General features: G+C 39.2%; 3 protein-coding genes, 1 long non-coding RNA gene, 1 other non-coding gene and 3 pseudogenes across 31 annotated transcripts in view, besides 19 other annotated features; 4 read left to right on the top strand and 4 right to left on the bottom strand.

Annotated features, from left to right (window-relative positions):
- Window positions 19,535-19,735: a silencer, noted in NCBI's record as "peak4563 fragment used in MPRA reporter construct". NCBI's record gives its function as "represses an SCP1 promoter by STARR-seq MPRAs in K562 erythroleukemia cells {active_cell/tissue: K562}" and the evidence as "EXISTENCE:reporter gene assay evidence [ECO:0000049][PMID:32103011]".
- Window positions 28,227-28,728: an enhancer, noted in NCBI's record as "NANOG hESC enhancer chr3:20312862-20313363 (GRCh37/hg19 assembly coordinates)". NCBI's record gives its function as "activates a minimal SCP1, AML or CMV promoter by ChIP-STARR-seq in naive H9 embryonic stem cells {active_cell/tissue: H9 hESC(naive)}" and the evidence as "EXISTENCE:reporter gene assay evidence [ECO:0000049][PMID:30033119]".
- On the top strand, window positions 31,028-31,133 carry RNU6-822P (RNA, U6 small nuclear 822, pseudogene; annotated as a pseudogene).
- Window positions 59,728-59,797: a silencer, noted in NCBI's record as "silent region_14136". NCBI's record gives its function as "represses an Ori minimal core promoter by ATAC-STARR-seq in GM12878 lymphoblastoid cells {active_cell/tissue: GM12878}" and the evidence as "EXISTENCE:reporter gene assay evidence [ECO:0000049][PMID:35858748]".
- Window positions 107,224-107,316, top strand: RNY4P22 (RNY4 pseudogene 22; annotated as a pseudogene).
- On the top strand, window positions 113,212-139,505 carry SGO1 (shugoshin 1). 24 transcript variants are annotated; one of them, XM_011533377.3, is made up of 9 exons: window positions 113,212-113,417; window positions 116,064-116,212; window positions 116,294-116,490; window positions 121,751-121,827; window positions 123,439-123,497; window positions 125,043-125,849; window positions 128,866-129,055; window positions 129,283-129,374; window positions 138,872-139,505. In XM_011533377.3, exons 2-9 carry the CDS (start codon window positions 116,071-116,073, stop codon window positions 138,991-138,993), a joined length of 1,686 nt encoding a protein of 561 aa, XP_011531679.1. In that variant the 5' UTR covers window positions 113,212-113,417; window positions 116,064-116,070; the 3' UTR covers window positions 138,994-139,505. The 24 variants fall into 24 exon arrangements, 22 of the variants coding, with proteins under 22 accessions (XP_011531679.1, NP_001012412.1, NP_001012410.1 ...); NM_001012412.5 differs by lacking the exon at window positions 113,212-113,417 and adding an exon at window positions 113,892-114,039 and having other exon boundaries at window positions 125,043-125,093; NM_001012410.5 differs by lacking the exon at window positions 113,212-113,417 and adding an exon at window positions 113,892-114,039.
- Window positions 113,415-113,474: an enhancer, noted in NCBI's record as "active region_19585". NCBI's record gives its function as "activates an Ori minimal core promoter by ATAC-STARR-seq in GM12878 lymphoblastoid cells {active_cell/tissue: GM12878}" and the evidence as "EXISTENCE:reporter gene assay evidence [ECO:0000049][PMID:35858748]".
- Window positions 113,495-114,174: an enhancer, noted in NCBI's record as "active region_19584". NCBI's record gives its function as "activates an Ori minimal core promoter by ATAC-STARR-seq in GM12878 lymphoblastoid cells {active_cell/tissue: GM12878}" and the evidence as "EXISTENCE:reporter gene assay evidence [ECO:0000049][PMID:35858748]".
- On the bottom strand, window positions 113,983-125,812 carry SGO1-AS1 (SGO1 antisense RNA 1). The gene is made up of 4 exons (NR_132785.1): window positions 125,573-125,812; window positions 125,280-125,363; window positions 122,848-122,881; window positions 113,983-114,123 (listed from the first exon to the last, which is right to left on the bottom strand). It is a non-coding gene; the product is annotated as an SGO1 antisense RNA 1 (long non-coding RNA).
- Window positions 144,953-145,002: a silencer, noted in NCBI's record as "silent region_14135". NCBI's record gives its function as "represses an Ori minimal core promoter by ATAC-STARR-seq in GM12878 lymphoblastoid cells {active_cell/tissue: GM12878}" and the evidence as "EXISTENCE:reporter gene assay evidence [ECO:0000049][PMID:35858748]".
- On the bottom strand, window positions 145,694-259,652 carry KAT2B (lysine acetyltransferase 2B). 3 transcript variants are annotated; one of them, XM_047449147.1, is made up of 20 exons: window positions 259,318-259,652; window positions 228,611-228,734; window positions 228,435-228,514; window positions 227,639-227,765; window positions 204,690-204,835; window positions 200,144-200,236; window positions 198,630-198,811; window positions 188,311-188,502; window positions 185,110-185,216; window positions 180,375-180,500; window positions 177,294-177,430; window positions 173,985-174,193; window positions 172,549-172,675; window positions 163,046-163,156; window positions 159,734-159,877; window positions 153,668-153,782; window positions 152,099-152,135; window positions 151,792-151,855; window positions 151,611-151,695; window positions 145,694-147,766 (listed from the first exon to the last, which is right to left on the bottom strand). In XM_047449147.1, exons 3-20 carry the CDS (start codon window positions 228,444-228,446, stop codon window positions 147,573-147,575), a joined length of 2,208 nt encoding a protein of 735 aa, XP_047305103.1. In that variant the 5' UTR covers window positions 228,447-228,514; window positions 228,611-228,734; window positions 259,318-259,652; the 3' UTR covers window positions 145,694-147,572. The 3 variants fall into 3 exon arrangements, with proteins under 3 accessions (XP_047305103.1, NP_003875.3, XP_005265585.1); NM_003884.5 differs by lacking the exons at window positions 228,435-228,514; window positions 228,611-228,734; XM_005265528.5 differs by lacking the exons at window positions 151,611-151,695; window positions 228,435-228,514; window positions 228,611-228,734.
- Window positions 158,755-158,955: a silencer, noted in NCBI's record as "peak4562 fragment used in MPRA reporter construct". NCBI's record gives its function as "represses an SCP1 promoter by STARR-seq MPRAs in K562 erythroleukemia cells {active_cell/tissue: K562}" and the evidence as "EXISTENCE:reporter gene assay evidence [ECO:0000049][PMID:32103011]".
- Window positions 162,457-162,533, bottom strand: MIR3135A (microRNA 3135a). The gene has a single exon (NR_036086.1). It is a non-coding gene; the product is annotated as a microRNA 3135a (primary transcript).
- Window positions 173,998-174,077: an enhancer, noted in NCBI's record as "active region_19583". NCBI's record gives its function as "activates an Ori minimal core promoter by ATAC-STARR-seq in GM12878 lymphoblastoid cells {active_cell/tissue: GM12878}" and the evidence as "EXISTENCE:reporter gene assay evidence [ECO:0000049][PMID:35858748]".
- Window positions 241,016-241,185: an enhancer, noted in NCBI's record as "experimental_67745 CRE fragment used in MPRA reporter constructs". NCBI's record gives its function as "activates a minimal promoter by MPRAs in K562 erythroleukemia cells, with activity observed for the non-introgressed 3:20100490 variant allele {active_cell/tissue: K562}" and the evidence as "EXISTENCE:reporter gene assay evidence [ECO:0000049][PMID:34662402]".
- Window positions 244,901-245,140: an enhancer, noted in NCBI's record as "active region_19582". NCBI's record gives its function as "activates an Ori minimal core promoter by ATAC-STARR-seq in GM12878 lymphoblastoid cells {active_cell/tissue: GM12878}" and the evidence as "EXISTENCE:reporter gene assay evidence [ECO:0000049][PMID:35858748]".
- Window positions 256,380-256,539: an enhancer, noted in NCBI's record as "active region_19581". NCBI's record gives its function as "activates an Ori minimal core promoter by ATAC-STARR-seq in GM12878 lymphoblastoid cells {active_cell/tissue: GM12878}" and the evidence as "EXISTENCE:reporter gene assay evidence [ECO:0000049][PMID:35858748]".
- Window positions 256,620-256,789: an enhancer, noted in NCBI's record as "active region_19580". NCBI's record gives its function as "activates an Ori minimal core promoter by ATAC-STARR-seq in GM12878 lymphoblastoid cells {active_cell/tissue: GM12878}" and the evidence as "EXISTENCE:reporter gene assay evidence [ECO:0000049][PMID:35858748]".
- Window positions 258,151-258,340: an enhancer, noted in NCBI's record as "active region_19579". NCBI's record gives its function as "activates an Ori minimal core promoter by ATAC-STARR-seq in GM12878 lymphoblastoid cells {active_cell/tissue: GM12878}" and the evidence as "EXISTENCE:reporter gene assay evidence [ECO:0000049][PMID:35858748]".
- Window positions 259,057-260,027: an enhancer, noted in NCBI's record as "H3K27ac-H3K4me1 hESC enhancer chr3:20081563-20082533 (GRCh37/hg19 assembly coordinates)". NCBI's record gives its function as "activates a minimal SCP1, AML or CMV promoter by ChIP-STARR-seq in naive H9 embryonic stem cells {active_cell/tissue: H9 hESC(naive)}" and the evidence as "EXISTENCE:reporter gene assay evidence [ECO:0000049][PMID:30033119]".
- Window positions 259,057-260,390: a biological region, named in NCBI's record as "H3K27ac-H3K4me1 hESC enhancer GRCh37_chr3:20081563-20082533".
- Window positions 259,191-259,250: a silencer, noted in NCBI's record as "silent region_14134". NCBI's record gives its function as "represses an Ori minimal core promoter by ATAC-STARR-seq in GM12878 lymphoblastoid cells {active_cell/tissue: GM12878}" and the evidence as "EXISTENCE:reporter gene assay evidence [ECO:0000049][PMID:35858748]".
- Window positions 259,451-259,580: a silencer, noted in NCBI's record as "silent region_14133". NCBI's record gives its function as "represses an Ori minimal core promoter by ATAC-STARR-seq in GM12878 lymphoblastoid cells {active_cell/tissue: GM12878}" and the evidence as "EXISTENCE:reporter gene assay evidence [ECO:0000049][PMID:35858748]".
- Window positions 259,751-260,390: a silencer, noted in NCBI's record as "silent region_14132". NCBI's record gives its function as "represses an Ori minimal core promoter by ATAC-STARR-seq in GM12878 lymphoblastoid cells {active_cell/tissue: GM12878}" and the evidence as "EXISTENCE:reporter gene assay evidence [ECO:0000049][PMID:35858748]".
- Window positions 276,791-277,238: a transcriptional cis regulatory region, noted in NCBI's record as "candidate enhancer chr3.1018 targeted for multiplex CRISPR interference". NCBI's record gives its function as "positively regulates KAT2B gene expression with high confidence in K562 cells {active_cell/tissue: K562}" and the evidence as "EXISTENCE:mutant phenotype evidence [ECO:0000015][PMID:30612741]".
- RPL39P18 (ribosomal protein L39 pseudogene 18) lies at window positions 287,297-287,695 on the bottom strand (annotated as a pseudogene).
- The window catches only part of PP2D1 (protein phosphatase 2C like domain containing 1), a 32,304-nt gene continuing 31,779 nt past the window's right edge, over window positions 287,834-288,358 (top strand). For both annotated transcript variants that reach the window (NR_027694.2, NM_001252657.2), the window contains exon 1: window positions 287,834-288,048. Coding sequence is in view for 1 of the 2 variants with exons in the window: in NM_001252657.2 (NP_001239586.1) it covers window positions 288,026-288,048 (23 nt within the window). In the remaining variant the exon portion in view is untranslated. The remainder of the gene's footprint in view (window positions 288,049-288,358) is intronic.

The raw sequence follows: 288,358 nt of genomic DNA, 5'->3' as shown, positions 1-288,358 counted from the left end.
CAGAAAACTTTGGCACATAATCCCTAAATCCTTGTAATTGTCAGGACTCTTCTAATATTTACTCTGTATTTGCTATTGCCTGTCCCCTTCTCTTAGGTCCTCTACTATTTTTCCCTCTTTTGATTCATTCTTCTGTTCTCCTCTCATTACTTTCTTAGCTTTTATATAGAATAAATAGAGTAACCTTTTTTATACTCAAATATGACATGATTTCAGATGAGATGTCAGGTTTCCTGCTCACTAAATAACAAAGTATCTCTACAAATGTTTTCATTTTCACTTTTATTTATGATTTATTCTCTGCAAGAGTTTATCTGTCACATGTACATTTGGACCAGGTTAGAGGAGCTAAGTTGGAAAATTAAATCAAATAACAGCCTGTGAATTTCCTTTTGATATAATAAAAAAATTTTATTTGTAAGCCTATCTAAATAGTCAAGCTTTTCACAAAATGTTATAAAAATATTTTATTTTCTAGTTTCTACTGTTGATTGATTTATAGTTTTGATACACCAGGAATTTAAATTACAGGTTACAACTGTACAACTCTACAAGTATGTGGAAAAAAACTGGACAGACACACCAACTTTTTATCTCCTTTTATCTTCTTAGTCTTCATGATGAATTGATTCGATGTGTTTTCTGATTAATTCGTCTTGCAATTCAATAGCATGAAAATAAATAACCCAATTATAAAGTGATCGAAAGAACTGAATAGACATTTCTCCAAAGAAGACATACAAATTAATGGCCAACAGGTATATGAAAACATGCTCAACATCACTAATCATCAGGAAAATGCAAACCAAAACCACAATGAGATATCACCTCATGCCTGTTATGATGGCTATTACTAAAAAAATTAAAAAGATAAGAAGCGTTGGCAAGGATGTGAAGCAAAGGGAACCATTATATACTTTTGATGCTAATGTATGTTGGTGACATCACTATGGAAAACAGTACAGAGTTTCCTCAGATATTAAAAATAGAACTATCATATGATCCAGCAAGCCCACTTCTGAGTGTATTTCCAAAAGAATTGAAATCAGAATCGTGAAGATATAGTGTACTTTCATGTCCATTGCAACAATATTCACAAAAGCCAAGGCATTGAAGCAAAACAAAAGTCCTTCAACAGATTAATGGATAAAATGTAGTATATACATACAATGAAATATTATTCAGCCTTTAAAAAGATGAAAATCCTGCCATTTGTAACAGTATAGGTGAACATGGAGGAGAAGCATTTTGCTAAGTGAAATAAACCAGTCACAAAGAACAAATACTACATAATATCACCTATATAACGATTGTAAAGCAGTCAAACTCACAGAAGCAGAGAGTGAAATGATGGTTTCTAGGGGATGGGGGAGAGAGAAACAGGGAGATATTAGTCAAAGGGATGAAGTTTTGATTATACAAGATGAATAATTCCCAGAGATCTGCCATACAATAGTGCCTATAGTTTAAAAACATCGTATTATATACTTAAAAACTGGTTAAGAGGGTAGATTTTATGTTAAGTGTTATTCCAAGAAGGATGAGGAAGAAGAGGGGGAGGAGAGGAAGAAAGCAGCAGGTGAAAACTTTTGGAGGTGATGAAGAGGTCTATGGCATAGACTGCGGTGATAGTTTTAGGGGTATATATTTATCTCCAATCTCATCAAGTTATACAGATTAAAATATGTACAACATTTTGTGAATCAATCATACCTCAATAAAGTAGCTTTTTAAAAAAAACTATTACCTTAAAGGAATTGATGTTGTGGTAAATTGCATCACCAGCCCCAGTTCTTCACCCCCTCACTATATCCATGCTGTGATTTTGACATGTGATTTTTGCATTTTGTCCCATTCAAAGTGTACAGTATTTCTCCACTCCTTGACTTTGGGTTTGGTCATATAATTTGCTTTGACCAATATTTCAAAAACAACTGTGAGCTATCTCTGAGCTTAGACCTTAAGAGTTGTTACATGTTTTCACTTCTTCTCATGTGTCTCTACCGCTGCAATAAGAACATGCTAGAAAGCTCATTCTCCAGGAGAATGTGAAATTTATAAACATAACCAGCTACCCCAGCCAAGAACACCCAATTTCCAGGAGCTACCCACATTCCCATGAGCTAAATAAATGCTTATTATTGTATGCCACAAAGTTCTAAGGTGATTGACAATCTGCTACTTTGTAGCAATAAGTAACTGACATAGATATTTATGGATATAAAATGTGCTGTTAGCAATCATCAGTCATACTAGATGTATGTACTTTTACCATATTCCAAGTACGTACCAGTCAAAATCAAGACTACTTCTCCATTACTGCCTCCCCTTTTTAAATGTCTCCTTTAAGAAAGAAGCCTCAAAATCTAGATGCAATAGGTACTGCCAATTGCTTAATTCACATAAACAACCATTATAAATAATAACTAATCCTATTATGTATAGGCTTTGAGTTTCTTTACCAAAAGAAGATTTTAAAATTACATTTTAGACCAGGCGCGGTAGCTTACACCTGTAATCCCAGCACTTTGGGAGGCAGAGGCGGGTGGATCACCTGAGGTTGGGAGTTCGAGACCAGCCTGACCAACACAGAGAAACCCCGTCTCTACTAAAAGTACAAAAATTAGCCGGGTGTGGTGGCACATGCCTGTTATCCCAGCTACTCGGGAGGCTGAGGCAGGAGAAGCGCTTGAACCCGGGATGCAGAGGTTGCCGTGAGCTGAGATCGTGCCATTGTACTCCAGCCTGGGCAACAAGAGCGAAACTCTATCTCAAAAAAAAAAAAAAAATTACATTTTAGAACCATGGCTGCCTAAAAAGGTAGACCTGAAGGCTACCTTTGAAGGGGATGACAACTTATCTCAAACATATTCATTATATGACTAGGATTGCCACTTGTCAATTAATTTTTGATGATTCATTTGGTTTTCTTGATATTTTTGTCACTAAAAGACTTTTTTTTTTAATTCACTTGGGTCAATCCCCAATTTTAACCAATATAATAGCATGCTTAATTTTATTTTTGCATTCCACAGTCCTTGATAATAGCAAACTAATTTCTGTAGCTGCATTTGATGAAAATATGCTGATGGAACTCATATTTCATACCATTGACTATAATGAGCTATTTTATCAAACTGTCCTTATGACAGTATTGTAGAGAAAATGATAAATTTACTAATTTATTCACTTGAGATTCCATTTAAAATTTTTAAAAGAAAGGAAAAGATCAATGAAGTCAGGTAAATTAGGCTTTCCTAAATGATATGTCTGAGTCTCTATGAAACAATAGCACTAATCATTCCTGCTCTTAATCAAATGCTAACATTAAAAAATTGTTGATTAACTATTACTTTTAATAATATTCTACAGAACAAATAGGGAGCTGTAAAATGTCCTATTGTGAACATATATGCACAATGTTTGCTCACAATCAGGGTAATTATTACCATGATTTCATAAAGAATTGGTTTCTTATCACTTTGTTGGGGTTTTTTATTTTTACTCAGCTTTAATTTAGAAATTATCAATCAGTAAATACATCAATTAATGAAAGTAACTCATTATTTTGTGGGGTCTTTCAAAAAACTTTGTAGTAACTAAAAACTGTAGCATAACATTTCTTTCTGAGACTCTGAGATGCCAACTACATAGATGGTGCTGATATTGGTGAAAATACAATCACATATACAATATGCTAAAACACCTTTCATCAATTATTGTGCTCTATAGAATTTATGCTCACTGAACTCCAGAAACAATATTAACCTGGAGCTGGTCAGTCCTTCATGCTCTGGATAAACAATCTTCAAACATTACATGACCATGACATTCTGTTTTATAATCTTTTCTTGAAATAAAATGAATTTATTGATTTTTTTCATTTATAAGCCATTGGCAATGAAAATAATGACTCTAATAAATTATTTAACATGATTTCTTCTTTAGGGATTCATTCTATCATGAATGTCTCTCACATCTGCTAAAAAGAAATCACATAGAGTAAGGTTATTTTACGTGACAACCATGTTCTTGTAAATGTTCACAGTAAAATGCCTTGAAGCCACAACAGATAGTGTTTCTTTCCTTTCTCAATGTTCCTTTTATTTTTAACATTTTCTATGTACTACGCGAAAACTGCTACCTTTTCCTCAATTCAATTAATAAATACTCTCCAAAATTCAAATATAATAATGAGTTCTAAAAGATAAGATTAGGAGAACATTCCTAGTCGAATGTGATACAAGAAAAATGAAACTATAATATCTGAGAAACCCCAAATCTTCACTAAATAAATAGTAGGAACACAGTTTGACTTTGGAATTTTAGTGCTGAATTCCAATATCCTCTGGGGCTGTCAGATCTAAGGATAGAGGGCCTTTTAAAAATAAGCTATTTTCATGTAGATACATATTCTGCTATTTTACAATAACCAACTGTTCCTCAAAATAATAATTAAAGAGGAGAACTGATCTTACCTTGACTCATTTGGGTACAAACAAATAGTCTGCTGTTTATACAATCTGAAAAACAGCGCTACAATCATCAAGATGGATGACTAAAGGTGCTCAACACTTGCCCCCCAACAAAGATCCAAAAACAAACATATGACAACACATCAAATGGAATATCTAGGGGAGAACACAGAAATTCAGCAAAGAAGTGCCAAAGACCTTCTGCAGCACAGAGATTCAGAATGGCAGCATAAAGAAGGAAGCAAACCACATGGGCCAGGATCATCTTGGGGTCAAGAGAGGCTCCCCACCCTAAGAAAAGGGCAAACAGGAGATCCTTAGTAGTCTGCATTTCCACCACAGATGCCTGGTATCCTAGCTTCACAAGAGCCCCATAGCCCTTGCTAGTCCTAAGCCTGGTGTAAAGAGCTGCCTAGAGTCCATCTGACTGCATTATTCTGGAGAGGAAATTTACACTCCCCCTCCATACACACACTCAGTTATTCAGGCTGCCACAGAACATCACCACCTTGAGAGTGAAGCCACCATCAGAGTGCATCCTGCCCTGGGGCCCAATAGCCCCTGCATCTCCACATACCTGAGGCCTCACCAAAATCCTACCACATCCACCCTGAGGCTGAAGCAACAAGAAAACAGCTGAACCCAGCAGTGTGGTCATGATTACAGCACCCAAGCCTATACAATGCCCTATCAGGGTGCAAGCAGTCCAGCACAGTGGGAAGACAGGCCCCCAGGAAAGAGGGAGCTGATGTGTATGCTCCCCAGAACCTGAGACCCATCAGACTGGGTCCCACTGCCACCACTAGTAACCCTTCCTCCTCCATAGCAAAGGTGTCCTACACCCAGACACATGCATGCCCCCCATTGGCCTGAAGACTGGCCCACCGAGTGCCTGCCACCTCCACCAGTGACCCAATTCCCTACAAAACAAAGTGCCACACACCCATGTGCACCCCCCAACAGAGCAAAGAACTGGCCTGCTTGTCATCCCAGCACCCAGAAAAGCTATTCCACAACTTCCAAAAATAACTGCAGCCTAGGCCATGGAGGTACTTGTAGTCACCACCGACATTGATTACAGCAAAGAAACCAAATGGAAACTACACTACTCTACCCTCCAAGAGTCAAAGCCAAAGCAGCCTACCCAACTGAAACTACAGGACACATCTACAGCAAAAAGTCTTTCCCTATTCAAGCTACTTCATAAACTGGAGGAAGTGACAATTACATCAAATGTGCAGATATAAAGGGATAACACAAAAACTATGAAAGGGCAAGGAAACATAACACCTTTAAAACAACACAATGATTTTCCAGTAACATGCCTAAAAGGGAAATTTAAATAATGACTTAAGAAATCTCAGAGAGATACAAGATAACACATATACACAATTCAATAAGATCAGGAAAACAATTCCTCTGACTGAGAAATTCAATAGAGATAGATATCATTTTTAAAAAACTGAAGTCTTAAAATTGAATAATTCAACAAGTGAAATAAAAAATAGAATTGAGAGCTTCAGTGATACACTAGATCAAGCAGAAAAAAGAATTTCTGAACTTGAAGACAAGTCTTTTGAAATAAGCTAGTCAAGCAAAAAATAAATAAATAAATAAAGCCTATGGAACATATGGGACACCCGTAAACAAACAAACAAAAAAATGCATTATGGAAATTACAGAAGGAGAAGAAATGAGAAAAGGTATTTCTTAAAAAACCTATTTAATGAAATAATAGCTGAGAGTTTCCCAGGTCTAGAGAGAGATATGGACATCCAGATTCAGGAAGCTCAAAGATTCCCAAACAGACTCAACTCAAAAAGTCCTTCCTAAAGCATATTTTGGTCAAGTTGTCAAAAGTCAAAAACAAAAAGAGAATTCCAAAAACCAGTGAAAGTGTCAAGTCAGATATAAAGAAATCCTCATCAGGCAGACAGCAGATTTCTCAGCAGTAACCTTACAGACCAGGAGTGAATAGGATGATATATTCAAAGTGGTGAAAGAGAAAAAAAAAAAAAAAAAAAAAAAAACTATAAGCCAAGAATACTATACCCAACAAAGTCATCATTCAAAAATGAAGGAGAAATAAAGTCTCCCAGACAGGCAAAAACTGAGGGAATTCACATATAAATGAGTTCTACAAGAAATGCTTAAGGGAGTCTCACATCTGGAAGCAAAAGAACTATAACTACCATCATAAAAACACATGAAAGTATAAAATTCACTGATAGAGCAGATACACAAATGAGAAAGAGAAAACAATCAAATGTTATAACTTCAGAAAACTGTCCAACAACAAAGATAAACAATAAGTGATGAGGAAAGGAACAAAGAATATATAAAGTGACCAGAAAATAATTAACAAAATCATAAGAGTAAGTCCTAACCTATCCATAACAACTTTGAATGTAAGCAGTTTAAATTCCACAATTAAAATATACAGACTTGCTTAAAGAATTTTAAAAGCAAGACCCAAGTATATGCTGCCTTCAAAAACTCACTTCACCTATAAAGACACATAGACTGAAAGTGAAGGGATGAAAAAAGATATTCCACAAAAATGAAAACCAAAAGTGAGCAGGAGTAGCTATTGCTTGCATCACACAGCATAGATTTTAAAACAAAAAACATTTAAAGCGACAAAAAAGTTCATTACATAATGATAAAAAGGATCAAGTCAGCAAAAGGCTATGACAATTGTAAATATGTATTCACCCAACCCTGAAGAACTCAGATATATAAAGCAAATATTATTAGAGCTAAAGGAAAAAAATCCAACTATAGGCCCCAGTACAATCATAGTTGAGAACCCCTTTCTCAGCATTGGACAGATTATTTAGACAGAAAATCAACAAAGAAACATCACAGGTAAACTATACTATAGACCAAATGAACCTAAGAGACATTTATAGGACATATTATCCAACAGCTGCAGAATATATATTCTTCTCATCAGCACATGGAACATTCTCCAGGATGGATCATACATTAGGCAACAAAACAAGTCTCAACAAATTTTTAAAAATTGAAGTTATATCAAGTACCTTTTCAGACCACAATGGAATAAAACTAGAAAATAATAACGACAGTAGCTTTGGAAACTGTACAAATACATAGAAATAAAACAACATGCTCCTGAATGACCAGTGAGTGAAAGAAGTAATTAAGAAGAAAATAAAAAATATATATTTGAATGTAAATGACTTAAATTCCATAATTAAAAGGTATAGACTTGCTGGATGAAAACACAACATATTAAAACCTATGAAATAAAGCAAAGGAGTACTAAGAGGAAAGTTTACAGCAAAAATTCCTACACCAAAAAAATTTAAAAGATTTAAAATAAACAACCTAATGATATACCTAAAGGAACTAAAAAGGCAAGAACAAATCAAATCAAAATTAGTACAAGAAAATAATAAAGATCAGAGCAGAGCTAAACAAAATAAAGACTAAAAAAAGAAGATTGACAAAACAAAAACCTGGCTTTTTGAAAAGATAAACAAAATCAAAAGATCATTAGCTAAACTATGAAAAAAAGAGAGAAAACCCAAATAAATAAAATCAGAAATTAAAAAGGAGATGTTACAACTTATACCACAGAAATGCAAGGATCACAGATACTATTGTAAACACCTATGAGACAACAAATTGGAAAAGCTAGAAGAAATGGATAACTTCTGGACATATACAACCTGCCAGGATTGAATCATGAAGAAATAGAAAACCCGAAAGAACAATAGCAAACAACAAAACTGAATCAGTAATATAGTCTCTCAATAAAGAAAAGCCTAGGACCAGGTGGCTTCACTACTGAATTTTATCAAATACATAAAGAAAAATGAATACCAATTCTTCTCAAACTATTTGAAAAAAATGAAGGGAGGGAAGTCTTCCTAACTCATTCTACATGACAAGCATTATCCTGATACCAAAACCCGACAAGAACGTAACAAAAAAAGAAAACTATAGGCCAATATTCCTGATGAACACAAATGCAAAAATCCCCAACAAAATACTAGCAAAACAAATTCAATAGCACATCAGGAAGAGTATACACCATGAGCAAGTGGGATTTATTTCAGGGATGCAAAGATGGTTCAACATACAGAAATCATAACATACACAATCAATAAACATGGTATATCACATCAACAGAATGAAAGACAAAACCATATGATCATCTCACTAGATGCAGACAAATCATGTGATAAAATTCAACATCCCTTTATGACAAAAGCTCTCAATAAATTAGGTATAGCAGAAACATCCTCCAGTATAATAAAGGCCATATACGACAAACCCATAGCTAACATTATACTGAATGGGGAAAAGTTGGAAGCTATTCTTCTAAGAGGTAGAACAGAAGGATACCCAGTTTCACCATTCTTATTCAACACAGTATTGGAAGTCCTAGCCAGAGCAATTAGCCAAGAGAAAAAATAATGTGGGCTGGGTGCAGTGGCTCACGTCTGTAATCCCAGCATTTTGGGAGGCTGAGGCAGGTGGATCACCTGAGGTCAAGAGTTCAAGACCAGCCTGGCCAATATAGTGAAACGCTGTCTGTACTAAAAATACAAAAAATTAGCTGGGCATGGTGGCAGGTGCCTGTAATCCCAGCTACTAGGGAGACTGAGACAGGAGAATGGCTTGAACCCAGGAGGCAAAGGTTGCAGTGAGTCGAGATTGTGCCATTGCACTCCAGCCCGGGAAATAAGAGTGAAACTTCATCTCAAAAATAAATAAATAAATAAAGTGCATCCAAATTGAAAAATCATCAAATTGTCCCTCTTTGCAGATGATATAATCTTATACATATAGAAAAACTTAAAAACTCCAACAAAAAACCTCTTAGATTTGATAAATGAATTCAATAAAGTTGCACGACACAAAATTAACATACAAAAATTTGTAGTATTTACAAACACCAATAACAAACTAGCTGAAAAAGAAATCAAGAAAGTAATTCATTTACAATAGCTACAAAAAAAATAAAATACCTAAGAATATATTTAACCAAGAAGGTGAAAGATGTCTACTATGAAAACTACAAAACACTGATGAAAGAAATTGAAAAAGACACAAAGAGAAAGATGTTCATAAATTCAAAAAACTAATATTGTAAAAATGACAATACTGTCCCAAGCCATCTACAGATTCAATGCAATTCTTATGAAAATACCAATGACGTTCTTCGTAGAAATTTTTTAAAAATCCTAAAAAATGACACATGGACCAATGGAACAAAATAGAAAACTCAGAAATAAATCCATGTATTTATGGTCAACTGATTTTAGACAACAACTCCAAGAACATATGTTGGAGAAAGAACAATCTCTTCAATAAATGATTCTGAGAAATTTGATATCTACATGCAGAAGAACTAAACTAGACTCCTATCTCTCACCATACAATAAATCGACTCAAAATGGGTTAAAGAGTTAAATGTAAGACCCAAAACTATACAGTTAACAGAAAAAAAAGCACAGGGGAAATGCATCAGGAAATTTGTCTGGAAAAAGGTTTTATGGCTAAGACCTCAAAAAAACAGGCAACAAAAGCAAAAATAGACAAGTGAGATTATTTCAAACTAAAAAAGTTTCTGCACAGCAAGGAAAAAAATTAACATAGTGAAGAGACAACCTGTAGAATGGGAGAAATTATTTGCAAATTATTCATCAGACAAGGGACTAATATTCAGAATATACAAGGAACTCAAACAATTAAACAGCAAAAAAAAAAAAATCCAATTAGAAAATGGAAAAAGAATCTTCTATCTTCTCAAAAGAACATAGTATAGTTTCAATGTTTGCCCTCTCCAAATCTCATGATGAAATGTAATCCTCAACGTTATAGTTGGGGCCTGGTGGGAGATTATTGGATCACAGGAGCTAATCCCTCATGAATGGCTTAGCACCATCCCCTTGGTAATAGCAGAGTTCTCCATCAGTTCACATGAGATCTGGTTGTTTAAAAGTCTAAGACTTCCCACTTCTCTCCCTCTTTCGCTCTCACTCTTGCCATGTGACATTGCTTGCTTTCCCTTTGCCTTCCTCCATGATTGGAAGCTTGCTGATACTCTCACCAGAAACAGATGCTGCAGTTGTACTTATACAGCCTGCAGAACCATGATCCAATTAAACCTCTTTCCTGGCTGGGTGTGGTGGCTCATGCCTGTAATCCCAACATTTTGGAAGGCCAAGGCAGGAGGATTATTTGAGCCCAGGTGTTCCAGACAAGCCTGGGCAACAGAGAGACCCCATCTCTACAAAAAAAAAAAAAAAAAAAGGAAAGAAAAGAAAACAAGAAATAAAATTAATTAATTTTAAAAACCTAATTTCTTTATAACTTACTTCATTTCAGGTATTCCTTTATACTAATAAAAAAAGGGCCTAATATAGAAAATTCATACTGAGGAGAGAGGCATTGCCATAAAGATGCCTAAAAGTGTGGAAGCAGCTGGGCGCAGTGGCTCACGCCTGTAATCCCAGCACTTTGGGAGGCCGAGGCAGGTGGATCATGAGGTCAAGAGTTCGAGACCAGCCTGGTCAATATGGTGAAACTCCATCTCTACCAAAAATACAAAAATTAACCAGGCATGATGGCGCGCACTTGTAGTCCCAGCTACTTGGGAGGCTGAGGCAGAAGAATCACTTGAATCCAGGAGGAGAAGGTTGCAGTGAGCCAAGATCACACCACTGCACTCCAACCTGGGTGACAGAGCATGATTCCATCTCAAAAAAATAAAAAATTAAATTAAAAAACATGTGGAAGCAGATTTGGAGCCCGGTAATAGGCAGGGATTAAAAGTGTTCAGAGGGCTCAGAAGAACACAGAAAGATGAGGGGAAGTTTGAAACTCCTTAGAAACTGATTAAATAGTTGTGATCAAAATGCTGATAGAGATATGAACAGTGAAGGTCAGGCTAATAAGGTCTCAGATGGAAATAAGGAACTTATTGGAAACTGGAGTAAAGGTCACAATTGTTACTCCCTAATAGAGAACTTGGCTGCCTTGTTTCCATGTTCTAGGGCTTTGTGGAAGTTTGAACTTCAGAGCAATTACTTAAGGTAATGACTTAGAAGAAATCTCTAAGAAGCAAAATCTTCAAGAAGTGGCATAGCTGCTTCTAACAACCTATAATTTTAAGTGGGAGCAAATAAATGACTTACAGTTGGAATTTATAATTAAAAGGGAAGCAGAGCATAGCCTGGCCAGGTGGTAGAAAAGGAAAGCCCATTTTCAGTGAAAGAATTCAAGAGGACTGCAGAGCAACCATTTGCTAAACAGATTATCATGACTAAAAGGGAGGCAAGTGCTAATATCCAAGACAATGGGAAAAAGGCCTCAAAGGAATTTCAGAGAACTTCCAGGCCTCTCCTTCCACCATGGGCCCACAGGCCTAGGAAGAAATAATGGTTTCAGGGGCCAACCCCAAGGGCCTGCTACCCTGCACAGCCTTGGGACATTGCTCTCCACATCCTAGCTCTTCTGGCTTCAGCCTCAGCTCAAAGGAGTCCAGGTAAAGTGCAGATTACAGCTCTAGAGTGTGCAAGCCATAAGTTTTGGCAGTTTTCATGTGGTGTTAAGTGTGGCAGATGCTCAGAATACAAATGGGAAAGAGGCCTGGTGGCTTCTACCTAAGTTTCAGAGGATCTATCAGAAAACCTGGGTGCATAGGGAGAAGCCTGCTGTAGGGGTGGAGCCCCACAGAGAAACTCTACTAGCATAATGCCAAGGGAAGATGTGGGGCTGGATCTCCTGTGCAGGGTCCCCACCAAGGCACTGCCTAGTGGAGCTGTGGGAAGAGGGTCACCTCCCTCCAGACCCAGAATGTTAGAGCCACTAGCAGCTTGTATCCTCAGCCTGGAAAAGCTGCAGACACTCAACCTGTGAGAGCAGCCATGGGGGATCCACTCTGCAAAACCACAGAGGCAGAGCTGCCCATGGCCTTGGGAGTCCACTTCTTACATCAGTGTACCCAGGATATGGGATATGGAGTCAGAGAAGATTATTTTGGAGGTTTAAGATTTAATGACTGCACTGCTGGGTTTCAGACTTGCTTGAGGCCTGTTGCCCCTTTCTATGGGCTGACTTCTCCCTTTTGGAATGGGAATGTTTATCCAATGCCAGTACCATCACTATAGCTCTCTCTGTTTCTTGCTCTCACTCTTGCCATGTGACATCACCTGCTCTTCCTTTGCTTTCTGCCATGATTGGAAGATTCCTGAGACCCTCACCAGAAGCAGATACTGGAGCCAAGCTTGTACAGCCTGCAGAACTGTGAGTCAATTAAACCTCTTTTCTTTATAAATTATCCAGTCTCAGGTATTTCTTTATAGTAACACAAAAATAGCTTAGTACTGAAGACATACAAATGGCCAACAAGTATATTTAAAAAAAAAAGTTCAATGTCATTATCAGGGAAATAGAAATCAAAACCACAATGATACATCTTCTCACCCCAGTTGGAATGGTTATTATCAAAAAGAAAAAAGTAACAAATGATGGCAAAAAGGCAGAGAAAAGGGCACTCTTATACACTGTTGGTAGGACTATAAATTAGTACAGCCATTAAGGAAAACAGTATGGAGTTTCCTCAAAAAATTAAAAATAGAACTACCATGTGATCCAACAATTCCACTATGGGTATTTATGCAAAGGAAAGGAAATCAGTGCATCTAAGATATATCTGCATTTTCATGTTTATTGCAGCATTATTCACAATAGCCAAGATATGGAATCAACCTATTATCAACGGATGAGTGGGATAAAGAAAATGTGTTATATATACACAATGAAATATTATTCAACCATAAAAAAGAATAAAATCCTATCATTTGCAGCAACATGAATGAGCCTGGAGGACATTGTGTTAAGTGAAGTATCAGGTACAGAAAAATAAATATCACATGTTCTCACTCATTGGTGGGAGCTAAAAGTTTGCACCCATAGAATTAGAGAGTAGAACTCTCTACTCTAGGGTAGGAGGGAGAGGAAAGACAGAGGTTGGTTAATGAATACAAAATCACAGCGGGACAGGAGGAATAGGTTCTAGTTTTCTGTAGCACTGTAGGATGGCTATAGTCAACAATAGTTTATTGTATATTTTTCTTTCTTTTTTCTTTTTTTTTTTTTTTTTGAGACATAATCTTGCTCTGACACCCAGCATGGAGTGCAATGGTGCAATCTTGGGTCACTGCAACCTCCGCCTCCCAGGCTCAAGCTATTCTCCTGTCTCAGCCTCCCTAATAGCTGGGATTACAGGCACACATCACCACGCCCAGCTAATTTTTGTATTTTTAGTAAAGACGGGGTTTCACCATGTTGCCCAGGCTGGTCTTGAACTCCTGACCTCAGGTGATCCACCCACCCTGGCCTCCCAAAATGCTGGGATTACAGGCATGAGCCACCGTGCCCAGCCTATGGTATATTTTCAAATACCTGGAGGAGAGGATTTTTTTTCTCACTATGAAATTACAGTGGAAGAGAGATTTTGAATATTCCCAACACAAAGAAATGATGTTGGAGGTGACAGAGATGCTAATTACCCTGATTTAATTATTACACATTGTTTATATGCATCAATGTATCACTTTGTACCCCTAAATACATATAATTGTTACATGTCAATTAAAAATAAAATATAACTAAGGAGATAAAATATAAACATAAAGAGAAAAATATCAAGAGACAGCAGTATAAGTGTGAGAGACACTGAAAGAAAGAGCACCTTCCAGTGCAGCCCTTGCAACAGTGCCCCCACTCACTCCTGCTGTTCCTCTCCATTCCCTCTTGCACATGACTTGACTCCTCACTGTTCCTCTCCATTGCTCTTGGTAAAATACAAATTGTCCAACAGTGGCTGCTCATCTTTAACAATTCTTCCCTCCCTGAGAATCATTCTTAATCTACTCTTTCTGAAACTAGCTGAACTCCAGCTGGACACCCTTGCTAAAGCCCTTTACAACATTCCTCTCTTCTTCCTACCTTAGAAGGCTCCTTCAGTCTTATATCTAGCATTTGCAAATAAAAACTTCTCCCCACTCCATTTAAAAAAAAAAAAACAGTGCTACCATCATTAGTGAGTCTATGTTTCATCATAAAATACCTGACCAGCCGGGCACAGTGGCTCACACCTGTAATCCCAGCATTTTGGAAGGCTGAGGCGGGCAGATCACGAGGTCAGAAGATCAAGACCATCTTGGCTAACACGGTGAAACCCTGTCTCTACTAAAAATACAAAACAATTAGCCAGGTGTTGTGGCGGGCCCCTGTAGTCCCAGCTACTTGGGAGGCTGAGGGAGGAGAATGGCGTGAATCTGGAAGGCAGAGCTTGCAGCGAGCCGAGATGGTGCCACTGCACTCCAGCCTGGGCAACAGAGTGAGACTTTGTCAAAAAAAAAAAAAAAAAAACCTGACCATTATCATAATAATACCTAAAATTATGAATTATTATGTGCCAGGCTCCCATAATATTCTTGTATTGTCTTATGTAGTCCTCACCACAACCTTGTAAGCTAAATACTATTATTTTTCCATTTTACAAATACGGAAAATGACAACCTGGACATTTATTACTTAAATTCACACAATCATTATAAGTTGATGGTATGGCTGGGCTAAAACCCATCCTAGTCTAATATTTCTTAATATTAAACATTTGCTTTAATTTCTGAAGTTTTCATTTGTACTTCTGTGCCATAATTCATGAAGGATGATAAATGAGGGATTATTTATTTTCATGACAGAAAGAAATATAGCACATAATTATCCTTCCACAATATCATCAATAAACTACTGAACTAGTGGTAAAGTTCCATGAAAAAAATTAGGATTGGTCAACCCAGTATTTTTAGAAAGTTGACAAGTTTCATAAAGTGATTTGTTTTGAAAGCTACCTTTTCCATGAGAAGATATTCTGACTCCCACATTCTGGACAAATGAAGAATTCTGTCAACTTAGTGATTGGGTCACAGTTTTATTTAAGGGTTCCTTTTTCAGTGAAATACATATCACATACACCTGCATGCATGCAAAAAATAAATCCCACTTTAATTTTTAAAAATTTAAATGACACTTTAAAAAAGATGTAACATCCCTTAAATCAATGATTAGATAGATGAATAAATAGAAGACGGATGGATGGATAGATAGATAGATAGATAGATAGATAGATAGAAACATACATAGATACATAGATAGATAAACATTTGTTTTTGACTCTGATGACTTTGTTTTAAAACTGAGCCCTAAGAAGAGCGTGGCAAAAGCATGGTTATGTGAGATTGTCTGTTAACTTTTCTGGACCTCCCTGATTTTCAAACTCTGCCTCTTTCCCGTGTGCTCCTCCACACTTCAGCTGTTTCACTAGACCTCACCTCCAATGACTGACAGAAACTGGTTCTGGTAAAACTCACCCAGCATATTCTCCTGTTCCATATGTGCACGTTGACATTATGAGAACTACAAAAAAAGACCCAAAGACCTGGTAAGATCCAGATGAAACATATTTGTCATAATTCAGTAGCAGTGTGGCTGCCCCCAAGAAAACAATGTATTATCTTTCCTTCCTGTACAGTGAGAATTATGTAGTAAACCATGTTTCTTTTTTGCTTTGACCTCCAAGAAGGTCAGAAGCAAATTTACACCTTAATCATATGAAACTTTACAGTGCTTTTTTTTCCCCCCCTTCTAGTATAATTTACTCCATTTTGTTTTTTCCTGCTACTGATTTTATTTATATGTAACTAGTTAAGCATTTCTCTAGCTGGGTTTCCTTTAACACTACTTTTATATATATGAATAGATCCTTTATGAAAAAAATTCCCTTTAAAAGGTTTTAGGGAAATATTGCATAATAACTATAGCCCCACATCATCCCCAAAAGTCACTTTTATTGAATTTTAAGGGAATCCCAAAAATTCCAGAGAAATTTGAACATGGAACAGTTTTGTCATGATATATATTAATATCTTAAAATATAGTTTGCAAAACACTGTGCTTTCTTGCTTTGTGTATTTTCTGATAGCCACTTTATATCCTTGAGGAAATCAGGAAAGGTATATTGGGGGAACCCACCCCCAATATTTCAACCTAGGTTCTTTCTATTTTCCATAAGTGTCGGCCGGCTGAGAAATAGAGACAGTACAAAGAGAGGAATTTTACAGCTGGGCCACCAGGGGTGACAACACATGTCGGTAGGACGGTGACGCCCATCTGAGTCTCAGACCAGCAAGTTTTTATTAAGGGTTTCAAAAGGGGAGGGGGTGAAAGAACAGGGAGTAGGTACAAAGATCACATGCTTCAAAGGGCAAAAAGCAGAACTACTAATAAGGGTCTAACAAAGATCACATGCTTCTGAGGGAACAGGACAAAGGGCAAAAGCAGAATTATAACGGTCCAACAAAGATCACAGGGCAAAGGGCAAAAGCAGAACTACTGATAAGAGTCTATGTTCAGTGGTGCATGTATTGTCTTGATAAACATCTTAAACAACAGAAAACAGGGTTCAAAAGCAGAGAACCGGTCTGACCACAGATTTACCAGGGCGGAGTTTTTCCCCACCCTAGTAGGCCTGAGGGTATTGCAGGAGGCCAGGGTGTATCTCAGTCCTTATCTCAACCGCATAAAACAGACATTCCCAAAGCGGCCATTTATAGACCTCCCCCCAGGAATGCATTCCTTTCCCAGGGTATTAACATTAATATTCCTTGCTAGGAAAAGAATTTAGCGATATCTCTCCTACTTGCACATCCGTTTATAGGCTCTCTGCAAGATGAAAAATATGGCTCTTTTTGCCCAACCCCGCAGGCAGTCAGACCATATGGTTGTCTTCCCTTGTTCCCTAAAAATCACTGTTATTCTGTTCTTTTTCAAGGTGCACTGATTTCATATTATTCAAACACACGTTTTACAATCAATTTGTACAGTTAACACAATTATCATAGTGGTCCTGAGGTGACGTACATCCTCAGCTTATGAAAGATAACAGGATTAAGAGATTAAAGTAAAGACAGGCATAAGAAATTATAAAAGTATTATTTGGGAACTGAAAAATGTCCATGAAATATTAACAATTTATGTTCCTCTGCTGTGGCTCCTAGCCGGTCCCTCCATTCAGGGTCCCTGACTTCCCGCAACAAAGGTATACATGGACAGATGGATGATTGATTAAATAAGCACATTAGAATTGAATTTTTCAAAACTGCACAGTATATTATTTAATTTCCAAGTTGAATTCTAGAGCAGTTTCATATGCAGAAACTGCCATACCCAATATGAACAACCTATTTGAAGAAATAATTTTAATCAGCTTAAAATAAAGAGACACAAATTTAAAAGAATTTCTGAAGAAAAGTGAAAGATAAGAATCAAGTCAGGTGGGAAAGAGAGAGAAGGTTAAACCCAGAAAAATAAAAGCAATGAAAAAGAACGTGCTGCGATGGATCACAAAACTTTAGCTCAAGTTCTTACATCCAAGGCAAGAAAAAAAGAAAAAGAAAACAAGTGGTTGTCAAATTAGTGCTCTCTAATAAAACAAAACAGACCATAATATGAGATTATAAGAAAACTTTATCATGTAGAAACTTATGATATTTGAGTCAATAATAGGCCGAGTGTGGTGGCTCACACCTGTAATTCCAGCACTTTGGGAGGCTGAGGTGGGTGGATAGCTTGAATTCAGGAGCTCGAGACCAGCCTGGCCAACATGGTGAAACCCTGTCTCTACTAAAAATAGAAAAATTAGCCAGTGTGGTGGTGCACACCTGTAAAAAAAGAGGACTAAAAGAAAGTCCTCTTTTTTTTTTTTTTTTTTTTTTTTGCCAGGAACACTATGTTGAGGAGAGAGTTCTCAAAATTAAAAACAGAATAGGAAGTAATAAAAAATTCAGTGGAAGATAAAGCTGAAGAAATATCCCAGAATGTGGAACAAAATGATAAAGAGTTGAAAATAAAAAAGTGCAACAAAATTGGAGGACTAGTCTAGGGGTTCCCATACCTTAAAAACAAGATTTCCAGAAAGAAAAGAGAAAACAAAGCAGAGGTTGGTCTGGCAGTTTTTCAAGAACTATTTCAAGGAAATGTCTCAGAACTGAAAATTTCCAAATTAAAAGGCCCCACAAAATATCCAACATAATGGATTAAAACATCGTCACCAACCCACATTATTGTAAAATTTTGAAAAATTTCGAGAAAAAAATTGGGAGGGGAAAAAAATCTACAAGCTTGTAGAAAGACAAAAACAAGTTTCATATAAAATCTCAACTATCGGCCAGGCACGGTGGCTCACAACTGTAATCCCAGCACTTTGGGAGGCTGAGGCAGGTGGATCACTTGAGGCCAGGACTTAGAGACTGGCCTGACCAATGTGGCGGAAACTCCTCTTTACTAAACGTACAAAAATTAGCTGGGCATGGTGGTGGATGCCTGTAATCCCAGCTACTCAGGAGGCTGGGGCATGAGAACTGCTTGAGCCAGGGAGGTGGAGGTTGCTGAGATCACACCACTGCACTCCAGCCTGGGCGACAGAGCAAGACTGCCTCAAATTAAAAAAACAAAACAAAAAAAAACTCAATAACAGACATCACTAAGCAATGTCATTTTCAATGTATTTCATTATAGGTTTTTAAGTACACATCAGGAGACTTTAAGTGTCATATAAATTATAAGTGTGTAATGCATTCATTAAATAAAGCTAGAGTGGGTTCTGCCAGTAGGATACTAAAGTCAGTGAGACAAACCCCACCCTTCATATATAGAATTTATAAAATAACAAACCAAGCTTGTTTCATGACTCATAGAACCCTTGTGAGGAGAGCAGTAATCACCTGGTGACCATCAAACACCATCTGGAGGCAAAACTTCTTATCTGAGGAATTTAGAAGGGAACAAAGACCACCTGGTCGCATCTGGTTCCAGGTCTCTTTCAACTTTTATAAGTAACTAAAATTTCTATACTTCTCTGGAATGTCATGCTGAAACTCATTTTACAATGCCAAGCTCCCGCCTTAAGGTCCATAAATACCCCTAAGGAAAATCCACCACGGTGCTCAGTCCTCTCACTGAGGCGCTCCACTGTACCCTTTTGCAGCGTTCCTCCTTTCTAATAAACTTCCCTTTTTCAAACCTATACTGTTGTTGGTAAACTACAACCCGCGAGTTCACCACTTCCTGGTGCTGAGGCTCTCACACCTCCCCCGGCATCTTGGAAATACCAAGGCAAAAAAAAAAAAAAAGAGGCTAGGGAGTAGATTTTGGAGGACATTGATGAGGAGCTTGCTCTGAAGAGAGCCAGCCCACTTGGGATGACTTGATCTTGTCAATAAGACTCAGCAGAACAGGAGAAGACTTAGCAGAAAGTCACTGGGAATTTACCTCTGGAAGCTGAGACTTAAGAAAGAAGATGCAAGTGACTAACAGGAATAGAGATTAAGCCACTAGAAAGAACAACACCTTTGAAAAAAAGAAAAAAGAAAAAAAGAAAAAGTTGCAACTGCGTTTTAAATCAGGAAGTCTTTTAGGTTGGCGCACTGATGTGTCTCATCTTAAGAGTGCTTTGGAAAGGGGAGAAACAGGATACTTTAAAATCCAGAAGTTTCTTTTATTTCCTTTTTTTATAACAATTTTTAAAATGTGACTATCTAAACATGGAAAAAAAACGCCTCCCAATATTCCCTTCAAAAACTTTTCAAGCTTCAAAGACACTTGCTTTATACCCAACAGACTTGATCTTTACACTTTGAGAAGCGTTACTGTATTCAGTTGGCTCCAGGGTGTGAAAAGCAATTCCTCACACTCTATCAGCTTTTGACAATAGGCACTTATGGGCCTGAGTGATCTAAAATAGATTAATGAGGCACTAAAGTACTTTAATGAATAATGGAGCATTTTAAAATTTATTTTGTTTTTTAATTCATTTAACTGCAATCAATTTAACAGTTGAAACACTCCCTCCTGAGTATATTAAAAGGCATATTATATTGAGGTTTTATTAATTTATTATGTTTCAATTCATTTATCATGTATTCATTTTATTAATTTATTCATTGAATTGAGCTTCACCATACAAATATTGTAGAAATCAATGATTTTATTCGGTTTTATGTTCAGCACAACAAGTTTTCAGCACATTAACCAGGGAATTTGGAATCTGTGAGCAGAAACACCATTGGCATAATGCAAAAATATAGTTATCATTTCAAAGAGCATAGGATAACTAGAGTCCACTCAAGAATTTTGATTCTATCTCCCTTAAAAGGTAGACTTTTTTAAAATAATCAGATAGTTTGCAGGCATTCTACATCCTTCTCCTTTTGTTGACTTACTCATCTATTTGTAACATTCCCTTCCCTCTCTCAGAAATACACTCTTTTTAAATGCACCCCCTACCCTCCTTTCACTGATAAAAGTAACAAAGATCTTAAAGAACTGAGTCACACCACTGTTCCTTATGTTCCCATCTATACTAATAAAGAGTGATGGTGGGATTTTGGGTATTTCTACCCATCATAAAGAAATTTGTAAATAATATTTGGCAGACTAGGTCGGGGAAGATGGTTTTCCCATGTGATAACAAAGTTTTGGCTGTCATGTATATGGAAGGTTGTTCTTACCTGTTAGAATGACCTAAATCTTTTTGCAAAACATTTTTCTTTTTAGAGGGTTAGAATTTTATCTGTGAGATTTAACCAGAAACTATCTTGTCATTTAGGTCCACAGAACCAAGCCTGTTTGGAAAACAGTCCTTTAAGAAAAGCTTGTTTCCTTGCTCAACTCAACTGTCTTGACCGCCTTAAACCAAAAGCAAATTTGGAAGACCCCTCCTGCCAAAGCAATCTAAAAGAAGTGAGTGTACTAGCTTGCTTAGCAGTCCACAACTTCAGCAACTGGGCTGATGCAGGTAAATCCTATTTGAGGGTTCAGTCCACCCCTGATAGTGGATCAACTCTGGGTCATTCTTGCAGCTGAATTCTTGCAGTTATGTTTCTAAACTTAACATATCAATTATTTAATTACTGTGCTGTGGTATTAATTCCCAGTGCCTACCTTTTCTCCTTGCCTTGCACAGTGCCTTACACATTTATCAATAAATATTAGTCAAGTGTATGGATGAATAAAACAATTTCAAGTTCCTAGGTGCCCCATTCTTATCTAGAGTCCCTGCTTCATGCTACAATCCCTCAGAAACTGGATTATCTGCTCATCTCTGAGTTTCTAATACCTAGTACTTGTCTGAAGGCACCATCTGAATGGCTCCTATTACTTAAAGCTCAGATTATTTTCTATGCTGCCCTGTATTGATATTCTTCACCTTAGAATCTTACTCAGATTTTAGAGAATCCTTTTCATGTCTCTCAAGATCTCTCCTCCAAAATTTAATCTCACGACTTGAAATGCAGCTTTGGGTACATCTGTCATGAGACCAATTCCTAGAATGACTGACCCTGAGCCATAATGTTACGTTCAAACCTGTAGATTCTGCTTTCTCTACCAGGTCCTTTTACTGAGTCCCTGCCTGCCCTCTCCCCACATAACTATCATGATCTGATGTCTGATTCAAACAGGTTGTTCTTTACTCACTTTGAACAGAAGGACAAAAAGGAGATTGCAAACAGAATGGTTTATACGACCACCTTTAGCAATACATTGGAGTGAATTCACTAACAAAAAACACTCAGGTTTAAGGGGAAAAGAAATCTTCTAGATCATGCCAATTTTCTGCTATCTCATCTCCATATCAGGCTATTATCAGAAAAAAATACATTTATTCATTCAAATATATTTATAGAGTTTCTAGTATATGTAAGATTCCCTGGTAGATTTGGAAGGTGTTTTGCTGAACAGGACAGATGTGGATCCAGTCCTGACGGGGTTCACAGTTGGCCCATTTTTCATGGATTGTTCTCACTACGAATTCATAATTTCTAGGATAAATGAGTTTTTGGCTCTATCTTACCATCCTATGTGTTTGCGGACAGTTTTCTCTCACATGCTGCTGCACTGTGGTTATTTTATTTTATTTTTTTTTTTTGAGACAGAGTTTCGCTCTTTCGCCCAGTCTGGAGTGCAGTGGCCCGATCTTGGCTCACTGCAACCTCCGCCTTCTGGTTTCAAGCGATTCTCCTGCCTCAGCCTCCTGAGTAGCTGGGATTACAGGCGCCCGCCACCATGCCTGGCTAATTGTTGGGGTTTTTTGTTTTATTTTGTTTGAGACAGAGTCTTGCTCTGTCACCCAGGCTGGAGTGCAGTGGCGTGATCCTGGCTCACTGCAACCTCCGCCTCCTGGGTTCAAGCAATTCTCCTGCCTCAGCCTCCCAAGTAGCTGGGACTACAGGTGAGTGCCACCATGCCCCTGGCTAATTTTTTGTATTTTTAGTAGAGACAGGGTTTCACTGTGTTAGCCAGGATGGTCTCGATCTCCTGACCACACGATACGCCCACCTCGCCCTCCCAAAGTGCTGGGATTAAAGGCGTGAGGCACTGTGCCTGGCCTAATTTTTGTATTTTTAGTAGAGACGGGGTTTCACCACGTTAGCCAGGCTAGTGTGGAACTCCTGACCCCATGATCCGCCCACCTCAGCCTCCCAAAGTGCTGGGATTACAGGTGTGAGCCACCATGCCCAGCCCACAGTGGCCTTTTAAAAACACCTTCACTCACAGCAAGTTCCTCCTTCTCCACCACACTCCTTACTCTTAAGCCATGGCATCATCTCCTATTTTACAGAAAAAAAAGAGGCATCATCACTCAGGAATTTATTCAAATATTATCTCACTTCCCAATTACAACATATGGGCAAATTTGCTTCTTTTGTCCTGTTAAACTAGAAGAGGTGTCTTTCCCTGCCTCTGAGATCAATCTGATACCACTGCCTGGCTTCCTCAGAAATCTCTATTCAACTATCTTCATGCCCCTTTCCTGTGCCCTCGACTATTCTATTTCCACAGATTCCTTCCTGTTTAAACAGGCTGCAGTCGTTTTCAGGTAAAAGAAAACCCCACTTAGATAAAAGCTAAAAGTAATAACCATCTCTGTTGTACCTTTCTTTTTCTCTTCCCTTCAAACTTTTTGAAAAAGGTGTCTCATGTATGGTTTCTACATTGGCATCCTCATCTTCCAGTCAGTCTCCCCCTTCCATCATCTCACACATTTCTCTACTGACTCTAGTGTCACAAAAGTGTGTCCAGAATTGGTTCCTTCCAGTGGGTTCTTGATCTCGCTGACTTCACGAATGAAGCCACGGACCCTCATGGTGAGTGTTACAGTTCTTAAAGATGGTGTATCTGGAGTTTGTTCCTTCAGATGTTCAGATGTGTCCAGAGTTTCTTCCTTCCGGTGGGTTCGTGGTCTCGCTGACTTCAGGAGTGAAGCCACAGACCTTCGCAGTGAGTGTTACATCTCTTAAAGATGGTGTGTCTGGAGTTGTTTGTTCCTCCCGGTGGGTTCGTGGTCTCACTGACTTCAGGAGTGAAGCCGCAGACCTTCACAGTGAGTGTTACAGCTCATAAAGGTAGTGTGGACCCAAAGAGTGAGCAGCAGCAAGATTTATTGTGAAGAGCAAAGGAATAAAGCTTCCACAGCGTGGAATGGGACCCTAGCAGGTTGCCACTGCTGGCTCAGGTGGCCAGCTTTTATTCCCTTATTTGGCCCCGCCCACATCCTGCTGATTTGTCCATTTTACAGGGGGCTGATTGGTCCATTTTACAGAGTGCTGATTGACCCATTTTACAGAGTGCTGATTGGTGCATTTTTACAGAGTGATGATTGGTGCGTTTGCAATCCTTTAGCTAGACACAGAGCGCTGATTGGTGCATTTACAATCCTTTAGCTAGACACGAAAGTTCTCCAAGTCCCCACCCAACCCAGAAGCCCAGCCGGCTTCACCTCTCAGTCCTCCCTCTAAACAGGACACCCTAACTGCTGTTGGGAATCGGGTGATGACCACTCTAGCTAGTTCCTGGGGGATGGGGGCTATGAAGGGGCCCTGCAGTTCTAGTGTCCTCCAGAGGGGAACTCTTTAGGCCACTGAAAGGGCCAGTGGGTTGGTCCAAGGGTCCTTGGTAGAAGTTGTTAGTTGAGCTCATTTGGGGTTCCATTTGTAAGACCATCTGTAGCTTGATGGCCTCGATCCTAGAGGAAACAAACTTGAAAGGAGGTTAAAAATACAGGTCCCAAAGGCAAATAATAGCAAGATGGCTGTCACAGGACCTAGGAAGGGGAGAAGCCATGTTGTCCAACTCCAGACATTGGTATAAGAGTTTGAAAGGCATTGTCTGATTTCAGAAGCCTGTTCCTGTAAATGCCAGGCAGCATCTCACACTATCCCTGACTGGTTAGTGTAAAAACAACACTCTTCCCCTAAGAAGGTGCAGAGTCCTCCTTTCTCAACAGTGAGGAGGTCTAGGCCTCGGCGGTTTTGGAGAGTCACTGCTGCCAAAGAGTCTATTTGGAATTGCAGAGTAAGGATAGGGTTCTTTATTTCTTGCAAACTGTCTGAGAAATCCTTTGGGAGTGTGTGGTAGTAGGATAATGAAGTAGATAAACTGGCTATTCCAGTTCTTGTAGCAGTAGCCATTCCTAACCCTATAAGTAGGGGTATTAGTTGTATGGCCCTGCAGTGATGGACTTGAGCTTTCAGGGGCACTGATAGGGTCTGATTTCCATAAGATTAGAAGTTAGGATAATACATTTTACATGGTTAACTTTTAGCAAACTTTACTTTTGTTGAAAACCTTGTAAGTTTAGGATTTTAATTTTTCTTTGCTATTAATAAAACCTCTTTCAGTCCACATTAACTAAGAATTGGTATAGATGGCTCCTTCATGATTCTAAAAGTACTTTATGGTTTGGCTGAGTGCAAACAGCTCGCATGTTTGAACAGACCAATTTTTAGGCAATTTTCCTAACTCTGCTTCTACAAGAGTTTCCTTATCACTTACCGAATACCCATTGTGTCTTTTTTCCTTAATCGCCTGGGAGGAACCATCTATCCTCCTGTCCTGAAGGGAGTCCCTCCTAGATCTGGTCTGAACTTTGTATGGTAATTAGTTAAGATTTAGATCCCCTGTTAGGAAACCTGCAGGGTTAAGGATTTTTGATAGGAAGGCTATAGGTTGTCAGAGGCCTCAGTGCTTTCGGGCTACACCCTTGTTTAAACTGACAACAAGGTGGTATTGGAGTGTTATAGGGTTACAGAGAAGACCTTCAATTATCAATTATAGGTTTTAACTTTACCCTGGCTTTTAAAGGAATAGGGTAAACAGTTTTTTCTTTACTACTTCCATCTCTCTTTCTCTTTGACTTCTTCGTCTCTCTCTTTCTGACTCCCTGTCTCTTCCTCTCTCTCTTTGACTTTCTGTGTTTCTCTTTCTCTCTAACTCCCTCTGTCTCTGTCTCTTCCTCTCTCTCTTTCTCTGACTTTCTGTCTCTTTCTCTCTCCTTTCTGCTGGTCTTTCCCTGCCTTTGCCAGCTGCTTACGCTGCTGTTCTCCCCTCTCCTTCCCCTTTTGATGGCTTCGGCAATGTAAGACTGCCACCTCCTTGGGTTTTTGCACTGTGTGCAATAACTCCATAATTTCCTTGTGGTATTTAATGGGGGTTCCCCCAGAGGTTAAGAACTCCCTTTCTTTCCATATTGCAGCATGGGCATGTAGGATTAGATAAGCACACTTGCTATCTGTATACACATTTATTCTTTTTCCCTTTCCCAGTTCTAAGGCTCAGGTAAGTGCCACTAGTTCTGCTAACTGGGCGCTGGTCCCTGGGGGAAGAGGCTTACTTTCGAGTAATGTTACTATGGCATAACCTGCCCTTCACATCCCATTTTCCACAAATGAACTTCCATCAGTATATAGGTTATGGTCAGGATTAGCTAAGGGGACTTCCAAGAGATCATCTCAGGCGGCATAAGTCTGGACTATAATTTGTTGGCAGTCAAGCTCGATTGGTTCCCCATCTTCTGGGAGAAAAGTGACAGGGTTGAGGGCTGCACACGTACGTATTTTAAGCACTGGTCCCTCAAGGAGTAGCAACTGGTATCTAAGCAGGCGGTTGTCTGATAGCCATAAACTTCCTTTGGCACCCAGTATGCCATTTACATCATGAGTAGTCCAGACAGTGAGATATTTTCCTTGTATTATTTTGATAGCCTCTGACACTAAGACAGCCACCGCCAAAACTACCCATAAACAGTGAGGCCAGCCTTTTGCTACTACATCAATTTCCTTACTTAGGTATGCCACTAGTTGTGGGGTTGTTCCACGAGTCTCAGTAAGGACCCTAAGAGCTATTCCTGCTCTCTCTGTGACATATAAAGAAAAGTTTCATCCTGTGTGAAGGCTTAAGGCTGGAGCTTGAGTTTGTTCCTTCCAATGCCCAGACTTCAGGGTTGATTCCCTCCTCAAGCAGGGGACAAATTGTTAACTTGTTCCCCATATTCATGTAGATAATAGCTCCAGCTTTGGCTAATATATCCCTCCCTAATAAGGGTGTGGGACTTTCAGGCATAACAAGAAAGGCATGTGAAAAGAACAAAGTCTCCCAATTACAACTGAGGAGGTGGGAGAAATACCTGGTTACAGGCTGTCCCAGGATTCCTCGGATGGTAATGGACCTTGAGGACAGTCGTCCAGGACGGGAGATTAACACTGAGAAGGCCACACCAGTGTCCAGGAGGAAGTCAATTTCCTGGCCCTCAATGGTTAAATGTACCTGGGGGTCAGTGAGGGTGATGACATGAGCTGGCACTTGCCCTGGGCATCCTCAGTCTTGTTGTTGGATCATCTGGTTGGGGGCTTCTGGCCCACAAAACCTTAGACCTCTGGGGCAGTGTGCCTTCCAGTGATTGCCTCGGCATAGCAGACATGGGCGAGGGGGCAGCTTGTTTCTCATTGGACAATCTTTTTTAAAGTGTCCTTGCACACCACACCGATAACAAGCCCTACCAGGTGATTGGCCTGCTCCATTTTCTGTCCTCTCTGAACCACCAAGGTTTGTTTGTCTAAGGGCCATGACTAAGGCTGTGGCCTTTCCCTAATCTCGCTTTTCCTTTTCAGCCTGTTCCTCTTGTTTCCTATTATAGAATAACGAGGTTGCCAGGTTTAATAATGCCTCCAGATTTTGTTCAGGGCCCAGGGCTCACTTTTGGAGCTTTCTCTTGATATCTGCAGCTGATTGGGTAATAAACTTATCTTTTAGGATCAACTGACCCTCAAGGGAGTCAGGTGACAGGGGAGTATATTTCCTTAAGGCCTCCTGTAGCTGCTTGAGGAAGGCAGAAGGATTTTCTTCCTTTCCCTGAGTTACGGTAGACATCATTGAATAATTCATGGGCTTCATCCTAATTCTCCTTAGTCCTTCTAGAACACAGGTCAACAGATGTTTGCAACTCCAGTCCCCATGATCTGCGTTGAGGTCCCAGTGGGGATCCATACTGGGGACAGCTTGCTGACCGGTAGGGAATTTGTCCCTTTCTTCGACTGTCATTCTATCATTTACTTGACTAACATACCAGGTATCTCCAAACTCTCAGGCTGCAGGTAAAGCCTCATTCTTTTCATTAAAGGCCAGGGTTTGATCTAACAATAGCATGACATATCTCCAAGCGAGATAGAAGGTTTGCTCTAGACACTGTAGAACATCTATGTACCTATCAGGATCATCTGAAAACTTCCACAGGTCTGCCTTGATCTGCTTTAAATCAGAGAGGGAGAAAGGGACATGTACCCAGGTTGGGCCAAATTCCCCTCCCCCTACAGCTTGAAGGGGACATAACCGATAGCCCGGGGGGGGGGGTTGTGGTCCTTTGGATATTTCTTTGCTTGTTTCCTTCTGGGCGGGGGAGATTAGAGGAGGCTTGTCATTAATAGGAAGGGGAGCTACAGGGAAGCTAGGATATGGGGGTAAGCTGAGAGGTCCTCTTGTGGGATGTAAATTGCAAGCTTTGCATAGTTGTGGATTCCCCTTCAATGAAAAGAAAGCTTCAACATAAGGTATTTCACTCCATTTGCCTTTCCTCTTACAGAAAAGGTCAACCTGCAGGATAGTATTGTAATTTATACTTCCTTCAGGTGGCCATTTTTCCCCATCAGAGAGATAATAGTGGGGCCAAGCTATAGTGCAGGGGCCTTTTTTTCAGGGTTTGCAGGTCAAATTGGTCCCAATGGCTTAGGATGCATTTCAAGTGTGAACATGTTGATGCCTGAGTGTCTCCCAGCTGAAAGACAAAACCTCCCACAGTTTTGGTTTGTTTGTTTCTCCCCCTGCCCAAGAACCCGTAACAGTCCCTGGACCCTGCTGATCTGAATAGTTGTGCTCACTGATGCAGTAGCAGAAACACTAGTTTTCTTCCCAGACCACAAGGAGGACCAAGGAATGTCGGATTTAGTGGCCCTTACCGACGCATTCTTGAGAACCTGCACCCTTGCCTGTCCTCCTAGATCACAAAGAGGACCAAGAAAAATCGGATTTAGTGGCCCTTACTGAAGCATTCTCAAAAACCTGTTAGAATCCTAAGCATTCTCTTGTTAGTATTGGGACTTTTCCCCTATCTTATAAAGATGGTATGCCACAAAAATGAAGTGGAGGGCCATACCCTGAGAGAAGGACGGGATCTCCAGAGTTGGAAGAGTGATGCCTTTTGTCATCACTTATATGAATAGGAAGGATAAAATTTCTGAGGCTCCCCATATCCTAGCTTCAGGAATAGCTTTTGTTAGGCCTGCTTGTATGAGGAGGGATCCTAAAATTCCAGATAGTCCCCCTACAACAGGGCTTTGGAGAAAAATTATGTCTTTCTGATTGGTGAGCCCGGGTGCCTAAAGAAGGGAATAGAGTCCTGGAGTTTATACTAGAAATCATTCTTATAGGAGAAACTAGAAAAGCACCAGAGACAGGGAGTGGTTTTTAGAAGTGGGACTAGCCTCAGAGAAGAGAGGCCAGAGGAAGTTTGTCTGACAAGCATTAGGACCCAAGAGGCAAGGGTCAGGATAGATAGGACACATGGGTGAGTCTCGCTTGGGCGACGTAACTTTGAGAGTTCCGCTCATGGCTGCAGGGTCAACCAACAACTTGTCAGGACCCTGGAGCTGAATGGCTTTCCTCTCTGCCGACCCTCGGCTCAGCCCAGAAGTACAGGAAAAGCGGAAGCTGATTCCAAGCAAACCAATGCTCCCAATTCCGAAGAGTCGGGGTTGTTAGAGCACCCTTTCCCAGAAAGCCTGACACCCGTGTCTTTAGTCCAGCAGCTGTGCTACTCATATTTAACTGGCCATCAGGTGCCCGATATTTAGCCACCAAATTCCAAGGAAAAATAGGACAGAATAGCAAGCAAAAGGGGTCTGATGGTACTCACCGCTTGGCTATAGGTGACAGTCCCTTCGTGGTTGCCAAAATGTGTCCAGAATTGGCTCCTTCCAGTGGTTTCTTGGCCTCGCTGACTTCAAGATTGAAGCCGCGGACTCTCGTGGTGAGTGTTACAGTTCTTAAAGATGGTGTGTCCGGAGTTTGTTCCTTCAAATGTTCAGATCTGTCCAGAGGTTCTTCCTTCTGGTGGGTTCATGGTTTCGCTGACTTCAGGAGTGAAGCCACAGACCTTCGCAGTTAATGTTACAGCTCTTAAAGGTGGCACGTCCAGAGTTGTTTGTTCCTCCCAGTAGGTTCGTGGTCTTGCTGACTTCAGGAGTGAAGCCGCAGACCTTCACAGTGAGCTCTTAAAGCTGGTGCGTCCAGAGTTGTTTGTTCCTCCCGGTGGGTTCGTGGTCTCACTGACTTCAGGAGTGAAGCCGCAGACCTTCGCAGTGAGTGTTACAGCTGTTAAAGGTAGTGCGGACGCAGAGTGAGCAGCAGCAAGATTTATTGTGAAGAGCGAAACAACAAAGCTTCCACAGCATGGAATGGGACCTGAGCAGGTTGCCGCTGCTGGCTCAGGGGGCCAGCTTTTATTCCCTTATTTGGTCCCGCCCACATCCTGCTGATTGGTCCATTTTACAGAGCCCTGATTGGTCCATACTACAGACTGCTGATTGGTCCATTTTACAGACTGCTGACTGGTGCATTTTACAGAGTGCTGTTGGTGCGTTTACAATCCTTTAGCTAGACACAGAGTGCTGGTTGGTGCATTTACAATCCTTTAGCTAGACACAAAAGTTCTCCAAGTCCCCACCCAACCCAGAAGCCCAGCCGGCTTCACCTTTCAAAAGGAATAGAACAATTGTGTTGATAAACATAGCACTTTTCCATTCTTATCTTCCTAGACCTTTCTGATGCATTTGACATCCCTGATATCTCCATCACAGTTGAAATGTTGTATTTTCCTGGAGTTATCTCTCACTTGGTTAGCTACTCTTTCCCAATCTGCAGGAAAAAGACTTCTTTAAAGGCCTGAACCTTAAACGTTGTTATTCTCCAGGGTTCCATTTTCAACTCTTTCTTTCTCCACCACACATTCTTCCCGATCATGTCATTTATATATATGTGGCTTCAGCTATCATTTACATACTGATAATATCACAAAGTTATATGTTGGATCCTCTATGATAAGAAGAACAAATAAGGTGCTCGCTCAGCAGCACATATACTAAAATTGTAACAATACAGAGAAGATTACCACGGCCCCTGCACAAGGAAGATACACAAATTCATGAAGTGTTCCATATTTTAAGTGTTTAGAGGGAAATTCATAGCACTATATGCCCACAGCAGAAAGCAGGAAAGATCTTAAATTGACACCCTAACATCACAATTAAAAGAACTAGAGAAGCAAGAGCAAACAAATTCAAAAGCTAGCAGAAGACACGAAATAAGATCAGAGCAGAACTGAAGGAGATAGAGACATAAAAAACCCTTCAAAAAATCAATAACTGGTTTTGTGAAAAGATCAACAAAATACAAAGACCACTAGCCAGACTAATAAAGAAAAGATAGAAGAAAAAAATAAACACAATAAAAAATGATAAAGGGGATATCACCACTGATCCCACAGAAATACAAGCTACCATCAGAGAATACTATAAACACCTCTCCACAAACAAACTAGAAAATCTAGAGGAAATGGATAAATTCCTGGACAAATACACCTTCCCAAGATTAAGCCAGGAAGAAGTTGAATCCCTGAATAGACCAATAACAAGTTCTGAAATTGAAGCAGTAATAGCCCACCAACCAAAAAAAGCCCAGGACCAGATGGATTCACAGCCAAATTCTACCACAGGTACAAAGAGGATCTTTCCTTCTAAAACTATTCAAGGACTCCTCCCTAACTCATTTTATGAGGCCAGCATCAGCCTGATACCAAAACCTGGCAGAGACACAACAAAAAGGAAAGTTTCAGGCCAACATCCCTGATGAACATTGATGCGAAAATCCTCCACAAAATACTGGCAGAGTGAATCCAGCAGCACATCAAAAACCTTATCCACCCTGATCAAGTTGGCTTCATCCCTGGGATGCAAGACTGGTTCATCATGTGCAAATCAATAAATGTAATCCATCACATAAACAGAACCAATGACAAAAACCACATTATTATCTCAATAGATACAGAAAAGGCCTTTGATAAAACTCAATACCCTTCATGATAAAAATTCTCATTAAACTAGGCATTGATGGAATGTATCTCAAAATATTAAGAGCTATTTAAGACAAACCTACAGCCAATATCATACTGAATGGGCAAAAGCTAGAAGCATTCCCTTTGAAAACCGGTGCAAGAAAAGGATGCCCTCTCTCTCCGCTCCTATTCAACATAGTATTGGAAGTTCTGGCCAGGGCAATCAGGCAAGAAAAAGAAATACAGCATATTCAAATAGCAAGAGAGGAAGTCAAATTGTCTCTGTTTGCAGGTGACATGATTGTATATTAGAAAATCCTATTGTCTAAGCCCAAAATCTCCTTAAGTTGATAAGCAACTTCAGCAAAGTCTCAGGATAAAAAATCAACGTGCAAAAATCACATGCATTCCTATACACCAATAACAGACAAACAGAGAGCCAAATCATGAGTGAGCTCCAATTCACAATTGCTACAAAGAGAATAAAATACCTAGGAATACAACTTACAAAGGATGTGAAGGACCTCTTCAAGGAGAACAACAAACCACTGCTCAAGGAAATCAGAGAGGACACAAACAAATGGAAAAACATTCCATGCTCATGGATAGGAAGAATCAATATTGTGAAAATGCCCATATTGCCCAAAGTAATGTATAGATTCAGCGCTATCCCCATCAAGCTACAACTAACTCTCTTCACAGAATTAGAAAAAAACTACTTTAAATTTCATATGAAACAAAAACTGAGCCCATATAGCCAAGACAATCCTAAGCAAAAAGAACAAAGCTGGCGGTATCACGCTACCTGACTTCAAACTATACTACAAGGCTACAGTAACTAAAACAGCATGGTAAAGGTACCAAAACAGATATATAGACCAATGGAACAGAACAGAGGCCCCAGAAATAACACCACACATCTACAACCATCTGATCTTTGACAAACCTGACAAAAACAAGCAATGGGGAAAGGATTTCCTGTTTAATAAGTGGTGTTGGGAAACTGGCTAGCCATATACAGAAAACTGAAACTAGACCCCTTCCTTACACCTTATACAAAAATTAACTTAAGATGGATTAAATATTTAAATGTAATGCCTAAAACCATAAAAATCCTAGAAGACAACCTAGGCAATACCATTCAGGACATAAGCATGGGTAAAGACTTCATGAGTAAAACACCAAAAGCAATGGCAACAAAACCCAAACTAGGCAAATGAGATATAACTAAACTAAAGAGCTTCTGCACAACAAAAGAAACTACCACCAGAGAGAAGAGGCAACCTACACAATGAGAGAAAATTTTTACAATCTATCCATCTGACAAAGGGCTAATGTCCAGAATCTACAAAGAACATAAACAAATTAACAAGAAAAACAAACAACCCCATGAAAAAGTGGGCAAAGGATTTAAACAGACACTTCTCAAAAGAAGACAGTTATGTGGCCAACAAACATGAGAAAAAGCTCATCATGACTCGTCATTAGAGAAATGCAAATCAAAAGCACAATGAGATACCATCTCACGCTAGTTAGAATGGCAATCATTAAAAAGTCAGGAAACGACAGATGCTGGAGAGGATATGGAAAAATAGAAACGTTTTTACACTATTGGTGGGAGCGTAAATTACTTAAACCATTGTGGAAGACAGTGTGGCAATTCCTCAAGGACCTAGAACTAGAAATACCATTTGACCCAGCAATCCCATTACTGGGTATATACCCAAAGGATTATAAATCATTCTACTATAAAGATGCATGCACACGTATGTTTCTCGACACACTATTCACAATATCAAATACTTGGAACCAACCCAAATGCCCACCAATGATAGACTGGATTAAGAAAATGTGGCACATACACACTACGGAATACTATGCAGCCATTAAAAAGGATGAGTTCATGTCCTTTGCAGGGACATTGATGAAGCTGGAAACCATCATTCTCAGCAAACTAACACAGGAACAGAAAACCAAACACCAGGTTTCTCACTCCTAAGTGGGAGTTGAACAATGAGAACATGTGGACTCGGAAAGGAACATCACACACTGGGGCCTGTCCAGGGGTGGGGGCTTAGGGGAGGGATAGCATCAGGAGAAATACCTAATGTAGATGATGGTTCATGGGTGCAGCAAACCACCATGACACATGTATACCTGTGTAACAAATCTGCACATTCTGCACATGTATCCCAGAACTTAAAGTATAATAATAAAAAAAGAAGAACAAATTAGGTAAATCATACACATCAACTAGGAGAAAAATAGTGATTCTATGATAACAAGGAAGCATAAACAATGACTCTGTTTAATAGATAAGTGAATGGCTACAACCTCACCTAATCTCTAAGTGGAAGTGGAAAAATATTTTAATCTTCCAATACCTGCCCACCTCTATCTGGTGGAATCCGAACAGTTTTTGTGATTCAAATTGAACTAGGTCCTTATTAAAATACTCTAAAGCAATGTCTGGAAACTTCATATTTTTTCATAGCCTTTTGATCAACAATCTCACTTTTAGAATTCTATCATAAGATACAGAGAAGTGGTCAATAATCATCAGACTGATGCAGGATATTTTCTTGACCCCTTCATGGGACTTGCAACAGGGGTGCCTCATTTACTCAGGCTCCCTCGCAGGAGGGACCATGTAAGCGAATGAGTGCAGGAACTGGCCAGCCACTTTGGTGTTGGTAGGAGCAAACTCCACTCACTTGGGTCTGCTGTGCTCCACCCCTTGCAGGAAGAAGCACACACGTGAGCGAGTGCAGGACCCAGCTGCTTTAGCAACGGAGCGAACTCCATGGAGTTCCCACAGCAGCATCTATGTGGGGGTGCCTGCGACCCCAAAGCCCCAGAGGGCATGTTACAATGCTCTCCTAGCTCAGCTGTCTGCAGACAACAGTGTGTTATCAGTTCAGTGAGCCCTTTCCTTTGTTGTGTGAGGCGGCTGCCCTCTGGCAGTAAGGGCAAAGGGCCAGCAGGTACCCATACCTGGTGTGTCCTGAATTCTTGTCCAGTGCCAAAGAGGAATGAAGTCACGCGGATGAATTGAAAGACGGTGAATGTGGAGAATTTTGAGTGAGTAAAGCAGCTGTCAGTGGAGAGGAGAGCTGGAAAGGAGACAGAAAGGAAAGGTTGCTCTCCCCTAAAGTCAAGCTGCCTCTCTGCCTTTCTCTTCTGAAGTCAAGTTGCCTCATCCAGCCACCATCTCTGAAGCCAAAGTCACCTCTCCCCAACGTCTAGCTGCTTCTCCCCAACATCCAGCCACTTCTCCTCTCTGCCTGCTGCGTTTGGGGTCTTTATAGGCACAGGATGTGGGTGGGGCAGGACATAGGAATTTTTGGAAAAGGCAACATTCCATTGGTAAAAAAAAAAAAATATTATTCAGAAAGAACAAATCAGGAGACAGCAGGCACACAGGAATGGAAGTTCTCACTTTGGGCCACAGGTTTCAGACTTTTTGGCTCGAAGGTAGGGTCTTGCCAGGGACCTGCCCCTGTCTGACTAGAATTTATCTGCCTCCTGTTGCTATCAAAACTAGGATGTTTATCAGAAAATTATAAACTGCCTAAATACGGCCATGACTATACAACAGAATATTCTGCAGACATTTAAAATTCATGTCAGAGGAAAATTTATACATAAAAAGGAAGGAACAAAAGGATCTATCCTCAGAATAAAAATTTTCCATTCCTGAATCTATACAAAAGATAATTACACACACACACATACACACAAATCCAAAAATTATTTTTGCAACACTAACATGAATATAGAATCTTCCAAGGTGATTATTCTGAAAATAACATTTCCATGTAAGATCTTAAGATATATAGTGATGGCCAGTATAATAAATAGTTGAAAGATTGTTTAAATGAAATTGTTCTAAGATTTGGGAATTTTCCACTAAAATTAGAGCCATATAGATTGTGGGAGCTTTTGAGAAATTATGAGCCATCACAGAGATTCAGGATAAACTTAGCTTGAGGAAGGTCAAGATGCACAGTTCTTTCCCTGGTTAACTTTAGCATCATTAAACATATAAAAAGAATGAGAGAATTCAAATTCCTTTCACCTTTAGACACTGTTATAGCAATATCTCATTTAAAGGCTTTCTTACAGCATCTTCACTGCATTCAAATGATTTTGTATATTGAAGAGAGGAGAATAACAAAGTAAAAGTATACTAGGAAATGTATTTGACTCTGCAATATTCAGCAATACAATTGTACAGAAACATCCACTGCATGTTTTTAATTCTGCCCATAACTTGCCTGCTCACAGATATCCCTGGAACTCTGTGACAACAATTTGTCAATTGTCACATTTCTAGAATTCTGTTCATTGCTGCTGCAGTGTCATACACTTAAATAAAGCCTGATTTATATTTTTCTTGTTTTGACCACAGTTGAATAATACTTCAAATAAGCATATTATAAAGCCCTTCATAGAGGAAATTTTTAAAAAATAACATTTGGTCTTTACCTGAAATTGCAATCAATCACACCTTTAAAAATGCATCTTCACAGCCGAATTCTACCAGAGGTACAAGGAGGAACTGGTACCATTCCTTCTGAAACTATTCCAATCAATAGAAAAAGAAGGAATCCTCCCTAACTCATTTTATGAGGCCAGCATCATCCTGATACCAAAGCCAGGCAGAGACACAACCAAAAAAGAGAATTTTAGACCAATATCCTTGATGAATGTTGATGTAAAAATCCTCAATAAAATACTGGCAAACCGAATCCAGCAGTACATCAAAAAGCTTATCCACCATGATCAAGTGGGCTTCATCCCTGGGATGCAAGGCTGGTTCAATATACGCAAATCAATAAATGTAACCCAGCATATAAACAGAACCAATGACAAAAACCACATGTTATCTCAATAGATGCAGAAAAGGCCTTTGACAAAATTCAACAACCCTTCATGCTAAAAACTCTCAATAAATTAGGTATTGATGGGACGTATCTCAAAATAATAAGAGCTATTTATGACAAACCCACAGCCAATATCATACTGAATGGGCAAAAACTGGAAGCATTCCCTTTGAAAACTGGAACAAGACAGGGATGCCCTCTCTCACCACTCCTATTCAACATAGTGTTGGAAGTTCTGGCCAGGGCAATTAGGCAGGAGAAGGAAATAAAGGGTATTCAATCAGGAAAAGAGGAAGTCAAATTGTCCCTGTTTGCAGATGACATGATTGTATATCTAGAAAACCCCATTGTCTCAGCCCAAAATCTCGTTAAGCTGATAAGCAACTTCAGCAAAGTCTCAGGATACAAAATCAATGTACAAAAATCACAAGCATTCTTATACACCAATAACAGACAAACAGAGAGCCAAATCATGAGTGAACTCCCATTCACAATTGCTTCAAAGAGAATAAAATACTTAGGAATCCACCTTACAAGGGACGTGAAGCACCTCCTCAAGGAGAACTACAAACCACTGCTCAATAAAATAAAAGAGGATACAAACAAATGGAAGAACATTCCATGCTCATGGGTAGGAAGAATCAATATCATGAAAATGGCCATACTGCCCAAGGTAATTTATAGATTCAATGCCATCCCCATCAAGCTACCAATGACTTTCTTCACAGAACTGGAAAAAGCTACTTTAAAGTTCATATGGAACCAAAAAAGAGCCCACATCGCCAAGTCAATCCTAAGCCAAAAGAACAAAGCTGGAGGCATCACACTACCTGACTTCAAAGTATACTACAAGGCTACAGTAACCAAAACAGCATGGTACTGGTACCAAACAGAGATATAGATCAATGGAACAGAACAGAGCCCTCAGAAATAACGCTGCATATCTACAACTATCTGATCTTTGACAAACCTGAGAAAAACAAGAAATGGGGAAAGGATTCCCTATTTAATAAATGGTGCTGGGAAAACTGGCTAGCCATATGGAGAAAGCTGAAACTGGATCCCTTCCTTACATCTTATACAAAAATTAATTCAAGATGGATTAAAGACTTAAACGTTAGACCTAAAACCATAAAAACCCTAGAAGAAAACCTAGGCATTACCATTCAGGACATAGGCATGGGCAAGGACTTCATGTCTTAAACACCAAAAGCAATGGCAACAAAAGCCAAAACTGACAAATGGGATCTAATTAAACTGAAGAGCTTCTGCACAGCAAAAGAAACTACCATCAGAGTGAACAGGCAACCTACAGAATGGGAGAAAATTTTCACAACCTACTCATCTGACAAAGGGCTAATATCCAGAATCTACAATGAACTCAAACAAATTTACAAGAAAAAAACAAACAACCCCATCAAAAAGTGGGCAAAGGATATGAACAGACACTTCTCAAAAGAAGACATTTACGCAGCCAAAAGACACATGAAAAAATGCTCATCATCACTGGCCATCAGAGAAATGCAAATCAAAACTACAATGAGATACCATCTCACACCAGTTAGAATGGCAATCATTAAAAAGTCAGGAAACAACAGGTGCTGGAGAGGATGTGGAGAAATAGGAACACTTTTACACTGTTGGTAGGACTGTAAACTAGTTCAACCATTGTGGAAGTCAGTGTGGCGATTCCTAAGGGATCTAGAACTAGAAATACCATTTGACCCAGCCATCCCATTACTGGGTATATACCCAAAGGACTATAAATCATGCTGCTATAAAGACACATGCACACGTATGTTTATTGCGGCACTATTCACAATACCAAAGACTTGGAACCAACCCAAATGTCCAACAATGATAGACTGGATTAAGAAAATGTGGCACATATACACCATGGAATACCATGCAGCCATAAAAAAGGATGAGTTCATGTCCTTTGTAGGGACATGGATGAAATTGGAAATCATCATTCTCAGTAAACTATCGCAAGGAAAAAAACCAAACACCACATGTTCTCACTCATAGATGGGAATTGAACAATGAGAACACATGGACACAGGAAGGGGAACATCACACTCTGGAGACTGTTGTGGGGTAGGGGGAGGGGGGAGGGATAGCATTAGGAGATATACCTAATGCTAAATGATGAGTTAATGGGTGCAGCACACCAGCATGGCACAGGTATACATATGTAACTAACCTGCACATTGTGCACATGTACCCTAAAACTTAAAGTATAATAATAATAATAATTTAAAAATGCCAAAAATAAATAAAATAAAATAAAATATCTTCATGTATAAAAAAATGCATCTATATTTGACTGTAATTTTTATTATTTAAGTGTAATTTTGATGATTTTAGCCTGTTGGACCTTACAGAATTAAAAACATACAAGGCACACAACTTTCCCTGGAAAAATATGCCATCTGTTTTGTTCTATACATCAATTGTCCACTTAAAATATTTAAGCACATATAGATAATTGTTTTTTAAATGATTTTTACATAAAATTATGAAAATAAACTAAAGATAAAAGATCAATGTAAAAGTCACAAAATGCTATATACTTTGCTAGTTAGAATCTATATACAATACCAAAAAATTACCAAATCAAGATTTAAAACAGAAATAACTAGCATGCATTCTGGAGAATTCAATGGAATAAAAACATCAGGGAAGATGGGGGTGTGGGAGAACCTTTTCGGGAATAATTACAACAATTAGGTAACTTTTCTATTATTAGACAATTAGATAACTTTTCTATTATTCAGTGGAGCCAGTGACATTCACAATTAAAATATTTTATCATGATTATTGATCACGTCTATACTCAGAACATAAGCACTGAGTATAAACAGGCATTTTTTTTAAAGAAACAGGTTTGATTACACTGAACTAAACATACAGATTGATATTGTTAACAAAAGCTGTCTGAAAATTATGGCTGAGATGTCTGGAATCTTAATTAAAATTCCAGAAAACCTGGAAAAGCTAAGAAATGAAAGGAAAAAATAAATAATTCTGTTTTCTGGCTAGCTCCCAAATACCAGCTTTCTTCATATGAGAATATGAGAGACACACAAGATATACTAGGTAACATGCTACTGAAACTTGAATAAGTAGTTTGCCTGAGTTCTTAAAGGTAAGGTCCCCCTGTAAGATGTATTTTCTGCTCACTCTATTTGCCCTGGTGGATCCTTTCACCATCCTGCACACACCCTTGGTCACTCTCTTCCTACCACTTAGCAAGAGAAAAAAAAGATCTAGCTGCAAATATATATGGCATACTTACCTCTGTTTCTTAGTTTCCATAGCCTGATTTTTTATTCTAAATTTCTACTTTTCTTTCTGTTTCTGACTTTCTGTAATCAAAGTCTCACTCTTTTATCTTGGAGAGCTGAAATGTCTGCACCATTTGTTGATCATGTCTGAGAACTATTTCTTAATAAATTATACTGAAATGGTTTACATTGATGGATGAATGCCCAGATTTATTTCCCTTGTGATCTATTGATTCTACAGGTTGTGGCATTAAAATTAGGGAAATAGAATCCTAAGACGTCAAAGCCAGATTTTTCACACAATATTTCCAAATAATTGAATATATTTATATTTATATTTAATATTTGTAATGTCTTTAGAGAAAAATGTATACACTGACAACAAAGAAATCATACTGGATTGAAGGGAGATTTCCCCACCATCTTATTTGCAAAACTCTATTACATTACTTCAAAGATAATCTTTCAGTTTTCTTTTTTTTTTCTGTTGGTAATCTACTAACTTAATAGGATCTGCTAGTCATACAATAATTTATACAAACACACTGATACTGGTTCTTAAAAAGTGAAGCTTTGGTTGGGTGTGGTAGCTCACGCCTGTAATCCCAGCACTTTGGGAGGCTGAGGCAGGCGGATCACGAAGTCAAGAGATTGAGACCATCCTGGCTAACAGGGTGAAACCCCATCTCTTCTAAAAATACAAAAATTAGCTGGGTGTGGTGGTGCGTGCCTGTAGTCCCAGCTACTTGGGAGGCTGAGGCAGGAGAATCACTTGAACCCAGGACGCGGAGGTTGCAGTGAGCCAAGATCGCGCCACTGCATTCCAGTCTAGCAACAGAGCAAGACGCAAGACTCTGTCTCAAAAAAAATAAAATAAAATAAAAAAGTGAAGCTTTGAACATTTCTGAAAGATGCCAAGCAACAGTATACACATTAATTCCTAAATTATGAATAGCTTGAGTTTGAAAGTATGCCAACATTCATCCATCCTAATGTGCAGTTTTCTTTTCCCTGGCATGCATGCAAGCACTGCTAAAGAGATGTATGCCTTTAAAGTGGTTTTACCAGCCCACGTGTCAACCAAGAGACAACCTCAGAATGTAATTGTCCACAATTTTACCACTTATTCAATTTAAATTACTAATATCCTTAGGCAAGAGGGCCAATCTACTGAACAAGGTTACCTTGGCTTAGTCAATGAAACTGTGAGGCCAAGAAAACCATGTCAGTCAAGTTCAAGGAATAACATTATAATTTAGTAAACTTTTTGGTGACTGGCAACACATCAACTGACAAGCATTTAATTACAATCTTCCTCCCAGTGGTATAAGGCAGATTCCTTAGGGCTAGGAATTCCTTATACTTGACTATTCACGGCCCATGTTCCCTTGGCTTGTTAACCCTGGGACTCAGAGCTTCCAAACTGTGGAATTATAAACAAACTTACTAGAAGCCTGAGTAACTGCATACCCCAAAATAAATCTAGGTTTGCATAAGGCTGCATATTATTTCATTTATACACCTATTCCCAAATATATTTAACTAATGCTCTATTTACAGATCTTCAGATTGATTCAAATATTTCACTATCATAGACAATGCTATAATGATTGTCTTTGGACCTTACTGTATATTTATCTAATTTTATTTTTGTAATAAAGTCAAGAAGTTGTAAATCTCTTGTTAGAGAATTACAATTACAATTATAAGAATTTGTACATTTTTCTTATTGATATTTAAGAGCTACCTATGTATTAAGGAATTTAAACCTTGTTATATTTTCTAATTTTCCATTTAAGCATTTTCTCATGTAAGCATTATTTAAAGCATAAATAATGCTTCAAAATTTTAGAAAATCATATTTGTTACCAATTGAAATAAAAAATTGCCAGATTAGGGCATTTGGTGGCTGCTCACCGGACCCCCTCCTTGGTGCTGGTCTTTGTGCCTGCCATTGGGTAACTTGCACATGGCCCTGCCTCATTCAGCCTTACCCATCTTGGTGTCCCACTATGGTGCTGAGCAAGGAGCTCACACCACTGTCTACTGAATGGATCAGCCTACTGCCTGAGGCAACAGAGAGCTTCACCTAGTAAACAAGGATGAGGTATATACCCATCCACATTGGCCTCATTTCATTTTTACCCATAAGCACCATCTACTAACCTGTAGGTCAAAAATACAGCCCAATATAAAAACGTGCTGACAGGGGTGCATAGGGCTATAGAAGCAAAGCCAAAAGACTCTACCCAACATTCTCTATAATCACAATCCTTAGGGAGTAGGGGGAAAGGGGGAAAAAAACTCAATAATATGATAAGGAAAGAGAGAAAGAAAAAAAATCCTATCCACACAAAAATAATTACAAAAATTAGAAGTACCAGTGTCTCCAGATGAGAAGGAACCAGAAGAAGAATCCTGGTATGAGAAATCTGAATGTTGCAATATTGACAGAGGATCACACTAGCTCCCCAGCAATGGTCGATAATCAAAATAGAAAGTCAGAAATTACAGACAAAAAATTCAAAGCATGGATTGCAAGGAAGCTAAATGAAATCCAAGATGAAGTTGAAAATTAACACAAAGAAACTTCTTTTTTTTTTGGAGACAAGGTCTCACTACTCTGTCACCCAGGCTGGAGTGCAGTGGCGTGATCTTGGCTCACTGCAGCCTCAACCTACTGGGCCCAAACAATCCTCCCACCTCAGCCTCCCGAATAGCTGAGACCACAGGCATCCACCACCACACCCAGCTAATTTTTGTATTTTTTTTATAGACATGAGGTTTCACCATGTTGCCCAGGCTGGTCTCGAACTTCTGAGGTCAAGCAATCCACCTTGGCCTCCCAAAGTGCTGGGATTACAGGTTTGAGCCACTGAGCCCAGCCAAGACAAAGAAACTTATAAAGCAACCGAGGAAATGAAGGAAGAGATGAACAACATAAAAAGAAATTAATCAGAGCTTCTGACACAGAAAAACTCAAGGAATTTCAAAATACAATGAAAAGCTTTATCAATAGACTAGATCAAGCAGAAAAATGAATTTCAAAACTTGAAGGCTGGTCTTGTGAACTAACCCAGTCAGACAGAACATTTAAAAAGAATTTTTAAAAATGAACAAAGTCTTCAAGAGGTACAGGATTATGTAAAGCAACCAAACCTATGAGTTATTGGCTTTTTCTAGAGAAAAAGAGAAAAGGTAAACAACCTGGAAAACATATTTCAGAGAATAACCAAAGAAAATTTCCCTAATCTTCCTAGAAAGGTAAACATTCACATATAAAAAAATTGAAAGAACACCTGAGAGATACCATACAAAATGAACATCATGAAGGTTTATAGTCATCAGACTATCCAAAGTCAACGCTAAAGAAAAAAATCTTAAAGGCAGCTGAGAAAAAGGTCAGGTCATGTACAAAGGGAACCCTATCAGGCTAATATCAAACTTCCTGGCAGAAACCTTACAAGCCAGAAGAAACAGGAGGCCTATTTACAGCATTCCTAAAGAAAAGAAATTCCAACCAAGAATGTCATATCCTGCCAAACCTAGCTTAATAAGCAAAGGAAAAATAAAATCATTTTTAGACAAGCAGTCATTAAGGGAATTCGCTAGCACTAGACCAACCTTACAAGTACTCTCAAGAGAGTTCTAAATGTGGAAATGAAAGAATAATACCTGTTACCACAAAAACAGACTTAGGTATTATGCATAGCCCAGACTCTACAAAGCAACGACAGGAAAGAAACTACAAAGTAACCACCCAAAAACTTCACAATAGGATCAGAACCTCACACATCAATATCAATCTTGAATGTAAATTGTTGCCATATTTAAAAGGCATTTTAAGTTGGATTAAAAAATAAAAAGGCCCATCTGTCTGCTGTCTTCAAAAGACCCATCTCACATGTAATGACACTCATAGACTCAAAGTAAAGTGTTGAAGATCTATCATGCAAATAGAAAACAAAAAAGAGCAAGGTTTGCTATTCTTATATTAGATAAACAAGACTTTAAACCAACAACAAGGAAAAAAAACAAAGAAGGGCATTAAATTATAATAAAGGGTTCAATTCAACAAGAAGACTTAATTACCCTAAATATATATGCCCCCAATATTGGAGCACTGGGATTTGTAAGACAGGTACTTCTAGACCTATGAAAAGACTTAGACAGCGACACAATATCAGTGGGGGACTTCAACACCCCACTGAAAGCATTAGATCATAAAGGGAGAAAACTAGCAAAAGAATTCTGAACTTAAATTCGACACTGGACCAATGGGACCTAATAGACATCTACAGACTCCTCCACCCATTAACCACAGAATACACATTCTTCTCATCTGCACAAGAAATATCCTCCAAGATTGATCATTATGCTCAGTCACAGAGCCAGTCTCAGAAAATGCAAAAAAAAAAAAGACAAAGAAATCACACCAACCATATTCTCAGCAAAAAGTGGAATAAAAATGGAAATCAATACCAAGAAGATCTCCCAAAATTACACAATTACATGGAAATTAAAGAAACTGCTCCTGAATGACTTTTGTGTAAACAACAAAATTAAGGCAGAAATAAAAAAAATGAAAACACAGACATAACATACCAAAATCTATGGGATGCAGGAAAAGCAGTGTTAAGAGGAAAGTTTATAGTGCTCAAGGAAGTTAGGAAGATCTTTGTTAAATGCTCTAACATCACACCTACAAGAACTAAAAAACAACGACAACAACAACAACAATAAAAACCCCAGGAACAAAGTGGCTGGCAAGATGGCCAAATAGAAAACAGCTCCAGTCTGCAGCTCCCAGTGAGATCAACGCAGAAGGCAGTGACTTCTGCATTTCCAACTGAGGTACCCAGTTCATCTCACTGGGACTGGTTGGACAGTGGGTGCAGCCCAAGGAGGGCGAGCCAAAGCAGGGTGGGGCATCGCCTCACCTGGGAAGCCTCACGGCGTCGGGGAATTCCCTCTCCCAGCCAAAGGAAGCCATTAGGGACTGTACTGTGCACTCTGGCCCAGATACTGCAATTTTCCCATGGTCTTCGAAACCCATAGACCAGGAGATTCCCTCTGATGCCTATGCCACCAGGGCCATGGGTGTCCAGCACAAAACTGAGCAGCCATTTGTGCAGACACCCAGCTAGCCACAGGAGTTTTTTTTTCATACCCCAGTGGCGCCTGGAATGCCAGTGAGACAGAACCGTTCACTCCCCTGGAGAGGGGGCTGGAACCAGGGAGCCAAGTAGTTCTGGCTTGGTGGGTACCACCCCCACAGAGCCCAGCAAGCTAAGATCGACTGGCTTGAAATTCTCACTACAAACACAGCAGTCTGAGCTTGACCTGGAACGCTAGAGCTTGGTGGGGGGAGAAGCGTCCGCCATTGCTGAGGCTTAAGTAGGCAGTTTTACCCTCACAATGTAAACAGAGTACCCGGGAAGTTCAAACTGGGCGGAGTCCTCCTCAGCTCAGCAAGGTGCTGAGGCCAGACTGCCTCTCTAAATTCCTTCTTGTCAGGGCACGACATCTCTGAAAAAAAACGCAGCAGCCCCAGTCACGGATTTATAGATAAAATCCCCACCTCCATGGGACAGAGCACCTGGAGGAAGGGGCAGTTGTGGGCACAGTTTCAGCAGACTTAAACATCCCTGCCTGGCAGCTCTGAAAAGAGCAGCATATCTCCCAGCACAGCATTTGAGCTCTGCTAAGGGTCAGACTGCCTCTGCAGGTGGGTCCCTGACCCCCATGTATCCTGATTGGGAGAGACATCTCCCAGTAGGGGCTGACAGACATCTCATACAGGAGAGCTCTGGCTGGCATCTGGTGGGTGCCCCTCTGGGACAAAGCTTCCAGAGGAAGGAGCAGCCGGAAATCTTTACTGTTCTGCAGCCTCGGCTGGTGATACCCAGGCAAACAGGGTCTACAGTGGACCTCCAGCAAACTCCAGCAGACCTATAGCAGAGAGACCTGTTAGAAGGAAAACTAACAAGCAGAAAGGAATAGTATCAACATCAGCATAAAGAACATTCACTCAGAGACCCCATCCAAAGGTCTCCGACTTCAAAGACCAAAGGTAGATAAATCCATAAAGATGAAGAGAAACCAGCACAAAAAGGCTGAAAATTCCAAAAACCAGAACGCCTCTTCTCTTCCAAAGGATCACAACTCCTCGCCAGCAAGGGAATAAAACAGGACAGAAAATGAGTTTGATGAATTGACAGAAGTAGGCTTCAGAAGGTGGATAATAACAAACTCCTCCAAGCTAAAGGAGCATGTTCTAACCCAAAGCAAGGAAGCTAAGAACCTTGAAAAAAGATTAGAGGAACTGCTAACTAGAATAACGAGTTTAGAGAAGAACATAAATGACCTGATGGAGCTGAAAAGCACAGCATGAGAACTTCGTGAAGCATACATAAGTATCAGAGCCGAATCGATCAAGTGGAAGAAAGGATATCACAGATTGAAGATCTACTTCATGAAATAAAGCATGAAGACAAGATTAGGAAAAGAAGAAATGAAAAGGAATGAAGAAAGCCTCCAAGAAATATGGGACTCTGTGAAAAGATAAAACCTGCATTTGATCGGTGTACCTGAAAGTGACTGGGAGAATGGAACCAAGTTAGTTCCATTCTCTTCAGGATATTATCCAGGAGAACTTCCCCACCCTAGCAAGACAGGCCAACATTCAAATTTAGGAAATAAAGAAAACACTACAAAGATACTCTTCAAGAAGAGCAACCCCAAGACACATAATCATCAGATTCACCAAGGTGGAAACGAAGGAAAAATTGTTAAGGACAGCCAGAGAGAAAGGTCAGGTTACCCACAAAGGGAAGCCCATCAGACTAACAGCAGATGGCTCTGTAGAAACCCTACAAGCTAGAAGAGAATCGGGGCCAATATTCGACATTCTTAAACAAAAGAATTTTCAAACCAGAATCTCATACCCAGTCAAATTAAGCTTCATAAGTGAAGGAGAAATAAAATCCTTTACAGACAAGCAAATGCTGAGAGATTTTGTCACCACCAAGCCTGCCTTACAAGAGCTCCTGAAGGAAGCACTAAACATGGAAAGGAACAACTGGTATAAGCCACTGCAAAAACATACCAAATTGTAAACACCATCGATGCTATGAAGAAACTGCATCAACGAATGGGCAAAATAACCAGCTTACATCATAATGGCAGGATCAAATTCACACATAACAATATTAACCTTAAATGTAAACAGGCTAAATGCCCCAATTAAAAGACACAGACTGGCAAATTGGATAAAAAGTCAAGACCCATCAATGTGCTGTATTCAGGAGACCCATCTCACATGCAAAGAAACACAAAGGTTAAAATAAAGGGATGGAGAAAGATCTACCAAGCAAATGGAAAGCAAAAAAAAAAAAAAAAAAAAAAAAAAAAGCAGGGGTTGCAATTCTAGTCTCTGATAAAACAGACTTTAAACCAACAAAGATCAAAAAAGACAAAGAAGGGCATTACATAATGGTAAAGGGATCAATTCAACAAGAAGAGCTAACTACCCTAAATATATATGCACCCAATATAGGAGCACCCAGATTCATAAAGAAAGTTCTTAGAGACCTACAAAGAGACTTAGAGTCCCACACAATAATAGTGGGAGACTTTAACACCCCAATGTCAATATTAGACAGATCAACGAGACAGAAAATTAACAAGGATATCCAGATTAAGAACAAAATCCCATTTACAATGGCCACAAAAATTAAAATACCTTTTAAAATATCTTTATTTTAGAATCCTTGTAGAGGTGAAAGATCTCTACAAGGAGAACTGTAAAACACTGCTGAAAGAAATCAGAGATGATACAAACAAGTGGAAAAGCATTTCATGTTCATAGATTGGAAGAATCAATATTATTAAAATGGTGATATGGTTTGGTCGTGTGTTCCCTCCATATGTCATGTTGAAATGTGATCCCCAGTGTTGAAGGTGGGGCCTAATGGGAGGTATTGGATCATGGGAGCTGATCCCTCATGAATGGCTTAGTGCCATCCTCTTGGTGGTGAGTGAGTTCTCATTCTGCTAGTTCACATGAGATCTACTTATTTAAAAGAATGTGGCACCTCCCCCCCTCACTCTCTTGCTCCTACTCTTACCATGTAATGCACAAGGTCTCCTTTCACCTTCTACCATGGTGGTAAGCTTCCTGGGGCCCTCACCAGAAGGAGATACTGACACCACACTTCCTGTACAGCAATCAGAACTGTGAGCCAATTAAACCTCCCTTGTTTATAATCCAGTCTCAGGTATTCCTTTGTAGCAAGGCAAAATTGGACTAACACAGAAAATTAGTAACAAGGAGTGGGATATTGCTATGAACATACCCAAAGATGTGGAAGCAGTTTCGGACTGGGTAATGGGCTGAGGTTGGAAACATTTGAAGATCTCAGAAGAAGACAGGAAGATGAGGGAAAGTTTGGAACTTCTTAGCAACTTGTTAAGTGGTTGTGACCAAATGCTGATAGAGATATGGACCATAAAGTCCAGGTTGTTGAGGTCTCAGATGGAAATAAGAAACCTTTTGGGAACTGGAACAAACGTCACCCATGTTACACCCTAGCAAAGAACTTGGCTGCATTGTGTCCATGCCCTGGGAATCCATGGAAGTTTGAACTTAAGATTGATGAGCTAGGGTATCTGGCAGAAGACATCTCTAAGCAGCGAAGCATTCAAAAGATGACTTGGTTGCTTCTAACAGCCTAAATTAGATATAAGGACAAATAAGAGACTTAAAGTTGGAACTAATATTTAAAAGGGAAGCAGAATGTAAACATTTGGAAAACTTGCAGCCTGGTCCTGTGGTAAAGAAAGAATCCAAGCAGGCTGCATTGAAACCACTTGCTAAAGAGATTAGCATGACTAAAAGGGAGTCCAGTGCTAGTATCCAAGACAATGGGAAAAAGGCCTCAAAGGCATTTCAGAGATCTTAGAGACAGCCTCTCTCATCACAGGCCCAGAGGCCTGGAAAGAAAGAATAATTTGGGGAGCCAGGTCCATGGCCCCATTGCCCTGCACAGCTTCAGGACATTGCTTCCTGCATCCCAGCCTCTCCTGCTCCAGTCACAGCACAAAGCGGCCCAGGTACAGCTCTGGCCACCACTCCAAAGGGCACAAGTGGTAAGGCTTGGTGGCATCCAGATGGTGTTAAAGCCTGCAGGAACACAGAATGCAAGAGTGAAGAAGACTTGGCAGCTTCCCCCTATATTTCAGAGGATGTATCATAGGGGCAAAGCCCACATAGAGAAATTCTATAAGGGCAATGACAAGGGGAAATGTGGGGTTGGAGTCCCATTGCAGACTCCCCACTGGAGCACTGTGTAGTGGAGCTGTGGGAATGGGGCCGCTGTCCTCTACAGCTGTGAATAGTCGATCCACCAGCAGCTTGTGCCCTGTACCAGAAACACCACTGGCACCCAACTCCAACCGGTGTAACCAGCCATGGGGGCTGAATGCTGCAAAGCCACAGGGGTGGAGCTGCTGAAGGCCTTGAGACCTCACCCCTTGCACCAGTGTGCCATGGATGTGGAACACAGAGTCAAGGATTATTTGGGAGTTTTAAGATTTAATGCCTGCCTGCTGGGTTTCAGACTTCCATGAGGCCTGTAGCCTCTTTCTTTTGGCTGATTTCTCCCTTTTTGAACAGGAATGTTTACCCAATATGTGTACTAACATTGTATCTTGAAAGTTAAATAACTTGTTTTTTATTTTACAGCCTCATAGGTGGAAATAACTTGAGTCCCATATGAGACTTTGAACTTGATGTTGGAACAAGTTAAGATTTTGGAGGATTATTAAGAAGGGATGACTGGGCCAGGCGCAGTGGCTCATGTCTGTAATCCCAGCACTTTGGGACGCCGAGGCAAGTGGATCACCTGAGGTCAGGAGTTCGAGACCAGCCTGGACAACATGGTGAAACCTCATCTCTACAAAAATACAAAAATTAGCTAGGGGTGATGGTGGGCACCTGTAATCCCAGCTACTTGGGAGGCTGAGGCAGGAGAATCGCTTGAACCCAGGAGGCGGAAGTTGTGGTGAGCTGAGATCGTGCCACTGCACTCCAGCCTGGGTGACAGAGCAAGACTCCGTTACAAAAAAAAAAAAAAAAAAAAAAAAAGGACGATTTTATTTTGCATTGTGAGAAGAACATGACATTTATTTCATGGCCAGAGTGAAAAGATATGATTTGGATGTCTGTCCCTTCCAAATCTAATTATGTTGAAATGTGATCCCCAATGTTGCAGGTGGGGCCTAGCAAGAGGTGTTTGGGTCATGGAGGTGAATCCCTCAAGATTGGCTTAGCACCATCCCCTTGGTTATAAGTGAGTTCTCACTCTGGTAGTTCATGTGAGACCTGGTTGTTTAAGAGTGTGGCACCTCCCCCCAACCTCTTGCTCTGCTCTTACTATGTGACTACATTGCTCCCCATTTACCTTTTGCCATAATTGTAAGCTTCCTGAGGCCCTCATCAAAAGCAAATATTGGTACCATGCTTCTTGTACAGCATGCAGAACCATGAGCCAAGTAAACCTCTTTTCTTTATAAATTACTCAGTCTCAGGTATTCCTGTATAGTAATGCAAAAACAGATTTACACAAACAGCCATACTGCCCAAAGCAATCTATAGATTCGACACTATTATTATCAAACTACTAATGTTATTTTTGTAGAATTAGAAAATTTTATTCTAAAATTCATATGGAATCATGAAGAGCCCATATAGCCAAAGTAATCCTAAGTAAAAAGAACAAAGTAAGAGGCTCACATTACCCAATTCAAACTATACTATAAGGCTACAGTAACCAAAACAGCATGATACTGGTACAAAAACAGACACATAGACCAATAGAACAGTATAGAGAACCAAGAAATAAAGCCACACAATTATGGCAATATGATCTTTGACATAAGTTGACAAAAGTGAGCAATGGGGAAAGGACTCCCTATTCAATAAATGGTGCTGGGATAGCTGGCTAGTCATATGCAGAAGAATGAAACTGGACCCCCACCTTGCACCACATACAAAAATTAACTCAAGATGGATTAAAGAGTCAAATGCAAAACCTCAAACTACAAAAATTCTAGAAGAAAACCTAGTGATATGGGATTGGCTGTGTCCCCACCCAAATCTCATCTTGAATTTTAGTTCCCATCATCTCCACATGTCATGGGAGAGACCTGGTGGGAGGTAATTGAATCACAGAGGTGGTTACGCCCATGCTGCTCTTCTCATGATAGTGAGTGAGTTCTCTCGAGATCTGATGGTTTTATAAGGGGCTTTTCCCCCTTTTGCTCATTAATTTTCCTTGCTGCTGCCATGTGAGGAAGGATGTGCTTGCTTCTCCTTCCACCATGATTGTAAGTTTCCTGAGGCCTCCCCAGCCATACTGAACTGTGAGTCAATTAAACCTCTTTCCTTTATAAATTATTCAGTCTCAGGTATGTCTTTATTAGCAGCATGAGAACAGACTCATACACGTGGGAAACACCATTCTTGACATCAGCTTTGACAAAGAATTTATCAGCATATCCTCAAAAGCAATTGCAACAAAAACCAAAAATTGACAAGTGAGAACTAATTAAACTAAAGAGCTTTTACACAGCAAAAGAAACTGTCAACAGAGTAAACAAACAATCTACAGAATGGGAAAATTATTTGCAAACTATGCATCCAACAAAGGTCAAAAATCCAGAATCTACAAGGAATTTAAATAAATCAACAAGCAAAAAATAAATAACCCTATTTTAAAATGGACAAAGGACTTGAATAAACACTTCTCAAAAGAAGACATACAAGCAGCCAAAAGAAAGTATGAAAAAATTCTCCACATCACTAATTATCAGAGAAATGCAAATCATAATGACAATAAGATACCATCTCATACCAGTCAGAATGGCTATTATTAAAGAGTCAAACAACAACAGATACTGGCAAGGCTGCAGAGAAAAGAGAATGCATATAAAATGTTGGTGGGAATGTATATGAGTTCAGCCATTGTGTAAAGCAGTTTGGAGATTTCTCAGAAAACTTAAAACAGGACTACCATTCAAACCAGTAATGCCATTATTAGCTATATACCCAAAGCAAAATAAATCCTTCTACAAAAAAAGACATGGATACACATATGTTTCTTGCAGCACTACTCACAATAGCAAAGACATGGAATCAGCCTAGGTGCCCATCATTGGTGGATTGGATAAAGAAAATGTAATACATATCCACCAAGGAATACTACACAGCCATAAAAAAGAAGAAAATCATGTCCTTTGTAGCAACAATTATGCAGCTGGAGGCTATTATCCTAAACCAATTAAAGCAAGAACAGTAAATGAAATGCCGTATGTTCTTACTTATAAGTGGGAGCTAAATATTGGTCACTCATGAATATAACAATGGCAAAAATAGACAATGGGGACCAGTAGAGGGTGGAGGATACTTTTGGGTACTATGCTCACTATCTGGGTTACAGAATGACTCGTATCCCAAACCTTGGCATCACACAATATACCCATGCAACAAACCCACATATGTACCCCCTGAATCTAAAATAAGAGTTAAAATCACAAAAAATAAATAACCTTTTTATTTTGAAGGAAATTTAGATCTACAAAAGGTTTACAAAGATAACATAGAGAGTGCCTTTCACTCAGCCTTCCTTATGCCTTTCACTCAGCCTCACTTAATATTAACACCTTTCATAACCATTGGACAAGTATCAAAATGAAGAAATTAAAGTTGGCACATTATTAATTAAACATCAGACTTCATTTGGATTTCCCTAGTTTTTGCAATGATTCTCTCTTGTCCTGCTTGTAAAGTCTTCTTGGAGAACTTGAGAACAACATTGACACTATAGAAAATGTCATATTAAGATTTTGATTAGAATTTTATTAAACACGTAGATTAATCTGCCAAGATTGACATCTCTCTGATACTTAGAGTTCTAATTCAGGACCATGGTATCTATTTTGGTAATGAGGGTTTCAGAGGCAGTCTCCAACATTTGCATAAGCTATTCACTTTCCACTTTAAGATTCTTGCAATTATGTCTTTTGATTTTGTTGAGTCATCCTTCATGTTCTTAGTAATCTTTTGCAGTTCTTTTCAATTAGGAACTCTAGATTTTGTGTTGAAATTTTTAGAAAACTAAAATTTTTGTTACTATTATGTATCTCTTTTTCAATATATTTTAAAGTGGTCATTGCTGGAATAGAGAAAAGCTACTGATTTTTATATATTTATTATTCATTTGGCCACCTTTCTGAACTCTTGTTGATTTTCATGGGTTTTCTTACTGATTCTCTTGAAATTTTCTAGGAAAATAATCCTCTATACTTTATAATAATTTTATTGTCTCCATGTATATATATTTACCTCTAATTTATTATATTTTACTGCCTTGTCTAGAATTTCCAAGACAATAGAAAATAGCAGTAGTGACCTTGTCATGCCCTTATTGAACTATGCTTATACTCCTGGGATACAAGAGGAGGACCAGAGAGTCTGATGCTTGACCAGAGGGTCAAGTGAAGAAAAAATTTCTAGAAGAAAGGAGGGATAGACTGTGTGAAATGCTCGTTATAGTTCAAACAAGAAAAGGAAAAAAAATTTCTTTAGATTTAGCAATGTAAAGGTCAAAGACAAATTTTGGTGGGGTGCTTGAGGTGATGGCAGTGCTCTAAGAGGAAATGAGAGGAGACAACTTGGAGACATATAGAAAAGCAGTTCCGGGAGTTTTGAAGCTTTAGGGGAACAAGAGAAATAGAACTGTGGCTAGAGAAGAACATAAGGAGAAACATGACATATTTTAGGGTTAGAGGGAGAAGTAGTTGGTAGGAAAGCAGGAGTGTGAACAAACTGGACATGTGGCAATATTTATAGACACCATGAAGGGCCCTCTAGAGTTAGTGGGAGGAATTTAAGCTAACTCATGTCAGTCTAGTTGAGTGATTTTCTCCATCAACTTTCAGGTGCACAAGACAGGTTTCGTGTCAGTACGTTTAATCAAGGTTGGAGGTTTTCCAGACAATAAAATAGAACAAAAGGACAAATGAGCAATTATAAAGATTGATGATGTAATTTAAGGTAGGTAAGGGGAGAAGTGAAAACATGAGGGGGTTGAGAAACAATGATGAGGAGGATCAATAGATTCCCAGTTGATCAACTCATCAAATAAGCAACTATGTCTTTGATTCTTCTTCTGTTTGGAATATGTGTTGAAATATAAGGGTAAATACAGTTCTCACACCACTGATTAGAGAGAATATGTCTCACAGTAAAAGATACCTATCTAATTTTCTGTTTGATGACACTTGGATCGATGAACATGAACTATCTTCTTTTCCAAAAGGAGGATGTACTTTCTCCTTTTTTGGTTATGAGGAAGAGAGAGTACAGGGAGACCCTAACTTCAGTACTATTTATGTTATGATTATAGATGTTTAATGCAGATTGTATAAGCTATATCCATCTAGTCTGGCGTTGCTTTGTGTTTCTGTCTTTCCTGTGTCTTGTAAGTATTTTAAAGGGAAATTGAGAGAGACTACAAAAGATATTGTTAGCCAAATATTATCTTATCTGTTTTAAGTTCTGTGAGAAATCTCCAAACTGCTTTACACCGTGGCTGAACCAATTTACATTCCCACCAACGGTGTATAAGTGTTCCCTTGTATTTGTTGTTTTTTGACTTTTTGGGTTTATTTTGTTTTTTTTTGTTTTTTTTTTTGTTTTTTTTTTGAGACAGTCTTGCTGTGTTGCCCAGGCTGGAGTGAAAAGGTGCGATCTGGGCTCACTGCAACCTTCTAGGTTCAAGCGATTCTCCTGCCTCAGCCTCCCAAGTAGCTGGGACTACAGGCATGTGCCACCACACCTGGCTAATTTTTGTATTTTTAGTAGAGATGGGGTTTCACCTTGTTGGCCAGGCTGGTCTCGAACTCTTGACCTCAGGTGATTCGCTTGCTTCAGCCTCCCAAGGTGCTGGGATTACAGGCGTGAGCCACCACGCTCGGCCATGACTTTTTAATAAAAGCCATTCTGATTGGTATGAGATGGTATCTCATTGTGGTTTTGATTTGCATTTCTCTCAGGATTAGTGATGTGGGGCATGTTTTTCATATGTTTGTTGGCTGCTTGTACATATTCTTTTGAAAAGTATCTGTTCCTGTCCTTTGCCCACTTTTTTTAACTTTTATTTTAGGTTTAGAGGTACATGTGCAGGATTGTTATATAGGTAAACTGTGTGTTGCAGAGATTGGTGTACAGATTATTCAGCCCCCCAGATAATAAGTATAGTATAAGTATTTTTTTATCCTCTCCCTCCTCCCACCTTCCACCTTAAGGTAGGCTCCAGTGTTTGTTACTTCCCTCTTTGTGTCCCTGTGTTCTCATTGTTTAGCTCTCGCTTATAAGTGAGAATATACGGTATTTGGTTTTCTGTTCTTAGATTAGTTTGCTTAGGATAATGGTCTCCAGTTCTATCCATGTTACTGTAAAGGATATTATCTCATTCTTTTTTATGTCGCATAGTATTCCGTGGTATATATGTACCACATTTTCTTTATCCAGTCTACCACTGATGGTTTGCCTTCTTTTTAATGGGTTTTTTGTTGTTGTTGTTGTTGTTTTTGCTTGTTGAGTTGTTTACAGACTCTGGATATTAGATCTTTATTGGATGCATAATTTGCAAATATTTTTGACCATTCTGTGGGCGGTTTACTCTGTTGACAATTTATTTTGCTGAGTTTAATTAGGTCCCACTTGTCAGTTTTTGTTTTTGTTGCAGTTGCTTTCGAGAACTTAATCATAAACTCTTTGCCAAAACCAATGTCCAGAATGGTATTTCCCAGTTTTCTTCTAGGATTCTTATAGTTTGAGATCTTATACTTAAATATTTAAACCATCTTGAATTAATTTTATATATAGTGAAGGATAGGGGTCCAGTTTCATTCTTCTGCATATGGCTAGACAACTATCCCAGCACCATTTATTGAATAGAGAGTCCTTCCCCCATTGCTTATTTTTGTCGACTTTGTTGAAGATCTAATAGCTGTAAGTATGTGGCTTTATTTCTGGGTTATCTATTATGTTCCACTGGTCTATGTGTCTGTTTTTGTGCCAGCACCATGTGTTTTTGGTTACTATAGCCTTAAAATATAGTTTGAAGTTTGGTAATGTGATGCCTCCAGGTTTGTTCTTTGTGCTTAAGATTGCTTTGGCTATTCAGGCTCTTTTATGGTTCCACAGGAATTTTAGAATAAACTTTTCTAATTCTATGAAAAATGACATTGGTAGTTTGATAGGAATAACACTGAATCTGCAGATTGCTTTGGGCAGTATAGCCATTTAAATGATATTGATTCTTTAAATCCATGGGAATGGAATGCTTTTCTATTTCTGTAATCTCTGATTTATGTAAGTAGTGTTTTATAATTATCCTTGTAAAGATCTTTCACCTCCCTGGTTAGGGGTATTCCTGGGTGGTTTTTTTTTTTTTTTTAGCTACTGTAAATGGGATTTTGTTCTTGATTTCACTCTCAGCGCGAATGTTATTTGTGTATAGAAATGCTACTTATTTTTGTACATTGATTTTATATCTTGAAACATTAGCAAAGTCATTTATCAGTTCCAGAGGCATTTGGTGAAGGTTTTAGTGATTTCTGTACATAGAATCATATTGTCAGTGAAGAGATATAATTTGATTTTTTTCCCTATTTGGATGTCTTTTATTTTTCTTGTCTCATTGCTCTGGCTAGGACTTCCAATACTATTTTGAATATGAGTAGTGAGAGTGGGTATCCTTGTCTTGTTCCAGTTCTTAAGGGGAAGGCCTCCAGCTTTTTCCCATTCAGTATCCTGTAGGCTGTGGATTTGTCATAGATAGAGCTTATTATTTTGAGTTACATCCCTTTGATGCCTAGTTTGTTGAGTATTTTTATCATGAAGGCATGTTGAATTTTATCAAAAGCTGTCTGCATCTATTGAGATGATCATATGGTTTTCGTTTTTAATTCTGTTCATGTGGGGAGTCACATTTATTGATTTGCTTATGTTAAGCCAACTTGCATCCCAGGGATATAGCCTATTTGATCATAATCTTTTTGCTGTAGTGATGAATTCAATTTGTTAATGTTTTGTTGAGAATTTTTGCATCAGTGTTCATCAAGGATACTGACCTGTAGTTTGTTGTTGTGTCTTTGCCAGGTTTTGGTATCAGAGTGACACAAACTTCATAGAATGCATTTAGAGAGGAGTCCCTCCTTGATTTTTTGAATAGTTTCAGTAGGGTTAGTACCAGCTCATCTCTGTAGATCTGGTAGAATTCAGCTGTATGTCTATCTGGTCCAGGGTTGTGTTTTTTTTTTTTTTTATTGGTAGGGTTTTTTATGACTGATTCAATTTCAGAACTTAATATTGATCTGTTCAGTGTTTCCATTTTTTCTTGATTCAGTCCTCAGAGGTTGTGTGTTTCCAATTACTTATCCATTTCCTTTAGATTTTCTAGTGTGTGTGCATAGGGGTATTTATACTAGTCTCTTTTGTATTTCTGTGGGATTGGTTGTAATGTCATCTTTGTCATTTTGGATTATGCTCATTTTGATCTTTTTTTTTCTTTGTTAATCTAGCTAGCAGTCTATCAATTTTGTTTAGCCTTTCAAACAATCAACTCTTGGTTTCATTGATTCTTAGTATGCATTTTGGAGTGTCAATTTTGTTTAGGTCTGCTCTAATTTTAGTTATTCATTTTCTTCCACTAGCTTTGTAGTTAGTTTGAGTTAGTTTGTTCTGGTTTTTCTAATTCTTCTAGGTCTTATTTTTCCTGGTCTTGTCTATTGGGAAAGCTTTTGATTGTATTTTGAAATTCCTTAAGTGAGTTTTTTGTATTCCAGAAGCTCTGATTTATTTTTAAGATGTTTATTTTCTCTTTCATTTTCTGAGCTGCTGTAGAAGTTTCCTTGTGTTGATTTCCAACTTTCTCCTGGGTCTCATTGAGCTTCCTTCCAATTCATGCTTTGAATTCTTTACCTGTCATTTCTGAGTTTCCATTTTTATTATTCACCATTGCTACAGAGCTAGTGTGATCCTTTGTTGGTGTCATGACATTCAGATTTCTTGTGATACCAGAATTATTCTGCCAGCTCTTCTCATCTGGAGATACTGGCACTTCTAATTTTTGTAATTATTTTCATAGGTTTTTTTTCTGTTTCTCTTTTCTTACCATATTGAGTTGTTTTTATTCCCTTTCCCCCACCCTAGGGGTTGTGACTGTAGAGAATGTTGAGCAGAATCATTTAGCTTTGCTTCTATAGTCCTGTGCACCCTGGTCAGCAGGTTTATATTGGGCTGTTTATTTTGACCTACAGGTCAATAGATGGTGATTATAAGTAAGAGCCAAGTGAAGCCAATGTGGATGGATATATACTTGATCCTTGTTTCCTGAGAAAAGCTCTCTGTTGCCTCAGGTAGTGGTCTGATCTGTGGAGTGCACAGTGGTCTGAGCTTCCTAATGAGCCCCAAGGTGACAAATCAAGATGGGCAGGCCCAGACCCAGCAGACCCTCCTACTGGTTCCCTGAGGCAGCCACAAGCACTAGTGCTAAGCAAGAATTCAATGGGTATCCACCAAGTACCCAGAGGTGTGCCTAAGCATGGAGCTGAGAAACCCCCTTAGCCGCCAGTTCTCTGCACTGGCATGAGGGCCAGCCTAAATTCCTAACCCAGGAGAGTTAGTGCAGCAAGTGTTTGGAGATCTGCCTGGACTTGGAGTGCAAAGGGCCCCACTACACCACAATCTCTGCACAGGAAGGGTGGGCAGCTCAGGCCAGTAATTCAGAGGACCTGTTGCTCTGAATGCCTGAATGCCTGGAGATATGACTAGGTGTGGAGCAAAGATGGCCCCACTTCACCACCATTTCTGCATAGGAATCATGGGGAAGCTCACACTGCAGATCCAGGTATGTGAGTGTTCTGACTACTGGGCATAGAGTGGAGAAGACCCTGCTCCACCACAATCTCTGTGCAGGAAGGTTGAGGCAGCTCACACTACCAGTTCATGTAAATAGGTGCTCCAAATGCCTGGAGATCTGCTTAGGTATGGAGTACAGTGATCCCCTCTGAGCCAGTATCTCTGCCAAGGAAAGTTGGGGTGACTCAGGCTGCTGAACCAGGCAAGCAGGAGCTCCATATGCCTGGATCTCTGCCTAGACTTGAAGCAGAGAGAGCCAACTTGCACCAGGATTTCTGTACAGGGAGGGTTGGGTGGGTCTGACTGCTGATTTGGGTAAGCAGGTCATCCAAATACCTGGAGATATACCTGGGAGTGAAGCAGAGAGGGCCCTGCTGCACCTCAATGTATGCCCAGGAAGGATGGGTAGCTCAGGCTGCTAGTCCAGGCAAATGTGTGCTCCAAATACCTGGAGTTCTGTCTAGGGGTGTAGCAGAGAAAGTTTCACTGTTTCCTGATCTCAGAGGAGCAGGCTGAGGCACCCAGCAATGACACACACAGACTGGTTCCAGGTCATCAAACTGGCCCTGGCTGCCTGTCTCGTCACCTAGGAGAAACTGCAGCTGTAGCAGCTCTCCTCCCACCCAGGCCTGTGATGACAGAGAGCACAACTGAAGTGCCTACTACTGAGGTGCTTTTCACAATTCTAGCTGTGGAGGCCCCTACCTCACTCCAGAGCGAGTGCTCCAATATCTGGCCCAAGACAATGATGCCTGCATGACCATGCTGCTGGGTACCTGGCAATTGGCTGACTTTGTATGCACCCAGATTGAAAATGGTGTCTTACTCTTAGTCATGGGTCTGGGAATGCCTGCAGCTTTTCCCAGTGTATTTCCCTCTCAGCACCTCCAAGCCTCTTCCCAAGGTAGCTTTGGGGCTTGGGAGAAACTAAGTGCCCTCCCTCGGCTTGGGTTATTCAGATCCCAACTGGAAAGGTGAGTCACAAAGGGGGGCTCTCTGCTTCTCTCACTTACTGGGGCTTAACTCACTTCTATCAGCTGTAACACCATCATGGGGACTGTTTGCCCACATTCTCCTCCCTGGCACCTGGGGCGTCCTTCATGATTCCTGTGGATTCCCATTTTCCTTCCTGAATTACAGCTCAGAGAGTTGATCTTTATGTACCATCTTACCATTTCCATGAGGCCAAGGCATGCCAAAAGCTCTAATCCACCATCTTGAGAATAAAATAAAAATAAAAAGTTTAAATAAATAAAGTGTTCTAAACAAATATCAAAACACATAATAAAGCTACAGTAATCTAAATAATACAGCAAAATAGTGACAGACAAAGCAATTAAAAAGAATGAAACAAATGAATTTGGTATTCTACATGAATTAAGGAGAACTATTTTTTAAATGGAGCTAAATCAGTGAGTTAATTATGGAAATGGCAAGAAATCAAGTTTGGATCCTTACCTAAATCCACAAAAGAAAACTCTAACTGGAGCATAGGCTTCAAAATTAAAAATAAAACTATTTTCTTCTGAAAACCAAACAAGAGTATAAATAAATGCCTATCTGGTCACAGAATGAAAGAGGAATTTCTAAACATAAAAACAATGGAACAAACCACAAAGAATAACCAAAAAAAAAAAAGATTTGACAGGAAAAAAAATTTAAGCTTTTATTTAAAAACTTCAAAACAATTGAAAGTTTAAAAAATATGTCTGGAAAAGTATTTGCCACAAATATAAGAGATAAAAACCCTTGCTTTCTTAATCATCAATATAAGATTAATAAAAAGACATTAATACTCTAATAGGAATGGGGCAAAGGACATGAACGAACAATTCCCAAAAGAAATAAAACTGGCTAACAAATACTTTTAAATCCACTTTTAAATTCAACTTCTTTAGTGGTCAAAAAGTAAAAGAATAATGTGATAAATCTTTTTGCCATTATACTAGCAAATATTCAGACAGGCAATTATAACCAGTGTTGATGAGAATATGTTGGAATAGACTCTATACTCCTGGCACCACTGATGAGCATGTTAATTATATAAGCTTCCAGGAAAGCAATTTGTCAGTATATAAAAAGAGCCTTTAAAATGGGCATTTCCTTTAACCCAATATTCAGGTGAAGTTTTATGTATATGGTTATTTGTCAAAGTGTTGCTAATAATAGAAAAAGATTGAAATTATCTACACATATGCACAAGCATACATACACAGACAGACCAGAAAGAAACATGCAAAATATTAACAGTATTGCTAGATCAGAGCATTATGGATAAATTTTACTTTTCTTCCATTTACTTCCCTAAATTTTCTAATCTTTCTGGTAGTATCTATTACATAATTTTATTTTCTTCATATTTTTCTCTGTTTGCTGGAGTTTCTCTGATTTTTCTTAGAGAAATGCAGTTTCCTACACAGAGAAAACAGGGCTTAAAATTAAGGAATATAAGAAATATTTAAATGTATCTAGATTTTTTTTTATTTTTTTATTTTTGACACTTTATTTTTTATTTTTTTAATTTTTTTTATTTTTTATTTATTATTATTATACTTTAAGTTTTAGGGTACATGTGCACAATGTGCAGGTTAGTTACATATGTATACATGTGCCATGCTGGTGCGCTGCACCCACTAACTCGTCATCTAGCATTAGGTATATCTCCCAATGCTAACCCTCCCCACTCCCCGCAACCCACAACAGTCCCCAGAGTGTGATGTTCCCCTTCCTGTGTCCATGTGTTCTCATTGTTCAATTCCCACCTATGAGTGAGAATATGCGGTGTTTGGTTTTTTGTTCTTGCGATAGTTTACTGAGAATGATGGTTTCCAATTTCATCCATGTCCCTACAAAGGACATGAACTCATCATTTTTTATGGCTGCATAGTATTCCATGGTGTATATGTGCCACATTTTCTTAATCCAGTCTATCATTGTTGGACATTTGGGTTGGTTCCAAGTCTTTGCTATTGTGAATAATGCTGCAATAAACATACATGTGCATGTGTCTTTATAGCAGCATGATTTATAGTCCTTTGGGTATATACCCAGTAATGGGATGGCTGGGTCAAATGGTATTTCTAGTTCTAGATCCCTGAGGAATTGCCACACTGACTTCCACAGTGGTTGAACTACTTTACAGTCCCACCAACAGTGTAAAAGTGTTCCTATTTCTCCACATCCTCTCCAGCACCTGTTGTTTCCTGACTTTTTAATGATTGCCATTCTAACTGGTGTGAGATGGTATCTCATTGTGGTTTTGATTTGCATTTCTCTGATGGCCAGTGATGGTGAGCATTTTTTCATGTTTTTGACTGCATAAATGTCTTTTGAGAAGTGTCTGTTCATATCCTTCACCCACTTTTTGATGGGTTGTTTGTTTTTTTCTTGTAAATTTGTTTGAGTTCATTGTAGATTCTGGATATTAGCCCTTTGTCAGATAAGTAGGTTGTGAAAATTTTCTCCCATTTTGTGGGTTGCCTGTTCACTCTAATGGTAGTTTCTTTTGCTGTGCAGAAGCTCTTTAGTTTAATTAGATCCCATTTGTCAATTTTGGCTTTTGTTGCCATTGCTTTTGGTGTTTTAGACATGAAGTCCTTGCCCATGCCTATGTCCTGAATGGTAATGCCTAGGTTTTCTTCTAGGGTTTTTATGGTTTTAGGACGAACGTTTAAGTCTTTAATCCATCTTGAATTGATTTTTGTATAAGGTGTAATGAAGGGATCCAGTTTCAGCTTTCTCCATATGGCTAGCCAGTTTTCCCAGCACCATTTATTAAATAGGGAATCCTTTCCCCATTGCTTGTTTTTCTCAGGTTTGTCAAAGATCAGATAGTTGTAGATATGCGGCGTTATTTCTGAGGGCTCTGTTGTATCTAGATTTTTAAGCATTCAAAATATATAAGAAATGTTAATATTGGCTGATATTTTGATAATCCATAGAAGGTAACAAAAAAAAGGCTGCTATATTAAACCTGACTTGCACAAGGAGAACATGTGGGCTATGTGGCATGTTCCCATTTCAGAAGTGAACCAGTCGATTGTACATAGTCTCTGGGACTTTATCTTCTTATTTCCTAGTCATAGAGCCAAACTTCTGGTTAATAAGTTCTAAATGTGCTTCCAGTCCGTCCATTTTCACCTGAGGCTGTTAGAGTCCACAGACAGCTAGGATTATTCTGGAACTTAGACGGCTTTGGTCCTGGTGATTTGAACTTTTTCCTGGCAGTTCCTAGTTTGATCTGACTTTTGTCCTCAAACACACAATGCTAGAGACAATCATCCCTCCAGACATCAAGGAATTGTTACTGGATTTTCAGAAACAGATAACAGCTTTCAGACTTTTTTAGGGGGTGGGGAAGAGAGAGTTTCATAAAATGATACTTACCTTTACTATGAGGTAAACACTCTGATTATTTTCTATTTTATTTTTTTCTGTTCTGTTCTGTTTCATTTATTTTTTTTAAACCACTTAGTTCATTTCAAGAGCTTCCAGTTGGTCCTAATCCTAAGGGTGAAAATCACTGGGCCAGAAAATATGGAGGCTGCAGGCTGGGCACGGTGGCTCACGCCTGTAATCCCAGCACTATGAGAGGCCGAGGTGGGCGGATTGCCTGAGGTCTGGAGTTCGAGACCAGCCTGACCAACATGGAAAAAACCCATCTCTACTAAAAATACAAAATTAGCCAGACATGGTGGCACAAGCCTGTAATCCCAGCTACTCAGGAGGCTGAGGCAGGAAAATCGCTTTAACCTAGGAGGCGGAGGTTGCGGTGAGCAGAGATCGCGCCATTGCACTCCAGCCTGGGCAACAAGAGCGAAACTGGGGAAGGGAGGGGAAGGGAGGGGAGGGGAGGGGGAAGAGTGGAGGATGCTAGCTGACAAAAAACGAAAGTAAGAAGCTGAACAAAACTCAGAAATGATCACAGTCAGGTTTTCAGAAATGGAGCAAAGGACTGATCTGTGCAGAATGGGGTATTCAGTTCATATGAGTCCCCTATACAGAGTTTCTGGAAGTGGTGACTTAAAAAAAAAAAAAGCAAAGATGATTTAAAATGTGATGTGTTATACAGAACTGACATTAAATAAAGAATGAGATTGCTATTCTTATTTTAGTCGTATTCCATTCATTCTGAAGGCCATAATTGTTAATTCTGGCTACAGAAAACTCTTCTTATTTATTTTTGCATTGATCAAATAAGCACATGGAACTATAATTTAAAATAATGGCAAAGGTTTATATAGCCTTCCTTTGTGCCATGAGCTATTTAAAAAACTTTTCACATATTTTATCTCATCTTCTTTATAACTCTGTAAGTTAAGTACAATTAATATTCCCATGGTAGAAATTAAAACACTGAGACTCAGAGAAATTCAGTAACCAGCTCAAGGCCACAAACTGGTAAGCACCAGAGCAAGGATTTGAACCCAGGCAAGCTTGCCTATGCTTTTAAATACCATTCCATGATTCAGAGTCCAAAAGGATAACCAGTGAAAAGTAAGGACTGCTCTACTTTCAGCCATCCACCCACCCTCTTCCCCACACAGAGACAACCACTGTCACTATTTTCTTATAAACACTTCCAGAGATATTCCATATGTATAATAAATAAATATATATGTGTGTTTGGGCCGGGTACAGTGGCTCACGTCTGTGATCCCAGCACTTTGGGAGGCCGAGGCCAGCAGATTACTTGGGGTCAGGAGTTCAAGACCAGCCTGGCCAACATGGTGAAACCCCATCATTACTAAAAATACAAAAAATTAGCTGGGTGTGGTGGTGCGTGCCTGTAATACCAGCTACTCAGGAGGCTAAGGCAAGAGAATCCCTTGAACCCAGGAGGTGGAGTTTGCAGTGAGCCAAGATTGTGCCACTGCACTCCAGCCTGGGTGACAGAGTGAGACTCCATCTCAAAAAAAAAAAAAAAAAATACACCAAAAAAAAAAAAATTGTGTGTGTGAATGTGTCCTACAAATGAAACTTTTCTCATATAACGATCCACTTCCCATGAAACCGGCCATGGAGTTTTAGCAGCTCTATTCTATTCTATGGACCGAGTGCAGTGGCTCACACCTGTAGTCCCAGTACTTTGGAAGGACCACTATGGGAGGATTGCTTGAGCCCAGGAGTTCGAGATCAGCCTGGGCAACACCGGGAGACTCTGTCTCTACAAAAAATAAAAATAAATTAGCCAGGCATAGTGGCACACACCTGTGGTCCCAGCTACTCAGGAGGCTGAGGCAAGAGAATCTCTGAGCCCGGGAGGTCGAGGCAGCAGTGAGCCATGATCATGCTACTGCACTCCAGCCTGTGCAACAGAGCAAAACCTTGTCATAAATATATATATATTCATATATATATGAATGCACAGTAACTTTTGCTAATCATTATTGAGGAGTATTTATTTTATTGTAGTCTTTTGCTACATCAAACAATGCTTCAACAAATCACCTTGTACATAAGGTCATTTGACACAGTCATAAACAAATCTTCAGGCCACATTCCTAATTGTATAATTTCTAAGTAAATGGATACGGGCATTTTTTTATATCTGTGTTGACAAAAAGAGAGTATGCCTCAGAATTACAGCCTTCAACAATCCACAGTGTCTAGCTAGACCTTAACAACGTTTCATTTGTTTTTACTTTTAAGTAAGATTATCGAGTATTTATGACTAGCGATATTAGTTGTTCATTTATACAAATTATAGAAACCTTATTGACATTAGTGAAACAGTGAGCAAGTCTTTAAAATATTTCTTATATAAATATTAAAGATGGTGCATCAAGGTAGTATTTGAATGATTAAATGTGGAAAGACTTACGATTGCTAATGGTTTCCTTGGACTGCCTGTAACAGGAGACCGAAGAGTGGGAGGTGTATAACCATTTTAAAACATCTGATTTACTTCTATAGTTTTAGTATGTTTAAATAGTTTTACGGTTACAGGAACAGGTACCTCCACTCTCATTGAGTACCACCTGGCTCAAAGTCATTCTTTATAACTAGTTTGACAGCTTTAACCTTATTCAAAATGACAGTACCCTCAGATGTCTTTGCGTGGTGATTTCACCCTCACTCACAGATTATGCTGACCTCTTACTCTGCCTCATGGTAACTCTTGTTTTCCTTCTCCCCAATGCCTAGCAAAGGGTATTTGATAAATGCTGACTACTTAACATGTTTATTCAAGCTTTCCCAAGTAATTGCATCATTGAATTCTATCCATAGACATGTTTCATAGGTTTTTATATACATTGCTGGACTTACAATTTGTCTGCCACTTTCTGCTTGCCAAAACACTCTTGAGTTGAACTATGTGGCCTGTAATATATCTTTAGTGTGTTTAAGATGCCCTTGGGATTCATTTTATCTTTCCTTTTCCACATAGCTATTCTGAATAAAAATACATGTTTCCACAAAACATATGAACCATATTAGATGTGGTCTTGCCCTGTGAACCTAGATAAGAAGTTTACTTAAGGAAAAAAAAAAAAAAAAAAAAAAAAAAAAAGCATGCCTATGCAATACTTTCCTTCGTTCTTTCACCAAGGAAAGTAACTGCAAAGTATGCTCTTTAGTGATTTCAAAAACACTCTGTTATGAACCTCAAATTGCTTTGGATTTGAATTTGGTTCCAAAATATATTCCATAAGTATTGTATTCTGTTACCTGATATTTCTATATCAAATTATCAGTCAAATATAATGTCCAAATCCATTTACAGAAAATTCTGATCTTTGACCCAGAGGCTGCTTTTTCAAATCCCAGGTTGGAAGCATTTAGTTATACAAACCCTGCACTGTGAACTTATAACCATACTACTGCGAAGTGGCCTTTGCTTCTTTTATATGTTTCCACAAAGATTAAAGTTTAAAACTGTGTGGGAGTCCAAGCATTGCTCACATTATTTCAAGTGTAAAGTGCCACAGCTAATTTTATTTGTAATCCAGTTATTTTTAACAGTATTTCTCTTCTTATTCAAAATATATATTTAATATAGATACAACATTTTGATTATTGGACAAAAATAAAATAATGGTGGAATTATTGACTTCAAGGCTAACAATTCTATCTTTCAAGGTCTACAATCCACCCAAGAAAGATAAACTACAAATTCTGCAAAGAAAAAGAGTCTTAAAACTATCTTAATTTCATTTCAGTGTGTCACATCAGTTTTCAATCTTGTTCCAAGTATCTACTAATGCTAAAAGTGTCAATCTTTTCAATCACTCTGCAAATAAATAGAACCATCTTTTTAAAATCTTTATATTGTTTTTAATATTATTTAAAATATTAGGATGCATATAAGGCTTTCTTTTCCTAGCTAAATAAAGAATATTCCTTTGATACTATTTTACAGTAATTTGACAGCTTTTTGCCTTAATCCAAACAATAAGTGCTTATTGAGGGAAGTAATCGACATCAGATTTTTCCCATTAGGTTTCATATAATGAGCCTGGACTGCCTAGACTTCTTATTTTGTAATAGTATCTGCAGCCACCACTTATTACACACCTGCTATTTGTCTGTGTCTTGTAAATATGAAAACATAGACTATTTTCTATAAACATTACAACGACCCCATGATGTAAATATTATTATTGTCTCCAGTTATGGATAAGGAAATCAGGGTCGGAAAAGTGAAGTATTTCCCCAATTGTGCATATCTCATATGAAGCAGAATTGAGATTTAAGCCCAGGATCTCAAGCCAAATCCTTAAATACCATGCTTGTACACTGCCAAGTTAACAAGGTAGGGCCTTTTGTTTGATGTATATTTAGTCTTACAGAAGGTGAGGAAAAAAAGCTTTATTCTAAGGTCATATGTTGCAAAAATAATATTAATCAAGCAGTAAACTACAGGTAGATATTATTGATTTAACAGAAGAAAATTGCTTTTTTTTTTTTTTCTTTTAGGAGTCTCGCTCTGTTGCCCAGGCTGGAGTCCAGTGGGGTGATCTCAGCTCACTGCAGCCTCTGCATCCCAGGTTCAAGCAATTCTCCTTCCTAAGCCTCCAGAGTAGCTGGGATTACAGGCATGGGCCACCACGCCCAGCTAATCTTTGTATTTTTTAGTACAGATGGGGTTTCACCATGTTGGCCAAGCTGGTCTCAAACTCCTGACCTTAAGTGATCCACCTGCCTAGGCCTTCCAAAGAGCTGGGATTACAAGGTGTGAGCCACCATGCCTGGCCTAAAAGAAGATAATTGCTTTTGATGAGCAACTTATCCCTTAATATTGGAAATTACTAAAATATATATTACTAATAATTGGTCAGTGTCTTTCACTTTTATCCTATGTTAATTTATTCTTCATTTAATTCCATTGTTTCCTGATTGTTTTTCAATTTTGTGTTTCATTGTGACCTCTATTTTCTTTTCTTTTTGTACCCGTTAAGTCTACATTAGGTATTCATGGTACAGTGATGTAGAATTTAATTCCAAGTGGAGATAGATCTTTATATGTATTATGATTATGTGCCTCCCTTTCTCTATGTATATACATCCTCTCTAGCTGTATATAAAATTCTTCTTAAGAAACAGAACATTGGTTTATTCAGAACTACATCCTCTACAATTTAAAAGCTTTCAGGAGCCATTTTATATTTGCAGAATATCTCAATTGTTTTGAGTGGCTTTTCAAAACAAGATACTACAGCCAGGATTTTTTTTTTCCAAAAGGCACCTGGAATTAGAGACAGAATTGGCACTCTGTGCTATTAAATCAAAACTCCCCCATCTGTTTCTTAATACCCTTGCAACATGGAGGCCAAAGGTTTAAATAGACAGCCAAATATTTATCCATTGGGCTAAATTTCTACTTACCTTTGAATATGGCACTTTATCACTGCTGTGTTGTACTGTATTAGTCATATAAAGTCATATGTAGCTAAAATACAACTGCATTCACTTTAGAAAATACCTGGAAGTGAAATGCATGGGAGAAATATGCTCGAACACTATAATATGTTGGTTAGATGGCTTTTCTTCAAATGTATTGCAGCATTTGGTCTGTAGTGTGGAAAAGGTGTACAAAAAATAGAAACTGACAGATTTTTAAAAATTCCTTATATAGACATCATAAAAGGGTAACAGACATGGCTTAATTCATTTACTAAGTTTTTGTTTAATTAGTTGATAATATTTAACTATCAAAATGCTTATGTGAAAACCCAGATTTCCAGCATTTTTTTATCGTAAGATCTGATTACCATGAGCTGAGTCTCTGCTGTCCCTTAGTCAGAGGATGGACCTCCAATTTGCTGTTGTCTCCCCTCGCCTGCTTCACTGATTTGTATTACCTTCCTAACTTGTGTTGAAGACGGAATTTGTGGCTCTGTAAGAACTTAATGGACTCTGAAAGATGCCACAGGAAAATTGACTCAATACAGTGAAGTATGGTGAGGCCAGTGACAGATTAACTCATTACTAACAAAACCACAATAAAATGCATTATACGCACTGGTCAGCCGAGCCTTGGACAACTAGATAGATCTAAAGCATCATAATTCATGAAAGCTCTATAATATTAATAACAGATTTGCCCCACCTGAGATTTTTTTCCCCTCAACAAAAGTATCAAAAACAAGATAAATTAAGAAATTTTAGAGAACTTAGGTTTTTAGCATGTCAATAAATATTCGCTGTTTTTCCAAAGGTCTAGAAACCCTTGACTGAAGTGGGCTTTTCCACCTACAACTGGGTCATTTTAATACCTAAGGAAACTGCAAAATGCTTCTATTCTTAGCAGAGTCCTCTGAACCAAAAATGACTGATGGAGCAAATACAGACTCCAAAAGTGTGCCCAAGAAAGGAAAGGAAATCCCTAAATCTAATCCCAAACAGATTACTTCTAAAGAGTTCCTCCAGTAAATAAAAGAAACAATATAAATTGCAACTTTCAAAAAAACTCTCATTTGTTTATTTTTACACCATTTGTGAAGAAATGTTAGTAAGAGGTAACATTCTGGAGTCTTCCACAGTTACAGTCCTGTCTTAAATCTCAATATGATGTACAACTGTCAAGACCAAGATAGAACTTGACCTAATTATGACAGTATCTTTCCATCACAATAGCACTGATTAAGGGCTTAGTTTACGTTTAGACAATTCTCTACCTTTAAATGGCATTTATATTAATTCATCTTATGTTGCTGACAGAAAAGCTCAGTCATAATGTATTGTCAGGTGTTTTTATCTCATGCAAGAGCTTGCTCTCATGAGCAATTAAAATCTAATTAAAGTCATTAATGTTTATTCCTTTGGGAAATATAGTTATTCATAGACATCAGAATCTTTTATGTTTTCCCACCACTATATAATTCATATTTTGTTTCTCACTTCTAAGACTCTTCAGGAGTTATTTTCCTATCACCCTAAAATAGAAATATACCCTTTGGCATTGTTTTCAACATTTGCCAAAGCTATTTGCAGTTAAATTGAATAAAAAATGAATAATGTGTTTATTAGGAGTCTCAGGAGCAGAGATGCAACTTTTCTCATTATGTTATATTAATGTTTCTGCTCAGCTACATGATAGTAATAATTTTATAACATAAATAGTAGATTAAGTTTTGAAAAGTCATAACATCTACAGGAACATACCTGGACCGGAAATTCTTCCACATAGTGGCAATATCCTTTAAATCAACGTAAAAATACAAATATGGTATAAACTTTTAAAATTTAATTTTCCTGGGAAGTGTTTTTATTTTTTAAAACTAGGATGCATTTTTGTATTGATATTATAATATTTCTATGAACACATTCTCCAATATACCTAGAGGGTCCTTAACTAAATAATACATGTATTAGAAAAGAAAGACAACAAAATTTTTTATACTGTTTACCTATCATTGCACAAGTCATATACTCTATTTCAAAGGACAAATAAGCATAAATGTTAATAGACAATAATGATACAACTTTTTGAGCATTTACTGTGCCCGCCACTGGTTTAAATGTTTCATCCACCTCATTAAATCCTCATATCTTATTAGGATTATCCTCTTTTAACAGGGGAAACTGGAGCACAGAAAGATTAAGTAACTTGTCAAAAGTCAATCAGCTAGTAAATGATGGAGCCAGAATACAGTTGACTCTAGTGCCTGGACTTCCACCATCTTTTCCTATGCTATACTGTCTCCTAAATTCAGAGCTTCTCCCTTTTTGAAGTTGTAGTTATTCAAGTGCTATCTATGAGTTCTGAACCTTCCTGACATTCATTGAATGACTGCTTCTGTGACACTATTGCAAAGTAGTTAAAATAAGTATATATTCAGCCACCATGCCTGCCACTTTACAAACTACATGGATCTAGGCTTGTTATTTAAACTCTCTAAGCCTCAGTTTTTCATTCATAAAATGGTACGTACCTCATAGAGCTGTTCAGAAAATTAAACAAAGAATGCAAGTAAAGCACTTCACTAAATGTCTGGCTCATAGAAAGCAATCGATAGATGTTAACTATTACTATGGCTTTAGTGTTCAAGTGCATGCATAAGGTGCTCTTTTAAGGAGTCAAGAGACTTCCAGGAATCATCAAATAAAAACACAATTTCATGTCTGATACAAGGCTGTGTTGCTTTTGTTTTTGTTTTTGTTTGTTTAAACACTAAAACAGGGAGCCTTTCAACAATGTGGATATTATCCATGAAATAAATAATCAATGATCTTACTGCTGGAGTTGCAGATTTTTCTGGTAGATTAAGAATACAAATTAAATAGGGAAGTAGCTATGCCTTTCAAGCTGTTGTTTTAAAAAAAACAGTACTTCTTAATGGTATATAAGAATAATGGTGAATCAGAAATATTTTGTAAGAATTTTGTAAAAATCTGTAAGACAGTCCTAACACTGTCTTTAGTACTCTCTACTAAAAGCCAATAAATGATACTTAGAAAATAAGGTATTGAAATAACATCCCTATGGTTATGTCCTCCTTGTCTATATGGCAAATATTTTTAAGAATATTTTTACCCAAATTTACTATCCTTTCATCTATGAATGTTACTGTTAGTGGTTCCCAAACTTTAAATCACCCTAAAGATGATGACGATTTTAATCAAGTGAGGTACATTATTGATAAAAGGATTTCAAAAAGGTAGAATTACTGTGATACTAAAGAGTTTTAGGTTTCAGGGTCCCTCATTTGCATGGGGTCCTTCCAAGACCCTGGGATGTTGAGTGGGAGATGCATTTGGTTTGAGTTTAATGTGCATTATTTATGTGGCTCACAGTCACTTCCCTGTATAGTTAAGTTATTGCTGGCTTTCCTAGTATAGAAATGGATTCCAAAAATACTCCTAATGCCCACTGTGGTGAGTTATCCAGCATTTTTTTTGCAAAGGTGAGAGACAGAGTCCTATCATGATATGAATATGCCTATGGTAGTCAAAACTGGAATTATGTGAGAAGAAATTAGATTGTGAATGTATGGAACCATAAGTTGATATGTGGAAAATAATTATACAGATGTGTTGGCAGTTATTTAATAAAAATATAATTTCTCTGAATCTTTCACTGTTTGAGGGTTTTGTCCCAGCTTTTTAAACTATTCAATCGGTTACTTTTTTCTAATTTTAAATAAATGTGGACTTTTATGCTTAACTTTGCATTTGTAATTTTGTATCCTTTTACATAAAAGAGCTCAAACCACATAGGCTTTAGTCCCACAAAACCTGGATCTACCTTGACCATAATATGTAATAGAAGACTGATTATCCTATTTCCCCACTTTTCCCAAATAGAATTATCTTAAGGTCAAATAAAATCTTTCTCACTGCAAAAAAAAAAAAGGCTTCTATGAAAAAATAAAAGTATAAGAGAATCAGAACCCAGCCAAATTAGGAATAGGAAATCTTTAAAAATCCTCATTTGGGCACAGTGGCTCAAGGTCTGGCAGAAGGATCACTTGAACCTGGAGGTCAAGGCTACAGTGAGCTGTGATTGCTTCACTGCAGTCCAGCCTGGATGACAGAGTGAAACCCTGTCTCAAAAAAAAAATTAATTTAAATTTATAAAGTTAAAAAAATAAAAAACTCAATTACTGTTCTTCACATGTCAACATAATGATCCATAAATACATTAATTTCAGCATCCATTCACATAGTCAAGGTATGCAATAATTTTATCTGAGCTAACACCTTTTAAGTATGAAAGATATTAATCTAATTTTAAAATTAGTCTTTTTGGAATATGCCTAGTACCTGAGAGAAAAGGTTGGCACAATTTAACCTTGATAAAGGCACAAAACTATACACACCCATGTATAAATACAAATGCAAAAATCTTCAATTTTTCAATTTTAGGAAGACCAAAGTAAGAACGGCTACAATCCAGAATTTTCCAAAAGCGTTAAATTCATTCCAGGGAAGGATTGCCTGAGTCTATGGCAGTCTTCATTTACTGGTCACCCTAAAATTTCATCTAAAAAGTTTTGGTCAATATTTGAATTGATCTAAAATTTCCACCCTGCCCAGGGAATCCCAGAAGCTGGTATTCATCACCAAACACTTGTATAATATCCATTGAGCATTTTGTTCCAGGCATCATAAGCTACCTAAAAGCCCATCTTGATTTTACAGTAATTGACATAGCAAGTGAAATGATACTGGGCTATTAAGTGCCATATGAAATGTGTGAAAACGTCACTGAATCAATAGATGATATATTCATTTAAACTAACTCCTGGGGCAGGGTGGGGGGAAGGCATTGAATTCAGCATGATGAAAAGATTGTAATTTATTAACTGTAATCAGTAAATGCCCATAAGTTTGGCATTTACTCATACTCTGGCACAATAATAAAGAAAACCATAAAACCAGATTCCCCAAAGGCTAAGTACTTCAATATTTGGCAACTGGGGGCAATAGTCTTACATTTTGCCATGAAACCATTTTCTCCAAGAAATCTGCCGAAAGAGGATATTGGAATTACATAGTATTCTAGCTCCACCAAGTGACAGCTTTATATTGTTACTGCATTGCTGCTACTCATCGGCCAACCTCTGAGGGGTACACTAACAAAATTATACATTCTACTTACAACATGCTCATTCAGCCAGCCAGACTTGAGGGGATTTTTTTCCTATTCAATCATGATGCAAAAAAAATTGCATTTGTACTTCTAAAATTCTAGTCTCAGTTTGGCCTTCCTAATATGTATGTTTGAAATCGAAAATCTTATATAATTATTTGCAATTTATTATGTCACATTCCATTCCAAGTTTATGACTACTTTTGTTGAAAAAGTATGGGATACAATTTTACTATTCTACACAGACATTTGCGTTTTAGAAATTAAAGTTTATGTAATTCAAAGTAGTTATCTTTCTTTAAAAATCTACAAAGAAAACAAGTAAGAATCATGGACATTTTTAAAGAACAGTAATTTTCTGGCTCAGAATTCTTGTTTATAAGCTACAGAATAATAGGAGAGCTTTTTTGTCAAATAAAAGGCTACATTTCTTTTAAAAGTAGCATATGTTCATTATTTGAAATAAATAATTAACTTATGACACAGGAATATATTTTTAAAAGAGAACAAAAAATTTAAAATTATTCATAATTTCTTCACCCAAAAGTATCCAATATTATATTCTAGTGGATAATATCAGGTTATTTGCTAAACATATATTTACATATGTATCGGGAGGTACAAAAATAGCATGCTATAATACAAGCTATTTTGTAGTATGCTTCTTTTTTTTTCTTTTTTTGCATTTTCTTTTCTACATGCACAGCTGTGAGCTTTTTTCTTCATGAAGGTTATAATGTATAATATGGTATTACACAGCTGCATAGTATATCAATGTATGAACATATTCTTACTGTATATCCAATGTCCAATTGTTAAACTTTTTTGTTGCTGCCAGTTTTCCTCTATAACAGGCAACTCTGAATATACAATTTTGCATGATATAGTTTTATTAATATCAGATTAAAGTACCTTTAAAGCAAAAAGCATTATTAACAAAAAAGAATTACTACTTCATGTTTAAAAGGGTCATTTCACCAAAATAACAGAAAAATTTTAACTTGTCTACATCTAAAGCATAACTTTAAAAGCAAAAATTGACAGAACCAAATGATGTTGACATTATATAAGGAATTCATACAGAGAGTTTTACGTATATAGGAAATTATATAAGGATTTTTACACTTTTGATTATTGCTAGGTAAGAGTATATTCTTACCCTCAAAATGGTAAGAATGTAGAAAATTTATATATATACTCAATGTTCATTTATTATTTCATAATTTAAATTTTAAAAAGTAAAAGGATATCCTTTTACCAAACTACAAAAATAAATGGATTGAGAATGAACCTTCTCAGCTGACTAGAAAATTGCACACATTCTACCTCCTAAATCATGTGAAGAAATGAAGAGTTCTCAAGAAACTTAAAGCTAGGAGACTGAAATTGATAAGCACTAGTGAATAGCAGCAGGGACCATATTTTCTGAACCATCCATTATGGGTGCCCCAGATGAGTCCCCACTAAGTAATGGTGTGTATTCCAAATGTTTTAAGTCAATTTTTTGGAACTCAGGATACATTATTCTCATAGAAATAATGTTGCAGACAATGTATTAATAGAATAGCCCACACAAGTCCACTTAACTCATACTATAGATGAATTATATTGTTAACTAACAGGCCCACAGAACCCAACCATCATCAACAGTATTGTTTCTCAGGGAAAATTAATACCAACTTCACCCCAAACAGCATAGTGCTTGTTTCCCCTAATGTAGCTCTAGGAATGAGAAGGTAAACTTTCCCCCACATGCTAACCAAAGCCACAGGGCTGGAATTCCAGTGACTCTAGAGGTTCTTGGAAGGAAATTTAGGAAATAAAAAAGCATCCCACAGTTCTAGCCCTCCCTCACCCACTACCCCAACCAAATCTGCCCAGCTAGACAGTCTCAGACACAACCAATGATAGTGAAGAAGAGTCCTGAGCACACCCAGAAGCTGCAATATCAGAACTTTTCATCCATTCCCAGTATGCTTTGTGAAGAGAGCCTATGGCAACCAGGCCTAGAAATGACTGCTCTGGTCAAGGTTCTTGTCTAAGGTAAGTATTTGAGTTCAGTATTCAATCAAGGGCCGTCTGAACTGTAGCAAATAAATATTACCAATAGGAGATTGGGGGATAGTAAGACATTCCCTTACCTGAAGCAGCAGAGACCAAGAACACATTATTGGGCCAGGGAGGCCCATCGGCCTGTCATTCACAGCACAGGATTGTGGGTAAATGGACTTTCTCTAGATACTCTATAACACCCTTGGGAGACAAGTGGGTGACAGGTACAATCCCTCCATTTTTCACCAAGCGTAAATGAAGCCCAGAAAGTGTAGGTGGCAGAGTTCCAGAAAGCTTTTCAAAAAGTAAGAAGCTAACCTTCCAAAGCCGGCCACTTTTCTTTCTAGGTGAAAAGTCTTGCATCAAGTACAAGTATTTCATGTTAAGACTTGCTAAAAAGTCTTTAGGGATTTGTTGATAAAGCATTGCTCAGGTCTCAGGGGGAATAAAATAGCAAATTATAACAGGGACATTTTGCAAATGTTTCAACTCTCAGCATAGCTAATTATGCTTCCTAGGGCTTTTCCTAGAATTTTCTTGACTATTTGAATTAGTGATAAATTACTTGAATATTTCTTCTGATTACACATGAAATCAAACTTTCTTACTTCTAGAGTTTTTCTCCCTCTACTTCTTTCCTAATTATCTGGACTAATCAGAAAGAACACTGATATCTACTCTGATTTCTAAGAAATATGTGATATATAATTTTTATCCACACGTCAGACTTACCAAATTCATCTTCCAACTCTAGGAAAGATAGTTTTGTGATCTACTTTATGTTCAAATTATCTTTATAAATTATATTTTATTATGTAAGTCCATCTTTTCATCCCAAGTAGGACTTCTCAGAAATCTCCTTGGACTGAAAGAAGTAATAGTTATTGAAATACAGTATTTCAAAAAAAGATGACAAATACACAACATAGAAAAGAGAAAGAGAAAAAAACTGGCAGAATAATAACAATAGAGGTCTCTTACTCTCGTTATTTAAGCCATAGAAATTCTAGTTACACTTTCATCTGGCATCCCAATTGAAGTTCTTTAAGGCATTCAGCATGTCAACCTTCTCAGGATGTTTCTTCATCCTAAGGAAAAGAGTAACGTGCACTTCAGAAGTGTTCACTTTTTAAAAATTCATTTCTGAAAATAGATGCTAGCCTTCTCTGACTTCGTTTGTAGTCAAGTATAAGGTCCTTAACGCTCACTGTCTCCTGGGATAATTAGCTAGACAAGTAATTTAAAGTAACACAAATGCCAAAGAAGAACAATAAGAAAACTGGCCATTTTTGCTGGGTGAGTTATGGCTCCTAATGTCTCTGCTGTCATTTGGAATGTGTGAACCATGCTGGTAAATAAATGAAAAAGCCATAGGTGGCCACACAATCACAATGGTCAGGGGCAGGACAATGAATAAGGGAGAATAAGCTGGATCAGGGAACAAAGAAAGGGACTAGAGGCAAAATGAACTTCTTTCTTTCCATTAATCACAAGACTTTGTGCCTCTTTCTTCTCTATGACATACAATTTCCCCCTAAATCTGAGACTGATATCTAAGAATAAAAAGTGCATTTTAGTCTGGAGTTATTTTGCCACCAACCAGAGGACCAGTCACCCACAGAAACAGGGGCTGCCAGATTCTCACAGCTGCCCAGAATCAGCAGCTATGAAAAAGAGAAGCCTGCTGATTTTGCTGTCCTGTGCAGAAGAGGGGCAGCTTCATTATAGACACCTCCAAGGCAAGTTGGAAGTGAGAATAGGTTGACTCCAAACAGAGCTGCAGTGAAAGGGTTGACTCCAAACAGAGCTGGAGAGAGAATCTACCATGTACTAATGACAAGAGAAAAATAAAGTCAAGAAAATAAAGAAATAAAGAAAAGTAAAGTCACAAGTAGCTTCAAGAATCTTGCCTGCAAGAATCTTATTTCAATATATGTAACTTGGGTTTTTATTTTCTCAGTTTCTCTACCACTATTTTTTTCATACAGTAGGCCATGTGTGTGTACATTGAATAAATGAATGGGATGTGGTCAGCTTCTCCCTACTAATGCTTCAAATCTTTACTGATGCTGGAGCTTAATAATGCTTACAGAAATTGTTTGGAGTTGTAAAAACATTCAGGGATGTAGATTTGTCAAAGAATATTAATTTATGTGAAGAGATAGACACAGTATATTGCTAAATTAACAATACAGTACAACAATCGTATATTGCTAAATTAAAAACAACAGTACACAAAACATAGTTATACTATGTTACTATTTTAGATACAATTATATATTCATTCATTCCATCAACAAATATTTATTGAGCTTCTACTATATGCCTGTCACTATTAAATTCATAACAATCTTTTGCTCTTGAAGATTAAATGGGGAGGAAGTAGAGAATCAACAATGACAATAAATAATAGATGTAATAAAATAAGTACATTACATAGTCTATTAGAAAATCCTAAATTCTCTTAAGAAAAGCACAGTGAAGCAGGACAATGGGGATTGGAAGCAGGCATTGGAGGTGGGGATGAAATGTGGAAATGGGTTGCAGTTTTAAATAGTGTGGTCAGGATAGGCAATTTTTGAATGTGGGATTTGAGCACAGACTAGAAGGCGAGGAGGTATGAGGGAGATTACCCCACTTGGAAAAGACAGCCAGAGCAAAGGCCTGAAGGTGGGTGTGCCTGAGGTGCATAAGCAACAGCAATGAGGTGACTGTGTCTAAAGAAGAGGAAACAAGTGAGAGAAAAAAAAGTTAGATAGGTACTAAAGGTATCAGATGATGTGGGTCCTTATATGACAAATGCAGTATTTTTTTATATTAATACTAGAAAGGCACAAGCTAAAATAATTTTCTTTTTTGCTGTTTTAGAATTGCAAATAATTTATATTTTCATTGTTCTTTTCTATGTACTACTTTAAAAATTAGGAAAAGAAGTTATCATAAGAAACAATTTTAATAAAATTTAGAATAAATTCAAGTTATGCTAATCCCTCATTCCCTATCACTGCTATGAAGATGGTATACCTTAAAAGTTCAGGCTATGGGCTGGGCGCAGTGGCTCACGCCCGTAATCCCAGCACTTTGGGAGGCCAAGGCGGGTGGATCATGAGGTCAGGAGATTGAGACCATCCTGGCTAAAACGGTGAAACCGTCTCTACTAAAAATACAAAAAAAAAAAAAAATGAGCCAGGCGTGGTGACAGGCACCTGTAGTCCCAGCTACTCGGGAGGCTGAGGTAGAAGAATGGTGTGAACCCAGGAAGCGGAGCTTGCAGTGAGCCAAGATCACGCCACTGCACTCCAGCCTGGGCAACAGAGGCTACAGTAACCAAAACAGCATGGTACTGGTACCAAAACAGAGATATAGATCAATGGAACAGAACAGAGCTCTCAGAGATAACGCTGCATATCTACAACTATCTGATCTTTGACAAACCTGAGAAAAACAAGAAATGGGGAAAGGATTCCCTGTTTAATAAATGGTGCTGGGAAAACTGGCTAGCCATATGGAGAAAGCTGAAACTGGATCCCTTCCTTACACCTTATACAAAAATTAATTCAAGATGGATTAAAGACTTAAACGTTAGACCTAAAACCATAAAAACCCTAGAAAAAAACCTAGGCATTACCATTCAGGACATAGGCATGGGCAAGGACTTCATGTCTAAAACACCAAAAGCAATGGCAACAAAAGCCAAAATTGACAAATGGGATCTAATTAAACTAAAGAGCTTCTGCACGGCAAAACAAACTACCATTAGAGTGAACAGGCAACCTACAAAATGGGAGAAAATTTTCGCAACCTACTCATCTGACAAAGGGCTAATATCCAGAATCTACAATGAACTCAAACAAATTTACAAGAAAAAAACAAACAACCCCATCAAAAAGTGGGCAAAGGACATGAACAGACACTTCTCAAAAGAAGACATTTATGCAGCCAAAAAACACATGAAAAAATGCTCACCATCACCGGCTATCAGAGAAATGCAAATCAAAACCACAATGAGATACCATCTCACACCAGTTAGAATGGCAATCATTAAAAAGTCAGGAAACAACAGGTGCTGGAGAGGATGTGGAGAAATAGGAACACTTTTACACTGTTGGTGGGACTGTAAAGTAGTTCAACCACTGTGGAAGTCAGTGTGGCGATTCCTCAGGGATCTAGAACTAGAAATACCATTTGACCCAGCCATCCCATTACTGGGTATATACCCAAAGGACCATAAATCGTGCTGCTATAAAGATACATGCACATGTATGTTTACTGTGGCACTATTCACAATAGCAAAGACTTGGAACCAACCCAAATGTCCAACAATGATAGACTGGATTAAGAAAATGTGGCACATATACACCATGGAATACTATGCAGCCATAAAAAATGATGTCCTTTGCAGGGACATGGATGAAATTGGAAACCATCATTCTCAGTAAACTATCACAAGAACAAAAAACCAAACACCACATATTCTCACTCATAGATGGGAATTGAACAATGAGAACACATGGACACAGGAAGGGGAACATCACACTCTGGGGACTGTTGTGGGATGGGGGGAGGGGGGAGGGATAGCTTTAGGAGATATACCTAATGCTAAATGATGAGTTAATGGGTGCAGCACACCAGCATGGCACATGTATACACATTTAACTAACCTGCACATTGTGCACATGTACCCTAAAACTTAAAGTGTAATAATAATAAAAGAAAAAAAAAGAAAAGAAAAAAAAAAGTTCAGGCTATGAGCACACATCTTGTAAGCCACAGTCTTTCTCCCCATAACACAGAAGATAAAAGAGAATCAATAGTCTCATGCAGCTCAAAGATCAGAGCTCACCCACACTAGGGCTGTTGCTCATTAGAGCCAGTGTCTCCAGTGGTTTCATCTGACAGACTCAGTGCCCTGCCATGTAGGCCTGTGACAGTCCCACCTGACCAATTCCTGCCTTAGCTGCTCCATTCAACAAACACTGACTGAGCACATATTACCAGGAATATGGATCTCTGCCGCTGTGGACCCAAAATCTAAGAGACTATCTGCTAAACCAACAATTACAGTAAGCTGTAATAAAAGATATAATAAAGGTAAATAGAGGGTGTCCCCAGAAGAATAGCCTGAGCATGGTGTGGGAAGGATAAGAAAGCCTTCCAGGAAGGGAATGGCTGAGGTCAATCTTAAAGGATAAATGGGAATGAGGCAGCAGGATGGGTGGGCAGGCAACTTGGCAGAGAAGATAACTTCTGCAAAGGCATAAAAACAAAAGACAGACGTGTTTCTCAGACATTAATGTGAATATAAATCGCTAGAAGATGTTAAAATGTAGGTTTGGGTTCAGTAGGTCAGGGTGAGGCCTGAGATTTTGCATTTCTAACAAATTCTTAGGTGTTGCCAACACTGCTGGCTGAAGGACCACATCTGCTGGATGGGGACCACGCTTTGCAATACTGGAACTAGAGCAGTGTGTTTCCAAACTTTGCTGTATATTGGAATCATCTGGAGACTTTTTAAAAGTACTGATGCCTGGATCCACCCTCAGACATTCAGATACAGTGGATCTGAGATGCAACTTGCACATCAGAGCTTTTTAAGTCTCTCCCAGGTGGTCCTATCATGCAGCAACATTTGGGAATCATTGACATTCAAAAAAACAAAAGAGGATCCAATTCCTGTGGGGAATTGGAAGGAAATATAATGGGTGAGGTCAGCAGGTGCCAATCAAAAAGATCCCCCAAATTATCACACTAGGAAGTCTGGAGATATATATCTCATCTCTTGAATAGCTAATAAATTCTCAAAACTATAACATGAAAATCCGAACTCCTGATTTTCACTCCCCCAACATAAACATCATAAAAAGCTTTGCCCCATGTTTAGTCTTTCCCATCTCAGTAAATCTCAGCTTTTCCTTCCCGGTACTCAAGGAGTCTTCCTTAAAGCCTACTCCCCACCTCCAAACGAGCAGTAAATCCTATCAGCTTTACCTTCTAAATACATCCAAAACTGTCTGAGATTTCTTCAAAATAATATAGTAGGAGGATTGAATAGGTAATAAACAAGAGAAAATTGGTCCTGAGTTACTAATTTTTTTGAAGTTGGAGGGGTTTCTTATATTCTTCTCTTCACTTCCATACATATTCTATGTTTTCCACCATGAAAAGTTTGCATATGGATTTTTACCATCTTTGTCACTACTGCAAAGGTCTAAGGCACTCCCAGCTCTTGGGTGGGTTATGGCAAATGCTCCTTAATTGCCTCCTAAGCCCTTTCTAATGGCTTTCTGTCTTGCCCCATTTCCAGCTCTTCTCCACAAAGCAACAGAGGTATCCAGTTCAGTAGACTCATATTACTCCTCCACTCAAAACTCTCCAATGGCTTCCCAACTCACCCACAACAAAAACTAAAATCTCCACAATAGTCCATAATCTGCACGGACCCTGCACCATTTCTTTTTACCTCTTTGATCTTATTTTCTACTTATTTCTTCACTTTAAAGATACAAGCCTTCTTACTTTTTATTCAAAACCGCAAGACGTTTCCCCTCCTTGTTGCCTGTGAGGTGACTGCTACCTCTACCTGGAATGCTTTCCTCCTAGATATCCTCATGGCTTGTCCTCACCTCCCTCAGGTCCTCACTCAAATACCATTGCCTTTGTGAGACTTTTCTGACTTTTCCATTCTCTTTGTTTTTAATTGACATATAATAATTGCACATATTTATGAGTTACAGTGTGATGTTTCAATGTGTATATATATTGTACAATGATCAATCAGGGTGATTAGCATACCCATCACCTCAAACACTTGTCATTTCTTTGTGGTAAGAACATTCAAACTCCACTCTTCTAGCTATTTTGAAGTATGCAATACATTATTGTTGACTATAGTCATCTTACTAAGCAATAGAACACCAGAACTAACTTCTCCTCTCCTACCTGTTACTTTGTACCTGTTGACCAATCTCCCACCATTCTCCTTCCCTGTACTCTCCCCAGCTTCTGGTAACCACTATTCTACTCTCTACTTCTATATAAGATCAAGTTATTTAGATCTCACATATGAGTAAGATCATGAGGTATCTGTTCTTTTTTCTTTTCTTTCTTTTTTTTTTTTTTTTTGAGACGGAGTCTCGCTCTGTTGCCAGGCTGGAGTGCAGTGCCACGATCTCGGCTCACTGCAACCTCCACCTCCCAGGTTCAAGCGATTCTCCTGCCTCAGCCTCCCAAGTAGCTGGAACTACAGGCACATGCCACCACGCCCAGCTAATTTTTGTATTTTTAGTAGAGATGAGGTTTCACCATGTTGGCCAGGATGGTCTTGATCTCTTGACCTCGTGATTCACCCGCCTCAGCCTCCCAAAGTGCTGGGATTACAGGCATGAGCCACTGCGTGGGCCCAGTATCTGTTGTTCTGTACCTAGCTTATTTCACTTAATGTCCTCTAGTTTGATCCATGTGGTTAAAAGTGACAGAAATTCACTCTTTTTATGGCTGAATCGTATTCCATTAGGTATATACACCACATTTTATCCATTCATCCATTGGTGGATATTTGGATATTTAGATTGATTCCATATCTTGCCTATTATGAATAGTGCTGCAATAAACATTGCAGTGCAGATATCTCTTTGACATACTGATTTCATCTCGTTTGGATATACACCAGTAGTAGGACTGTTGGATCACATAGTAGTTCTAGTTTTAGTTTTTTCTTATTTTTCTGTTTCTTGCATAGACAGGGTTTCACTATTTTGCCCAAGCTGGTCTTCAAGAAATCTTCCCTCCTCAACCTCCCAAAGTGTCAGAATTACAGGAATGAGCCACCACATCCACCTTTATTTGTAATTTTTTGAGGAATCTCCATACTGTTTTCTATAATGGCTGTACAAATTTACATCCCCACCAACAGCGTACAGGAAGAGTTCCCCTTTCTCCATATATGAGTCAACATTTGCTATTTTTCGTCTTTTTGATAATAGCCATTCCAACTGGGGTGAGGTGATGGCTCATCGTGGTTTTGATTTGTATTTCCTTGATGATTAGTGATGTTAAGGATTTTTTCATGTACCTGTTGGCCATTTGTAGGACTTCTTTTAGGAAATATTTATTCAGAGCTTTTTCCCATTTTTGATCGAATTTTTTTTGCTATTGAGTTGGGTTTCTTAGGTATTCTGAATATTAACTTCTTAGTTAATGCATAGTTTATAAATATTTTCTCCATTTCTGTAGGTTATCTCTTCACACTCTGTTGATTTTTTCTTTTGCTGTGCAGAAGCTTTTCAGTTTGATGTAGTCCCATTTGTCTAGTCTTGCTCTTGTTACCTGCCCTTTTGACATCTTTTCCAAAAAGTCCTTGCCCAGACTAATGTCATAACTGATTTCTCTTTTGTAATTTGAAGCCCTGCCTCTAGCACTACCTCTCCTGCATTTCTTTTCACATGCATTTATCATGATCTGTCATAATACTTGTTTTACATATTAATTCAGTCATTTTCTAACTCCTCTTTATCGACCCTTATCCTGGCCTCTCACAGGCAATTAGAGTGTATGCTCTATAAAAACAATGATTTTTGTTTGTCTTTTAATGCCCTATATTTCAAATTCCTTGAATATGTCTCTCATCAGATGGTAGTTACTCTATAAATATTTGTTGACTGATTGAATGGATCAGTCAATCAACTAACATTTGTTTCCCTCTTGGATAAGAGACTTCTATCGCACATAAAGTACTTAGCATAGTTGTACCACAATATCGAGATGATAGCTCCTATTATGATATATATTTCCCTGTAGCAGGGTTGAGCAAGCTTTTTCTCTGTAAAGGGCCCACCTTTTCTTTCAAGTCATACAATCCTTTCTGCTACAACCACTGAACTCTGCCACTGTAGAAGGAGTTAGAGATAGTAGATAAACAAAAGGGCATGATCGTGTTGGAGTGAAACTTTATTTACAGGTTTAGCCCATGGGCCATAGTTTGCCAGCCCCTGCTTTATAACAGAGATTCCCAATTTCATTACTTAAATATGTGCAAAAGAATTGCCTATCTCATGTCAAGTAATGCAACCAAAAGCAGTAGAAATAACCAAATCCCACAAAATAGGTAAAATAACTTCAAATAATAAAAGGCTGATGTGACCAACTAATTCAAGACTATTATTAAGGCAGTTTGGCATAGCTTAATAGCACTTAGCATTTTTTAGAAATAAGGGTGCACCTGATAGTTGGTGAAGTTTTATGAAATATTCTTTTATGCCTAAAATATCTACAATTGTTTCTACTTCTTGCACTGAACCTTGGCTAATATAGCATACATTAATCTAACTTGCCCAGAATAATTTATATACATTCTGTCTATAGTATTCCTCTGATCTATGAGTAAATTATATGTATGTCTGTGTACATGCATACATATCCGTGTGTGTATGACACAGATAGTTCGGGTAACTTTCTCTTTTGAAAAGTTTAATTCATAAAGCCACACTTTTTAATATAATTATTTAAAATTATTTTGATTATGTTTTAGAATATTTTCAGGTTAGTAAGCAAATTTAGAATACCTATTTTATAGAATATGTTTTATCTATTTTTATTATTAATAAATAATTTATTATTAATAAAAACCAAGACTATTTGCCTAACTCTAGATTTCCTACTTTCCTCCCTGATGACTAGTACTGGCTCAGTGATGTAAAGTGCAACTTCTTTCAATATTATGAAAATGTACCATTAGGCCAGGCACGGTGGCTCCCACCTGTAATCTTAGCACTTTGGGACGCTGAGGCAGGCAGATCGCTTGAGCTCAAGACCGGCCTGGGCAAAATGGTGAAATCCCGTCTATACAAAAAATACAAAAATTAGCTGGGTATGGTGGCGTATGCCTGTAGTCCCAGCTACTTGGGAGGCTGAGGTGGGAGGATCACTTGAGCCTGGGAGGCAGAGTTTGCAGCGAGCCAAGGTCACACCACTGCACTCCAGCCTGAGTGACAGAGTGAGACCCTGTCAATAGAAAGAGAGAGAGAGAGAAGAAAGAAAGAAAGAGAGAGAGAGAGAGGAAAAGAAAGGAAGAAAGGAAGGAAGGAAGGAAGGAAGGAAGGAAGAAAGAAAGGAAGAAAGAAAGAAAGAAAGGAAGAAAGAGAAAGAAAGGAAAAGAAAAGAAAAGAAAAGAAAGAGAAAGAGAGAAAGAGAGAGAGAGGGAGGGAGGGAGGAAGGAAGGAAGGAAGGAAGGGAAGGGAAAAAAATGTACACTTTATCAAAAAGGAAGCAGATTCATTAAGAGTACTCATATATGCTACAAGTAGGAATATCTCTGGCAAATGGTTCACTCATGAGGAGAAGGAGCCAGAAATACAAGATTGGCACACTAAAGCAGAAAAGAGAAAGGGATGCTAACTCAAAACAGGCAACAGGCTTTCACTTCAGAGAAGTGGCCAGATGAGCAAGGTACAATGTCCAAAGGAATAATAAAATAAACTGCATCACAATTTCATTTCCAATCAGATCTATCTTCTAGTGTATTAATTCCATCTTCAGCTGAGTCAAATCTTTTCAATCTGTCTGCTGAGTTTTTAATATCAGTGACTATATTTTTTATTTCTAAAAGTTCAATTTGGTTGTATGTATTTCTTTTTTTAAATTTTCTTGGTCTTTTTGATAGTGTTTTTTTTTCTTTCATGCTTTGGATTTCCTATTTATATCCTTAACCAATTTATGCATATTTATTTTCTCTTTGCTATTCAATAGTTCTTTTATGTTTTTGATAGTATATTACTAAAGCTTATCATGTATGCTGATTCTCAATTGTGGCATGTTGTTTTCTTCTGTATTTTGCAATTTTGTATTATGAAATCTTCAGCAGCAGGATTCTATTGGCAGTAATTCTATCGGGATTGAAGATGTTCCTTCAAAGAGGTTTTACATTTACTTCGCCAATGCTCAGGGTTTTACAGGCTTTAAAGAAAGATATTGGTGGCTGCGCACAGTGGCTCACATCTGTAATCCCAGCACTCTAGGATGCCAAGGTGGTTGGATCACATAAGGCCAAGAGTTCAAGACCAGCTGGCCAACGTAGCGAAACCTTGTCTCTACTAAAAATACCAAAAAAAAAAAAAAGTTATCCGGGCATGGTGGTGCACATCTGTAGTCCCAGCTAGTCAGTAGGCCGAGGCAGGAGAACTGAGGCCGAGGTTGCAGTGAGCCGAGATTGTGCCTAGGTGACCCAGAAAGACTCTGTCTGCAAAAGGGAAGGGGAGGGGAGTGGAGGGGAGGGGAGGGGAGGGGAGGGGAAGGGAGAAGGGAAAGGAAAGGGAAAAAGAAAAGGGAAAGGAAAGGAAATCAGGAAGCTTTCTGGGTAAAATAATTTGCCATATTGCCGGAAATAGAAGTAGAAAATGGTAGCATGATGCCACAAATTTAGCAGGATGTGTTAAAACTAAGCATCCCTTTTTTCACCAAACTGATGAAAAAAAGAAAAAGAAAAGCAAACTAAGCATTTCAAATCTAAAGAAAAACTACTACAATTATTCAGGGATTTATAAAGTCACACAACACTAATATAGAATCTTACAAAGTATCATGAAATATAGTAATAAAAATGTAGAAGCTTCTTTAGAGATTTATCATTTTAAAGCAAAGGTAAAAAGCACAGCCACGTCCATTGGGGCAACACTTGTTCTTTCTGTCACGGTAAAAATGGCTGAAACAATACAAAAGAAAGAGCATATGATGAAGCCTAAATGCATTCCTTTGTCAGCAAATATTGTTAGATGATATATAGAAAACATTATAGTAGATTGCAGAAACAAATGTTGGAACAAATTATGTAGTGTTGAAAGTTTGCTATATATTTAGATGAAGCACTGATGTTTCTAACACATTTTAGCTATGGTATTTTCTGGATTCTGTTTCCAATAATAAAACACATGAATAACTGCTTTTTTTTGTATGTGAGCTGTTAAAAAAAAAACAAGTAATATTTTCCTTCAATAATAAATGGTTTCTTTTAGAAAAACTATGATACATGAAAAATTGTGGCCGGGCGCGGTGGCTCACGCCTGTAATCCCAGCACTTTGGGAGGCCGAGGCGGGCGGATCACGAGGTCAGGAGATCGAGACCATCCCGGCTAAAACGGTGAAACCCCGTCTCTACTAAAACTACAAAAAATTAGCCGGGCGTAGTGGCGGGCGCCTGTAGTCCCAGCTACTTGGGAGGCTGAGGCAGGAGAATGGCGTGAACCCGGGAGGCGGAGCTTGCAGTGAGCCGAGATCCCGCCACTGCACTCCAGCCTGGGCTACAAAGCGAGACTCCGTCTCAAAAAAAAAAAAAAAAAAAATTGTGGGGCAACTATTTGAATTGGAATTTTTTAAATTCCCAAGCAAGGATATAGATAAAATACCCCACATGAAATACATTTTCTTTCTCACTCACAAGTGAGCTGTCATGAAAAATATGGTGAAGCCTGAAGACAGCAAAGTGCTACAGGATGTTATGGGTGAGGTTAGTTTTATAAAAACAAGACATTTAAAATTTTAGAGGACTCTTTGCACTCTCTTATGGAATGTAACTAATTTAGATCAAGTTTTTTGGAAAGAAAATTCTGACATGGAGAGCTGCATATAGAAATGATATTGGGGCCGGGGGCAGTGGCTCATGCCTGTAGTCCCAGCACTTTGGGAGGCCGAGGCAGAAGGATAGCTTGACCCCAGGAGTTTGAGACCAGCCTGATGAACATTGTGAAACCCTGCCTCTACAAAAAAAATGCAAAATATTAGCCAGCCGTGGTAGTGGGTACCTATAGTCCCCACTACCCAGGAGGCTGAGATGGGAGGATCACCTGAGCCGGGGTGGTTGAGGCTGCAATGAGCAGTGATTAAAAAAAGAAAAAAAGAAAAAAATTATATCGGGGAGTGCCCTCAGGCTCAACAGCCAAGGAAAAGTGAAGGAAGCAGGAATGAGCAGAGGAAGAAGATGAACTCTGATGCAGTTACCACAGTGTCCTCAACCAATCCCATGGGGAGCTCAGACAGCCTGTCAGTATTGTCTCACCTTGCAGCAAGCTAGCCAGGCCTTTTTTTCTTAAATTTATTTTATTTTTAAGTGACAAATAATAATTATATGTATTTATAGAGTACAATGTGATGTTATTATATATCCCACAATATATATAATATACATTGTGGGATAATTAAATCAAGTTAATTAACATATCCATCACCTCACATATCTATTATTTGTGGTGAAAACATTTAAAATCTACTCTTTTGGCAATTTTGAAATATACATTGTTGTTAAATATAGGCACCATGCTGTGCCAGAACTTACTTATTCCTCCTAACTGAAATCTTTTACTCTTCAGTCAACATCTCTCCTTTCCCCATTCACTTGCTTTCCCAGCCTCTGGTAACCACCATTCTAAACTCTACTACTATGAGTTCAACATTTTTTAGATTCTCTATGTAAGTGAGATCAAGTGGCATTTGTTGTTCTGTGCCTGGTTAATTTCACTTAGTACAATATCCTCTAGGTTCATCCATGTTGTCAAAAATGACAGAATTTCCTTATTTTTCAAGGCTAAGTAGTATTCCATTGTGCATATATATTACATTTTCTTTAACCATTCATCTGATGATGGATACTTAGGTTGCTCCCACATCTTCACTATTGTGAACAGTGTTGCAGTGAACACGGGAATGCAGATATCTCTTCAACAAACTGATTTCAATTCCACTGGATATGTACCCAGAAATGGGATTGCTGGATCATATAGTAGTTCTATTTTTAGTTTTTTGAGGAGTCTCCACACTGTTGTCTATAAATTTACAAATTTACATTTCCACCAACAGCGTAAGAGGATTCAAGCCTTTAAATTTACCATAGGCTGGTCTTTGGAGGAGAGCTGCCTTCTGGGAAGCAGTGTGACTTTGGGTGAGACAGCTTTCTTTCCCTGAGTGCAATACCTAGAAAATGAAGCAACTGAGAGACTTCAGCCATCAACATAGTCCTGAAGGGCTGTGGAGAGTGTACCACAACATTCAATGAAATAATCACACAGAGGATGGCAGGTAATATTGTAATAGAGTCCTTAATATAGTTGGCAAACTTACACATGAGTTATTCATTTTCTCTTACAAAAAAAAATCAAGTGATTTAAATATGCTGGATTTTACTAATGATAATTAACTGACACTAAAATGTGACACACCATAAAAAAATTGAATCTAACAAAAAAATAAGAAAATACTTCTTGAAAGATATTTATGCTATGGAGAGAGCTCTTTAAAAACAAAACTTTGGAAGTGTTTCCAGCATTATATGCTGTTGTTGTTAAAAATTATGTAGACTATAGAAATTCTAATATTTGCACACTTAAGAAATCTGGAAAATAGCCAGGTGCAGTGGTTCATGCCTGTAATCCCAACACTTTGGGAGGCAGAGGTGGAAAGATCATTTGAGCTCAGAAGTTCGAGTACAGCCTGGGCAACACAGTGAGACCTCATTTCTACAAAAAAATAAAAAATAAAAACATGGGTGTGGTGACACACACCTGCGATCCCAGATACTAGGGAGGCTGAGGCTGGAGGATTGCTTGAGCCTGAGAAGTTGAGGCTGCAGTGAGCCATGATCATGTCACTGCACTCCAGCCTGGGTGACAGAGTGAGACCTTGTTTCAAAAAGAAAAAAAAAAAAGAAACCTGGAAAACTATTATAACTTGTTAAGAATATTAAAATTTTAGTGCATGTTAAACCTACGTGTTAAATTTTTAAAGTATAGAGCTTGAATAAGCAAAAATTTTCTAGTTATTTTTCCAACAGAAATATTTACATAATTTTGGATTTGCTTTGAAAGACAAGTATTACAAATTAGCTGACATCACAAAGTTAGAAAGATCTCAGATTAACAACTTAACACTACAACCGAAAGAATTAGAGAAGCAAGAAAAAATCAACCTCAAAGCTAGCAGAAGATGAAAAATAACAAAAATCAGAGCTGAACTCAAGGAAATGAAGATACACAAAAAAAAATTCAAATGATCAATGAACTGAGGAATTTATTTTTTGAAAAAATTAATAGCTGTATAGGCTGCTAGCTTGACTAATGAAGAAAAGAAGGAAGATCCGAATAAATAGAAATGATAATGGGAATGTTACCACTGACCCCACAGAAATAAAAATAACCATCACAAACTACTAAAAACACCTCTACACAAACTAACTAGAAAACCTAGAAGAGATGGATAAAGTCCTGGATGCACACACCCTCCCAAGACTAAACCAGAAAGAAACTGATTCCATAAACAGACCAATAACAAGCTCCAAAACTGAATCAGTAATAAATAGCTCACCACCAACAAAAAAGCCCAGGACATGATGGATTCACAGCTGAATTCAACCAGATGTACAAAGAAGAGCTGGTACCATTCCTGCAGAAACTATTCCAAAAAAACTGAGGGGGAGGGACTCTTCCCCAGTTCATTTTATGAGGTCAGCATCATCTTGATCCCAAAACCTAGCAGGGACACAATAACAACAAAAAACTTCAGGCCAATATCATTGATGAACATTGAAGCAAAAATCCTCAACAAAATATTTGCAAACCAAATCCAGCAGCACAAAAAGCTAATTCACCATGATCAAGTAGGCTTCATCCCTGGGATGAAGGCTGGTTCAATACATGCAAATCAAGGTTAGTTCAACATATGCAAGTAAATGTGATTCATCGCATAAACAGAACTACAGACAAAAAACACGTGATTATTTCAATAGATGCAGAAAAGGCTTTTGGTAAAATTTAACACACTTTCATGTTAAAAACTCCCAATAAACTAGATATTGAAAAAAAGTCATAAACCCATAGCCAATATCATACTCAATGGGGAACTACAGACAAAAACCACGATTATTTCAACAGACGCAGAAAGGCTTTTGGTAAAATTTAACACACTTTCATGTTAAAAACTCCCAATAAACTAGATATTGAAAAAAAGTCATAAACCCATAGCCAATATCATACTCAATAGGCAAAAGCTGGAAGCATTCCCTGTGAAAACCAGCATGAGACAAGAATGCCCTCTCTCACCACTCCTATTCAACACAGTATTGGAAGTCCTAACCAGAGTAATCAGGCAGAAGAAAGAAATAAAGGTCATCCAAATAATAAGAGAATATGTCAAACTATCTCTGTTTGCAGACAGACAACATGATTCTATGTCTAGAAAACTCCATAGTCTCAGCCCAAAAGCTCCTTCAGCTAGTAAACAACTTCAGCAAAGATTCAGGATACAAAATTAATGCACAAAAATAACTGGCATTCCTATACACCAACAACAGCCAAGCCAAGAGCCAAATCAGGAATGCAATGCCATTCACAACTGCCACAAAAAGAATAAAATACCTAGGAATACAGCTAAGCAGAAAGGTGAAGGACCTCTATCATAAGAATTACAAAACACTGCTCAAAGAAATCATGGAAGACACAAATAAACAGAAAAACATCCCATGATCACGGATAGGAAGAATCAATATCATTAAAATGGCTATACTGCCCAAAGGAATTTACAGATTCAATGCTATTCCTGTCAAACTACCATGACATTCTTCACAGAACTGAAAAAAATAAAAACTATTTTAAAATTCACATGGAACCAAAAAAAGAGCCCCAATAGCCAGGGCAATCCTAACTAAAAAAAAGCAAAGCTGGAAGCATCACATTACCCAGCTTCAAACTATATTACAGCACTATGGTAACCAAAATAGCATGGTACTGGTACAAAAACAGACCCGTAGATTAATGGAACAGAACAGAGAGCCCAGAAATAAGGCCACACACCTACAACCATCTGAACTTCAACAAAACCAACAAAAACAAGCAATGAGGAAAAGACTCCTGTATTAGTCCGTTCTCACACTGCTACAAAGGACTGCCTGAGATTGGGTAATTACAAACAAGAGAGGTTTAACTGACTCACACTTCCACATGGCTGGGGAGGCCTCGGGAAACTTACAATAATGGCAGAAGGCAAAAGAAGCACGTTTTACATGGCAGCAGATGAGAGAGGAGTGTGAGAGTGCAGGAAAAACTACCATTTATAAAACCATCAGAGCTTGAGAGAATTCACACCCTATCATGAGAACAGCACAGGGAACACTGCCCCTATAATCCAATCACTTCCCTCCCTCGACATGTGGGAATTACAGGTCCCTCCCTCAACACGTGGGAATTACAATTCAAGATGAGATTTGGGTGGGGACACAAAGCTAAACCACATCAACTCCCTATTCAATAAGTAGTGCTGGGATAACTGGTTTGCCATATGCAGAAGACTGAGGCTGGACACTTTTGCATATGGACACCATATACAAAAATCAACTCAAGACTTGATTAAAAACCAATTTGAAACCCAAAACCATAAAAACCCTGGAAGAAAACCTAAGCAATGCCATCTGGGACGCAGATACAGGCAAAGATTTCATGACAAAGTCACCAAAAGCAGTTGCAACAAAAACAAAAATTGACAAGTGGATCTAATTACACTTAACAGCTTCTGCACAGCAAAAGAAACTATCAACAGAGGAAAAAGATCTACCAATTGGGAGAAAATATTTGTGAACTCTGCATCTGACAAAGGTCTAATATCCAGCTTATATAAGGAACTTAAACAAATTTACAAAAGAAAAACAAACAACCCTATTAAAAAGTGGGCAAAGGACATGAACAGACACTTTTCAAAAGAAGACACATGCAGCCAACAAGCATATGAAAAAAGCTCAATATCACTGATTATCAGAGAAATGCAAATCAAAACCACAATGAGATACTATCTCATACCAGTCAGAATGGCTATTATTAAAGAGTCATAAAGTAACAGATGCTGGTGAGATTGTGGAGGAAAGGGAGCACTTATACACTGTTGGTGGAGTGTAAACTAGTTCAACCATTGTGGAGAGCAGTGTGGCAATTCTTCAAAAAGCTAAAAGCAGAACTACCATTCGACACAGCAATCCCATTACTGGGTATATAACCAGAGGAATATAAAGCATTCTACCATAAAGACACATGAATGTGAATGTTTACTGCAGCACTATTCACAATAGCAAAGACATGGAATCAATCTGAATGCCCATCAATGACCAACTGGATAAAGAAAATGTGGTACATGTACACCATGGAATAATATGCAGCCATAAAAAGAAATGAGATCAAGTATGTTGCGGGAATGTGGATAGAGCTGGAGATGATTATCCTTAGCCAACTAGCGCAGGAACAGAAAACCAAATACCACATGTTCTCACTTATAAGTGGGAGCTAAATGATGAGAACTCGTGAATACAAAGAAGGGAACAACAACAGACACTGGAGTCTACTTGAGGGCAGGGAGGAGGGAGAAGAGCAGAAAAGATAACTACTGAACACTGTGTTTAATACCTGGGTGATGAAATAACCTGTGACACAAGATTACCTATGTAACAAATCTTCACATGCACCCCCGAATCTAAAATAAAAGTTTAAAAAATAATAAAATAAATTTTTTTAAAAAATAATAAGTATTACAATTTGGAATGCATACTCAAAGGTACACTTTTTCCATTTGGGCGTACATGTCTTTAGAAGAACTTTTTCAACTATGACAGCCATTAGAATCAAGTACTATTCAAATAATTTAAAACATAGGTTTCAAATTTCTATATCACAAAATGCTACACCAAGTTTTTATATTAGAATGAAGCATCCGAACACATAATGATTCAAGGCTTAAAATAATGTACTTATCCAGAACCAAGATTCAGCAGCTCAAGGCTCCTGGTCTCCCAAAACAATTCTCAAGATGAACTGCCCATTCTCTTCTTTCTATTATCCAGTTTCTAGACAGTGGCTGGTTACTCTTGTTGATCACCTAGCAAGTGATCTCCAACCCTTTATCTACATGTATCACCAGTGGTTAAAAAAAAATTGAATATGTACCTCCATTTATTTGTTTACAAGTTACACACGTGCTATTCTTTGGACAAATCATCTGTATTATGTAACATATACAAAAGTCAAAATTTTAAGTCATGAGAGATTCTGCAATGTAAGTGGCATTACCCTTTAGAAATGTCATCATCATGAAAGAAAGGGAGATTTAGGAACTGTTCCAAGTTGGAGTAACAAATGTATGACCCTTGATTGGATTCTGAAACTCCAAAGAAAATTTTGGAGAAAATAAGCAATGTTTGAATGGGATCTGTGGATTAGATGGTAGTGTTAGATAAATGTTGATTTCATAATTTTGATTTTGGAACTGTAAATATGTGCCAAATATTAAGAGATTTTGTCTGCAACTTATTTTCAAGTGGCACAGGGGGAAAAACCTACAGTGATGTGATGTGATGTGATGTGTGTGTGTGTGTGTGTGTGTGTGTGTGTGTGTGTGTGTGTGTGTAGAGGAAGAGAGAAAGAGGATGCAAATATGGACAATGCTAACAACTGGGAAATCTGGCTGAAGGATATAAACAGCTCTTTGGCCCTTTGTACTACTTTTGGCACTTTTCTGTAAATTTCAAATTGTTTTAAAACAAAAAAGGTAAACAATGTAACATAAATCAAACAAAACAGAAACATCCTTTAAAAAGATGAGACAAGCTTGGGCAACATAGCAAGACACCATTTTTACAAAAAAATAAAAAGTAAAATTAGTCTGGTGTGGTGGCATGAAGCTGTAGCCCCAGCTACTCATGAGGCTGAGACAGGAGGACCGTTTGAGCCCAGGAGCTCAAGGCTACACTGAGCTATGATCCCACTACTGCACTCCAGCTTGGGTGACAGAGTGATTGTGTAATTCTTCTTCCTTATGAAACTATTCCAGAAGAAAACCTTTAGTGATCTTTTTATTAATTAAAAAAAGTTTCCAAATTGTAAAACCAACTCCACTCTTAAAACGTTAGATTTAATAATTTAAAAGTGACTTTTTGTAGGCTAACATTTAATATTTGAGAATTAATGAATTATAAATAATTTAACAAATACATTTAATTGCTATTCATGGCTGTTCAAAAGATTTAAATTATTTAATTTATTAAAGCAATGTTATAAAAAATTATAGGCACGGTGGCTGACGCCTATAATCCCAGCACTTTGGGAGGCCAAGGTGGGCAGATTGCCTGAGGCCAGGAGTTCAAGACTAGCCTGGCCAACATGGTTAAACCCTGTCTCTACTAAAAATTTAAAAATTAGCTGGGCATGGTGGCGGGCACCTGTAATCCCAGCTACTCGGGAGGCTGAGGCAGAGAATTGCTTGAACCCAGGAAGCGGAGGTTGCCATGAGCTGAGATCGCGCCACTGCACTCCAGCCTGGGCAGCAGAGCAAGACTCCATCTCAGAAAAAAAAAAAAAAAAGCAATGTTCATATTCTCTCAAGAAATAAAATAGAAATGATTTTCTATTAGGTGTTCCAAATCTTGATCATATCTAATTATTTTCCACATTCTTGGTGTCCTTTCTTTCTGTCAAAATAGAAGTAACATCCTAGGAGTATTCAAGATACTAATTACTATGTAGTAGAATGTGATTAACAGTTTGGGCTGCAAAAAGAATTGTTCTTTCTTAGACCGCCTCCTTTACCTCATCTTCATTCTGATCCCAAAAGCATGGTAAAATGATGCAGTAGAGTTATTATTTAGCAACCAGTGTCATATAATAATTCCCTGCTGCCTCCTTCTTTCAGCTACCTCCTTCTTTCACCTTTTCTGACTGCTTCTGATTCATAAAAGGGAAAGCATTCCATCAAGAAAAACACAGGGGTATGAAGGGAGTGTTCACTGACTTAAGAAAAGCATGTGAATAATGAGTACATGGTCACTTTAATTACACAAGCAGACCAAAAAATACATGCAGATAAACATTACGCTTTTATTTGAGCATTTATATTTCACCGGAATGTGATACAAATTGCAGTGAGGACTTGTGTATTTCTGAAATAAAGTCCTTGACATTGCAGTATTTCTCTCAACAGCAACATTCCCCAAACACAGAGAGCCATTTAATGTAGGTACCTACAGATGGCCAAATTCCTCTCAAAGTCTGTCCCAAATCTACTATAAACAAGACGTTGCTGAGTACTGTGTCCTACATAGAGAGGTAGCTAAAAGAGAAAGCTATGTATACGAAGTCACTATTCAGCAGTTTGCCCATGCACAAATAATGAATAATGAGCATCATCAACGAATACTCATACACGGATACAGAAGACTGAAGTATCTTTGAAATATCCCACAAACAAGGGCAAACTAAGACTCTTGAACACACATACACAAAGCCACTTTTGCTTCAAATAGAATAACCTTACACAGTAGTCTCTCACTTATCCATGGTTTCAGGTATCAGTGGCCAAACAGCAGGGTGAGTACAGTACAGTAAAATATTTTGAGAAAGAGAGCGAGAGAGAGATCACATTCACATAACTTTTAATACAGTATATTGTTATAATTGTTCTATTTTATTATTAGTTACCTTTATCAATCTCTTACTATGTCTAAACTATAAATTAAATGTGCGCATAGGAAAAAACATAGTACATGTAGCATTCAGTATTAACTGAGTTTTCAGGCATCCACTAGTAGGCTTAGAAGATATCCCTTGAGGATAAGGGAAGACGCTATAATTACAAAAACAAGCAGTATGATTTGGCTGAGTTGTTAAAATTGTTATACTTTTTATATCATTTCCTTAATCGTTTTTCTATTTGAAAGTGGTAACAAAAAAGTCAAAGATTTTTTGTCAATGATTATGTTTCCCATGATATAAGAACTTGATGATATAGAAAGGCAAAGAAGTGGGTTACAAGGTTTTTAAAAAGCCAGAATGTTGTGACCTTACACATATCAAGGAATCATAGAGGAAATTAAAAGATAATCAGCTATATGATACAGCAGAACATAGAAAATTCAAAATGTTTATTCCAATAACAAAAGGGGGAGAAAAAGAACAAAACCTACAGTCTGTTCCTTACACTTGCCAATGACCTCCAGCCAAAGACTGCCAGGAACACATCTGCAGTTGAACAAATTTGGGATCCTTGACTTCTAGCAATGGAGAACCATGCAGGGAACTATGGGGCAATCTCAGTAAGAGGTATTAGAAAGAGCTTATTATTAGGATTAGAGTTTGATTAGGTGAGTTGGGGAAGAGTTCCAGAAAGCAGGGCTGTGCTCTGGATTGGACATTATCAGGAAGTGGAGTAATTCTGTGATTGGGTCCTTAATTCTTGTCTGTTTTAGATGATGAGATGATTGGGGTGAAGCTAAAGCTGTCATTGTTTTTTTTTTTTTTAAAGTGGCAGTCAGTTATATCAGCCAGGATATGGAGATGTTTGGCCATTTTTGTGGTTTGGATAATGCTCATGTTTTTGTCTGTGTTCAACCCTGACTATAGAGTGGTTTTGTTTTGGTCTTGGTCCACCATGGTCACAGAGTGGCCTTGTCCAGTGTTGGTGTTTATGTTCAGCAACACCATGGTCCAGCTGTGTGTGCCAGGACACTTTCCAGCTGTCAGGGTCTGCTTTTCTCTTTCTCACACTTATAAAATGTGAAAATACTTCAGCAAAACTTCTGGAAATACTCAGTGCTCAAGATTGAGATGAGTTTTACATAGAATATATTCCATTATTCCTAAGACATTATGATGCTCCAGGCAAATTTACTGAGCAATAATATAATTTGAAGTAGGAAATAATTCAAGGGATCATCGCATTCATCTCCTTGCCTCCAGGGTTGATTTCTGCATCTTAAAAGTACCTCATATAAAAATTATACAGTTTCTATTGGCAAGTCTGTTATGATAATAAAGATCTCAAATTCTGCCTCATTAAATGATAAGGTAATTTCTTCTTTCTTTCTCTGTGGAGATAGATGACAACCAGCCAAATACCCTCTTCATGGTAACACTTTAAAACATACAAAACCTTTGCCTTCTCTTCTCTGGAAAAAAGTAGCCTCTTTTCCCAAGGGAGCTATTTTATGTCTCTCAAATTGGTCTGCATCTCTCCATTTGCTGCCACCACCTTAGTGTAAGCCCCTATCACTTATTATCTGGGGCACTACAGTACTTCCTAAGTGGTCTCCCCTATCCCTCCTGGAACAGCTGCCCACCCACTTCCACACTGTTGCCAGAGTGATCTCTCAGTTCATTTCACTAATGCGCATAAGTTTCCCCGATTTCTCAAAAGGCAAATCTAAACTCCTTAATCTCACCCAGAAGGTCCTGCCTTCCTGATTTTCCACCAGTCAAATTCTCCAACACTGATCCCTCTCTGCACTCTAGCCACACGAAACATCTTTTAATTCTGGGAAATCCATGCTCCTTCAACCTCAGGGCCTCAGCCCATTGTCCTCCTTCCTGGAATGTGCTTTCCCTTCTACTTTATCCAAATGACTTCTCCCCATCTTCCAGATCTCAGTTTAAACATCCTGACAACCACCCCTAGATTTGTACCGGTTCCCCTTATTAGACGCATTCTTAGCATCCTGTACTTCATCTAGCATGCATTACAGTTATAATTAACTAATTGACATGTGAGTTGCTTGTCTCCAAAAGACAGAGACAGCCCCTATCCCATTCATTACCATCTCCTCAAGGCCCACTTAGGGAAGTGATTTCATTGGGTAGGCATTCAATAAACATTTGCTAAACAAATGACCAAATGCATTTAATAATTTATGGCCTGAGCCCTCTTCAATTTCTACACATTATCCTTGAAACTAAAAATACCATTTAAAAGTGGCCTAACATTCTGAATACGGCAGTAGAATTTTATCCAGGACCCCATAGGTCCCATTTACATTAGAAATAATAATGCCATTTCATGGTATTGGTTGATTGACATATAGATTTACATCACCAGTTCATTCCACCAATGACTTAAGATAATATAGTACCTTACACTATTATTGACCATAATTCAGGTTATTGTGCCCAAGCCCTGACTTATGGTAAAGTCCCTTTGTTAGGATCCTCTACTCTTTTTTTATTTATTAACTATATTAATAATTAAAGTATTATAATCAATATTCTTCATTATTATACAAGGTTCTTTTCATATGTAATTAATTTAATTAATTAATAATTATTGGAAATTATTATCACCATTTTATAGATGAGAAACTGAGGCCACATAGCTAGATGAAGCTAGATGAAGCTAGGATTAAAATCCAGATTTTCTGATGCCAAGTCTGTTCCATTAAAATAAGCCTCTAGAAACCAGGAGTCTTCCTAGTTGGTGATGGGGATCCTGATACCCACCTAAGTCTGGCAGGTCTCCTTCCTGAGGCTGGACATCTCCTTCCTGTAACCCAGCAGAAAAGTGATGGTCTAACTGAGTATGTGCAAATTTCCTTCCTTTAATAATTTTCCCTGCCTGGTTGTTAATGAACTGCTACCTGGAAGCGCTTGCTGCTATGTCCTAATCACCAGGCCTGACCTCCTTATTCCGACAACCACGTGAGCTGATTCTATGGTTATTGTAATCTTAAGACATTGTGCCTGGAGCTGCCTGGCTCTCCTAGCCTGCACCAGCTGTCATAGCAGCTTAGTTGCCCCCTTCCTAGGCACTAGTCCAGGTCTAGCTTTTCAATGTTCCTACAGACTCCAATATATAAATGTGACAATATAGTCCAACATCAAAATAAAGGATTTGAAGAAGACAAGTAATGGGAAGAAAAGAATAGAGAAATATTGATGGAAAGTATTCTACAGAAAGGTTGAGAAAGAAAATTCAACTTCAGTCAGGTAAGGAGCTAGATTGCAAAGGTCCTTGAAGATGAAGATGAAGATGAAGTCAGACCATCACTTTTCTGCTGGGTTACAGGAAGGAGATGTCCAGCCTCAGGAAGGAGGCCTGCCAGACTTAGGTGGGTATCAGGATCCCCATCACCAACTAGGAAGACTCCTGGTTTCTAGAGGCTTGTTTTAATGGAAGTTAACTCTCCTCTAGCCCAGTGGCTCATATATGTCATGTATTGTCACTAATCCTCAAAGGCTATTATTATTCCCATTTTGAAGATGAAGAAACTAGAGCCCAGAAAAGTTCAGCTCCTTGGCCAAGGTCAACAGGAAAGGCCAGGATGTAAAGTCTGTTTAACTCTGAGACATGCCTCTTGAGTATATCATGCAGTCTCATATGAACCTTTTTATCTTCTAATATAGATGCAAATACATACTGGAATTTTATTATGACAAATGTGAGATTTCATACCAGTAAAGAAATGGTGTTGGAACAAATGAACACACATCTGGAAAAGAAAAAGTAAGCTAAATCCCTTCCTCACTCTTATACCAAATTGAATTCCAGGTAGAGCAAAGATTTGACTATTAAAGTGAATCCATCAAATTTCTAGAACAAATCACAAGTGGAATTATTTATAATATTAGAGGGGAAAGGTCTTTATGAGCAGAAACCCAGAAACACAAATCCAGAAGCACAAAAATGAAAGATTGATACAACCAATACATAAATATTTAAAACTGCTACATGGCAAAAATACCATAAACAAAGTCCAACACAACTAATGGGAAAAATTATTTGTAATGTACATGGATGTCAGACAAATAGCTAATTTCTTTAATTTACTAAGAGCTAGTAAAAAAGTAAATAAGAAAAAGACAAACAGTCCACTTTTAAATCAGCAGAGACATACACAAGCAGTTTAAAGGAAAATAAAAGGACAGCTTGAATCAACTTAAATTGAGATTTTTCCCAATGGCACTCCAGGCCCTGTAGCCCTCTCAGGTGGTGGTAGATTCATTCCTTGCACCTTTGGACTTCCTCCAGGCCATTACTCCTCCCCTTACCTTTTCCTGTTTATAACTCTTTCAAGTCACTCCCCACATTCAGCTGTGACTTGTCAAGTGACTCACCGTCAATCCCTGCCATAAATGCCAGGGTACCTCAGTGTCCATATAGGCAAGCAATCAAATAAATGACCTCCTAGATCCTTGTCTTCTTCATCTCCAATGTCCTTGATTTTACCCTCGCCACCCACTCCGATGGGACACCTTGAACTTTTCATTTTCTGTAACTGCTCTTCAAACAACCCAGGCTCCTCTAATAAGAGTCTTTCCTTCTAATTTGTATTGTTAACTTTATCAGAACTTCAAGTTTATGAATACTTCTATTTTCTTTCAAGCCATTAGTCTTAACCACCCATCAGCTTTGTTTTTTTTTTTACTTGCTTACTTACCTATCTTAAATTCCATGAACGATTATTTTAGTAATATTCTTGCCAGTACCCTAAAATTACCCTCTATCCTTCTCTCCTAGGCCTGCATCAACCCAGGTACTTTGTTTTTTTTTTTATGCCTACAATCTACCACCAAGCATTAATGGAGGAAGCAATTGGGTCTCATTTTATATTAATAAATAATGGTTCTCTCTACCTATAGTCACATCTCAGGCCACTTGTTATTATTTCAGAGAAGACTTCCCAGATCCCCCTGGCTAAGTTGTCACCCTGTTATGTATGCTCTCGCAGTACTGTGTTCCTCTTTTTCATCACATTTATCAGAATTATAGTTTTACATTTATCTTACATTCTCGGATAAACATCTGTCTTCACCACGGGACTATAAGGCCCATGAAGATGACACCAGCTGGGAAGAAGATTTTCACTTTTCATTTTATTCTATTTTGTACTGTTTGAATATTGTAGCCATCTATTAAAGGATTTTTTTAGAGGTAAAATCATGACTCATACAAATTAAAATGAATTGATGTCAGAATTTGATTTAACTCATCAATTATTGAGAAAATCAGTAAGATGTTATAACCAGTTCAAAGGAGAATTTGAAGAATCACATGAATATGGAAAATCAGGAATACTAAAATGAATTTGTAAATAGCTGAAAAATAGATCTATCCTCAGGACAACAATTAATTGAATTCTACTGGACACAATCATCTGCATTTCTATGGACAAAAAAATCATTTGCATTATTCCCTATTTTCTACAATATATAAAGTTGTAAAATAGCTCCAAAACAATGAGAAGCTGAGATAAGCTGGAAGACCACACTCGAGATGACACATAGTAATATTTTTTAACTACTTTAAACTTTTTCACAATTTTTCTTGCTAAATCTATGTATGTTTATTATATGCTAATAGGTAAGTAAATTATTACCTAATTTTTAATAATGTCAGCAAAAGCTATCTACATAGAGGATTATGGTATACCCTTCTATAAGTGTTTATATACCAGAAAACTCATAAATTTAAAGAATTAATTAGATCATTTGTGTCTTTATTTACTTCTTATTTTACATTAAGCATAATATACTACAACATACGATTACTTGTATAAGTTATTGGTCCACCTAAAATTATTCCTCCCTACCAAATTTGCACTTACATATGCCATTGTGATAAAGCAATTGGTAGAAATCAAAATCAGTACTATACATTAAAACAGTGCTAGGTGTATATTTAGAATTAACACCATAACTATTATATGCCTGTTGTTTACTTTTAAAGACAAGAATTATCTATACCCACACAATGCTCTTAATTTGCCTAGCAATGATTACTCCAGTGTTCCCCTTCAGATGGAAAAAAAAAATTCAAAAGGTTACTACCCACAATTTGAATAAAGAAAAGGAAAAGTAGCAATTTCCACAGACTATTATTCTTAATTAAAATTTTTATTGAGCTAATTTTAGATTCTCATATAGCTGTAAAAAATAATACAAAGAAATCCCTCTCACACTTTGCCCAATTTACCCTGTTGGTAACATTTTGCAAAACTATCATATAATATCATATCCAGGATATTGACATTGAAATCTTAGTCAGATTTCCTCAGTTTGACTAGCATTCATCTGTTTTGTGTATTTTGTGTATGTGTGTGTGTGTGTTAAGTTATATTATTGCCTGTGTAAGCTTATATATCCACTACCACAGTGGAGATAAAACACAAGGGTCTAAATGTAAGAAGTAAAACTATAAAACTCTTAAAAGAAAATATAGATATAAATCTTTGCAACCTTGTATTAGTCAATGATTTCTGAGAGATGACATTAAAACCACAAGGAACAGCAAATAAATAAATCAGTAGTAATTGAGAATTAAATTTTCAATAAAGTTATGGAAATTTAAAATTTTGTGCTTCAAAGTACTCCATTAAGAAAGTGAAAGAACCAGGCATGTGGTTTGAGCCTATAATTCCAGCTACTTAGGAGGCTGAGGTGGGAGGATACCTTGAAGCCAGGACTTTAAGCAACAGAGGGAGACTCTGACTCTAAAACAAAACAAAACAAAAAAGGTTGGGCACGGTGGCTCACGCCTGTAATCCCAGCGCTTTGGAAGGCTGAGGCGGAGAGATCACCTGAGGTCAGGAGTTCGAGACCAGCCTGGCCAACATGGCAAAACTCCGTCTCTACGGAAAATACAAAAATTAGCCAGGCATGGTGGTGCATGCCTGTAATCCCAGCTACTTGGGATGCTGAGGCAGGAGAATCGCTTGAATCCAAAGTGGGGGCAGAAGTTGCAGTGAGCCAGGATTGTGCCACTGCACTTCAGCCTGGGCGACAAGAGTGAAACTCCACCCCAGAAAAAAAAAAAAGAAAGAAAGGAAGTGAAAGGACAACCCACAGAATGGGAAAAAATTTTTGTAAATCATTTATCTGGTAAAGGATTTTTATTTAAAATATGTAAAGAACGCTTACAACTCAATAATAAAGACAACCCAATTTTTAAAAATGAGCAAACTGTCTCATAGACATTCCTCCAGATAAGATATACAAATGACTCATAAGTACATGAAAAGATGCTTGATATCATTAACCATCAGAGAAATGCAAATGAAATCCACAGTGAGATACCATTCATACCCACTAGGATGGCTAGAATCAAGAAGAAAGATAATGACAAGTGTTGGTGCGTAAACAGAGAAATTGGAACCCTCATGTACTGCTGGTGGGAAAGTAAAATGGTGCAGCTGCTTGGGAAAGCAATCTGGCAATTCCTCAGATGATTAAACATAGAGTTACTATGTGACCCAGCAACTCCATTCTTAATATATATCCAAGAGAAATGAGAATATATGTCCATACAAAAACCTGTACACAATTGTTCATAGATGCATTATTCATAATAGTTAAAAAGAAAAAAACAAGCTAAATATCCATTAGCATATAAATGGATAAATACAAAGTGGCAGAAAAATACAATGGCATATTTCATTGGACAATACAAGGGAATGAAATATGGTTATGTGATACATTATAGATAAACCTTAAAATCATTATGCTAAGTGAAAGAAGCCAGTCACAAAAGCCCAAATATTCCATGATTACATTTATATGAAATGTATCAAGTAGGCAAATCTAGAGAGAGAAAGTAGACTAGTGCTGTAGAGGGAGAAATAGGGAATTACTGCTAATACTTACAGGATTTCTTTTTGAGGTGGTGGAAATTTTCTAAAATTGATTGGAAGAATGGTTGCAAATATCTGTGAATATACAAAAAAAATTGAATTATACACTTTAAATTGGTGAATTTTATGGTATGTGAATTATATCTCAATTAATCTGTTATTTATTTTTTAGAGGTTGGGGGGAAACGGTATATCACAAGGATCCTTCAGGTTGCCCTAAATCATACCTACCTTCTTCCTACCACTCCCTATCTTTATTTCTATTCCATGGCAAACACTAGTCTGCCCTCCTTTCTAAAATTTTGTCATTTTAAAAATGTTATGCGGTCATATAAAAGAACAAGATCATGGCTTTTAAATGAACATGGATGGAGCTGGAGCCTATTATCCTTAGCAAATTAATGCAGCAACAGAAAACCTTATACCGCATGTTCTCAATTATAAGTGAGAGCTAAATGATGAGGACTCATGAACAGAAAGAGGGGAACAACAAACACTGAGGGGTACTGGGTTTACTACCTGGGTGAAGAAATAATCTGTGCAACAAACCCCTGTGACATGAGTTTACCTATGTAACAAACCTTCATATATACCCTCCAACCTAAAATAAAAGTTAAAAAAAAGAAGAAAAACTTATATAAATGAGATGATGACTGAAGGAATAAGTGAATATAATGAAAAAGCTCAGAAGTTGGTTTGCCTCTGAAACTGATGTAATAGTTCAAAGTGATTAAATTAATTCTCATTTATTTAAAGAAATCACCAGTAATTAAACCTATAGATAGCATAGGTCTCTAGATATGATGCACAGAAAGAGCAAACACCACTTTGTATTCCTGTCAAAAATGAATAACCTGAATCTAACTTCAAGGAAGCACTGGAGAAACCCAAACTGGGGGACATTCTACAAAATAACTGCCCCATACTTTTTTTTTTTTTTGAGACAATTTCATTCCCATTGCCAAAACTGGATTGCAATGGTGTGATCTTGGTTCACTGCAACATCTGCCTCCCAGGCTCAAGCGATTCTCCTGCCTCAGTTTCCCAAGCAGCTAGGACTGCAGGTGCATACCACTGTTGCCAGCTAGTTTTTGTATTTTTTTGTAGAGACAGGATTTTACCATGTTGCTCAAGCTGGTCTCGAACTCAACCTCAAGCAATCCACCTGCCTTGGCCTCCCAAAGTGACTGGCCTATACTCTTAAACACTGTTGATACCAAGAAAGATAAAAGAAAGATTTGATGATCAGATTAAAGAATAAAGAAATGTGACAACTGAATGTAATGCAATATCCTGAATTGGATCCCGGGCCAAAAAAAAAAAAAAAAAAAAAAAGCCATAAACAACATTACTGGGAAACTTGACAAAATTTAAAGACAAACTGTTGTTTAGGTAGGAATATCATATCTATGTTAAATTTCCTGATTTTGATCATTATATCGTAAAAAATATCTTTGCTCTTAGGGAACAAAGACTATATATTTATGGGTACAGGTACATAATGTCTACAACTTACTCTCAACTAATTCATGGGGAAAAAACTATGTTTAGGCTGGTCTGATGGTAGTGGGTTATCAGAACTTATTAATATTAGTGTCACTAAGGTTGATATATAACCCCCCACTAAATTTGACTGGCTTAAAAAAAACTATGTTTATATATAAAGAAATAAACATGATGAAATAAATGAGGCAAAACTTTCACAATAGGTTGTTTTGACTAAAAAAATAGTTCTTTTTACTCATGCAAGTATTTTCTCTTTCTTTCTTTTTTTTTTTTTTTGGAGACAAGAGTCTCGCTCTGTCTGGAGGGCAGTGGCTCAATCTCAGCTCACTGCAAACTCTGCCTCCCAGGTTCAAGTGATTCTCCTGCCTCAGCCTCCCAAGTAGCTGGGATTACAGGCGTGCACCACCACACCTGGCTAATTTTTGTATTTTTAGTAGAGACGGGATTTCACCATGTTGGCCAGGCTGGTCTCGAACTCCCGGCCTCAGGTGATCTGCCTGCCTCAGCCTCCCAAAGTGCTGGGATTACAGGTGTGAGCAAGTTTTTTCAAAGCTTATGATTTTATCAAAATAAAGTTACTCACCCCTGAAAAAAAAGTATTATATAAATGGAATCATACAGTATGTAACCTTTTGGGACTGACCCTTTTCACTCAATATAATTCCTAGGAGATTCATCCAAACTGTTTATGTATCAGTAGTTCATTCCTTTTTATTTATTTCCCTTGGTATGGATGTACCATACTCTCATTCCCTTTTTGAAGTACATCTGGGATTATTCCAGTTTTAAATTATTATCAATAAAGCCTGTACTTATGTCCAAGTTTTTGTGCAAACGTAAGTTTTTGTTTCTCTAAGGGAAAAAATCCCCAAGAGTGCAACTGCTGGGTTATATGGTAATCAAATATTTAGTTTGTTAAGAAACTGTCAATTGTTTTGCAGTTACTGTATCATTTTATATTCCCACCAGCAATGTCTGAGTGATCCAGTTTCTTTGCATCCTCACCAGCATTTGCTGTTGCCATTATTTTTTTATTTTAGCTATTCTGATAGATGTGTAGTGCTATCTCATTGTGGTTTTAATTTTCATTTCCCTGACGACTAACCATGTCAAAACATTTTTTTCACAGGCTTATCTGACATCGGGTTATCCTCTTTAGTAAAATTTCTGTGCATGTCTTTTCCACATTTTCTTTTTTTCTTTTTTTTTTTTTTTTGAGACGGACTCTTGCTCTGTTGCCAGGATGGAATGCAGTGGCATGATTTCGGCTCACTGCAACCTCCGCCTCCTGGGTTCAAGCAATTCTCATGCCTCAGCCTCCCTAGTAGCTGGAAATACAGGCACACACTGTGCCACACCCAGCTAATTTTTGTATATTTAGTAGACGGCGTTTCACCATGTTGGCCAGGATGATCTTGATCTCCTGACTTCGTGATCCGCCCGCCTGGGCCTCCCAAAGTGCTGGGATTACAGGCATGAGCCACTGTGCCCAGCCTTGCACATTTTCTAATTGGATTGTTTGCTTTTTCCCTGTTGAATTTGGATATTTATATACTTATTATAAAGACTAGTCCTTTGTTGGATAGGTGGTATGTTAGTTTCCTAGGGCTGCTATTACAAATTACCACAAGTGGGGTCACTTAAAACGAAAGAAATTTATTCTTTCACAGTTCTGAAGGCCAGACGTCCAAAGCCAAGGTGTCAGCAGGTGGTACTCCCTCTGGAGGCTCAGAACGAAATCCACTCCTTGCCTCTTCCAGTTTCTGGCAGCTGTCGGCATTCCTAGGTTTGTGACATCTTTCCCTCTGCTAGTCTTCACATCACCCTCTCTGTGCCTGGCTTGTGGCCTCATGACTATAATTTCTATCTTCATCTTCACATTGCCTTCTCTCCGTATGTGTTAAATTTCTCTCTGCCTTATTCTTACCAGGCTGCTTGAGATGGAACTAAACACTGATTTTGATCGTACTCGACTATTCTTATTGTCCTTTTAATGCTTATATCCCTTTTAATGATCCATAAGTGTTTACTGGTTCATGATATCAGCACATGACACAAAACCAAAATTAGCAACAAAATAACATAGCATCAATAATTTGTGTTTCTAGCATAAAGCCTTAACAAAAATGACATAACTCTGGTATGTGTGTATGTATCCCTTTTCCTCTGGGACTTACACTCACATTAGCCATCACAAAGACTTCCTCACATCTGTATGTGGTAGGCCTTTAGACATTTGAATGATTTGACAAAGGTCAAAGCAACATCAATAAATGTAAATGTATTTAAAGTATATAGTATCATGATTAAGGACACAGGCCCTGGAGTCAGATTGACAGCAAAGCTTGTACCTGGCTTCATGCTTACTAGATTCACCACATTACGCCTCTATTTCTTCATCTGAAAAAATAGGTTTATAAGCTTTATCACAAGGATAAAATGAGTTAATTCATATAAAGCACTAGTATTTTCCTGGCAGAAAGTATGCCCTCATTCAGTGTTAGCTGTTATAATTCAACTAATTGTTCACATGTCTCGCTATGCTAAGAGAAATGGGAACCACTAAAAAAAAAAAAAAAAAAAAAGACATGAATTCCACTATACAATAAATAATAGCCTTATGAAAGCAATACATATGCATATTTCTGAAAAACACAAATGAAACATAAAAACAGCATAAAGTGCTATCTATTCCTTGTAGTCTTCTGCCCACTTTATGCATGTACAAACTCTCCAAAGCCTGTCACTATTGAGCTGAAGAAAGTACTAAACTAATAAAAGCAGACGTCAAAAAAATACAGTCACAAAACATTTTGATGCCTTGCTGTATTTCAGTTTTGAAAATTTTGGTCACCAAATTACTAATTTTTGTATTGCTATTCAAGTTAATCCGCACCACATTCCATGATAACTATTGTATTAAACTTTCTCAAAAAATTTTTTTAAAATATTAATTCCAGAGAGGAGACACATTAATATATTTTTGATTGTCAAATAAACAGAGAGGAGTTTAATTTTTTTCTTTAAAAATAAGGAGATCACAAGAGAACATGAACCAGAAAGAAATAATAAAATACAAAATAATAATATTGATAAAAATTCAGGAGAAGTCCAAGCATGGTGGTTCATGCCTGTAATCCCAGCACTTTGGGACGCCAAGGCAGGAGAGTGGTTTGAGCCCAAGAGTTCGAGACAAGCCCAGGCAAAATAGCAAGACCCTGTCTCTACAGATTTTTTTTTTTTAATTAGCTGGACATAGCAATGCATGCCTATGGTCCCAGCTACTCAGAAGGCTGAGGTGGTAGGATCACTTGAGCCTGGGAAGTTGAGGCTGCAGCAAGCCATGATCGCACCACTACCCTCCAGCCTGGGCAGCAGAGTGACAAACCCTGTCAGAAAACAACCACCACCACCAAGAAGAAATCAGAAGAAGATATCAAGTCTGTGCAGGACTTCAGCTCCGTAAATAAAAATCATAAAATCTGCACATAGTAATAAATGTTAGGAACAAGGCAGTTAAAGATTAGTAACAAGCAGTTTTATTGGGATTTTAGGAACTTGCAGGGGAGAATGTGAGTGCTCATTATATTTTAAATACATCATAAAGTTAAAACCAATGAAAGTAGAAATAACATGCATTCACATTTTGAAAAACCTTGAAAGTAATGCAGCTACAAATATTCACTATCATTTGAGAGCAAGCTTTTTAAGAAGTTAAAATGATTTGAATTATACCATAACTATTCTAAACATCTATTAAATTAAACAAAGAATTTTCACTAATTGGTTACCCTTTCATAGGTTCTTCTCAGTTTGTCAGCTAGATGATGTGTTCCTACACTGTACTTTGCGATATAATTAAACCATGGATTATCTCTGAATTAGGCTGGGTACAACTGTGATATAACAAAAGGGAGAAGTCGCAGAACATAGTCCAGCTGTTAATAGCATGGACTTTGGAGCCAGGCTTCCTGGGTTCAAACTCCAGTCCACCATTTAGTACTCTTTGAAATATGCATATTTTTGTTCAAAAAGGAATATGTGCATTCTTCCTGGGAAGAGTTGTAGTTTCCACAAAATTTTAAAAGAGCTATTGATTCCAACAGTAATTCAGTTCCCTAAAATCAGCGGCAGTAGAACATTTTGATGTACAAAAGTTACTCATGCTAGGACTCTGGTGGTATTTTCCCTCACTGCCCCTAAATTCAGCCATTTCTATTCTTTAGGGCTCTATAATAAACACCTGATTTGAAGTCTGACCCATTTTTAAATTGGGAACGGGGAAGACACCCCTCAAAAAGTCAGAACCTCAAAGCCTTTGGTCAGGGCCAGCTATATAATCTGTGTGGGTCAATGTGAAATGAAAATATGATGCTCCTTGTTCAAAATCCAAGACAAAAACCTTCAGCTTACCGATAAGTAGAGAAAGACTGAAAAGAAAAGGAATTGTGGAATGTCTTATCTTTCCTTTTCCTTTCATGCCATCACTTTTAGTGTAAGTGGTTAGAAAATATAGTAACGTGGTTGGGCATGATGGCTTAGCCTGTAATCCCAGTTTGGAAGGCTGAGGCAGACAGATCACTTGAGCTCAGGAGTTTGAGACCAGCCTAGGCAACATGGCAAAACTCTGTCTCTACAAAAAAATACAAAAATTAGGGGGCGTAGTGGTGGGTCCCTGTAATCCCAGCTACCTGGGAGGCTGAGGCAGGAGAACTGCTTGAACCTGGGAGGCAGAGGTTGCAGTGAGCTAAGATGATGTCACTGCACTCCAACCTGGGAGACACAGCAAAACTCCGTCTCAAAGAAAATAATAATAATTTCAAGAGGGCAAGGGTGAGCCCTTCTGAGCACTTTGTACTTAGGTCCCTAACTACAAAATAAGTGGTTCATGGAGGCCATTTAGTGCGCATCCTGAACATTGTATGACATGGGGCAAGAAACAGTGACAGACACACACATTGCATGAATCACATCTGCTCACAAGATTGCTCCATTGTCTCATCAGACATCACTTACAAAACATAAGTTCAAATATAAACTCCTAAGCATTTCAAGACGGCAACAGCAGAGCATTAAACCAAATGTACAGCCCTTCTAAGCACCGGTTGCCTGCTCATGAAGCTGGCCCTATTCTCTGCTCTCATGTTCCACTTCATAATTTTCTGACCTCAAACAACAAAAAACCTCTCTGCCCATTCCTTCTTGATGCTTCTACACATATAAGCCACATTGCCCAGTGGCAGTAAACTGAGGGTTAATGGAGTTGGTCTGGTTAACTTGGAAAACGAGGGAGTTGTTGGCTGGAGAAGGGTGTTTCAGCCTCTTCCACTCAAGCCAGGATGGGTACCCAGACTAGAGCAAGCATGTGTTAGCTACCTTTAAAAAACAACAACACACCTTCATAAAGAATGCCTAGATTCAAAACATTTGTTTCGTTTTCATTTATTTGTTCCTTTATTGTCCCAGTGAATATTTACTACTTACTTCAAATTGCAACGAGATGCTGACAATTTAGCTATGAACAAAGCAGATGTAGTTCCTGCCCTTATTCAACTTCAAGAAACAGGCAATGAACGACAAGTCAGTGTCACAAGGAATACCAAGGGGAAAATGCAGGGCACTAAGAAAGTGTAAAGCAGACACTCAGGGGCTTTAGGGGTAGATAAGTCTTTCTGGAAGAATTCATCTGTACAGTGAAACTTCAGTATACATAGGAGTAAGTTCGGCCAAGGGAAAGAGTGTTCTTGACAGAACAGCATTGGCAAAAGTGGCAAGAATTTTAAGAAAATTAAAGAAAATGTACAAGTGATGGAACCAGGAATCATGGGGCTCTTTAAGGACAAAATATCTTAAAGGAGTTTGAAATTCACCTTAAATGCAATAGGGAGCCATTGTAAAGTTTCCTATTTGATACTTGTTTTGTAAAAATATTAATCTATGAAGAATATAGGGAGTGGAGTCTGCGGTCAGAGTGGGTACTAGTGCAATTTAGGGAATGAGATTAGGCTGGAAGCTGGATTGGGGGGAAAAAGATGGGCATGAGAGAAACTTGGAAAGCAGAGTTGAGAAGATCGTGTGACCGACTGGACGGGCAAAGGTTAAGAGAGGATAAATAATCATTAAGGACGATTTCTCAGGCTTCTAGTCGGTAACTGGATGGATGTTGGTGCCATTTCTCGAGAAGAGTTAAAGAGCCAGAGATAGCCGGCAAAGAGAAACATGGAGCTAGAATTTTCAGGTATCTGCAGTTTCCCTAATACCTTTTTAATCCAGAATTTGCTCCTTGTTTTGGTTTTAATTCCTCTAAAAGCTGCTTCCGTGTTGCAAGCTGGCTGACCGCTTTAACAGGCAACCAAAGAGATTCTTCTCACAAGAGGGAGGCTTTGAGCACAACCCGGGACATTTGAAGCTGTCAGACTGAAGAAACAGGAAGCTTTGAACTACCTATCACACTCGGCCTTAAAGGTTTCGGAGTAACTCCACCCGTAAAATCCCCACGACTCTGATTAGAAAGTCCCGGCGGGTCGCCGAGACCCGACCGCAGGCTCCGCCCCAGGGCCAGGTGGATGCCCGGATGTGGACTTGAGCGAATGTGCGTCACGTGACGTCGCCTGGCGGGGCGGGACTCTGCCTGCGACGGTGGTGTTGGGTGCATCCTGCGCCACGTGACCGCCTCCCAGCCAACCAATGGAGGAGCGAGGCGGAAAATTTCGAATGTGGCGGCGGTAGTTCCAGGCGACGGCGGACGGTGGTACGGTCCTGGAGGGCCCAGTGCGCGGGGCTAGCCGTGGCTGGAGAGCTTCGAAGAGCCTTGAAATGTGAGGAGGAGGAAGATAGCTGTTGCAGAAGTAGTGGCCAAGGTATCGTTCTGGACGCGCCTGCGGCAGGAGGGTCGCCGCGTCCACTTCCGCCAGCCCCACCTCCCCCCGGCCTTCCTGGAGTCCCTGAAAGAGGAAGAAGTAGGTTTTAAGGTGCGAAACAAGGGCGTAGTGATCCCTGTTTGACTTCCCTTCGGTTTTCAGTATCATTCTAAATTCGGTGGCCGAAAGCTCGGGCCGTGGAGTCCCACTCGCCGCGCTTTTCGCCGTTCAGCCACTCGATCTGCGCTTTCAGATGTTCCGGCTTCCATGGAGACCCTAATTTCCTACTTTGCAAAATTGTGTAGATTAAGTGATGTGCAAATAAAGCTTTTACAATAGCTAAAAGCCTGGCTCAACGTAAGGACACAAGAAAATTGACAGCAGTTCTTTGTGCAGCGTGATACCGTTGACGTCCTCCTTGTCCAGGCCATTCTCTTCCTCACTTACCCTGGAGAGGCCGGCACTGACTAGTATCCTACCTGGCTGTCTTCGCAGCAGGACTAATTGGAGAATTATGGACGGAGATCAAATATGCTAGGTTCTTTAAATCCAGAGCGCTTACACGAGTACTGTACAGATTGAGACCGTCATCTCGCGCTGTGGTCTGTCTTTGCTTTCATCCCTTCTGTCTACCACACCCCCTGCTAATAACCATCGCCTTATTTAGACAGGATATAAAACTTTTGATATGGCAAGTTTCTTTTGTGATTTTTAACTTGATTAAAAGTAATAACGAAAGCTTTTTAGGTAAGGCTTTGCCTTTAAAATACCTTAACTAAACTAGATCCGTTACTTAATCTGTATGACTCTCAAACATCTCCAATTCTAACTTAATTGTGTAAAACAACCCCTTTACCGTTCGTGCTTTTAAAAATAGCTACCCTATCTCTGCTAGGAACCTCCCAGTACATATTGTATATACCTTGGTAGAAAGAAAGTTCTTAAGTGGTATCTACAATACCTATATTTAAGATTCCAGACACTGCATAGAGGAAAATAAGGCCTGGAGGAAATACTCAAGATTAAGTGTAAGGTTTAGGAAAATATTTGACTATCGTAGAGGAGATGAAGATATCCTTTGTAGTGAAAATTCTGTGCATAGATTGTTATTGGAAACAAGTCTTTTTTTTTTGCAATTTTAAGATCTGCAAAGTGCAATCTAGCGTAAAAGATGTTTGTGAAAAGTGGTTTGACATGTTTAGTAGCATGCTAAAGCCTACCTGATTTGCAACGTTGAAAGATTAAGTATAGTTATGTATTTAATACTCAACGTTTAACTGTATGTACAACAATATTTAATGTCTGATTTGTTATGTTCATAATTTACTGGGAGTTAACAGCCCTAACTTTTAGCCACAGTTTGAGAATACTAGAGTGTTCCTCTGCCCAAGTTCCTGCTCTAGCTCTGTACTTGTTACAATAGCCTATTAAAATTGTATGTAGTGCTACATAGTTTAAACCTCTAAGGAGTACCTTGACTTTCTTGAGACTGTGTGCATATCATAAGTGATAATTGCGTTTAAAGAGTATGGAAAAATAGTTGAATGACCTAATCTGATGAATTAATCATTAGAGAAGAGCTGGAAAACAAAACCCAAATATATAATTGCCTCAGAACTAATGCTGTAAGCTTAAGCAGTAAAAGTTGGTCCTAAACATTTTCTATAAAAAGTGTAAATAATGCATCAAAATATAATAATAAGCATTTTCAATAGTGTCTGGCATATACCCCACAGTGAGTATTTGTTAAAGAATGAATAAGTGGCATATTGTGGAATCTTTGGGTTGGAAATCTATATTCAATAAACCTTTTCTATAAAGTGCCTGAGGAGGAAGAGAGAATATCAGAAATATGAATGAGATTTTAAAAGGGGAAAATTTATATTATCAAGTTGGTTAACTATCTACTTTGAGCTAATTCTACAGTTTAGTCTATTTAATGCATTCTTTATGAACAGCCTATGTTTTTTAAGTTTTATATTTGATAATATTCTCTCTGAGAAAAAATATTTTTTATTGTTTAGGCAAAAGATGGCCAAGGAAAGATGCCTGAAAAAGTCCTTTCAAGATAGTCTTGAAGACATAAAGAAGCGAATGAAAGAGAAAAGGAATAAAAACTTGGCAGAGATTGGCAAACGCAGGTCTTTTATAGCTGCACCATGCCAAATAATCAGTAAGAGATTTTTATGTTGTCCTTTTATATCACTTTTAAGTTTAGATTTAATAACTGATAAATTTTTTTATCCTCTTTTAGCCAACACTTCTACACTGCTGAAAAATTACCAAGACAACAACAAAATGTTAGTTTTAGCTTTGGAAAATGAAAAATCCAAAGTGAAAGAAGCCCAAGATATCATCCTACAGCTGAGAAAAGAATGTTACTATCTCACATGTCAGCTATATGCATTGAAAGGAAAACTTACATCACAACAAACAGTAGAACCTGCTCAGGTATTTTCATTACTAAGGCCGAATTTCTTAGTTTAGTTAAGCCATGAATAAGTAGTTTAGATCAATTATGTTATTTAAATGAATTACTGATAGCTCAGTTATGCATGAATTGTTTAAAACATCCTTCTTTAGTGCTCCAGCATAGCTATTGCATTTGGCCATTTAAGAAAGCTTCAAGCATATAGGTGATTGAGGCCTGTTCCTGCCTGTTTCATTCTTAAAGCAGGTAGCAAAACAGGATCCAGAAGAAATAGTTTAGCCTTTTGCATTGCTGGTCCATTTGAATGTTCAACTAAGTGAGTCAAAGATAGTGCAACTAAGCTAAAGATGTAAAAGTGGTAGTTGAAGTGGACTTATCCAAAAGTTTTAATCAATGCTATCTTAGCTTTTACCTAGCCTTTTGTTTTGCTATGTCATTTTGCTTTATCCAGTGGGGTTTTATAAGAACTACCTTTATTTAGGACATAGGGAGTATTTAAGTGCTTTTTGGAGAACCATTTTTACCTACTTGTTGGCTAAGTAGAGAAGACTATTAACTCCCAGACAAGTAAGATCATAAACATTTGCTGCTCAAATATTTTTTTTTTTTTGAGACGGCGTCTCCCTCAGTCGCCCAGGCTAGAGTGCAGTGGCGCGATCTCGGCTCACTGCAAGCTCGGCCTCCTGGGTTCACGCCATTCTCCTGCCTCAGCCTCTGGAGTAGCTGGGACTACAGGCACCCGCCACCACGCCTGGCTAATTTTTTGTATTTTTAGTAGAGACGGGGTTTCACCGTGTTAGCCAGGATGGTCTCGATCTCCTGACCTCGTGATCCGCCCATGTCGACCTCCCAAAGTGCTGGGATTACAGGTGTGAGCCACCGCGCCCGGCCTCAAATTTTTAATCTGATTCTCTTTGTGTCTAAGATTGTAAAGAAGGTGTTCAAATATGGTCCTGCTAGCCAAAATATAACAGATATGGAGAAAGTTTGCTTTAGGATATTCTTTGTGTCTGGCTATACCATTGTGTATCACTGTACACAGTAATGTGTATCATTACTTACGAAAAAAGTAATGATGAGCTAGTTTATTTTTCCCTTTTTCCAGTAGCCACTGCCAAGGAAATGGGGCAGAGAAAAAAAAAGCAGTGGTGTCAGGTGTACAGCAAGTTGAATTTCTTCCCAGTGGCCATTGCTTCGCTATGCCAGTGAAAACAGTTGAGTTGGCACTTAGGCCGGAAGGTCAGATAAGAAAGCGAGAACATTGTGATTAGGGGAGGGATATGGGGGGTGGGAGGAGGTGGGCAGGTACTTGAGAATGAAATTAACATCACTTCTCCATTGACAGGAGAAGTCAGTGAAAGAGTTCTTGCTTCCCTTTTGATTCCTTATTTTTTTTTCTCCATGTGATTAAGATACATGTAATATATACATATATACACACATAGACAATAAGTACATATATGGTATATTTGAGAACTGCCTCTATAAAGATTAGATATGTTTTCTTCACGGGAACTTTATGTTTTTTTTTCTTTTTTTTTTCTTGAGACAGAGTCTTGCTCTGTCACCCAGGGTGGAGTACAGTGGTGCAATCTCAGCTCACTGGAGCCCCTGCCTCCTGGGTTCAAGTGATTCTCGTGCCTCAGCCTCCCGAGTAGCTGGGATTACAGGCATGCGCCACCACACCTGGCTAATTTTTATATTTTTAGTAGAGACAGGGTTTCGCCATGTTGTTCAGGTGTCTCGAACTCCTGGCCTCAAGTGACCCACCCACCTCAGCCTCCCCAAGTGCTGGGATTACAGGCATGAGCCACTGTGCCAGGCGTGGTAGATTACTTTTTCTTTTTCTTTTCCAGAATGTAATCTTTTCTAATTTTGTATTTTCCTTGTTCAGTCAACTAGTAGGGGGAAACAGTTCCTCTAAAGGCATTTGAATCTTCCTCCTCCCTTTACAAAGTTTTTGCTGAAAAACAGAAATAGTAGGAAGCAAATACTCAATGAGATAATTACAAAAGCAGTTGGGAAAAAATTCTATTACTGCAGCTCAATAGTTTTTGAGTATTTATTAAAAACATTGTTAGTTGCTACGCAAATATATTCTTAGCATTTAGAAGGTCATTGTTTCTATTTTCTGCTATGTACTAATTGCTTGTGTCACTCATTCTCAACCTCATTGTACACCCGTGCTTCAGTGCTTATCAAATCAATTTAGCAGTGGTGGAGAAGCTTAAAATGTAAGAATTTTACAAGAATGTTTTCTTGCCTAGCCCTAGCAATAGTTAACGTTTAGGTAATTTTTAACAGCCTTTTGTTCCCTAATTTTATAGTAGATTTTTCAATGACTTGTTTTTAAGTTATATTAGTATATAGTTAAATGTTCTTTTTTATTTACCTGCATTAATATTAGTTTCAGAACATTAGCTATATTCATGTCAAATTTAAAGTTTCATCTTTGGCCAGGGTAGGTTGGGGGTGGACAGAGTCTCGCTCTTACCCAGCCTGGGGTGCAGTGGTGTGATCACAGCTCTCTGCAGCCTTCACCTCCCAGGCTCAAGCACACTCAGCCTTCACCTCCCAGGCTCAGGCAATCTTCCCATCTCAGCCTCCTGAATAGGTGGGACTATAGGCATGCACTGCCACACCTGTCTAATTTTTTTGTTGGGGGTAGAGACAGGATCTTGCCATGTTTCCCAAGCTGGTCTTGAGCTCCTGGTATCAAGCAATCCTCTGGCCTTGGCCTCCCAATGTGCTGGGATTACAGGCAGAAGCCGCCACACCTGGCCTAAAGCTTTTAACAGGATTAAATTTCTAGTTGTTTTGTTTTTAATGAACATTTTTAGCTTATTTATTATAATGTCAGCATATGTTCATCAAATTTCAAAAGATAATTAAATTAGAATTGGCTTCTTAGGAATTGAGTGAGAATTGTCATCTTCATAACAGAGATCTGCAAATCCACCTCTATACTTAGGTTCTTCATCTTCCCTCTTGTTACAGTGGCAGAATGGCCCCTGTTCCTACTAAAGGCAAGCACCAACCCCAGCCACTCCCCAGCCCATGCATCCAATTTTCTCTTCTCACCTCCTCTACAACTTTATTCCTGGAATATTGTTCTCTCTTCTATATATCCCCCTCTCCACTGGATCATTTCAGTCATCATAAAGATGTGCTTTCGTATCTCTCAACCTTAGAGAAAAAGTAATGAAACCTCTCCTGGTCTCATATTTCTTTATCTCCTCATTTCTTTGCTTCCCTTCACAGCAGAACTTTTTAAAAGAAAACAGTATATTCTTCACTTCCTCAGCTTCCATTCACATTTGAAACGACTCTTTTTTTTCCTTTGAGACAGAGTCTCGCTCCATTGCCTAGACTGAAGTGCAGTGGCATATCATGGCTTACTGCAGGCTTGACCTCCCAGGCTCAAGTGATCCTCCCACCTCAGTCTCCTGAATAGCTGGAACACCACCACGCCCAGCTAATTTTTTAAAACTTTTTTGTGGAGACCATCTCACTATGTTGCCCAGGTTGGTCTTGACCTCCTGGGTTCAAGTGATACCCCTGCCTCGGCCTCCCTAAATGCTAGGATTACAGGCATGAGGTACCACGCCTGGCCTGCAGCCACTCTGAATCTAGATTTTATCCTTACCATTCTGTTGTCACTGCATGTCAAGGTCACCAAAACCTCCATGTTACCAAATTCAGTGGTCACTTCTCTTTCTTCTTGACCTTGCAGTAATAATATGCAAAACAGGGACCACTCTTTACTTGACATACTTTGATCTCTTAGTTTTCATGATATCATGCTCCCCTGCTTTTCATTCTACCTTTCTGACTGTTCCATGTCGGTCTCTTTTGCTGATTTCTTCCTCATTCTACCTGTAAATGTCAGGCATTTTATTGGCCAGGCACATTGACTCGTGGCTGTAATCAGAGCACTTTGGGAGGCTGAGGTGAGAGGATCGCTTGAGCCCAGGAGTTCAAGACCAGCCTGGGCAACACAGCAAGACTCCCATCTCTACAAAATAAAAAATAAAAATTAGCCAGTTGTGGTGGCATGCACCTGTAGTCCCAGCTACTTGGGAGGCTGAGGTAGGAGGATTGCTTGTGCCCAGGAGTTCAAGGCTGCAGTGAGCTATGATAGCACCACTACACTTCAGCTTGGGTGACAAAGCAAGACTTTATTTCAAAAAAATGAATGAATGCCAGTTGTTGTAGACTCATCTTATACCCTCTCATAGCTTTATGTACTGTCTGTCTGCTGATGCCTCCCCAGTTAATAGTACAAAATCTAAAAACAAACACATACACACATATACCCACAGCCACCATTTGCTATCTCCACTTAAAGATTTATAAGGGATCTCAAACATACCTTATATAAAGCACAACTTCCCCTTGTCTCCCCCACAGATGCTGTATACTTCCTACCTTCCTTTATAAGTCTTACTCAGTAAAGTAGCCTACATGTTTGCTTAGGCCAAAACCACAAGAGGCTTTCCTCTCCCTCATTGTTCCCATCTCCATCCCTTTTCAGTCCTTGAGCTTGACCTGTCATCTCAAGGCCTTCCACTGGGCTTCACCTCCATAGCCATGACTCTAATCTTAGCTGATATCATATCTTGCCAGATATGCAATGATGACCTCTCAGCTCTTTCTACCCCCGGCCTCTTTCAATTCAGACTGATCTTTCAAAAACTTAAATCAGTTTACTTCCTTTCTTAATATTAAGTACCTTCCCATCATACTTAGACTAAAATCTAAACTCATGGCTCTCAAGGCCCTACATTATGTGGCCCCTGCATGTACATCTCCTACTGTTCTCAGTGACTATGTTCCAGCCACAACAACCTTTCTTTCCTAAACACAGCAAGATTTTTCTTATGTGTATTTGCTGTTTCCACTGCCTTCTTTTCCTCCTGTTCTTTCAGTGGCTAGCTCCTTTGCAGTCTTCTGATTTATATCACATTCACTGTATTTAAAAGAGCAATCCAACCTGAGTTACTCTCTATCACCTCACACTGGGTATTTCCTTCATGACATTTATCGCAATCTGAAATTTTGTACATATATCTTCTCTTTTTAAAATTTTACTTCCCTGCACTAGAATGTAAGCTTTAAAAGGATAAGACTTACTCTGCTTTTGAGCTGTTATAGTCTCAGTTCCTAGAACCATGGCATGGCACCATGATAGACTGTCAACAAGTGCATATTGTTGAATAAATTAATGCTTTCTTGTGAATACTTCAGTTATAACAGTGTTTTGTTTTAATACATTAACAGAACCAGGAAATATGTTCCTCTGGAATGGACCCCAATAGTGATGACAGCTCCAGAAATTTATTTGTGAAGGATTTACCGTTAGTATCAAATTCTTTATCATGATTATTAATACTAAGAAAGGTTTAATTCTGTGATTCATTTATGAAAGGAAATGTGCATCATGTCAACTCTTATATTTGTAGTCTGTTGCTTTCTCTACTGAGAATATATTTAAGAGAATTTGATGTGTTGAAATTCTATTACATATAGCCAAGCTAAACCCTTCTTTTTCTTATATTTCACTCCTTTTTTGATGCCTAGGAAAAAGAAGCCTTACCACAGTTTTTAATTCTACTTCATACTTTCCTTCAGTCATACTTTTCTGTGTACCATGTTTTTATTCTAAGAAGGATTAGCTATTGAAATGAGATGTTTTGCCAGCCCTCTGAATAGTCTGGTTCAGAAAATAAATAAATAAATAAATAAATAAAATATCATATTTAACACAGTTGTCCCATTGTCTCGCTGATCCAGTTCATTTTTCTAGATCCCATATACCCTCCTCCCCTTCTCTTGGATCAAATGTACTTTGTTTGTTTATGAATTATTAAGATTTAATTATAAACAGTAAAATGCACAGATCACAGTTACAATTTGATGAGTTTGACTAATGTATATATCGTGGAACTAAAATTTCAATGAAGACATAGTGTTTTCACTGTTAACATTGTGGGCCAGATAATTCTTTGTTGTAGAGAGCTGTCTGTGCATGATGGGATGTTTAGCAGCATCCATAGCCTCCACCCAGTGAATCCCAGTAACATCATCAGGAGAACAAAAAATGACTTCAGATATTGTGGCATGTTCCCTGGAGAGCATAATTGCCCTTGGATGAGAACTACTGCCATAGACAGTTCTTTCGTATGCCTATCAAGTCCATCCCCTTCTCCACAGAAGTAACCACTAAGATGATTTCTATCACCATAGATTACTTTTAATCATTAGTAGTTTTTAAACTGTTGTACTTTAAGATCTGTTGTGGGCAAAAGGTAAGATAAGGTAATTGAATTTGTAGAAGATTTCTAAAGTAGTTATTATTTACCACAGCCATTACTTACCTAAATCTGTTTAATGTCTAGAGTAGAAAATTCTCTACAGAGAATAAAGAATAAAATTACAATTAGAATGAAACTGCCAGTAATAGTGTTAGAGTATAAAGAACACTTCATGTTTCATGAACCAAAGAACAACATTTGTAAAGAAAATGAACAATGTTAACTTCAGAAGAGTTCAATAGTTAAGCACCATAAAAGCATATATTACCAACAAATCACAGCTCTGCTAATGATAAAGCAGGCTCCTAAAGAGTTGAGTGATCAAACTACATTTTTTAAAAAACATTTAACAAATTAATTCTCATGGGCTGTTTCCGTAGTTAAATTGAGTTATATAATGTGTTTTCAGGTGGAACTCTCCAACTTGATAGGTTGGTTCTTCAAGTGGGAATTGAATGTCAGTCATAACAAATCAGTCTCCCTGTAATCAGCATAAGTGTCCTTTGGTTTCCTTTGATACAGAATAGATGTATTGATTTGAAATCGAATTATGAAATGATACTAAAGGAAAGAAAAATTATAATTTAGGAAAATACTGAATTTGTTTTTATTACATAATTGTTAAATTTCTGTTTTTCATTGGTATTTTCTAAGGCAAATTCCTCTTGAAGAAACTGAACTTCCAGGACAAGGAGAATCATTTCAAATAGAAGGTAATTCAAGTGAAAATCTAAAAATATTATTAAGGGCAAAATAAGGTCTTTGAGAACAAATAATACAATTAAATTTATCTAATTCTTTTTTTTTAACTTTTTAAATTTGTTCATCTGGTATTCTGCTCAAAGCAAATCTGTTTATTTTACACAGAGTAATAGAGTGTTAAAATATATTTATTGTGTCAAATCTGTAATCTGAATCTTTGGCTATAACTATGGCAGCAATTTACTGATTGCTACTACGTGTCAAGCTCTATGTTAGGCATTTTATGTGCATAATCTCACCTAACCCTCACAACAACCTAGGACTATAAGTACAGTTAGTCCTGTTTTATAGGAACTCAAGAAGGTAAAATATCTCACATGAAGAAGTCTAGATGTTAACAGCTAGCATTTAAAATCAAAGTTGAACTCCAAAGCCATCCCTTTCTTACTACTTTTAAATTGATATGTCCATGTTCTCAAGTGTCAATCTCCTCCACTTGAACCAAGCATTGAAGAAAGGATAGTATTTGAATAAGCAAAACCAGACGTCGAAGGAAGGATAGTATTTGAATAAGCAAAACCAGACATAGCCCCACTTTTCCTTAAAATACAAATTATATTTCTTACCTGAGAAGCTTTCTAGTTATTCAAATCTTATTTATTTTTCAAAGAACAACTTAGCTCCCACTTTCTCATTTGTCCCACTTTGGAATATGCGGTTCTACTTCTCTGAATCTGTACTCAATGATACATATAGACTATTCATTTTCTTTAAACCAAGAGCACATAAAAGCCTGTTATAATTTTTTTTTTTTTTGACAGTCTTGCTCTGTCGCCCAGGCTTGGAGAGCAGTGGTGCGATCTCAGCTCACTACAAGCTCTGCCTCCTGGGTTCACGCCATTCTCCTGCCTCAGTCTCCCGAGTAGTTGGGACTACAGGCACCCACCACCACGCCTGGCTAATTTTTTGTATTTTTTTTAGTAGAGACGGGGTTTCACTGTGTTAGCCAGGATGGTCTCGATCTCCTGACCTCGTGATCTGCCCGCCTCGGCCTCCCAAAGTGCTGGGATTACAAGCGTAAGCCACCGTGCCTGGCCTATAATGTTTTTAAAGATTATAAAGATTGAATGTCCCTTATCCAAAATGCTTGGGACCAGAAGTGTTTTGGATTTATTTTTTAAATTTTGGAGTATTTACATTATATCAGTTCATCATCCCTAATTTGAAAATCTGAAATCCAAAACCCTCCAGTTAGCATTTCCTTGGAGCATCATGACTGCACTAAAAAAGTTTTGGATTTCAGATTTTCAGATTAGGGATACTGAACCTGTACAAGATTCTTTCACATGTCAGATATAAGCCATCAGTTGATCACTGACAAGTAAATAGATGGTAATATTTAAGTTCCCAGGTTTTTATTTACAGATTTTATAATGTAGGAAAACTACAGAATGACCTTTTGGTCATTCACTTTTTTAGTTTGAATTCTAAAGTTCTTGAAATTCAAATTTCCACAAAGTAAAACTACTTTTCTCATTTATTTTTTAAATTCTCAGATCAGATACCTACTATTCCTCAAGACACACTGGGAGTTGATTTTGATTCAGGTGAAGCTAAGTCTACTGATAATGTCTTACCTAGAACTGTATCTGTTCGTAGCAGTTTAAAGAAACATTGTAACAGTATATGTCAGTTTGATAGCTTGGATGATTTTGAAACCAGTCATTTGGCAGGGAAGTCTTTTGAATTCGAAAGAGTTGGATTTTTAGACCCACTAGTAAACATGCACATACCTGAAAATGTACAACACAATGCTTGTCAATGGAGCAAGGACCAAGTTAACTTATCACCAAAGCTGATTCAGCCAGGAACGTTTACTAAAACAAAAGAAGACATTTTAGAATCTAAATCTGAACAAACTAAAAGTAAGCAAAGAGATACACAAGAAAGAAAAAGAGAAGAGAAAAGAAAAGCTAACAGGAGAAAATCAAAACGTATGTCAAAATATAAAGAGAATAAAAGCGAAAATAAAAAAACTGTTCCCCAAAAAAAAATGCACAAATCTGTCAGTTCCAATGATGCTTACAATTTTAATTTGGAAGAGGGTGTTCATCTTACTCCTTTCCGACAAAAAGTGAGCAATGACTCTAATAGAGAAGAAAACAACGAGTCTGAAGTGAGCCTCTGTGAATCAAGTGGTTCAGGAGATGATTCCGATGACCTCTATTTGCCCACTTGCAAGTACATTCAGAATCCCACGAGCAATTCAGATAGACCAGTCACCAGGCCTCTAGCTAAAAGAGCACTGAAATACACAGATGAAAAAGAGACGGAGGGTTCTAAGCCAACAAAAACTCCTACCAGTAAGTGATCTACTTGTTTACCTGTATTTTTAATGTTCGTGATAAATGATCACTCCTGATGCTTATATACTATACTTACCATCTGTTTCTCTGGTGGAGGTTGGAGACTTACCATCTGTCTCTCTTTGGTGGAAGTTATGGTCTGATTAAACAGTGGGGGGCTGGGTGTGGAAATCACAGTTGTATTGCTCTGACCTAATTCAGAGATTGCTTGTTATGGAGACAGAATTTTTATTTTCAGTAAATTAGGACTCCCAAGGGGACAGAGGGACTTTTTTGTAGACTTAGGTTGAATTGAAGTAGCTTTTATACACTTAACTGAAGTATCCCCTTGAAAGTGAAATCAAATTTGAATCCAGTGACTTGTTATTTTAATGGCCTTGTTTTATATTAAATTTGACAGGAACCGTGATTTAAAATAATCTTCTAGTTAGTGAAGATTTCCTCAATTGATAGGCTTAGTATTCTTTTGTACGACATCTCTAAAAACTGGCTCAGAAAATATTTTATTAGATCAAAAGTAGGCATAGTTCAAATGTTCGTAATACAACCTACACCTGTCCACAAAGATTCTCATTTGGCAATTTTAGTTAATACAAGTAAAACTAACATTTATAGTCAAGTTGTATCATTTTCAAAATATTGTCACATCATTTTATTTGATCCTCAGAACAATTCTGTGAAGTATAGGTGTTATGATGCTTATTTTGTTTGTAAGGAGATTAAAACCTTAAAAACCAAACCAACTTTCTAAATCGGCCAGTTAGTCAGTGGTAGCAGGCAAGTATCTTTTTTAAAAATATGCTGTAAGCCGGGCGGGTTGGCTCACGCCTGTAATCCCAGCACTTTGGGAGGCTGAGGTGGGCGGATCACCTGAGGTCAGGAGTCCAAGACCAGCCTGGCCAACATGGTGAAACCCCATCTCTACTAAAAATACAAAAAAATGAGCCAGGCCTGGTGGTATGTGCCGGTAATCCCAGCTACTCGGGAGGCTGAGGCAGGAGAAAAAGAATTGCTTGTACCCAGGAAACAGAGGTTGCAGTGAGCCGAGACCATGCCATTGCGCTCCAGCCTAGGCAACAAGAGCGAAACTCAGTCTCAAAAAAAAAAAAAGCAAAAATGCTATAATGATGTTAGAATAAATCAAACATGATTGTCAAAGTGTTGATAATTATTGGACCTGGGTAACTCAGAGTTTATTATACTGTTATTGCCATCTTTGTGTACATTTAAAAATGTCCAGAAAAAGTTGGGATTTTTTTGTTGTTGTTCACTTTTTAATTGAGACAGGGTCTTGCTCTATCACCTCGGCTGGAGGGCAGTGGCACTGTCATGGCTCACTGCAGTCTCAACCTCCCAGGCTCAAGTGATTCTTCCACCTCAGCCTCCCCAGTACTTGGGACTACAGGCATGCGCCATCACACCTGGCTAATTTTTTTTTTTTTTTTTTTTTTTTACTTTTTGTGAAGATGAGGTCTCACTGTGTTGCCAGGGTGGTCTCAAATTCCTGGGCTAAAGCAGTCCTCCTGCCTTGGCCTTACAAAGTGCTGGGATTACAGATGTGTGAGCCTGTATCCATAAAAATACATAAAATACATAAAAAATACGTTTTTAAACGAAAAAAATATACTCTAAAATGGTATTACTCAGAGTTTAATCCCTAGACGTCTTTTAAGAAATGCAGAATCTCAGGCCATACCCCATACCGTGGAGTCAGAATCTGCATCTTTTTTTTTTTTTTTTTTTTGAAACAGAGTTTCACTCTTGTTGCCCAGGCTACAGTGCAGTGGCACGATCTCAGCTCATCCCAACCTCCGCCTCCTGGGTTCAAGCGATTCTCCTGCCTCAGACTCCCGAGTAGCTGGGATTACAGGCATGTGCCACCACGCCCAGCTAATTTTGTATTTTTAGTAGAGACAGGCTTTCTCCATGTTAGTTAGGCTGGCCTCAAACTGCCAACCTCAGGTGATCCGCCCACCTCGGCCTCCCTAAGTGCTGGGATTACTGGCGTGAGCCACCGTGCCTGGCCATTAAGAAGTCCTCCTGTGGATTCATATACACATTAAAGTTTGAGAAGCATTTTTCCAGAATATAGCAACTGATCTGATATTGTTCCAAACAACATATTTCTCAAACTGAAAGTTGGAATAATTAATACAGTACAGTATATTTATGTGGGAACAAAAAGGACAGACTATAAAACCCAGATAACACTGGAGCATATGGCTCTTAGTATACAATCATTTCACAGTTATAGTTTTTACTTTTTTGGGGATACAGTTTGCTTTTTAAAGCTATTTGAGGAGATTGTTTTGCAGTGTCTTTACTATGTGTTGGACATTTGCCTCCCAATATAGGTGTAACTTCAAAGTATAATAACTTGGATGTTTATGATGGGAAAAACACTGAGTAACTTTTTTACATGCTAGCTTTTCTCCTGGTGTACACAGAGGCTGTTATTTAGAATTCTCATTTATTTAATAGAAGGAGTTTTAGCGGCTTTATAAGACTATAGGAAGAGACTTGATAATAAACCTTGGTATTGAAAGAGAGAGGACTTGATTCCAAATAGCAAGGTATGACTAAAATGAAATTCCATGGTTAAACAAAGTTATTATGCCCAAGCTATCCTAGAAGAATTTTAAGTTTTAGTAAAGTGTTCTGTTATAATTAATATTTCAACACTGTCTGGTTTGAAAGGAAGAGGAAAAAATGATGAAAAAGCTAAAAAAAGAATTTATTATTGGCTGGGCATGGTGGTGCATACCTGTAGTCCCAGCTACTTGGAAGACTGAAGTGGGAGGATTGCTTGAGACCAGGAGGCAGAGGTTGCAGTGAGCTGAGATCACACCACTGCACTTCAGCCTGGGCAACACAGTGAGAGCCCATCTAAAAAAAAATTCTATTATTAAATGCTGGATTTTGTGTACAGTTAAGATATATACAATTGAGTACAATTTAAGTTTTTGTGTGGGTTTTTTTTTTTAAATCATATTCAGTAAAAATTGTTTTGTAGCTACACCACCTGAAACTCAGCAGTCACCTCATCTTAGCCTGAAGGATATCACCAATGTCTCCTTGTATCCTGTTGTGAAAATCAGAAGACTTTCTCTTTCTCCAAAAAAGAATAAAGCAAGCCCAGCAGTGGCTCTGCCTAAACGTAGGTGCACAGCCAGCGTGAACTATAAGGAGCCCACCCTCGCTTCGTAAGTATTTGGTTTGTGGGAACTTATTTTTAATGATACATGTCGGGGGGAATAAGGTTATGGAGCTTTGTTCAAGAATGAGTTTTTTCTGAAATATAAACATTTGATTTAAAAAAACTGAAGTGAGAACATTTAAAATTGGTGTGTTTTACCATAACTTGGTAGGGAAGAGTAAGTTAATATTGGGATGCTTACATTATGCCTGAGATCTCTTTTTACTCTTACAGGAAACTGAGAAGAGGGGACCCTTTTACAGATTTGTGTTTTTTGAATTCTCCTATTTTCAAGCAGAAAAAGGATTTGAGACGTTCTAAAAAAAGTATGAAACAAATACAATGAAGGTTTTGTTGGATATTGTTTAAATTCAATCTACACCTCTTTCTGTTGCTTCAGGAGAGGATCTGTAAGAGTACACAAACAGAGTGAGCCATTGCCATAGAATATTCTCTTGACAGGACCCTAGCTCATAAACATTTCTTCAGAACTATACTTCAAATGGGATGCTTTGTATTAAAACTTTAATAAATTTAATTTATTTTTTCTTTTGAATATAAATAACTGAGCTTAAGCATTATCATCATATCGATTTCTTATGCTGCCTAAACCTCTTAATTTTAGTCGAAATATATCTTTTTTTTTTTTTGGAGGCGGAATTTCATTCTTGTTGCCCAGGCTGGAGTGCAATGGCACGATCTCAGCTTACCGCAACCTCCGCCTCCCAGGTTCAAGCGATTCTCCTGCCTCAGACTCCCGAGTAGCTGGGACTACAGGCATGTGCCACTACGCCCGGCTAATTTTGTATTTTTAGTAGAGACAGGGTTTCTCCATGTTGGTCAGGTTGCTCTCAAACTCCCAACCTCAGGTGATCTGCCCACCTCGGCCTCCCAAAGTGCTGGGATTACTGAGCCACTGTGCCCAGCCCAAAATGTATCTTATACAAACATTGTAGAAATGAATAATGATTACTCAAATAAGATCTTTTAATTATAAGCTTCTGGCATCTCTATTTTTCCCTTAAGTAGGGGATACTAAAGTGAATGATTTTCTAAGAGGATCTTTTGAAACTCTTTAGTACAATATTTGAGTAAAATAAATTATTGTGGATCTTTTGAAACTCTGTGTAGTATTCGAGTAAAATAAATATTTGACATTTACAGTAGGGTACACCCTAAGTTGTTTATGAATTCCTTATACCACTGTTATATTTAATTTTTCAGATAAAATATGTATGGGAAAATGACTAGAGAAATTGATTCTTTTTTAGGCTCAGGGACAAGATAAGTGACTAATTGTGAACCCCAAGCTCTAATTGTATGTTCAGAGTGATGTCTCCATAAAATTACAAATGTCATGTACTTTCAGGGTAGCTCCTTATTTAGTCAGAAATCTCAGAGATTAAATGTGTGAATATTTAGGGTTTTTGCATATTTTTGACCAACCAATGAAAGCGAATTAGTTCAGTTTAGAAAGTTTGATGTCTATACTTGTATATACCTCTTTAAATTTTAGAACTTTGTAGGTTATTCATTTTTAAAGAGCAATAAAGTTTGTATAAGATAGTGATTGCTTTCCTTCTATTCTTTAAATATCAAAAATAGAGTATCTCTCTGTCTTCACTATTCTCATCCTTGGACATTTCCTCTCCCCTCCCCTTGGTATTCTCTTTTTTGAGGGGGGGGTGTTCTAGGTGAGTTAATCCTTAGTATTTTCAGTAGTCATTGCTATAAAACTCTCAGCTTCCCCTCCATACTTTCAACCTAACACTTCTCTCTCCCAACTTATCTCTGTGTAATCTCCCAGTTCATGATTAACAAATTATAATTTTATTGAGGGACTGTTCTAATCCTGATATCTCAGATTTTCTTGGCTGTTATCTCCCTATCTTTCTGTATTCTATGTCAGTCAGAGCCAAAATCCTTTTCATCATCCCAAATTTTTCTATCCGCCACATCACTGATTCATACACCCTAGTCTTCCATCACAGTCTCTTAATTTTTAAGTTTTTTTTTTCTTACTACTCCCTTCATACTTATTCTTTAATTTCATGGAAACACTAGAGTAGCTATCTTAAACTAAGACTACAGACCATTAAAAAGTCAGTTTCTCAGCCAGGCACGAGAAACTACTAACACCTGTAATCCCAGCACTTTGGGAGGCCAAGGCGGGCAGATCACGAGAGGTCAAGGAGATCGAGACCATCCTGGCTAATACGGTGAAACCCCGTCTCTACTAAAAATAGAAAAAATTAGCCAGGCGCCTGTAGTCCCAGCTACTTGGGAGGCTGAGGCAGGAGAACGGCGTGAACCCGGGAGGCGGAGCTTGCAGTGAGCCGAGATGGTGCCACTGCACTCCAGCCTGGGTGACAGAGCGAGACTCCATCTCAAAAAAAAAAAAAAAACAGTTTCTCAGTCCATGTAACCACCTTTCAAATGATCAGTAGCCATATGTGGCTAGTGGTTACCATATTAGACAATTGAGGAAATATTGAACATTTCCATCATCACAGAAAGTACAGTTGGACTATGGGCCAAATCTAGCACACCACCTGCTTCTGGATGGTCTTCAACCTAAGAATAGTTTTTACGTTTTTAAATAGTTGAAAAAAAAAAAAAAAAGCAAACATTTGAAATCAATTTTAATGATAGAAGCACTAACTTTGAACTCCAGTAAAGTACCTACATTATATTCTTGAGTTTGCCTCTTGGCCTACAATCCTAAAATATTTACTTTCTGGTCTTTACCAAAAAAGTTTGCCAACTCCTGCTCTAGACCATTGAGTACTTTACTTTTGCCTTAAAGATCATTCTGGTCTGACACTCTGATCTAGCTTTGATCCTTACCTTCCCTTCATCCCCAAAGTCAATCATTATCCTAAAATCAGTGTTGAATTGTTTGTATTTTTAGTGTTCCTATAGTCTTGCTGTCATATTTGTTCATAGGCTTTTAAGTATTGTTTTATATCTTAACATTTTATAGGAATATTGTACACATCATTTTACAACTGACTTTTAACTCAATATTGTTTTTGAGATTTATCCGTGTTGGCAGATGTAGATTATTTTCATCATTGTACAGTTTATTATATAAATCAGACTTATTCATTTCTTCTTTTGAGACACAATTCATTTCCACTTTATTATTTACAAATTAGTGCTGCAGTGAATATTCTGCATCTTTGTACACTTAAAGTGCTTAACTTTCTATAAAGTTAATACCTAGAAGTGGAGTTGCTTGGTTGTAGAGTATATTGAACTTTAACTTTACTATTAGTTAGGAAATTGCTTCCTACAGTGGTTCCACCAATTCTGTTATAAGGAGTATATCACTCTCCTAATAGCAGTTTCTAAGTTCCAGTAGCACCACACACTGTCGATCACTTAGTTTTATTAGACATTAAAATTAGCCAAGCCAGGAAGTATGAAATTATTTCTTTGTTTTAATTACTATGAACTTGTATCTGATTGATTTATTTATGAGAATTCAAGTGTTTATTATTCTCATTTCTTCCTTTATGAATTATTATATCTTTTGCCTGCTTTTCTAATAGAATGTAAAACTATGGATTTTTTATATAGTCTACACACTATTCCTTTTTTTCTGTTGACAAGTATTCTAAGTATCTTTCCTCAATCTCTGCCCTTTTTTATACCTTGCTTATAATTCCCTTTGATATTTAGGAGTTTTAAATATTAGTATCGTCTACCACCTTCTTCCTTAAGATTTTGTCTATAATTTGTACATTTTTGTTTTTCACTTTAAGGTCTTTAAACCATATGGCATTTATTTTGAGGACTAGGGATCTAATTTTATTTTTTCCCATGAGGATAACCAGTTGTCCCAGCACAATTCATTGACTAATGTCTTCTTTCCCCACTGCTGAATATTCCTAGCTTTGTCATAGAATGGGCTTCTTTGCATTGCTTTATTTGTTTAGCTTTATGCTGGGTATATTGTATAGTCACAATTTTTTTGTGTGTTGGTAGGGGTGGTAAATATACATAGAATTTATCATTTGATCTTTTTAAATTTTATTTTTGTTTTTTTATTCTCACTCTGTCACCCAGGCTGCAGTGCAGTGGCCAATCATAACTCACTGTAGCCTCAAACTCCTGGGTTCAAAGGATCCCCTTTACCTAGGACTACAAGCTTGCACCACTGCACCTGGCTAATTTTTTTTTTTTTTTTTTTTTTTTTTTTTTTGGTAGAGATGGGGACTGGCTATGTTTCCTAGGCCAGTCTTAAACTCCTGGCCTCAAGCAATCGTCCAATCTTACCTCCCAAAGTGCTAGGATTACAGGCATGAGCCACCACACCTGACCATTTTGATCATTTTATTTGTAAAGTTCAGTAGCATTAAGTACATTCACATGATTGTGCAACCATCACTACCCTTTTCCAGAACTACTTCTTCTTCCCAAACTAAAACTCTATACCCATTGAACAATCACTCTCTCTTCTCCCCTCTCTCCCAACCTCTGGTAACCACTACTTTTACTTTCTATCTCTATGAATTTGACTGTTCCAGGTACCTCACAGAAATGGAATCATAGGATATTTGTCCTTTGTGTCTGGCTTAGTTAGCATAATAATCGCAAGGTTCATCCATGTTATAGCATGTATCAAAATTTTATTCCTTTTTAAGGTTGAGTAACATCTCATTGTATGTATACATATTTTCTTTATCCATCAATGAACATTTAAGTTTGTATATCTTTGAAGAAATGTCTATTCAAATCCAATAGGTTGTTTTTTGTTGTTGTGTTTTAGTTTTTATATATATTAGATATTAGTCCCTTATCAGATATGTGATTTCCAAATGTCCTCCCCCATTCTGTTGGTTGCCTTTTTACTCTGTTGATAGTGTCCTTTGATGTACAATAGTTCTGAAATTTTATTGAATCCAATTTGTCTATTTTCTCTTCTGTTGTCTTCTAAGTCATAATTTTTTTAATACATAGGTAGGATTTGTTTGCTAACTTTTTTTTTGTTTGAGATGGAGTCTCGCTCTGTCAGCCAGGCTGGAGTGCAGTGGTACAATCTTGGCTCACTGCAACCTCCACCTCCTGGGTTCCAGCGATTCTCCTGTCTCAGCCTCCCAAGTAGCTGGGATTACAGGTGTGTGCCCACCATGCCCAGCTATTTTTTGTATTATTAGTAGAGTCGGGGTTTCACCATGTTGGCCAGGCTGGTCTCAAACTCCTAACATCAAGTGATTCGCCTGCCTTGGCCTCCCAAAGTGCTGGGATTACAGGCGTGAGCCACTGCGCCTGGCCAACAATTTTGTTTAGGATTTTTTGTATCTATGATCATGAGTAAAATTTGCCTATATAATTTCTTGTATACACCTATTTTCGGTATCAAGGCTATACTAGCAATGTTTTCTTTTTTTGCTCTGTGGAAACAAATTGCACCTGTTGAGGGTTTGGTGAACTTGACACCAAAACCATCTTATCTTTCTATGTTTTCATGGGGAAATTTTGTACTAGTTTTTTAATAATTATAAGTCTTACATGTTCTCTAATTCTTCTTGAATCTGTTTAATTTTTCTCCCTTGGGAATTGTTAAGTGTACATGTATTGTGATAACTGCTATAATTTTGCTTTTATTGATTTTTTTTGCTTTATATCTGCTACAATTTGGTTCCTCCAAATCCCATGTTGAAATCTGATCCCCAGTGTTGCTGGGGGATCTAATAGCAGGTGTTTGGGTCATGGGAACAGGTCCCTCATGAATGAATTAATGCCCTCACTGGGAGGAGGGGATAAGTAAGCTCTCACTCATTTAGTTCCCAAGACAGCTGGTTGTTTAAAAGAGCCTAGTGCCACTTCTCTCTTGCTTCCTTTCTTGCCGTGTGATCTCTGCACATGCCAGCTCCCCTTTGCCTTCTACCATGAGTGGAAGCAGCCTGAGGCTTTCACCTCATGCCCAGTCTTCCAGCCACCAGAATTGTAAGCCAAATAAACATTTTTTCTTTATAAATTATCCAGCTTCGGGTATTCCTTTATAGCAACACAAATGAACTAAGAAACTACTCTGCTTTTTCTTTATGTCATTTTGATAAGGGTCAAATTCTGTGTTTTCCTTAAAATGAATTCAATTTTGCCCTCATTCCTGAGGTATAGGTTAAGAGTTACTAATTTTCTTACAGGCTTGATTTTGTTGTTGAGAAGTCTAGTCATTCTAATTTTTCTTCATATTTTGTTAGTTTGTCCCTTAGCATTTCATATTCTTGACTTATTATAAATGTATTATTTTTAATTTTCTGTTATTTTGCTGCTAGTTTATGGAATACAATTGATTTTCATATCTAGACCTTGCTAAATTCATTCACTAGTTCTACTACCATGTTTTGCAGTTCCATTAGGATTTTTTTTTGTATATGATCTTAATTAAAGTCTGCACGTAAAGACAATTTACTTCTGTCTTTCTATTTTGCATGTCTTTTCTTGCTTTACTGCACTGACTAGAACTTCCTCCATAATGTTGAATAGGGGTGAGAAGAGCAGTTATCTTTGCCTTTTTCTCGACTTTGGGAGGAAGCATTTGGTCCTAGGGCATTACTGTGATATTAGCTGTAAGTGATCACTAATAACCTTTCTCAGACTAAAGACATTTCCTTGTATTCCTTCTTTGCTGGGAGGTTTTTTTCCTTTTTTCTTTTTTTAATCTTGAGTGACTGTTGAACTTTGTCAGTTACTTTATTGAGATGATATTTTTTTCTCCTTTATTCTCTTAATATGGTGAGTTAAATAAATGGATTTCCCATGTTAAACCAACCTTGAGTTAATGGGATAAATCCATCACTCGGTCATAACATCATTTTTGTATATTGCTGAATTTTATTTGTTAATATTTTGTTAAAGATCTTCACATCTACGTTTGTGAGAGTTATTGGTCTATAGTTTTCTTGTGGTTTCTTAAATTTTTTCTAGCTTTGGTTATCAGAGTAATAATACCAGCCTCATAAAAGGGGTTCACAAGTCTTTCCACCTCCTCTTTTCTGAAACAGTTTGTGTAGATTGATAATCTTTCTTGAATGTTTGACACACTAGTGAGACTATTTGTGCTAGGACTTTTGTTTTTAGAAACGTTTTAAATTACGAATTCATTTTTAAAGTTGATGTAGAGATGTTTTAAGTTTTCTGTTTCTTTAGACAGTTTTGCTAATTTGTGTTATACAAGGACTTTGTTCATCTAAGTTATCAAATTGTTAGACATGTTATTCATAATATTCCCTTGTACTTTTTGTCTTACATGTAAGAGCTGTAGTTATCCTCCTCTCTTTTCATTCCTGATATTGATAACCTTTTTCCCGTTTGCCCCAAGAATATTCACTGGCAGCACTTGCAGCTGCAGCGTTTACCCAAAGATAACTTTGCCACAAAATAATCTCGCTCTTATTATTTTTCCAACACTCTAGTATATTGACTTCGGAAACAAAAGATATTCTATTTATAGCATTCTGTTATAGTAGTACTATATTTCCATTTAGAAAATGTAGTAATTCTCAAAACCTGAAAATGTCAAATCCTAGAAAATATAGCAATCCTACGTGTGATGTTAATATCATTCTTGAACAGTTGTTGGTCAAAGATTCATTTGATGAACCCAGTTTTTCCAAAATAGATGATTCTGATGATTCAGACAATTCCAATGTTAGTTCTGTTAGAACTAACTCCAAGAAAAGTTTTTATATTTTATTTTCACATTGAAAATCAGTCAGGTTTGCTTCAGCCTCAAAGAGCATGTTTATGTAAAATTAAACGAGTGCTGGCAACAGGCTGTGCTTTTTTTTTCCAAACAGGAAAAGGGATTATTTGTGCTTTCTTCTTGATCAGTCTAAATAGAAGTTTATGACTTTCAAAGAACCAGTTTTTAGTTTCAGTGATTTCTCTCTTTTTTATTCATTCTCTATTTCATTGATTCCTACTCTTTGACATTCTTCCGTCTACTTTGGATTTAATTTGCCCTTTCCTAACTTCTTAAGGTACTATGAATTAAGACTTCTCTTATTTTAATGTATTTTTAATGCTGTAAGTTTTCCTTTAAGCACTCTATTAGCTGCACCCTACAGATTTTTATATGTTGTCATTTAGTCTAAAGTATTTTCTGATTTCTCTTGTGAGTTTTAGTCTTTTCTTCCCTCTGGGCTTCATTTTGGATAGTTTCTTCTGCTTTGTTAAATCGTCTATTAATCCTATCCAGTGTATTTTTTCTGTCATGATATTGTATTTTTTTTTTTACCTCTAGAAATTCCATTTGGTTCTTTATTTTATATATATATTTTATTTGTCTCTTTATTGTGTTCATGTTTTATATTCTAGAGCATATTTATAATGTTCAGAATAACTATTTTAACACCCCTATCTGCCGATTCCATTATCTCTGTCATTTCTGGATCAACTTTTATTGGCCTATTTTTCTTTTAGTCGATTATTATACTTTCCTGCCTTGTATATCTTGTAACTTTTTAAATTGGATACTGTATATTGGGAATTTTACATTTGTATAAGCTATATCTTCTTGTATTCTTTTAAAGAGTTAACTTCGTTTTGTCAGGCAATTAAGTTTGTTAGAGATCAGCTTGATCTTTATTAGGCTTGCTTTTAAGTTTTTTGGGGCAGATCTTTGGGAGCTTTTACTCTATGCTCGTTTACCCCCAGTACGAAGATGTGAAGCATCTGGGGTTTTCACTGAATGTCTCATTTATTCAACAAGGTCTATCCATTCTGGCTGCTGGTTGCCCAAGCCTGTTCAAAGTATTACTTTTGAGTGTTGTTTGGCTCACAACTCCCTGTAATTGTTCTTCACTCTGTAGTTCTTTCCATAGTTACATGAAGTTTCATCCTACACATGCATGGATTAGTATTCAGTCAACATTCAGGAGACAGAATTCTGGAGCTCTTTCTCTGCATAGCTCTTTCCCGTCTATTACTCTGCTAGCAAATTCTACATCTGCGGCCTCTCCAAACTTCAGTCTGTCTCTTCAACTCAATGATATTACTGGACTCTGGATTCTCACTCCTTGTCCCACAATTCTGAAACTACGTTGGGAAGAAATATAGGAAGAACATGGGGCTCACTGCTTATTTTCCTTCTCTCTGGAATTATAATCTTATACTAGCTATTGCACAATTTCTGAAAACAGTTGATTAATATTTTCCATCTTTTTTGCTTGTAGTGGCTGAACAAGTCCCATAGTAGAGGACTTTATAGGCAGAAGTGGAAGTCAATAATTTATCCTGCTTGGGATTCACTATGCTTATAAATATTCATGCTTTTTATTATGAAAAATTATTGGCTTGTTGAATATTGCCTTTTTCCCATTCTCTCCTTATGCAATATCTCGTAATTGTTGGGCTTTGATTTAACTAATAATATTCAGGAACAACTGTGCTAGATCTTGTTCTAGGCCCTTGGGATGCCTCAGTGACCAAAACCAATATTCTGCCCTGATGGAATTCACATTGTGTATAACCTGTGTCTCTTAACTCCTTTTTCATATTTTCCATCTTTTTAGCTACATTCTTTCCATATCATTTCGTCAGTTCTATCTTCCAGTTCACTCATTCTATCCTTGGTTATATCATAGCCTATGTAACCTGTCACTTAATGTTTTCTCTATTTTTAGCAATTATAAGCACTCTAATTCTGATATTTGTTGTATCTGCTGACTTTTGATTGTTTGCTCACATATTTTCTAATTTTTTATTGTGAGCTCATCCTTCATGGAACTTATTTTTCCTTCTGAATAAAATCTGTGGACTAGGTTGTAGAAACATCTCTGTAGACTGATTTTGTGTTTGCTTTTACCAGGAGCCCTGGAGGTATCACCTGCCAAAGAAGCAATTTTTATTTTATATTATGTTCGAGAATTTGTTTCGAGATTCCCAGACTGTAGGAAATGTAAACTTGAAACCCACATCTGCTTGAGGTAAAGTCCACGGGCTTCACATCCTTAGAAAACTTTTTTAGTCCATGCATTCACTAATGTATGCAGACCTTTAATAGATTCTAGCTTTATGTGTTGGGGGAGAGATGGAGGGGTGTTGACAGTCTGTTTCACTCAGCCTACATACATAATAAAATCTAAGCCCTTTAATTAGAGATAGCAACTTTCCCAGGGTGACCGAGGAATCAGTACGTGTTGAACCCCTCTTTTAAGTTTCCTTTTGGTTGTGTCACTTGGAGATTGCCTTTTCTTTCTTGTAAGCTCAGCTGTGTCCTCAAATATATTGCATTTTACCCAGCATTTCCAGGTGTTTTCAGGGGTCAAAGTTTTTAAGTTATCTTAGTCTTTGATATTGTGTAAGCGAAATTCTCCAATCCCATCTCCTAGATGATTTTTTTTTAAATCACAAAATGTGATTATGCTTAACAGCTGTTTCCTGTTTCTCTTAAAATAAAATCCATTTCCTATTTCTCTTAAAATAAAATCCATTATTCTTAATATGGCCTGTTATGGCCCTGCACCATCTCACACTACACCCCTCTGCTTCTACAACTCTTGTCATGTTGAATTCTCTCAGTTCTTTGGAGATCTTAGCCTGTATTGTCTCTGCCTGCCTTCTTCCAAATTTTGCCTTAGTCAATGCCTATTCTAATCTTTCAGCTTAAAAAGCCACTTCCTCTCAGAAGCTTTCTCTAAGTTCCTGCTTACCAGATTTTGTCTTCCTTTTTATAATCTCATAGCACTATACTAGTAAAAGCTCCAGAATTTCCCTATAAACAGGGACCTAGGGTGGTGATTTTTTTAATGGAGGAGATATTGGGACAAGGAACCAGGGGAGTACCCTGGAAAAGTATATTAAAGCTACATTTGCTTAAAAAGTATGATTTTTATTTAATTTGTATTTTTGTTGAAGCCACCCTTGGTCCCACCACTGCAGGCTCTACCTTTCATTATAGCACTCAAGATACCTGTAATTAGTATTCAATGTCTGACCTCTCCATGAAAATATAATTGCTACTTTGATCATTTTGTAACTACACACACTCCAAGTTTCAGTAGCCCTCTTGGGCCATTGTTCTAGGCCCTTGGGCCTAGGCCCCTGGCCCAGAAGGCCAGGCTCCTTAGCAGGGTGTTTCATGACTCTTTCCAACCTGATCCCACAACACATCATCAACTCTCACCCTGACCTGAAATTAATCTCTCATCTCTTAATTCACTGATGTGACATTTCTTCTCCAATTGACTTTTCTTTTCCAGTAATAGAATCTTAGCATAAAATCTTTATCATTTTAAACATAGGAGATGCTTAATAAATGTGGAATAGGAATTTGCAGGGAAATGTGAAGGAATAGGAACTATGGTTGGTAGCCTCAATATCCAGATACTTCATGCTGCAACAAACTAGGACCATCATTCTTTAAATGTAGCTGTAGCATTGCATAGCACTGAAGAACACTGACTCTGGATCCAGAATCCCTGCATTTGCCTTTTTGGGAAAATTCCCTCTCTGTATCTCAGTATTTTCATTGAATTTTGTAAGGATTCAATGAGTTAGTACATATAAAATGCTTAGAAGAGTGCTTAACACTTACTAAGTACTCAATAAGTAAATTGTTGTAAGGATTCAGTGAGTTAGTACATATCAAATGCTTAGAAGAGTGCTTAACACTTACTAAGTGCTCGATAAGTGGTAGATTCCTGAGGAAATTACTTGGTTATGGGAATCTATGCAGCATCCACAGATTGACTATCTGCACTAAATTATTTCTGCTCATTCAAACCTACTTAGTACCAGTACAAATAAAACAATAGTCATATTAACAATACTTCAATACTGATTTAGGTGAAAAGCCTTTTTTAAATTTATAGTGTTAAGTTAAAATTTTTATATAGTGTTTTACATTCACTTGAGACCATCTTCACATACATTAAACACATCCTCACTATAGCTTTGAGCAGAAAAGCATGTGTCTATACTCAGGAGGCTGAGGCAGGAGAATGGCGTGGACCCGGGAAGTGGAGCTTGCAGTGAGCCGAGATCGCGCCACTGCACTCCAGTCTGGGCGACAGAGTGAGACTCTGTCAAAAAAAAAAAAGTGTCTGATGAGAAAAGACTCAAGATAATAAATATGGTGTTTCATCATAAAGGGTGTTGGGAAGTAGCATTTGTGCAAGAAGATACATGTAATAAGTAAAACAGAGAGTAATTAAAATTTATTCCAGCTTGGTATTATAGAAAAGGTGGGAAATGTAGCCTGGATCGGGATTGTTAGGTGAGTTCACATACACCTGCATGATCACACTCGAGTGATTTTGATCTTTAGCATCTTGCAAATTGGTATCCAGCATCATAATGGAAAGTTTCATCCTCTCCCTCATCCTGTTCAATATTTTTTTCAATAACATGAATATGAGAAAACATATAATTGACAAATTCGTAATTTATAAATGTAAATCTTAGAAGGAATAGGTAACAGTAAATATTGGAACTGGAATAAAAAATGCCTCACAGGTTAATACAAGGGTAGGGGGAACGTCCTATAAAATTAAGCCCACATCTACTTCTTGACCTAACAATTTCACTATTTGGTATTCACATAAGAGAAATGAAAGCATATGTTTACAAAAAGACCTACAAAAAAAATGTTTATAGCAGGCTTATTGTAAGACCCAAACGTAGAAACTACCCAAATGTCCACTAAACTTGAGAAGATAAACAAATCGTGGAATATTACAATAGTATACTCTTCAGCAATAAAAAGGAATGAACTTCTGATACATATTACAATGTGGATGAGCCAGACCCCAGGAAGTACAAACTGTGACCCCATTTATATGAAATCAAGTAACACAAAACGAATCTATGGTGACAAAAATCAGAAGTGGTTTTCTGGAGACAGGGAAGGAGAATTGACCTGAAAGGGGCACGAGGGAACTTTTCTTAGGTGATAAGAATGTCCTGTCTTTAGGGTCGTGATTATACTGGTGTAGACAATTGCCAAAAGTCATCAAACTTAGCACCTAAGACCTATGCTTTTTAATAGAGACAGGGTCTCACAATGTTTGGCCAGGCTGGTCTCAAACTCCTGGGCTCAAGCGATCCTCCTGCCTTGGCCTCCCAAAGTACTGGGATTATAGGCATGACCCACCACACCTGGCCTGACTGGTGCATTTTCTTGTATGTTAACTATACCTCAATTTTTAAAAATGTTTTTCGTTTTGAGATGGTGTTTCGCTCTTGTTGCCCAGGCTGGAGTGCAATGACGCAATCTCAGCTCACTGCAACCTCCACCTCCCAGTTTCAAGTGATTCTCCTGCCTCAGCCTCCCAAGTAGCTGGGATTACAGGCATGCGCCACCATGCCCGACTAATTTTGTATTTTCAGTAGAGACAGGGTTTCATCATGTTGGTCAGGCTGGTCTCAAACTCCTGACCTCAGGTGATCCACCTGCCTCGGCATCCCAAAGTGCTGGGATTACAGGCATGAGCGACTGTGCCCAGCCTAAAAATGTAGACAGGATCTTGAGTTGTGCACATAGCTACAACTGTACAAGTATGCTTGGGTGTGTTGAGGGATAGGAACAGTGCTGGCACACTAACTTAATAGTACTCTGTGGGAAACTTGAATTAGAGCTTGATCATAAACAGCTGACTTCAACCCAACCTACGGGCTTTCTTATAAAGCTTTGCCTGTCCCACTGATGGGCAGTACTATTGCATAAAAATGCAAATTTCCCATTCACAGATGTTTTTAAGTAGAAACTAGATGTCCATCTGTTAACAGCAGAAGATGGCAGGTTGACAGAGCAAAGATTTTTTTTTTTTTTTTTTTTTTTTTTGAGACAGTCTCGCTGTTACCCAAGCTGGAGTGCAGTGGTACAATCAAGGCTCACATAGCCTTGACCTCCTAGGCTAAGGTAATCCTCCCACCCCTCAACTTCCCAAGTAGCTGGGACCACCACTGTGCACCACCACACTCGGCTAAATGTTTTCTGTTTGTTTTTTTGATTGATAGAGATACGGTCTCACTACGTTGCCCAGGCTAGTGAGAGCAAAGATTCTTAAACTGGGGTTCACCAATGAACTTCAGGAGGGTCCAAGGACCAAGTGAACTGATATGCAGAAAGTGCACACATGTAAACATGTGCATTATTTTCAGAAGGTCCTTAGCCTCCAAGTTCTCCAGGATTTCTTTTAAAGAACTTCAAACCTAGATAAACTGAGACTGGTAACCCTTGGTTCAGCTCATAAAATTTAATACACATACCCAGAGTCATGTCAAATGAAGATCTTTGGACAACAATAGCCTGTGTATACTATGGTGGTCCCATAAGATTATAATACCATATTTTTACTGCACCTTTTCTATGTTTAGATACGTTTAGATACACAAATACTTACCATTGTGTTACAGTTGCCTACAGTATTCAGTACAGTAAAATGCTATACAGGTTTCTAGCCTAAGAGCCATAGGCCATACTATGGAGCTTCAGGACTGTGTAAGTACACTCTAGGATGCTCACACACCAACAAAATCACCTAACATTGCATCTCAGAAGGTATCCCCATCGTTAAGTGGTACATAACTGTATATAAATGTATATACATGTATATAAATACACACACACAAATTACACGTATCATTTCTCATCTTTTTCAACTCCTGATCCTGTGAAAGTTGTCGGACTTCCCAATAAGAAGAGGGAGCAGGAAGCTTGACTTTTAATTTTTCTCTGCTTTGTTGAAATAATACTGCTTTTTAATAAACCCAAAGAAAATCTCTAGCTTTGTCATTGTTAGCTTCCTTTTTCCACAAGTAAAGATGTTCCCATAAATAAATATATAAATATATATATTTGTATATTTATGTATTTATATATATATGAATTTACATATTTATATATAAATACATAAATATATACATAAATACATTAAAGAGGACCTTTCATAATGCTTATGGTTGTTTCCTCACTTCCTTATAGCATCTTTTTTTTACTTTGTTGAAGCTCTTCCTCCAGAGTATACCTGGAAATCTTTCATTTGCTCTTTTTGTCTCTTTAAATTCATTTTCAGCTCTTTACCTGAGACATTAGTAACATTGTTTTCATCCTGTCAATCTTCATCATCACTTATTGATAGCACTGATACACCCAAAGGAGAAAGTAAATACCACTTTAATACCAGCAGCTTTAAGACTCAGAACCATCTATTTCAGTCCCTGCCACCACCTTCCCTGTCCACCCTCCACTACCCCCTACACAGATACCTTTTTTCTGCCAGGAAAAAATGTCTGAATGGTCAAGAATTGTAAACCTATATTTCAACAGATGAAAAAAGTATCAACCTAATTACTACCTCTTAAGTAAGAACTTGCAACCATTTCTGACCTTTGATATTCCAGAATAGCTGATTGCTTTTCTTTGGCATTTTCACTTTGCTAAGAGGAGAATGCTAGTTAAGGGATAGAGCAGAATAGCTCTAACGACAAGAGCTGCCACCAGTTACCCTTCCTTGTGCGGCACTTAGAATCCTTTTAAATAAACACTGAGGGTTAGTCTAAAGAATATTAGCTTAAAGGGGTGACAAATAATTAACTGGTCCACAGTACCTCAGTCTGATCTTGTTTCTACTTCTTAGTTTCTGAAAATATAAATTGTTCGTCCAGGTAAAATGAAAACCTCAAAGTCTCCCTCTCACCATTTGCTTCTAATAAATATGACCAATTTTTAATTATTGATTGAAGTAGACTTATTCTCCATTACAGAAGTTTTCTTCCTTGAAAGAGGACATACGTCATCTCCTGGCTTCCTTCTGTCTCCTCATTCATTCTTCCCCTGGGAGGGACTTGCCTAATTAAGGAGTTAAGTAAGAACATACTTACCATAGATTATGGACACAGGTTGACATATCCCGCTGTCACCTGGGCCTCTTCAGCATCGGCCTGCCTTGAGAGGGCACCACTGCTCTTGGCCTGCACTAAGCTTAATGGGAAAGTCCCTGCCCCATTAGTCTGGGACGGAGCAGCTTGTCAATACATTCTGGGGTACAGAACAGTGGTACAGAGCAGCTGGTCAATCACATTCTGGGTTTCAGCCTTAGAAAGCTCATTTTCCACAGATAAAAGGAAGCCACATTCTCCAATATCCATTTTACTAGTATTAAAGGTAATACTTTGGCCATCATATGCCTTTTTTTTTTTTTTTTAACTTCTCAGTTGGTTTAGATTTCAGTAGGGAAGAGGGGTTCTCTTGGTTGGGTCCTCTCAAACCCCAAAAGGATATAGTATTCTTTCCTACAGACATCATTTTGAATCACATTAGAAGCTCATATGGGAGATGTTTAAAAATCGGCTGTATTTTTCTCTCATCATATATATTTCACAGATGCAAAGTATAAAAACAAAAATCTTTTAATTTCTAAACCAACAACACTCTTCTTTCAATGAATCTTTTTTGTTATTGTTTAGCGGGTGAGTGGGTAAGATGCAGTGGATAACTCAAAAGACAGAGTAAGTGTCTCTCCTGAAAATCTCTTACTGATGACCTATGGATTTTTTATGAAACCTCCCCCAAATGCAACAGAATGCTTAAGATCTAAGGTTTAAGGATTCAATTGATGGTTATCAACCAGATCATAATTTGTTCTGTTAACCTCAGCCTACTGAATGAATAAAACACACCACAAGATTGGAAGCTTTTTAAAATATAATTTAAAACTATTTTGTACCAGTACAATATATTAATTTTACAAATGTAAAATTTTTATCAGCTGTTAAAGCATTTGCAAAAACCACACATTCTACTTCAGCTTTATTGCACAATATCTATAAGAAAATATTAATTTTTAAATTAGAAAACATAAAAATGCTTTCAATATAGAAGAGACAATCTGATTTTAAAGACAATACTCTATAAGAATGTCTACTCAGAAAATAACAAACTTTCACAGGATACCAGCTGGACAGATGCTTCAGCAGATCCGGTACAAAGCACTGTTTAAAACCAGTCCAAGATACTTAATCCAAACTGTATCATGATTCTTCATTAGAAATCTAGACACCACTCATGGTGGTTTCTTACACTTTAAAAAGTTGAGGCATTTTCAGTGTGAGCATTCTGAATATCTCTTACATATCAAAAACAATACTTCCAACTCAATAGCCATTTGCAGGGTTCTTTTTCCTTCATGCAGATTATCACTGGCAACTGTTTTTAATGACTATTCATGACCATTTTATTTATGCTGATAGAAAACATCAAGTTAAATACGCTTTTAAAACTTTGTCCTTTACAAAAATCAGTGTATAAATTTGCATCATAAAAATTAGTGTTGAGACCATCAAGATGGCCTTCATTTATATGGTTGTATATTAGTTGGTTTTCCCAGAGTTGGGAATGGCAGATGTCTCACTTTTCTATGTAGTGTAATCAGGAAATAAATCCAAGCACTAAACTGGAATCCCAAGACAGATTAATAAGGTTGCATGATGGATTTTAGGGGGTTATGACCCTGGACGCATATACTAATGTGGGTGTTAAAATACTGACAGCAAACCCTGGTGGGAATTTAATTTACCTCAGACAATAAACATTATCTGGAGAGACATAAAGGAAAATGTTCATTTGCATATTATCAGCGTGGCTGTGTGTATCATAGAAAAGAAAAAGAACCTTTATTAGAACGAGGATTCACCAGATTGATACATATATAGACCATACATCTTTTCCTATTAAAGCATGTTGATTCAATCTCATGTGTTTTCAAGTTTATGCCTTTGTGGGCAGGGAAATTATCTTTTGGAACTTATGGCCTGCATAAGCAAAGTCAAATATGATATTACACATTTGTGTAGAGAAAATAATTATTAAAATAGTGGTTATGTACTAACAAGTTTGTTGTAAGTAGACAGAATTATCAAAAACCTAGATGCTTATTTTAAAAGTTTGCATTATTTAGAATTTCTTCCTTAGGAACCAAAGCAGTTGCTTTCCTGGAACTGCATTTTTCAGAACTGCTCAAAGCACCTCATCTAGATGAGTGTTTTAAAAAATATATATAAAAAGTCTATAAAGAGACTTCAAACATCACATATTTCACCTCTTACAGGCTTTTTTAAAATCATGTATCCCTTCCTTAAAGTCCTTCAGAATAAAATAAAAGTAAACTCTCACATTCCATTAGAAAAAAATGGAAACATTCATTCATGGTCTGAAAATGTTATGGATTTCCCCAAATTTTGCTACTGTGTGCAATTTCCTCACACACAGGTTTTGAGGAAACCCCTAATCATCTATCATGAAATAGCTAATGGACATGCCATAGAAAATTTACCTTAATAGTAGTAAATAGATTAAAATCTATTCCATAAAATAAAAATGTCCTATGACTTCAATTTAAATACATATCTGAAAAGCTAAAAGGAGGTTTTTTGTTTTTTCAAAAGTGCTAATTATTACATTTACAAGTCTCTTCAATACATCATGTCCAATTCTTTGTAAAAAACTAAACCACCTTGCTTTAGGCACACTGCTTGGTGAGTTTCTAAGAAGCAGAGGGGAAAAAAAATCACTTGTCAATTAATCCAGCTTCCTTAATTTTACTGAAGAAGAATTTCTCCAGGATATTGGCACATTTGTAGTATTCACTCTCAGGGGGGTTGTACTCTTTGCAATTGGTAAAGACTCGCTGTAAGTCTGCCATGAATAATTTCTTAGACACGTAGTACCTATTCTTGAGGCGTTCACTCATGGTTTTCAGATCTGCACAGGAAAAAAAAATATTAGCAATCTTTGACTCCCTTTAAACACCAGCTGACAAAACTGGGACTGGGAAAGGAATCTATGTTGTTGGTTTGATTACATTTTTATCATCCCAATGCTTTTATTTAAGAGAAATTCTTATGACCAAGGAAAACAGTTCTTAAATCTTAAGTTCATTCTTTTGTGGGTTTTTTAAAAATGTAAAATCACAGCCATTTTAGCATTAAAGGGACCATTATTAGTCATCTGGTTCAATCCCCTATTCAGCACAAGGAAGCTAAGTAGATTAGCAACAATAAGTATGATGAACTGACTACTGTTAGCTATTCAGTCAGAATTATACAGAAGAGGCTCTATCTATATGGAGTAGAGCAGGTGGAACGTTTGTATTCAATCATTTAATTACTTAAAACAATCAGACTGCATTTGTTTCACTAAACTCACAGTTGTTTTGGTGTCATATAGAGAAACTGATAATAAATACATCTGTGAACACACCAGTGCCCTTGCATGTAAAATGATTCAAATGAATTTGCTTCAAGCTCCATCAATGAAATAAGAATAACAAACTTCATTTAATAATCTATTTTCTAAAGCAAGTAAGCCTTGTGAGACTATTGCAAAGAATATTTCCCAATATAGCTACTTGCTTTAAATTGTAGTATTTTACAGGTGAAAACAGTACTCCATCTAAACTGATAAAACTAAAGTAGGGTTTCTTCAATCCTCACTGTCAGGACTAATTTAAGGAATTCTATGCAGATTAGAATAGACGCTAACATTTGTCTATTTATGGTTCCCTGGTTGTCTTGAAGTCTGGCTTTATTGTTAAAAGCTATAATTGTATTAACTATGTGTGGAAAAATAAGTCAAATGGGAAAAAAAAAACCCCACTTCTGACTACCAATATCCCAAATTATAAGTATGTTATAAAATTTCCAGGGGGAAAGAAACCTATAACCAAATACATTGGGATCATCATTTAATAAGGTAAGTAAATGTACGTACAATATCCCCAAATGGGAAGGAATTCATTTGCATCAATATCCTAAATCCACCACAAAAGCATCAAAGAAGAAATGGAAAAAAGCTGCTTCTGCCTATCTCTTGAATAAAGCCTATCTTGGTTAGAGTGTATGTCATCACATCTGTAAATTCAACTTTCAACTTTTCTTTCTTCTCTAAAACAGTTTGGAGAGAGATAAAAATCTAAAAGCGCTAAGAAACACAAAGACTCATCAAATCTCACACTAAATGTCCCATCCAAGTGTGACTGAACAGATCAAAATGTTCTCTCATTTAAAGAAGAAAAAAACAATGAAATTGGCCCTAAGTAAAAGTAGATGTTTACATTCCTTTCACTTTTCCACCTAAATGTCTACCACTTAAGATATGCTGCCCAATATAATATGTATAATGTTTTAAAAGGAAGAAACATGTACCCCCCAAAAAGGGGGAGGGGGAGTAAAAGGATGACACGACACAAAGAAGTTTGTCCAAAAGCTTTTCGAACTTTTTTAGGAGATGGGTAAGAAAAGATGGAGAGAGCCTAAAATGCAGCAGAAACAAAGCAAGAATTATGGCGGTGTCTGGACTTTTCTGAATAACTATAACCAATTCTGAATACTTCCTTTCTATTCTAAAGCTATAGATAGCATTCTTCTTCCTCTGGCCTTCGTAGAGTTTTTTCAATTGACAAAATGAGGTGGGTTAAAAAAGGTGACTAAATATTGGTGGTACCAAATATAGAGACACCATTAAATTATTCAGTTTTCATGTCCTTTCCCCTTAACTTGGGAATTCTGGGTAAGCAGCAAAACCCTGCCTAGCCATCCATGGGTAACAAGAAGTCATGCTTGGGCCAGACTATACAGCTGATGTCCAGTGTGTGACTCCCTAAGTAAAACAGGTTAGATCCCATCCATATGAGAGAAACAGTTTTTCAGAATATGGGGAAAGAAAAGTAATGTTATTAGAAAAATCAAATAAGGAAATCGTGGGAAAATGTAAAATTACTGATTTGTCAATCTTGTCTTCAAATACAAGATAATCTTGGGGACAAGACTAAATATTTTACTCAGCATCTGAACAATACCAAGAAAAAAAATACTGCCCTACTGAAGAACACCATTTATAGCTTTAACTTTGTCCAGCACACATTTCAGCCCATCACTGGCCTTGCTCAATTAGGTCAGTTTCCCCCCTTGTGAGACTCAGCTATGCATACAGGTGGTATCCAACTGGAGAAGTTCACAACCTTCACGGGTGGGACCAAGCAAAACACTTTCAGAAAGCAGGCTGCAAGTAGGCTATGATCGACGAGATCTGCTAGACCTATCGCTGCACGTCATCAGAGTGCATGTGCACAGGGGCTGAAAGGGCCCCAAAGTCACACAGCTTCCCATGGGGGTTTCCCAAAAGAAGCTGAGATGGTCCAGAGGAAGAGGATGCAAAAATCAGTTAATTTATGGTTGGAAATGGACACAAAGAGTTTTAACATATTTTGCACATAGTGGACAATATTGATTCCCAAATCAGCCTTCCATTCAGAATTCTAGACTGAGTCAACCATACCCTTTATTTTCTTGTACTGAAATAAATAGTGGTAAGTCAGAGAGAAGAGAGAAAGAAAAGCATATAGATGTGTGTTCACTTTAAAGGGTGTAGGCTACTGAAATCATTACTACAAATATATAAAATATTCATGTGAAACATTTAAATGCTATAGAAAACACCTGTAAATAACTCAGTTTTCAAGGAGCTAATGCGTCCCTTTCACTCTTCCTTTTCACATTTTTAACACTTCCACAATTTTTTTTTTTTTTTTTTTTTTTTTGAGATACGGTCTCCCTCCAGTGCCCAGGCTGAAGTGCAGTGGTGCAATCACAGCTCACTACAGCCTCAAACTCCCAGGCTCAAGTGATCCTCCAACCTCAGCCTCCCAAGTAGCTGGGGCCTCAGGCGTGTGCCACTGCACCTGGCTAATTTTTTACTTTTTGTAGAGACAGGGTCTCACTACATTACCCAAGCTGGACTTTCACAGTTCTTAGCACCTGGAATAGATTACAGGTAGAAAAGAGACAGAAGACTCTGGCTCTCTCCAAAAATATGGCCACATAGCTGATAAAAAGAAAACATTTCAACTGGTTGTCACCCACACAATGCCAAATTAGTTTAATTTGAGCGACCTCAAATGATTCAATTAATCATTAATTTTAGAGTGGTGTGGGCACAGCACCAAACTGCACAATTCTACATTTCTGAAGACATCCTTTTTTGTTTGATTTTGGATATGAGACAAAGCGTAAAATAAAGAGTATATACAGTGACATTAACAGTACCCATCAAGGGCATGGAAAATCAAGAATTGTGGTAAGTAGAATTTCTCCCTCTGAAAGTACAGCAGTCAAGTACTTTAATCTAACTTCTTTCATTATTATCCTGAATAATTATTCAAAGGAATACCTATTTACGACAGACGCAAAGCATATCAAGAGGATAAGCTGATGTTTTTCTATTTGCACCAAAGAGTTAGAATATAAGCAAAGTTATATCTAAAGTGCCAGCTTTCAAATCTAGTGCTGTCTGCAGTTACCGTGGATTTTCTGCGTCTAGTGTCGTTAAGCTCATGTGGGCTCTAAACGACAGCTGCAGAATGTCTCTAATGAACACAGCCACCCACTTCTCTGCCATCACTGACCCGCCACGGTGCATGGAATCCCACCACCCGTCATACACTTCCTACCCTAAGCAGAGGAGTACAAATCAACCTCAGCAACCATTTGTCCCCCACACCGCCATCCAGAGTTTTAAATCTATACTTAGAAAATGTTAATGGTATTACCCATGGGGAACCTTATAACTTCATAATATCCTGGAGCTTCTGTTCTCTTCACAGGTTCCATGAAGGGCCAAGCGCTTTGATGGCTCTTGGGTAAAGAAAAAAGTAAGGTATCTAATATGGAAATTCCATGTGGGAAATCATTTCAAAATATTTGCATGAGGTGAATAAAGAGGACACCCACCTTCACCTGCTGGAGGATGCTCTTGAGCGTGCTGTAAAGCTGGTCAGGGTCTCTGGGCTCTTTACTTGAAAGGAAAAAGGGAAACAAGGAGCAATGATTAGAGTTTTACCCTATTGCCAGCTGATTACTATTCAGCTCATTCTTACAAAAACCTGAAATTGGAACCATTCCAGAATGTTTTAGGAAACTCAAAACCCACCAACTGTTGTGTTAGTGATTACAATTAGTTTGCCGTTTTTCTTTAAGTTGCTTGGTGGGGAAAAAAAAAAATCACTTCCATTAACATCCTCTTGCCCGTCATACTTACCTTTTCTCTTTTCCACTCGGTTTCCAGCCTGTCTCTCCTATACGTCAACAAAGTGAAACACTGAATGAGAAGTGCTTTTGGTCAAGAGAATAACATAGTTAATACTTATCAAAAACAAGAAATTATAGGCATGACAATAAAAGTCTACTTCTGAGAGACGACTGAAATTAATGGCAATTAGTTACTTCCTTATACCACTAACAATATAAAACATTTCCAAGACTAACAACGCTGCCCCATATGTTAGTGTTTTAAAGCAGGAACACCAACCTTTCAGTGGAGAGCATAAAAAATAAATATGTACAGTACTGTGGGCCTGTGTATTTTTTAAACTGAAAGTCAAATTTTGGGCTGATCACCCTGTAAAAGAGTTAAGCTGTTATTTTAGGTCAGAACAAACTCTGTCCTGGTCTCTGTTCTATTTGGCTAAGGCCCTGCTTGTAATGCAAGAAAGTTTAGTGTAGCAGATAGAAAACAGCCTGGAGTCTGACAGATCTGGATGTGATTTCCTGTTCTTTCCTTAAAAGGTAACTCACCCTAAATAAGAGTAAGTTGCCTCTCAGTTTATCAATCTATAAAACAGAACCCTAAAAATTAGGTGGTTTTATCCCTGTTGAGAGTAGTTAATGTACAAAAAAAAAAACAAAAACAGATAAATGCGTGGCACAAGTAGGCATTCAATGATATGGTTGCTATTATGTCATTAATAGAGATAATACATGGAAGTAGAATTTCTGGATTTAGCATAAAAGTAAGATCTGCCAGAGGGCACATGTAATAAAGTGATATATCTTGTCCAAATAACATCTTATTTTTTCTGGAAAATTTTTGCTTGTTTGATTTTGTTTATTAAAGCTTAAATATACTAAAAAGAACCTGGATTTGAACTGAACAAAATTGCCAATGATATTCAATGGCTTTTGACCTATAAAAACAACTATTTGGTATGGTTTAACCCAACACAACTCAACTCTAACATACAGACAAGAACCCTTAGGAAAACTACTGTAAAATAGGGAATATGAAACAAGGTATATGATTTCCACCACACATAACAAATAGTATTTTTTAGAAGTTTGGGGAGACTAGTCAAGCACAGATCTTGGAGGCTGCAACCATGGTGGCAATGAGACATGGTGCAAACAGTAAGGTGTTCGGCCATCAGAACTGGGCTGCTTCTAATTCTGACCGTTACTGGCTATGTGCCCTTTAACAGTAAATGATCTAACTGCTTTGGAACTCGATTTCCCCATTTATAAAATAGGATTCCCTGCTTTCAAGGTTGCATATGTGTAATAATTCGCACTGTGCTACAAATGGCAGACTCATTAAGTGGTGGATATTAACAGCTATTACAAGGGGGCATCTAAGCTCCCTTTGGTTTGTTTGTATTGGGTGGTAGGGAAGACATAAAAGGGTAACATTTGCTGCCTTCTTAAAAGACTAGAGATAACACAGAGACGGGCAGGGCAATAAAGCTTTCGAAGTTACTGCATTCTGGAAATTGTTTCAAACACAAACCACGGCATTACTAAAAAATTTCGCTTTTAAAAGAAGGTCTATACGTACTAATTCCAGGAATGCTTTCTATAGGAATCTGTCGAACTCCATCTTTAAAACATGAAAGTCCAGGGTAAACTTTTCGAATTTGTGCCTGTTTTCTTTCAATCAGTTTTTTAATTATCTGTAAAGCACAGGAAGGAAATGTGTTTAGGGAAAGAAGTCTATGGATACAGTTCAAGTCAGTCAACCTAATGAAATGTTTTCCTAACAAAACAGTCTTTTTTATGAAATAAGATGGGAGAAAGGGGTGAATGCTATTTAACAAGTAAGAAATGAACAGATTATATTATACCATGTCTATTTAGTGACATTCACAAAAACATCTTTGAGTTACTTGTCCCTGACATCCAGAAAAGCCAATATTGAGAAAACACACAGCCCCTAGGGCCCACTTGTCATCTGTAGCATAAGAGCCAATTATTTTGCCCTGCTTCTCTGAGGAGGCTCTGCCAGAATTACAGGAAAGCAGCCCTGAGCATTCACTACTCAGTCAAGTGACAGAACCTCTTCACTTCCCATAACTAGGAACTGTTCCCTTCGGACTAGAGAAGCAGGTAAACGGGCCCCAGAAAGTCCCAAAAGCCTACAGTTGTTAAAGCTTTACTATTTAAATTTTTCAAGGCTGGACCTCCAACCTATTCTGGCTGCATCAAAAAAGCAGCTCTATAATAGTAGGCTGTCATGAGAAGAAAGAAAAGAATAATGCAATTTAAAGTATCATCTATTAAAGCAACACAACCATGACATAAGCCATCACACTGACTGAGAAATTTTGAGAGATGTTTTGTTTGTTTTGTAAAATAATTATTAATATGCTGAGGTAACTACTTCCAAGACAGTGAGGTTATCCCTTTAATAAAAAAAAAAAAAAAAAAAAAAAAACTAAAAAAATCCCATCCGGAAATTAAACATATCATAACGAAATTTTGGAAAAACGAAACAAAACAATAGAAATCACTAATTGCATTCACAAAGGAAAACAAAAAAATCTACTTCCTGATTGATTTCAAACATATAGCTGGTAAATACTGCAGCATGAATATGTAATCCTAACAGTTAAACAAATAACTTCATAAAATGAATGGGACTAGTAAAAGTATATTCCTAGTAAATCTAGATCAGTGCTGTCCAATAGAGACATAATACAAGCCACGCATGTAATTTAAATTTTTCTACTAGCCGCATTTTTAAAAGGCAAAAAGAAACAGGTGAAATTGATTTTAATAATGTATTTCATTTAACCCATTATATCTAAAATGTCATTGTAACATACAATTGGAAAAAAGTGTAAGATATTTTACATTGCTTTATTCATATGAACTCTTGAAAATCAGAGGATTGGCCAGGTGCAGTGGCTCACACCTGTAATCCCAGCACTTTGGGAGGCCGAGGTGGGTGGATCACTTGAGGTGAGGAGCTCGAGACCAGCCTGGCCAACACGGTGAAACCCCATTTCTACTAAAAATACAAAAAATGGGCTGGGCATGGTAGTGCACGCCTGTAATCCCAGTTACACAGGAGGCTGGGACAGGAGAATTGCTTGAACCTGGGAGGTGGAGGTTGCAGTGAACCAAGGTTGTGCCATTGCACTCCAGTCTGGGTGACAGAGCGAGACTTCCTCTTAAAAAAAAAAAAAGAAAAAGAAAGAAATGAAAATCAGAGGATTTTATACTTACAGCATGCCTTAATTTTGACTAACCACATATCAAGTCCTCAGTAGCCACATGTGGCTAGTGACTGCTACTTTTGACAAGGCTGATCTAGATGGGTGCTTTCCATTTATTTATTTTAAGTCCATTTATTTATTATAAGTCCAAATCTTAAAAAAAAAAAAGAAAAAAGAAACCTGGCTGGGCTTGGTGGCTCACGCCTGTAATCCCAGCACTTTGGGAGGCCGAGGTGGGCAGATCACGAGGTCAGGAGATCGAGACCATCCTGGCTAACACAGTGAAACCCCTTCTCTACTAAAAATTACAAAAAATTAGCTGGGCATGGTGGCGGGTGCCTGTAGTCCCAGCTACTCGGGAGGCTGAGGAAGGAGAATGGTGCGAACCCAGGAGGCAGAGCTTGCAGTGAGCCAAGATCATGCCACTGCACTCCAGCCTGGGTGACAGAGTGAGACGCTGTCTCAAAAAAAAAAAAAAAAAAAAAAAAAAAAAAGAATCCCAAGGGCAATCTCTTAAATCGACACCTTCAGAGAATATGCTGAAGACTGTTTCAATTTGAAAGTTTCCTTCTCTTCACCAAGGGACTCTCAAATGCAATGACCTACAGATGGCTTCCACTCACCTCATGTAGCACCTTAAAGATTGTGGGCTCCTGAGAAGTGACTGTTAATGGGAATGGGAGGCGTCCTAAGCTCTCTGTACCTCTAGTAATCAGTATGGAGAAGAGATCTTTTTTAATTTATTGTTTTCATTTTAGATACAGGGGGTATTATGGGTATACTGTGTGATGCTGAGGTTTGGGCTTCTAATGATCTCACTGCCCAAGTAGTGAGCACAGTACCTGACAGGTAGTTTTTCAACCCTTACTCCTCTCCCTCTCTTGCCTCTTTTGGAAACTCCAGTGTCTACTGTTCCCATCTTTGTGAGCATATATCCCCAATGTTCAGCTCCCACTTATAACAGAAAACATGCAGTATTTTGTTTTCTGTTCCTGTGTTAATCTGCTTAGGATAATGGCCCCAGCTAAACCCACACTGTTGCAAAGGACATGATTTTGTTCTTTTTTATGGCTGCATAATATTCCATGGTGTATATGTACTACATTTTCTTTATCCAATCTACCTTTGATGGGCACCTGAATTGATTTCATGTCTTTGTTATTGTGAATAGCGCTGCAATGAACATAAAAGCACATGTATCTTTTTGTAAGAACAATTTATTTTCCTTCGGGTATATGCTCAGTAATAGGATTTCTGTGTGGAATGGTAATTCTATTTTTAATTCTTTGAGAAATCTCCAAACGGCTTTCCACAGGGGCTGAACTAATTTGCATTCCCACCAAGAGTGTATAAGCATTCCCTTTTCTCCACAGCTTTGCCAACATCTGTTATTTTTTTAACTTCTTAATAATAGCCATTCTGACTGGTGTGAGATAGTATCACATTGTGGTTTTGACTTGCATCTCAGAAAGGAGATATTTTCATTGTGTTCTAGTGTATTAACTTCACCTCCCTAGAAAATATCTTCAACTCCCTACCATGACGATAAAATCAATGCCTTCCAAATGAAAGTATGTCCTCATCTTCTTCTCCTGAAGTCCACAGCTCAGTCCTATGATCTACTGCTGTCAGTTTTAGGGTCTCCCAAAGCAGAAAATTTCAGTGGAGTAGTTCCCCATCTCCAATACATCACCCAGTCTTTGCATGTCTCCTTATAAAAAAATTGCATTGAGTCTCCCCATCCTTACTTTGGCTTCTCCAACCCCAATTCCTTGTATTGTCACATGTAGATTAAGATTTAAGAACTTATCCCCCCACCCACCACCCAGCCTATCCACACATACATGTACATAGGTATATGTACGTACACACACACACACACACAGGCACATAGATACCCAATTATGCTTGCTCATAGCCTATTCGCGCTTTCTCAAATAGTGCCTTCATCACCGACATAACAATGGTCCTACCTGTTCATGTGCCCACAAATCTGTTTCCATTGGACTCTGAGCCTCTGCTAATGCAGATTTCATCACCAGGCTGCCCAGTTCAAAACAAATGTCCCACAAAGCCCTGTCAGGTGACATGAGGCCCCTACAGATCCTACCTTTCCCTTGGAGTCAACACTCACAAAGTAGCACTTAACTCTCCACTCTTGGTCCACCTGTCCAACTATACTAGTTTTCTCTCTCTCTCTCTACTAATGACAACTACAACTTATTCTGCTCCTGTATACTTTTAGGGGCTAGGAAATGCCTCAGAATATTCACTGTTTCTTTGCTGCCACCATGAATCCCTACCTTCCTTGAGGGGTTTTTCACAGTTGGAACAAATAATACTTATAAAAAATCAACTGAATTCTGTGGAAAAAAATACTACATGAATCCAAATATATTTTTATTGAAGTGACTTCAGATAGCTTTTTTAAAAACTAGGTTAAGATCTCCAAACCTCCATCACCCATTCAACGGAATGTGTGAGGGAAGGCTGGAGGCAGAGGGGGAGGAGAGGAGAAAAAAGAATGGGGAGGGAGCCTTGGCTTCTAAAAAGTTGACTGCTTTGTTAGCCATCTAAAATAGCTCTGCGCTTCTGGCGTTCCCCTGTAGGTTTGAAGGGCCAACAGATCATGTACAATGTGAATTTGCAGACTCTGCCAAGGGAATCCTGCTCTCAGCTAACACCGTGGGGATGAATTAGTGCTGCTGGGAGGAGGAATGAGGAAAGAGCAGCTGACAGCGGGGTGATGGCTTTAGTTGGCCAGCAGCCTCTAATGCGGAACGATGTGCTGCTGAATCCAGACCTGCTCATTAAGCTCCAGAGAGAACAATGAGGAAAGCCAGCTCTTCAGAGAGACAGGGAGAGAGAGGAGCCCGCTGTGCTTTATTAACTCTTCCAAGTGCCTACTTGGAATTCTCTCTTAGGCTGACATCTTTGAACAAAAAGCAACAAAAGTTGTTTGTATTTTCCAAAAAAAAAAAAAAGCCTTTGCTCACTTCCCCAGGAAACACAAGAACAAGACTGAGCCACTTTAAGTAAAAGAAAAATACTTAATGAGTAACTACTATGCACCAGACACTGTGTAAAAAGCTTTAGGGCTGTTAGGTAGATAATGCCTAACAAAAAACTAAGAACTGGGATTAAGGAGGTTAGTAGAAACCAGAAAACAAAGATGGGTATAAGACAGATGTCCTCCTAAGCTATTTGTTAGAGAAAAGTGCACTAAACGAATAACAGAAGTATCAAGTGGAATTGACGTGGGATGACACAGCTGCAAACTCCACCCAACTGGGAGCAGCCAGGAGGTGATCCTGGACTTAACACACAAAGTTCTTTCTTTCAATAAATGGCCTTTGTGTACTCCCCAGTTCTGTTCTTTTCATCATGAGTGTTTTTTTTTTCTGCCTTAGAAAATTTGAAATTATTATGTATTCAACTCTGTCAACCTTTCCCTTTTACTGCTTCTCTTTTCATTCATATGCATAAAAAAAGTCACCTCAATACCAGATAACAAATCACTTAATACCTAGAAGGATAAGCCTTCAGAACTTGCCAAGTAAAAGCAGAGATTAATATACAGTAAGGTAAATGTCTATGTAAGATGAATAACTGAAATTCAAATAGGTGGATCAAACTGGTGCTAGAGAAGTTCAGAAGAGGAACTGGAACACACCCTGAAACGGTTTGATTTATGTGTGTGCTGAGTGAACGGGGTGGCTAATGGACAAAGACACTTTGGAGAATAGTAAATAGATGCACTTGGAGTATTTGGAGATGAAAGTAAAGAGATAAGAGTGGGAACAATAATTGAGGCCAGAATGCAAAATGGCTTGAAGGTGAAGTTAAAATATGTCACCATATTTTACATATTTTGTATTTTACATATTTTGTATTTTACACAAATTTAAAAAGTAATGACTCTTGTAGAAATGGTAACCGAGAAAGGAAACAGATCAAGGATACCTTTAAAGAAATCTATGGCCAGGAGCGATGGCTCACACCTGTAATCCCAACAATTTGGGAGGCCGAGGCAGGTGGATCACTTGAGGTCAGGAGTTCGAGACCAGCCTGGCCAACATGGTGAAACGCTGTCTCCACTAAAAATAAGAAAAATTGGCTGGGCATGGTAGCACACACCTGTAATCTTAGCTACTCGGGAGGCTGAGGTACGAGGATTGCTTGGGCCCAGGAGGCAGAGGTTACAGTGAGATAGTGCCACTGCACTCCAGTCTAGGTGACAGAGAGACTCTGTGTCAAAAAAGAGAGAGAGAAGAAATCTAGATAACCCACAGCAAACCGAGAGTTTGCTATCCAGTAAACACATACACGCAGCACCCAAGGAAATGCAACCCACCCCAGCTAAGACTGGCCTGTACAGAAGGTAAGGGAGTCAACCACCTGCTTACCTCCTTCTGCTTTTTAATGATGACAGAAAATTCTGTGTACGGGATCCGTGGATTTAGCTCACATCCCATTAAAGTGGCTCCTTCATAATCCTTGATATAGCCAACATATTTGGTTTTAGGTATTTTAATTTCTTTGGAGAAACCCTGAAAAGCAAGTAAATTCATTCATATGAACACCATACACCAAATATCTACTGAGTGCTAACTATGTTCCAGGCACTGTGTGAGGAATCAAGACAAGCTTCTTTGAAGTTCTCATTGTACTATTCTGAAGAGGATTAGCTTAAAACCACCCATGAAGTTCAAAAACACCAGAAATCTAACTGTGTAAATAGGAAGCAAGACAACATTTTTTAAATGGCCCTAATAAAATGCAAGAAATATTAAAAAGTTTAAAACAGAAACAGGTGTTAAGTAAAAATTAGGTTTAATTTTGTACTGAATTACATAATTAAATATGACCGTTGCAAATTTCTCCAAAAGTGGTGAGGGGGTCCCCAGGATTCTCAGCAAATCAATAACTAACATTGATCTAAATTATCAAAGAAAAGATGGTCAAAAAAATAAAGTGATTAGAAACTTAATGTTTCTGAGGAAATGAAATCCTTTCTTTGCAGGCAAAAAAATTCCAGACAGTCACAATGTGTGGTTGTTTCAATGACATTAATGCTTTGGAATATACTCATTTACACACTTTAAGCCATAATAACAGACTGCTTCAGAGTATATATTCAAAATTATAAATAATATATTTATAATATAAACATAATTTGCCTTAAGTATCTATTTCAGTTATTTGCAGAAAATTTCTTGAACTTCAGCACCATCGCCAGCAGTTCACTGCCTCATCTTTCAACAAAAACTTATTTTCCAAGTAATTATTGCCATCATCCTCAAAGAGGACTACAGACAAGTCATTTAAGAACCATAGCTGAGATCTTATGCTTTGCACTACAGTTACAGCTGAGGAAAGCTGATGCTCAAGACCTCAGTGAAACAATCCAATTAAGTTCTCAGTGAGTTTTACCATAAAAGTTAAAATGCATCTCAAACAATGAGAAGATAATAAATAGGAGATTATTTATCTGTCTTCAGAGCACAAAAAGCTTTCTAATTACATAAGAACACATTTTTAAAAAAAAAGAAGTCTGGCTGGGTGCAGTGGCTCATGCCTATAATCTCAGCACTTTGGGAGACTGAGGCAGGAGGATCACTTGAGTCCAAGAGTTCAAGACCAGCCCAGGCAACATAGCAAGATTCTCTCCCAACCCCTCACCATCTCTACAAATGATTAAAAAAAAAAAATTGCTGGGCATGGTGGCATGCACCTGAGGTCACAATTACACAGGTAGCTGAGGCAGGAGGATCGCCTGAGCCCAGGAGGTTGAGGCTGCAGTGAGCTATGATCATGCCACAGCACTCCAGCCTTGGTGACAGTGTAAGACCCTGTCTCAAAACAAACAAACAAACAAAATCCAAACCAAAACAAGTCAATAGATTTTATGTAATAACATCTTTAACATTCTGAAGATTTAAAGAAAAAGCCATAAGCAATGTTGAAACAAATATTATCCAAGGTTAATATAGTTATATACTAATAGTTCTCACAAATCAATGTACAACTAAACATTTTTATAGAAAAAGGGACAAAAGAAAATGAATTAGCAATCCAAAAAAGGAACAAATACAAAGAATTGATAAACATGGAAAAATAAATCAAACTTCACATAAATAAATTCAAACATACACAATTTATTATCTGGAAAAGTGGTAAATTTTTTTTCAGTTACCAACTCCTTTCCTGACCCCCTTATACACTGCTGACAAAAATGGAAATTTTTAAAATATTTAGCAACACATTACAAAAACCTTGATTTATTCTAAGCAAATTACCATCAATGAGGGCAAAACATGTACACAAACACACACCCATACACATGCACATTACCTACAAGAAACACCTAGTCAAAAATGTATTGGTTAAATATTTTCTATTTCTACAACAAAATCCTAGGAAACCACCAAAATTATTATATACACAGTATGAACCAACTTTTATGTTTATATACACACAGAAAAAATACTAAAAAGATTTATGTCAAAGCATTAACAGCATAGGTATGAGCTGAGAGGAAAAATAACAGAAAAAATTTTAAAATAAAAAAATCAAAGCATTAACAGTAAATTTCTTGGGGTGACAGAATTACAAGCCATTTTTCTTTCCTTCTTTTGCTTTATTACATTTTCTACAATGATTACACATTACTTTTATAGTCAGAAAAGTAAATGAAAATGTTTAGGAATTATAAATCACTATTAAAAATAATATGCAGTCAAAGAATAGTCCTCAAAAAGCTGAGCTGAAAACTTATTTTAAGACTTATTTAAAGAGAGACAAGTTCTCACTATGTTGCCCAGGCTGTTTCAAACTCCTGAGCACAGCAATCCTCCTGCCCTGGCCTCCCAAAGTACTAGGATTACAGGCATAAGCCACTGCACCTGGCCTGAGCTGAAAACTTCTGATAAGAAACTGCTAGGACAGAGGCCTGGTGAGGTGGCTCACGCCTATAATCCCAGCACTTAGGGAGGCCGAGGTGGGTGGATTGCTTGAGTCCAGGAGCTCGAGACCAGCCTGGGTAACACGACAAAACCCTGTCTCTACTAAAAATACAAAAAATTAGCTGGGTGTAGTCACAGCTACTTGGGAGGCTGAGGTGGGAGAATCACCTGAGCCCAGGAGGTCAAGGCTGCAGTGAACTGAGATTGCACCACTGCAGTCTCAGCCTAGGCACCAAAGTGAGACCCTGTCTCAAAAAAAAAAAAGGAAGGGAGGAACGGAGAAAGGAAGGAACTGCAAAGATGACAGCCAAGCTCCTAGCCCACTATGTGCTGTAGAATCAGGACTGTTTGCAGGTTTTTATAAACTCCAGGATTTCCTTTCTGCTGTCATAAATGGAGGCCTTCCAGAAACTGAATCTGTTTTTCTCATTCACAGAGAATGCTACCCACCAAATTCCAGGACTGGGAATTTCTTATTAGAAACCATATTTTAGAATGTTAGGATGCAATATTATACCTCACTGACAGGTGACATTCATTCATTCTCTCAACAAATAGTTATTCAATACTTACTATGTGCTAGTGACACTCTCTAATCCAGGCTGAAGCTTATTTTTGACATAAGGCTTGTAAAACAAATGCCTGTTCTTATAAGTAGAAAACACTGGGGGAGAAACTTATTTGGAAGAACGCTACCTGAGAACATATTAAGAAAAGGAGTGACAAAACAGTGTTGCGTGGTGAGAAACCAACCTGTTTCTTAAAGTATCCAATTGCATATTCATCTGCATATGTGAGGAAGTTCAGGATGTCATGCTTTATGTGATATTCTTTCAAATGATTCATCAGGTGTGTTCCATAGCCCTGTGTGGAAGTTAGTATACAAACAAATACATTAGACTGGGGAGAAAAATTTTTACAAATCCATCAGGAAATGATGGTGAATTCAGAAGTTTGTACTTTTACATATTTTACCAACCAGGACCTTTCCTGAATGAAATATATTAACACCCTTTCTTGCGTTTCTTAACTTTGAAAATAAGCTATAAAACCAAAACAAAATCAAAATCCTTGCTTCAAAGATAAAAATCATCATTTGAAAATGTAAGTTTCTAGTTATTTGAAAATAACACACCAGGGCCACAAGTTCCTAGCTCAATCTTAAAGATCACTTGCTGAATAGTAATATAAAAGTTTTCAGAATGAATGTAGATTATGAATTTCTGCTTATCTTTAAGGTATTTGAGAATCTCAGAAGAAAAAAAAAAGATGCAAATGAAAAGTGCTAATCTTCACTAGAATATTTAGTAATCCAAGTGTTTACTGTACACCACAAACTGGCAACCCTTCTAAAGAACTGAATCATCACATACATAGCATTTTAAATTTGGTCTTATCAGACCTTTCCAAGTAAGGTCTGAGAAGCCCAGAATCTCTGAATCAGCCAGAAGACATTAGAAAGTAACTAAAGGTAGTCAACAATGTTGAATAAACTCAGTCATTGAAATATTTTTATAATATCAAGTTTTTTCAGTGACAAAGCTTACAGAAAACGTGTAAATCTAATGTGATTGTTTTGGAACCTCATAAAGAGAGATAAAAGTAAATCCAAGTGTCCAGACCCAAATATCTTCACATAAATTTTCTGCAATTTGGTGGCACATTTTTCTAAAGAACTCAAATATATTCCCAGGTATGATCTCATGGAATCACAGTACCTCAAGGTCAGAAGGATCTTTGGAAGTCATTCTATCTAACCCCCTAATCCATATGAGGCTAGAGGTCTTTTGCCATCTATCATGAAAAGGCAATCTGCTAGAACACCGCCAACGTAGGCCAATTCCTTGGTGGTGAGATAGACCAATTCATTTTCAGGCATCATATAGTTGGGAATTCCTTCCTAACGTTCACCCAAGATCTGGTCATTGTTATTTCTACTTATTGACCTTAGTTCTACTCCTAGAGTTACAAAGACTCATTCCTGCTTTTAACAGCCCTTCAAGCCTTTGAAGATTATGCTCTCTCACACATGCCCATCCGTACTTTCCCAGTCCCAAGCCAAGCACCATCAAGGCTATAGTCATTCCTCATATGGCATGACTGAATGACACCTTATCAAACTAATCACTTTGGTTTTTATTTTTTTTTTTTTGAGATGGAGTCTTGCTCTGTCACCCAGGCTGGAGTGCAGTGGCACGATCTCGGGTCACTGCAAGCTCTGCCTCCCAGGTTAATACCATTCTCCTGCCTCAGCCTCCCGAATAACTGGGACTACAGGTGCCCGCCACCACACCTGGCTAATTTTTTGTATTTTTAGTAGAGACGGGGTTTCACTGTGTTAGCCAGGATAGTCTCGATCTCCTGACCTTGTGATCTGCCCGTCTCGGCCTCCCAAAGTGCTGGGATTACAGGCGTGAGCCACCGCGCCCGGCCACTAATCACTTTTTTCGGAGTTTTTTCTAATATAACAATGCCTTTCTAAAGCATGGATCCTAGGACCAAGCATAATAATAAGGGGACGGTATGTCTAGTAAACAGAACAGTATCATCATCTCCCTCTTCTGCAAATTATTCTTCCATTGATGTCACCCAAAGACATTTTAGCTTTTAACTTTTCCCAAACATATCACAATACTGAACACTGAGAGTTTGAATAAAACTTGGATAAAAACACAAATGAACTATTTCTCTCCTTGAGGAGACGATAGTAAAATGGGGAAGATAAACATATAAACACATGTGTATAGAGGTATACTATTCAACAGAGTAGACACTAGCCTCATGTGGCTACTGAGCAATTGATATGAGACTAGTCCAGTTTGAAATGTCCTGAAGTATAAAAACACACTAGGAAAAAAATTCTCATTACTAACATTTTATACTTATTACATGTTGATATGACAATAATTTTAGACATATTAAGTAAAAAAAAGTCAAAATTAATTTCACCTGTTTCTTTTCACTTTTTTAAATATGGCTACTCAAAATTTTGAAATTACTTATGTGACTTGCATTTGAGGCCTGCATTACATTCCTGTTATGCAGCATTTGTACAGAGTGATATATTTGTATCTTCAATAGTGGGCTGGGCGCGGTGGCCTATAATCCTAGTGGCTCACGCCTATAATCCCAGCACTTTGGGAGGCTGAGGTGGGCGGATCATGAGGTCAGGAGATCGAGACCATCCTGAACAACATGGTGAAACCCCATCTCTACTAAAAATACAAAAATTAGCTGGGCGTGGTGGCACGTGCCTGTAATCCCAGCTACTCGGGAGGCTGAGGCAGGAGAACGGCATGAACCAGGGAGTCGGAGGTTGCTGTGAGCCAAGATCTGAGCTGAGATCGCGCCAACGCACTCCAGCCTGGCGACAGAGCGAGACTCCGTCTCAAACAACAACAACAACAAAAACAACAAAACAAAACGATAGTGAAAAAGACCATAATCAAGGTGGTAAAGAGAAGACGAATAGAGGAAAAGGAAATGTTTAAGCTAGGCCTTAAAAGAGCTTGTCAAATTGAAAACAAGAGAAGGAAATGGATTAGAAATCTAAATGTAAGGTAAAATAAACCTTTACAAAAGTATTATAAAAAGATATAGGAAAAGTGGGCATATAACTTAGGGATACAAAAAGGCTTCTTAAAGAAAAAATAAAATGCAAAAGCATGAAGTAAAAGACTGATTATTAAGTAGAATACTTCAAATTTTAAAACGTCTTCAAGGCACCATAAGTAATCAAAGATACCATAAACAAAAGACAAATGACAAGTGAGGGGGGGTGTAGTTGCAACATATATTACAAAGATTTAATATCAAAAATACATAAATATCTTCTATAGAATCAATACAAAAAAGAGATAGAATAAAAGAAAATTTGTCAAAGGCTAGAACAAGAATAAATATTACCAGTAAATATAAGAGATATGTTCGACCTCAATAGTGATCAGAGCGCTCTACCATAAAATGAAATATTGCACTTGACGGCGTGCAAATACGTTTACAGTTTATGTACCCAGTGCCAGCAATGGTAGGGGGAACTATTCTCTCCAACACCACTGGTGAAAAATGTAAACTGGGAGACCCACTGAGAAGACAATCTGGAAATAATTTTTTAAATTTAGACCGGCCATATTCATTCATATAGGAATTCTGCTTCTCAGTGTCTAAGGAAACATTTCCAAACAGAACATTGCTGATGATAGAAAATTACCAGAAATAAGCAAATATGTCTTCAATAGAGAAATGATTACATAAATTATGGTGCATCCATATTATAAAATACTGTATAAAAAGAATAAAGTAGCTATATATCAGCATTAATAGAAATTCCTGCAATTATGGAAATGTTCTTTATCTATGCTATCCAATATGGTAATATTAGTCACATGTAGCTACTGAGTACCTGAGTAACCAAGGATGTAAATATTCATTTTAATTTAAGGTATCTAAATACAAATTTAAACAATCACATATATGCACTAAAGCTGAAAGGTCTCTAGGACAATGTAAAGTTTTTTTCCAGTAATGCAATGCATACAATATGAATTCCATTTATTTAAATGGGAAAAAAGCAACAACAAAACACACAGTCACCTCTTACCTGTAAGTTCAGTAAGTTCCAATATATGTGTCAATACCAAAGTACCTGGAAGGATGCGTACCAAGCTGACAAAAATAGCAGGATGGTAGTGGGAAGGGGAAATGGGATTTTTGTTTTATCTGAAAACGCATTTGTATATGTCTTACATAATTAAAAATTATTTCTAAAAAAATTTTTTTAACTAGAGGAAAGCAAATGGTTGGCCAGTTGGAGTGAATTGCATGTGCACAGGAAAAGTAATGTCTAAAAATTAGTAAGAAATGTGTCTTCTAATGAAATTCACTTTAACACGGATGTCGATGCAAGAGAGATTGTTGTATGCACCATCTTGTAAGGAGTTAATAGAAACTATAAATTTGTACCCTTCATCCATAATCCAATTAATTTTACTCAAGAACAACAATGGTTCTTTGGTAAATAGCTTCTCAAAACCTGCATAAGATATTTTTCATCAGTGACCACAAATTTGCCATCTCTCCAAAAATCTTTTCCAGATTCCAAGTTGCTTGTGAGAAAGGGCTGTGTCTTTTAACTTGAACTTCCTCTGTATCTAGCTAGTATTTGTGACTAGCAGTCATGGTAGTTTAAGTACTGCCTTGGTTAGAGAGGCAGTGACAACATAAAGCTATTATAAGCAAATGTTTATTTAGATTTTAACCCCAGACCTATTTCCCCTTGTTTGTACACCTTTATTTTTACCTGCCATCAAAAGGATCATTTTCTAACTATCTGGTAACTTCAGTGTTTATTTAAATACCTATTATGGTAAATAAACATTAGCTACATAATTTTAAAGCTGTATATAATATCAAATTCAATATTTTTTTCTTTTGAGATGGAGTTTCACTCTTGTTGCCCAGGCTGAAGTGCAATAGCACAATCTTGGCTCACCGCAACCTCCACTTCCTGGGTTCAAGTGATTCTCCTGCCTCAGCCTCTGAGTAGCTGGGATTACAGGCATGCACCACCACACCCAGCTAATTTTGTATTTTTGGTAGAGATGGGGTTTCACCATGTTGGTCAGGCTGGTCTCAAACTCCCAACCTCAGGTGATCCGCCCGCCTCAGCCTCCCAAAGTGCTGGGATTACAGGTGTGAGCCACCACGCCTGGCCCAAATTGTTTTTAGATTACAGGATATTCCAAAATCAGGAGAGGAGCTTCAAATAAATTCTCATATGTTATCTTGTGTTTTCAGCACAATAAATCCACATAAAAATCTAATTTAAAGAATTCACAGGAATTTATCAGCATGATTCTCCAAAATGACCATATACAGATTTTAAAGTGCCATTTAGCCAAGATTTTTAATATAGTAAATAAATACTTAAAACGTCTGTTTATGGTTGGGCACAATGGCTCACGCCTATAATCTCAGCACTTTGGGGGGCCAAGGAGGGAGGATCTCTTGAGACCAGGAGTTCAAGACCAGCCTGGGCAACACAGGGAGACCCTATCTCTACAAAAAATAAATTAGCCAGGCATGGTGGTGCACATCTGTGATCCCAACTACTCAGAATGCTGAGGTAGGAGGATTACCTGAGCACAGGAGGTCGCAGACGCAGGGAGCTGTGATCATGCCACTGCACTCCAGCCTGGGCAACAGAGCAAAACCCCATCTCAAAAAATTAAAAAATTAAAATAAAAATAAAACCTCTGCTTATGAATTTGCTGTCTTCAGTAATATATGCTATAGCCACTGGGACCCATTCAGTTTTACTCCATATTGAAGAAGTGCTTCCATGTTGTCTAGTGTTGCTGGGTTGGCAGAGCTCAGCAATCTTTATCTTAGACTATACGCCAGTGAAAATGTAAATATCTTGGGCAGTGTGATGTCTCAAAAGTTGTTCATTAATCATTAATGACACAGGACAGTAAAAAGATCAGGAAATTGGCTGGGCACAGTGGCTCACAACTGTAATCCCAGCACTTTGGGAGGCCGAAGCAGGCGATCACCTGAGGTCAGGAGTTTGAGACCAGCCTGGCCAACGTGATGAAACACCATTTCTGTTAAAAATACAAAAATTAGCCGGGCATGGTGGCTGACACCTGTAATCCCAGCTACTCGGGAGGCTGAGGCAGGAGAATCACCAGAACCCAGGAGGCGGAGTTTGCAGTGAGCCGAGATCACGCCATTGCACTCCAGCCTGGGCAACAAGAGCAAAACTCCGTCTCAAAAAAAAAAAAAAAAAAAAAAGGCCAGGAAACTAAAGGAAGAACTGTTTCTCACATTCTTACTTCTACTAAAGATTGGTTCTTACCATTAGAACACACACACACACGCACGCATGCACACACACACACGTTCTTACCATTAAAAAACACACACATGCACGCACACACACACACACACTAAACTCATCCATTCTATTTTGTTTTGAAAGACTAATCTTCATTATCTTCATTTTCTAAAACTACAGTTTCAAGTCACTTACAAGAAGTGATTGCTTTTCTTGTTCTTCCTTCTGAGTTTGTGATGCTTGGCCACCTTCCTTCAAGTCTTTAGAAAATTACATGGTTATGGGGGGGAATTGCCTTTCTGGGAAGTAATAAGACAAAGTATCCAATTCGTATTAAATACCTTCAGTTTCCCTTTAGTATCCCTAAAAGTGTCCAACTCAACCTTAATCAGCATTTCCAAACAAGGTGTTTGGTATAGCTATCTTTGAAAATAAAAATTACGCCATCTTTTTCTAAAATTACAAACCAAGGGCATATTTTCCAGGTCTTCACCCTAAGAAAAGCCAAATAAAATTTTCCTTTAAGTAAGTTCTTAAACTTTGAACATTTGGAAACATCTGGACATTTGTCACTTTGGCTAGCGGAGAATAATGATAAACACAGCAACAGCACCATCTAAAGACACACTGTCAGAATTCCTTGAAAATGAGCCAGAGATCAGTTTCAAGCAAATGTGGGTCTTCACCTTCCCCAGTCAGAATGATGAATGTAAGACTGCTGAATTGCATTTGCCCTTTGATGCTTAGTGCTAGGAGTCGAAGACAAAAAGCTCCACTTGTGCTTTGTGAGAATAAATACATTGCAGCAGCTATAATTCGTGCTGAGGCCGGGCGTGGTGGCTCACGCCTGTAATCCCGGCTACTCAGGTGGCTGTGGCATAAGAATCACTTGAACCCAGGAGGCGGAGGTTGCAGTGAGCAGATCACATCACTGCATTCCAGCCAGAGCAAAAGAGCAAGACTCTGTCTCAAAATAATAATAATAATAATAATAATTTTAAAAAATGGGTACTGTGACCAGAGAGTGAAGCTGTTAATGAAAGCTAAAGTACCAATAGCCCAGGCTGTGCCCCTAATGCAGAGAATGATTCCTTTCAGGGACTTACTTTTGGTTTCTGTAAATGGTATTGCTTCTTTGAAGCTGAAGGAGTCAACAAAATACTTAGACCAGCACTGTCCAATACAGGAGCCACTGGCCACACGTGCCTATCAAGCACTTGAAAGGCAGCTTGTCTAAATTGAGATGTGTTATAAATGTAAAATACATGCTTGGTTTCAAAGAGTTAGTATAAGGCTGGGTGTGGTTGCTCATGTTTGTAATCTCAGCACTTGGGGAGACCAGGGAGGGCAGATCACCTGAGGTCAGGAGTTCAGGACCAGCCTGGCCAACATGGCGAAACCTCATCTCTACTAAAAATACAAAAATTGGCCGGGCATGGTGGCATGTGCCTATAGTTCCCAGCTACGCATGAGGCTGAGGTGGGAGAATCACTTGAACCCATGAGGCGGTGGTTGCAGTGAGCCAAGATCACACCACTGCACTCCAGCCTGGGCAACAGAGTGTGAACCTGTCTCAAAAAAAAAAAAAAAAAGACAGTACAGAACAAAGAATGTAATGTAAAAGGTCTCCATAATTCTTCGTGACATTGAATGCCTGTTGCAGTTATATTAATACTTTGGATATATGGGTAAAATAAATTTCCAAAATTAATCTCACTGGATTCCACTTGCTTTTTTAAAAATATATACATATAACTACTAGAAAATTTAAAAGCACATAATATGTGTGCTTTTATAACCTCATATTTGCAGGCTGCTTTATATTTCTATTGGACACATTGCTTTAGACCTTCCAATAATTTTTCTCAGCAGCCATCTTAATCATCCGGAGCTGCTAATCTTTAGTCCACCCATGAAAATCCTAAATGAATAACATTCTTTTTTTTTTTTTTTTTTTTTTGAGATGGAGTTTCGCTCTCATTGCCCAGGCTGGAGTGCAGTGCTGTGATCTTGGCTCACTGCAACCTCCGCCTCCCGGGTTCAAGCAATTTTCCTGCCTCAGCCTCCCAAGCAGCTGGGACTACGGGCATGTGCCACCACACCAAGCTAATTTTGTATTTTTAGTAGAGACAGGGTTTTACCACATTGGTCAGGCTGGTCTCAAACTCCTGATCTCAGGAGATCCACCCACCTTGGCCTCCCAAAGTGCTAGGATTACAGGTGTGAGCCACTGCCCAGCCCTAAATGAATAACATTCTAAGGACATGTTTTCTGGTTCCCTTTTCTTAAAAGCAAGAAAGTAGAACAGGACAAGGTATAGATGAGAGCTCTTTCTGTCAATTCAGAGTCTGGTTTATTCTCGCCAGACTGCGACACCAACTGCAATACCAATAAAACATGGACACAGTTCCTGGAAAGGAAGGGACCTAAGCCAAAGACAACTGGGAAGATAAATTAGCAACAAAAAAAAACAAAACAAAACAAAAAGACACTCCAACACATGCCAAACCCTACAGGAATAACTTCTGAAATTTATTCATAAATTTACATGACTTCCCTTATAGAATTTCATGACTTCCCTTAAAGAATTTCCTTAGTCCTTGTTTTCCCTTAGGGACAAGGTCATAAGAAATCTTTCTGAAGTGTAAGCTGCCTAAATCATCTTTCTAATCCACATTAACCATATCCTTTCCAGTAGTTCAGTGTCACTAATTGTGATTACATGTTTGCGTGTATGTGTAAATTAACAATGAACACTGAGATCTATTTTTCAAATATCCCTTCATTTGCTATCGACTACACTTGAGTTACATATTGAACTTGTACAGTATCCTGGTACCTCGCCCCAAAGTCCAACAAAGCCTTGGTACAACCCTACTTGTTGGTAGGTGAAACCACTTACTCTCCTCACACACATACACATACACTCACAGTGAGACAGAGGTCCCCAACCCCTAGACCATTACCAGTCCGTGGCCTGTTAGGGACCGGGCTGCACAGCACGAGGTGAGTGGCAGGCAAGTGAGCATTACCGCCTGAGCTCTGCCTCCTGTCAGATCAGTGGTGGCACTAGACTCTCATAGGAGTGCAAACCCCATTGTGAACTATGCGTGCAAGGGATCTAGGTTGCATGCTCCTTATGAGAATCTAACTAATGCCTGATGATCTGAGCTGGAACAGTTTCATCCCAAAATCATAGCCCTAATCTGACCCGTGGAAAAATTGTCTTCCGTGAAACCAGTCCCTGGTGCCAAAAAGGTTGGAGACCATTGGAGTGAGAGGACTATTCCCAGAAAGTCCTTAACTCCACTTTGAACCTTCTCTGGACATGGCACAGAGAGATCTTCCCAAGCTCTGCAGGCCTTAGTGAGAAGCCCCACATTCTGCTCTTCTTCTAAGACCTTGGGTTTACCCTTACCTTGACTTGCTCATTTGAGGTTACAGCACAGAAGACAATCTCTGTGAATCCTTGAGATGGGAACATACGGAAACAGATACCACCAATAACACGGCCATCTTTAATTAAAGCAAGGGTTTTGTGTTTCCTGAAAGAATAAGATTATGTCAAAGTTTTACCTATCCTAGTTATATAAATATACTTTTTGGGGTGTTCCTTATTAACCAACTAAGAAAGAGGGACATGTCCTAAGTTTCTATAGAAACTTCCTTCATGTAGCCCCTATCTCGCTAGACCATCCTTTTATCTGAACTTTTTAGAGCTAGGTCGCCTGCACAAGATGTCATCAGCACTCCCATCAGAACAAAATACCAGTCACCTAAGAAGTGCCTGAGGTTTACAAATAGAGAACAGAGTATGTGCAGAGGTGCTCTGGAACTGGCACAGCCAGTGCCAAGGAGGGGTCAGGGAGAGCAGGAAGTCATGGACAAACATGGTATGTGTCTCTGAAGAGTTAAGTCTTACTCCAAAATATTACAGAAACATTATGAAAAAGAATTTAAAATTTACATATACAATTTGCAAAATTCCGCATTATGGAATCCTTCCCTCTGTCTAAAGCATCACTCTGAATTGTCACAGGCATGGATCACAGTCCCCATAGGCTACTGGGCTATGTATGTTAAAATAAATTCAATTAGAGAAGTTTAGTTCTTTAGGGTTTCGTGGGTTTTTTTTTTTTTTTTTTTGAAATGGAGTTTCGCTCTGTTGCCCAGGCTGGAGTGCAATGGCACGGTCTCGGCTCACCACAACCTCCGCCTCCTGGGTTCAAGCAATTCTCCTGCCTCAGCCTCCCAAGTAGCCGTGATTACAGGCATGTGTCACCAGGCCTGGCTAATTTTGTATTTTTAGTAGAGACGGGGTTTCTCCATGTTGGTCAGGCTGGTCACAAACTCTCAACCTCAGGTGATCCTCCCACCTCAGCCTCCCAAAATGCTGGGATTACAGGCATGAGCCACCATGCCCGGCCTAGTTTTTTGTTTTTTTTTTTTAAGCAATGGATTTTCAAAGTTAACCTGTCTTATATCCCAATAATTGCCCACAGACCTGGGCAATAATGGCACCTAGTTAAGATACCAAAACCAATATTTTGATTATGAAGAAAGCAGAACATCTTAGTGTTACATTCTCTCACTGCTATAAAGAATGAAGCACAGGAGAGTCATCAGCAATGTAAAATATAAAGTTTCATCATCATTAACAAGAAAATTTGTAAATTGTTGAAAATTACTCTTAGCACTTTCAGACATGAAAATCAGCTTGGTGAAGCTCTGTATCCACAGCAAGACAGGTGCAGTAGTATTCGGTGGATGACTATGGCTGACTTTCACTATCTAAGCAGTTCCTCTTTCATTTAAAAAGGAAATAAGGAAGAAGGAACAGAAAGTACCACTTACGGGTCAAAGACGAGCCGTGTGATGTATTCTTTTGGCATTCGGGGCAGCTGGTGGGAGAAAACGTTCTGTAGGCCAACCAGCCACATCAGGATCTTCTTGTTTGGTTTCTGGTTGAGGGAATTGCCAACCACGTGAAATTCAATTACACCCCTGCGCTCTTCCAACCTTGCCGCCTCATCCCTGGCCGAGTGTGCTGACAGAAAATTGGTCTGAGATGCAAGAGACAGGAAAAAATTACACAGAGCTATTCTCTCAAGACAGTGGGGATGGGACACATCCAAGCTTCTCATCTTTGTTCTAATAAGATACACATTTGTGGATTTTCAGAGTCCTAAATACACATGTGTGCACACATACACACAGAGACACATACACATACAAGTTATGAAGACAAGACAGAAAAGGCAGGTAAAGCATTTTGAGAAATTGGAGTATTATATGTGTACACGGATGATATTCAGTGTAGATTAGGGGCCAGCAAAGTTTTCTGTGAAGGGCCAGATAGAAAATATTTTAGACGTTGTGAGCCATAAGGTGTTTGTCACAACTACTCCTTCTTCTGCTATAATGCAAAAGCATCCACAGACAATATGTTAAAGAATGGGTGCAGTACTGTTCCAATAAAACTTTATTTAAAAATACAGTAAGCAGACAAAATGTGGCCTGTGGGTTATAGTTTGCCAACCTCTGGCTTCAAGGAATCCTCTCCAGCTGAGCTTTAAGGACCCTTGAGATGACAGATTCAAATTCTCATTACAGGCCCAATAGTAGCACTCATGTATATATTCTTTTTTTTTTTTTTTTTTTCTGAGACGGAGTCTCGCTCTTTCGCCCAGGCCAGACTGCAGTGGCGCTATCTCAGCTCACTGCAAGCTCCGCCTCCCGGGTTCATGCCATTCTCCTGCCTCAGCCTCTGGAGCCTGCCACGGCGCCCAGCTAATTTTTTGTATTTTTTAGTAGAGACGGGGTTTCACCGTGTTAGCCAAGATGGTCTCGATCTCCTGACCTCGTGATCTGCCCGCCTCGGCCTCCCAAAGTGCTGGGATTACAGGCTGAGCCACCGCGCCCGGCCTCATGTATATATTCTTAACACCTCTTTTTAAAGAACAGTTTTCTTTCCAGAGAATATCTGTTGACCTACACTCAACCATAGCTGGAAGCACAACCATGTGCCAGCACTTATGCTCCCCATCTTATTTAATCTGCCTAGTGGTTTGCAAGTAGATGCTCCACAAACAGCTCTTCAAGGAAGGAAGGCCCTAACTGGTGACACTTCATCTCATTAGTCCAGAACTGGCTATCCAGGTAACCAGGTGCCATGCTAGTCAACTTCAAGCTACCAACATATGGAACAACCAGCTCACAAAACTCCTGAAAATTTAACAATTTTCTTGTGCATTCCAGTACAAGCCAGCTCTAGTACACTACTAAATATTAATATATCCAAAATATTTTCAAACATGTGACTGCATCCTGATGTAGTTTGAATGTGTGACCCCTCCAAATCTCATGCTGAAATGCAATCTCCAATGTTGGAGGTGGGGCCTAGTGGGAAGTGTTGGATCATCAGGGCAGACCCCTCATGAATGGCCTAGCACCATCCCCTTGTTGATGAATGAGTTATTGCTCAGTTAGTTCATATGAGATTTGGTGGTTTAAAGGGGTCTGGCTCCTCCTCCTCACTCTCTTGTTCCCTCTCTCACCATGTGATGTGCCTGCTCCCACTTCACCCTGCACCATGAGTATAAGTTCCCTGAGGCCTCCCCAGAAGCTGAGCAGATGCTGATGCCATTCTTGTACAGTCTGTGGAACTGTGAGCCAATTAAAGCTCTTTTTTAAAAAAATAAATTACCCAGTCTCAGGTATTTCTTTGTAGCAATGCAATAGACTAGTACAAATCCCCATTTTATAGCTGAAAAAAACCTAAACTCAGCTAATCTGTAATGTTACTAAATCCCTAAAAAACTATAGTCTTAAGCCCTCACAGACTGGACATCTAGGAGGAAATGGAAAGATCAATTTTAGGAAGAGATTTTTCTATTACAACATTCTGGTTCTCTGAAGTATCCTCAATGTCATAAAATAAATATTTAAAGAAACATGACAAATTGAAAATTAACACTGTAATATAATCTCCAAGCCATTTCTTCATTTCCTGGAAGCTGTCAGAAATGTCTTAAGACAGGTATGTCTTAAGAAATGTCATTGCCTTGCATGCCCTCAGATGCAAGGCAATGAGATGACAGCAGCATTTTTACCAAAAATGCCTTACTTGAATCTAATCCTTAGTAAACAATCAACAAATCCAAAAAGAGGGACCTTATACAAAACTAGCGACCAAGACTCTTCACCAATGGCAGTGCTGCAAAAGACCAAAACAAGGCTGGGGAGTTGTTTTAAAGGAGACTAAACAAATGAAGAGATAAGAATTAAATGCAATGCACAATCCCTAACTGATCCTTCAACAACAACAAAGGTTATAACTGACATCATCTGGCTATATGGGAAATTTAAATACGGTTTTATATTAGGCCAGAGGTCAGCAAACTTTTCAGTGAAAAGCCAGATAATAAATATTTCATACTTTGCAAGCCACACATTCCCTGTCTCAATTATTCAAATTTACTGTTGTAATGCAAAGACAGCTGCAAACAATATGTTTCAATAAAACTTTATTTGAAAAAAACAGCCAGTGGAGCAGATTTGGCTTGCAGGCTGTAATTCACCAACCCTGTATTAGAAAATATTGTAACCAGGCTAAATTTTCTAAGAGTAATGACTGCATTGTGGTTATGTAAGAGAATAGCTTCCTTATGAGATACAGTACATGCAAAAATAGTTAGGGGTGAAGTATTATGACATGTGTTTTTAATTCTGAAATGGTTCCAAATGGTTCATGGGGAGTGGGGAGAGAAAGAAAAAGAGCATATGGGGAGGCGCAGAGAGAAAGAGAGGTAGCAAATGTGGCATAATGTTAACTGCTGAATCTCAGTAAAGAGTCTATGGATTTTTATTACAGAATTTCTGCAACATTTATGAGGGCTTGAAATTTTTCAAGATAAAAAGCTGGGAATGATGCCTTCAACTGTGAGATTATTAGTAAGTGGACCTGTGATGTGATATTCATCAAGGGGAATTACCTCTTGATCAGTTGTTCCTGCCCTCTCCACACTGACCACCAGGTTAAATGCAAACCAGGGTAGCATAACATGTTAACTCTCAGCATTAGCATCCCCACTTCTGACAGCTGGAGTGGCCAGGAGAGCAGAAGAGGTCTACCAGCTGGCTGCCCAGGTTTACCCTGCTGACCTCTGGTCCAAGCATTGCTGCAGGGTCCGTGATGGTAGACATAACCTCGTTGATTAATTCCATCGGAATATCCCCCATAACTCGGGGTTTCTTGGCCTCCTCCAGAACATGAGAATCAGTCATTTTCCTCTTTTCTCCTATGATGATCAAAATAAAAGGCAAACAATGGGTGGTTCTAAACACAAAACAAATAATACACGCCAACTAATTTTCTAACAGCATTGATGGGCATGGAGGTCAACTCTATCTTTACCACCAGGGGAAGGGGTGACAAAGGAAGACAGGAAAGAGAGCCATTGTGAGCTCACAATAACTGCCAACCCAATTCATTGTGAATATTTTCTACTTTCTATGATGATTTTTAACTAGATACATGAAATATTAAGGCACATGTTCCTTCATCTGCAAATGCAAAGGGGTGATTCTAGCTATTGTTTGTTAGTACTCTCTAATATAGTCTCTTCAAGGTCAGAGAACATGGTCCATATGACACCAAAACGTCAAAATGGATTGAAATTTTTACCTTATGACCTAAAATAAGACCAATCTTTTGTAAATGTGCAGTGTCTTCTTGGAAAGAATGTGTATTTTCATATTTTGATCTCTATAACTCCATTAGCTTCAGCTTACAGATCATGTTGTATGGATATCAGTAAGAGCCTTACTGATATTTTTGTCTGTTTGACCTATGAATTACTCAGTTGTTTGTTTAAAGCCTCAACCGTTGGTTGATTTGATTATTTCTCCTTGTAGTCATGTTAATTCCACCCCGCCCCCACCGGCACCCCACCATATATGTACGGAAATCAGTTTGCATTAGGCTTTGGGCTTTATTGGTTAGTTATTGCTATGTAATAAACCAACCCCAAATGAGTCTTAAACCATAATAACTTACTATCATAGCTCATTCATTTCGTATGTTTCCTGATGGGTGGCTGATTTCAGCTCATCTCATTCAATCTTGGCAGGCTTGTTCATGAGTCTACCCACTGATTGGAATCTCTGTGCTGGGCTTGGCTATACACACACACACACACACACACACACACACACACACACACACACACACACATATGCATATGTGTATGTATGCATATATATTATGTATATATAGCTATATATTTGAAATATACCATAAATTATTTTTAATAAACAAATTTATGGATTTAATTTTCTATTATAAAATGACACACTTTATCTTTTACAATGCTTTTTTGCCCTAAAATGATGCCTCACAAAGTGAGCAGGACCACTAGCCTATCAAGTAGATGCAATCTCACCATTCCACACAATAGGAGAGCCATGCAAAGGCAGAGAGAACTTTCTTCCGCTTTCCTCATGAGATTGCATGGTAGTTTTTTTCTCCTTTCTATTCTCATGTTTGGTTTTTCCAGTTTTTTCCAGACATAACATGTATTTATTTTTACAAGTAAATTTTTTGAATTTTTAAGATGTCTAGATCTAATTTATTTCCTCACATGTGAATCCCACTGCTATCTCAATATAACATTCTCCACATAGCATTCTCACTATCTCTAGTTGAAAAGGAGCAGAACAGTATAAAGTAACTTGACTGTAGACGATTCTTCCAGAAGTATTACATATTATTTACTAAATCACTTTTGTCGAGTTCTTTTTTTTACAATTTTTTGTTGTTTGTTTTTGGAGACAAGTAACAATATTTTCAGACATCTGACCAATAAGTCCTCAAATTCCATGATTCCCTAAGAGTAATGCTGAAAACTATTTATTTCGTAGCTGGGGTTTGTACTTGATATGCCCTCTGCTTGTTAGACTGCTAATGGTGTTTATGATTTTTTTTAAAAAGTCTGAGGCTGAATCCAAGCTCACTGGTAAAGAGTTTCTGCATGAATTAGTGATATCTCCCTTGGAAGTGAAAGGGAATGGTGGCATATGCTAAATATATGGCACTTCTTATATTATAAGGTCCTCTTCTTTCCCTCTTTCATGGTACTTCTTTTATTTAAAAATTTGGTCACATCCAAGATTTGTCTGACGTCAAGTCTGTGGACAGAAATGCAACCTTCAAAACATTCTCTAACTGTGAAATGCTTCTAGGCTCAAGAGATATTTTTGCCCATGTGGTAGATTACATTAATGGCCAAATTCTTTACCCTCCTGGTATCTACACTCTTTGCTATGTGACTTTGCAGTTATTCCTACGAAAGGAATAGACTACCTTTTTCCACTTCTCCACCTCTCAACTCTGAGTTCAACTACGTGACTTGCTTTGGACGACAGAATGAGGCAGAAGTCAGCAGGGTATGGTGGCTCACACCTATAATCCCAGCACTTTGGGAGGCCGAGACAGGTAGATTACCTGAGGTCAGGAGTTTGAGACCAGCCTGACCAATATGGCAAAAACCCATCTCCACCAAAAATACAAAAATTAGCAGGGCATGATGGTGGGCACCTGTAATCCCAGCTACTCAGGAGACTGAGGCAGGAGAGTCACTTAAACCCAGGAGGCAGAGGTTGCAGTGAGCTGAGATCACACCACTGCACTCCAGCCAGGGTGACAGTGTGAGACTCTGTCTCAAATAAAAAGAAAAGAAAAGGAAAAAAAAAAAGAATGTGGCAGAAGTGATGGTTTACAAGTTCCAAGCCTAGGCTTCAAGAGACTGTGTATTTCTTCCTGCCCTCTCTCATCACAAGAAGGACATGTTCCGGGTAGCCCAATAGTCCCAGGAAAATTATGAGAAATATGTGAAGCAGAGTTGCTTCAGCTTAAGTGCTCTAGCCAAGCCAAGCCCAAAACAGAGATTATAATCAATGGGTAACTTGCAACCAAGCCCAGCCAAGATTGAGTGAGACTAGCTGAAATCAGCCAACTCTCAGGCAACACACCAAATGAGTGAGCTATGACAATAAGTTATTACAGTTTTAAGATAGCAATAACTAACCAGTACAGCCAAAAGCCTAATACAAAGTTATTTCTAGCTGTTAAAATCCTGGACATGCACAATCTGTACTTGGTTCAAGTCTACCTTTTGCACTCCTCAGGTAATGGAGCTCCTGGAGCAAGTCACAGCCCTCTCTTATCCCCTCTTAAGAGCTTACCTGGGTTTGCCTCAAGTCCAGAAGAGGCTTTGCAGGCAGGACTGCTGCTCCCTGCGTTTGGCTGCTCAAGGGAAGATGAGGTTGAATTGTATGAAATTGTCCCAGCCACAGGAGGTGGATTGATAACTGCCCCGGCAAAAGGAGAAGAAGGTGTTAGATGACTGACTCCTTTCTTAGGTAACAAGAAACGAAGTGCACATGGGACCACCCCACTCCTGCCCAATGCCACAAAATAAGTCATCTTTAAAACATAAGCCACAAGGCATCAAAATAGTAAAGACAGCAGGGACTATAACTCATTAAATAGAATAAGGATATCTGAGTCTATATTGATAAAATAATAAATGAATACATAAATAAATTAGTGGAGATGAGAAAAGCTCAAGAACACCAACAAAGAAATAAGGACGGAGTTATGGTAGTTAGTAAAAAAAAAAAAAAAAAATCACTATTTGGCAGCCACCATATGATAACTGATTTGGGGAAGTTCATGTGTGTAGGCTAAAACCTGTGAGTATAATTTTGATGAAGACAAGATATTTATACAGTCTCAAAATATCTCCCCACAAAAGTATTTTTTTGATTAAAAAGGAAAGGTGGTAATACTGCAGTGGAGAAAGCTGGTGACCACCACCAGAACCATGTGATCAAACTTAATACCAACAATGATGGGACAAGCCAACATCATATGCCTCCTGATGCAATGGAAAAATTGCAATAAACCACATTATTGAGACAAGAGGCAAAAACAGAAGACAGCATATAGCTTAGGTAACTATACTATATCAATGTTACATTTGCTGACAGAAAACTATAGTTTTTATGTTAGAGAATACATGAGAGACATCAAAATTACTAAAGGGGCATGATGTTTGTAACTTTCAACTAATTTAGGAGAAAAAATATATATAATATATATTTGTATTTATATATAACGTATAAATATATATATTATATATATAGTTCGCTCTCTCTCTTTTTTTTTTTTTTTTTTTTTGAGACAAAGTTTCGCTTTTGTCGCCCAGGCTGGAGTGCAGTGGTGCAATCTTGGCTCACTGCAACCTCCTCTGCCTCCCCGGTTCAAGCTATTCTCCTGCCTCAGCCTCCCGAGTAGCTGAGATTACAGGTGCCTGCCACAACTCCCAGCTACTTTTTGTATTTTTAGTAGAGATGAGGTTTTGCCATGTTGAGCAGGCTGGTCTCAAACTCAAACTCCTGACCTCAGGTGATCCGCCCACCTAAGCCTCCCATAGTGCTGGGATTACAGGTGTCAGCCACCACGCCTGGCCTATATAGCTCTCTTTCTCTTTTTTTCTCTCTCTCTACTCTTCCCCTAAGTTTTATATATACATATACACACACATACACACACACACACACACACACACACACACAAATTTAGGAGAAAATATATATACCTATATATAAATAATTATTTATTTATATATAAATAATATATTTACATATTTTTGTAAAAATGTAAATATATTTACATATTTACATATGTAAATATATAGTATATTATATATAAATTTAAACTATATAATATATTTTATATATATTTAATTTTTTTCTCCTAAATTTTTTTTTATATATACATGTAAATAACTTAGGGGAAGAGTGGAGAGAATTAAAGAGAAAAAGAAGGGATAGAGAAAGGGTAATAATAAAGCAAGGATGGCAAAATGTTAACAATTGGTTTATAACCAGGTAAAGCATATAAAATACACAGGATTTCTCTGTCACCTTCTTGTAACTCTACTGAAAATATACAGGATTTCTTTGTCCTCTTCTTGTAACTCTGTGAGTTTGACAGTATTTCCAAACAAAAAGGGACTATTTTGTATTTTAGAAAAGGCCATTGTACAAAGTAGGATGCTGCTTTGCTAGCTGTGTTGCTGACTGGTAGCTGATGAGGTGAGAGGTGACAAGGGGTACAGACATTCTCAATAACACTGGTCACATACAGGACACAGCATGGCAGTACAGACAATTGTCAGAGAGAACGTTCATCTACGTTTCAACACAGCCACAGTTCAGTCAACAAGGACATTCCCAGCAGCCAAGAAGGCAATAAAATAAGTAAACCAAGCAAGAGAGATACCAACCCATAGCACTTCTAACTGAATAGCCAGTGGTTTGTCAAAAATCAGAATATACTAAAGTGCCAGGCTCTATGTTTTTTTCTCCCAATATATAGGCCTTCTGAATTTCAAAGCATACTGGAGTGATTCTGAACAAAGAGAAAGCTCTGGTGATTCAGAAGACATCTGAGTATCTTGTAAAATTTCAGGTTCATCCTTATGAATGTCATTTATCACAGTTGCATCGATACGCAGACATGCTAATTAAGTAGATGATTACACTCTTCTGTTCCCCCAAGAGAACACATTGCAATTACAGTAGAACAAGAGAAGACAGCCCACTTCTGATGGCTTCAGGTAATACTAAAGTGTACACGCCAACTTAACTTGGTGACAACCTTAGCCACAGAAAAACGAATAAAATTCCCATAGGGTCACAGGCAACAACCTCTTCCTTCTCCATCCTGTACTATGACAGATAACAATGTGGCTGGAAGTTGAGCAGACTGGAGAATTTTGAGCAAACAAGGGTCAAGGGGAGTTTTCACACACAGAAATCCTCTCCACAGACCCACCACAGGAGAACTATGTTGATCCTGCTGAATAACTTTGGTCCCCCACTGCCTGAGGGAGGAAACTGTTCTTCACTCATTCCTTCCACAAGTGTATGCTGTATATTGGCAGCACACACCAAGATGGTGTGATGTAGTGGTTAGAGTTCTGGCTCTCTTAATACAGTGTAATATTTAGGAATTAGATACGGATGTGAAACCCAATTCCATCACTTACAAGGTCTATCTTGGGCAATTTGTTGCTCCTCCCTGAGCTTCTATTTCCTCAACTATGTAAAGGAGATCATAATTCCAACTTCCCAGGGTTTGTGAAAAGGCTTAGATACCAAGGAAGCATCTTAGCTGAGCACTTAATAAATGTATCAATTATTGTGACAAAACTGGGTCTCTGACCATCAAAAAGCTGCATTCACAGGAGATGAAAAGACATACAGAAAAAAAGGGGCTAGGATAATATGAGGTGAGAATTGTCTAACACAGTCATTCTCAAATGTTGCTGCATATTAAAATTACCTGGGGAGCTTTTTAAAAGTCCCAATGTCCAGGCCACACCCCAGGACAATAATCTCACACTCTCTTGGAATGGCACTCAGAAAACAGTATACAGTGCATTTCAAATTCCATGGGTGATTCCATTGTGCTGCCATGTTTGAGAACCATGGATAGGATATATTCAAGGCTCTATGAAAGTCTGGAAGAAAAGAGATCCAGTCCTTGCTAGAGGGGATGGGAGAACTTAGGGAAGAGTTTGCAGAAGAAATGCCATTTGAAAGTTAGGTGAGATCAAATCCAAGGTAAAGTGAATAGCACAGGTACAGAGGGAGCAATGCAAAGGATATGTCCAGTAACCACAGAAAACATGTCCACTAAATGCTAACTGCTCAACTGTAGAAGAAACATGTAATAGGCACAGACAGGCCCCAAAGCACTACAGGTTTTGGACCAGAGATACATGAAATTACGATCTCAGGTTAGAAAAAAAAAAAGGACACAAAGATGTTTTTGACATGTTTTTGGTAATGAGCTCAAACAAAAAGAGTATGATTCAAATAAAATTCCTCATTCACTAGTACTTTGGTTTGTAGGGATTTAGTTATATTTACACCTAAACTTGAGGTTCAGATGAAAACCTTTTTCAAAAATCACCTCTCAAATGCATTATGCTGAATTAAAGTTATCAGTCTCAAAAAGCTATCTACTATATGATTCCACTCCTATGACATTCTGGAAAAGGCAAAACTGTAAGAACAAAAACACAGATCACTGGTTCCCAGAGCTGGAGGTAGGACTATGAATGCACTATAGAGAAGTACAAGGCAATCTGTCTGGAAGGAGGCCACTGTTCTATATTTTGATGGCAGTGGTCATTACTCAAGTATATGTGTTTGTCAAAACACAGTACAGTAAAAAGAGTACATTTTACTATATATAAATTATACTTCAATTTTGTTTTTAAAGCAAGAATAAATCATTTTTTCTTTGCTGGAGGCATTAGAGGCAATACTCACAAGCCCCCATAATACACATTGACCTAGAGCACTACAAAAAACTCTTGACGTCAAAATTTTGCATCCTGTCTTTCCCCATGGCCAGATATAAACTGCTTTGGCATTTCTTGCCAAACCTCTCCATGGAGTCTTCCTAGTGTCAAAGGCAGGAATTCAGATCCTCTTTCTGGGATCACTGCGACTCCAGAAGGCATCTGTCTTCCTTCCTCACAAAATGCCAACTGATGCCACTGGCTGATTTAAGCAATAGCAAGGATGCCCTGCCCCACAGGGAAGTAGTTCACATCCTGAGACTCAAGACTGCCGCTTTCACTCACTATCCACCATTATACCTGGTGGTAACTTGATGTATAAAACAGACATCATAGATTAAGAGGTCAGACTGAGACTTGATTCCTAGGTGTATCTAGCCATCGACTGAGACTATAATTGGGTTTGAAAATAGCCAGCATTTGACTATAGAGCTAAGCTCATTTGACTATAGAGCTAAGTATAAGTTGCAGTGAACTGCAACTTACACTTCAGGTTGGCCTCCCTGGTTGTTCTCTGATTCATGTAAAAGGAAACTTACCTGTTTGGATGCCTAGCTGGCTGGTTCTGGAAGAGGCTGAGAGAAAATCCTGATCCCAGATGGGAGAGTTTTGACTATATACTTCTTCTTCTAGCATGGACAGAAATCTAGACACAAGAGTAATAGCAATAAGATTAAAAAAAAACTACTGTAAGGATAACAGCCCTAATTATCTGTGACAATCACCTTAACATCAGCGTCTCAAACCTTCAATCAGAAATATAATGGAGAATTACAACTCAAATTATGATTTAGTTGGGCAGCCCTGGTATATTCAAATACAGAAATGCATTTATACAAATGTTTACTCTTTTGACCCTGCATAGCTTAACACAGCACAGGATACAGACATATGAATTACATCAGTAGAAATGCATTAATCTTCCTCAGTGAATCTCAGAGCACGATTTCAGCCCTCCATATAGCTGCACTGTCACTGTCATTACCATCATAAAAGTTACTAATATTTATCGAGTGCTTGCTTTGTGCCTGCACTGCTCTAAGAACTTCTTACTGAATCCTCACATCAACCCTATGAGTTATATATTCTATTTTTATTTGTCACGCACATATATAGCTCTTACTACATGATAGGCAGTGTTGTAAGTGGTTGATGTATATTAACTCACTTGATCTTTATAACGACCCTATGAGATAAAATTCATACCCATTTCACAGATGAAGAAACTAGGGCACAGAGAAGTGAAATATTTAGATCAAATTCCCACAACTAGTAAATGGCAGGATCAGGATTGGAACCAGTGATTAATTACTATGCTAACTTTAAACTAAATGGATCTCAAGTTTTGGCAACCCATAGAAATCATCTGGAAACCTTATTAGAAATACAGATGCTTATCAGAATAGGGCAGGTGATTTAAAAAGAATAAAAAATTAAAAGAGAAAAAAAGAGAAAAGAAATACAGATACCTAAGTCCCTCTGAGGCTTACTGAATTTTTTTCACCAATAAATGGGAGAAAAACAGAAATAACTAAAAGCACTAAAAATAGTTCAGAGTGGTGAAGCTATCAGTGGTCTTCTTCATTTTTTCCCTGAACCAAATTTTCTTCACTTTTAGAATGAAATATAGATACACAACTTAAAAACAAAAACAAAAACACTTTGTAAATAGGTGAATGGGGAAAGAGGCACACATTAAAGCCAAGTGGAAAAAAAGGCAGCACATATGAAGAATAGGAAGATAAGAATGTAAGCCCTGAAAACACATCTGAGAATTGCAGAGACCTCCCTGGGTGCTGGGAAGCCGGTCCCAGCTCTCACTCTGAAACAGTGCCCAAGACTCAAATAATACCTCAGGCTTCAACATGTGTGGTTCTGCTGCCAAAACTGTAGGTATAAATCCCCAATAGCCTTAAATGTTGTCATATTCGGTGAAAAGGATTTAAAAGGAGAAGTGGGTGGTAGTTTTACCCCACCATTAGTAATAGAGAAGAAAAGAAGGCAGCATTGATGTTTTAGCTCCTAGCATAAGCATGCCAGAACTATGGGCTGAGGGAACAAAACACACTATAATTAGCAAATACCTGCAAGAAGCAAAATGAATTTGTTATGGGAAAAAAATTTATTATGCAAAGTAACTAAAATTTCTCTTTAAATACCATAACAGGTGTTGGGAAGGGAGGAGTCTTCTTTGTACCTTGACTCAGAGACAGAATGACAACTATTACCTGAAAACATAAAATGCTGCTTATATGGCAAATGTAATAGATACATAAGTAAGAAAACTGCTTCAATCTCTAAGGAAAGGAGCTTACATCAGTTAAAAGACACTGAAATACATGAGTGTGCCCTAATTTCATAACCCATTTTGGGAGCAACATCCAAACTGCAGTTTAAGTGCTTCAGAATCTCCCTCCACAGAGGACAACAAAATGTTCATGTCATGACTTAGTCTCATGTACTGGTTCTCTAAAGAAAAATTTGACAATCAGGTTGTTGAAATATATGTGCAAATATTGGGTGTTTGGCCAAAGCCCATCAGAATTACCCATGACATCTATCTAAGGTTTAGGATTTGGGTTAAACTGCCAAGGAATCTTCAGTCAATTTCTGTCAGAAAACCATTTTATTTTTGTTGTTTTGAACCTAACTTATTGTTATGAATTAAAACTCTATCTTCACTGAGACAAAAATTCCATAATCTAATAACACTATCTGAATAATAAAAATCTAGTTTCTCAAACAAAACAGTGTTTCATCAATCTTTGATCAAAGAATATTTCCTCTCAAATTCTATTCTCTACATCAGCAGTTCAGAATGGCATGGGGAAGGAAGGCTATATCATACCTAGCCAGCCTTTTCAAATTACGCCTTTTACCTTCCTGACCAAGCGCTGATCTAGGCGGAATGATAATCACAGAATGAACTGTCTCATTCATTTCTCGCTGTTACTGCTCCATGAGAAGTCATCAACTGCACCCTTGGCCTATCCCACCAGCATCCAACCGCTTAGCTTAAATTTTTGGTTTTTAGCATTAAAAATGCATTTCCAAGGCCAATGGTGCAGCACTGCAACTTTCTATTGCTTTGCAGCATTTCCTTCCATTTAAAATATTTAAATGATCATTTATGCCTTGGAGCTCTGACAGGTGCAAGAAGCAAGGAGCACCAAAGTATGCCTATTCTACAAGAAATTTAGTATAGAGGTTCATCACGCTGAAGGAGCTCTCTATTCCTCTTCATCCCTGCTTTTGCAGTCTAGTTTCCAAAGAGTGGGGGCAAGTCTACTATAGCTGAGGCAGGGATGGTTCACCAGTGCTTGGAAAAAGTTGGAGAAATTGAACGGAAAAAAAAAAAAAAGCCACTTGAGCTCTTTTGCACCATTTCTGAGTGGCTGGAAAATGTACCTAAACATTCTCCCTCATCGTCCTAGAGCTTCCTGGCCGCTGAATATACAAAAGAAAGCACTGCCCCATTCTATGTGAGTCAGAGACAATGACTCAGGTAGGACGAGGAGGGGATAAGGGAGCAATGACGGCAGTCAACCCAAAGTCAGGCTAATAAATGGACTGGAAAATACCCAAGAAGATTCACAAAGGGAACTGAGGGTCTTTTCTCCCATCCCCTTGGAATGTTTCTTCTGTCATTTCCGATCTTGTTATTTATGCAGGCTTTGGCATTGTATTTAGCAACCTCAAGCTCTGGGATCAAACAAAGACCAGCAAAAACTCTCCCTTACTTTGGGAAATGAGTGAGGATTAGAGTTCGTTTTTCAAGAGGCAGTTTATCTTTTTCCTGTCTTGCTTGTTCCAGGAGTTGTCGCCTCATAACAGTGAAGACCGAGCGAAGCAATGTTCTCCCAAACACCTGTGTGGTTTCGTACCGAGGTAGACTGTCGCAGAACTGTGGCACGTTGCAGTAACACAGCCACCTGTGACAAGAGAAGTCAAGCACCATCAATATCCCATAAACCCCCAGGTCATCAGAAATATTCAATTATGTTTATCTCGTACTATTAACTATAGCAGAAAAAAACTAGGCCTGCAATAACAAGCAACAATATCCCTGCCAGCTAGTGAAACTTGGGAATGCAATTAGATTACCCTTACATCACCACTTGTGTCTAATTCTGTTAAAATCACCTTATTCTGCAGCATCATACAGTGAGTCCTGGAATGAAACAGCCCCTGGGATCAAATTCCAGCTGTGTCACTTAACTAGCTGCATAACTTTGAAAATTTGATTACGCTATTTAGCCTTTCCTTCCTTACCTGTAAAATGGGGACAACAATAATACCTACTTCATTGGGTTCTTGTGAGCATTAAATGAAATACTGTATATAAAATGCATAGTATAACTGGAGTTACTGGCACATTAATGGTAGTTTAGATAAAAGAAAAAATTAAAGGAGAAGCTGAGGAAGACCCTTTTGTGAAAGAATCAGAATTAACCACCTAGTCCTTTGAGTAAAATGTAAGATTTATTTAAAATGCCTACACAGCACTTATCGGAGGTTTGGTGGGAAGATAATGATCTTCAGGACTGTTTAAAACTCAGTCAAAAATGTAGGAAGTATTAAGCTTCTACCATTTGTCGCCTAGGTACATTTTTCAACGACTCAGACTCAAAGTCAAAAATGCACCTCAGCATCACTGCACGACGCTGGAGGAGGACCCAGACCAGAGGGAAGCCAGGACTTTTCTTGAGATGTGACCACAGTTCTAGGGTACACTGACAATACAGGTCATCTAATTTAGAAAGTGCATTCGGCCAACATACAGTGGAGAGTAAAAGTCTATTCAAAAATAAACCTCTTTTTCTTTCTTTTTCTTTCTTTTTTTTTTTTTTTTTTTGAGACAGGGTCTCACTGTGTCACCAAGGCTGGAGTGCAGTGGTACAATCTCGGCTCACTGCAACCTCTACCTCCTGGGCTCAAGTGACCCTCCTACCTCAGCCTGCCAAACAACTGGGACCACAGGCATGCACCACCACATGTGGCTAATTTTTTCTTATTTTTTGTAAAGACGGGGTTTCACTATGTTGCCCAGGATTGTCTCGAACTCCTGGACTAAAGAGATCCACCCACCTCGGCTTCCCAAAGTGCTGTGATTACAGGCATGAGCTACCAAACTGAGACAACCCTATTTTTTTTTTATCTCCCAGAAGTGAAGATGTGAATTTCCCAGGACCCAAAAACATAAATATAACAGTGGTAGCCATGGAGGGTGGCACCAAACGAGGAAAAGGTCAAAAAGCATTATTCCACAGATTCTTATTCCTTCAGAGCAGACCCAAATCATCCTCTTCTAGGAAAGGACTGCCTTCCAAAAATCAAACCTCTCCTCCCTATGTGCTTTCCTGTTCTCCTTTCAAATGGGAGACAGCTTTCTAATGCGCCCAAGCTGCTACAAAAAGCTCCCAATGAACTTTGAGCCCTTTAATGAAGAGAGGAATAATATTAATTTATTCATGCTCCTGACTTTTTTTTTTAAATCTTATTCTGCATTATAAAATATTTTGCCTGTATGTGTGCTAGTGGTGGAAATGGTGGTGGCTGTGGCAGTGGTTCACCTTTGGAGAAAAAGCTTTCATTAGTGTTAGTTCATCTGCCTACATTAAAAATTAACCTAAAATTTCTGCTACTATTTCTATGTCTTCTCTCAACTTTTTTCCTTTAATAATTTACACCCAAATGTTGTTTATGTTTACAATACTGAAATGGGTATCTTAAGTGTTAATGTTGTCTTTTGTCTGAAACAGTGATCTTGGTAGCAGAAAAAAATTATAAAGTGCATTTATTTTGTAATTCATAAGGTGCTTCATATAGAAATTCATTGCTTTCAAAGCCAATTGTTTGCTAGATGTTAGTCTGTGGCCACTTAATTAAGTTAAAAGAATGGGCTGGCTAGGCATGGCATGGTGGCTTACACCAGTCATCCCAGTGCTTTGGAAGGCCCAAGCAGGAAGATCGCTTGAGCCCAGGAGTTCAAGACCAGCCTGGGCAACATAGTAAGACGCCCATCTCTACAAAAAGTTTAAAAATCAGCCAGATGTATTGGCACATACCTATATTCCTAGCTACTTGGGAGGCTGAGGAGGTAGGATCACTTGAACCTAGGAGTTCTAGGCTGCTGTGAGCTATGATTGTGCCACTGCAATGCAGCCTGGGTGACAGAGTGACAGAATGAGACACTGACATGCTATCTATCTATCTATCTATCTATCTATCTATCTATCTATCTGGGGCTGAGGGGAAGTCAGATCAAATAACTAGTAATGAAACCATAGAGTTAAACAGTCACAGATCTTCATAATCAGAAGTTCAATTTCGTGAGACTTAGGCAATCACAAGACTATCTGTAAGAATTAATATGGTCATGTCTTTCATGTCTTGCTTAACAACGGGAATACATTCTGAGAAATGAGTCAGGTGATTTTATCATTGTGCAAACACTGGAGAGTGTACCTACACAAACCTAGATGGTAGAACCTACTACACACTTGGCACCTAGGCTCTATGGCAGAGGTCCCCAACTTTTTTGGCACCAGGGATTGCTTTCATGAGAGACAATTTTTCCATGGCTGGGGGTAGAAGGGATGGTTTCCAGATGAAACTGTTCCACCTCAGATCATCAAGCATTAGACTCTCAGAAAGAATGTACAGCTTAGATCCCTCACATGCACAGTTCACAATAGAGTTCAGGCTCCTATGAGAATCTAATGCCACCACTGATCTGACAGGAGGTGGAGCTCAGGCTGTAATGCTCACTCGCCCACCACTCACTTCCTGCTGTGCAGCCCGGTTCCTAATGAGCCACGGACCTATGGTGGACCATGGCCCAGGGGTGGGGGACCCCTGCTCTATGGTCTAGTCTATTGCTCTTAGGCTGCAAACCTCTACAGCATATTACTGTACTGAATACTACAAACGACTGTAACATAATGGTAAGTATTTGTATATCTAAATATACCTAAACATGGAAAGGTACAGCAAAATTTTGGCATAATCTTAAAGGACTACTGTCATTATATGTGGTCCATTGCTGACTAAAATGTTGTTATGCAGATCCTAAATTTTAAAAATAACAAAATATGTCCAATCTTCTGCAATGAAAGGTTTAAAGATTTATTGTCCAATAAAGCTTTCACTGATGATGGGGATGATTCTATGTCTCTGCTATCCAATACAGTAGCCACCAGCCATTGGTAACTATTGAGCACTTGAAATGTGGCTAGTATGACTGAGTTTAACTTTTAATTTTATTTAATCAATTTCAATTTTACTTTTAAATGGAAACAGTGTAAAATGTTTTCCCATTAAACACAACTTGATTGTTCTAGTAGGACTCCATTTAGTTTTAATTGTTTAAAATTTAGCTACTGAATTAAGATGTGTGAAAAATACACACTGGATTTGGCCGGGTGCAGTGGCTCACACCTGTAATCCCAGGACTTTGGGAAGTTGAGGCAGGTGGATTACCGGAGGTCAAGAATTCAAGACCAGCCTGGGGAACATGATGAAACCCCATCTCTACTAAAAAATATAAACATTAGCCAGGCATGGTGGCAGGCGCCTGTAGTCCCAGCTACTTGGCAGCCTGAGGCAGGAGAATCGTTTGAACCTGGGAGGCGAAGGTTGCAGTGAGCTCAGATCATACCACTGCACTCCAGCCTGGGAAACACAGCAAGACTCCAACTCAAAAAAAAAAAAAAAAAAAAGGAAAAAGCAAAATAAACACTGGATTTGGAGGTTTGAAGGACTCAGTACTAAGAAAGTAAGTATACATCCTTAATAATTTTTCACAATGGTTACATGGTGAAATTATATTTTTGTGGGTTTTTTGTTTTTGTGGTTTTTTTTTTTTTTTTGAGACATAGTATTGCTCTGTGCCCCAGGCTGGAGGGCAATGGCATGATCTCGACTCACTGCAACTTCCACCTCCCCATTCAAGCAACTCTCCTGCCCCAGCCTCCCAAGTAGCTGGGATTACAGGTGCCCGCCACCATGCCTGGCTAATTTTTGTATTTTTAATAGAGACAGGGTTTCACCATGTTGGCCAGGCTGGTCTTGAACTCCTGACGTCAAGTGATCCATCCGCCTTGGCCTCCCAAAGTGCTAGGATTACTGGCGTGGGCCACCGCTCCCAGCTGAAATGGCATTTTTTATATATTGGGTAAAAAATATATATATTATTGGCCAGGTCTGGTGGCTCATGCCTATAATCCCAGCACTTTGGGAGGCCGAGGAGGGCAGATTACTTAAGGTCAGGAGTTCGAGATCAGCCTGGCCAACATGGTGAAACGCCGTCTCTACTAAAAATACAAAAATGAGCCAGCTGTGGTGGCGCATGCCTGTAATCCCAGCTACTCGGGAGGCAGAGACGGGAATGGCTTGAACCCAGGAGGTGGAGGTTGCAGTGAGCCAAGATTGCACCACTGCACCCCAGCCTGGGAGACACAGCAAGACTCCGTCTCAAAAAAAAAAAAAAAAAAAAAAAAAAAAAAAAAAATATATATATATATATATATATATATATATATATATACATATATATATATATATACACATAAAATTCAGAATAATTTCTTATATCTATTCATTTTATACGTAGCTACTAGAAAATTTTTAATTATATATCTGGCTTGCATTTTTGGCTCATATTATATATCTACTGGACAGTGCTGATTTAGAGTCTAAACAGCATTTCCATCTGAGGAGAGATCTGCAAACGTCTAAGGCTCTAAGACTGACATTATTTCTGATACAAAGATGATAGGTTATAAATATTATCATAAAATCCTAAAAAGTTATCCAAAAGTGCTTTAACAGGTTATTCAATCTTCCCAGGGTAGAAGACAGCATAGATTGTTATTAGCTAGTAAAAATGTTCAAATAATGGGCTTTCATTCATTTCCTCAAAGTCATTTTATAGACCTCAATTTATACTTTTCAGCTTTTTCTTAACTTCCAAGATTAATCTTATTTTGTACTCTGTTAAATTCACTGTAGATTAAGACAATGAGGCTGAGTCAATGTGTGTGTGTGTGAGAGAGACAGAATGTGTGTGTGTGTGTGTGTGTGTGTGTACTTCTGGTGTTGTTTTAATAAATTGATTGATATTATTATTGCACACAGTGAGACAGAAAGAAGGAAACGGACGTGCATGAGCACATGTATTCCTCCAAAGAAGTAACTGTAGAAAAGATTTTACCTACATGACTGATTTCGGGTCTACTAAAAAGAAGCAAAATGATAGTTCGTTCATTTTTGTATGTCTAATAAAGATGGTATTTGCATGCTATTTTCTTACTGTTCAAATAACTCCCAGATTTTTCACATCATGATGATGATTTGTAACTTCTGTGAACAGAAATTAAAAATGTGAACACAGAAGACCATGTCATTCTACTGACTTGCTGAACTGAAAATCCTGTGGTTTTCAGGAATAAACTGATCTGCCCTAGTTCACAGGGACTGAGGCCCAGTTACTTAATTAAAGTCCAGACTAGAAGTCAGATCTCCTGTTTCCTAGTGTTCTTTCCATGCTTCCTGATAAATCTGTTCTAGACTTACATGTCTAATAATGAATGCTCAGTATACATGGCAATAGGCTGTACATCATAGAAGAATGGCTAAATAAAACTGTTTCCCAAAAACAAGTTAGTTCTAGCTAACTTGCTATGTATTCTTTTTCTTCTTCTTCTTCTTTTTTTTTTTTTTTTTTCAGACAGGGTCGTGCTCTGTCACCCAGGCCGGAGTGCAGTGGTAGGATCATGGACAGCTCCAAGCAGCCTTGACCTCCCGGGCTCAAGCAATCCTCCCACCTCAACCTCCAGAGTCGCTGGGACCACAGGCTCATGCCACCACAGACACATGCCACCACACCCAGCTAGTTTTTTATTTTTATTTTTGTAGAGATGAAGTCTCATTCTGTTGCCCAGGCTGGGCTCAAACTCCTGGGCTCAAGCGATCCTCTCGCCTCAGCCTCCCAAAGTTGCTGGGATTACAGGCATCAGCTACTGCACACAGCCACTCTGTATTCTTATGAAACATCTCCCCAGTGTGGGGGTAAGCTTTAACTTTCAAAAGTTCTACACAATTCAAAATCTAAGACTAATTACTTGCACTTTCCTTCAGCAGACTGTTGGACAGTTGTATTTTAAGAAGTCATAATCCTGTGACACTTTCTTTTTAGGTTATTTCTTCATGGAATTAAATAGTGTACTATCATGAAATTCAGGAACTTCAAAATATTTGCCCACATTTTTTTCTATAACCACAATTGCTCCTGGGAGTATATATAAGGTACAGTTAACATACACTTATGTAACAATATTTAGGTTGAGCAAGGTGGCTCACGCCTTTAATCCCAGCACTTTAGGAGGACGAGGTAGGCAGATCACCTGAGGTCAGGAGTTCGAGACTAGCCTGGCCAACATGGTGAAACCCCATCTTTACTAAAAATACAAAAATTAGCCAGGCATGGTGGCACGCACTTGTAATCCTAGCTACTTGGGAGGCTAAGGCAGGAAAATCGCCTGAACTCAGGAGGTGGAGGTTGCAGTGAGCTGAGTCGCGCCACTGCACTCCAGCCTGGACAACAGAGTGAGACTCCATCTCAAAAAAAAAAAAAACAAAAAAACAACAAAAAAAGAATACTTATATTTTTCTTTTCTTCAGAACAGAGAAGTAATTTAAGCAGTACTACTGTTCAGTCTGCTTTTAATTTTTATGGAATAAATATTTACAAGTTAGCTCTGTAATGAACACAATCATTTTCTAAGTCCAGTCTTTTCCACAAAGAATCCTGTTTAACTTCATTTTCAGACTGATATACTGCAAACATTTTCGGCACATCTTTGTTCTAATATTTACAGTAACTGCTGTAAGTTATAAGCTGAACCAGCGTTATAGGTCCTGAGGTTCTCTTACAGCAACATCAAGATAAAGCCTGCTGGTGCCTGCAGCCAGTAATATTACCCATTTTTGAGAAGATCAGTATCAGTGAGACATCATGCTGTGGTGGTATGTGGTTTTTTTAATTCCCCATGTGGTCATGGCAGTGAGGTTTTACTCCGAATATTGATTCTCCTAATTTTCACAGGTTGTTCCTCTCTACTTCCCTTTCCTCATCAACATGACGTGATGGTGGGGACGTGGGGGAGGTTGGTGTCATCTACCTTCATTTCCTTATTTATTATTAATAGGGGCTATTGGTCTACATTTCACCTAGAAATCAGCACGTTTCAGAACTCATTAGGGCATATTCATTTCTGTTTCTCTCAGCAAGTTTCTCTTTCCCATTGTCTGACTCCACTTTTTGCCTTCAGCTGTTGGCTCAGGAGGCTGGGCTATAAAGGACTCTTTTGCTGTTTTTCTATTCCCTGCTATCTTAATTTCTAAAGCGATATTCAAATAATTACACACTCACTCAATTATACATTTAAGGCTTTAGCTTAATAAGCTCCACATTGGCAGTGACTGAGTTTTAGAGAACAATGTGCATGGGAGGAAAATGATGATGAGCATCTTCCCAGCACCTGCTCTGTGTGTCAGAAACTACATACAAACCACCCATGGAATACTCACAAAAGTCATGACACTTGGACAGAGAAAGAAACCAAAAGTCTCTTTAGACCAGAGACTGGTCTAAAGCTCATGTAAAAAGGGAGAGATGGACCCACACCATTCAAACCCAGCACTCATCCAAACCAATTTCCATTTTTACTACTTCTTAAGTATTCATAAGTGCCACCAATTTCTTAGTAATTCTCAAAGGCTGCCTTGCATTTTTCTTCTGTTTTCTAAAATATCATAGCTGGGCACAGTGACTCACACATGTAATCTCAGCACTTTGGGAGGCCAAGGTGGGAGGATTGCTTGAGGTCAGGAGTTTGAGACCAGCCTGGGCAACACAGCGAGACCCCATCTCTATAAAAAATAAACAAATAGCCAGGCATGGTGGCATGTGCCTGTAGTCCCAGCTACTAAGGAGGCTGAGATAGATGAATTGCTTGAGTCTAGGAGGTTGAGGCTACAGTGAGCTATGATCATGCCACTGCGCTCCAGCCCAGGATACAGAATAAGACACCATCTCTAAAAAAAATAAAAATAAAAATAAAACAAAATATACTAATGTCTCCCAAGCTGCTTCACAATTAATTCTCCTTTTTCTTGATGAAACGATTATTTTCTCTGCTAAAAGTCGCAAATGCATTCAGGGCCCTGGCTTTGACAAATATTCAGCTTTGTCAATTGTTCACAGACGGGATTAAAAAATACATATTTTTGAGAGACTTATCGTCTCAACTCTTATTATAAACAAGAGTTTCAATAATATAGCAGAGTTTCAATAATACAGAACTATTGTTAATGTAAAATCCTAAAATGAAAGATACGGAAATGAAGATATAATTTAAAAACTTATTTTGAAGAAATCTGCAATTCCTATAAATATCAATTATTAAGGAGAAAATACTTTATAACTGAAATTGCATATATTTGCAAAAGTGAAGAGAAAGAGAGGAAAAGGGTGTGTTACACATGAAACTAGGTCAATGTCAGAGAGGAAAGCTTATTTTAAATTATACAATTCTTCCATGTTATCTGCTGTTACAGAAAATAACCTGGGCACAAGTGGTCTTGACAGGCTATCAAAAGATACTACTGCCCACTTTAAATCAGGAAAAAAGTAGGCACTAAAGCTCCCTAATGCAAGCTTGATGTGCCTCTGAAATATAAACAGAGAAAAGTTATAGAAAAGTTATAAAAAAGTTGAAAAGAATGGATGACCCAAGTCACAGTCCTTCAGATGAAAATAAATGTAGGTCCTTATATTTTGTATGGTACAAGTTTAAGATTTGTAAAACCAATTCTGTTATTCTGCAAGTAATAAGCAATAAAAATAAATTTCCACTTTAGAAGAAAATATATGTTCAATCCAAGACTATCTGCAGAGTTTGAATGTCCAGCAATAGAGAAATGGTTAGGTAAATTGTGGTAAATCAACTCAATGGACTATAATGTAACCTGTGAAATGTTTGATATGATATTAAGTGAAGAGACATAAAGGCTACAAAATTCTACATTTTCTTTCATTATAACTAATGTAAAATGTTATTTAAAAGGACAAAACCTGGAAGATAATATGTATAATGATGTCAGTTCCATCACAGTTCTGGAACTAAGCTAATCTTTCCTTTAAAAAAAATTTTTTTTTTGAGACAGAGTCTTGCTCTGTTGCCCAGAGTGCACGATCTCAGTTCACTGCAAACTCTGCCTCCAGGGTTCAAGTGATTCTCCTGCCTCAGCCTCCCAAGTAGCCAGGATTACAGTCACGTGACACCATGCCCAGTTAATTTTTGTATTTTTAGTAGAGATGGGGTTTCACCATATTGGCCAGGCTGGTCTTGAACTCCTGACCCAAGTGATCTACCCACTTTAGACTCCCAAAGTGCTAGGATTACAGGTGTGAGCCACCATGCCCAGCCTAAAAAAAATTCTTTAACTTCATTATATGGTCATTGCATTTTTTGAGTGAGGGCTCTAATTAATTTCAGAGTTATAGTGTAGCTATCTAGTCAACTATATTCAATAGATAAATAACACAAGCCACATATGGATTTTAAATTTTCTAGTAGCCACACTGGAATGGTAAAAACAGGTAAAATTAACTTCAATATATTTTATTTAATCCAATGTATCCAATGTACTATCATTTCTACATGTAATCAATATTTTAAAAGTATTAATGAGCAATTTTAAACTCCTTTTTGGTACAATCATAGAAATCTCAATTCAAACTAGCCACATTTTCAAGTGCTCATATAGCTAGTGGCTATCACACTGGGTATAGATGATTTACATCCCTCACACCTCAACATATTATGATAGCAATGAAAAGCAGGAGTTTGCAAGTTAAATTATAAAGACATTATCTCTGAATTGATGGAGTCATAATGATAACTAGGCAGCCCTATACTTATAGAGTCAAGTACAATTTTAGGTCTGTAACAGGCTTTATGGGGCCAAAGGAAAAGAACTTGCATCTGATTACCTTGTGTAGTTCTCTTTGTATCCAGAAATATCATCATTGGGAGATCGCAGTCTTCGTTGAGATGGTGCCTCCAGATGCCAATAGTTGATGCGGTTTAGGAACATTTTTGCCAACTCAACTATTGTTTGCCTTTCTTTTGCTGGCAGGTGACTAAATTTGTACTGCACAAAGTTATTCACACCCTTAAAAAGAGGGAAGGCAATTTCTTCATGCAGCTATGCAATCATACTAATTCTGAACACCCACACAGCCAGCATGATTGGTGGTTATTAGCAAAATAACAGACATTTCTCTATTCACAAAAATCTCTTCCTTTTCCCTAAAAGAAAATAGCAATCCCCAGAGGGAATCTTGCCTCAGATCACGGTGGATGAAAAGTGACAAGACAGAGAGGCTGTGAGTTGTGATTCTACGCCTGCTGAAATCCTGAAGCATTAAGGAGAAAATCAAAACCATGGACTGAAAAGGTCAAAACCCCTGAAACAAGAAAATATGACTGTTGTGCAGAATAATTATTGCTTTACTATCAGCAGAGTAGCCCACATATAATGCAGTTCTTAGATAAATATTGTTTTTACATTACAAAAATGCTAATCAAAAACCTGCTATCATGCCTACCACTGAACTAAACAACTAAAATTTAAACTCTTTACTATCATTTGTTTGAAGTCAATAAGCTTACCAAAATATATATATCATTCAAAATTATGGGCTTTTAAAAAAACTGTTAATTTAATCTTTCTACAGAATATTTCCATCTCATCTAATTTCAAATAAAAGAGCAATGAATTCTTATTTAATAGAGTTTGGAGGCAAAATAAAATTTACTGAAAACTGACTGATAAAAATGCATTTATTTTTAAGGATTCTGGTATCATGACTTCAGTAGTCATTCTCATCAAAAAATTCAGTCCAGAGTGTTTTTGTTTAGCCAAACAATCAAAGGCTAAAAAAGTGATGCTAATGAGAGATACTGACAACACCTAACAGAAAAACTCTTTACATTTTAACAGATTCCCTGAGTAAAACGGCTTCTTTCCAGGAATCATAATGTAGCAGGAAGTCCATTTCTGGGTACAAAATCTCATTTCTTTTTTGCTTTTTTTGCTTGACTTACAATGTTTTTCACATTGCTACTAAATCCCCTCACCTCAATAGGCTTTCTCAGACAGTGCCAAGCAAATGGACAAAGACTTCATTTTAAAGCACCAACAACAAGAAAAAGCACATTTCATGTGTTCTTCTTACAAACTACATGTTCTACTTAATGTTTTTCTTCCCCAAACACACAGTAAACTGTGAGTATGTAACAACCCTAAAAGGCAAAAGCTAGATCATGTATTAAATTAGGTATACACCTCTGATCCAAAGCCTCCAGGACAATTTCCACAGACTGGTAAACATCTCTAACCTGGGTATGGAGGAGGGAAGCCGTAGATAGAGATATAAAAGGAGGATTAAAAGATTTCTTCAGCCTTGAGCCAATAAAAAGAGGGCTTTTAAAATCTTTTTACCTGTTCAATGCTAGGTTTTTCAAATGGGGGTTTCTTTTCCAAAGAGCCTTCAACCACAGGTTTTCCTCTTTGTAAAATAGACTTTCTCAAGAGCTGCAAAGAAATCATTAAAAAAAAGAAAAAGAAAAACTTAATTGGTATGTCTATCTCTCTCTCCTCTCTCTTCTGTTTCTGTCTGTCTCTCTCTCTCTCTCTTACACACACACACACAGCCTTTAAAGGAAGTTACCATATTCTATTTATCTTAACTATATATAAACAAATCCTTAAGTCAATAAAATGGGCAACTATCAGGTAACCCAAATTGGCCTTCATGTCCACGGCCAGAGTTATGAAGAAATGGACACCTTTCATGTTCTGGGCAGCCTAGGCCACCCATGCTGGTCCAACAGACACCACCGTCCCATGCACTTCCCTCTTCTCCCCACTGTTTCTGGCTTTCCATTGACCCAGAGGCCTGGTATGCAACCCTACACACTTGGCACATGCCCATCCAGGCCACTATAGGTGTGCTGAAGCTCTAGAGGATCTTATTTAAAGACGTGAGAGACCAAGATCTATTCTGCACAAAAGAGGCCAGGGGACAGGAGCTGTCTACAGCAGCTGCACGGCATACGCATCATCTAGGGCACAGGCTCTTTAGGAAGAAAGTCTGCAGAGCTCTAAATGGGCAACTTTCACTGTTACAGTCTTTTTTTCATTTCCCTTCCATCCGTAGAATGCAGGCCAACTGTTCTGGCATCTCAATGCCCACAAAACAAAAACACTGCTCTTAATTCCTGCCACTGGAATTTAAAGCTCTCAAAGAGCAAACAGAAAAGGGAACACAGAGCCACTTACCAAGAACAACGCAGAAAATAAATTTGATATTGAAATTCTTTACCTTCGATCTTTGCTTGAATCTTCTGTAACTTTTACATGTGGGTCAGTTAGATATGGCCACACATTTATTTAAGTAACATCTTTCCCTCCTTTCTCGCTTACTGCCTTTTCAGTAGAAACAAAACATGGAAACCATTCTCTCAGGGGTAAATGGAACCTGATGAACCACCAAGATTGAAGATGACCATGTCTCACCACTGAACTGTGTCTTACAAGGACCTCAACTCCTTCCAGGGGTGCCATACAAATTATGAGTATGGGGCATCTGTTCATCCTTTCAAGTATTATGCCCATCTTTATAAAAGCAAATTAGCAATAAAGATAAGTCATTGTATATGTTTCTAAGAATATCTAAAGATTGGTCATAAAAATTAAATACAAATAATTCTGGTTGCTTACTTTTTTTCCCCAGTTAAAATAAGACCATTTAGGAACTTGGCCCATTTGGGGGTTTCAATTTGGAGGTAAACTGATGGATTGTGGAGATGTTGAACTTCAGTTTATCTATAAGATGATGAAGCTGGGATAAGTGTGCATATAAAAAAAAGTTCTTAATAGCAGCAGGCATTTGCATCCTTAATTTCAACAGACAATCTTCATGGTTCTTCACATATATTATCTCATTTAATACTTACAACCTTTTGAGGTAGGTGCTACTACTAACAAGGCAGATTAACTTGCCCAAAGTCACATTTAGTAAGTGATAGAGCAAAGTTTTAAACCCAGGTAGTTAGACTCCAGCGCCACATTTGTAAGCACTAAGATATACTTCAACTTTAGGACGCAGCTTTCCATTGGGTTTATGTTCAACATCTAAGACTGACTTTTTTTTTTTTTTAATTTGGGACGTTGTCTCACTCTGTCGGCCAGGTTGGAGTGCAGTGGCATGATCTCAGCTCATGGCAACCTCTGCATCCCGGACTCAAGCAATTCTCCTGCCTCAGCCTCTCAAGTAGCTGGAATTTACAGGTACACACAACCACACCTGGCTAATTTTTGTATTTTTATAGAGACAGAGTTTCACCATGTTTGCCAGGCTGGTCTTGAACCCCTGACCTCAGGTAATGGGCCTGCCTCAGCCTCCCAAAGTTCTGGGATTACAGTTGTGAGCCACCGTGCCCAGACTAAGACTGAAATTTTTTAATTCTACTAAAATATGTAACACATTTTTACTTTAATTATTGACACATGAGACACAGGAACTGCCTTTCTCTTTTTTTCTTTTTAAAAAATCATGGGCCAGATGCAGTGGCTCATGCCTGTAATCCCAGCACTTTGGAAGGCCGAGGGGGGAGATCACTTGAGGCTAGGAGTTCAAGACAAGCGTGGCCGACAATGTGAAACCCCATCTCTACTAAAAATACAAATATTAGCCGGGCATGGCGGCACACACCTGTAATCCCAGCTACTCAGGAGGCTGAGGCAGGAGAATCACTTGAACTCAGGTGGTGGAGGTTGCAGTGAGCTGAGATCACACCACTTCACTCTAGCCTGGATGACAGAGTAAGATTCTGTCTCAAAAAAGTTAAAATTAAAAAAAAATTTTAATCATTATTTTTGTTTTGTTTTTAGGAATTGCCTTTCAGAAGCTAAGGAATAGATTATTTATAACTTATTTGCCCAAGAATAATACTTTTTGCAGGAGGTGGGGAGAATGCTGAATATTTTGGATTGTGTTTCCACAAGCAAATATATTTGCACTGTTATTTTAAGATGAAGGAGGGAAGAAAGAGAGAGAAGATGTACTTTAAAGCAGAGCAATGCTTTCTGGCTTGTTTGGTTGGTTATAAACTAAATAGAGGCTGACAGGATGGAAACCTTGACACCACCTTCACTTCCAACAGGGTAGTGGGGAGCTGCCAGGGAGCACAGTTCCAAGACAAATAATAGCTGTAGTCAGGCAGACCTTGTTTTTCTTCAACTAAGATCTTTTTCCAAAGAAGCTCTAAACACTATGAACCTGCCAGGGTTCGAGCTGAATGACTCAAACCTCACAGCCATGTCAACAAGTTGTCACCTGGATGCCTAAAGTGGTCCAGTGCCTGCTAATGGCTGTGGGGAATCCAGCTGTTCATATTCTCTCTCTTCCCCCACTCTCTTTCTCTCTCTCTCTCTCTCTCTCTTTCCTATTATTCTTTTTAAAGTTAATATCCCCAAATTTAATATCTACCAAATTTTAAAAATATAATTCTACCTCCCACTCCTATCTCCTAACCACCCAAAAAAACCCATTAGTACAATAAAAGACAAAAGTTAATAAAAAGGGGGAAAGGCAAAATTATGAATCAAATAAGTTCAGACAAAGAAAAGAAAAGAGCTATAGGAACTGGGTACAAAATTTGCACTAAGATTCCTAGCAGCCAAAGCAAAAGAGGGAACTCACTGGAAAATTTAGCTGTTTTTGTCATATAAAAATGAAGTACAAATAAATATAAATGAGTTGAAGGAGAGTTATTATAAAATGAAGCACAGTGCTTCTTATTAGAAGAGGCAAACTTTTCCTACCCATAAGCTCTGAGTGCTTTTGTTTTGCTTTCAACATCCTTGTAAGGGTTACACAATACAACATAATCTACAATGCCCTCAGTAGCAGGTTTATTTTTTTTTAAGGTTATTCCTTCTGGCAGCCTCCTTTATAGATCTATTTTTGGCAACCTGAAGTTTTGCTATCCATTTCCACCACCAGTTTCCTTCCCACATCGTTAGTCCTGGCTCTAATCAGAAGCTTGAGGAGATGTATGTCTATAGTAGGGAATGGATGTGACCCACATGGAGCTGAGGTAGAACTAGTGAAGAGGCAGCTACGGGGAATGGCAGCAGTAATCGGTGACTGGTGTCAGTGAGAAACAGGTAACAGTGGCTAAGTTACCAAAATAAATTTGGAATATGTTGATTTCTCCTCTTAAAGCATTAGAGATAGGACTTACAGCCACTCCTCCAACTACATCTCCTCCCACCCAACCCTCTGCTCGCTGGGCTCCACCACGCTGCCCTCCTTGCTGTACAGACATCACTTCAAGCTCTCTTAGTGCACGGCCTAAAATACCCGTTCCTCCCTCTGCCTCGGAGTCTCTTCCCCTAGCACTTTGCACAGATGGCTCCTATCTCCCACTCAGGTTTCTGCTCAACTTCCATCTCCTCAGAGAGGCTATCCTAACTGACCTTCCTCGCTGGCATGTCCCCAACTCGCCACCATCCCTGCCATTCTGATTCCACTTATCCTACTTTGTTTCTCTTCGGCCAACACTTATCACCACCTGCAAAGGTATTATTTACTTGTTGACTGTCTCTTCTGCTGAAATATATATTGCATGAGGGGAAGAACTCTGTTTTGTCCACTGTTCTATCCCTCATGCCTACGTTAGTGCCACATGCAGAACAGATGTGCAATAAATATTTGTTGGGTGGATGGAAAAAATCTATTTGCATATGCAAACCAAGATACTCAACTTTGCATACAAGTGTAAAAGCCTCAAAGAGAATGATGTGTTCAAACTATGGTGGGCCATTTTAGAGAATCAGTCATGAAGAAACGTATTGTTCAGCAAACTCTGAGGGCAAAATGTACCAGGAGCTGAAAGCCTTCACAGCCACGACCTGGCATATGGAGACTGGGTACATTTGAATAATGAGAGAAAATGTTTTTAAAATGTTAAAATCTCACCTTAAATAGATAGAAATAAACTTGTTTGGTATCTGCATCTTCTTCCTTGTGGACACAGGTAAAGAGATATTCCACATCCAATACTATTCCCAGGAGTCTGTTCATTTCTTCCTCTGACACATTCTCCAGGTGGGAAACATGAGCAGCTTATGATAAGATCAAAGAAACATATGTAAGACCTCAATTGGAAACCAAACATTCCCCATTTTTAAGTGGAAGGTCCTCTTTCATCAGTCTTACCATCAATCCTTTAAGTTCACTGGTAATAAGAGAAAATTTCTGAACTCCTGTAGGACTGAAGTCTTCTCACAAAATCTACCTATAATTAAGAGACTACCATGTTCTTGAGCCTTAGCCTCCCCACCCAACGTTAAAAATGGGCTGGTGGCTAATGTATGCAAATAATGTATATTTTAAGAATCAGTACTGGTAGCATCAAGACTGGTCCTAATAGGGTCAACTTCTTAGGTTTCCATATAAGCAAATTCTCCACCATGTCAAGAGGGTTCTCTATGGTCCTAGTCATGAATGCAGGACTTGTAAGTTGGTGGTTCAGAGATGCAGAAAACCAAGCTCCCTAAAGGTATAGCTCTAAGTCCTGTGGAGAGCTCATTCACCAAAGAATATCATGACAGTGTAAAGACTGAAGGCCTTTTTCTTCAGCCTTTCTGATTGAGACACACTAAAACCTCACTGTCTGCTGCAAAGTCCCCACGGCCTATTTTAGCTTGACATTCAACATCCTCCGTGATCCAGCTGCAAACCCACTTTTGCATCTTTGTTCTGTTGTCTTACTATAGTTTTGTGACCTGTCCATTGACTCTCTCCTCACTCATCCCTTTGTGATCTCTTCTACTCAAATACAGTCCATCTTTTAAGGTTATTACATTTAATCCCCAATCCCATGCGGTCGGTATTAGTAATTGCATTTTACAATTGAGGAAACTAAGGCTCTGATATGGTTTGGCTCTGTGTCTCCACCCAAACATCATCTCAAATTGCAATCCCCACATGTCAAGGGAGGGACCTGCTGGGAAGTGATTGGATCATGGAGGCAGTTTCCCCCATGCTGTTCTCATGATAGTGAGTTCTCATGAGATCTGATGTTTAAAAGTGTTTGGCAGGTCCCTCCTCGCTCGCTCGCTCTCTCTCTCCTGCTGCCATGTAAGACTTGCCTTCCTTCTCCTTCACCTTCCACCATGATTGTAAGATTCCTGAGGCCTCCCCAGCCATGCAGAACTGTGAGTCAATTAAACCTCCTTTCTTTATAAATTATCCAGCCTCAGGTAGTTCTTTATAGCTGTGTGAAAATGAACTAATACAGTCTCAGACAGACTAAATATTGTTTCATCAAATGTCACTCAGCCAACAAGGCAGAGCTAGGGTTTGAAACTGAAAAAGGTTTGACCCAAATTCTAAAGCACCTACAAACATATTTTTGTTGACTAAATGATTCACTTCAAGTCCCTTTTCACTTGAAAAAGGATCCCTAGATAAACCATCTAATAATCACCCACTAGCCCAGGAACTTCTCTGGGCTGGAATCATGTCTTTTATTTCTGTTATCCCCAACATCTATTACTACGTTTGCCACATAACAGGAGGCGGCACCTCAAGAACGATCCTCTTAGGTATAGCTCTAAGTGTGCTGGCTTAAAAATGCTTGAAGATTAAAGTGCTTGAAATGATTTTTAAAGAAAGATTAAAATACGTATTTAAAAAGTGATAGATTTTTCCTCGTTCTTTTAAAGGGAGATGAAACTAAAGGCTATTGAGGAATATCTGCCAGGTGCTGGACACAGGTCAGTCTACTCTGGAGACCATGATGCGCTCACCATTGAACCACAATGCTCAGTCAGAAGCCTGGGATAGAGGATGCTGCTAATATCCACCTATATATCCCCCCTCCTTACCACAACTCTTGGTTTCCAACTACCAGCAGCTCCATTTGGCCTAAGGGCTTTTCTTATCACTGTAACCTACTCTGCCACCTATATACCCTCAAGAGCAGCTCTTAGCCAAAGACTAAAGAAGTTAGGGTATAAATACTCATTTCCTCACTCTTCAGATGGAATAACTCTGAGGTAAGTGTTCTACACCAGCTCCCAATTATTCCTGCACAGAATTGAGTACCAATTGCCCACAGTGAGAGCTGGCTTAGTAATTCACTCTTTATTGGCCACCTTTTCCTCAGTGTTTCACTTTTAACTCTCCTACTCTCAACCCAAATAAACTACTTGCACTCAAATCCTTGTCTCAGAGTCTGTTTCTTGGGGAACTCAAACTAACATGTCTAAACAAATGCATTTTCAGAGAGTTAAGAGGATTAAACACCAAGGGGTAGGGGATCCTGAAGGAGCAGGAGCAGCTATGTTTATATCAGACAAAATGGACTTTATGTGAAAAACTGGCTGGGCACGGTGGCTCACACCTGTAATCCCAGCACTTTGGGAGGCTGAGGCAGTCGAATCACAAGGTCAGGAGTTCGAGACCAGCCTGTCCAATATGGTGAAACCCCATCTCTACTAAAAATACAAAAATTAGCTGGGCATGGTGGTGCGTGCCTGTAGTTCTAGCTACTCAGGAGGCTGAGGCAGGAGAATTGCTTGAACCCAGGAGGCGGAGATTGCAGTGAGCCGACATCACACCAGTGCACTCCAGCCTAGTGACAGAGGGAGACTCCATCTCAAAAACAACAACAACAACAAAAAACGATACAGAGACCAAAAAGGGCATTATATAATGATAAAGGGATCAATTCATCAAGAGGATATAACAACTGTAAATACACATGTACCTAATGTTACAGCACCTAATGTTTGCTGTAAATATATAAAATATATATATAATATAATATAAAGCAAACATTAATAAATCTGAGCTGGGCACAGTGGCTCATGCCTGTAATCCCAGCACTTTAGGAGGACAAGGTGGGTGGATCATGTGAGGTCAGGAGTTTGAGACCAGTGGGGCCAACATGGTGAAACCTCGTCTCTACTGAAAATGCAAAAAATAAGCTGGATGTGGCGGCACATGCTTGTAATCCCAGCTACTTGAGAGGCTGATGGGAGAGGATCACTTGAACCTGTGAGGTGGAGGCTGCAGTGAGCCTAGATCATGCCACTGCACTCCAGCCTAGGCAACAGAGCAACACTCCATCTCAAATAAATAAATAAATAAATAAATAAATATGTGAAAGTAGAGATTGAATGAAATACAATAATAGTAGGGGACTTCAATATTACACTTTCAACAATGGATAAATCATTTACACAGAAAATCAATGACAAAGCACTGGGCTTGAACTATACTTTAAAGAAAATGGACCTAACAGACATATACAGAACATTCCATTCAATGAGAGTAGAATACACATTCTTCTCAAGTGCACATGAAATTTTCTCTAGGACAGATCAGATGATAGTCCATAAAACAAGTCTTAACAACTTTTAAAAGACTGAAATCATACCAACTGTCTATTCCAACCACACTGGTAGGAAAGTATTGGATTGGTGCAAAAATAATAGCATTTTTGCCATTCCTTTCAATGGCAAAAACCGCAATTATTTTGGACCAACCTATATAAATCATTAACAGGAGGAATTTTGGAAAATTTACAAATAGGTTGAAATTAAACAGCATTCTCCTGAACAACCAATGGGTCAGAGAAGAACTTAAAAGGGAAATTTAAAAATATCTTAAGACAAACAGAAGTGGAAATACAATATACCAAAACTTACAAAATGCAGCAAAAGCAGTTCTAAGAAAGAAGCTTATGGCAATAAATGCCTATATTAAAAAAGAAAAAAGATCTCAAATGAACAACCTAATGTTACACCTCAAAGAACTAGACAAAGAAGAACGAACTAAAGTCCAAAGTTAGTAGAAAGAGTAAACAAAAAAGATCAGAGCAGAAATAAATGGAAACAAGAAAAACAATAGAAAAGATCAACAAAACTAAAAGTTGGTTCTTTGAAAAGATAAAAAAAATGGACAAACTTTTAGCTGGACTACAAAAGAAATAAAAGAGAAGACTCAAAATAAGAAATGAAAAAGGAGACATTATAACTGATACCACAGAAATACAAAGGATTATAAGAGATTATGATGAACAGTTATGTCAATAAATTGGATAATCTAAAAGAAATGGGTAAATTCCTGAAAATGTACAACCTACCAAAACTAAATCATGAAAATATAGAAAATCTGAACAAACTAATAACAAGTAAGGAGACTGAATCAGTAATTAAATAAAAAATCTTCCATCATGGAAAAGCCCAGGACCTGATGGCTTCAAGGCTGAATTCTACCAAACACTTTAAAAAGAACTAATACTAATTCTCAAACTCTTCAAAAAGCCCAAGTGCAGTGGCTCATGCCTATAATCCCAGCACTTCAGGAGGCTGAGGTAGGAGAAATGCTTAAGCCTAGGAGTTCAAGACAAGCCTGCACAACATAGTGAGACCCTGTTTCTACAAAAAATAAAAATAAATAAATAAAAATTAGGCAGGTGTGGTGTCACATGCCTGTAGTCCCAGCTACTCAGGAGGCTGAGGTTGGAGGATTGCTTGAACCCACCCCACAAGATTGAGGTTGCAGTGACCCATGCTTGTGCCACTATACTCCAGCCTTTATGACAAAGTGAAACTCTAAAAAAAAACTTCAAAAAACTGAAGAGGGATGCATACTTCCAAACTCACTTTACAAGGTCAGCATTATACTAATACCAAAGCCAGACAAGGAAACTACAAGAAAAGAATATTACAGGCCAATATCCCTGATGAACATGGATGCAAAAATACACAACAGAAAACCAGCAATCTGAATTCAACAGCAGATTAAAAGAATCCTTCACCACGAGCAAGAGGAATTAATCCCAGGGATGCAAGGATGGTTCAGCAATAAATTGATACAGCAAATTAACAGAATGAAGGAGAAAAATCATATGGTAATCTCTAAAGATACAGAAAAAGCATTTGACAAAATTCAACATCCTTTCATGATAAAAACTCTCAACAAATTAGGCATAGAGGGAATGTGCTGTACCTCAACACAAAAAGGCCGTATGTGACAAACCCACAATTAACATCACACTCAATGGTGAGAAGCTGAAAGCTTTTCCTTTAAGATTAAGAACAAGAAAAATATACCCACCCTTGCCACTTCTTTTCAACGTAGTATTGGAAGTCCTAGCCAAAGCAATTAAGTAAGAAAAAGAAATGAAAGTATCCAAATCAGAAAAGAAGAAGTTAAATTGTCTCTGCAGATAACATAATTTTATAAACAGAAAACCCTAAAGACACCACCAAAAAGCTTTTAAAACTAATAAACAAACTCAGTAAAGTTGCAGGATACAAAATCAACACACAAAGATCAGTACCATTCGTTTTTTTTTTTCTTGTTTTGTTTTTTTGTTTGTTTGTTTTTTAATAGAGATGGCTTCTCACTATGTTGTCCAAGCTGTTCTTCTCAAATTCTGGGCTCAAGCAATCCTTCCACCTCCTAAAGCATTGGGATTACAGGCAAGAGTAACCATGCCCAGCCATGTTTCTGTATACTAACAACAAACTATCAAAACAAAACAAAAAATCAAGGAAACAATCTCATTTATAACAGCATCAAAAACAATCAAATACCTAGGAATAAATTTAGCCAAGGAGATGAAAGATATGTACACTGCAAACTATAAAACACTGATGAAAGAAAGTAGGCCAGGCGCAGTGGCTCACACTGGGAGTCCCAGCACTTTGGGAGGCTGAGGCAGGCAAATCACAAGGTCAGGAGCTTGAGACCAGCCTGGCTAATATGGTGAAAACCCATCTCCACTAAAGATAAAAAAAATTAGCCGGGCATGGTGGCGCACGCCTGTAATCTCAGCTACTCAGGAGGCTGAGGCAGAAGAATCACTTGAACCTGGGAGGCAGAGGTTGCAGTGAGCTGAGATTGCGCCATTGCACTCCAGTTTGGGTGACAAGGTGAGACTCCATCTCAAAAAAAAAAAAAAAAAAAGTGAAGAAGACACGAATAAGTGATAAGATATCTTTTATGTTCACAGATTGGAAGAATTAATACTGTTAAAATGTCCATATTACCCAAAGTGATCTACAGATTCAATGCAATCCCTATCAAAATTCCAATGACATTTTTCACAGAAATAGAAAAAATAATCTTAAAATCTGTACAGAACTACATAAGACTCCAAATAGCCAAAGCAATCTTGAGCAAAAAGAACAAAGGCAGAGTCATCACACTACACTTGATTTCAAAATCTACTACAAAGCTATCTCAATCAAAACAAAATGCTACCAACATAAAAAACAAATACATAGACCAACTGAACAGAATAGACAGCCCAGAAATCTATCCATTTACAGTCAACTGATTTTCAACAAAGATGCCAAGGGGAAGGGACAGTCTCTTCAATAAATGCTGTTGGGACAACCGGATATCCACATGCAAAAGAATGAAATTAGACCCTTATCTCATACCATATACAAAAACCTATTCAAAATGGACTAAAGACTTAAATATAGACCTGAAACTGTAAAACTACTAGAAGGAAACATAGGAAAAAGCTTCTTGACATTGGTCTTCGCAAAGATTTTTTGAATATGATCAAAAAGCACAGGCAACAAAACAAAAATAGACAAACTGGATTGCATCAAACTAAAAAGCTTCTATATAGGAAAAGAAACAATCAACAGAGTAAAGAGACAACCTATGGAATGGAAGAGAACATTTTCACACCATACATTTGATGAAGCTAATATCCAAAATATATAAGGAACTTATACAACTCAATGGTAAGAAAACAACCCAATTTTAAAATGTGCAAAGGATATGAACAGACATTTCTCAAAAGAAGACATACAAATGGCCAACAGGTATATGGAAAAATGTTCAACATCACTAATCAGAGAAATGCAAATTAAAATCACAATGAGATATCACTTCACGCTCAGGATAGCTATTATCAAAAAGATGAAAGATGAGTGTTGGCAAGAATGTGAGGACAAGGAACCCTTGCACACTGTTGGTGGGAATGTAAATTAGTACAGCCAGTATGGTAAACCATATGGATATGTCTCAAAAAATCCAAAACAGAACTACCATATGACCTGACCCAGCAATTCCACTTCTGGATATATATCCAAAGAAAAGGAAATCAGTATGTCAAAAAGACATCTGCATTCCCATATTCACTGCAGCATTATTCACAATAGCCAAAATATGGAATTTACCTAAGTGTCCACCCCAACAAATGAATGGATAAAGAGAATGTAGTATATGAACACAATCAAATACTATTCAGCCTTAAAAACTAAGGAAATGGCCAGGCACAGTGGCTCACACCTGTAATCCTAGCACTTTGGAAGGCTGAAGTAGGAGGACTGCTTGAGCCCAGTTCAAGACCAGCCTTGGTAAGATGGCAAGACCCTGTCTCTACAAAAAAAAATTTTTTTTTAATTAGCTAGGTATGGTGGCTCAGATCTGTAGCCCTAGTTACTTAGCAACCTAAGGCAAGAGGATCCCTTGAGCCCAGGAGTTTGAGGCTACAGTGAACTATGATTGTACCACTGCATTCTGGCCTGGACAACAAAGTGAGAGCCTGTCTTAAGGCTAAGTGAAATAAGCCAGGCACAGAAAGACAAATACTGCATGATCTTATTTGTATGTAGAATCTTAAAAAGTCAGAATCACAGAAGCAGAAAGTAAAATGATGGTTATTAGGGACTTGGAACGTGAGGTACGGGTAGAGATGCTGGTCACAGAGTACAAAGTTTCATTTACACAGAAGTTCTGGAGATCAATTGTGTGGCATGGTGACTATCATTAATAATAATACATTGTAATTATATAATTGAAAATTGCTAACAGAATCAATTTTAAATATTTTCACCACAAAAAATTAAAAGTATGTGAGGTGATAGATATGCTAATTAGCCTGATTTAATCATTTTATAATATATACATCTCAAAATATCACATTATACACGATAAATATATACATTTTTATTTGTCAATTAAACCTTAATAAAACCGAAAAAAATAAATTATTTTCTCATTTTAATTAACATATAATTGTACATATTTATGAGGTACCCAGCAATATTTTGATACATTTAATATACAGTGATCAGATCAGTGTAATTAGCATATCCATCATCTCAAATATTTATCATTTCTTTGTGTTGGAAACACTCGGTATCATCCATCTAGCTATTTGAAACTAGATATTATTGTTAACCACAGTCATCTTACAGTGGCATAGAACACTAGAACTCATTCTTCCTATCCAGCAGTAATTTTGTATCCTTTAAAAAATCTCAGCCAGGCGCAGTGGCTCACGCCTGTTATCTCAGCACTTTGGAAGGCCAAGGCAGGTGGATCACGAGGTCAGGAGTTCAAAAGCAGCCTGGCCAACATGGTGAAACCCCATCTCTACTCAAAATATAAAAATTATCCAGGCATGGGGGCACATGCCTGTAATCCTAGCTACTTGGGAGGCTGAGGCAGGAGAATGACTTGAATCCAGGAGGTGGAGGTTGTGGTGAGCTGAGATTGCACCACTGCACTCCAGCCTGCGAGACTCCATCTCAAAAAAAAAAAAAAATCTATTTGTTTTTAAATAACACAAATGTCCTAGAGGAAGACAGTTTAAAGGGCTTAAAATTAGAGAGGTAGAGGCCACCCACCTTTCATTTCTAATACAGAAAAGTAATTGAAAGGCAGAGTGATGGACCCATGATGAGGAATATGCATGGGTGTGCACCCCAATACAGCATTTTTGTGGGGTGGGGCAGTGTCAAGACAGGGTCTCCCTTGGTCATCCAAGCTGGAGTGCAATGGTGCGATCTTGGCTCACTGCAGCCTTGACCTCCTGAGCTTAAGCGATCCTCTGACCTCAGCCTTCCAAGTGGCTGGGACTATAGGCGTGTACCACCATGCCTGGCTAATTTTTTTGTATTTTCCGTTGGCGCAAAGTTTCACCATGTTGCCCAGGCTAGTCTTGAACTCCTGGGCTCAAGTGATCCTCCCGTCTCGGATTCCCAAAGTGCTAGAATTACAGGTGTAAGCCACCATGCCCAGACTCCAATACAGCTTGTTTTTCTTCCTTTTTGTTTTTGTTTTCTTTGAGACAGTGTCTCACTCTGTCACCCAGGCTGGATTGTAGTGGCACAATTATGGCTCACTGCAGCCTCGACTTTTCTGGGCTCAGGTAATCCTCCCACCTCAGTCTCCCAAATAGCTGGGACTACAGGTGCATACCATCATGCCCAGCTAGTTTTTGTATTTTTATGTAGAGATGGGGTTTCACCATGTTGTCCAGGCTGGTCTCGAACTTCTGAGCTCAAGCGATCCATCCACTGTGGCCTCCCAAAGTGCTGGGATTACAGGTGTGAGCCACCATGCCCAGCTCAAAACAGCATTTTTAAAAGGTAAGAAGAGAGGAATTAATCTTTATAATCTGTCTGACTTCAGCAGTATTGAATAAAATGTCAACACTGTATTATTACATTATCAAATAGAAAAAGAATAATCAATTAAATTGTTTCTAAGTATATAAATAACTTACATCATAGAAAAATTACATGTAGGCAGGGCGCAGTGGCTCATGCCTGTAATCCCAGCACTTTGGGAGGCCAAGGCAGGTGGATCACCTGAAGTCAGGAGTTAGAGGCCAGCCTGGCTAGTGTGGCAAAACCCTGTCTCTACTAAAAACACAAAAAATAGCCGGGTGTGGTGGTGCATGCCAGTAGTCCCAGCGACTCGGGAGGCTGAGGCAAGAGAATCACTTGAACCCAGGAGGTGGAGGCTGCAGTGAGCCAAAATTGCACCACTGCACTCCAGCCTGGGAGACAGCAAGACTCTGCCCCCTGCAAAAAAAAAAAAAAAGAAAGAAAGAAAAAAGAAAAATTATGTGTGTGTGTAAACACAAAAATTAATGTTTAAATATATTATTTGCTGTTTGACTATACAATACGTTACCTCATCACTTTCTAAAAGATACCCAAAATCAGACTTCATCTTAGGTAGAACATTTGCTGGGTCATCTTTTTCTTAAGACTGCAAAATTTTCCTTGAGGTCAATCTGAAGCCTTTGGGAAACAGGCCTCATTCTGCAGACAATTAGGTCAACATTTTTATGTCAGTTATTTACAGAAATAATTTTATTTAGGACTATTTTTGTCTTATAAACTTTTTTTTTAAATTAATAGACATAGAGATGGAGTCTCACTATGTTGCCCAGGCTAGTCTCAAACACCTGGGCTCAAGCAATCCTCCCACCTTGGCCTCCCAAAGTGCTAGGATTACAGGTGTGAGCCTCTGCATCTGGCCTGTCTTACAAACTTTTAATCTCTTTTTGTGATAAGCTATGAAAGCAATCAGTATACAATATCAAGTAAATTCCTTCAGATGCTCCATAATATGAAACCATCTAATTAAGGTGCTACATATAGTAGGTTTAACTCATGGAAGTACATGCCATGATTTACTTTTGAAATAGTAGCTTACTTTTTCAAAGCCCCAAAACACTTTACCAAAATTAATTACTAATCAGAATTAGAAGGAGTTGCTCTGGATGAAATAGAGGTGAAAGCTTCTATTTTTAGAAGGCTCAAGAACCCATCCCATTCCCTTGTTGGGATTCTGCAGCTTTAAAACCACTGTTTAGAACCAACTTTTTGCATATTTTGAAGAGTAGCCTGATAAAAATTAAAATGCTTAAGTGAAACCTGAGGAGGCTCATTTCCCTCTGACTCTGCCCATAATGAAATGTGCTTGTGGTTTTGTGATTTTTTTTTGCATTTATTAATTATTTATTTATTTATTACCATAATGCAATATGTGATCTCTCCTCAGAGCTCTGTATGAAACCCAAAGTAGAAAGGAATAGGGAGATGGAGATGGGGGAAAATGTAAATAAAGCAGCAACAGTTTCCCAGAAGAGAAGAAAGAGGCTCCCCTGTACAAAGGGTGAGTAACTTTCATAGCAGAAGAGGATAGCTCTTACTCTGAGAATGAAATAAACGCAGGTCTGGAGTGGTAGGGGGAGCACTGAAGCAGGAGAATATTGTATGAGAAAGGTTAAGCTTCCTAGAATAAACAATGAGGTGGAGGAAGATCAAATGAAAGTAGATGGAGTGGACAGTCTGCTGGAGAAGGGTGGAAAAAGGTCCAGACAAGTTGTTATCAAAGAGAAGCTTCCCTGTAATAAGAAAGCCAGACAAGAACAGCTATGACTACACTATATAAATACGTAGTTGTCTAAATGTGCCAACTTCTCAGACCCTCCAATGTAGCCCCTCTCCAAGGAGGCCAACTACAGATCCCTTTTGACCAAAAATCCTTTTCAGCTCTCACCTAACTCAATCTCTGAGGAAGTAGCGCTGAACTTTCTGTTCTCAACAAATACACATCACCAGCTAACCTCTTCTCCAGCTCCAATCTTCCCCGAACCCCACCTTCCATCCTCCCTATCCCAACAAAATAGGTGCACCACCATCACGGAAAATGACTCAAAGACTGAACTCCTCATGGCCCTCCTCAAAATGGCAGCTACCTCTTGCTGGCCCTGTTTCTGCCAACAAGCCCATCATTCATTCCTTTAGTGTCCTTTACCTTCCACACATTACCAGCCACCAGACTCCACTGAGCTTCCTCATTCTCTCTCAGAGACACTGCATTTCCCCATCCTACCTTTCTTCCATTGGAATGTCAAACCTACTATAATAAAATAGCCCCCTAGACTGTTCTCTCTGCTGCCAGGGTAGTCTTCCTAAAATACCACTTTCCTTAAACAACCCCATCTCTACCAGATCCAGAGACTACTCCTGGCTCTTTGGGGATGCTGACCAGAATTAGACTTGTTTAACTTATCTCTAGATTTACCAGTCTCCTAATTAATCCCAACCCATGTCAACACCCAGGTGAACCTCACTCTAACTGCAAAGCTAAACTATTTACTATACTGACAATCAATTCATATTAAACCAAAAAGAGTCATTCATTATTAAAAGAAACCCTTCTCTTAACCTTTTATTAAGAAGACTTTTTGATGCAAATAGGCTCCCTTCAATTATCTAAAAGTATGTTTTCTTAAAGAGATAGGCCTCTATTATTTATGAGTCTAGGAGCATATTATTAAAAACTAAAAAATAAAATAAAAATCTATAAACTACAATGCACAAATCTATAGCAGTCAACCTGCCACAAAACTCAAGATATGAAGTCGCTGCTATGTAAAACTTTGATGTATCGCTCCCTAATTTAACCTCCCTCATCAAGATGTGCATCAATGTACACTGTATCAGTAGTGAGAGACTATTCCTTTTTCCTGTGCTCTGCCTACAGTGGAGAACCATCCTCGGTAATTTAACCAATCTTTTGAAAATTAATAAGCACCCCCTACTGTTTTGATCTGCATTCAACGGAAGGCCCAGGGAGTTGTTTGTTTTTCATACTACTGGCTGTTTGTATTTGATCTCCTGTGTACCTGCCAATTTGAGTTCCTTTGCTTGGTTTTTAAGATGTTAGTCTTTTTCTTACCACCTTGAATAAACCTTATGTACTACCTTTAGTCTGCCATACTCATTGCAAATGCTTACGTATTTGGTGGGGAGGGATTTTTGGTTTATTTGGTTTGGTTGTAGAAAAATGTTAATCTTTTTAGAAAGCCATATCTACGTTGGCAGTTCTTTAAGGTTTTGCTTGCAAAGGTTTTTCCTACATAAACAAAAAATAACAAAAAATGTATTTTTCCTAGCTCTTTAAAGAGTTTGTTTTTAAAATTTAAAACATTCCTCCATCAAAATGTCAATGTTATAAAAGTCAACAAATAAAATAAAATGCTGAGGAACTCCAGATTAAAGAAAACTAAAGAGACATGACAACTAAACAGATATGTGATTCTTGAGTGGAGGCTTAATGGAAAGGAAAATATGTTATAAAGAACATTTTTGGGTCAACAGATAAAATTAGAATACAAACAGTAGATTAGATAAAGGTATTATATTAATGTTAAATTTACTAAAGTTGGTAATTGAACTGAGGTTATTAAGAGAAAACCGTGGCCGGGTGCAGTGGCTCAAGCCTGTAATCCCAACACTCTGGGAGGCTGAGGAGGGCGGATCATTTGAGGTCAGTAGTTCGAGACCAGCCTGGCCAACATGATGAAACCCCATCTCTACTAAAAATAAAAAAATTAGCTGGGCATGGTGGCAGGCATCTGTAATCCCAGCTACTTGGGAGGCTGAGGCATGAGAATCATTTGAACCCAGGAGGTGGAGGCTGCAGTAAGCCAAGACTGCACCATTGCACTCCAGCCTGAGCAACAGAGTGGGTCTCCATTTCAAAAAAAGAAAACCTTATTATTAGGAACTGTATATTGAAATATTTAGGGGAGGAAGGGCTATGATATATAAGTAACTTATTCTCATATAGTTCCAGAAAAACAAATTTATACGTAGAGACTCATATATATATATATATGAGACTCTCTATATACATTTATACATATATATATATGAGCCAATGACAGCAAATAAAATAAAATGTTACTAATAGGTAAATCTAGGGAAAGGATTTATGGGATATTCTTCGTTATTATTCTCATGACTTTTATGTAAATTTTTAATTATTTGCAAATTAAAAGTGTTTTTACAATCTTTCCTCCACCTGAATTTGATCATTAAAGAATCCTGCTTTTACTTTAAATAGTCTTCCAAGAGCCTGATACAAAGCATTGATATACACTAATTACCCAAGATTGACCAACCCTTGAGCTGTGGCAAAGTTTATTCCTTTTGGTGGGCCACAGTTCCCCCAGTGTCCACTTTGTGTGAAGGGCACAAGAAAGCAGACAGAAGGTGCAAGTGAGGGGACGAGGGGAGGCTTTGCCTTCTTTAGATCACTCCAGAAGGGTATACCTTGGCACCTCTCAGTGCTGTGTCAGACTTGCAAACACCCAGGGTGCCAGAGAGTGACCCGCCGTGTGACTGCTGCCAAGAATCACGGTGCAGCTGTCAACCTTGCTGAGAACAGGAAGCACACTGTCACTGTGTGCCGTGACCCTCACTAACCTCTGGCTCCGTGTATCATTGGCCTGCACTTCTCGTGAAGACAGTCAGCCAGTCCTCACATGCCCTGCAGTGTGAACAGGCAGCAGCTGGGCAGGCAGCTAACATGTCCCTGCTCCTCTGGACCAGAAGCAAATAACACAATAGGATTTGAAGGCTGCTCAAATACATTTTTTGTTCATGGGAATTTGGCATCGAGGCTAGAAGAGGTAAAATTAATGACTACAATGAAATCTGTCAAATTGACTAATGTGCAAAAGGCTTATCATTTAAAAGTGGTTTCATTTTCTGTAATCTCAGATCTGGAATGAAAAAAAAGAGAAGCCTAAGAGTAAGAGCCCATTAGATGAGAGCAGTCCAGTAGAAATATAATGCAAGCCACATATGTAAATTTAAGTATTCCAGTAGCTGTGTTTAAAAAGACAAAAGAAGCAGGTGAAATTCATTAAATAATATATTTTATTTAACCTAATATATACCAAAGTATTATTCTTTCAATACGTATGCAATATTAAAAGTTACTATTTACATTCCTCTTCTTGTACTAAGTCTTCAAAACCTGTGTGCATTTCACGCTTACAGCACAATTCAAACTAGTGAAATTGCAAGTGTTCAATAGCCACACATGGCTAGTGGCTACTGTGTTGGACACAGCAGGTATAGATTATAAACTTTGAAAGCTCCTCTGCAAATATATGCAACCAGCCCTCATTTTACCATTATTGAATTCAATGACTATTTACCAACAAAAGAATAAGCACAATTATGCACAACGAACTAAATATATTACAAACTAGAGAAAAAGTCAACTCTTAATCACAGTTCAGTACAGATTGGTATATAATTATAGTTATATAAGAAGGAACATTGCCACAGAGCTCTAAGAAGGCCTTTATTCTCTCTACAGAGTTCTGCAGTCAAGCCTTGGAGGATAAGCAGAATTCCCTGGCAGAAAATGAAGGAAAGGCATTGAAGGTGGTGTGAGCTTCCAGATCTAAGGCAGAGGTGGGAGAAAGTTCAAAGAACCTTTGGAGAACATGGAGCAGCCTGATGGCCAAAATGCAATGAAGATAATTGGAGAAAAGCTTTGAAAATAAAGAGGCCTCAATGAACTGAACCTGCTTGCTCAACTACAGATCACCCTTCACTCTGAGGATAATGAGAAGCTCAGAGGGGTTAAGCAGGAGAATGGGATCACATTGTATCATCACTTTATGGGAAAGCCAGGTATGCAGGAATGGAAATAAGAACTCCAGAAGCTGCAGCAGACACAGGCAAGGAATAATGAGGAAAAGCCTAAATTCAGCCAGTGCTAGAGGCAGGAACTTGAAGGGAGTATCAAACAGGATTTCATGACCAGAGGACGTCAGGGAGACATAACTTATACCAAATGAGCAGAGAAAATATTACCAGTATTATCCCCTTAACTCCTGCTGTGCCCGACCCACAGCTCCTGAAAACTCTGAAACCGGCATCTGAAAGGCTGCATTAGCCAGCAGTGGACATCCAGCCAAGAGGAATATGCTGGCTCAATTCAGGAGGCTGTGTCATTGTGCTAGCTGGGCCCCATGTTTACGTCCTTTGGCATCTGCACAGTACATGTATAAATGGGAACTGAGGGGGCAATTATATGGTACAAGTCTATGCAAATGTCGTATGATCAAAGAAAATGTGTTGAGTCAAATGATCTGCCTAAATGATTTAAATACTTGAAATATCCATGAGAAAAATACTGGTATTTTCTTCATAATACTCAAGAAGTAAGCTCTAGTGTGATTGTTAAAGCTAACTCTTGACCTTCCTTAAAAATCTCTGGGAGTCTCAGGCCAGAAGCGGTGGCTCACGCCTGTAATCCCAGCATTTGGGGAGGCTGAAGCGGGCAGATTACCTGAGGTCAGGAGTTTGAGACCAGCTTGGTCAACATGATAAAACCCGTCTCTACTAAAAACACAAAAATTAGCCGGGCATGGTGGTGGGTGCCTGTAATCCCAGCTACTTGGGAGGCTGAAGCAGGAGAATAGCTTGAACCTGGGAGGCAGAAGTTGCAGTGAGCCGAGATTGCACCATTGCACTCCAGCCTGGGTGACAGAGCCAGACTCTGTGGCAAAAAAAAAAAAAAAAAAAAGAGGCCAGGTGTGGTGGCTCATGCCTGTAATCCCAGCACTTTGAGAGGCCGAGGCGGGTGGATCACCTGAGATCAGGAGTTTGAGACCAGCGTGGCTAACTTGGCAAAATCCACTCTCTACTAAAAAATAATAATAATAATAATTATAAAAATTAGCTGGGTGTGGTGGTATAAGCCTGTAATCCCAGCTACCTGGGAAGCTGAGGCAGGAGAATTGCTTGAACCTGGGAGGCGGAAGTTGCAGTGAGCTGAGATCGTGGAGATCGCGCCACTGCACTCCATCCTGGGCAACAGAGTGAGACTCCTTCTCAAAAAAAAAAAAAAAGCTCTGGGAGTCTCTTTGAATCAATTCTGGTTGTAGGGTGAGGGGTCTGCCTAACTCAAAATTTTAAAAGTTAACAGAAAAGAAATTCCCTACTGTAAACAAGCAGAAAAGCAAGGAATCTATAGTGACAAAAAACAGTCAGTTCCCACTGCTGAATGTGTACATATATATATACATATATATACACATATATCAGAAAAAGATGATGAAGGGTGCGGTAGCTGTAATCCCAGCACTTCGGGAGGCCGAGGTGGGCAGATCGCTTGACCTCAGGAGTTTGAGACCAGCCCAGGCAATATAACAAAATCCGTCTCTACCAAAGATACAAAAAAAAAAAATTAGCTGGGCATGTTGCTGCATGTCTGTGGTCCCAGCTACTCGAGAGGCTGAAGTGAAAGGATCGCTTGAGCCCAAGAGGGGGAGGTTGCAGTAAGCTGAGATCGCACCACTGCACATCAGCCTGGACAGAAGAGAAAGAAAAAGGTGACAACACTGAAAAATAATCAAAAAACCTCTAAACTAAAATATTATTACTAGACAAATTTAATAATCAGTCTATTCTGAAACAGTTCAGAACAATGGACTCCAAAATAACAATAGAAATTCCAATTATGTTTTGATCACAAGGATTTGTTTCCTACTTTCCTGCTCGTAAAAACAGGCTGCCTTTTTATTTATTTATTTATTTATTTATTTTTGAGACAGGGCCTCACTCTGCCACCCAGGCTGGAGTGCAAGTGGTGCGATCTCGGCCCACTGAAACCTCTGCCTCCCAGGCTCAGGCCATCCTCCCTCCCACCTTAGTCTCCCGAGTAGCTGGGACTAAAAGGCACATGCCACCACACCAGCTGATTTTTGTATTTTTTGTAGAGGTGGAGTTTCGCCATGTTGCCCAAGATGGTCTCGAATTCCTGGGCTCAAACAATCCACCTGCCTCAGCCTCCCAAAATGCTAGGATTACAGGTGTGAGCCACCATGCAAGACCCAAGCTGCTTTTTAAATAGCAGTCCCAAAATAAGAAAAATCTTTATTAATACTAAAATAAGGAGAAATGCTGGGACCAACTAAAGCACTTTGTTAGATCCCTTTGTCAAATTTTTGTAAACTGAATATTATTGTGCCAATCCCAAATATAATTTCAGAGAATGAACTAGAATATTCTAAACCAGCACAATTCAATAGAAATACAATGTGATTTTTAAATTTTCCAGTAGAAATAATTTTAATAATACATTAACCCAACATATTCAAAATATTATCATTTCAACATATAATCAATATAAAATATAATTACTGAGACATTCTGCATTGTTTTTGCTTATGATGTCTTCAAAAACTGTGTGTATTTTACACTTACAGTATATCTCAATTCAGAGTAAACACATTTCATGTGGCCAGTGGCTACCGTATTGTACAGCATAGGTCTAGACCAACCATTTCATTCTGTGGATGGAGATACTAAACAGCAAAAAGGTTAAGGAACTTGGTAAACTGCAGGGCCAAGCTAGAATTCTTTTCTTGGTTTTGTTTTGTTAGAGGTGGGGTTTTGCTCTGTCTCCCAGGCTACACACACAGTGGCCCCATCACAGCTCACTTTGGCCTCAAACTCCTGGGCTCAAAGGATCCTCCCATCTCAGCGACCTGAGTAGCTGCCATTACAGGCACAAACCACCATACCCAGACAGGCTAGAATTATTACTTCCTAGTTCCCAACTGAATGTTCTTTCTACTTGATCAGACTATCTCACTCCTGTGTTTTATGTCCATGAAACACAGAACAGTATTAAATTATGGTAGACCAAAGATGTCTGGGATGAAAGAAATTGTCAGGAGACTACACAAAACCACAGCTCCAAAGAACATATATGGCTGAGGCAAAAGAAACCCAACATTTAATCAATAGAATTGATACTATCTCAATCAATAAGCCAGTATGTTTTGTTCTGACAAATTCAAGAATATTTCATTTCGTGTGTACAATTACTGGTGAGTAAATCAACCATGCTCAGAATGGTGACTACTGTATGTGAAAACAGAACAACAATGTATACCAACTGAAATGTATTTGAGAATTCAGGCTTGCGTAATTCCTAACAGAATTCCCTAGACCCCAACTTGTACTTTGTCGGTAACAATTAAGAAGATATCTGCATGAATAAGATAAGAAAAAATGTAGGAAACTTGCTAAAATACTCTGGCAAATAAAAGCAGGGGGTTAGATACAACAAAATTGGCAAATGTAAATAATCATTAGAGCTGGGTGCTGAGTCCAAGGCAGTTCATTCAACTATCCCTTCTGCCTTTACGGGTGTTTGAAACTTTCCATTAAGAAAAAAAGTTTTTCAAAAAGCACGGAAAGGAGGGAGGAAGGAAGAGTAATCTCAGAAAAAGGTTTTCTAGAGCTGTTATACTAAGACCAATAAATAAACACTGGCATTCCAACAATAATTCCAAGACCACTTGAAAATGTGCAGTAATTTCAGTTTTAAGAAAGCAGACTAAAGAATAGAGAAGAAACAAGGAAGAAAGGAAGGAGTAGGGGGAAATATTTTTTAAATACCTATACCCCCCGTACCCTGAGAAAATCAGTCAGCAACTCAATATACATCCTTCCAGACCTTTTCCTGATCATATATATTAAAATACATGTTTGTGGTATAGTATGAAATATACTTGGTCTTTGTCCCAGTTCCTGTCACAAGCTCTTAAAACCCTTGGGATTTCCTGAGCAGGAGGAGTATCTTTTATTGTTCATCATGAGCCCCTTTCGATCATACCTGAGTTTATGCTAATGAGGTGACTTAAGATAGTGCACAGATAACCCAGGATGAAGCTGCTCACCAGAGAGACCAGGTTATTAGAAGATTAAAGGATTGGAACCTTCAACCCCACCCATCAATCTACAAGAAAGGTAAGGGAGGGAAAGTGTAGAGATAAAGCCGTATGAAAAAAATTTTTTTTTTTTTTTTTGAGATGGGAGTCTCGCTCTGTCGCCCAGGCTGCAGTGGTGAGATCTCGGCTCACTGCAGCCTCTGCTCCCAGGTTTAATCGATTCTCATGCCTCAGTCTCCCAAGTAGCTGGGATTACAGGCTCAAGCTTCCAGGTTGCTGAACATGTGGAGGTGCCTGGGGGGTCGTGCACCTGGAGAGGGCAAGGAAGCTTCACTCCCCTTCCCCAAACCTTGCAATGTGCATCCCTTCATCTGGCTGTCTGTGTATCCTTTATATTAAACCAGTAAACTGAAGTGTTTCCTTGAGTTCTGTAAGCCATCCTAGCAAATTATTGAAACCAAGGAAGGGGTATGATGGGAACCCTGATTTATAGCCGGTAGGTCAGAAGCAAAGGTCATAACCTGGGACTTGCAATTGGCATCTGAAGTGGGAGCACTATTGTGGGACTGTGCCCTTAACCTGTGGGATGTGATGCTATCTCCAAGTAGGTCATGTCAGAACCGAAATGAATTATGGGACCTCCAGCTAGTGTTCAGAGAGTGGGAGAATTGCTTGGTGAGTGAAGAAAAAAAAAACCCACACATCTGGTCACAGAAGTGTTCTGTGTTGAGTAAAATAGAAAAAAGTTTTATACTATTATATTTTCTTTTTTCTTTTTTTTTGAGACAGAGTCTCGCAATATCGCTCAGGCTGGAGTGCAGTGGTGCAATCTCGGCTCACTACAACCTCCGCCTCCTAGGTTCAAGCAATTCTCCTGCCTCAGCCTCCCGAGTAGCTGGGATTATAGGTGCTTGCCACCATGCCCAGCTAATTTTTGTATTTTTAGTAGAGACGGGGTTTCACCATGTTGGCCAGGCTGGTCTCGAACTCCTGACCTTGTGATCTGCCAGCCTCGGCCTCCCAAAGTGCTGGAATTACAGGCGTGAGCCACCACGCCCGGCCTTATGGTATTATATTTTCTAAAGTAATAAAATGGGATCATACTCATGAAACATCAATGCTGTTTCTGAGTCAGCATCCTGTATTTGGGAAAGGACCAACTTCTTAGTTCCCTTGGGGTAAACTTCAGAGTTAAACACATAACAGGCACAAGCTCCTCCACAGGGTATTTAAATCCTGAACCAATACTCACAGGGACAGAGGCAGTTGGAGTTGAATCCTAAATGATTCAGTGGCAGCAGACTGAACAGAAGCTCTGTGAACTTCTGCAGCTGAGATCCCCAAACAAGATCAAAACCTGTTTTCCCATTGTTTTCAGCTTCTAGAAGCTACTAGTACCCTTCTTATATGCATTGTTTTCTTATTTAAGCTAGACAGAGTATATATCTGCTGTGTGAAGTAAAAGAACCCTGATAGTGTTATAGTACCACTACTACGAACAACATCAGCCAATAATCATGTATTTACATGCCAGGTACTATTCTAAGATTTTTTCTTATCTCATTTAATCCTCACAATGATCCTGCAAGGTAAATACTACTATGTATTAACCCATTTCAGAGTTGAAAAAACTGAGGTCCAGGCAGATTAAGTAATGTGCTCATACTCACAGCTACTGGTTATAGAGTTAGGATTTGAACTCAGGCTGATAGATCCAATAATTTAGTCCTAAATTATAAAACCTCCTATCAAGCTGCTTTATTACCTGATTTCTTCACAATCATCTCCTACATTGGAATATTTAGGTTGTTTCATGCTTTTTACTATCGTAAGTAAGGCCAGAAAACACTGTCACCGTCCTTTTAGTTTAATTTGAGGGCACATCTTAATTTACACACAGATTAAATTTCTGGCATGGATTTGCCAGGTCAAAGGATATGTGATTTTTTTTTTCATTCTTCATTCTTGATTATGTATTGCAGAATGAGGGCATTTGTTTTCAAAGCTTGGTAAGAAATAAAAAAGGAAACAAAGTTGGCTTTTTTTGTGAAGCACTGTCTCTGCCTTCAGGCATTCATGTGTGTTTACGTGCTTAGAATGGAGACAATCTGCTCGGCTAAGAAAGAAAGAAGATCCTGTTTTAAATGTTAATTGATGTAGGATAATAGGATTTCCCAATCAATAACAAATACACTTCAAGCCTAGGGCTTAAGGATTTCTTGAGTCCAGACATTTATTACGTCACATTTCCTGAGGCAATCCTAAACTCCATTCACTCCATTCAGAGTTAGTGATTGTTTTGTTTCGTTCTGTTTTATTTATTTATTTTTTTAAAAAGGTAAATTATAATCAAGGACAGTTCTCTAACTTTTGAAATTTTTGCTCTGTATTGAGTGCTTCAAAACTCAGAGCTCACATTGTTTGAGATACCAATTAAGTCAACAAAATGATGAAATTATTAGTGTGTTGCTTTTGTGAGATCAGGACTATTTCTATTTTCAGAAGGTTATTCCAATGTGATGACTTCTTGGGAAGATCACATTATCTACTTGTATGCTCTGTAAATATTGAAATACTCTCTGAGTACAAAATAAAATTTCAGACGACCTAACACCATGCTAACCTTGGAGGCGACACCATTTCTTGTAAGCAGGAAGCTCTAGAGAAATGATGGCATAAGAAGTCACCCACTTATAATGGTCAGGTGGAAAGAGCAACTACCTTAGCAAGAACGTTCTGCCCAGTGAGTGCTATGTCCTTGCAGTCACGGACAGCAAACTGGCCTTGTTGACATTTTGGGGGAGACTGTATAACTGAAGGCAGGAAAGTAAGAATAGTCTAAGATTCTTCGTGGACTGAAATTTTAGTATCTAGGAAAAACTAATTCCTCAACTTTTATCTACTCAAACAACACATGATTTTTTTAAATATTTTAATCATAAAACTAGTATTAGGACAAAGAACAACATACTAGCACAGGCCTTTTGAGTGACTGCAGCAGAGCCTACTGAGCCATCACTGACAATGATTATTTTGCAGGGTCAGATAAGAAAGTTGAAAGGGAAACCACCAGTAAACATTCAATAAACACAATAAAGAGCAGCCCAGTGAAGAAAGAGCTATCAGATACACAAAACTAAGGAATATGAAGATAAAATGAAGCACCCCAGAAAGTTCAGGGCAACAGAAATAATAAAAATGATCATTATTATCATTAAACCAGTTGGTTGAGGTTTCAACCCTGAGGTCAAAGACCCTCAGGCCCCAACCCCCAAAATGAATCAGGACATGTTACACATTATTCATGCTAACTAGCTCGATTGTCATGTTTCATCTTATTTGGCAATCCCCCAGTCCAACTCAGCTCTTGAAAGGAAGAAGGGACAAAGTCACTGCACACAGTGCAGCATTTGTCTCTCACGAGAAGCCCTTCCCAGCAAACTCGTGAGACTAGAGAGGCTCTTGTTGTTGCTCTCATACAGAGGTACACAGCATTCAAATTTGGTGAACCCACAGAATTCAGTAAGTTAAGAGTCTCACGCTACAATGAACTCGTTATACTTTCCTTGAAGATTTAGGAACTCACCTAGGGCATGGCTACAACTCCGACAGGATTCTGTTAGACTGACAATTATTTGCTGCAGGTCGGCTCTGGGGGGAGTGGGTGAGGGGTTAGGGTTTTTCCAGCCATTACATTTACAAGACTCCTCGGCCTAAAAATGGAATAAAGAAAGAGACAAAATTATTTAACAGGCAGCCGTGGACTGATGGTTTTACATGAGAACAATGTACACTAATTATATGACAGCTATCCCCTCACCCCTGACTTTGTCGTCTGCCATATACACAAGAGAAAAACAGAAAACCCAAAGGTGGTATTTGATTTGAGTGCTTTGCTTTTTGTTTTCTTTTGTTGTCTGCTGGCTGGAATCTGCATGCTACAGCTCACGCAGCTGACCCACACACTTTGCTACCATTGCCCCCAGTGGGTGTCCATGAAGTGGTGAGTTCCAAGAAAGTCCATCTCAAAAGATGGACATTCCAAATCCACAAGCCAGACTCCTGATGTCCCACAAACACAGCTAAGGTCTAGGCTAAGGTTGAGCCTTGCAGGTTCCAAGGCACCAGCTGCATCTCTGCCCCATGGACCAGAAGGGAAACCCATAGAACCGAAGAAGTTAGCAATCTTAGGAAGATGAGACGGGGCACACCCAGCTGAAGGCACACTTGCAGGCTCCTCCAAGACTTCTGTGAGCTCCCAGCTTTAGAAATGAAGAGGGCTTCATCATGTAGTCCTGGGTTTCTACTTACACGTACATTTCCCAGGTTTCCTGTACTAGAACACCATTATTTTAGCAACACTTGATAGAAAGCTTCCTTAACTTTGTCCACATACTCTTCACACTTCCCTATGTTTGTAGCCAAGAGTGAACATGATGTAGCCTTCTTTAAGTGATCTGACCTATGAAATGGAAGGCAAGCATGAAAAATTATCAATTATTCTACCAGGTACCACACTGTATGCTTCAGCAGGTCTCAACGTATGAAAGGTTCATACCTTTCATTTGTGCTTGCAATGAATGACCTCAGCCACTTATAAAAATAATTCTTCTGCCCCTTCTCTACTATTCTTAGCACTCTGTCACTCTCACCATTTATTTACTGCTTCAAGTCAGCTGTGGCTGGGAAACCAGAAGATACATTGTTAGAATAACATGTAACACAGATGAAGTCACTCTAGGGTAGAGCCATCTACATATACTATCCAGTACGGTAGCCTCTGGCCACATGTGGCTATTGAGCACTAGAAATCCAGCTAGTTCAAATCAAAGTGCACTGTAGTTGCAAAATATACAGATTTAGAAGACTAGCGCAAAATATAAAATACATCATTAACAATGTTTATATTACATATTGAAATTATATGTTTAAATGTATTATTTTGGATATATGGGTTAAAGAAAAGATATTATTAATATTGACTTATTTTTACTTTTGTAATACAGTTATCCAAACTTTTTGGTTTTTTTTTTTTTATATACAGAGTCTCTCTGTGTTGCCCAGGCTGGAGTGCAGTGGCAAGATCTTGTCTCACTGCATCCTCCACCTCTCAGGTTCAAGTGATTCTTGTGCCTCAGCCTCCTGAGTAGCTGGGGTTACTGGCATGCACCACCACACCCAGCTAATTTTTGTATTTTTAGTGGAGGCAGGGTTTCACCATGTTGCCAAGGCTGGTCTCGACCTCCTGACCTCAGGTGATCCGCCCACCTTGGCCTCCCAAAGTGCAGGTATTACAGGCGTGCGCCACCGTGACCAGCAGCATAAGTCTAATTTGAAGAAAATTGTCAGAGTGGCTGCTGCTTTGACCTCATACATAAAATTCTCCAGGACAGAGATCATTTCTGAAGTGTGTATATATGTGTAACAGTATAAGAAAAGAGAGGCCGGGCACGGTGGGTCACGCCTGTAATCCCAGCACTTTGGGAGGCCGAGGTGGGCGGATCACGAGGTCAGGAGATCGAGATTACCCTGGCTAACATGGTGAAACCCCATCTCTACTAAAAATACAAAAAATTAGCCGGGCGTGGTGGCAGGCGCCTGTAGTCCCAGCTACTCAGGAGGCTGAGGCAGGAGAATGGCGTGAACCTGGGAGGCGAAGCTTGCAGTGAGCCGAGATTGCACAACTGCACTCCAGCCTGGGTACAGAGCGAGACTCCATCTCAAAAAAAAAAAAAAGAAAGAAAGAAAGAAAAGAGAATAAACGATTGGCAAGGTAAGAAGGGTCATGGTAGAAGAAAAATCTGCCTTTGAATGAGTCCTTTTCAGTGGGCCATGTGAATCTGGAATACCTAACCTGACTGCTTTTCCCATTTTGTATTAATGAGGATGGAGAAGGCAGGGCCAGGAGAAGCACCTACATCAGCATCCCCATAGCTACATCCCCCAGTGAGTAGCTCAAGTGACCGTCTTTTGTCTAGGCATCAGGAAGGCCCAACTCTTACCCCCAGAGTTCTCTGTTGCCAGGCTGAACCTGGCCTTGAAATTCTCTGTAATGAACCATCCACCTCTTCAGAGGTTGCAAAGATCTCAGAGGCCATGTTCTTGAAGGAAATTGTCATGAGAATTTACAATGAAGACAGTGAATAGGAGAATATGGCAAACCGAAATATACAACTTTGGCCTAAGGGTTATTAAAATGCAGATACAAGAAAAGCTTGGCCGGGCGCAGTGGCTCACACCTGTTATTCCAGCACTTTGGGAGGCCAAGGCGGGTGGATCATGAGGTCAGGAGTTCAAGACCATCCTGGCCAGTCTTGAATGGTGAAACCCCGTCTCTACTAAAAATACAAAAATTAGCCGGGTATGGTGGCAGCCACCTGTAATCCCAACTACTCAGGAGGCTGAGGCAGGAGAATCACTTGAACCCGGGCGGCAGAGGTTGCCGTGAGCTGAGATTGCGCCATTGCACTCCAGCCTGAGCGACAGAGTGAGACTCTGTCTCAAAAAAAAAAAAAAGAAAAGAAAAGAAAAGAAAAAGAAAAGCTCTCTGCCCTCCCCTATATCCCCAGAAGCAGGACATAAATTCTTAAAGGTATCCCCACTTCCCTCTCTAACAAGAAGGACAGAAGTTGATCTTGGAGACAACTCTTGACCTTTATCAGCCCAGATAGGGTACCAGGGGAATCTACATAACAAACCTTGCTAAAACCAGCCCTGATCTACCATTGGTTTCCCCACATACTTGCCTTCCCACAATCTGCTGTCCCTAGCAGCTCAAGGTCCTTTTCCTTTGTCTTCTCACTTCTCTAAAAATTTACTAGTCTTTGCTGAGATAGCCTATAAGCCCAAGTTCTAACTACCTCCTTGAGTTACTCTTCACTGGGTGCTCTCATGTTCATACGCAATGAATATGTCAATAAACTTGTTTTTGTTTTTCTCTTGTTAATGTATTCTGTTAGTCTGACTGACAGGGCCCCAACCAATGCACCTAAAATGGTAAAGGGAAAACAGCTTTCTTCCCCTACAAAAGTATCACTAAGATTTTGTAGAGTCAGAGGAAACCACCCTTATTGTGGGCCAACCTCTCTTAGTTGCCGCATAGCTACTTCCAGGAACTCCCTAAGCCTCCAGCTTTTCTGAATAGTTGGTCTGATCCACAGCCCTTTCCCAAAGGACCTTAAGTTAGAGAAAGAAAAATGACTAAATGGCCCCAACAAAGCAATTAAATATGGCAGGCCAAACCTAGAAGGAAAAAACAGTAATAACCAAAAACACCTTGAGTTTGGAGAACAGCATTTCAAGCCAAGCAGTTATGCACACTGACTCATTCTTTCAACAATATTTATTGAGGCCTACTACATGCCAGGTACTATTGACTATGAAACAAAGATTCTGCTCTCCTGGAGATTACATTAGGGGTAGCCGGGGATGGGGAAAACAAGATTAACACAAATGAGTAAATTATAGAATATACTGGAGAATGTGATGGTGCTATGGAAAGAAAGAAAAAAGGATGAGTACAGGGAACTTAGCAGAGGGTGGGATAAAAGGTATAATTTTAACTAGGACTTTTTGAGATGACCTTAGAGCAAAGACTTGAAGAAAGGTGGGAGTTGGTCATTAGGTATCTAGTATAAGGGAAACACAGCTAGCGCAAAGGCAAGAGAGTGCCTGGCTTGCTCAACAGAAAGTAAAGGCCAATGTGGCTACAGCGCAGTGGGTAAAGACGTGTTGAAATTAAACCAGACAGGGTCAAGCACAGTGGCTCACACCTATAATTGCAGCACTTTGGGAGGCCGAGGCAGGCGGATCACCTGAGGTCAGGAGTTCGAGACCAACCTGGCCAACATGGTGAAATCCCATCTCTACTAAAAATACAAAAATTAGTCGGCATGGTGGTGCACACCTGTAATCCCAGCTACTCAGATGGCTGAGGCAGCAGAATCGCTTGAACCCGGGAGGCAGAGGTTGCAGTGAGCCAAGATTGCGCCACTGCAGTCCAGCCTGGGTGACAGAGTAAGACCTTGCCTCAAAAACAAAAAAAAAAGAAAGAAAGAAAAAAGAAATGAAATTAAGCCAGACGGGACAGGCACAGGTAATCCTAGAACTTTGGGAGGTTAAGGCAGGCAGATCACCTGAGGTCAGGAGTTCGAGACCAGCCTGGCCAACATGGCAAGACCCCATCTCTATTAAAAATACAAAAATTAGCCAGGTGTGGTGGTGGGCACCTGTAATCCCAGCTACTTGGGAGGCTGAGGCAGGAGAATCGCTTGAACCTGGGAGGCAGAGGTTGCAGTGAGCCAAGATCGCACCACTGCACTCCAGCCTGGGTGACAGAGTGAGACCCTGTCTCAGAAGTTTAAAAAAATATAAAAAAATAAATAAAGAAAGAATTCAAGGATCTAAAACTTTTCTTCCTATGGGCTTGCTTATAAAACTCTGCCTTGCCCTGAGATGCATGCTAACAAGTAACAAGCTTTAAATTCTTGGAGAAGACAACACAGAGTTTTAGAGATATAGATCTTAACTTCATTGTTGCAACAGACTAAGTTCAGTCAGCCCAGAAAAAAAGTTTATTTATGCCCCTTCTTGTCTTAACATGACAGAGAATAATGGCTGTGTTCACTGGGGGCTCATAAATGGGTGAGTCACAAATCTCATGGCAGGGAGATCTGTAATAATAAGGTCTTATATTTCCCCTACTCAATAAAAAAAAAAAGTTACATCTTGAATATTAACCGCACGTGTTGAAACCACTTGTGATAGAGTGCTTAATGAATTCTACCATACAATAAACACTGATGCTTAAAAATGTAACTGAATAAAGATCTTTTCTTTCAAAACTGGCTGATTTTACTTCCTCCACTGAGTCTTGGGATCCCAGTACAAAGTATATTTTTATTTCTTTTGTTCATAATGACTGAGACTTCCCAAACAAATTAAAATTCCCTGAAAACTAAGAGGAATGAAGAGAGGGAGACAACATGGGGTGAAACACTGAGAAGCATAAAAGTTTTGTCAGCCCCGCAGCACTCCAACTGTGCTGTCCAAGATGTGGCAGCCAGCCACAAGCGAATACGGAGTCTTTAAAAATTGGCAATAAAAATTGAGATGTGTTATGAGTGTTTGAAAATACACCCTGAATTTCAAAGACTTCGTATTAAAAAATGTTAAAATATCACATTAAGAATTATTTTATATTGATTACATATTATAATAATATTTTGAAATATTCAGTTAAAGTAAAAATTAGAATTAATAAAATTAAATTTTTGGCTTTTCTGATTTTTTTTTTTTAATGCGGTGCAGTGGGTTAAATAGTGTGTGCCCTAAAGTTCATGTCCCAGCCAGGTGCGGTGGCTCATGCCTGTAATCCCAGCACTTTGGGATGCCGAGGTGGGAGGATCACACATGAGGTCAGGAGTTCGAGACCAGCCTGGCCAACATGGTGAAACCCTGTCTCTAATAAAAACACAAAAATTAGCCAGGCATAGTGACACATGCCTGTAATCCCAGCTACTCGGGAAGCTGAGGCAGGAGAATTGCTTGAACCCAGGAGGCCAAAGTTGCAGTAAGCTGAGATGGCACCACTGCACTCCAGCTAGGTGACAGAGTGAGACTGTCTCAAATAATAATAATAAATAAAGTTCATGTTCCCCTGGAACCTCAAAATGGGGCCATATTTGGAAATAGGTTCATTGCAGATGTGATCAGTTAAGGACATGCAGATGAAATTATCCTAAGCCCTAAAACCAATGACTGGCGTTTTCCTAAGAGAAAGAAGAAGGAGATTTGGAGACAGACACAGACAAACAGTAAAGAAGGCCAAGTGAAGATAGAAGCAGAGGCTGGATCTCACTATGAGACAGACCAGGGTCTCACTATAAGCCAAAGAATGCCAAGGATTGCCAAGCACCACCAGATGCTAGGAAGAGGCAAGGAAAGATTCTTCCCTACAGCCTTCAAAAGGAGTGTGGCCCAGATGACATCTTGATCTCAGACTTCTAGCCTCCAAAACTGTGAATAAAAAAAAAACTGTATTTGTTGTTTTAAGCCACATATTTTGTGGTTATTTGTTATGACAGGCCTAAGAAACTAATACACAGGACTACTAGAAAATGTTAAATAATACATGCGGCCTCCATATTACTATTGGATATTGGTGCACTAGACTATAAAGGGACTCCACCCCCAAGCCCCAGGTCTTCACTATGGACCCTAACAGTTTAAGCATAGAATAGTCTCAGCATCCCTAAGTGGTCCTAACTCTTTAAAGTTATACCCTATTGATATATATGAGAATCCCTTGAGTTTTCCTTACTTGTTTCAGTATTTTTTGCAGGATATGAAAATTGGTTCTTGCATGTGTGCATGCTCCATGGGACACCTAACAACCTAAGTGTACAAAATTTTTAATATATATGGGACTCGTTACTTGATTTGCTAAAAAGGACATACTGTGTCCTTTAAAAAACAGTCAATGCTCTTATCCTTGACTGCCAGCAAAGCATTTTCTGCCAAGTTTTCTGAGCTGCTGCTACCATGCCCTCCACTTTGGCCTTCATCTCCCCATTCCAATGTTCAGGCCTGGCCACTGTTCTTCGAGATAAGAGGTCTCCTTTCAAAACACCTTTCCCATGTCTCTCCTTAATTAGGCATGACAGCTGCTGTCTAAGGGAACTCCCAAGGGAGTTGGCCTTGCAGCTTTAATGAAGTACCAGCTGAAGGACAACCTTTTAGGGAGTGCACTGCCAAGCCAATTACTGTAGCAGCTAGCAACCTGGGCACAGGGAGGGGAAAGCTACCCAGATGACTTCATCCCCCCAAGAGCACATCTCTGCAGACATTGCAGAACCAAGAAAGAAGAAAAGGCCACTGCACTACTTTCAACAGGACTGGGATAATGTTTTCATCCCAACAGGATCCAGGGTTAGAGGTCAATAGTATGCAACCGATGTTGTTATAGTATGCAGAAACCAGGATGGATGATGAGAAAGAAGATAAACTGGATAAACAAGTAGTCACAACCCAGATTACAGACAGACAAGGGGTGGAGAGCTCACAGTTCACGCAGTGTTAATGAGTGAGATGGGTGTGAAGATATTTGAGTGGCATCCAGAGGAACAGGAGAAAGACAGCCAGCTGTCTAGCAAAATTCTGTCATGCTTAAAATATTGGAAAGTCGCATTTGTTGGAAAACTTAAATTAGTGTCAAGGATGTCCCACAGCAAGAACACGTTGATGGAAAATTTATTCAGTATAACTGATCCAACATTTATTTAGCACCCAAAATTAAAAATGTACATGTACTCTTATCTCACTCGATGTAAGTAAAGTATGAATTATTGCCATTATTAAAAGAGAAAGCTGAGGCTCTAGGTGATAAGAGACTTGCCTGGGGTTACTCATTCTACCCTGCAGATGCACAAAATGTGTCCAGGCAGGTAACTGGCACTGTGGTTGTGAGAGAGGAAGGACTCACTCTTATTCACTACCTCTCTGCTCCATGCTGGACAAAGTCATAATGTTTAAATGTCAAGGATCAAAACCGTAACTTCTCACCCAATAAGATCTCTCTAACCAAATATAGATAGGAGGAGTAAATTCTGGTGTTCTATCGCACAGCAGAGTGACTATAGTTAACAATAATATATTGCATATTACAAAATAGCTACAAGAGAGGATTTTGAATGTTCTCATCACAAAGAAATGACAAGTGATTGAGGTGATGAACATGCTAATTACACTGATTTGGCCATTACACAATGTATACATGTTTCAAAACACCACACTATGCCCCCATCAATATGTATAATTATTAGGTGTCAATTAAACACAAAATAAGTTCTTTTTTCAAAAGGAGCTGACAATAACAAATTATCAGGCATGTGAAAAATTGGAATCCTCATACAGTGTTTGTGGGATGTAACAAGGTACAACCACCTTGGAAAACAGTTTGCTAGCTTCTTATATACTAATGGAACAGAATAGATAGCCCAGAAATAAACCCTCACAGATAATGGTCAAATGATTTTGACAAGTGTGCCAAGACCATTCAATAGAGAAAGGACAGTCTTTTCAATAAATGGTGCTGGAAAAACTAGGTATCTGTGTGCACAAGAATGAAGCTGGACCCTTAGCTAATAACACACACACAAATGAACTCAAAATAGATGAAAGACTTCAACATAAAATTGTGAATCTCGGCCGGGCGTGGTGGCTCACGTCTGTAATCCCAGCACTTGGGGAGGCCGAAGCAGTTGGATCACGAGGTCAGGAGTTCAAGACCAGCCTGGCCAACATGGTGAAACCCTGTCACTACTAAAAATACAAAAATTAACCGGGCATGGTGGCTCACGTCTGTAATCCCAGCTACTTGGGAGGCTGAGGCAGGAGAATTGCTTGAACCTGGGAGGCAGAGGTTGCAGTGAGCTGAGATTGTGCCACTACATTCCAGCCTGGGCAACAGAGCAACCATCTCAAAAAAAAAAAAAAAAAAAAAAAAAAAAAAGAGGCCTACTCAGAAGTTGCTGTGAGGTGAGATCGCACCACTGCACTCCAGCCTGAGCAACAGGGCGAGACCCCATCTCAAAAGAAAAAAAAAGAAAGAAAGAAAGAATCTCTTAAAAGAAAATACAGAAAAAATCTTCATGATACTAGATCAGGCAATGGTGTCTTGGATATAATACCAAAAGCACAGGCGGCCAGGTGTGGTGGCTCAGGTGTATAATCCCAGCACGCTGGGAAGGTCAGGAGTTCAAGACCAGCCTGAGCAACAAACAAGACTCCATCTCTACAAAAATTTTAAAAATTAGCTGGACATAGTGGTGCACGCCTGCAGTCACAGCCACTCAGAAGGCTGAGGCAGGCAGATCCCTTGAGCCTAGGAATTCGAGGCAGCAATGGGCCATGACTGTGCCACTGTACTCCAGCCTGGGAAACAGAGCAAGATACTGTCTAAAAATAAATAACAAAAACACAGGCAACAAAAGAAAAACAGATAAACTGGAATTAGGAAAAACTTTAAATTTCTGTGCACCAAAAGACATACACAACAGAGTGAAAAGGCAACCCAGAGAATGGGAGAAAATATTTGCAAACCATATATTTGATAACAGGTTAATATCCAAAATATATAAAGAATGCCTACAACTCAACAACAACAACAACAACGAAATTTTACAATGGGCAAAGGACTTGAGCAGACACTTCTCCAAAGAAAATATACAAATGGTCAATAAACACATGAAAAGATGCTCAACATCATTAATAATTATGAAAATGGGCCAGGCACGGTGACTCACGCCTGTAATCCCAATACTTTGAGAGGCTGAGGCAGGTGGATCACCTGAGCTCAGGAATGCAAGACCAGTCTGGCAAACAAGGCGAAACCCCGTCTCTACTAAAAACACAAAAATTGGCTGGGCGTGGCGGCGCATGCCTGTAATCCCAGCTACTCGGGAAGCTGAGGCAAGAGAATCGCTTGAACCCAGGAGGCAGACGTTACAATGAGCCGAGATCATGCCACTGCACTCCAGCCTGGGTGACAGAGCAAAACTACCTCTAATATATATATATATAAAATAAAATATATATAATTTCTATATATTATATATTATATATAATAATATATAATATATAATATATAATTTATTATGTTATATATAATATATTATAAATTATATATAAAATATATTATATATTATATTTTATACATAATAAATATTTTATATATATTATATTTTATATATTATATATTATATTTTATATATTATATATTATATATCATATTTTATATATTATATATTTTATATATATTTTTATATATAATATATTTTATATAAAATATATATATTTTATATATTATATATTATATATATTATATATTATATATTTTTATATATTATATATTTTATATATATATGTTTTATATAATATATATTATATGTTTTATATATAATATATATTATATGTTTTATATATAATATATATTATATGTTTTATATATAATATATATTATGTTTTATATATAATATATATTATATGTTTTATATATTATATGTTTTATATATAATATATATTATGTTTTATATATAATATATATTATGTTTTATATATGATATATAATACATATTTTATATATAATATATAATACATATTTTATACAAATATATTATATATTTTATGTATATTATATATATTTTATGTATATTATATATTATATACTTTATGTATAATATATAATATATAATATATTTTATGTATTATAAATTATATATTTTTATGTATAATATATTTTTTCATATATATTATTTTTTCATATATACGTATGAAAATACAAATTAAAACTACAATGAAATACCACCTCACTCCCATTAGCATGGCTACTACAAAAGAAACAGAAAACAGTGTTGGAGAGGATGTAGAGAAACTGGAAACCTTGAATATTCCTGCTGAAGACGTAAAATGGTATGGCTGCTATGGAAAACAGTATGACAGTTCCTCAAAATATTAGAAATGGAATTACTATATGACGCAGCAATTCCACTTCTGGGTATATACCCAAAAGAATTGAAAGTAGGAAGTCAAAGAAATATTTGGACACCCATGTCCTAGTATCATTATTAAGCACAACAGCAAGAAGGTCCAAGCAACCCCAGCATCCCTTAAGAGATGAATAAATAAGTAAAACGTAGTATATACATTCAAAGGGCTATTATATAACCTTAAAAAGAAAGGCAACTCTGACACATGCCACAACCTGAATGAAACTTGAGAATGTTATGCTAAGTAAAATAGTCACAAAATGACAAATACTGTATGATTCCACTTAGATAAGGTGTCTATGGTAGCCAAATTCATAGAGATAGGAATGGTGGTTGCCGAGGGGTTGGAGGAAGGAAGAGGGAGTTACTGTTTAATGAACACAGAGTTTCAGTTTTGCAAGCTGAAAAGTGTTCTGTGGATGAATGGTGGTGATGATTGCACAATAATGTGAATTTCTTAATACCAATGAACTAGACACTTAAAAATAGTTCAGATGGTAAACTTTAGATCATCTATATTTTACCACAGTTTTGTTGTTGTTGTTGTTGTTGTTGTTTTGAGACAGGGTCTCACTCTGTTGCCCAGGAGTGCAGTGGCATGATCATGGTTTATTACAACCTCAACCTCCTGGGTTCAAGCAATCCTCCAACTTCAGCCTCCTGAGTAGACAGGACCACAGGCATGTACCTCTACACCTGGATAATTTATTTTATTTTATTTTTTATTTTTATTTTTTGGTAGAGACAGGGTCTTACTATGTTACTCACGCTGGTCTCAAACTCCTGGACTCAAGGGATCTTCCCACCTCAGCCTCCCAAAGTACTAAGATTACAGGCCATGAGCTACCATGCCCAGCATTACCACAGTTTGTTGTTTGTGTGTTTGTTTGTTTGTTTTTAGACAGAGTTTCTCTCTTGTTGCCCAGGCTGGAGTGCAATGGCGTGATCTCAGCTCACTGCAACCTCCGCCTCCTGGGTTTAAGAGATTCTCCTGCCTCAGCCTCCCCAGTAGCTGGGATTACAGGCATGCACCACCATGCCCAGCTAATTTTGTATTTTTAGTAGAGACAGGGTTTCTCCCTGTTGGTCAGGTTGGTCTCAGACTCCCGACCTCAGGTGATCCGCCCGCCTTGGCCTCCCAAAGTACTGGGACTACAGGCGTGAGCCACCATGCCCAGCCCACAGTTTTTTAAGAAACAACAATTTTTTCAAAAAGTTAAACATAAATTTACCACATGACCCAGCAAATCCACTAAGTATCTACCCAAGAGAAACAGAAATATATCCATACTAAGACTTGCATGCAGATGCCTCAGCAACATTATTCATGATAGCCAAAAGGCAGAAATAATCTAAATGCCCATCAACTAGTTAACGCATAAGCAAAATGTGTTCTAGTCATATAACGGATTATTACTTGCAATGAAAGATAAAGAAGTGCTGACATATGCTACAACATGGATGTATCTCAAACACATTACACTCGGCATAAGAAGCCCATCATAAAAGGCCACATACTGTATACTTCCATTTACATGACCATCCAGAAAAGGCAAATTTATAGAGACAGAAAGATTAGTGGTCATCTGGGGTGGGGGGTAGGAACAGGGTTAACTGTAAATGGACCCAAGGATCCTTTGGAGGTGATGGAAATCTTCTAAAAGGTAGATTGTGGTGATGATTGTACAACTTGTCAATTTCTTAAAAATCATTGAATTGTACACTTAAAACTAGAGAATATTATGGTACCTAAATCATAACTCAGTAAAGTTTTTTTTGTTTTTGTTTTTGTTTTGAGATGGAGTCTCGCTCAGTCGCCCAGGCTGGAATGCAGTGGTACGATCTCGGCTCACCGCAAGCTCCACCTCCCAGGTTCACGCCATTCTCCTGCCTCAGCCTCCCAAGTAGCTGGGACTACAGGCGCCCGCCACCACACCTGGCTAATTTTTTGTATTTGTAGTAGAGGTGGGGTTTCACCGTGGTCTCGATCTCCTGACCTCGTGATCCACCTGCCTCGGCCTCCCAAAGTGCTGGGATTACAAGCGTGAGGCACCACGCCTGGCCTTTTTTTTTTTTTTTTTTTTTTTGAGACAGAGTCTCTGTCGCCCAGGCTGGAGTACAGTGGCATGATGATCTCAGCTCACTGCAACCTCCGCCTCCCAGGTTCAAGCGATTCTCCTGCCTCAGCCTCCCGAGTAGCTGGGACTACTAGACGCATGCCACCACGCCTGGCTAATTTTTGTATTTTTAGTAGAGACGGGGTTTCACCATGTTGGCCAGGCTGGTCTCGAACTCCCGACCTCAAGTGATCTGCCCACCTCAGCCTCCCAAAGTGCTGGGATTACAGGTGTGAGCCACATGCCCAGCAAGATATTTTAATAATATTTTTAAAAAACAACACCTGGAGTCCACTGTAAGCAGCTGGGATTGCCAGAAGTTTTCTCTTTGGAAATGAGCAGTTTGAATTATGCTGATGTAATTAGGAGTAGTGCTTCTCAAACTCCAATCTACTCAGGAATCACCTGGAGATCTCATCAAAATGAAGATTAAGATTCAGTGGGTGTCGGGTGGAACCTGAGATTCTACATTTCTAAAAGTTCCTGGGTGAAGACCACTCTTTGAGTAGCCAAGATTTGAAGAGATAAAGATGGTTTGACTTCAGCAACACCTTTCTCTTCTCCCTGAATTAACTTTAGCTTTTCATATACAGATTAAATGGTTCAGTAATCCTTCCCTGGGACACAAGCCCTTTTTCTTCCTCCACTGTGTGACAATCCTTCCAGTTCACACAGTTGTACATGGAAGGCCAGCAGAAGATACCATAATGCTATGACTTCAAGCTGGGATTTTTAAACTATGGGAACTTTAAAAATCTGACACAAGTGAAAAGAGGAAAGTATACAGGGTGGGGATCAGGGTTCCCTCAGGAGAACAAAACTGCCTGGGATTGAGATAGAAATAGAATTGTAAGAGAGAAAAGATAACTAGTGAGGTAATTCACTATCAGAAGCATCTCTGAAAACCTTTTTTTTTTTTTTTTTTTTTTGAGACAGAGTCTCGCTCGTTGCCCAGGCTACGGTGCAGTGGCGCAATCTCGGCTCACTGCAATGTCCGCCTCCCAGGTTCAAGCAATTCTCCTGCCTCAGCCTCCCGAGTAGCTGAGATTATTGCCCACCAACACACCCAGCTAATTTTTGTATTTTTAATAGAGACGGGGTTTCACCATGTTGGCCAGGCTGGTCTTGAACTCCTGACCTCAGGTGATCTGCCTGCCGTGGCCTCCCAAAGTGCTGAGATTACAGGCGTGAGCCACCGCACCTGGCTGAATACCTTAATTTATGAGTGCCATTTTGGTCTGTGAAGCCACAAGGAATCAAAAAAACAAATATTAAAGAGTGGTCAAGGCTACAGAAAGAGAGTGGAAAGCATATCATGAGGAAATGACCCAAGACAAAACAACCCAGGTATAAATAAACACCTCATTCAAATTCTTCTCATCTATGCTCTCCATGGTTACTCCAAAATCAAATCAACAGAAAATCTTCATGACATCCCTGTCTGGAAGAAATCCTTGTGTTTATGCTGGAGTTGAATAAGAAACTGCCCTCCCTTTGCTAAATATTATAATTAGGTCCCGCTGACTGAAAGGTCTGGAACCCCCTTGGCAGGCTCTCTGAAGATGCTGGAATGGCTCCAGTTGTTACCAAATAGCCTAGGGGTTGGCCAGACCCTTCATTACATCCGAGTGACCTCTCCAGGAGCAAACCTAAGCATGCATTACCCCTGAAAAGGCCTCAGGAGGTCCTGGGTGACACTGGGGCCTAGAAACTAGTACCCTGGAATGCTAAATCCAAGACAATTTCTTTCCATTTAATACACACACACAGAATTTATCAGAAATTATCTGTCAAAATGCCAGAGCAGTCAGCTCAGACTTCGACACAGTGGAAAGATCTGTCAAACTGCTTGGCTAACATTGAGCAGTTCAGACAACCAGCTGACTAATAGAATTTTTCACCCTTCCGCCTGTTGTTTTGGCACCAAATCAACCAGGATGAGCAAAATAAGTAGTGCCTTATACGTTGTTTCCTTGGACAGCTCACGTTCTCATGGTATCAGTCATTATCTGAGATGATGACTCTCACATCCACATAACCAGCCCAACCTGTAAAGCAGAACTTCCAGCCCTCATTTCTAACTGCTTACATCCAGCATTTCTGCCCAGTCAGTTTTACAAAAAGGCTTGCCCTCCATCCCAATACTCCCTTTTCAACTACCCTATTCCCTTTGTTGGCACTGTCCTTCTCCCAGCTCCTAAGGTTAATCTGCACTCAATGCCCTCATCCAGGCCACCTGATTCTTCTTTCAAACTCTGTCAGATCTATACCTTCTCCATTCTCATTGCCAGGGCCCCAGTTCAGGCCCTTATCAGCCAACTAGAAGAAATACTTCCTCCCCTCTTCCAATACATTCCCACTCCCAACCTTCCTCCTAATACCAGCTCACATCACTGTACTCTAAAATGCCACTTAAGAACGTCAAGCATTTGTGTTTACTACTTTCCAAGGCAATTGCAGTCCAAATCATGTTATGTTCCCCTCCCAACAACCCTGTAGGACAAGTAATTCAATGCTTAGAGAAGGGGTGTGGCTTGCCTGAGTTCACTCAGCTGGCAAAGAACAAGAAGCCAACATCAAAACCTAGAACTCCTCTGTGGCATTCTAAAATACCTTGTGCCTCCTCCTTCTTAAAAGGCAAGGACACTATTATCAAATGGATTCAGTCCAAAATTTTCTACCTGAAATTCAAGACCTTCTATCAACTCATTTCTTCCTAACCTAGCAGACCCTATGTCCCAGTTTCTCTTTGACCATATTTCTCTTTTCCTCCAAGTTGGTTAGCCTCTTTATTAAAAACAATAATTATTATTTAGCATTGTTTTAATTGTAACAGTAACTGACATCTATGAGGCATTCAGAATGTCCCAGATTCTATACCAAGTTACTAAATACATTATTTCATTTTATCCTCAAAATAGCATTTGTCTATTAACAGACATATCTAATGTATCACCTCCAACAAAGAACTCTTTATTCTTACCCAAACCTGCTTCTCCTATGGTATTCTCTATCTTGGTAAATGGAACTACCATCCATTCAGTTGCTCAGGCCAAAAACCTGGACATTATCCTTCATTTCTGTCTTTTCATCACCACCTCCCTTGTAACAAATTAAGTCCTGTTGCCTCTACCCTTACAATATAGCCCAAACTAATTCTCACCCCTCCATTCCTGCTACCCTAGCCCAAGACACCATCTACTCATACCTAGACTATAATAACTTCCAACTGGCCCTCTTTATCTACTGTTTCTCTCATATACTTTATTCTTCTCAGAGCAGCCAGAGGGGTCACTTCAAACCGGAAATCTAATTTGAATTCACTGGAAACAGCCCAGATGTCCATAACAAGTCAACAGATAAACAAACTAGTACGTCCATACAGCAGAATACTCCTCAGCAATAAATAGAAATTAACTACCAATGCATCCAACACCACGGATTAATCTCAAAAATATACTGAGTGAAAGAACAGTATGTACTATGTGGTAACATTTATATGAAAAATAGCTAAATTAACTTAAAGTGACACAAATCAGATCAGTGCTTGCTTCCAAGGGAGAGAGACTTGAATGGCAAGGAGCAGGCAGAAATTTTCTAGGGGGATGGAAAAGTTCTGTCTTGATACGTATTTGTTGAAACGTATCAGAACTAAAGATCTTGACATCACTGTGTAAAAATTATATGTTGGCAATCTGGCCCCCATTTATCCCTTCCACCTAATCTCCTACACTCATACCCCCCACCCCACCCACCTCCATCTAGCCACACAGGTCTCCTGACAGGCCTCACACACGACAAGCCACTTCTGGCCCCAGAGTCTTTGCACGGCACCCTCTTCCTCACTTCTTATCATGCAGGCCTCGGTCCGTGTCCCTTCTGCAGAAGGATTTCCTGGGCATGTATCTAGAGGAATTCCCCAGGCATTCTCATTTAATTCTCTGTTTTCATTCTCTGCGAGGCACTTACCACTTTCTGTTATTTTCTGGCTTATTGTCTGCTTCTGCTACCAGAAAGCAAGCTCTGCAAGAATAAGGACCCATCTGTCACTGTATCACCAGCATCTAAATCAACACCTGGCACATTAAATAACAATTTGTTGAGTAAACGGAAAAAGTTGACATATATCACTGTCTCCACATTACAGCTGCGAAATCTGAGGCTTGTAAAGCATAAGTAACCTCCCCATAGTCACACATCAGGGTTCAAACCCAGGCAGTCTGGTGCCCAGGTCCATGTTCTAAACTACTCTCACGTCTGGCTCACAACAGTTTTGCTTCTCTGCTTGGTTTTACTCTGTTCCCTCTATCTGGGCTGGGTCTCTCTCCCACCCTTTCACCTCCCCCTGGCTCACAATGGTTTCTCTCTGCATTGACTTCATGCTTGATTATTCATTTTAATTTTTCTTTCACTTAATATCTGTCTCCTCAACAAGAAAAGGGCTCCTTGTGGCTTTTGCTTCCTTTTGCACATGTAGCAGAGAAGTGGCCACAGGCCCCTAACCGGTGCTCACAGATGTGTTCCTTTCGAGGTGGGATGAGTCAGGTAGTCCTGTGAGTATGTGCCAATCCTGGGTTACATGACTCACTTCATTATTTCAAAGTATGCTGACCTTGGCATCTTTGGCATTCTGCCATCTAGTTTCAACACCAGCTTGTCAGAGCTGATGCAAATTGGCACTGCCACCATCAATCACTATGATATTACTCAGGTCTCATCCTTGTACTTCTGGAACCTCCTGCATACCACACAAACCTCGCAAAAAGCTGCACAAGCCAAGAGTACACAACGCATGGGGACTGATTAGGATGGCATGGAATTTAATGGAAGCAACCCCATACAACTTGCCCTGAGGTTACTGACAAGATTACCCTAAACCTCCTCCTGATATTAGGTGATGTATTGTTCCAAGTGGACCATTAGAGACATTATTCACACTTTTTTCCAAAATAAATGCATCCATCTCCTTCACATCTGTAATCAATCCCAGCACTTTGGAAGGCCGATGAGGGTGGATCACGAGGTCAGGAATTCAAGACCAGCCTGGCCAAGATGGTAAAACCCCGTCTCTACTAAAGATACAAAAATTAGCTGCGTATGGTGGCAGACCCCTGTAATCCCAGCTACTCAGGAGGCTGAGGCAGAGAATTGCTTGAACCCAGGAGGCGGAGATTGCAGTGAGCCAAGATCGCGCCACTGCACTGCAGCCTAGGTGACAGAGCGAGACACCGTCTCAAAAAAAAAACAAAAAAACAAAAAACAAAAACAAAAAAAAATAAGTCTAAAGCCGGACACAATGGCTCATGCCTGTAATCCCAGCACTTTGGGAGGCCGAGGAGGATGGATCACTTGAGGTCAGGAGTTTGAGACCAGCCTTGCCAACATGGCGAGACCCCATCTCTACTAAAAATACAAAAATTAGCTCGGTGTGGTGGTACATGCCTGTAATCTCAGCTACTTGGGAGACTGAGGCAGGAGAATCACTTGAACCTGGAGATGGAAGTCGCGGTGAGCTGAGATCATGCCACTGCACTCCAGCCTGGGCTACAGAGTGAGACTCCATCTCAAAAAAATAAAATAAAATAAAAATAAATAAAAAATAAGCCTAAATGGTAAAGGAACAATTAAAGAAAGTCTATTGTAGACTTTAAAGTGGGCCACAAAGTAACAAAAAATATAAATAGTAGTTTAAAGAATGCCTTCATATACAATTGATTTTTAAGTTTACTAATATAATACAGACTTCTAGAATATATGCTAAAACTTTGTCTCACTTTGTAGCTTTTAACTCACTGATCTCATAACACTCATATACCTTCCTGAGTTTTTTTGTTTTGTCTTGTTTTTTGAGACAGGGTCTCACTCTGTCACCCAAACTACAGTGCAGCAGCACACTCACGGCTCACCACAGCCTCGACCTCCTGGACTCAAGTGATCCTCCTGCTTCAGCCTCCTGAGTAGCTAGGACTACAGACATGTGCCACCATGCCCAGCTAATTTTTGTATTTTTATAGAGATGGGGTCTCATTATGTTGCCCAGGCTGGTCTCAAACCCTTGAGCTCAAGCAATCTGCCCACCTTGGCCACCCAAAAGTAGGATCCCACACCTGGGATTACAGGCGTGAGCCACATTCCTGGCCTTAAGAATTTAATTGTAACTTGCAGAAGAGGAAACAGTGGTTGGAGAGGATTAAAATATAGGTGATTCCTCTTTGCTTGATTTGTAGGAGACGTTCAGGCCATAAGATAACTGTTGCTTGTCATCAAGTCTGCCATGAACCAAGGGGAAACACACTTAACTATGAGTAAGTGTTGTTCCAGCTCCAGCTGGAGGCTGCCCTGCTGCAGACCACAAAGCTAGCTACTAAACCTCCCTGCACCTTAGTTTCCTCATCTTTCTTTTTTGAAGACGGAGTCTAGCTCTTGTCGCCCAGGCTGGAGTGCAGTGGCGCAATCTCAGCTCACCGCAACCTCCGCCTCCTGGGTTCAAGTGATTCTCCTGCCTCAGCCTCCCGAATAGCTGGGATTACAGGCACCTGCCACCACACCTGGCTAATTTTCGTCTTTTTGTTTTTTTAGTAGACATGGGGTTTCACCATGTTGGCCAGCCTGGTCTCAAACTCCCGACCTCAGGTGATGTGACCACCTCAGCCTCCTAAAGTGCTGGGATTACAGGCATGAGCCACCGTGCCCGGCCTCTTTTTCTCTCTTTTTTTTTTTTCTTTTTTTTAAGAGATGGGGTCTCTCTCCGTAGCCTAGGCTGGATCACCAACTCAGCCTCCTAAAGTGCTGGGATTACAGGCATGAGCCACCATGCCTGGCCATCTTTACAATACAGTTTCCTTTCCACCAATCTCACAAAGCCTGTGAATATCAAATTACCAATTTATTCAACAAATATTTATCAAGTGCCTACTATGTGCAAGGTATGATCCACCCGAGATATGAATTTAATGGAAAATTTAATGGAATTTAATCCCCAGTACAACTTGTCTGTTTCTCCTATGGGCTGAGGCCTTATGGGCTCCATGAACCCAAATCTCCGCTTCATGGAGCTTCTATTGTCATAAGGAAAACAGATAGGAAATCATTTTTTAAAACATAATTTCCAAATATTAAGAAGTGCAGTAAAGGAAAACAAAACAAGATAAGATTATAGAGTGATAGATGGGGTGCTGCTACTTTAGACCGGAGAGTCAGGAAGGCTTCTCTGAGAAGCTGGCATTTAAGAACAGACTGGAATGAGGCTTTGAGAACAAGATACAGAGATACATGGCAGAGAAAAGTGTGCAAAGCAGCAGGTAACCACATGCACAATTAGATGCTAGAGATGAATGTGATTCAAAATTATAAAAGACTTGATTCCATTTCAATTATAACTAGGTGATAAATTATCTTAAGAAGTTTGAACAGGAGGTACCTGAGCAGAAATCTTCCAAAGCAGCCCATGGAATTTAATGTTAAATGAATAAATAAATGGCAATAGATATAACACCCCATGTGTGCAAACACACAATCTTTAAGTAAATTCCCATTTTGTTAAATATACCAATTACGGAAAAGACTAATTTATAAGTGGATGGTTCAAATGAATCAGCCATTAAATAACGAGCTCATCATATATTCAATACTACTTTTCAGGGACAGTTGTTATGAAAAATCTTTGTGGAGCTGTAGAGTAATCTTTGCTTCTCACTGTCATTCCTGGGGAGAGGGTGGCATTTAATGGCCTCAGCAAGTAGTTCTAGAGAACACAGGACTGAATGTTCTCTTTCCAACATCTCTATCAACTAGGCCCACATAAGAAAGGTGGCATTGCCCACTGGAGCTTTATGTACTGGGCTCTGCCAGCCTTTTAGGAAAGCTGCCATCACTCTCAACATGTATGGTTCTGCATGGCTCACCGACTACAACGTATAGCAACTCTAGTCATCTTCCAGAACCAGGGACAAGTGGCAACAGGATTTCACATGAATATTTACCAGTAAGGACTCACCAATACGGACTCCAGGGGAGAAGGAGCTATGCAGGCTAGACATACTACCAGCAGTGACATCATCAGCCCACATGCACCCACCTCCTTATCATTCTACCTCTCTTCCTTTCATATTCCTTATCTACATCTACTTGGCCAAGTACCCCTCCTTGATTTGTTTTTTTTGTTTGGGTTTTTTTTTTTTTTTGAGACAGAGTATTGCTCTGTCACCCAGGCTACAGTACAGTGGTGTGATCTTGGCTCACTGCAACCTCTGCCTCCTGGGTTCAAGCCATCCTCATGCCTCAGCCTCCCAAGAAGCTGGGACTACAGGTGTGTGCCACCATGCCCAGCTAATTTTTGTATTTTAGTAGAAACAAGGTTTTGTCATGTTGGCCAGGCTGGTCTTGATTTCTTGGCCTCAAGCGATCTGCCCACCTCGGCCTCTCAAAGTGCTGGGATTATAGGCATGAGCCACCATACCCGGCCACCTCCTTGATTTCTTATCCACATTCCTGCCCTCCTGGGTTCTTCCAAATATGACTATCAAATTCCCATCCTTTCTTTCAAAAGCTTAGTTAAAGATTCATCCCATAGAATGGCATGACCCCAGGAGGCAGATCCTGCAGTGAGCCGAGATCATGCCACTGCACTCCAGTCTGGGTGACAGAGCGAGACTCCGTCTCAAAAAAAAAAAAAAAAGATTCATCCCATGAGGTTGTCCACATCCAATGACTTCCTCCTGAAAATTGCTGGCAATGTTTTAATTTTTTAATTTAAAAACATGTGTCTTTACAAACTACTGCTATATGCAATAATATAGATGCATCTGACAGACATAATGTTGAGTGAAAGAACCCAGACACAAATAATTCATACCATATGACTCAATTTATGTAAAGTTTAAGAACAGACAAAACTAATCTCTGGTAATAGAAGTCAGAATAAGGATTACCAGGAGTGGGGAGGAGGCACAAGAGAACCCTCTGAGATGCTGAAAATGTCCTACAGCTTTATCTAGGTGGCAGTTGCATAGATGTATACACATGTAAAAATTAATTGCGCTATAAACATGATTTGAGCCCTTTATGTGTAATGCAACTAAAAGTTTTTTTTAATGACTCCTTTTTATCATGTTGAGATACTGTTGTGTGAACCGTCTTATATAAACTGGTTGGGGGACTTCTAAATCTTTTTTTTTTTTTTTTGAGACAGGGTCTCACTCCATTGCCCAGGCTAGAGTGCAGTGGTATGATCTCAGCTCACTGCAATCTCTGCCTCCTGGGCTCAAGCAGTCGTCCCACCTCAGCCTTCTGAGTAGCTGGGACTATAGGTGCAAGCCACCACGCCCTGCTAATATTTGTATTTTTAGTAGAGACCGGGTCTCACCGTGTTGCCCAGGCTGGTCTCGAACTCCTGAGCTCAAGCGATCCGCCTGCCTCAGCCTCCCAAAATGCTGGGATTACAAGGGGGAGCCACGGTGCCCAGCTGGACTTCTAAACTTTCAAGACAGTCAATTTCTTAACTTTCTGACACATTTGGCACCTTCTATAGCCTGAGTAGGTGTCTCTTTCATCTTTCTTCAACAGAGAATTCTATTGGGCCAGCACAGTGACCAGTCTTGATTGTCAACTTTAAAACAATCAAGAGCATGTATATGTCTGTCCTGGGCCAGTAATAAAGAATGCTTATTTTGTTTACTTTATGGCCTGCACAGGTTCAATGGACTAGAAAATCCTTTGAACATACCTCTCAATTGGAGTACAATAAATTTCAAACGACAGCAGAATGCCTAAAACAAATGTAATCCTCTCAAGAAACCATTTGGAAGAAAAGCGACCCCCTCTACCCCATGCGAAAGTTTTGGAAGAGGAGGCAAAATGGTGCATAGGAAAGAGGATCTACTTGGGCAGACGCTTTCATGAGTAACCACTGTAGCTTGAAGAAGTCACTTAACCTCTTTGAGTCTCAGTTCCCTGCTAGTAAAATGAACTCCCTTACCTTCCACTTTCCCCGGGTAGAAGAATCAAATGTCGTGAGACATAACACTTTGGCAAACACACAAACTGCTAATACCAATGGAACGTTTTTTACAAATAAAATTAAATAGACATTTGTGGAATGCCTAGGTTCCAAGAACTTTCATATATCCTGAAGTATTTAATCTTCACAATAAGTCAATGAGGTGGCACCTGGACTCCTACTTCACCAAGGAGGAAACTGAAACTAGGCAGTTAAGGCGATGCCCGGCCAGGCGCGGTGGCTCACACCTGTAATCCCGGCACTTTGAGAGGCCAAGGTGGGCGGATCACGAGGTCAAGAAATCGAGACCATCTTGGGCAACATGGTGAAACCCCGTCTCTACTAAAAATACAAAAATTAGCCGGGCGTGGTGGCGGGGGCCTGTAGTCTCAACTACTCGGAAGGCTGAGGCAGGAGAATCACTTCAACCTGGGAGGTGGAGGTTGCAGTGCACGCCACTGCACTCCAGCCTGGCGACAGAGCAAGACTCCGTCTCAAAAAAAAGAAAAGGGGGGCGCTGCCCAAAGGCACCCAGCATAGAGGGAAAGAAGCAAGGATTCCCCTCCTTCTCTCCCCATGTGTGAGTAGCCAATGTGCCTGTTCTAATTCCCCGTTTGAATCAGATGACCACAGCAGAAAAGCAGCATGCAAGAGTAGGAAACTGTTGACAATTTTTCCTAAATAGCCACTTTTCTCTTAACGACAGACTAACTAAATCAGAAGCCACTGAGCCTTGAAAATCCTAATTTTATTGGCACTACACGGAGTATTCATCTGAGAAGCAGATGTGCTGACTGCTCCCAGGCATCTTACAGGAAAGTTTATATTTCACCCTCCATAGTCACCATGATGGATCAGACCCTATGGATTTACTTAACAACCGCAGAATTAAATCTGGCTAACACCGAGGCAACTGGGTTTAAATCTGCCAGATGATTTTTAAAAACAAAACAAAACAAAAACCTTAAACAGCGCTATATCACAAATCGCTATTTCCAAGCACACACTTCCTAAAACAAAACAGTCCTCAGCAGATTTTGCTGTTTTGCCCTGTAAAACACTTTCTCAGTTATATAAAACTACAAATTGCAATCTGAAGGCTTTGCAGGCTTGAATTTCCATCTTCCCTGAAAATTTCTGAGGATACAGAATTAAATTTGGACATCTTTCTCTCAGGCTTTTTGTATTGTGCCTGCCAAATGAAACATTTTTTCCTTTGTATGCTTGGCTTTATGACACTTACCGCATTTTAGAGAAGTCACCACAGGATACAATTGTATGCAATAAACTTATGTGGCTAAAGACTGATCTTTTAAAACAACATCTTATCCACCTCCCTCCATGCTTTGTACTTTGCTGTGACAATATTGCCTATCTGAAGCCTTGCCAAAAAGATATTTCTAATTTAGTTTCTGTTTGCAAACCAACAACCAATTTGATACAAAATATCACTTTAAAAAGGTATTCATGGGCCTTGTGTGGTGGCTCATGCCTGTAATCCCAGCACTTCAGGAGGCGCAGGCAGACAGATCACTTGAGGTCAGGAGTTTGAGACCAGCCTGGCCAACATGGTGAAACCCCGTCTCTACTAAAAATACAAAAAAATTTAACAGGGCATGGTGGCACTTGCCTGTAATCCCAGCTACTCAGGAGGCTGAGGCAGGCAAATTGCTTGAACCCGGGAGGTGGAGGCTGCAGTAAACTGAGATCACACCACTGCACTCCACTCCAGCCTGGGTGACAGAGTGAGGCTCCGTCTCAAAAAAAAAAAAAAAAAAAGGTACTCACGGCAAGAGGAAACTTTCGGGGATGGAAGAAGTCATAACACTGGGTTGTGGTGATGGATGCACAACTGCATACATTAACTCAAAAGCAGCATAGTTACAGTGGGCAAGTTTTATGATCTATAAATTATACCGCAATAAAGCTGTTTAAAATATATGCCCATGATTCACGAAGTGAGATTTTTCAGATTTTAAGTGTTAGTCATATTCATATTAAAAGCATTGGTTTAGGCTAGGCGTGGTGGTTCATGCCTGTAATCCCAGCACTTTGGAAGGCCAAGGCAGGCCAATTGCTTGAGCCCAGGAGTTCAAGACCAGCCTGTTAAACATGGCGAAACCCAGGTTGGCGAAACATCTCTATAAAAAATACAAAAATTAGCCGGCCATGGTGACGTGCGCCTGGCCAAGTAGCCTCCCAGCTACTTGGGAGACTAGGGTGGGAGGACCACCTGAGCCCACTGCACTCCAGCCTGGGAAGCAGAGTAAGACCCTGCCTCAAAAAAGCCTCAGAAAAAAAAAAGGGGGGGGCAAAACAAAAACCATTGATGTTTTTTCTTTCTGTGCTGCAAAGGTATTTGTCTAAAACAGGCTTTCTCAACTTCTGTTAATTCTATTAATATTTTGGACCAGATAATCATTCGTTGGGGGGAGTTGTCCTGTGCATTGTGGGATGTATAGCAACATTACTGGCCTCCACTCACTAGTTGCCAGTTGCATTCCCTCCTCCCAACTGCAAAGATTGAAAATGTCTCCAGACATTGTCAAATGTCCCTTGGGAGGTTAAATAGCTCCTGGGTGAGAGCCACTGCTCTAAATGCTGACAAATGAAAAAGACAATTTGCTCTCTGGGGGAGTGACTGACAAATACAAAGGTGTTGGGGGCGCTCTCCAACTATAAGGCTTGTTCTAGTGCCCCACCCACCAGCCCTTAGCCAACAGAGGATGCTTTTTGTTTTGTGGTGGCACATCTACCTCTGCTCTCTGTATATTCTACAACCAGTGCTACTTCTAGATTATAAATCATTATTATTATTATTTTGAGACAAGGTCTAGTGCAGTGGCATGATCTCAGCTCACTGTAACTTCTGCCTCCCAGGCTCAAGCCATCCTCCCACCTCAACCTCCTGAGTAGCTAGGGACTACAGGCACGCACCATCATGCCCGGCTAATTTTCGTAATTTTTGTAGAGACAGGGTTTCACCATGTTGCCCAGGCTGGTCTCGAACTCGTGAGCTCAAGTGATCCGTCTGCCTTGGCCACCCAAACTGCTGGGATTACAGGCACAAGCCACCATGCCCTGGGCCTATTTTTTCAATTAAGACTAATTTTATAGTCCTGTACCCATGAAACTCCTTAAATGTGGCACCTTGCCGAGAACCCAAGCAACTGGGTTCTCCATAAATGCTTTGTGGCCACTGACTCTGATATACGAGTAAAGCACCAGGCAATTCCGTTTATTTAGCCAGCATTAACCTAGCATCTTTATGTTCTAGGAATTCTGGGGACACTTTTTTCTTTTAACTTTAAGGTTGAAGTCATGATCACCACTTTATACATGCAGTCATTGAGGCTCAGAGAAAAACTAAGTGACCTGTGCCTAAGATCACACAAGTGGCAGAGCTGGGGTGGATTCAGGACTGAGTCTGTTGCTCTTACTTGACTTTCAAGTTAACAGCGTCTCCCCTACCTTCTGAGGGCTTGCCATGGGCAAGACACCATGCTGGATGTCTAATACAGCCCATTTTAAATCCTCACTGTTATGCCATGAGGCGGGTAACATCATTCCTTTACAGACAGGGAAATAAAGGCTTAAATGAAATCCTTATCCAAGGTTGCAGAGCTGGATATCCCAAAATTTGAATTCAGATTAGCCTGAACTCTGAAGCCCATGTTCTTAGCCACTATACCCTATTGCCTCCTCTTACGTATTAATATAAATGGCCTGCTCCTTTAGGAAGGGTTAGTCAATGGGTTTTGTTTCTCTTTTGAAGTTAGTAGATGATATACTTTAATTCAAGAAGATTTGGATTTGGCCTACTCATACATTCACTTGGGGTTTCTTTTATAACATTAAAAACCCAATCCCAAGCAGGCATGGTGGTGCAGGCCTATAGTCCCAGCTACCCAAGAGGCTGAGGTGGGAGGATCACCTGAGTCAAGGAGTTCAAGGCTGCAGTGAGCTATGATCGTGCCAGTGTACCCCATCCTGGGCAACAGAGCAAGACCCTGTCTCTAAAATAAATAAATAAATAAATAAATAAATAAATAAATAAATAAATAAATAGGCCAGGTGCAGTGGCTCACACCTGTAATCCCAGCGCTTTGGGAGGTGGAGGCAGGCAGATTGCTTGAGCCCAGGAGTTGGAAACCAGCCTGGCAAACATGGCGAAACCCCATCTCTACCAAAAAAAATACAAAAATTAGCCAAGTATGGTGGTGCATGCCTGTGGTCTCAGCTACTCAGGAGGCTAAGGTGGAAGGATCACTTGAGCCTGGGAGGTACAGGTTGCAGTGAGCCAAGATCACGCCACTGTACTCCTGCCAGGGTGACAGAGCGAGACCCTGTCTCAAAAAAATAAATAAATAAATAACCCAATCCTATCAATATCTGTGGGACACCTAGAACTGTCCTATATGACAAATCTCTACTTAGTTGTCAAGAAGTGATTAAGTTAAAATTCCACAACTGCTAACATCACAGCTAATCATTTCTTCCATTTTCTCTTCTCTGGTTCATTCGCTTAGTCAATAACCGCATGGCTAAGAATCTATTCAAAGATTCTAAATGCACATCAAATAATCATACAAATCATAAAAATCATAATATAAGCACCAGGAAGAGTACAGATGAATTTGGATAATTTCTAATGGGAAGGCTGCTCAGGGGGGTAAAGGAAAGGCAAGGAATCTGAGTTCTATAGGAAGGGTTGGGAGTTAATTTTAAAATGTGGAAAGAAGAGCTTCCAGTCCCAGTGAACAGCATGTGCAAAGCCCCTCACCCCACCTCACCCCCGACTAGGTGAAAGGAAACCATGTGCCTGAACCCTCGATAAGGAGCCACAGATAGCAGTAGCCAGGCCATGCAGGGCCTTGTGGACCACAATAAAGAGAAATTAAAGGGCCTGAAGTGTGGGTATAACATGGTCAGATCTACTTTATTTTATTTATTTATTTATTTTTTTTTTTAGGGAGAATCTTGCTCTGTCACCCAGGCTGGAGTACAGCGGTGCAATCACAGCTCACTGCAACCTCTGCCACCACGCCTGGTTAATTTTTTATTTTTTGTAGAGACGAAGTCTCACTATATTGCCCAGGATGGCCTCAAATTCCTGGACTCAAGTGATCCTCCCGCCTCGGCCTCCCAAAGTGCTGGGATTACAGGTCTGAGCCACTGCGCCTGGCCTAGATCTACATTTTTAATGAACACAGAACCAAAATGACTCTGAAGCAACCTTTACCAGGACACAGTTCAAAGATCTGGATCCTGCGAAACAAGTTTGTTTGTTTCTTTTCTTTTTTCTTTTTTTTTTTTCTTTTTCTATTCTCTGGGGTGTGGCACGTCACCCTGGCTGACTTAGCTCCCTTCTTTTTTGGTTTCGTTTGTGAAGTTTAAAGGCCAGATTTATATCAGGCCTGGGACCTGTTTTTCTTTCAAAAGCCCCCCAGTGAACTACCTTATCTCTTTCTAGATCCCTCCTCATTCTCTAATCTCTCTAATCTAACTTGCCAAGGGGCCTGTGGCAAAGGTAGAGCAATCTGTCCTTTTGGGCTTGCTCATATTAAGTGCAGAAACAAGCTGAGAGAGAACCACAGATTTTGCTCTCTTACACTCCCTCGTACCCAATCAAGTCCAGTTAAATTTTTTTTTTTTTTAAAAAAAGCAAATCTGAGATAATGTCACTCTCCAGGTTAAGATTCCTGCACTCCTCAGTGCCCTCTTGGCCACGCACCCCAGCCGGTGGCCCTAGGCAACAAAGGTCTGGCTCAGTTGGCCCACCTCCAAGCTTCCACAACTGCTTTCAGTTTCTCCACTACAAGAAGCTTCACCCCACCCCACTCTGCCCTGCCAAGAGTTCTTAGCAGCCACTGACACTTCCTCCAGGAAGCCAATCCCACCCTACCAGTGCCCCAGTCTATGAACTGTCCTGCTCTGGGTCCGCAACTACTCCAAGAAAGTAGTTTTTCTGAACTTCTCTGTAATTTTGGTTCACTGCCCTCATCCCTAGGCCCCCAACACATGCATACACACACATGCACTTGTGCACACACACAATAAGTAACTCCTGAAGGACAAATTCTGTGTGTCATAGGCCCAGCACCTAGCCCAATGCCTGACACCCAGTTGGTAACCCTCTAAATATTTACTGAATGAATGGATACATAAAAATGAACACTTTCAGCCAGGCATGGTGGCCCATGCCTATAATCTCAGCACTTTGGGAAGCAAGGCGGGCAAATTGCTTGGGCTCAGGAGTTTGAGAACAGCCTGGGCAACAAGGTGAAACCCTATCTCTACAAAGAATACAAATAATAATAATAATAGTGTACTGGCGCATGCCTGTAGTCCCAGCTACTCAAGAGGCTGATGTAGGAGGATCACCTGAGCCCAGGGAGGTTGAGTCTGCAGTGAGCTACGATCATGCCACTGCACTCCAGCCTACGTGGCAGAGTGAGACCCTGTCTCAAAAAAAAAAAAAGACGTTAAAATAAATTTTCTCTTTCTCTTGTTGGGTCATGAAAGTGACCAGGAAACACTCAAATCCCACTTGGAAGTGGTGCTACATCTCACCCATGGAAATTTGAAAAGATCAAAAATATCAATGCAGGCCACATATGCTCATGGTTTTAGACAAAACCAAAACTTCAGGAAAGTTTTCAGATATTAAAGCTACAGCAGGCAGCAGGAAGTCTTTAAGAGGTGCTGGTGATGAGAACCCAATAAATAAATTTTAAAATAAAGCCAGAACAGAAACACTGAGTTGAGACAGTTCCTGCATGAGCCCACTTTGGCTGCGAAACGCCAAGGCCACCAAGTAATTGACCTTGCTCTTTTTTTTCATAGGTTTTTGTGGAACAGGTGGTGTTTGATTACATAAGTTCTTTAATGGTGATTTGTGAGATTTTGGTGTAGTCATCACCCAAGCAGTATGCCCTGTACCCATGACCTTGTTCTTAATTCTGTACATAGCTCGCCCTTCTGCCTACTACAGTCGGTGTCCTGTTCTCATTCGTCTAATGCCCTTCATGATCAACTCCTGGGCTTGCACCTTTCTTAGAAGCACACTCCCCACTTCATCTTTTTTGCATTCCTTCTTCAGAAATAACCACATAGCATTATTATTTGTTTCTGTCTTTTCTGCTAAAATCAAAGGGGACAAATAATATATTGTCCAGGTCTGAATTGGAATGTGGTCTGTGGACTAGCATAGCATCACTTGGGAGTTTGTCAGAAATGCAAACTCTCAGCTTCCACCTCAGACCACCTGATTCATAATCAGCATTTTAACCAGCTTCCCCAGGAGATTCCCATGCACATTAAAGTTTGAGGAGCACTGGGCTAGATCCTACATTCACTCAACAAATATTTATTGAACCAGTGTAGGATACAGAGGTGCTTAACATAAACCTGAGCATATGGTGTGGAAAAAGAGCAAGCATAGACATTCCATTGTGACTGAGAAGCTCCTGCAAGTACCAAGAAGAGTATAACCTAGATGTTCTAGTAGAATAAATTATAGTTATGTCAAAATTCAGAAGTGGTCACTGCAGCTTGGTTGTGACAATCGGGAATCTGGAATCTGGGAACTTGACCCTCTTTACAGCAGGCAGGAAGAATACAGGGAGGTGTGAGTGTGTGTGAGTGTGTCTCTTCCCTGCCTCAGCCACAGGCCGCAGGAGCTGACAAGGCCAAGTCCCCGCCCCCCTCAGCTGTCACCCTGTCAAAACAAAGCCGCTGCTGACAGCGCAGGGCCAGCCTGCCCCGCGGCCTCGGGCAATCCTCCCACCTCGGGAACACAGCCTCCACATCTGGATCTGCAGCTGGAGGTGACAGGGTGCCTAAACTGGCATGGAGAGTGGGTAGCAAGAAATGGGTGTCCTCAAACTGAGCAGTAGCGCCCGCCGCGCTGGGCTGTCACTTTGCCAAATCCTGTTTACACCTCGAGCAGCTGGGACAGCGTTTTAACTAAACAAGTAATAATACAATAATGACAGGGCTGTCACCGCGCGCGGCAGTGCCTCCGCCCCCAGCCGAGGGCGCCAGGCACCACAAGACCCTCGCCTCGGACTCTGCCCACCTTCCCACCCCGCGCTTTCCTCCCCTTCGCTTTCCCAAAGCGCCAGGAGTCCGGGAGTCTTCTCCACCCCCACTCCTTGCACCCAGTTCCTCCCAGTGGGACACAGGAAGGGATCGATTGCAGAAGGGACCACTCAGTCCCCCAAAAGATTTTTCCTTGCCCCTGGGTCACCCGCCACATGGAGAGCACCGCTCCACTCCCGGGAAAGTGACTCCAGCGAGCTCCTACAGAGCAACAAAACCCCAAGGTAGCCCGGGAGCTCGGATGCCGAAGCTACTCCTTTCAAGCGGAAGGAATGAAGGGCTCTCCGTCTTAGTGATCCCCCTTCTTCAAACCCAGCAGGACTCTTATCCAAGAAGAAGCTAATTGGGCGCGGGCGACAAGAGCACTTCCGCGGTGCAGCGGCCCCAGGCGGGAGGCGAGAGGCAGGAGGCGGGAGGCGGAGGTGGAAGCGGGAGGGGGAGGGGGGTCCCGCGGGCTGGGCCCCTAGCACCCATCCGCGGTCCGAGAGCGGCGAGCGCGTACCTTGCAGGCGGAGTACACTCCGAGTTTCTCCAGTTTCTTGGCCCGCGGAGCGGAGCGTAGTTGCGCTTTCTTCACGGCGATTCGGGCCGAGCCACCGCCTCCCGGTCCTTCGGCCGTGCCCGCTGCAGCCACTGCCGTCGCCGGACCGCAGGCGCCCGAGCCCCCGGCGGCAGCGGCGCAGGGGGAGCCCTGCGGGGGCGCGGGCGGAAGCGCCGCAGGCTGCGGGGGCAGCGCCCCGGGCCCGGCCCCTGCCCCGGCTCCTGCCCCGCAGCCGCCCGGCCCGGCCCCGCCAGCCTCGGACATGCCGCCCCGGAGCACGGCAGGAGGCGCCGAGTGTCAGGCGCCGCCGCCGCCGCCAGGGTCTCCCTCTCGGGCTCTGGTAGTCGGGAGAGCGAGACCCTCCCCCCACGCCCTCCCGCCCCCTTCGCCCACCCCCCTCCCCGCCCCCGCCCTCCCCCTAGCGCGCCGCTCGCCCGGCTCGCTCTGGCCGGGCCCCGCGCGCTGATGGTGGTGGCGGCGGCGGCAGCGGCGGCAGCTGCTCCCCCAGGAGGGAGGGGACTAGCGGCTCCGCTGCCGCTGCCGCCGCCGCCACAGCACACGCCCTCCCTTGGTTCTCCTGCCCGGGACTCTGCTCCGCGCCCTGGCTGCGGACATGTTCCTCGGGACTGCGGACTAGGTGTGCGTGCCGGCGGCTGCCAGCCTCACGGTGTCTGCCAGCGCTGGGAGGCCCCCCACGGCCTCTTTTCCGCTGCCCGCGGGGTTTGCACCCCCCACCCCAGTGCTTCGACACCTACCGCTCGCCCGCCAGGGGGCGAGGCCAATCCCTGGGTGTGGGTGAGGGTGGGGACGAGGGTGGGGGTAGGGGCCTGGAGCCCAGGCACCTGCTGGCCACCTCCCCCCTCCGCGGCCCCCCATCCGACCCCCGCACGCCTGCACCAGTGGGAGGGGGCAGCCTCTCAATCATTTGTCCTTTCACTCTCTTCCACCCTGTCTCTGACAGAGAGACAACTTCCTCCACCCTAGCGGGAGCCAGAGGAAAAAAAATATATTTTTGAAAAGTACCCGTCCATGCTAATCTTTTTCTTTGTTGCTAATTCACCAAAATAAAGACGTGATGTTCTCCCTTTCTCTTTTTAAATACTTTCTGTCAAACTATTTTTTAATATAATTAACACTTTCTTCCCATAGCAATTTCTGGGTCAAATCTGCCGGAGGAGGGGAAAAAAACTTACTATTCTCTGTAATTTTTGTTTGAAAGTGCTGGTTGCTAAAAGAAAGATTGTCTAAAAAGCATTGTCAAAAACTATGCAGTGGAAAAAGTTTGAATACAAAAAGTTTGTTAACAGGATTCGTTTCTGGGTGGTGGTTCTATAACGTTACGTAGTTTTCAAAATTGTGCCACCGCGTGCGTATTAACCAGGAAAAAGATATAAGCATAATTCAAAAGAATAAATATCGATTTTGGCCTCAAACTTTAAAAAGAAAAAAAAAACCCTCAACTCAGTGTTTCCAACTCTTGTTGAAAACTGTTGTTTTCACTGTTGATGACTGTGGAGCATACAAGTCAGTGCTGCGTTTGAAAGTGGTGTACCGTTGATCGCCTTCTTAAGCAGGTTTTAAAAGCCCAGGGCTTTTTCTCAGGACCCTTCAGAAGTGCCCTACTTTTTGTTATATGCAATGTGGGTCATAATGTGCTTATTATCAGATTTTATGCATGCTGTATAGCTCTCAGGCCAGACGCTTTAAGGGGTGTGCTTTTCGTGGGAAACATTCCCCTTCTTCTTTTTCCAGATTCTCTGTGTTATTTTGACTTGTAATGCAGGTTAATATATAAACATTGGGAGGTGGGGGAGTTTGTAGATCTAAACAGTGATATTAGCTTAGACAGGGCAAAAGGCAATATTCTCTCCCAACTTGAGTCCAGTCTTGAGGGGATGAAATGGCAGATTCTTATCAGGTTCCATTCAGGACAATTAATTTCAGTGCTTCCTTTCTTAGCTTGACGTGCTTCACGTTACCAGTGTTACTCTCTCCTGGCTCTGCTGAGATGTTTCGCAGATTTTTGCCATTCTCCGCAAAGCAGGGTGAGAGTCTTAAAGGCTGTGCTTCTCTGATCAACCTCTAACATGGATTTAACAGATACTAATAAGAGCTTGGGTTCCACCTTGCAGGCATTTGTCAAACTGATGGAATGATCCACTTGAGATCTGTACATTTCACTGGATATAAATGTTGCCTCAAAAATTTTTAAAAAAAGAAAAATCACAAGCATTGAACTCTAATGGTGCTCTTTGTACTTTGAGATACATCAAAAATAAGATGTATGGATGCCTCCATGCATGGGTAAAGGGTGGATGAACAGAGATATGATAAAGCAAATAGGGGTCCATATAATAGAGTCTAGGTAATGGGCACAGTGCGCAATTCTTTCAACTTTTCTGTATGTTTGAAAATTTTCACAGTGACAATTGGGGGAGGGAACCCAGATTTAACATTAAGTCACCTATCAACTCCTCCTCCCAAGCGTCCCTCAGAATTCAGGAGGCAGACAATTTCCAGGATGTTTTGAAGCAGAAGTAGCCAATCTCCTTTCAATCCACTCTGAAAACCATCACTGTCTGAGTGGCGAATGGCTTGTGCCATTAACTGAACATTATTTTTCATTATTTCCCTGCTCAGAGTACCCAGATGACATACTGCCTTAGGCTGAAGGCCCGTGGTTTCAAGACCTATTCAAAGTGTGTTATGAGCACCAGGCAAGGAAATTTCAAGGGCAAAGGATTCAGGAGGCTTATTGCTTTTCCATAATTAGGTTGTTGTAAGCATTCAGTGTGCTCTTTCTGTGCACACAGTACTTTTAAGAAATAACTACCAAGAAAATAAAAGGCAATGTTTTCATTTACAAAGTATTTACCACTTACTGAGGTAAAGAAGCTACATTCAGAAAATAAAAGCTTGGAGAGTGGGCATGGTAGAGGCAGGCTGACCACTGGAGGTTACTTGTGGTATATTCACACAACAGAATATTTTATACCTGTTATACACAATGACCTTTATAAAAATATAATAACATAGATCTCTAAGAAACACTGTTGAATAAATCTCAGTGCAGCATAATACCATTTATGTTAAAAACAAACTCACATTGACATATAAGCACAATTTTGTATATGTTCAATAAATGCATGGGAAATTCAAAAGTAAGGGAAAGATTTAAAAAGGTACATAGCAATAAAATAAAATTTCAACTTCAGAACACGAGATTATATAACAAGAAGTTGATAAGGTCCACCCCTTCCCATTCTCCCTGGTGCTGCAGTATACTTCAGCCAAACTCAGGAAATGCTTTCCTACCTCAGGGCCTTTGCATTTGCTGTACTATGTGGATACCCTCCACCAAACAGCATGGCTAACCCTATTCATCTGGTATTCCTTGCTCAGAGATGCCTTCCTAAAAAAGGCAAGTTTTGTGGCCATCTATTGTTATATCATCTAGCAGAGTTTCTTGCCATATTCCTTCCTACCAAGGCTATACAGCTTCTGTAATGTACCAGTAACCCTGAATCCCACAGATGGATTGAAATTATCCCCAGTAAAGGCACAGACTGTAAGGGTACAGATCAAGTGGTCAAAGTGCAGGTTTGGCCCAGTACATGGACCATGACTGACATTCTTCCCAGACACCTGCTTTTAGAAACAGCAGTTGGATATGAGTGTAAAATAAAGAGACATGTCAATGCCTAAGTGGGGCTCCTTGGGCCAACCTTCCTCTGAGGGAAGTGGCTATAATTACTGAACATTTATTTTAAATTAAATAAAATAAATCCTCCTAGGAAAAAAGTTTTGAAAATAATAAATGAATCCTAGGATGAGGAAACATAAAATCCCCTTCCCTAGTTTTCAAGCATTTATGAATTAAATCATTTCCAGTGTGAATCTTAACCATGCCCCAAATACCATTAGTGCTTTCTTTTTTTTTTGAGACAGAGCCTCGCTTTGTCGCCTGGGCTGGAGTGCAGTGGCGCTATCTCGGCTCACTGCAACCTCCATCTCCTGGGTTCAAGCGATTCTCCTGCCTCAGCCTCCCGAGTAGCTGGAATTACAGGCGCCCACCATCACGCCCAGCTGATTTTTTATATTTTTGGTAGAGATAGGATTTCACCATGTTGGCCAGGCTGGTCTCGAACCCCTGACCTCGTGATTCACCCGCCTTGGCCTCCTAAAGTGTTGAGATTACAGGCGTGAGCCACCATGCCCAGCGCCATTAGTGCTATTTTATTCAACCTTTTTTTTTTTCTTTTTGAGGCAGGGTCTAGCTCTGTCACCCAAGCTGGAGTGCTGTGTTATGATCAAGGCACACTGCAGCCTCGACCTCCTGGGCTCAAGTAATCCTCCTACCTGAGCCTCCCAAGTAGCTGGGACTACAGACATGTGCCACCACACTCGGCTACTTTTTTTTTTTTTTCCAATTTTTATTAGAAACAAGGTCTCAATATGTTGCCCAGACTGGTCTCTCACTCCTGGCCTCAGCAGTCTTCCTGCCTGGGCCTCCCAAAGTGTTGGGATTACAGCCATGAGCCACTGCACTACCCAACCTTATTTATTTTAATTCTTAGTTATCCTTAGTAACAATCTTCTATTATTAATATGAATAGACCTAAGTATATTTGGCTAAGCCTTGCCCTTGTAAAGACAGAGGGGTTTTTTTATATTGCTTTCTGTTTTAAATATTAACGCATACTTATTTCACCAGTTTACTTACCATTTACAATGAAAGTACAATGTAAGTAAAAGAAATAAAGTCGGCTTTCTTCTGAATTCAGGCTAAATGACTTTCTACTTTTCCAAAGCAGCACATGAGAATTTATTGTTTCAAGCACCTTGAAAATTATATAAGGAAATCAAATTTCCAAAGAACCGACTTTGGTGTGACCTAGATTTTCTGGAATGATATGAACATCATAAATTGTATTCCTGTTAGTGCCAGATAATTGTTTAAAATAAACCTGAGGGATTCTAATTCCCTAAATATATAAAAACATTCATATATATAGTTTCACAAATTAGGGAAAAAATCTTTCTCAAAACAGGTTTTCTAATTTAGGGTCCCCTTATAAGGGAAGCCTTTAGTATAAAAGGCTTCAATTCCTTAATCCTAATTCCTGATTGGCTGAGCACACTGCCACTGACCTTTTAAGCCTAAAATCAAAGCACAGAGTAGTGTGTTCCAATGTATAAAATAGGTGCTATACATCAGCAAATGCTTTGGCTAAGAAAAACAAAGAAAAATGACGATTGTTCAGTATAGTAACATTATATCCCTTCAAAACCACAATAGTTTTATATTGTTATAAAATATTTCAAACATATTGAAAAATAAAGTAATATATTTGTATATTCACCAACCAGATTTTTAATGTTTTCATTTTCCATAAACATATATAATAAATATGTAATTAAAGACTGCTCTTTTATATCTCTCTTTATCTCATTTCCCAATTGCCTGCCCACCCCAGAAGTAAATATGTACGGAAGTGTATCTTTGGTCATGTTTTTTGATGTTTGCAAAATAAACCCATGGAGAAGGATCAAGTGAACTTTCACCGTTAAAGGCTAGATGAAGATATTTGAGGCTTTGTGGGACGCGGTCTCTCACAACTACTCAACTCTGCCAGGGTCTCATTTCTAGGAAAGGACATGTGTTTATCCTACATAGTTAAAAATCAAGCAAGATGTTAGTATAGAAGTACTCACCAAATGCTCCCATCTTTTTTGTTATTGTCTATAATTTTTTATCTACATTTTTATGACACAAACTGACTTCTGATTTTACCACAGTATATAAGTTTGCTAGGGCTTCCATAAGAAAGTACCACAGATTGGGTGGCTTAAACACAGAAATTTATTTCTTCAGAATTCTGGAGGCTAAAAACCCAAGATCAAGGTGACAGCAAGATTGGTTTCTTCTGAGGCCTCTCTCCTTGGCTTGTGGATGGTGGTTTTTCTCCGGTGTTTTCATGTGATCTTCTCTCTGTGTGTTTCTGTGTTCTCATCTCTTCTTCTAGGGATGCTAGTCATATGGGATTAGGGCCCACCTTAATGACCTCATTTAACCTTAACTACCTCTTTAAAGACAATCTCAAAATACAGTCACATTCTGAAGTACTAGGGATTAGAATTTCAATATATGAATTTTGGAGGGACACAATTCAGCCCACAACATGCAATCAATAGATCATTAACATTTCCAATGTATTTTAATGATTCCCATGCTCAATATACTCCTTCACTCTACATTGGCTTTTTTTCTTGCTAAACACATCCTTCAGCAGTTCTTTCCGGAAGGATCTAAACCACTACTTAGCTAGTCTTCTACTCAGGGAAGGCCTTAATCTGTAGTAGTTGAAACACCTGCCAACAAATGTGCATTATATTTGGCTAGGTTGAGTTTAATATTTTTATTAGCTTGTAAAGAAAAATGACATCTTCTACTCCAAATAGCATTTGACATCAATTTTTTAAAATAAGCTTTTATGCATTTTTTCACACTGAAAGAAAAACGAAAGAAACAAAAGGAGACAAAGCCCAATATATATGTGTCTTCAGCTGTTTTTGTCTTTCTGTTCTGGAATATTTATTCTATTTTTTCAGCAAGTTTTTTTTTTTTTTTAAGATAATATGAGCCTGGGCAATATAGCAAGACCTGGTCTCTACAAAAAATAAAAAAGCTACCTGAGAATGGGGGCACATACCTGTAGTCCCAGCTACTTGGGGGGTTAGGCAGGAAGATGGCTTGAACCCAAAAGTTCCAGGTTGCAGTGAGCTATCCTCCAGTGTGGGAGGATAGAGTGAAACCTTATTTCTAAAATAAGCAAATAAATAAAATAAAAGACAATATGCTTTAGTTAAGTACACTAATTTTAATTGTTCAGCTCAGTGAATTTTTATATATGGATACACTTGATTCCTCACCAGCCAGATCAATATATATAGAACATCCCCAGTGCTAGAAAGGCTTCCTGGCTGGGCACAGTGGCCCACACCTGTAATCCAGCACTTTGAGGGGCCAAGGCGGGCAGATCACTTGAGGTCAGGAGTTCGAGACCAGCATGGCCAAAATGGCAAAACCCGTCTCTACTGAAAACACAAAAAATTAGCTAGGCGTGGTGGCATGCGCCTATAATCCCAGCTACCTGGGAGGCTGAGGCAGGAGAATCGCTTGAAACCGGGAGGCATATGTTGCAGTGAGCCCATATCACGCCACTGCACTCCGGCATGGGCAACAGAGCAAGACTCCGTCTCAAAAAAAAAAAAAAAGACTTCCTTTTGCCCCCTTCTAATCAACATCCTAAGACAATTGCTATTCTGGCTTATATAGTCTTGCCTATTCATAAAATTCATATAAAAATAACACAGCATGGACTCTTGTTGTTGGGCTCCTTTTTATTTTATTTATTTATTTATTTATTTAGATGGAGTTTTGCTCTTGTTGCCCAGGCTGGAGTACAGCGGCGCAATCTCAGCTCTCTGCTACCTCCGCCTCCCAGGTTCAAGCAATTCTCCTGTCTCAGCCTCCCAAGTAGCTGGGATTATAGGTGCCTGCCACCATGCCTGGCTAATTTTTTTTTTTTTTTTTTTTTTTTTTTTGTATTTTTAGTAGACACAGGGTTTCACCATGTTGGCCAGGCTGGTCTTGAACTCCTCACCTCAGGTGATCCACCCACCTCGGCCTCCCAAAGTGCTGGGATTACAGGCGTGAGCCACCACTCCTGGCCTCCTTTTTAAAGATATTATGTTTATAAAGTCCATCCTGCTGTTCCATGTAGCCATGTCACTTTTTTTGTTTGTTTGCTTGTTTGTTAGATTTTGAAACAGCATCTCACACTGTTGCTTAGGTTGGATCGCCAAGATTGGAGTGCAGTAGTGCAATCATGGCTTACTCCACCCTTAATATCCAGGGCTCAACCAGTCCTCCCACCTCAACCTCCTAAGTAGCTGGGGCTACCTGGAGGCGCTACTACACCTGACTAATTTTTATTTTTTGTAGAGACAAGGTTTCACCATGTTGACCAGGCTAGTCTTGAACTCTTGGGCTCAAGTGATCTGCCTACATCGGCCTCCCAAAGTGCTCACCTTATAGGCATGAGCCACCATGCCTGGCCTCATGTCACTTTTTTAAATTGCCATATAGTATTCCACTGTATGACTCTACCACAATTTACCCATTTTCTTGTTGATAGACATTTCTAGTTTTTTACTATTATGAATAAAGTTGTTATGACTGTTCTTTTTTTTTTCTTATGAGACGGAGTTTCACTCTTGTTGCCCAGGCTGGAGTACAGTGGTGCAATCTCGGCTCACTGCAACCTCCGCCACCTGGGTTCAAGCAATTCTCCTGTCTCAGCCTCCCAATAGCTGGGATTATAGGCACCTGACACCACGTCTGGCTAATTTTTAGTAGAGATGGGGTTTCATCATATTGGTCAGGCTGGTCTCGAACTCCTGACCTCAGGTGATCCACCCGCCTCGGCCTCCCAAAATGCTGGGATTATAGGCATGAGCCACCACGCCCGGCCCACCATTATGACTATTCTTAAATGCCTTCTTGTAGTCATATGCACTCATTCCTCCAGGGCATATACCTAGGGGTATGGTTGCTGAATCATAGCAAAAATGTATTACAGCTTTAATAGATACTTCCAGTTTTGCTAAGTGATCATACCAGTTTAAACTCCTATCCCCAGTGTATAAAAATGACAGTGTTGGCTGGGCATGGTGGCTTACACCTGTAATCCCAACGCTTTGGGAGGCCGAGGCAGATGGATCACTTGAGGCCAGGAGTTTGATACCAGGCTGACCAATATGATGAAATCACATCTCTACTAAAAATACAAAAATTAGCTGGGCATGGTGGCTTGCACCTGTAATCCCGGCTACTCAGGTAGTCACTTGAGCCCAGGAGGCAGAGGTTGCAATGAACCAAGATTGCACCACTGCACTCCAGCCTGGGTGACAGAAGGAGACTGTCTCAAAAACAAAAAGAAAGTGGCCAGGCACAGTGGCTCGCTCCTGTAATCCCAGCACTTTGGGAGGCCGAGGCAGGCGGATCACTTGAGGTCAGGAGTTCAAGACCAGCCCAACCAACATGCTGAAACCCCGTCTCTACTAAAAATACAAAAATTAGCCGGGCGCGGTGGCAGGCGCCTGTAATCTTAGCTACTCAGGAGGCTGAGGCAGGAGAATTGCTTCAACCCTGGAGGCGGAGGTTGCAGTGAGCTGAGATTGCACCACTGCACTCCAGCCTGGGTGACAGAGCAAGACTCTGTCTCAAAAAAAAAAAAAAAAAAAAAAAAAAAGAGACAGAGAGAGAAAGGAAGAAAGAAAGTAAGACTGGGCAAATCCTCAAATCAATTTTGGCATTACCAATCTCTTTAGTTTTTGCCATTTTGGTGATATCTATTTGTGGCTAATACATTATAATGTTGAATGCTTTTTAAAACTTCATTTGCTTATTGGCATTTTGAATACCTCTTTTGTGAACTAAATGCCTGTTCAGATCTTTTCCCCAATTTAAAATTGGTTGTCTGTCTTTTTGTGACACTATAGGCACAAGCTACCGTACCTGGCTGCTTTTTCACTCTGTAAATAGTGTCCTTTAATTAACAGAAGCCCTTACTTTTATTAAAGCCTGATTTATCAATACAATTACCATTTCATAGTAGTGCTTTTGTGTCTTGTTTAAAAACGCTGTTCCTAAGCCATGGTTGTGGAGATATTCTCTTATGTGTTATTTGAGTTTTATTGCTCGCATCTTTTATATTTAGGGCCCTGTTGCTTCTCATCTAATTACTGAAGATAGCATGAGGCAACAGTCACCATATCTTAATAATTTTCTCTTTATATTTTATTTTTTATCTATCAGTGTTAAATATTTGGAGTAAAGGGAGTGCCTTATAGCACGACTCTGACCCCATAGCTCAAATTTTTTTTCTTTCTTTTTTTTTCTTTTCTTTTTTTTTTTTTTGAGACAGAGTTCTGCTCTGTCACCCAGACTAGAGTGCAGTGAGTGTTCTTGGCTCACTGCAACCTCTGCTTCCGGGGTTCAAGTGGTTCTCCAGCCTCAGCCTCCCAAGTAGCTGGGATTATAGGTGCCTACCACCATGACTGGGTAATTTTTGTATTTTTAGTAGAGACAGGGTTTCGCCATCTTGGCCAGGCTGGTCTTGAACTCCTGACCTGAGGTAATCCACCCTCCTGGGCCTCCCAAAGTGCTGGGATTATAGGCATGAGCCATGGCTCCCAGCCAGTATAGCTCAGTTTTTACTGTAAGTTCACTGTAGTGCTTTTAAAGAATATTATTTGTATCCCTTTAATGATTGTTCTTTAACTCTTATTTTTTTTCTTTTGAGACAGTGTCTCACTCAGTCACCCAAGCTGGAGTGCTGTGGCACTATTTTGGCTCACTGCAACCTCTGCCTCCTGGGTTTAAGCAATTCTCCTGCCTCAGCCTCCCGAGTAGCTGGGACTACAGGCGCCTGCCATCATGCCCGGCTAATTTTTGTATTTTTAGTAGAGACGAGAGTTCACCATGATGGCCAGGCTGGTCTCGAACTCCTGACCTCAAGTGATCCACACTCCTGGGCCTCGCAAAGTGCTGGGATTACAGGCATGAGCCACCGCGCCCAGTCTTTTAACTCTATTTTGTTTGTGTGTTTGTTTGTTTGTTTGTTTGAGACACAGTCTCACTCTGTTGCCCAGGCTGGAGTGCAGCAGCAGGATCTCAGCTCACTGCAAACTCCACCTTCAGGGTTCAAGCGATTCTCCTGCCTCAGCCCCTTGAGTAGCTGGGATTACAGGTGTGTGCCACCATGCCCGCCTAATTTTTTTGTATTTTTGGTAGAGACAAGATTTCATCATGTTGGCCAAGCTGGTCTCAAACTCCTGATTTCAAATGATCCGCCCGTCTCGGCCTCCCAAAGTGCTGGGATTACAGGCCTGAGCCACCCACCGCTCCCAGCCTTAACTCTTTTTTTAAAGCGGGATCACTCTTAAACTCAGGCAAGAGGAATCCTATGCCGGGTCGCATAGTCTAGAGAGCTCCTCATGTCATAAACACTAAAAAAAAAAAAGATGTGTGAAGCCGGGTGTGGAGGCTCACGCCTATAATCCCAGCAATTTAGGAGGCCTAGGCTGGTGGATCACTGGAGTTCAAGAGTTCCAGACCAGCCTGACCAACATGGCAAAACCCTGCCTCTACTAAAAATACAAAAAAAAATAGCCGGGCGTGGTGGCGGGCACCCTGTAATCCAGCTAGTCAAGGGGCTGAAGCAGGAGAATCCCTTGAGCCCGAGAGGCGGAGGTTGCAGTGAGCTGAGATTGTGCCGGGGCGACGGAGCGAGACTCCGTCTCAAAAAAAAAGGTGTGTGAGTTGTGAGATGGGGGTGGTGGTGTTAGTGTCAGTTGGTATGAGTTCTAGACAGGGCGACCTTGTAAACCTAGACATTCACCCTTCTGCCTAACAATCTGCAAGCCCCGGGCAGACGCACTTCCAGCATATTCCCTTGCCCTAGATCCTCAAAACAAAAGGCACCCGCATTGGAATGCTGAGAAGTTTTTTGGTGAAAGAGGCATGGCTTTGGAGTGCAGAAAGAATTTGAGTGGCAGGAGTACTTAGGTAAGAGAAAAGACAAATTAATTAACTTGTCAAATCCTCCTTCTTAGCATGAATGCAAAAGATTCTTGCATAACAAAGTATTGTTTCCCAGAGTGCCAAGCAGCCGATTTTTTTGCTTCTCTTTGTATTCCAATTCATGGTTCTGAAGATCCTCATGAATTAGCGCAGTGTTCACTAACGTGCACAGAGTGGCTGAGAAACATTTCGTAGTATAAATTCATTTTACCCTCACATTTGTATATATAGAGATCTAAATATTACATATGGGAAGCATGACATGGATTCTTTAGCAAATACGTGAACATTGAATGCAAAGACTAAACATTCTTAGAAAACAGCCTTCATGGTGGGGCAGGGTGGCTCATGCCTGTAATCCCAGCACTTTGGGAGGCTGAGGCGGACGAATGACCTGAGGTCGGGAGTTTGAGACCAGCCTGACTAACATGGAGAAACCCTCTCTCTACTAAAAATACAAAAAAAATTAGCCGGGTGTGGTGGCGCATGCCTGTAATCCCAGCTACTTGGGAGGCTGAGGCAGGAGAATCGCTTGAACCCGGGAGGCAGAGGTTGCCGTGAGCCGAAATCGTCCCACTGCACTCCAGCCTGGGCGACAAGAGCGGAACTCCTTCTCAAAAACAAAACAAAAAAAACCTTCATTCAAATTTGTAAAAAGCTAATAATATGTTCAGCTTTATTTAAAGATCTTTGACTAAAAATCTGAGAGTGACTAACCACTTCATTTGCCATTGAGTTTTGATAGATCATTTTGAATATTTTAAAAGAAAGAGAACTTTATGTGAAAAATAATTTTTAGATTTTTTTACATTTACTGTCATTCATATTTTCTGGATAAAAATACATTTAAAATTTGAACAGTTTGGCTGGGCATGGGGGCTCATGCCTGTAATCCCAGCACTTTGGGAGGCCAAGGCGGGCGTATTACTTGAGGTCAGGAGTTCGAGACCAGCCTGACCAACATGGTGAAACTCTGTCTCTAATAAAAATACAAAAATTAGCTGGGCTTGATGGCCTGTGCCTGTAATCCCAACTACTTGGGAGGCTGAGGCAGGAGAATTGCTTGAACCTGGGAGGTGGAGGTTGCAGTGAGCCAAGATCATGCCACTGAACTCAGCCTGGGCGACAGAGTGAGACTCTGTCTCAAAAAAAAAAAAAAAAAATGAACAGTTTAACTACAATTACATTTTAAACCATGCACATGTAATAACATTTTAGCCATGCACATATATTAATTTGAATTAAAAATTAAACAAAAAAGGAGGAAAAGAAGGTTGATAAGAAAAAAATAAGTGCTTAAAACAGTATTTGGCAAACGGTGCATTTTCAGTAAGTATTAGGAGTCGCCTTCTGCCACCCCTGCTTACTCTCTGTTAGTTTTAACCTGACATCAGATTAAACATCATTTCCCTTCCTCCTTCTTTTCCCACTCTCCACCCTCCAAATACAAACATACATATCCTGTTTGGAATTTGGTTGCTTTACGGAAACAAATCTAAAATTTGGAAGATAACAGAGCCAGAAGATTTGACAGGAGACATTAGAGAAACCTAGTTAAGGTCAAATGGAAAAATTAGAAGTTCAGTTGTTTAAAATGAACAACACTTTTTAGCACAATTCTGACATATAGCATTTGCCAGGCACTTCTTGGCCTAGTGAGAAGTAATGGGCACTGAGAAATATGGGTGGGACCAAAGGAAATTTAACTCATGCCAACAATTTGACTTACAGGTTGGGTTGCTAGCCCTCAGCAAAACCAAATGAAAGCTTCAGGAAGTTAGCACTACTAGCCACATCCGTACATCTTAAAACACACACCTGGAATGTTTTAACAGCTGGAATCCAATTTCTGAGGTGATTCATGAGAAAGTCAAATTTGATATAGCGTCCACCAATAATAAAACAACAAGAGTTGGCCAGGCGCGGTGGCTCACATCTGTAATCTCAGCACTTTGAGAGGTTGAGGTGGGTGGATCACCTGAGGTCAGGAGTTCGAGACTGGCCTGGCCAACATGGTGAAACTCCGTCTCTACTAAAAATACACAAATTAGCTGGGCATGTTGGTGGGCATCTGTAATCCCAGCTACTCGGGAGGCTGAGGCGGGAGAATTGCTTGAACCCGGGAGGCGGACATTGCAGTGAGCCGAGATTGCACCACTGCACCACAGCCTAGGCAACAGAGCGAGACTCTGTCTCAAAAAAAAAAAAGAAGAGCTAACGGTTTTGGAGAACCTACTGCATGTTAGGTACTGTGATAACCCCTTTTTGCAAAACACGCTATGTAATCCTACCAGGATAGAAAAAGCTGTTCTCATTTTACAGATGAGGAACCTGAGGCTCAGAGAAGTTAGATTATTTTCACCAGAGTCTATTCTGCACTTAACACTTTGGTTTTCAGCCAATAACAATTGTGGCTACCATCTATTTACTTTTTATTTATTTAATTAATTAATTTTTTGAGACAAAGCTTTGCTTTGTCACTCAGGCTGGAATGCAGTGGCACAATTACAGCTCACTGCAGTCTCGACTTCCCCGGCTCAAGTGATCCTCCCACTTAAGCTGCCCGAGTGGCTTAGACTACAGGCATGCACCACCATGCCCTGCTAATTTTTTTTTTTTTTTTTTTGAGACACAGTCTCACTCTGTTGCCCAGGCTGGAGTGCAGTGGTGTGATCTCAGCTCACTGCTACCTCCACCTCCTGGGTTCAAGCGATTCTCCTGCCTCCGCCCTCGTGTAGCTGGGATTACAGGTGCTCCACTATGCCCGGCTAACTTTTTTGGTACTTTTAGTAGAGACAGGGTTTCACCATGTAGGCCAGGCTGGCCTCGAACTCCTGACCTCAAATGATCCACCCACCTTGGTCTCCCAAAGTTTTTGGATTACAGGTATGAGCCACTGCACCCAGCCCCAGCTAATTTTTTAAAAAAAATTTTGTATAGACAGGGGTCTCACTATGTTGCTCAGGCTGATCTTAAACTTCTGGGCTCAAGCAGTCCTCCCACCTTAGCCTTCCAAAGTGCTGAGATTACAGGCGTGCCCAACTTTTTAAATTTAAATTTTTTTTTTTGTTTTTTCATTCACATGATGAGTATTGCAAAATGGCTAACATTTATTGAGAGCCAACTAAGGGCCTGAACATGGGTTGTAACTAATTTAATCTTCACAACAACCCTGTATTTGGAAGCATTTAGTGGTTTTATTTGCAATAAAGCACCTTCAGCTGCAGCACCTACAATTCTATGTGATAGAAACAAATGTAGTAATAGATGCAGGGTCTCTCCCCCATCTCCTGATTTGAAAGCAGAGGGGAAAATGGGCTCTCTTCTGTCACCCTGCTGAGAATCCTATGCTCTGTGCAGAAGAGGGTATTTTCTATTCCAGAGCAGCACTCTTCAATACATTTTCCTGTGATAAAGGGAATGTTCTCTATTTGCATTATTCAATATGGTAGCTACTGGCCATGTGTGAGTGTGCAAAATGTGGTTGATAAGACTGATAAGCTAAAATTCTAAATAGTTTGAATTTAAATAGCCACCTATTATGGGGCTAATAGCTACCATGTTGGAGAGCACAGTTCTAAGGGAGATGACTGCTTGGTGGCCAAATTCTCAGCAGAGTCCACTCTGGCTTCTCTTACCTCTTCTATTGGCCAGCTTCTGAGGCACGTATCTTCAGACTAAGACCTCACTGCTAAGAACTGAGGATGAGGGAAAAATATGGGAATCTTTCTTACTCCCTCTATTAAAAACTAAATATTTAAGAGCTCAAATGATTACTCTATTTGTTTATTAATTTATTTAATAAATATTTATGAAACTTTTACTATATAGCAGGCATATTTACTACGAATCTATGAATTGGCTCTGGGATTAAAAAGGCAAGCAGGATGGGAATGAAGAGACAGACATTGCTTAAATAATCAAACAAATACACCATTACAAACTTGAATCAGCCGGGTATGGTGGCTCATGCCTGTAATCCCAGCACTTTGGGAGGCTGAGGCAGCAAATCACTTGAGATCGGGAGTTCAGACCAGCCTGACCAACATGAAGAAACCCCGTCTCTACTAAAAATACAAAATTAGCTGGACGTGGTGGCTCATGCCTGTAATCCCAGCTACTCGGGAGGCTGAGGCGGGAGAATCACTTGAACCTGGGAAGTGGAGGTTGTGGTGAGCCAAGATCGAGCCATTGCACTCCAGCCTGGGCAACAAGAGCAAAACTCTGTCTCAAAAAAAAAAAAAAAAAGTCTAGACTCGGTGGCTAACACCTGTAATCCCAGCACTTTGGGAGACCGAGGTGAGTGGATCACCTGAGGTCAGAAGTTCGAGACCAGCCTGACCAACATGGAGAAACCCCGTCTCTACTAAAAATACAAAATTAGCCAGGCGTGGTGGCACGTGCCTGTAATCCCAGCTACTCAGGAGGCTAAGGCAGGAGAATCGCTTAAACCTGGGAGGTGGAGGTTGCAGTGAGCTGAGATCGTGCCATTGCACTCTGGCCTGGGCAACAGAGCAAGACTCCGTCTCACATAAGTAAGTAAGTAAGTAAGTAAGTAAGTAAATAAATAAATAAATAAATAAATAAATAAATAAATAAATAAAATAAAATAAAAAACTTGAATCAATGCAAAGCATAAGGAGTTCTGGAGGCATTTGACAAAGTGTGGAGGATTCCTGTGAAGCATCAGGAAACATTTTTCTGATGATGCTAAAGTTCAGCTTGTGGAAATGAGGTTTTAATTGAGGAATGAGTTAGAATTAACTGAGTGCCAGTGGAGAGAAAAGCCTTTGAGCAGAGAGAATAGCATGTACAGGCCTGAGGTGGGCAGAGTGTGGATTATGTTTGAGGAATGTTAATGAATGGGAAAGTGGGGAGAGATTAGGCTGAAGAGTCAGGCTTTGGCCAGGCCCTACAGAACCTTTCTCATCATATTAGGACTTTTGACCTTTATTCCAGAAACAGTGGAAAGCTACTGAAAGGTTTTAAGCAGAAGAGTGATATGGTTAGAAAATAAACTTAAAAAAAAAAAAAAAAGCAAAACTTGGCTTTTACAAGGGCCTCATTGTTCCCTGTTCCTTCCTTCCTTCCTCCTTCAGCAAGCAGGCAGGTGACTTCCCCCAGACACAGGGCTGCAGCTGGCCCCAGAAGCAGTTCCTCAGAACAGATTAGAAGTGCTTGGTCCTGGGCCCAGGGGATGAATGGAGCTAAGCTATGTTCTCTCCTCTAATACTCTGTGTGTTCTCTCTGTGTGTTTCTGCCATTAAATAAATACTGGGGGTATTTATAAGAACTGTCAGCAAACCACCCACTCCTTCTCTGCCACAGGCCCAGAAGCCCTCAAACAGTAACAGCCTGTACCAGAATCTCCACGATATCCAAAGAGACAGCTCCGAAAGGAATACTAAATATAACTTTCTTCCACACAGGCTGGTGCCTGCTGCCTTGACTTTTACAATCATAGTTGTGGAACATGTAAGAAACTTGAATTCAACGGGCAGTTTTAAGCCAAACAAGGGCTGCCTACTGGAGAGATTGGCTGTGAATATTTTCTAATCTGACCACCTTCCCATTAAGCCATATGTATTTGATTGTCCTGAAGTTGGGAGGATGACAAGCCAAAGAATTTATTCCAGTGGGAGTAAGGCAAGAATGGAAGAGGGAGAACCAGATATTAAGATTTGTGAATGTATTTGAAGTTCAACGCTTTCAAATAATGTGAAAGAAACATCTAAGCAAATGTATCACTGATTGTCCTCTTCTTCCAAAATGAATTGATTTTTACAGCCACTTTGGAAGACAGTTTGGCAGTTTCTGACAAACTGTTTGCAGGTCAACACACCTGGGCTCTGCCATTTATTGCAGCAAAGTTAACTCACTTTCTAGAGCTTTAGGGTCCTTGTCTGTAAAGTAGATTATTAGTGCCTGTGTGCAGGGTTGTTGTATGGTTGAGAGACAATGTGGGTGGAATGCTTAGAAAGAGCCCAGCACATGGTCAGCACTGATAATGTTATTATCTAGTAGTGCATCTGTGTGTCTGTCTTCCCCATGACAGGCACTGAGCTCATCAAGCACAGAGACCTGCTGTTGGCCTTTATGTCTAGTGCCTACCCCTGCAGGTGCTCAATATATAAAATAATTAATTGAAATAACCATCTTAAAATAAAGGAATTCTTCTCTTGCATTGTTATCTTTCCCAAGATAGTGGTCTATCTTCTAATTTCCTACAACATTCACTGTTTATTTGTATGTGTTTCAGATATGAATTAGGGGGAAAAAATTACTAGATGCACTTCCAGAAAGATATTTTCTCAGAATGCCCTGCTTACACACACACACACCACACTTTAATTAATACATTTTACTTTTGAGTAGTTTTAGGTTTACAAAAAAATTGAGCAGAAAGTACAGACACTTCCAATATACACTTCACTGCCTCCCACCACTTCTTTCCCTTATTATTAACATCTTGCATTAGCGTGGTACATTTGTTATAGTTGATGAGCCAATATTGATATATCATTATAAACTAAAGTCCATAGTTGACATTAAAGTTCACTTTTTGTGTTGTACATTCTATAGGTTTTGACAAATGTGTCACAAGTATTCACCATTACATTATCATACAGAATAGTTTTACAGCCCTAAAAATCTCCTGTTCTCCACCTATTCATCCCTTCTTCTCCTGAACCCCTGGAAACCACTGATCATTTTACTGTCTCCATAGTATTGTCTTTTACAGAATGTCATATAATTAGAATTATATAGTATGTAGCTGTTTCCAGTTGGCTTGCTTTCTCTTCCTACCTTTCTTTCTTTCTTTCTTTCTTTCTTTCTTTCTTTCTTTCTTTCTTTCTTTCTTTCTTTCTTTCCTTCCTTCCTTCTCCTTCCTTCCTTCCTTCCTTTTTTTTCAGGGTCTCACTCTATCACCCAGGCTGGAATGCAGTGGCACACTCTTGCTTCACTGCAACCTCCGCCTCCCAGGCTTCAGTGATCCTCCCACCTCAGCCTCCCAAGTAGCTGGGACTATAGGCCCGCACCACCACACCCAGCTAATTTTTGTATTTTTAGTAGAGACAGGGTTTCGTCATGTTGGCCAGACTGGTCTCGAACTCCAGACCTCAGGTGACCCACCTGCCTCAGCCTCCCAAAGTGCTGGGATTACAGGCGTGAGCCACCATGCCTGGCCTCAGTTGGCTTCCTTCACTTACTGATAGTGATATGCATTTAAGATTCATCCTTGTCTTTTGGGGGCTTGACAACTCATTTCTTTTTTATTTTATTTTATTTTTTTTGAGACGGAGTCTTGATCTGTTGCCAGGCTGGAATGCAGTGGCGCGATCTCAGCTCATTGCAACCTCCACCTCCTGGGTTCAAGCAATTCTCCTACCTCTCAGCCTCCCAAGTGGTTGGGATTACAGGCACGCACCACCACGCCCAGCTAATTTTTGTATTTTTAGTAGAGACGGGGTTACACCATGCTAGTCAGGCGGGTCTCAAACTCCTGACCTCAAGTGATCCACCTGCCTCGGCCTCCCAAAGTGCTGGGATTACAGGCCTGAGCCACCGTACCTGCTTATTTTTATTTTTATTTATTTATTTTTTATCACTGAGCAATGTGTATGGATGTACCATAGTTTGTCTGTTTACCTACTGAAGGATGTCTTGGCTGCTTCCAAGTTTGGCAATTATGAATAAAGCTGCTATAAACACTTATGTGTAGGTTTTTGTGTGAACATAAATTTTCAACTCATTTGGATAAATACCAAGAAGTAACATTGCTAGATCATATGGTTACACTATGTATAGTTTTGTAAAAAACTGCCAAACTGTCTTTCAAAGTAGCCATACCATTTTGCATTCACACCAGTAATGAATGAGAGTTCCTGTTGCTCCACATCCTCACTAGCCTTTGCTGTAGCTAGTGTTTTGGATTGGCCATTCTAGTTAGCTGTGTAGTGGTATCTCGTTGTTTTAGTTTGCAATTCTCTAGTGACATACATTATTAACATCATTGCATATACTTATTTGCCATCTGTGTATCTTCTTTAGTGTAGTGTCTATCCAGATTGTATGCCCATTTTAAAATTGAGTTGTGTTTTTTATTGAGTTTTAACAGTTCTTTGCATATTTTGAATACAAGTCCTGTATCAGATGTATGTTTTATAAAATATTTTCTCCTAGTCTGTGGCTTGTCTTTTCATTTTCTTTTTTTTTTTTTTTTTTTTCCTGAGGCAGCGTCTCACTCTGTCGCCCAGGCTGGAGTGCAGTGGTGCAGTCATGGCTCACTGCAGCCTTGACCTCCCAGGCTCAAGCTATCTTCCCAAGATCAGCCTTTTGAGAAGCTGAGACAACAGGTATACATCACCATGCAAGGCTAATTTTTGTAGAGATGGGGGGTCTCACTATGTTCCCCAGACTGGTCTTGAACTTCTGGCCTCAAGCCATCCTCCTGCCTTGGACTCCCAAAATGCTGGGATTACAGATGTGAGCCACCATACCTGGCCTATCGATTTTTCTTCCGTGGATCATGTCAGCATTTTCTTCATCATGGAATTCCTAGTGCTAAAAACAGTGCCTGGCAAATAGTACATCCTCAATAAAGTGTTGTTGCATGAATCTGAAAAATTCAAAATTTACTTATTCACAGACAGAGAATTCTACTACAGGGTGTTTATCTAATAGATACATGTGCAAATTTTGTTGTTGTTGTTGCAGCATTGTTTGTAAAAGACAAATGCTGTTAACAGACTAAATGTCCATCAATAAAGTATTAGATAACTTTTTGTATACTCATATTGCTAAGTAAAAAAGCAAATTACAGAATAGTCTCAGTTGGATGCCATAGCACACACTGGTAGTCCCAGTTACTCAGGAGACTGAGGTGGGAAGATTGCTTGAGCCAAGGAGTTTGAAGCCAGCCTGGGCAACATAGCAAAACCCCATCTCAATTTAAAAAATAAGTTTTTATTTTTTTAAAACAGTTTCTATAGTTTGAGTATATGTGAAATATAAGAAACCTGCTTTCTGACCCATATTGGAATGTTTCATGTCTTCCAGTGAGTCTATCTTTGGGTGATGGATTGAGGAAGGAGGGAAAGAACACTTTCACATCAGAGCCTAACTTATTTGCTTAGTTTTTTTCCACTTTAATAAGAAGCAAGTAAAATTTTATGATTTTTTTCCTTTTAAATTGGTTTATTTATTTATTTATTTTATTTTTTTGAAACGGAGTTTCTCTCTTGTTGCCCAGGCTGGAGTGCAAAGGCACAATCTTGACTCACCGCAACCTCTGCCTCCTGGGCTCAAGAGATTCTCCTGCCTCAGCCTCCCGAGTAGCTGGAATTACAGGCATGTGCCACCATGCCTGGCTAATTTTTTTTTTTTTTTAGTAGAGATGGGGTTTCTCCATGTTGGTCAGGCTGGTCTCAAACTCCCGACCTCAGGTAATCTGCTCAGCTCAGCCTCCCAAAGTGCTGGGATTACAGGCATGAGCCACCGCGCCTGGCCTAAATTGGTTTATTTTTAAGATTAAAATGTGTAGGCCGGGCGCGGTGACCTGTGCCTATAATCCCACCACTTTTGGAGGCCAAGGCACGTGGATCACCTGAGGTCGGGAGTTCCAGATAAGCCTGACCAACATAGTGAAACCATGTCTCTACTAAAAAAAAAAAAAAAAAAAAATTAGCCAGGCATGGTGGTGGGGGCTTGTAATCCCAGCTACTTGGGAGGCTGAGGCAGGAGAATCACTTGAACCCAGGAGACAGAGGTTGCAGTGAGCCAAGATTGGTCCACTGCACTCCAGCCTGGGCAAAGAGAGTGAAACTCCATCTCAATAAAATAAAATGTGTGAAGGAAAAACAAACACACCAACAAAAAATTAGCCTGACATGGTGGCATGTGCCTGTAGTCCCAGCTACTCAGGAGGTTGAAAGTGGGAGGATCACTTGAGCCCAGGAGATCGAGGCTGCAGTGAGCTGTGAGTGTATTACTGCACTCCAGCCTGGGCAATGTGAAGGTTTTTATGTAAAAAAGTGAAAAGGGATACAGATTTATTTGAAAATATATAATTTAAGGGAAATAATACATTCTCATTTAGAAACATATATATGTTATACATATTATATATAATATAATATATGTATATGTATATATACACATATATACATATATACATATATGTATATACACATATATACATATATACATATATGTATATACACATATATACATATATACATATATGTATATACACATATATACGTATATACATATACGTATATATGTATATACGTATGTGTATATACGTATATATGTGTATATACGTATATATGTGTATATACGTATATATGTGTATATACGTATATATGTGTATATACGTATATACGTATATATGTGTGTGTATATATATATATGTAAGCAAAAAGAAGAAAGTACAAATCTCCTACAAAGATAAAACTAATATTTGTGGTTTGGTAAACATTATTTTAGTTATTTCTTTATGCCTCTGTTCAATTTTACATAAACGGGCTTATCATATTTCTTTTTTCTTTTTTTTTGAGACGGAGTCTTGCTCTGTCACCCAGGCTGGAGTGCAGTGGTGCAATCTCGGCTCATTGCAACCTCCGCCTCCCAGGTTCAAGTGATTCTCCCGCCTCAGCCTCCCGAGTAGCTGGAATTACAGGCACCTGCCATCACACCCAGCTAATTTTTATATTTTTAGTAGAGACGGGGTTTCACCATGTTGGCCAGGCTGGTCTCAAACTCCTGACCTCGTGATCCATCTGCCTCGGCCTCCCAAAGTGCTGGGATTACAGGCGTGAGCCACTGCGACCGGCCTGGTCTGCTTTTTTTTCATCAAAAAAATATTCAGTGGATTTCTTTCTAAATAAATAAATATGTATTATTTGAACAGGCTGTATAATATGCCATTGTATTTTTGACTCATTTAGTCAACCAGTCACTTATTTTTGAGCACTATAAACAATGCTGCCTCATTCATTTAAAAAATAATAGCCACAAAGTAACATTTTAAATATATATGTAAAATATAATAGCAATACTGTGACGAATAATGTACCCATCATCTAATCAGCATTACTTTGAAGGCCTCAATCACATTTCTTTTCCTGGCCTTTCTGACATAAGTGCTATTTTGGATTTTGGTTTATTATTACCTTTGTTTTTTAAATGTTTTATCACACTCATTTGCATCCTAAACAACATATTTAGTTTGCAACTTAATGGACTTCACATATGTGGAATCTTCCTCTGTAGGTTCAATGTTGTCAGTTCTTTTGGTCAATATGTATGTACCTCCTGATATTCTTTAATGTTGTGGGTAGTAGGATTAGTTTACAACTTAATGGACTTCACATATATGGAATCTTCCTCTGTAGGTTCAATGTTGTCAGTTCTTTTGGTCAATATGTATGTACCTCCTGATATTCTTTAATGTTGTGGGTAGTAGGAGTGGTTCTTTCCTCTGAGGTATGACATTGTATCATATAAATAATTCCATTTCCTCTGTGAAATGTCTCTCAAGTCTTCTACCTTTTGGGGAGAAGGGACTGTCTGTCTTTCCATTATTGATTTGCTTGAGTTATTTATATCTTTACATATTTTGGATTTGAATACTTTGTTATTTGTCAATATACATGCTGTAAATATCTTCTCCCTGTGGATGGTTTGCTTTCCCCCCTTTGATGGTAACTTTATATAATACTGAGGTTTTTTGTTTTGTTTTGTTTTGTTTTTTTGTGAGACAGAGTCTTGCTCTGTCACCCAGGCTGCAGTGCAATGGTGTGATCTCGGCTCATTGCAACCTCCGCCTCCTGGGTTCAAGCGATTCTCCTGTCTCAGCCTCCTGAGTAGCTGGGACTACAGGCACTCGCCACCATGCCCGACTAATTTTTGTATTTTTAGTAGAGATGGGGTTTTGCCATGTTTGCCAGGATGGTCTTGAACTCCTGACCTCAGGTGATCCACCCACCTCGGCCTCCCAAAGTGCTGGGATTACAGGTGTGAGCCACTGCACCTGGCAATACTGAGTTTTCTGATCCAAGGACAAGATGAGTCTTTGCCTTTATTCATATTTTTTTGTTCTTGGTAGAGTTTTATAGTTTTTTTATATGCATTTTTTTCACTCAAACTTTTTTTGTTTATTCTTAGTTAAATTATTTTTTATAATATCTAATAGGTTATTTTTGCTTTTATATTTTCAAATTAATTGTTTTGGTTTTTGCACATTGATTATGTGATCCTCTACCTTACTGAATTACCTCATTTCTTTTCCTTATGAAATGTTGTTATAGCAAAAAAATTTTCATTATTATAGATAAGTGGTTAATCCATGTTACATCTTTACATTTACTATGGAATATAATAGAGTGGTTAAAAAGAATAGGTAAGTTGATAAGTACTGACTTGAAAAATCCCTATTCCATACTGGTAAGTGAAAGAAAACATTTATAGAATAATATTGTCATTATGTTGCCAATTTACTAAAGAAAATACAGAAAACAGGCCGGGCACAATGGCTTATGTCTGTAATCCCAGCACTTCAGTCAGCTGAGGCGGGTGGATCACTTGAGGTTAGGAGTTCGAGACCAGCCTGGCCAACATGGTGAAACCCTGTATCTACTAAAAATACAAAAATTAGCTGGATGTGGTGGCACGCACCTGTAATAGAGGCTACTTGGGAGGTTGAGACACGAGAATCACTTGAACCCAGGAGGCAGAGGTTGCAGTGAGCCAAGACTGCACCATTGCATTCCAGCCTGGGGGACAGAGTGAGACTCCATCTCAAAAAAAAAAAAAAAAAGGAAAATACAGAAAACAAACAAAACTTGATGGAGTCTACAAGTTAAGTTCCTATATAAAAATTTATCAAGCTAAACATTTAAAAATTGAGCAATTGATTTTATGCAAATTATACCCAAATTTAATAATGGATAGCATGTATATTTTCACGTATATATAAAAATACATAAAACTCAGTCCAGAATAATACACACCCTGCTTTTGGCAGTGGTTTCTTCTGTTTTTCCTCTGCATACTTCTGTATTATTTGAATATTTTAAAAAGGAGAATGCATGAATTGGATATCTAATAAATAAAAAATACAAAATTTTTATTTAAGTCAATAAAATAAATAATTGATCAATTAATAGACAAAATTAACACACTACAAATACACTTTGGAAGAAAACAAGCTGCTGAGAATTTATGTAGACATATACTCATCTTCACTCTTGGGAAGCATCTCAGAACTATGTTTTCTCTATTTTTGGCTTTCTAAAGGGAAGTTTACAGTAAGTCATCAGTTAACTTCTGTAAGGGGCCTTTCCACTATCCTCAATCACCATCCAGCCTGATAGCTGCATGCGGAAGTGTGATATGAACACCACAGCCACCCTATGAGATGCCTGACCCCACTCTGGGAAGCTGGGGTTTACAGGCACTTGCCTGAAGGAGATGCCTCATTCTTCCCCACATCTATGGTAGCATGGGGATAATGCAGCTGCCATATATATACATAGGTATATGTATATTATTTATTTTATTTATTAGATATCCAATATATAATAGATATATTATATATATATATAAAATACACACACACATATATATATATATTTTTTTTTTATGAGATGGGGTCTCACTCTGTCACCTGGGCTGGAGTGCAGTGGCACAATCTCACCTCACTGCAAACCTCTGCCTCCCAGGCTCAAGCGATCCTCCCACCTCAGCCTCCCAAGTAGCTTGGACCACAGGCATGCACCACCACACCCAGCTAATTTGTGTATTTTTGGTAAAGACATGGTTTTGCCATGTTGCCCAGGCTGGTCTCAAACTCCTGAGCTCAAGCAATCTGCCTGCCTCAGCCTCCCAAGTTGCTAGGATTACAGGCATAAGCCACTGTGCCTGGCCAACTGCTAGATATTAATATGCAGTGCCTGTATGCTCAGTGTGATTTAAAAAGCAATAAATAAGGCAAAATTCAGGTTATAATAATCTAATACCAAACTGGCAAAGATTTATCTAATGACTCTACATAATATTGGCATGGGCTGAGGGAGCAGTGCCAACAGATGGGGCTGGAGAAATTAGCAGACGCCAACAGAGACAGAGCTTTGTCAGGCACATTAAGGAGGTTATCCCAAGGACAAGGACAAGCCAGTAACGGGCCTCAGTCAGGGCATCACCTCCTCTGACTGCTCTAAGGGGAATGCACTGAGAGGCAACCAGACTGGAAGTGAGTTGAGCAGTTAGGAGTTTGTGCAGTAATCTGGGCAAGATATTTTCGCCTCCTGGAACCATGAGATAGCACTGGGGATGGAGACAAGTGGGTGGGTAGAGGGATATTGAAGAGAGAGATGTGGCTGGGTGTGGCAGCTCACGCCTGTAATCCCAGGACTTTGGGAGGCCGAGGAGGGTGGATCACCTGAGGTCAGGAGTTCGAGACCAGCCTGGCCAACAAGGTGAAACCCTGTCTCTACTAAAAATACAAAATCAGCCTGGTGTGGTGGCAAGCGCCTGTATTCCCAGCTACTCGTAAGGCTGAGGCAGGAGAACTGCTTGAACCCAGGAGCCAGAAGTTGCAGTGAGCCGAGATTGTGCCACTGCACTCCAGCCTGGCGACAGAGTGAGAATACATCTCAAAAAAAAAGACAGAGAGAGAGAGAGATCTGACAGGTCTTGGTGATCAATTTCATATATCCTGAAAAGGAGGATGGGGTGATGTTGGTCTCTGTATTAGCTAGGGTTCAGTCAGTAAAGCAGAACCCTAGGCATTGTGGAATAAAGGATTTATTGTTAAAATTAGTTTGTGGGAGAAGCTGGTCAACTAAACATCTGGGAAGAGGAGATGGGGCATCAGGGAAGTCCCCAGCCAGTCAGTCTGAGAAGCCAGGGACATCCAGATGCCCAAGCTGGACCATGAAGGAGAAGCTGATGGGGAAGGCTAGAGGAAATGTTTGCTTCTGTGGGCCCAAAGACGGGTGCCAGCTAATAGGCCTGGGGCTGCTATTGGTCAGCAAGACCTGGAGCTGGAGGAAAAGCTGGAGGCAGAGTAGTGGGGAACAAAGGACAAGCAGAAACCTGCTAGGCACTTCAGCATCTGTGGGTGAACTCATTGGATGATGATAGCATTCCAATATAAACCCCTAAGTTTTAAATATTAAGATTCCCTTCTTGGCCAAATTTAACCTGGAACCACACAGGAAAAGGGATTCTCTGAGACGTTCCAGTTAAACTAAGTTGATGATCAAAGAAGATTCTGGAGGGAAGGTTAGTGAGTTCCATTTTGAACATGTTGACTTTGATACCTCTTCAGGGAGACACCTAGTTGACAGTTGGGCTTGTCCAAACTTCTTCAGCATTCAGGCAACCTGCTCTAGGACTCTTGTTCTAACTCAGCCTTGGGGTAAGGGAGTGGCATGCAGCTGTGGATTAAACATTTGGGAACTAAAGATATTAGTCAGGAGTGAAGGCAGGGGAAAGAGTGAAGGCAGTCCAGTCAAGATCTACAACTCTCAGGCAGTTAATTGAGACAGCAAGATGGGGTGGGCAGGCTCTACAGAGCAGATAGAGGAGGTGTCCTCGAGAGATGGCCTGAGGTGCTGTAACACTGGGTGGGAAGACATCCCATCTGTACAGTAAGGATAGTCTCCTAAAATGGCTATTTGAAAGTGCCACAAGTTATAAAAATAATTGACAGTCACTCCTTTTACATTTTCATTTCTACTACATAGGCATAAGACAGTTTATTTATTTATTTTAAAGACAGGGTCTCGCTCTGTCACCCAGGCTGGAGTGGAATGGCACAATCATAGTTGACTGCAGCTGACTGCCTCAAACTCCTGGGCTCATGTAACTCTCCTGCCTCCGTCTCCTGAGTAGCTAGGACTACAGGTGTGTGCCACAATGCTCAGCTAATTTTTCTTTCCTTTCTTCTTTTTTTTTTTTTGTTGAAGCGATGGGGTCTCGATATGCGCTGCCCAGGCTGGTCTTGAACTCCAGGCCTCAAGCAATCCTCCTGTCTTGGCCTCCCAAAGTGCTGGGATTACAGACATGAGCCCCTGCATCCAGCAGTAAGATAGTATATATATATATATATATATATATATATATACTGTATATATATACACATATATATGTATATATGTGTATATATATATACTGTCTATATATATACACTATATATATACTGTCTATGTATATATACTGTCTATATATATACATATATGTGTGTGTGTGTGTATATATATATATATATGCAGAGAGAGAAAAACGAAAGACCTCACATATTTATTACTGAACCCAGCCAACCAGTGCCTTCATAGCACACACAGAAAGAAAAAATATAGTCCCAGTGAAACATGTCCAATTGTCCAGATAGTGGTAACATTTTCAGCTTGATATGGTAAGGTGGTCGTGACCTTCACACAACATAAATATGTGCGCCATCTCATGTGGAATTCCTTATAGACTCAGCTTGGTTCTTCTCCAATGTCTCCTTTTGAAGTTCTACTGATTTTATTACCAGTTTTCATCCAAATCCACTGGGGAATGGGACAATTTTGCTTTTGTTTCTTGGCCAGGAAACGCTTAATCCTGAAGGTTTTGTGAGAAGACATGGCGAGAAGCAGAGTCAAGCACACACCATGATGGCGGAGAAAGGAAGAGTAAGACAGTATATTTAACAAATGCTCCTTCTTTCAGAAATTCCAAAGTTTACTTCATACAACTTGTGATGTTATTGCTTCACAGTCCTTCTGAATCATAAAGTGAGTTCTGACTGAGGTTCCAGGTGATGTAGTGAACATTCCACACAGGGAGCTCTACCATCAAGTGAGGGGAATGCCCACCATCGCTATCATCACCATCACCACTACTTCTGCCACAGCCATCACATTCACCTCTACCTCCACCATCACCATCACTACTCAAGTTGGAGAAATAGAGGCCAGGGGAAGGGGATAAAGGGAGGGCAAAGAAAGGTAATTCCAAAGGAACATGAGCACCAATAATGCTTTAAGGTAAACTTTCTTAAATCTTTTTTGGATAATACGTATAGCCAATGAGTAATTATATCTACAGTATTTTTTTCTTCCACTTTCTTAATTATCAGATGAAACCTTGGCTTCCTGTTAAACTGTGTACATTGAAGAGTGATATATCCCTCTGCCTTATACAAAAGAGGAATTCCATTCCTCTCTATGCTCTTATTCTGATGTCTTTATAGTTAATTAATTAATTAATTAACTTATTTTATTTATTTATTTATTTTGAGACAGAGTCTCGTTCTGTTGCCCAGGCTGGAGTGCAATGGCGCGATCTCGGCTCACT

Source organism: Homo sapiens, chromosome 3, assembly GCF_000001405.40.
Source record: "Homo sapiens chromosome 3, GRCh38.p14 Primary Assembly".
In the NCBI taxonomy this organism is placed as follows: Eukaryota; Metazoa; Chordata; class Mammalia; order Primates; family Hominidae; genus Homo; species Homo sapiens.
This window is presented reverse-complemented; position numbering and strand designations above follow the sequence as displayed.

Bases quoted from the DNA above. Each gene is read 5' to 3' on its own strand.
- SGO1 (XM_011533377.3), top strand. From the start codon at position 116,071: ATGGCCAAGGAAAGATGCCTGAAAAAGTCCTTTCAAGATAGTCTTGAA. The intron at 116,491-121,750 runs GTATTTTCATTA...ATACATTAACAG, and splicing joins AAACAGTAGAACCTGCTCAG to AACCAGGAAATATGTTCCTC. The intron at 123,498-125,042 runs GTAATTCAAGTG...TTAAATTCTCAG, and splicing joins AGAATCATTTCAAATAGAAG to ATCAGATACCTACTATTCCT.
- KAT2B (NM_003884.5), bottom strand. From the start codon at position 259,620: ATGTCCGAGGCTGGCGGGGCCGGGCCGGGCGGCTGCGGGGCAGGAGCC. The intron at 204,836-227,638 runs GTGAGTTCCTAA...TCTTATCATAAG, and splicing joins GAGTTGTAGCCATGCCCTAG to CTGCTCATGTTTCCCACCTG. The intron at 180,501-185,109 runs GTAAGTTTCCTT...TTGCCGGGGCAG, and splicing joins CCAGCTAGGCATCCAAACAG to TTATCAATCCACCTCCTGTG.